The 288,358-nt window shown below is 41.7% G+C and overlaps 3 protein-coding genes across 6 annotated transcripts; all 3 read left to right on the top strand.

The window, feature by feature from the left end:
- Positions 1–26,244: 26,244 nt before the first annotated feature.
- Positions 26,245–51,351, top strand: LOC106575075 (follistatin-related protein 1). The gene is made up of 11 exons (XM_014151232.2): positions 26,245–26,550; positions 26,641–26,697; positions 39,155–39,256; positions 39,454–39,583; positions 41,613–41,648; positions 42,030–42,160; positions 42,902–43,020; positions 45,193–45,305; positions 48,157–48,267; positions 48,480–48,580; positions 49,400–51,351. Exons 1-11 carry the CDS (start codon positions 26,548–26,550, stop codon positions 49,439–49,441), a joined length of 945 nt encoding a protein of 314 aa, XP_014006707.2. The 5' UTR covers positions 26,245–26,547; the 3' UTR covers positions 49,442–51,351.
- Positions 51,352–51,962: 611 nt separating this feature from the next.
- LOC106575074 (leucine-rich repeat-containing protein 58) lies at positions 51,963–56,122 on the top strand. The gene is made up of 4 exons (XM_014151231.2): positions 51,963–52,616; positions 54,382–54,510; positions 54,658–54,935; positions 55,163–56,122. Exons 1-4 carry the CDS (start codon positions 52,162–52,164, stop codon positions 55,354–55,356), a joined length of 1,056 nt encoding a protein of 351 aa, XP_014006706.1. The 5' UTR covers positions 51,963–52,161; the 3' UTR covers positions 55,357–56,122.
- A 20,632-nt stretch (positions 56,123–76,754) lies between these two features.
- On the top strand, positions 76,755–210,487 carry LOC106575154 (glycogen synthase kinase-3 beta). Of its 4 annotated transcripts, none has more exons than XM_045698784.1 (11): positions 76,755–77,674; positions 99,415–99,608; positions 103,809–103,892; positions 113,330–113,440; positions 114,614–114,744; positions 115,179–115,285; positions 115,627–115,724; positions 116,981–117,088; positions 118,990–119,197; positions 206,694–206,792; positions 207,825–210,487. In XM_045698784.1, exons 1-11 carry the CDS (start codon positions 77,587–77,589, stop codon positions 207,887–207,889), a joined length of 1,293 nt encoding a protein of 430 aa, XP_045554740.1. In that variant the 5' UTR covers positions 76,755–77,586; the 3' UTR covers positions 207,890–210,487. The 4 variants fall into 4 exon arrangements, with proteins under 4 accessions (XP_045554740.1, XP_045554742.1, XP_045554741.1 ...); XM_045698786.1 differs by having other exon boundaries at positions 119,011–119,197; XM_045698785.1 differs by having other exon boundaries at positions 116,981–117,076.
- Positions 210,488–288,358: the final 77,871 nt, after the last annotated feature.

The following is a 288,358-nucleotide window of genomic DNA, read 5'->3' on the forward strand; positions in this document are numbered from 1 at the left end:
TATTTCCTTCTTGTCCTTCAGAAATAAACCGACTTCCTGCTTTTTCTCGACTGTCTATAACGTGTCTGGGTTTGTCGATCATGCTCATTGTCTCATATGCTGTCATCACCCTCCTTCACAAACTGAAGATACACAGGTTGGTGCTAGTGGTCCTGTTTGGATTTTAGCAGTACATTATCATATATGATCGTTAACAAAAGCAATCATACTGGATTTGATAAATGAATGCTTGGATTTTTTCAATTTCGGTGAGTATCTTATTCAATGGGTAAAAGTAATGTATAGCAACCCAGTGTTGTGTTCGAGACCACCTAAAGCGAGACTGATTCACAACTAAGACCGGAGCAAATCGAGTCTGAGTCAAGACCAAGCCCGGAGGGGGGCGAGACCGAGTCAAGACCGAGACCGGGAGGGGGACAAGGGGTCCGAGTCAAGACCGAGACCAGAAAAATGCGAGTCAAATTAAAGATCATGATTGCAATTTTGGCAAATCACAAACATAATGAGAGTTCAAAATGTCCAGTATTCTATGTTAATATTTCAGAACAACATTATTGCTAACCCAAACACAGTGGGGAACAATGGGCCTTCTACACCTTCAGAGAAGGGCTAAGGATTTCAAAAATAATGATTACAAAACTATTATTTTCAATGATGTTCTAATTTAATCTCTTCAGTTTTTATTGGAAAGGAAAGGGAACAGAAAAAAAGATCCAATAAGGACTTTTCTTTGCTGGTCTCTGGGGAGATAAATCTACCTAGCTCAGATAAAGTTATCTAGATAAAGTTATCTGCCATTCAACTGTATTAGGGACAAATTTTGGAGTGACAGTGGAATCAACCAATCACATTTTGACTTAATGGGTGGGAGCGTTTTTACAGAAACCTATGTTAACCTCTGCCTTGAAGATCAACAGGTCACTGCGCAATAGTGAGCAGTAGTTTTCCCACAGTCTAGCTAGCTAGCTTTTGTTGTCGGCTAATTTGCAGCGGCTGCAGCAGGTGTTATCAAAGAGGATGTTGTTGCTATTTTGTTAGCTTCTCCCTTTTCAAAAACAACTTTAAACAAGAAGTTAAGTTTCAAATGATAATCATCATCTGGACTCTTGCTCTCTCCTTGAAAATAACTTGTGTGTGAAACTTTGTTGCATTTAAAGTGGAACTGACAGCATTTTAGCAACATGAAATCTTATTCAAATCTTTTCATATACACCCCCAGGAAGAAATTACACTTAAAGAAAAAAGCGACCACTTAGATATGGTCATTTTCACATTTTCATAAATTCTTGGATTGTTTATAAATTATGTATACTAAGGCATTTGTAAAAATTCTATAGCAATATAAAGTGGGAAAGCGGCCGTGCTTTTGGACATTTAATAGACACTGCAGTAAATAAAACCAAATAAAAACACAGACCTATACAGACCGGTGCACTATAGCCAATCAGAGCTACAGTAGGCCTTTATATGAACAAGCAATTTGCCACACGATCTGCAATCATTCACTTTGAACTGGACTGTGTCTATTCAGGCAGTTGCAACATCGTGACTTTAGATCATTTGAGCACATTTGCCAAAAGCCACAAAATAAACCTGAATGGATTCCTGCAAATATGTAAACACCACGGGAGTCCTCTTACATTTGGGAACTTTACATTCCTATTAATCAAACAACCATTAAAATATATTCTCTCTCTCCCTCAGTTATAAACATCAACAAGATAAACAACTAATTCTAGCCAGAGCAAGATGAGCTGAAATCTAACAAAGGAACATTAGATAAACCATCTCAAACTTTTTCAGCTAGTTGGCTGTCAAAATTGCACTGACAAACTATGAGGAATTGTAGTCTCGTTGTTCTTCTGCAGCTTGCCTGCCAATGCATGCTTGTCCCAAGCAAGCACCCAAGCTAACTGTCTAAAGTTGGCTAGCTTGCTAGCTAGCTACTTCCAGACACAAATGAGAGAACAACTCACGCTGACCATTTTACCCGCCGTAGCAAAGCTGGTTGGGCTGTTTACATGGTATCTAGAGCATTCTTGACTAACTATTACTTCATTGTCTACGTTTACTGACACCGGTCATATTCAGCAGGTGTTGAGCATTCATAAATTAATCAGTTGTTCTGCGCTCTGGCACACTCAGACGAGAGTGCTCTGAAATCGGAATAGATAGCCTGAGTGAATTTTGCAAACGCAAAAGACATGCTAACTGAATAACAGTCGTTCAAGTTCTTGCTAGCTAAACAAATGACACCTGCATCTCTAGCTGTGTATAGCCACCAAAAAACGATAGGGGAAAAAGTCAGTCACTTACCCACTCCTCCAATAGCGCGACATGACATTCTCTTAGCAGCTATCTAGCTAGCTATCTAGCTAACGTTAGGCTCCTGGTTTTTACCTACCTTGCTACATAAATAGATACGCTAGCCTATTAGCCACATTATGACTGACTTGTGATCATTGCCCTTGCTAGTTTGATTGCATTGACATTCCCAGCCTTAGTTACATTCATCTGTTTTTGTCCAGAATATTGAGTCATTGAAACTGAAATAGTGCATCCCGAATCGAGGCAGCAAACAATGTACCAGGCCAGCTGTGATTTACAACCTGATAGCAATATTTTTTAACTACCAAGAAATGTATTGGTGAATTATCTTAATCATGCATTGAACTGCATCCATCTATTCTGCCAACAATGCCGTGATGTATGTACGTCATGGAATGTTCAGTCAAATATAACCTATTTTAAAAACCTCTCACAAAGTTGGTTTTGTTGTCACGAATTCCACCGAAGGTGACTCCCCTGCCTGCTCGGGTGGCGCTCGGCGGTCGTCGTCACCGGCCTACTAGCCGCCGCTGATCCCTTTTTCCTTTTCGTTTGGTATGTCTTATTGTTTGCACCTGTTCCCCATTTGGTTCTCTTGATTTATGGTTATTTAAGCCTGTTTAGCCCGCCCAGGTTTGTGCGGGATTATTTGCGTCAGTGTGTTTTGTTATTGGATGTGCTGGCGATCGTATAGTGTTGTTTTATGTGCGTGCTGTGCGCCTGTTGTTTTTGGGCACCTCGCATTTTCACGCCGGTTGTGTTGGCGTCGACCGTTTTGTTGTGTTACGGAATAAACACATTATTTCCTTACCTCTTGCTCTCTGCGCCTGACTCCTACCACCACTCCTAGCATTTACTGACATTTGCAGCATAAACTGGGAATTTGATATATTTGACTGATATTACAGTGCATTTGGAAAGTATTCATACCCCTTGACTTTTTTCACATTTTGTTACATACATTACAGCCTTATTTTAAAATTGATTATATTGTTTTTTTCCCCCTCATCAATCTACACACAATAACCCATAATAAAAAACTGAAATAATACATTTACATAAGTATTCAGATCCTTTACTTTGTACTTTGTTGAAGAACCTTTGACAGTGATTACAGCCTCAAGTCTTCTTGGGTATGACGCTACAAGTTTGGCACACCTCTATTTGGAGAGTTTCTCCCTTTCCGCAGATCCTCTCAAGCTCTGTCAGGTTGGATTGGGAGCGACGCTGCACAGCCATTTTCAGGTCTCTCCAGAGATGTTCGATCGGGTTCAAGTCCGGGTTTTGGCTGGGCCACTCAAGGACATTCAGAGACTTGTCCTAAAGCCACTCCCACATTGTCTTGGCTGTGTGCTTAGGGTCGTTGTCCCGTTGGAAGGTGAACCTTCAGCCCAGTCTGAGGTCCTGAGCAATTTGGAGCAGGTTTTCATCAAGGATCTCTCTGTACTTTGCTCCATTAATCTTTCCCTCAACCCTGACTAGTCTCCCAGTCCCTGCCGCTGAAAAACATGCCACCACCATGCTTCACCGTAGAGATGGTGCCAGGTTTCCTCCAGACGTGGCGCTTGGCATTCAGGCCAAAGAGTTCAATCTTGGTTTCGTCAGACCAGAGAATCTTGTTTCTCATGGTCTGCGTCCTTTAGATGACTTTTCGCAAACTCCAAGTGTTCTGTCATGTGCCTTTTACTGAGGAGTGGCTTCTGCCTGGCCACTCTACCATAAAGGCCTGATTGGTGGAGTGCTGCAGAGATGGTTGTCCTTCTGGAAGTTTCTCCCATCTCCACAGAGGAACTCTGAAGAGCTGTCAGAGTGACCATCGGGTTCTTGGTCACCTCTCTGACCAAGGCCCTCCCTTCCCCCAATTGCTCAGTTTTGGTGGTTCCAAACTTCTTCCATTTAAGAATGATGGAGACCACTGGGTTCTTAGGGACCTTCAATGCTGCAAACATGTTTTGGTAAACTTCCCCAGATCTGTGCCTCGACATTATCCTGTCTTGGAAGTCTTCGGCTTTGTTTTTTCTCTGAGATCCAATGTCAACTGTGGGACCTTATGTAGACAGGTGTGTGCCTTTCCAAATAATGTCCCATCAATTGAATTTACCACATGTGGACTCTAATCAAGTTGTAGAAACATCTCAAGGGTGATCAATGGAAACAGGATGCACCTGAGCTCAATTTCGAGTCTCGTAGCAAAGGGTCTGAATACTTATGTAAATAAGGTATTTCTATTTTTGACAAATTTGCTAACCTGTTTTCGCTTTGTCATTATTGTGTATTGTGTGTAGATTGATGAGGAAAAATGTTTATTTCATCCATTTTAGAATAAGGCTGTAACATAACAAAATGTGGAAAAAGTCAAGGGATCTGAATACTTGATTGTCTGTTTGTTTCATATCTGCAAAGTAGTTAAACTGCTGTCAGTTCCACTTTAAGTTAGTGTGCTAAACGTGAAATGTTTTCTTCAATGGGAAGTAATAATTTAGATTGGGAAATGCTTAATGGTGGTGTTTTTGAATTCTTATGATTGGGACCAACTTTCTTATTATGTCAGAGTTTATGGACTGCTTATCATTTAACATCATGCTGTGTGTGACTGCTGTCTTTCCATCGGCCCTATGCAGTGGTGTAGTGGTGCCTGGAGAAGTGGGTAAACTCAAATTTTGCCCAGAAGTTCCAAAATGTACAGTCCATCGAAGGAAAGGCCTCCTGTGTGAACAATTCTATTATTACTTATGTTTTAATATAGATTTTTCATATTTTCACTCTCAAAATCACACTTTTTAAAATCTTCCACATCAATCTGATTGCGTGTGCCTGTCAGGATTTTCCACCCAGGCCCGTCCATGTCTACACCCCTGATGCAAACAATCAACCCTTTGGACTAAACTTTTTCAATACCTGGTTTGCATACCCGTTGTTGACTTAGCATTTACTGGTAGGTATCATAAGTTCAAACGTCTTTCCTACCATACCTGGTACCGATGGCATTCTTCTGTGAGCTGCTCCATGTCAAAACCAGTTGAGAGCTGCACACTCTTGCTGTCTGCAGATGATTTTCCGCTAAAACTAGGCTGTGTGTGGCGCGCATGTGAATATATTTCACGTGCTTTGCGATTGTGTAGGCTACTTTGTGCATGATTTCTCTATTGGACTACATAATTCATAAATTGTATACCTCCACTACACTACTTTGATATGCATCAGTAGGAATTAACCTGTCTGGGCTAGGGGGCAGTATTTTCACGGCCGGATGAAAAACATACCCAATTTAAACAGGTTACTACTCTTGCCCAGAAACGATAATATGCATATTATTAGTAAATTTGGATAGAAAACACTCTGAAGTTTCTAAAACTGTTTGAATGATGTCTGTGAGTATAACAGAACTCATATGGCAGGCAAAAACCTGAGAAAAATCCAAGCAGGAAGTGAAAAGTCTGAGAATTGTAGTTCTTCTTTTGATTCTCTATCGCAGCTTCAGTGTCTGTGGGGTGACGTTGCACTTCCTAAGGCTTGCATTGGCTGTCTAAAGCCTTCAGAAAGTGGTTTGAGCATTTTCCTGTCACTGGGCAGAGTATAGGAGCTCAGTTTCTGAGTGGTCTGCCTGGCAACAAAGGGATTGGATATGCTCGGTCCCGCGAGCACGTCCCTCATTCTTTTTCTTCTTGAATGAATATGCTATTGTCCGGTTGGAATATTATCGCAATTTTACGTTAAAAATACCATAAAGATTGATTTTAAACAGCGTTTGACATGCGGTAATGGAACATTTAGACTTTTCGTCTCACGTTCCGCGCTCACGCGTTATGCCTTTGGATAAGTGATCTGTACGCATGAACAAAACGGAGGTATTTGTACATAAATATGGATTATTTCGAACAAAAACAACATTTGTTGTGGAAGTAGCAGGCCTGGGAGTGCATTCTGACGAAGATCAGCAAAGGTAAGAGCATATTTCTAATACTAATTCTGAGTTTAGGTTGCCCCGAACTTGGCGGGTGTCTCAATAGCTCACCGTGATGGCCGAGCTATGTACTCAGAATATTGAAAAATGTGCTTTCTCCGTAAAGCTATTTTAAAATCTGACACAGCGGTTGCATCCAGGGGTAGTCTATCTATAATTCTTAAAATAATTGTTATATATTTTGTCAACGTTTATGATGAGTATTTTTGTAAATTGATGTGCACATTCACCGGACATTTTGGTGGGAATACATTTTCTGAACATCACGCGCCAATGTAAAATGCTGTTTTTGGATATAAATATGAACTTTATCGAACAAAACATACATGTATTGTGTAACATAATGTCCTAGGAGTGTCATCTGATGAAGATCGTCAAAGATTAGTGCTTCATTTAGCTGTGTTTTGGGTTTTATTGACACATGTCCTTGCTTGGAAAATGGCTGTGTGATTATTTTTGTCTATGTACTCTCCCAACATAATCTAATGTTTTGCTTTCGCTGTAAAGCGTTTTTGAAATCGGACAATGTGGTTAGATTAACGAGAAGTTTATCTTTAAAATTATCTTTAAGCTTTTTCAAGCAGAAATTAGCTTCCTGCAACACAAATTCAAAAAAGTTCTCGGACACTGTAAAGTCCATGGAGAATAAGAACACCTCCTCCCAACTGCCCACTGCACTGAGGATAGCCTCTATGGGCTAGGTGGGACGCTTGCAGCCTGTGGCGCGATTTTCAAAACCTTAAAAATCCTATTACTTCAATTTCTCAAACATATGACTATTTTACAGCTATTTAAAGACAAGACTCTCGTTAATCTAACCACACTGTCCGATTTCAAAAAGGCTTTACAACGAAAGCAAAACATTAGATTATGTCAGCAGAGTACCAAGCCAGAAATAATCAGACACCCATTTTTCAAGCCAGCATATAATGTCACCAAAACCCAGAAGACAGCTAAATGCAGCACTCACCTTTGATGATCTTCATCAGATGACAACCCTAGGACCTTATGTTATACAATACATGCATGTTTTGTTCAATCAAGTTCATATTTATATCAAAAAACAGCTTTTTACATTAGCATGTGACGTTCAGAACTAGCAAACTTCCGGGGAATTCGCTAACATTTTACTAAATTACTCACGATAAACGTTCACAAAAAGCATAACAATTATTTTAAGAATTATAGATACAGACCTCCTCTATGCACTCGATATGTCCGATTTTAAAATAGCTTTTGGTGAAAGCACATTTTGCAATATTCTAAGTACATAGCCCAGGCATCACGGGCTCGCTATTTAGACACCCGGCAAGTTTAGCACTCACCATAATCATATTTACTATTATAAAAGTTTGATTACCTTTTGTTGTCTTCGTCAGAATGCACACCCAGGACTGCTACTTCAATAACAAATGTTGGTTTGGTCCAAAATAATCCATCGTTATATCCGAATAGCGGCGTTTTGTTCGTGCGTTCCAGACACTATCCGAAATGGTAAAGAAGTGTCGCGCGCATGGCGCAATTCGTGACAATAAAATTCGAAATATTCCATTACCGTACTTTGAAGCATGTCAACCGCTGTTTAAAATCAATTTTTTTTTCTCGTAGAAAAGCGATAATATTCCGACAGGGAATCTCCTTTTCGGCAAACAGAGCCGCACATAAGCCCACTGTCCCTTGATCGGCCACTTGAGAAAGGCGATAATGTGTTTCAGCCTGGGGCTGGAATGACGACATTCTGTTTTTTCCCGGGCTCTGAGCGCCTATGGAAGACGTGGGAAGTGTCACGTTAGAGCAGAGATCCTTAGTAAAAGATAGAGATGGAAAAGAAGTTCAAGAAATGGTCAGACAGGCCACTTCCTGTAAAGGAATCTCTCAGGTTTTGACCTGCCATTTGAGTTCTGTTATACTCACAGACACCATTCAAACAGTTTTAGAAACTTTAGGGTGTTTTCTATCCATATGTAATAAGTATATGCATATTCTAGTTACTGGGTAGGAGTGGTAACCAGATTAAATCGGGTATGTTTTTTATCCAGCCGTGTCAATACCTCCCCCTAGCCCTAACAGGATAGGAAACTCTGTCACCACCGATAAACCCACTATAATTGAGAATTTCAATAAGCATTTTTCTTTGGCTGGCCATGCTTTCCACCTGGCTACCCCTACTGCAGTCAACAGCACTGCACCCCCCACAGCTACTCGCCCAAGCCTTCCCCACTTCTCCTTCTCCCAAATCCATTCAGCTGATGTTCTGAAAGAGCTGCAAAATCTGGACCCCTACAAATCAGCCGGGCTAGACAATCTGGACCCTTTCTTTCTAAAATTATCTGCCAAAATTATTGCAACCCCTATTACTAGCCTGTTCAACCTCTCTTTCGTGTCGTCTGAGATTCCCATAGATTGGAAAGCAGCTGCTGTCATCCCCCTCTTCAAAGGAGGGGACACTCTTGACCCAAATTGCTATAGACCTATATCCATCCTACCCTGCCTTTCTAAGGTCTTCGAAAGCCAAGTCAACAAACAGATTACCGAACATTTTGAATCCCACCGTACCTTCTCCGCTATGCAATCTGGTATCAGAGCTGGTCATGGGTGCACCTCAGCCATGCTCAAGGTCCTAAATGATATCATAACCGCCTTCGATAAGAAACAATACTGTGCTGCCGTTTTCATTGACCTGGCCAAAGCTTTCGACTCTGTCAATCACCACATCCTCATCAGCACACTCAATAGCCTTGGTTTCTCTAATGATTGCATCGCCTGGTTCACCAACTACTTCTCAGATAGAGTTCAGTGTGTCAAATCGGAGGGCCTGTTGTCCGGACCTCTGGCAGTCTCTATGGGGTGCCACAGGGTTCAATTCTTGGGCCAACTCTTTTCTCTGTATACATCAATGATGTCGCTCTTGCTGCTGGTGAGTCTCTGATCCACCTCTCCGCAGACGACACCATTCTGTATACTTCTGGCCCTTCTTTGGACACTGTGTTAACAACCCTCCAGACGAGCTTCAATGCCATACAACTCTCCTTCCGTGGCCTCCAACTGCTCCTAAATACAAGTAAAACTAAATGCATGCTCTTCAACTGATCGCTGCCTGCACCTGCCCGCCTGTCCTGCATCACTACTCTGGACGGTTCTGACTTAGAATATGTAGACAACTACAAATGCCTAGGTGTCTGGTTAGACTGTAAACTCTCCTTCCAGACTCACATCAAACATCTCCAATCCAAAGTTAAATCAAGAATTGGCTTCCTATTTCGCAACAAAGCATCCTTCACTCATGCTGCCAAATATACCCTAGTAAAACTGACCATCCTACCGATCCTTGACTTCGGCGATGTCATTTACAAAATAGCCCCCAATACCCTACTCAACAAACTGGATGCAGTCTATCACAGTGCCATCCATTTTGTCACCAAAGCCCCATATACTACCCACCACTGCAACCTGTACGCTCTCGTTGGCTGGCCTTCGCTTCATAATCGTCGCCAAACCCACTGGCTCCAGGTCATCTACAAGACCCTGCTAGGTAAAGTCCCCCCTTATCTCCGCTCACTGGTCACCATAGCAGCACCCACCTGTAGCACGCGCTCCAGCAGGTATATCTCTCTGGTCACCCCCAAAGCCAATTCCTCCTTTGGCCGTCTCTCTTTCCAGTTCTCTGCTGCCAATGACTGGAACGAACTACAAAAATCTCTGAAACTGGAAACACTTATCTCCCTCGCTAGCTTTAAGCACCAGCTGTCAGAGCAGCTCACAGATCACTGCACCTGTACATAGCCCATCTATAATTTAGCCCAAACAACTACCTCTTCCCCTACTGTATTTATTTATTTTATTTTGCTCCTTTGCACCCCATTATCTCTATTTCTACTTTGCACTTTCTTCTACTACAAATCTACCATTCCAGTGTTTTACTTGCTATATTGTATTTACTTTGCCACCATGGACTTTTTTGCCTTTACCTCCCTTATCTCACCTCATTTGCTCACATCGTACATAGACTTATTTTTCTACTGTATTATTGTCTGTATATTTGTTTTACTCCATGTGTAACTCTGTGTTGTTGTATGTTGTCGAACTGCTTTGCTTTATCTTGGCCAGGTCGCAATTGTAAATGAGAACTTGTTCTCAACTTGCCTACCTGGTTAAATAAAGGTGAAATAAAATAAATTATAAATAAATAAAAAATTGTGTAAAATAGTTGTATGTTTGAGAAAGTTGAATTATGACATTTTGTTGTTTTTGAATTTTCCGCCCTGATATTACACTGGCTGTGTCCCGCAGGTGGGACTAGCCCATAGAAGTTAAGAAGTGAGTATACGCAATGTCCACTGAAAAAAATGGGGTTGATGGTTTATACTGTACCTGCGTATTGCCTACACTACACCACTAGCCATATGTTTTTTACAAAACGTCCACTCTCTTATAGGTTTGCCACTTTGCCAACATGTCTATAATACATATAAAGGCTGTTAAGATACTGTATTAATGTTTCAAGAAAGGAGTGTATATATTTGGCCTTGTGAAGTGCTTTCATGTGCTGATTTATTAGAAGATGATAATTCTGAGTTTTTTACTCCGCTGGTCTCATGAAGAAATTACAAGTCCTTACTGTCCGAGACCGAGTCAAGACTGAGTAAAAATGTATCTAACACCAAGACAAGACCGAGACACTCAGTATGTGGTCTCGAGACCGAGACCGGTCTTGAGTACTACAACATCTTAGCAACCCCTTGTGTAAAATAGTAAAAACGTGCTACTTCTCAGAGAGTTTTGAACTGTCTAGAGGGGTTAAACAAGGGTGTCCGCTGTCACCATTCTATTCGTTATGGCCATTGAAATGCTAGCAATTAAAATCAGATCAAATATTAACATTAGAGGATTAGAAATCCAATGAAATCTAAACAAAGGTGTCCATGTATGCTGATGACTCAAGTTTATATTAAGTCCGCAATCTAGATCCCTGCAAATTCTCATTGAAGATCTAGATAACTTTTCTGGCCTCTCTGGACAAACAATTATGATACGTATACCATATTAAGCATTGTATCTTTAAAAAACACAGCTTTAACATTACCCTGCAGTTTACCTATATAATGGGCTGATGGTGAAGTAGACATACTTGGTATTCATATCACAAAATATATTAATGAGCTCTCCACAATGAATTCCAATAGAAAACTAGTAAAAATAGACAAGATCCTTCAACCATGCAGAGGTAAATACCTGTCTATTTATGGAAAATCTACACTGATTAACTCCACAGTGTGATATATCACTTTACTCACTTACTTATGGCGCTGCTTAGTCCTGATGATTCATTTTTGTCAAATAATATGCGTAAAGAATACTTCACTTTATCTGGGATGCTAAACGAGATAAGATGAAGCATGCCTATCTATATAATGAATATGAACTGGGTTGGTTGAGATTGTTAAAAATAAAAGCACTAAACCTCTCTCTAAAAGCTTCACAAGTTTCACTTGAACCCAAAATGGTTCTCCAGTAGATTACTAAGAAAAGCTCATCCATTGTTTAAAAATGACCTTTTTGCCTTTGTGCAGATTGCCATGTCTCATAATCGATTAATTGAAAATTAAACCTTCTTCAAAGTATCTCTCTTTTTCAACCAAGCATTGCAGAGCTGGTTACAGTTTCAATTTCATCCCCCAGAAAAGATAAAACAAATATTACAACAAATATTATGGTTGAACTCAAATGTGCTGGTTGATAAAAGACCGGTATTTATGGAAATAGGACTAAGACCTTAAACTCAATATAGTTCTGTGTGGATCACTTAGTAGAGCATTGTGATTGCAACGTCCAGGTTTGTGAGTTTGATTCTCATGTGGGAACAGTATGAAAAATATATGCACTGTAAATTGTGGTTTGTGTCTGCTACATTACTTCAATGTAAAAAGTGATCTCTTCCTTTAAGACTGCATATCAATCTGAAACTATTTACCTGCAAGTGGTATTGAATATTGTGACATTACGGGTCACACTCAAAATTAAAGTGGAAAACCACACTACAGGCTGATCCAACTTTGATGTAATGTCCTTAAAACAAGTCAAAATGAGGCTCAGTAGTGTGTGTGGCCTCCACGTGCCTGTATGACCTCCCTACAACGCCTGGGCATGCTCCTGATGAGGTGGCGGATGGTCTCCTGAGGGATCTCCTCCCAGACCTGGACTAAAGCATCCGCCAACTCCTGGACAGTCTGTGGTGCAACGTGGCGTTGGTGGATGGAGCAAGACATGATGTCCCAGATGTGCTCAATTGGATTCAGGTCTGGGGAACGAGCGGGCCAGTCCATAGCATCAATGCCTTCCTCTTGCAGGAACTGCTGACACACTCCAGCCACATGAGGTCTAGCATTGTCTTGCATTAGGAGGAACCCAGGGCCAACCAGACCAGCATATGGTCTCACAAGGGGTCTGAGGATCTCATTTCGGTACCTAATGGCAGTCAGGCTACCTCTGGCGAGCACATGGAGGGCTGTGCAGCCCCCCAAAGAAATGCCACCCCACACCATGACTGACCCACCACCAAACCGGTCATGCTGGAGGATGTTGCAGGCAGCAGAACGTTCTCCACGGCGTCTCCAGACTCTGTCACGTCTGTCACATGTGCTCAGTGTGAACCTGCTTTCATCTGTGAAGAGCACAGGGCGCCAGTGGCGAATATGCCAATCTTGGTGTTCTCTGGCAAATGCCAAACGTCCTGCACGGTGTTGGGCTGTAAGCACAACCCCCACCTGTGGACGTCGGGCCCTCATACCACCCTCATGGAGTCTGTTTCTGACCGTTTGAGCAGACACATGCACATTTGTGGCCTGCTGGAGGTCATTTTGCAGGGCTCTGGCAGTGCTTCTCCTGCTCCTCCTTGCACAAAGGCGGAGGTAGCGGTCCTGCTGCTGGGTTGTTGGCCTCCTCCACGTCTCCTGATGTACTGGCCTGTCTCCTGGTAGCACCTCCATGCTCTGGACACTACGCTGACAGACACAGCAAACCTTCTTGCCACAGCTCGCATTGATGGGCCATCCTGGATGAGCTGCACTACCTGAGCCACTTGTGTGGGCTGTAGACTCCGTCTCATGCTACCACAAGAGTGAAAGCACTGCCAGCATTCAAAAAAGAGCAAAACATCAGCCAGGAAGCATAGGAACTGAGAAGTGGTCTGTGGTCCCCACCTGCAGAACCACTCCTTTATTGGGGGTGTCTTGCTAATTGCCTATAATTTCCACCTGTTGTCTATTCCATTTGCACAACAGCATGTGAAATGTATTGTCAATCAGTGTTGCTTCCTAAGTGGACAGTTTGATTTCACAGAAGTGTGATTGACTTGGAGTTACATTGTGTTGCTTAAGTGTTCCCTTTATTTTTTTGAGCAGTATATATACGGTGATATTCAGGTCAGGTCCTTCAGAGGACTTAAGCCTGGCATGTTCCTCCATCGGATCGTTTAGTTTTAAACTAATTTGCATCGCCTATAGCCTGAATTATGCCAACAAAAGGTAATTTCATTTATTTCAATAAGATAAACGAACAGTCTGATAATTTACACATCAAAGAAAACTGTCTCATCTCAACAAAATTGTCTTTGGTTAGGCTCAAATGCATAAACGTCTTGAAAGCTATATGAAATTAAATATTAAAGCCACACAATACAGACTTTAAATCCACAAGGATGACTTCAAATGCTGGCATCAAACTGAAAGTGTTGTAGGCCTATGCTACTGTAGCCGGTGCCAGAATTCTCCACCCCCTTCGCGTGAACGCACACTCACTCAATTCTTCATTGCTGTGACTTGCTTGCTAGTTGAGATTTCTGCTCTTCACTCCGTTGTCAGCTTAGCCTACATTTCACTGATCATAGTAGCAGAAAGCATTTTTTATTTGTGTCCTTCAAGTCAGCTGTCAATGATCACGTTAGGCTGTGTTTCATTTGTTTTTATGGCGTTTTGCTCACTGGGAGGTACTAGTAATGTCTGCAGTTTTCGGTTCGGCTTTTTGTTTCAACTTAGTCTATAAATACATCTATTTGCTATTTATTTCAAATGTATTAGTCTATAAATAAATCTCTTTGCCAAAATTTGTCATCTCTCCCATGTCTTATTCGATTAGTAGTTGTTCTGAAATGTTTATTGCTTGCCTACATTTTACTCCATCCTCTATGTTTAATATAACACACATACATAATTTCGGTTGCCTATCCTGACTTGAAGTTTGTTCTATAGAAAGTATTTCACTCTGAAGTGTGCCACAGAAAGTATTTGACTCTAGCCACAAAACTAAGAAAATTAAAAGGTCGGGAGGATTTCGGCTCAGCCCCAGTGATGTACAGGGTGTTTGCATCATTCTCTGTAGCACTTTGAGGTCAAGGGCGGTGCATTTGTCATACCAGGCATACCAGGCTTTCCAGATGCTCTCGATGGTGCAGCTGTAGAACTATTTGAGAATCCGAGGGCCCATGCCAAATCTTTCAGTCTCCTGAGGAGAAAGAGATGCTTCCTTGCGCTCTTCACGACTGTGTGGGTGTGTGTGGACCATGTTAAGTCTTTAGTGATGTGGACGCGAAGCGAATTTAAGCTCTCGACCTGCTCCACAACAGCCCTGTTGATGTGGATGGGGGCATGTTCTCCCCCTTTCTCTTAAAGTCCACAATCAGCTCCTTGGTTTTACTGACGTTGAGGGAGAGAATGTTGTCCTGGCACCACACTGCTAAGTCTCTGACCTCCTCCCTGTAGGCTGACTCATTGCCGTCAGTGATCAGGCCTACCACTGTTGTGTCTTCAGCCAACTTGATGATTTTATTGGAGTTGTGCGTAGCCACACAGTCGTGGGTGAACAGGGAGTACAGGAGGGGACTAAACACATGCCCCTGAGGGGCCCCTGTGTTGAGGGTCAGCATGGCAGAGGTGTTGTTGCCTACCCTCACCACCTGGGGCTGGCGCATCAGGGAGTCCAGGATCCAGCTGCAGAGGGAAGGGTACAGTTTCAGGGTGATGAGCTTGGAGGGGACTATGGTGTTGAATGCTGAGCTGTAGTCTATGAATAGCATGCTCACACAGTTATTTCCCCTCTGGTCCAGTTGGGAGAGGGCAGTGTGAAGAGCAATTAAGATTGTGTCATCTGTGGATCTGTTGGGGCGGTATGCGAATTGGAGTGGGTCTTGGGCAGTGGTTCCCAACCTTTTTATAGTCCCATACCCCTTCAAACATTCGACCTCCAGCTGCGTACCCCCTCTAGCACTAGTGTCAGCGCACTCTCAAATGTTGTTTTTTGCCATCATTGTAAGCCTGCCGCACACACACTATACAATACATTTATTTAACATAAAAATTTGTGTGAGTTTTGTCACAACCCGGCTTGTGGAAAGTGACAAAGAGCTCTTATAGGACCAGGGCACAAATAATAGTATAATAATAATCAATCATTTTGCTCTTTATTTAACCATCTTACATGTAAAACCTTGTTTGGTAATCAAAATTGTGAATAACTCACCACAGGTTAATGAGAAGGGTGTGCTTGAAAGGATGCACATAACTCTGCAATGTTGGGTTGTATTGGAGAGAGTCTTAGTCTTAAATAATTTTACACACACAGTCCGTGCCTGTATTTAGTTTTCATGCTAGTAGTGAGGGCCGAGAATCCACTCTCACACAGGTACGGGGTTGCAAAGGGCATCAGTGTCTTAACAGCACGATTTGCCAAGGCAGGATACTCTGAGCGCAGCCCAATCCAGAAATCTGGCAGTGGCTTCTGATTAAATTCAATATTCATACAACTGCTTGTTGCAATTTCGATGAGGCTCTCTTGTTCCGATATCGGTAAGTGGACTGGAGGCAGGGCATGAAGGGGATAATGAATCTAGTTGTTTGTGTCATCCGTTTCAGGAAAGTACCTGCGTAATTGTGCACCCAACTCACTCAGGTGCTTCGCTATATCACATTTAACATTGTCCGTAGGCTTGAGTTAATTTGCACACAAAAAAAATCATACAATGATGGAAAGACCTGTGTGTTGTCCTTATTAATGCAGACAGAGAAGAGCTCCAACTTCTTAATCATAGCATCAATTTTGTCCCGCACATTTAATATAAAGTAGTTGCGGAGAGTCCCTGAAATCCTAGATTCAGATCATTCAGGCGAGAAAAAACATCACCTAGATAGGCGAGTCGTGTGAGAAACTCGTCAGACAAGTGAAAATAATGGTCAGTAAAGTAAACTTTAAGCTCGTCTCTCAATTCAAAAACACGTGTTAATACTATGCTCCTTGTTAACCAGTGCACTTCTGTATGTTGTAAAAGTGTTACATGGTCGCTGCCCATATCATTGCATAGTGCAGAAAATACACGAGAGTTCAGGGGCCTCGTGTCCAAAACGTCTTTCAAGCTTTCAGGCATTCCCTTGGCGGCAAGAGCCTCTCAGTGGATGCTGCAGTGTACCCAAATGGCGTCGGGAGAAACTGCTTGCACACGCGTTTCCACTCCACTATGTCTCCCTGTCATGGCTTTTGCTCCATCAGTACAGATGCCAACACATCTTGACCACCAAAGTCCATTTGATGTCACAAAGCTGTCCAGTACTTTATAAATATCCTCTCCTGTTGTCCTGGTTTCCAGTGGTTTGCAGAAGAGGATGTCTTCCTTAATTGACCCCCCATAAACGTAACGGACATTTAGCAGGAGCTGTGCCAGGCCCGCCATGTCTGTTGACTCATCCAGCTGTAATGCTTAAAATTCAATGGCATGTACAGTGGGGGAAAAAAGTATTTAGTCAGCCACCAATTGTGCAAGTTCTCCCACTTAAAAAGATGAGAGAGGCCTGTAATTTTCATCATAGGTACACGTCAACTATGACAGACAAAATGAGAAAAAGAATCCAGAAAATCACATTGTAGGATTTTTAATGAATTTATTTGCAAATTATGGTGGAAAATAAGTATTTGGTCACCTACAAACAAGCAAGATTTCTGGCTCTCACAGACCTGTAACTTCTTCTTTGAGAACTTCTTCTTCCTCCACTCATTACCTGTATTAATGGCACCTGTTTGAACTTGTTATCAGTATAAAAGACACCTGTCCACAACCTCAAACAGTCACACTCCAAACTCCACTATGGCCAAGACCAAAGAGCTGTCAAAGGACACCAGAAACAAAATTGTAGACCTGCACCAGGCTGGGAAGACTGAATCTGCAATAGGTAAGCAGCTTGGTTTGAAGAAATCAACTGTGGGAGCAATTATTAGGAAATGGAAGACATACAAGACCAATGATAATCTCCCTTGATCTGGGGCTCCACGCAAGATCTCACCCCTTGGGGTCAAAATGATCACAAGAACGGTGAGCAAAAATCCCAGAAACACACGGGGGGACCTAGTGAATGACCTGCAGAGAGCTGGGACCAAAGTAACAAAGCCTACCATCAATAACACACTATGCCGCCAGGGACTCAAATCCTGCAGTACCAGACGTGTCCCCCTGCTTAAGCCAGTACATGTCCAGGCCCATCTGAAGTTTGCTAGAGAGCATTTGGATGATCCAGAAGAGGATTGGGAGAATGTCATATGGTCAGATGAAACCAAAATATAACTTTTTGGTAAAAACTCAACTCGTCGTGTTTGGAGGACAAAGAATGCTGAGTTGCATCCAAAGAACACCATACCTACTGTGAAGCATGGGGGTGGAAACATCATGCTTTGGGGCTGTTTTTCTGCAAAGGGACCAGGACGACTGATCCGTGTAAAAGAAAGAATGAATGGGGCCATATATCGTGAGATTTTGAGTGAAAACCTCTTTCCATCAGCAAGGGCATTGAAGATGAAACGTGGCTGGGTCTTTCAGCATGACAATGATCCCAAACACACCGCCCGGGCAACGAAGGAGTGGCTTCATAAAAAGCATTTCAAGGTCCTGGAGTGGCCAAGCCAGTCTCCAGATCTCAAACCCATAGAAAATCTTTGGAGGGAGTTGAAAGTCTGTGTTGCCCAGCGACAGCCCCAAAACATCACTGCTCTAGAGGAGATCTGCATGGCGGAATGGGCCAAAATACCAGCAACAGTGTGTGAAAACCTTGTGAAGACTTACAGAAAACGTTTGACCTGTGTCATTGCCAACAAAGGGTATATAACAAAGTATTGAGATAGACTTTTGTTATTGACCAAATACTTATTTTCCACCATAATTTGCAAATAAATTCATTAAAAATCCTACAATGTGATTTTCTGGATTTGTTTTCTCATTTTGTCTGTCATAGTTGAAGTGTACCTATGATGAAAATTACAGGCCTCTCTCATCTTTTTAAGTGGGAGAACTTGCACAATTGGTGGCTGACTAAATACTTTTTTCCCCCACTGTATGTGAAGCAGTAATTGTTTCAGAACATCTCCTGCCATGTCACTGGTGCGTCGTGAAACAGTGTTGTTTGATGAAGACATTGTCTGTATATTTTTTTGGGCCTTTTCTCACAGCATTGTCCCAGCCATATCCGGGGCAGGAAGAATTAAAGTCCTCCAAAATAGTATGGGGCTTGCGAAGTAATTTACAACATTAACAATGTCTACACTGTATTTCTGATCAATTTGATGTTATTTTAATGGATAAAAAAATTGCTTTTCTTTCTAAAACAAGGACATTTATAAGTGACCCCAAACTTTTGAACGGTTTCATAGTTCTCATGATATTTGCACCTTTTCGATGGTCCAACGTCCCTGTCTGTTGTTCGGTGCTTTCCCAGGTAAGGGGGCAGTAGCTCTTCGGCTGCATCAGATTCACAACTGTCAGTGTCCATGCTAGCTGGGCTAACAACAAATGTAGATTTACTGATGCTGGCATTGGATGTGCTCGTGGAAGCAGAACAACTTGTGTCGTCGACAGGTGCAGGTTATAGTACTGCTGGTAGTAGCAGTACTTCCAGTAGAGCTGGTATGTGTCTCTATGGACACGGGCCTTACTTTTTTTAAACCATTTATCAATTTTCGAGCAAAAGGAATGAGCAGAAGCTACGTTTGGCTACATACGGACCGTTAGTGGAATTCCCGCGAGAGAGTAACGGTTAATGTGATTGGATGCTAATTATTCATATATTTGACTAGGCTATCTGTATTTGACATTGTGTTGTTATTTCGCTGAACACTAGAAGGTTTAATATTTTTGGGGGCAGTGTAACGAGGCTACTCAGGCGAGAAACAAAACTCACCCAATTGCATAGCCCCGTTGGAAAAGGATAGATTGAAAATGTCTGTGAAGCCACTTGCCAGCTGGTCTTTGAGAATGCACGCTGGTATTCTGTCTGGCCTGGCGGCCTTGTGATTGTTAACCTGTTTCAACTTTTTTTTCATATCGGCCACGGAGAGCGAGGTCACACAGTCATTCAGAAAAACAGGGACAGTGTTATATTTCTCGAAGCGAGCAGGAAAGGCATTTAGCTTGTTTGGGAGTTCTGCATCGCTGGGCTGGGCAACTCATGGCTGGGTTTCCCTTTGTAATCCGTTATCGTCTGCCCTGCCACATACAACTAGCGTTGGAGCCGATGTAATAGGATTCAACCTTCCTCCTATATTGTCCTTTTGCATATTTGATGTCTTCTCGGGGGTCATAGTGGGCTTTAACTTAATGTTAATCCATTGTTTGGTTTTCTTTAAACAGCCTCTACAAACTTCAGCTAACTTCAGGCTTCGCTAATTAGAAATCAATGGAAGAGATAGAGGCTGCCGCACAATTTTCTAAGTAATTAAGGCCAAATCAACCGGAATTAACTTAATTATTTGATTTGGCTTTTTACGAACACAGTTGCATCTATCCCTTCCATTGATTTTAGCTAGATGCAGCTAAAGTTAGCTAAAGTTCGTAGTGGCTGTTTAAAAATGTATAATATTTATTGCTATGAGTGACATCAAGGTTTGTGAATCAAACAAAGCAATTTAAAACCTCCAGGGTTGGATGAAGTTTGACAGTTATCTCGCCAATGGTTTTAAGGAATGACAGCAGACAAACCTGGAATGACCGTCTTACAAGAGGAGCAGACCTGGTTATCATAAACAACCAAGAGGAACAGGTGAGAGAGAGAGCAAGAGGTGGAGGAAGATAATATACTCTCATATACAATAACAGATGTTTATCAATGGTGTATGGGGATCAGGGACATTAACCTGGATTGGTTTGACTTATTCAGTCTCTGAAGGGACCTAGAAATGGTTGGATGGCACACCGCTGACCACAGCGTAAGGATTGGGGCTGATCTTTACTGGGTCCGATTCTCTGTGTTGTTCATAAGTTCTTAGAGAGTAAGTAAGCCTTGTCAGAGCTGAAATGGCACGAAGGGCATGAGCCTATCTCCTGTTTCTGTAGAGTGAGACAGCGGATGTACAAGTACACCCCCTGGACAGGACTCTACCAAATACCTTACCACCAAACGCAGAGTGGCAAGCGGAGAGACATTGGGTACCATTTTTTATGTCTTTGGTATGTATATATTAGAGAGTGGCAAGGCTGATTCTCTGTGTTGTTTATGCTGCAGGTATTGGTGGAGTGGACAGCCTGACAGCTCTGGAAGAGACCATAGTGACTGTGTGGAACTCAGACCCAGGGAAGTGGAATATGAAATCATGTTCTTTTACACAAATCTGGATCTCTGAGAAATGCGATTCTGATAGCTACTCTCAGAGCCCGTGATTACAACTGTTGCAACTGCTGATCTTCATGTTCTCTGCCTGCACATTTTCAACCCAACCGACTAGTTCAGCTTACTACACTTGGTCTAATTTTCTTTAGCCTCTTATCCATCTACAGATCATATGTCTCAGCTAATTTACAATAACATCCACGGCAAAAAAGTACAATGTTGAGGTTTTTCATCTGAAATTAATTGATGGGGTTACATTGTTAAACAACTGTTGGAGATGAAAGACATTGCTGTAAATTTGCTCCAAATGCTCAAATGATACCACTGATTTTCTAACCAAATTAGAGCAACATGCGTGCGTTATCTGGATTTCAAAAGGGGCATAGTAACGCATGATATTGTAGTGCTCTTACCATATCCAGAGCCATATCCTGCATATTCTGCCTAACTTCAGAAACGTAAAACTTTTGGGGGATGAATATTGCATCAATCCTGTTAGTAGAGACCTTGAAGAGTAGGAATATGGAAATAAATAGTTACAATGTAAAAAGGCTAAAAGCAAGAATTTTGTTCAAATTGGTTGCTCTGGCTAGGTTTATGGTGTTTGGCTTGTTAATTAACTGCTTGTGTGCTGTGGTGCTCATGTATCTATCCACTGAGAAAATTGACCAACATAACAGACAGTTGGGAAAGCCAATGAGGAAATGATTTTGTCACTCCTCAACCACAGACACAAACACAGCACAGCAGATAGACAAACATGCACACCCACCCACACACAAGCACGCACCCACAGACACATGCACACACACAGTTCAAACTTGTGGTACTCTAAATTTGTAAAAATGTGCTCAACCAGCACCACATTCAAGTTCATTTTTTCTATCGTTTTGGTTCTATTTTCAAAGCATGTGGTACATTTTCACAACTCTCAGTACAAAACTCCAAACTGGTCACACTTGTAACGCCACCAGTCTTTCATTCAAAACCTGTCATTGTGCATTCATTTGCATTGTAAACATCTCTCACCACACAACCATGGATTCAAAATATCAAATCAAATGTATTTATATAGCCCTTACATCAGCTGATATCTCAAAGTGCTGTAAAGAAACCCAGCCTAAAACCCCAAACAGCAAGTAATGCAGGTGTAGAAGCACGGTGGCTAGGAAAAACTCCCTAGAAAGGACAAAACCTAGGAAGAAACCTAGAGAGGAACCAGGCTATAAGGGGTGGCCAGTCCTCTTCTGGCTGTGCCGGGTGGAGATTATAACAGAACATGGCCAAGATATTCAAATGTTCATAAATGACCAGCATGGTCAAATAATAATAATCACAGTAGTTGTCGAGGGTGAAACAAGTCTGCACCTCAAGAGTAAATGTCAGTTGGCTTTTCATAGCCGATCATTGAGAGTATCTCAACCGCTCCTGCTGTCTCAAGAGAGTTGAAAACAGCAGGTCTGGGACAGGTAGCACGTCCGGTGAACAGCTCAAGGTTCCATAGCCGCAGGCAGAACAGTTGAAACTGGAGCAGCAGCACGGCCAGTTGGACTGGGGACAGCAAGGAGTCATCATGCCAGGTAGTCCTGAGGCATGGTCCTAGGGCTCAGGTCCTCCGAGAGAGAGAAAGAAAGAAAGAGAGAGAGAAAGAGAGAATTAGAGAGAGCATACTTAAATTCACACAGGACACCGGATAAGACAGGAGAAATACTCCAGATATAACAGACTGACCCTAGCCCCCGACACATAAACTACCGCAGCATAAATACTGGAGGCTTGGCCTGTTTCAGTCAGGCCAATCACATCAAGATTATGATCAGTGATTAGTTCATTGACTATAACTTCCTTTGAAGTGAGGGATCTAACATTAAGTAGCCCTATTTTGAGATGTGAGGTATCACGATCTCTTTCAATAATGGCAGGAATGGAGGAGGTCTTTATTCTAGTGAGATTGCTACGGCAAACACCGCCATGTTTAGTTTTGCCCAACCTAGGTTGAGGCACAGACACGGTCTCAATGGGGATTGCTGAGCTGACTACACTGACTGTGCTGCTAGTGGCAGACTCCACTAAGCTGGCAGGCTGGCTAACAGCCTGCTGCCTGGCCTGCACCCTATTTCATTGTGGAGCTAGGGGAGTTAGAGCCCTGTCTATGTTCGTAGATAAGATGAGAGCACCCCTCCAACTAGGATGGAGTCCATCACTCCTCAACAGGCCAGGCTTGGTCCTGTTTGTGGGTGAGTCCCAGAAAGAGGGCCAATTATCTACAAATTCTATCTTTTTGGAGGGGCAGAAAACAGTTTTCAACCAGCGATTGAGTTGTGAGACTCTGCTGTAGAGCTCATCACTCCCCCTAACTGGGAGGGGGCCAGAGACAAAATATTATTGTGAAATGTCAGGATAACATTGGTGTAATCACCAAAACACAACATAATGATATCTTTTCAATTTAGTCCTTTTATTTCTCCCAGTTAATCCAATAGCAAATGATGCAAGATAGGTGTTTCAAATCACCCTTAGAAATGTAATATGCTACAATACTGCGCATTTTATCGTTTTCACATTAGGCAATAAACTTATAGTACCCCCCAAAATGTACAGAAAATCTATAACTTCCATAATATCTATCCAATGTGTAATCAAAGGTGTGATCAATGAAGACATCCTCTACAATCATTCATGCAAAAAAAAACATTTGTAACATAGGTGTACTGTCTGTAATCAAATGTAACAAATTAAATGAATGAAAATAAAACATAACGTTTAGCATTGCACCAAGCCTGTCTTGAGCATTTGGCCATAAATTCGAATCCACATCACAGTGAATGTCTTCATTGTTCATGCACCATGGGAAAACCTTTAGGCATGGCGAATCCAAGCTTGACATTGGTCTGCATTGACGTCGTCGCGTGCCTCATCCATGGCCAGAAGGAGGGTGGCATGCTCATGGGGATGGCGATTGTACACTTTACACCCACATGCTGGAAAAAAAAAGGAAAGGAGAGCATGGGGGCAGGTATAGGGTCACGGGGATGGGCCTGAACCATGCCTGAACCACCTCTGCATGGTGGAACCTGACATTGTCCCACACAATGACAGGCCTGCTCAATTTCATTGATAAACACAATTAGGTGTGCAGCGTTTTAGGACCCAAGTAATGGCCTACGTCCTACCACACCATCTTCAGAGATAGCTGGAGATGTTTCCTCCACGTTGTCCAGGTCACCCGTTGGCCCGATGAGGTTCCACCCACGGCGCCGAGTTTTGGCCAGTTTTTGAAGCCCGCTTCATCAACAAAGATATTATTGGGATGGTTCACAGCAGCGTCAAGCACCATCACCCTCTAAACATATATATTTTGGTTAGTTATTTTTAGTTTTAGTAGTTCCAATATGATATTGTGAAGTAGCGTGTGCATCAAATACAAACAGTAATACAGTATATAGTGCTGTACCTGAACATACTCGGCCTGAAGTTATTTCACTCGGTCGTTGTTTCTCTCAAAAGGCACCAGGTAAATGTGTTTCAAAGAGACCTGGTGCCTCTTCAAAAGGCGAGCGATTGTTGGTAGGCTGATGGATGCCACATTGGCAAAGGTGTCATCGTTCTCCTAAATGGCCTGCTTTATTTCGGACAGCCGTACAGCTGTATGTCATTCCTGGTCCTCACCATTTCCACCACTTCCACCACTGCCCATTCCTGCTGGTCGGTCAGCACACGGCTCAGCCACCACCATGAATTCTGAGGGTAGAACAGAGTATGCTGTCAATAGATCATACTGTAAAAATACTGTACCATGTTTTGTGAATTTACATGCATTATGATATGTAATTTACTGTTAATGTAACGGTAAAGCATAGTGCAAATCCTGCAGACTTACCGGTATTCTTGGTGAAATGTTCTCATGATCGAATTTACAGTTGATCATTTCAGATTTGGGTGAACTAATCTGGCAGCCTCTGCCACGGTAAGACCTCTTTTTACCACATGGTCAACGACAATAGCCCTGACTTCATTAGACATAACAGTTTCCTGCCGTCTACCTCCCTCACTCTGATGTCCACCTCTTTGACGGGGCCCATACCCACCTCTTTGGCGGGGCCCATACCCACCTCATTGACGGGGCCCATGCCCACATCTCTGACGGGCCCTTTGTCCTCTAGCTCTTTGATTTCTTCCTCTCCCTTGCTGTCTACCCTGCTCCACATTAAAAGTAATTGCAAGTGTTCACACACCCTCTTTTATATGGTGACCAATTGTGGTTACCACTATGTGAAATCAGTTAGCAATAACGAGTAGCCATTATGTATGGTTATCATATATCATACATGTCATTTAGATGTTTATACTTTACAAACACACATTTCATTTCTGTAGTTCTCAAAATCCATATATAGTAGACAAAACAGTTTAAAATCTATATGTTTACCAAACGGATAAGTGATTAACAACTAATGGCAGTTGGATTAAATGATGGTAAAATGTATTTAAACAAATGAGAAAAGAATCACATGAAAAGTATTGTGAGCATTGCATTGTGAAAGGCAATTGCTTTATATGAAAGGTATTTCTTGATTAAACACTTATTAGGTTTGGTGAAAAAAAATCTGTTTAATTTTGTGTGGTGTACTTAGTCAATTGAAAATGTGCTTAAACTTTTGAAAAACAGTCTCTTTGATGATCTGTTTTGAGTTTTGTACGAAGAGTTGTGAAATTGTACCACATACTAGTGAAAATAGTACCAAAGTGATAAAAAAAGGACTGTAATTGAATATTCATGTTTAGACACACTGTTATCATAATTTGTTCAAATGTGTTAATGTCCAAAATTAACATAAATTTGGGTGAACAAAATATTGGAAGTATTGGATGGGACATCCACAAAAATATTTTAATGTAATTTATTTTTACAGTAACACATCAATTTGAAATAGCACATTCTTTCTTTTCTTTTTTTGCATTGTGTCCTATGTGTGCATTCTTCAAAATCAATAAATCTATACAATTTGATTTATGATCCACATCATTTACTTGTCAGGTATACTACTGTACTGTAGTACTACCGTAGGTGTTATAACTTGTCGTCAGAGGGTGGTGCTGCATTCTTTATATCCCATGAAGGACAAACTGACATCTGCATGCGAAGCCACTGCACTGGATTTTGCAAGTTTGATCAACTATTAAGATATGAGAAGTTTTGATTCAACGTGGAAAAGCACATATTTTTGTGTACTTATTATGATATGATTAGCCTATGATATGATCTTTTTTTAAACACAACAATTTGGGGGGATTTAAAAAAAAATATTATCCTGCAGAATAAAATACACAGTAAGTCAACTAAGGAACCATGGACGGCACATGTATTTTTGGATAACATTAAACATTGAATCAACTCTCTCCCCGTCATCTGTCCATCCTTGAACACTTCACTTCTTGCTGCAGTTTCTCCGTCCCGATTCGAGTGCATCAAGTTCTATTGGCCAAGTCACAGAAGGGGGAGACAGACGGGGAAAATTCCTCGGTGGTGCTCAAATTTCGCCAGTCTAATTTTCCTCTCCTCCTTTGTCTCAGTCGGAACACTGCCGTCTCCCCTCTGCCTTTGGGTCATCACCCGCTAACATGGTACGTTTTCATAAATACTTTCTTCAGTTTTGCTATGTTTTGACTGTCAGGCTGTCACTGAAGCAACTATATTATTTGTGTTCTCCGCAGATGTTTCGAAGTGCCCTTTTATGTCTACTCGTCGCAGTCGTTTGCTGTCATGCCGAGGTAAATGCTTTTTATTATTTAGGTTTAAAAAATATATACGCTCTAGAGGACGATTCGTCTGTTGACAAACAAATGTTTTCCTTTTTTTTCAAAAGTTGACTTTGTAATTATTTGGCTATTGTACATAATCCAACAGTAACGTGCTTGTCTGATTGGTCAATTTAACTTGGGACAGTCTGATGCGTGTATATTTTTATATTAAATAACTAAACACAGTCATTTTAAAGAAGACAAAGAGTTCAGAAAAAGAAGAGGCGGCGCCTTGCACATCTGTCCAGCTTCAAAGATGTAATGTCAACATTCACTAAACCAGTGCCTTTGAGTGCATGTTGTGTGTACATTAGGTGCCAATGAAATAGCAGCCTATTCTAATTAGCTCCAAACCATCAGTAGCTCTATGAATCGTCTTTATCATACAGACTTGATGTGTCATATATTTTGGAGAACTTTAGAAGATAATTAACGTGCTGTCTGTCTGCCATTTACATCAAGCAAATCCTGATCCCTGCTGTTGAATGTACTTCACTTCAGCATTGTTTTTTGGGGGAGGGGGGTTGTTCACCCCTGTTTCCTACTTCTGATTGGTTGCCATGCAGGAACAGTTGTTCACAGTTGTTTGTAGACCCTGCCACTTTGGTCATTGACCACCAGTGTAGCATTGCTGACATGTTGGTGGCTCTGGCTAGGTTTATGGCAGTTGTTAATTAACTGGTCTTGTGCTGTGGTGGCCAGAGAGGTGATTGATGGTCTCAGAGAAAATAGACCAATATAACAGACAATTGGGAAAGACAATGAGGATTTTTTTTGTCGCACCAGAACCACACACACACACAAGCATTGCAGTTAGGCAAGCGTGCACACCCACACACACACATGCACAAACGTAGGCACGCACACACACACACACACACACACACACACACACACACACACATACATACATACATACACTACCGGTCAAAAGTTTTAGAACACACACACATACACTACTGGTCAAAAGTTTTAGAACACCTACTCATTGAAGGGTTTTTCTTTATTTTTACTATTTTCTACAGGGTATAATAATAGTGAAGACATCAAAACTATGAAATAACACATATGGAATCATTTAGTAACAAAAAAGTGTAAACAAATATATTTGAGATTTGAGATTCTTCAAATAGCCACCATTTGCCTTGATGACAGCTTTGCACATGCTTGGCATTCTCTCAACCAGCTTCACCTGGAATGCTTTTCCAACAGTCTTGAAGGAGTTCCCACATATGCTGAGCATTTGTTGGCTGCTTTTCCTTTACTCTGCGGACCGACTCATCACAAACTATCTGAATTTGGTTGAGGTTGGGGGATTGTGGAGGCCAGGGCATCTGATGCAGCACTCAATCACTGTCCTTCTTGGCAAAATAGCCCTTACACAGCCTGGAGGTGTTTTGGGTCATTGTCCTGTTGAAAAACAAATGATAGTCCCCCTGAGCCCAGACCAGATGGGATGGCGTATCGCTGCAGAATGCTGTGGTAGCCATGCTGGTTAAGTGTGCCTTGAATTCTAAATAAATCACAGACAGTGTCACCAGCAAAGCACCCCCACACTATAACACCTCCTCCTCCATGCTTTACGGTGGGAGATACATAGGCGAGATCATCCGTTCATCCACACCTTGTCTCACAAAGACACTGCGGTTGGGCCAAAAATCTCCAATTTGGATGCCAGACCAAAGGACAAATTTCCACCGGTCTAATGTCCATTGCTCGTGTTTCTTGGCCCAAGCAAGTCTCTTCTTATTATTGTTTTCCTTTAGTTGTGGTTTCTTTGCAGCAATTCAACCATGAAGGCCTGATTCACGCAGTCTCCTCTGAACAGTTGATGTTGGGATGTGTCTGTTACTTGAAATCTGTGAATCATTTATTTGTGCTGTAATTTCTGAGGCTGGTAACTAATGAACTCATCATCTGCAGAATAGGTACATCTGGGTCATCCTTTCCTGTGGCGTCCTCATGAGAGCCAGTTTCATCATAGCGCTTGATGGTTTTTGCGATTGCACTTGAAGAAACTTTTAAAGTTCTTTATATCTTCCGTATTGACTGACCTTCATGTCTTAAAGTAATGATGGACTGTCATTTGTCTTTGCTTATTTGAGCTGTTCTTGCCATAATATGGACTTGGTCTTTAACAAATAGGGCTATCTTCTGTATACCTTGTCACAGCACAGCTGATTGGCTCAAACACATTAAGAAGGAAAGAAATTCCACAAATTAACTTTTAAGAAGGCACACCTGTTCATTGAAATGCATTCCAGGTGACTACCTCATGAAGCTAGTTGAGAGAATGTCAAGAGTGTGCAAAGCCGTCATCAAGGCAAAGGGTGGCTGCTTTGAAGAATCTCAAATATATTTTGATTTGTTTAACACTTTTTTGGTTACTACATGGTTCCATATATGTTATTTCATAGTTTTGGTGTTTTCCCTATTATACCACTTCAGACCCATCCAAGAATGCCCTCAGTGGAAACACTTGTTTGCTCTCCGACACAGAGCAGCTTGTAAAGCTCATTAAGGGAAAGGTTGATTTTTTTCAGTGTTATATGTCAGTTTAAGGTTTCCCCCTCTCTTTCTTTCTCTTTAGTCTCTGCCTTTTTTCCCCGCTCTCTCCCTGTCTGGCGTGTTTCCCAGATTCATAGAGCGAGAGAAGGAGAGCGAGAGAAAGAAAGGGAGAGAGAGAGAGAAGGAAACAGAGAGAAAAATCTGCCGATTTGTAGCCCTATTAGGGGGGGCAATTAGTCTCAAAATGTGGTCTGGATGACTGAAGCTGTAGCCTGGACGGCTGATAAGGAACACAGCACAAATGAGTGCATAACCGCCAACTGATAAACACCTTGTGGGGTAGAAAGGCTATTTGCAGCAAGGTTGTCTTGTATTAACAGAATGGTCTAGAACTGTATAGAACTGTTCATGGCAGTTCATACGTTTATTAAGTGTGCTAGCTTGGCCCTACTCAACAGTGTGTGATTGTGACAGTGCTCTGCTTAAGAATGTCTTGTCCTAGAGTGTCTCCTCCTCCTCTAAACATCTGTCAGCCATTAGCTCACCCTCTCCTCCTGCACAGAGCAACACAGGAACACGCCTGTTCTGCCATGACACCACTCAGCACCAGCCAAGACTAGCCAAGGACAGAGGGGGATGAGTTATAGACAGAAAAATAAGAGTTTGATGAAGAAGTGAGGAACAAGAGTGGGAGAGTGAGATATAGGCGATGAGAGTTAGTTGAGAGACTGGCCGGGTAGAGAGCGTGGGAGGACGGTGGCGAGGAAAGGAGAAGAGGGGAGCTATACACAGTTAGGGGGAGAGGAGTTGAGTGGACAGAGCTTCCCAAGGATGTATGGGAGATGGTACAGTATAACGCTTTTGGGTGAATGAGAGAAGCACTGTAACGGCATTCCATTCACCCAGCATGAGAACGAACTTGAAACAATAAGGCTATAGGCTGATTAGGCTGTTAGAGCCCGCCTTTTTGCTCATGACATCACCTTGGCTTTTATTGGTTCAAACAGCCGTTAGGAACGAGACGCTCTATCTAAACCAATCACTTTTAATACAGTGAATGAATTAATAAATGAATTTGTCAGAGACCATCAAAGAATGAATGAGAGCCTGTGGAATGCCTATTTATAACCTCTCCAAGATCTCATTAATCAAAGCTTTTAATACATAATGAATGATGCAAATCTATCTACCAATATTCTAATTTAAACGCATGGAATTCTTTAAATGCTCATTTTAGAGCGACAGACAAATAAAGAGAATATGTTCTACAGTAGCAGCTAGGACACTGCAAATTCAGCCGCAACTTCCAAGAAGATCTGTGAAGAGAAATGGAAAAGGAGAATCAGAAAGGGCGTTCTCAAGTAGAATTTGTATCGAAACTTTTTAAACACGGGCCGAGTTGTCAGTGCTCAGGTTGAATGTGTGAGTGGAGGAAAATGCTGTGAGTTCTTGGGTTAGAAAGCTGGCCTTTTTGGATGCGAGCCGAGGCGTGAGAGAGCCTATGAGGAATTCACTGCCTCCCCTTAACGCCCTCCTAGCTCTGTAAAGCTTAATGTGAAACGCGTGTTGTTTTGTCAGAGCAAGACGCTCTGACGAAATGTTCAGGGAATCCATGCTTTTATTTATTTATACAAGCATACTGCTTGTTGGGAACACAAAATGAAAGTAGAATAAAACTCATTGCCAGCTTTAGAAACAACAGGGATTCATTACATAATGAAAGATATATGCGTCGACTCAATTCACTTTGTCAGGTACCATTTTAGGGGGGTATAGTGACTATTATTAGTACCTATTGACCTATCTGATGCCCGAGTCAGGGTCTAAAACTGAGAGGTTAACAAGTCACACTTGTCAGAGAATCACTTTGTGCTAGCGTCTTCTAATCCCGCCTCTCATAAGTATAAGTAGTGGACACAAAACCTGTGGTTAAGCAGCTACTTCTTCTTGGAGAAGTCTCATAAAGACTGATATGGAGTTTACAAAGTTTCACTCCCACCTGGGCCACCTCAGGCCAGATGTCCTCTTACAAGCCAGGGCCACACATGGTCACCTCCTCTGTGATCAGAGCCCTCTGACCCCCCCCATTGTGGAAGTCTAGTGGCCCCCCATCTCCCTCACCTTCCCGACAGCAGCTTACTTCCCAACATAGTGATGGTTTCACACACAGCTCAGACCCTTGTGCGTGCATGTGTATTAGGGCTGGGAATTCCCAGGGACCTCTCAATCCGATATTATCACGATATGTATTGCGATTCTCACGATTCTGTATGTATTGCAATTCGATGCTGTGATTTTATTGCGATTTGGTGTTTCAAAACATATTGCTCACCATCTGCTGCAGACAAGAGACAGCCATGATAAAATGAGTTTTGATCAGTCATGGAAATAAAAGTGCTGAAAACAAATGGGCTCTCTATTTAGAAAGAAAATGGAGAACAAGCTATGAAGGAACGTTTTGGCGCAGCTACAGAAAACTAGCGCAAAAATAATATTGCAATGTTGTTAAAACGATACGATATGATATATGTAATTGTATGTTTTTTTCCCCCATCACTAATGTGTATGTGCGCTCATGCATGGGTGAGAGCATTCCAGTGTGTGAGGGCGTTTGTTTGTTTGTGTGTGTGTTCGTACGTTTGGTGTGTGTGTGTGTGTGTGTGTGTGTGTGTGTGTGTGTGTGTGTGTGTGTGTGTGTGTGTGTGTGTGTGTGTGTGTGTGTGTGTGTGTGTGTGTGTGTGTGTATAGGCTAAGCAGCAGGAGCTGGGCTGTGCAAGTGTTAAATGGGTCAGCATAGCTGGAGCGAGCAGCCATGGCTCTGGAAGTCAGAGGGTTTGTCTGGGTGAGCAGTCCCCCGAATCAGGCCTTTGACCTGGGAAGGAATGCCTGGTATGTGGGGTGAGCTCTCTCATTTGGGCCTAACCTGGGAGATTGACAATAGTAGAGGGAAAGAATGCTGTTCACTTTAGACACACTTATTAAGGCACGACTTAACTGATTGTTATTGATTTGTGTGTGTAGTTTATACTAAAATCATGATGTTATGTAGGTGATCAGGCAAGTTTGAAGTTGTTCTGCAGTTACATGTAGTTCTGTACTGTGTGGAACGTAATTGCTGGAAAAAGTACCCAATTGTCATACTTGAGTAAAAGTAAAGATACCTTAATAAATTACTCAAGTAAAAGTGAATCAAGTAAAATACTACTTGATTAAAAGTCTAAAAGTATTGGGTTTTAAATGTACTTAAGTAACACAAGTCAATGTAATTGCTAAAATATACTTAAGTATCAAAATTAAAAGTCTAAATCATTTAAAGTTCCTTATATTATGCAAACCAGACGGCACAATTTCATTTTTTTTACATTATTTTGGCTACGACTTCCAGACCCTTGTAGACTTTATGCCAAGGGGCTTTGAAGCTGTTCTGGCTCGTGGTCATCCACCGCCCTATTAAGATACTAAGTTGGTGCCTCCTTTATTTTGGCAGTTACCTGTACATTCTCTCAGCAGGGAGACAAGAGGCCCTTCTTTGCTGTTTGTCCTTCTGTTTAGATAAGGCCCCCTTCCTCAATAGCCACAGACACAGCCTTACATGAGACAGGGCTACGGTACAAAAACAACATTTCCTCTACCTCCATCTCGATTATTTTGTTGTCTGCTTGCAAAGGACTAATGTGACTCATATGTTCAGTCCACTGTGGGCCTAGTGATTTGGGTCTTTGTGAGTTATGAAGTATAGACATTACACGCGCTTCTCTCCTGGAAGGCACTTTAGAATGAAAGAGTATAATCAGTATAATATAGAGTACAATCAGCCTCTACAGCCTTTTTACTGGCTTTCAAAGAGAAATAGGACATTGGAAATTACATTTTATGTAAAGCCTTTTGAAGCTTTGATGACAAAGGATCTTGAAGTTACACCTAGGGTGTGACTTTGGTTTGTCATTGAACGGTATCTTTCCATTACTCATCCAAAGTAGTCCACACACACACACACACACACACACACACACACACACACACACACACACACACACACACACACACACACACACACACACACACACACAGAAAGGAGAGAGTATTTTCTTCCAATATGACATCTTCATGACCTAAATACAGTAATAGTTTATTATAACTCAAACCTTAACATTGTTGTTTTTTAGTCGTGTGTGAACTCTCCTTGTTTTTGAAAATATTTATTTGCCAAGTAGGACGATGAAAGTGACACTTCCTTTGTTTGAATCGAAGGAAACCATGTTTGTTTGTTTTTGGGACTAGGTCTGTTTCTTGTCTACAACTGGGCGCTGGAAGGTTTCTCCAAAGTGATCACTCACTGTTGTGTAGAATTGTGTACTCATTGTGTTTGCTCACAATCCGTCCACACTCACTTCCTGTGTTTGAGTCCTATGTGTATCTAGTAACTAGTGTTGCTGGTATGAACCTCACAGAAACTCAGTGTTGGCCTTATAGTTCATTCTCTCTGTAAAATACCATTATCCAATATATATCCAATAAATGGACCTTTGGTTGTCTGGCAATGCATAGTCATTAGTCATAGTTTAGTGTAAGTCATGGTCATCCCCACTACAGTACATCCCAAGTGATAACTAATCATGGAGTTTTAGTCTTGGCACTGGTTTGAATATTTACCACCGTTGGAGAACACAGTTTCTCTCCTCACCCTGTGGAGGGACCAGACCCATGTTTGCTGTCTGTCTCCCTGTTAAAGTAATCACTGTTCCCTGTGTGTTCTTTCCTGCCGGGCCTCTTCTAGGCCTCTCCCTCCAAATGACTCAAAGTGGCTGTGAAATAAAGAGCAGAAACAGTTATTATCCCTGTGTAGCCATTTTAGCATCTTCCCCTGAGGCCCCTCCGAAGGTGCTGGTGGAGCCAGAAGGTTTTTATTGTGAAAGCCATGTAGGCAGTGTTGTGTAGAATTGTGTACCCGTTATGTTTCGCTCACAGTCCATTCACACTCACTTCCTCTGTTTGAGCCATATGGGCAAAAGATGGTGGATAAATGAAGATCAGGGCGTTTACCATTGGGCAAAAATTGTCAGTCTCCCATAGACACCAATGCAATAGCAGCTGGGTCTGGTCTAGTTAGTTCAGTGACTTTCATTGAACCAGAAAAAAACCAGGAAGAAAACAGCGATTGGGGTGTCTGCTTCCTTTTCCGTCTCTGCTGTGGGTCTCCAGTAGCTCTCTGGATACACCAGAGAGGAAGAGGTGATGCGAGAGCATTTACTCTGCCCAAAATCTGTCCACGAAAGTAATACCAAGAAGTGAGGGATTTTGGTATGTAGGTCAATGAGAGAGTGTCGAATTTGGGGTTAACCGGTGTTAAGTTATACTCAGATAAGTAGGTCATTTGGAAACGAGGTTCCTTGGATAACAGATTTCTTTTTTCAGTGTCTTGACTTTGCCCTATAAAACAAGTTAGGATTGAATGGAAGACTCACAGGTTGGACATGCTCCCAAATTCCTCATCTTGGCTCTGCAGGGGAATGTTTGCACCCTCGTTTCCCTGATGTGTCTTTCTTCTATCCATCTCCCTCTGGACACACAGAGAGAGAAGTCAGTCCAGACCAGACGCTCCAGCTGAGAATGCAAATCTCTGTGTGTGTGTGTGTTCAAGTGTGTGTTCAAGTGTGTACCGCTCCTCTGTTAGACAGCTCGAAGATGGAAGTCTTTTTTTATCATCAGCTCTTGGCCTGTGGACCGACCCTGCCATAAATCTTCACGGGGACTAATGAAAATAACACGCCTGAGGCAGGGGGTCTCGACCTGACCTGCATATCATACAGTGTGTGTGTGTGTGTGTGTGTGTGTCTGCGCACGAGAGAATGCACTTACTGTACGTGCCAGTGCGTGTGCATGTGTGTGTCAGGCCTAGGTTCAAATAGTATTCAAAATCATTTCAAATGTTGGGCTTGCCTGGCTCAATGGAACCGATAGAATCAAAAAACTGCAAACCCTCTTGATTGTTTAGCTTATGTATAAAAGAGTGCTTATGTCTCTATAAGGAGGGATATATAGAGAGAGATTACACAAGGCTGTTGGTCACTTGTCACTTTTTTGAGAGCATCAATCTTTTTGTCTGTGAAAATCTCAAAACACATGCTAGCCAAGCAGTGACATACCAGCAGATAGTTCTGATTGTTACTCATCATTTCCTAGAATACTTATGTAGGGCTGTGTGGACGGGCAGGAAGAGTAGCTGTGGCTGTGTGGACCCTAATGAGGATCCTAATAAAATACCCAAAAATATCAATGGTGAGAGGTCAGGGGTCACTAGGCTCAGGCAGCTAGTGCTCTCTGACCCCCCCGTCATGCCATCTGTGACACCAGGCTGCAGTCTGTACACGGTCACCCTCATATATGCATAGAAAATGTAATATCATATTGGTGCCATGCAGATTCCAACTTGAAGGTATGGTATTGTGGTATACTGGAAGAATAGAGGGTCTCCCATTCACCATCCTGACCCACTACTCTTTTGTGGTGGAAGTTAGACCTCTTGGCTTCATAGCAGGCTTGTTCCTTCTCTGTTTACTTCATCTCTGGGCTGTTCAAAGGACCACCAAATGTTGGATTCCCCTAGATTGATATCTGTTTCCCTGAATGGAAGGCCCTTTCTGGACAATTCTGTGTTGTGTCACTCACTGTCTTCCATTTGTTTGGAGGAATTTCCTGTTGTCTTCGTAATAGCAGAGCCTTCTGGAAAGGAGTTGACCCGTAAAGGAATAAATCCCTGTCAAATTAACATTCCTCTACCTGTGTGTGTGTGTGTTTTGGGGGGGTTTACTATCCTTGTGGGGACTAGAAGTCCTCAAAAGGATAGTAAAACAAGGAAAATACAGACAAGTGGGGACATTTCGCAGGCTATTTAGGTTTAAGGGTTAGGTTTATAATTAGTTAGGGTAAGGGTTAGGAGTTAGCGAAAATAGGATTTTGAACAGGAATCAATTGTTTGGTCCCCGCAAGGATAGTAAAACAAATGTGTGTGTGTATGTATGTATATATATATATATATATATATATATATATATTTTGTGTGTGTGTGGGGGGGGGGTGTTCTTCAGTCACCTGGACACTCCATGACACACTGGTCCAGTTTCAGCAAATGCCCTCACACATGCATATCGACACAAGTTCTCTCAGCCAGCACAGTCAGACAAAGGACACCAGCACTTTTATAGGGCAGATGGTAGACAGACAGACACTGGACCAGTGTGTCATGGAGTGTCCAGTATATATATATATAGTGTTATGCTAAAGTCACTGTGGCTAAGCGGCCCTCGCTGTGAATGAAAGGTCACAGGTCAAAGGGCTGTTCAGACTTCCATCTGCAACAGGGGGTCTGGATAGCAGTCTGGAGGATTTAGATAGCAGACAAGGGCAACACCTCTCTCTCTCTCTCTCTCTCTCTCTCTCTCTCTCTCTCTCTCTCTCTCTCTCTCTCTCTCTCTCTCTCTCTCTCTCTCTCTCTCTCTCTCTCTCTCTCTCTCTGTGTGCATGTGTTTGTGTTTGAGTGTAAAAAGTCTATATATATTGAAATGACATGTAGTGTTTCTTAAAATGTAACATACACTGCTCAAAAAAATAAAGGGAACAATTAAACAACACATCCTAGATCTGAATGAAAGAAATAATCTTATTAAATACTTTTTTCTTTACATAGTTGAATGTGCTGACAACAAAATCACACAAAAATAATCAATGGAAATCCAATTTATCAACCTATGGAGGTCTGGATTTGGAGTCACACTCAAAATTAAAGTGGAAAACCACACTACAGGCTGATCCAACTTTGATGTAATGTCCTTAAAACAAGTCAAAATGAGGCTCAGTAGTGTGTGTGGCCTCCACGTGCCTGTATGACCTCCTTACAACGCCTGGGCATGCTCCTGATGAGGTGGCGGATGGTCTCCTGAGGGATCTCCTCCCAGACCTGGACTAAAGCATCTACCAACTCCTGGACAGTCTGTGGTGCAACGTGGCGTTGGTGGATGGAGCGAGACATGATGCCCCAGATGTGCTCAATTGGATTCAGGTCTGGGGAACGGGCGGTCCATAGCATCAATGCCTTCCTCTTGCAGGAACTGCTGACACACTCCAGCCACATGAGGTCTAGCATTGTCTTGCATTAGGAGGAACCCAGGGCCAACCGCACCAGCATATGGTCTCACAAGGGGTCTGAGGATCTCATCTCGGTACCTAATGGCAGTCAGGCTACCTCTGGCGAGCACATGGAGGGCTGTGCGGCCCCCCAAAGAAATGCCACCCCACACCATGACTGACCCACCGCCAAACCGGTCGTGCTGGAGGATGTTGCAGGCAGCAGAACGTTCTCCACGGCGTCTCCAGACTCTGTCACGTCTGTCACGTGCTCAGTGTGAACCTGCTTTCATCTGTGAAGAGCACAGGGCGCCAGTGGCGAATTTGCCAATCTTGGTGTTCTCTGGCAAATGCCAAACGTCCTGCACGGTGTTGGGCTGTAAGCACAACCCCCACCTGTGGATGTCGGGCCCTCATACCACCATCATGGAGTCTGTTTCTGACCGTTTGAGCAGACACATGCAGATTTGTGGCTTGCTGCAGGTCATTTTGGAGGGCTCTGGCAGTGCTTCTCCTGCTCCTCCTTGCACAAAGGCGGAGGTAGCAGTCCTGCTGCTGGGTTGTTGCCCTCCTACGGCCTCCTCCACATCTCCTGATGTACTGGCCTGTCTCCTGGTAGCGCCTCCATGCTCTGGACACTACGCTGACAGACACAGCAAACCTTCTTGCCACAGCTTGCATTGATGTGCCATCCTGGATGAGCTGCACTACCTGAGCCACTTGTGTGGGTTGTAGACTCCGTCTCATGCTACCACTAGAGTGAAAGCACCGGCAGCATTCAAAAGTGAACAAAACATCAGCCAGGAAGCATAGGAACTGAGAAGTGGTCTGTGGTCCCCACCTGCAGAACCACTCCTTTATTGGGGGTGTCTTGCTAATTGCCTATAATTTCCATGCGTTGTCTATTCCAGTTGCACAACAGCATGTGAAATGTATTATCAATCAGTGTTGCTTCCTAAGTGGACAGTTTGATTTCACAGAAGTGTGATTGACTTGGAGTTACATTGTGTTGTTTAAGTGTTCCCTTTATTTTTTTGAGCAGTGTATATCAAGACATCTGAAATGTAATGGTATACACATTAGAAAACCTACCGCCAGGAAGTGAAGGGCATGTCGCCATCTAGTGACAGTCTTCATGAAAGCATGCATACTGTCTGTCTGTCTGTCTGTCTGTCTGTCTGTCTGTCTGTCTGTCTGTCTGTCTGTCTGTCTGTCTGTCTGTCTGTCTGTCTGTCTGTCTGTCTGTCTGTCTGTCTGTCTGTCTGTCTGTCTGTCTGTCTGTCTGTCTGTCTGTCTGTCTGTCTGTCTGTCTGTCTGTCTGTCTGTCTGTCTGTCTGTCAAGCCAGTGAGTAAAATGTGGTCACAAATACAGTGTTATCTGACTCAAGCCAAGTAGACCAGGTTCCAGTAAAATCACAAGTTTTATGAATCTAACATTACTCAAGAATTGTATAATAATGCATGTTTTTTAAATAAACCTAATATTACTGCAACCCGGTCAAATTTTATACCTGTAAATCTAGCAATTTTAGTCAACACTAGATGGCGCTGGCCACCTTCGAGAAGGACCTTTCCCTATTATTTATTACTGTTAATTCTTACGCATTTCCTTAGTTTCCTTGTATCTTTCTGAATAATGTAGACTAGAAGAATGCATGTAAGAAGTGGAATGTCATCTCAATTTCTTTGCAGGAGGAGATGTTCATTTGTATTTATATAGATGTCCATACATCATCACACAAGTAGAAGGCATCAGATGTATAATCTCCCATGTCTTCTGTGTCTCTGCCTGTAGGAGGGGAAGAGCAAGTCCAGGGTGTGTGCCAATGTATTCTGTGGGGCTGGCAGGGAGTGTGCTGTGACAGAGAAAGGGGAACCTTCCTGCCTGTGCATCGAGGTGAGTCAGCCTATACACACAAGCAGGCATTCATGCACTCGCACACAAACGCACACACATATGCACATGCACACACACACTGTATGCACGTGCATGCATGCATTCTCACACACACATTCCTGGCAAAGACCAAATGTCTCACTGCACAGATTGAAAATGGGTGTGCTCTCTCTCTCTCTCTCTCTCTCTGTCTTCAGCAATGTAAACCTCACAAGCGCTCTGTGTGTGGCAGTAATGGTAAGACGTACCGCAACCACTGTGAGCTCCACCGCGACGCCTGTCTGACCGGCCTCAATATCCAGGTGTACCACGATGGACACTGTGAAGGTAGGGGACCCTGAAAAGAATCCCCAGGTTGTCTAAGGCATAGAAATATATTACTAGAATGGACAAAGCCCCTCAGACTATACACATTTCAGTGAAACACATACGTACAGTCGTGGCCAAATGTTTTGAGAATGACACAAATAGTAATTTTCACAAAGTCTGCTGCCTCAGTTTGTATGATGGCAATTTGCATATACTCCAGAATGTTATGAAGAGTGATCAGAGGAATTGCAATTAATTGCAAAGTCCCTCTTTGCCATGCAAATGAACTGAATCCCCCAAAAACATTTCCACTGCATTTCAGCCCTGCCACAAAATGACCAGCTGATATCATGTCAGTGATTCTCTCGTTAACACAGGTGTGAGTGTTGACGAGGACAAGGCTGGAGTTCACTCTGTCATGCTGATTGAGTTTGAATAACAGACTGGAAGCTTCAAAAGGAAGGTGGTGATTGGAATCATTGTTCTTCCTCTGTCAAATATGGTTACCTGCAAGGAAACACGTGCCGTCATCATTGCTTTGCACAAAAAGGGCTTCACAGGCAAGGATATTGCTGCCAGTAAGATTGCACCTAAATCAACCATTTATCGGATCATCAAGAACTTCAAGGAGAGCGGCTCAATTGTTGTGAAGAAGGCTTCAGGGCGCCCAAGAAAGTCCAGCAAACACCAGGACCGTCTCCTAAAGTTGATTCAGCTGTGGGATCGGGGCACCAGCAATACAGAGCTTGCTCAGGAATGGCAGCAGGCAGGTGTGAGTGCATCTGCACGCACAGTGAGGCGAAGACTTTTGGAGGATGGCCTGGTGTCAAGAAGGGCAGCAAAGAAGCCACTTCTCTCCAGGAAAAACAACAGGGGCAGACTGATATTCTGCAAAAGGTACAGGGATTGGACTGCTGAGGACTGGGGTAAAGTCATTTTCTCTGATGAATCCCCTTTCCGATTGTTTGGGGCATCCGGAAAAAAGCTTGTCCGGAGAAGACAAGGTGAGTGCTACCATCAGTCCTGTGTCATGCCAACAGTAAAGCATCCTGAGACCATTCATGTGTGGGGTTGCTTCTCAGCCAAGGGAATGGGCTCACTCACAATTTTGCCTAAGAACACAGCCATGAATAAAGAATGGTACCAACGCATCCTCCGAGAGCAACTTCTCCCAACCATCCAGGAACAGTTTGGTGACGAACAATGCCTTTTCCAGCATGATGGAGCACCTTGCCATAAGGCAAAAGTGATAACTAAGTGGCTCGGGGAACAAAACATTGATATTTTGGGTCCATGGCCAGGAAACTCCCCAGACCATAATCCCATTGAGAACTTGTGGTCAATCCTCAAGAGGCGGGTGGACAAACAGAAACCCACAAATTCTGACAAACTCCAAGCATTGATTATGCAAGAATGGGCTGCCATGAGTCAGGAAGTGGCCCAGAAGTTACTTGACAGCATGCCAGGGCGGATTGCAGAGGTCTTGAAAAAGAAGGGTCAACACTGTAAATATTGACTCTTTGCATCAACTTCATGTAATTGTCAATAAAAGCCTTTGACACTTATGAAATGATTGTAATTATACTTCAGTATTCCATAGTAACATCTGACAAAAATATCTAAAGACACTGAGGCAGCAGACTTTGTGAAAATTAATATTTGTTTAATTCTCAAAACTTTTGGCCATAACTGTCTTCCCTGTGGCTCAGTTGGTAGAGCATGGTGTTTGCAACGCCAGCATGGTGTGTGCAATGCCAGGGTTGTGGGTTTGATTCCCACGGGGGGCCAGTACAAAAAAAAAAGAATGCATGAAATGAATGCACTCACAAGTGTAAGTCGCTCTGGATAAGAGTGTCTGCTAAATGACTAAAATGTAAATGACTGTACACTCAATATGACTGCTGGTCTTCCCATCACAGAGCATTACCTTGAATAGGAAAGTCTGTGCTGGGAATTTTATTTCTGTGTTCCAACGAACAATCTGCAATAAAGAGGAGATTAAGCAAAGTGTTTGCAGTTGTTTTGATTGTGTTATGATTTCTTTCAGAGAAAAAGACAGACAAAGCTGTTGCTGCTAGCCCAAGTAAGTATACTGCTCAAGGTCATGAGGCCCATTGTCTCAGAGAGGTTAATGAATAATTAATTAATAATAGCCATATGTTCATTTTATACTCTCCTTGCATGCACTGTAGAAGATACACTGTTGGATATTCCTTTACACTATCACACAACAGCTATACGCTCAAGGGAAACACACACACACACACACACACACACACACACACACACACACACACACACACACACACACACACACACACACACACACACACACACACACACAAACAAACAGCAGTACTCTCACATACTTAGTTCCAGTAAAAACACGCTGTAAATATGAGCGAGTCTGTATAATCATTCAGCTGTCTGCATACTAACCCTCTCTCCCTCTCTGCCTGTGTAGTTGTGTGCTACCTGGCCAACAGGAACGAGTTGCGCAACCGGGTCATCCAGTGGCTGCAGAATGAGGTGGTCCCTGACGGCTGGTTTGCCAAGGGCTCCAACTTCTCCGACACCCTGCTCAAGTACTTCAAGGTAGGTTGGACTTGTGCTCGTTTGTGGGGTTGGGTGGGTGGGTAGGTAGGTGTGGGTGTGTGTGGTTGTGGTTGTGTGCCCAGTGTGTGTGGTTGTGGGCCCAGTGTGTGTGTGTGTGTGTGTGTGTGTGTGTGTGTGTGTGTGTGTGTGTGTGGAGAGGTAATGATTCTTTCGTAGTTTAACTACTGCTGTAGAATAATGGAAAACTGCAAGGAAAAGTACCGAACTGCTCACATTATTTAAAGTGGAATGGAGTTGTATTTATTTCTAGTCCTGTACTTCTAGAAAGTCCTCCTCTGTCCTCATCTTAATAAAACGGCTAAGATTACAATCCGTTAGCATGTATGGACTACTTAATGACTCTGTAAGCAGCAGAATAATACATTTCACTTGCAGCAGCTCCACGGAGACAGAATCAGTTGAAAATTCACAGAGTTCTCCCCCTCTGTCAGTTAGTTATCTTGTTTGTTCTGTGGGCAAGCTACACAACATGGAAAAGGCCCCACAGCAAGAATAGACTGTTTAACGTTCTTCCCACTGCCCAGCACTTGAACACTTAACAGCAGTTATGCAACAGCTCTCCTGCTCTGGCCCCCCCCAAAAAGTCAAGATCCTCTCCGCCCGTGTGCCTGTGTGGTTAACACTTCTCACAGAAAGCCCATAGAGCTCTGATGGTCGTCTCCGCCATTTCTTTTCATACTCAATCAAATTATATAAATGTATGAATGAATATTCCTACAGGATTATGACAATGGAGACTCCCAGCTGGATTCCACTGAGTTCCTTAAGTTCCTCCAGCACAACGAAACAGCCATCAACATTACCTCATATGCTGACGAGGAGAACAACCGCCTGCTCAGGTGAGCCCCAACCACTGGCCCAGGGTCAGTAGCGCACAGCTGTCACTCATCACAGACCAGCTCAGGTGAGCCCCAACCACTGGCCCAGGGTCAGTAGCGCACAGCTGTCACTCATCATAGACCAGCTCAGGTGAGCCCCAACCACTGGCCCAGGGTCAGTAGCGCACAGCTGTCAATCATGACAGGTATAATGCATTCTTAAGGCACTGATAATGCATTGTAAGTCATGAGCAAGCATGACCCGATTATAATGTCTTATAATCATGTCATAATGATCCTGACTAAGTACCAGACGTTTTGAGTCCGTATACATTTCTATATCAGTAAGTGTTACTTACTGATATTTGCTGAGTGCAGTGCATTCACTTCAAGTAGTAGCAACATAATGATTGTTTATCTCTCAACATATTGGTATCTCGGTAATGTGGATATCTGTATTGAATAAGAATACTTACTTAAAAGACTAATGACTGTACCTGGCAATCATTTGTTTTCAATTGCCGCTTGAAGAGAAGAGAAGCTATCTCCACCAACGCATTATCATATTAAAAATGGGGCTCAGCACTTAATGAGCTCCCTAAGCAAATTAGCAGGGTTTTAATTTCCAGCGCCAAGTCAGGAACTTAACTTCAAAATAAGTTAAATAGCCATTTACCTGGGACTAACACTAATTGAATTCAATACATGGAGTCCATGGAGCAATTGAAAGCAATGGAAAGGCCATGATGAAGCTACTGCTTGCACTGCTAATAAGTATTTGATTGAGTTCTTTCAGTGAATCGGTTATTGCCATATTTATAAAAGACTAACGTATACAGAAGCAATGGCAACCTGTATAATACATCAATATATGCTAATCACATTCTGTGGGATTCAGTTGTTCAGTTCTTGCCCTTATCAAAGTTTTCTAACTCTGGTGTTGAACTGTTCAGTGGTTAGTGTCTAATCACCCTGCTGCACCTTTGCAGCCATGTGTGCTGTAGAGTACTACAGTTGTGACTGTATGGAATAATCAAATAATGTAATTGATAAGACTAGGATGAGGGATGTAGATTTGTTATATCACAGTTGTTTACATGGTGACCTCGAGACAGGGTGTACAGGGGCAGGGGGATGGGCCATTTGGGGGGGCTGAAAGTGCTGTTTTGGCAGTTCTGTAATGGTGAGGCGGCTTGTTTTGATGGGAAGTGGTGGTGGGTGTGGGTGGCAATGGGGCTGGGGCTCAGTGGCACCACACTGGCTGTCCCGTGGGACCATACCCCTCTCCCATGCATCATGGGTCTGGGAGCGGGCGCAGAGAGCGACACGGGGATTTGGGCAGTATCAACTCTCATTCATGTGTGGAATCTTCCTCCCAATGTGTGTCGGCTGGCTATCTGGGGTCATCTGTGAGATAGACCAGAGTTAAGGGGAAACTGGACTGGCATTAGCCTGATCCCAGATCTGTTTGTGCTGTCTTGCCAACTCCTTTGGTCATTGTCATTCCAATGTATTAGTTTCAAAAGACGCCAAAAACAAAATAGAGGCATGGTTTGGTTTAGGCGTGGTTTGGTGTAGTCCCGGTCTAAGAAACATTGAGGAACATTTACAGTGCATTCGGAAAGTAGTCAGACCCCTTCCCTTTTTCCACATTTTGTTATGTTACAACCTTATTCTAAAATTGATTAAATTCATTTTTTCCCTCATCAATCTACACATAATGACAAAGCAAAAACAGGTTTTAAAAAATGTTTGCAAATATATTAGAAATTAAAAAACATAAATACCTTTGAACGGGGTATGGTAGGAGGTGCCAGGCACACCGGTTTGTGTCAAGAACTGCAACGCTGCTGGGTTTTTCAACACTCAACAGTTTCCCGTGTGTATCAAGAATGGTCCACCACCCAAAGGACATCCAGCCAACTTGACACAACTGTGGGAAGCATTGGAGTCAACATGGGCCAGCAACCATGTGGAATGCATTTGACACCTTGTTGAGTCTATTCCCCGACGAATTGAGGCTGTTCTGAGGGCAAAAGGGGCTGGGGTGCAACTCAATAATGCTTTGTCAACTCAGTGTATATACATTAGCTCCAGTGAAATGGTAGTAACAGTAGTCTGTTTTACTGTATTTCCCTCCTGTGTCTTATTGGTCCTATTGTTCATGACCCCACCTCTCCTGTTCGCGTCTAGGAGCCTGTGTGTGGATGCCCTCATCAAGCTCTCAGATGAGAACACGGACTGGAAGTTGAGCTTCGATGAGTTCCTAAACTGCTTCAAGCCTGGCTTCAACCCACCAGAGAGAAGTAAGACTTACACCATATACAGTATCTTCCTGTTACAGTGGGGGGGGGGGGAGTATTTGATCCCCTGCTGATTTTGTACGTTTGCCCACTGACAAAGAAAGGATCAGTCTATAAATTTAATGGTAGGTTTATTTGAACAGTGAGAGACAGAATAACAACAAAAATATCCAGAAACACGCATGTCAGAAATGTTATAAATTGATTTGCATTTGAATGAGTGATATAAGTATTTGACCCCCTCTCAATCAGAAAGATTTCTGGCTCCCAGGTGTCTTTTATTTACATTTACATTTACATTTTATACAGGGAGCGAGCTGAGATTAGGAGCACACTCTTAAAGGGAGTGCTCCTAATCTCAGCTTGTTACCTGTAAAAAAGACACCTGTCCACAGAAGCAATCAATCAATCAAATTCCAAACTCTCCACCATGGCCAAGACCAAAGAGCTCTCCAAGGATGTCAGGGACAAGATTGTAGACTTACACAAGGCTGGAATGGGCTAAAAGACCATCGCCAAGCAGCTTGGTGAGAAGGTGACAACATTTGGTGCGATTATTCGCAAATGGAAGAAACACAAAAGAACTGTCAATATCACCTCGTGGAGTTGCAATGATCATGAGAACGGTGAGGAATCAGCCCAGAACTACACGGGAGGATCTTGTCCTCAAGGCAGCTGGGACCATAGTCACCAAGAAAACAATTGGTAACACACTACGCCGTGAAGGACTGAAATCCTGCAGCGCCCGCAAGGTCCCCCTGCTCAAGAATACATATATATGCCTGTCTGAAGTTTGCCAATGAACATCTGAATGACTCAGAGGACAACTGGTGAAAGTGTTGTGGTCAGATGAGACCAAAATGGAGCTCTTTGACATCAACTCAACTCGCCGTGTTTGGAGGAGGAGGAATGCTGCCTATGACCCCAAGAACACCATCCCCACCGTCAAACATGGAGGTGGAAACATTATGCTTTGGGGGTGTTTTTCTGCTAAGGGGACAGGACAACTTCACCGCATCAAAGGGACGATGGACGGGGCCATGTACCGTCAAATCTTGGGTGAGAACCTCCTTCACTCAGCCAGGGCATTGAAAATGGGTCGTGGATGGGTATTCCAGCATGACAATGACCCAAAACACACGGCCAAGGCAACAAAGGAGTGGCTCAAGAAGAAGCACATTAAGGTCCTGGAGTGGCCTAGCCAGTCTCCAGACCTTAATCCCATAGAAAATCTGTGGAGGGAGCTGAAGTTTTCGAGTTGCCAAACGTCAGCCTCGAAACCTTAGTGACGTGGAGAAGATCTGCAAAGAGGAGTGGGACAAAATCCCTCCTGAGATGTGTGCAAACCCGGTGGCCAACTACAAGAAACGTCTGACCTCTGTGATTGCCAACAAGGGTTTTGCCACCAAGTACTAAGTCATGTTTTGCAGAGGGGTAAAACACTTATTTCCCTCATTAAAATGCGAATCATTTTATAACATTTTTGACATGCGTTTTTCTGGATTTTTTTGTTGTTGTTATTCTGTCTCTCACTGTTCAAATAAACCTACTATTAAAATTATAGACTGATCATTTCTTTGTAAGTGGGCAAACGTACAAAATCAGCAGGGGATCAAATACTTTTTTCCCCCACTGTATGTGTTTTTTTATGTCCCATGTTCAATCCCTACGTTTTTTTAAATGTGATTTGATTATTAGACCATTTTAAAAACACATAAAAAAAAGGCACGTTCATAAATGAAATACTGTTACCAAAGAAAATATACATGGAGATGTCCAGAAACTGCTTCTCCAATAAAGATCCCCGATTACGCTTGTAGGCGATGTCATGGCAACGTTAGCTATCTAAGGTTATGCGCAGAAACACGTCATCGGGTCTATAGGTTGGGCCTATAGATTGAATGTCACGTCTGCTCCCGCTCTCAGGCTGCCCAGCGGTACGCACTCCTGCCACCATCATTACGCACACCTGCTTCCCTCGTCACGTGTCTCAGCGATCATTTGGACTCGCCTGGACTCAATCACCTGCTCTCATTACCTCCCCTATATCTGTCTGTTCACCAGCTCTGTTCCCTGCTTCAGCATATTGTCGTCATGTCGTTTTGTTCCCCCCGTTCTGACACTGTTCCTGTCCTGTTCCATGTCCGTTCATTAAATTGTTAGGTTCTAATTTTCAGAGTAAAAACTCTACGGACACTATGAAAGCTTAACCAAGTTTTTTCTTCCCAGAGGATCAATACAGCTGCATCAGGCGACCACGTATTCACACAAGCACTGATATTTAACTATGCTGAGTCTCCTACACATCTGAACAGCCAATGCATCTCTGTTGCTAGACAGAACTTTAGTGATATCTGTTCTTCCTCACTTCGTCTGACCTGACCTCTGCCCCAAAGTGCTCACTCCTCCCCAACTCACGGCTGTTATGGTGACTGGTACCAGACTGTGTTTCTTCTCCTCCCAGAGGATCCCTCCCATAGGATCCCTGATAGCTAACAATAACATGTCCTGACATAATGTAAACGTTATACATTACCCTCTTTTCCTCAGTGACATGAATAAGTATATTTCATATTCTCAGAACCCAACAAAATGTTAAAGTCCCTGTACCTGCTTCTCGTCACCAGCATCGGTTCTTACATTTAAAGAACATTTACAAATAAGGAAGAATTTTCACTTCTCCTACTGATTTCCCAAAACCCGGTCTGGTACGTTGAGACTGCTTCGCAAGGCGCTCCCGAAAATATTGGCCACTTTGATCTCTGGGTTTGAAAACTCTGTGCTGTTACTGATCAACATGCAATTTCCTGTGATGTCCATTGACTTCCTGTTATCCACTTCCTGCTTCCTGTAGAGTGTGCCCTGGAGGATGAGACCTATGAGGACGGGGCAGAGACTCAGGTGGAGTGTAACCGCTGTGTCTGTGCATGTGGGAACTGGGTCTGCACAGCTGTGACCTGCGAAGGTGAGACTAGCTGTCTTACTCCTGCCCTTATAGTAGGCCCTTACTTCTCTGGGTCATAGTGTGAGGGGATTGTGCGCTAAGATTAGTTATGTTCTTTCTCTCTCCCTCTCTCTATTTATGTCTGTCTCTTCCCTCGCTTTATCTCTCTCTTTCTCTCTCTCTTTTTCTCTCTCTTTTTCTCTCTCTCTCTATTTATCCCTCCCTCCCTGCAGGCACAGATAAGGTGCCTGCTGTGGAGAAGACTGAAGGTGCTGACCAGGAGATGACAGAGGAGGAGTGGACACGGCGAGTGACTGAGCTCAACAAACATCAGGTTAGTCTGGAACCATGAATAGCACATTACGTTTCACTGCTTCTTGTTAAAGGGGCAATCTGCAGTTGCTACATACATTTTTGGACTTATAAATAATGATATGTACCCTTTGATTCTTAAAGAGTATAATTTGTAAATGCCTCATGATCTTAGTTCAACTGTCACACTCCATCCGAACCCAAAATGTAAGCTTGTTTTAGTCCAATGTTTGTAATCAAAGTAAATGTAAACAACATTGTATAGCCTCAAAACATGGTTAAACTATAATTCTGATATAATGGATGGTCAGTCCTTACATCCATAGCTCTGTCTATGAATTTGAGAATGGTTACAGTACATTTCTCCAGCCCATCCCTCAGCTTTTAATCAAAACACTTAAGAAGTGTTATTGTTTCAATTGTGGATTGCCCCTTTAAGTAACAGTATAGGTCAATGAGGCTGTGTACTTATACAATACACACACCTGTACTTAGAACTTTATGAGTCAATTACTGTAATAATCAGAGCCTATATTTGGAATAGTTTACATGCCCATGCTTCTAGGTATGTCTCACTTTTTGGCTGCGTCTTTACTGTACATCAGACCTGGGTTTTGCTTTCTTTTTAATACTCGGCACATTTGATTGAGCCTGCCTGGGGTGTTAGATGTGCGGGGTTTGCACATATGGGACTATTCCATTGGTTCCATTGTGTCAGGCAAGCTCAATCAAGAGCAGCTAATGTATTTTAAATGATATGAACCCATGCTGTATACACTGTGTATCATAAGGTTACTTGTACTACAGTAGCCAATAATCTTTTTCCTTTAACTCCTGTTAGGAAACTGTGGAGAAGATGAAAGTGAGCACAAAGGACATTTAAGAGAGAGAGAGAAAAGAGAGAGAGAGAGAGAGAGAGAGAGAGAGAGCCCTCTTTCAGTCCCACCATCAACAATCACTATCTGGCTGAAGCTTTGGAGCTTGTACTGTTGCTAAAGAAATGCATCACTATTGTTTTTATATTTTAAAATGTTAATTATTATGATTTTTTGAAATTGTACCAATGTCTATTATAATATTATTGTGTAGAGGGGAGACTAGTTGAATTGTGTGTACTGTACCTACAAACACAGTAATGTTATCCTATTTGAGTAACACTCCGAAGCCTTGGTAAGAGTCCCCGTCACCTAGTGGTGGGTTAGTATATGTATTCATTTTAGTTCATTTGTTGTTTTTGTTTTCTGTCAGTCAAATTAGCTCATCTGTAGAAAAGAGAAGAGTGGACATATAAAAAAAAGCACAAGTTGTAAGAACTACTTTTAGAAGAAAATGACTTCACAGTTGCCACGTCACATATCCAACCACATCACAGAGGATTGAGATAAGCAATTCAGCGAGAAAGCATAATCAGATGCACTGACCTCACAGGGTGCTCTTCCAGACACCTGGGTATTTTATAGGGCCAGTAAATCACATGAAGGATGAACACATGGCTGAGTTGTAAATGTACCTGAATACCATTGTAAATCCATCAACAGTGTGATTGCACTTGCCTGGCAGTGTTACTACTCATATCATATCTGTAATATATACAGTAAAACCCATTGGCCCATAACATCTGATGGTGCCAGGGTTCAATCTGTTAGGAAAAGGGAAATTAAGAAAGTCCGCACTCAGTCTTAGACAAGAACATGTATTCCATCTCTAGTTTCTGATCTATGCACCAACAATATGACAAGAATCTATGATTAGATGTGTGCAGGGTTTCTTCTTTTTTCAAGGTAAAGTGAGGATGCTAGGGTTCAATCTGTAGGCTGCATGTCTACACTGATGAGGTAATGTTGTCCATCTGTTTACAAATGGCTTTTCTATCATGGGGTTGTAGAGTTATTACTCCATAAAATGAATGTCATGCCAAAGCACTAGCCTTAGTACTGATTTGGATTGTGAAGTGAAACTGAAGAATTCAGTATGGGTCCAGGCTACCAAAACACATAGATGGTGCTTGTTTGAATCACTGTAGTGACAGTACTGTATTGCTAGGAGAGTTTGTGATAACGCTTGTGTCTCCTTCTCAAACCCAGCAATAAAGTTGATCAATTCTAGAATGTTCGGGGGGACGTATTTCAAGGATGCTGCCGATGTGAACTAACTAGAAAAATATGTTGATGTCGTGGATGAAATGTAATTGTGGATTTGTAATGAACAGGATACTAGTACTTGATAACACAAGTACTTCAGTGCTATGTGTCCCTCTTACTAATTTGACATACACAATTGTGTGGTCCGTCTGAGACACACATCGTCTGTGCATGCTTTGCCAACAGTACTGCGATTCATTTGATCGTTGACGTTTCTTTTGGAAGCTGATGCATGTCGGTCTCTCAGGATATAGGCGCTTTGATTGGATGACTTTGTTCGGGCACAAGGACTGGGAAAAACTGCCAAAACAACCTCTACAAAACATTTCAGATGGCATGAAACCAAAGTTCAAACGCAAGATACCTGAAGTACAGTATGTGGCAGCAACGTTTAGAAAGTAAGTGCCTTACATTTTCACTAAGACCTAGGGGATGTCTGTCACTATGAAACCAGGCCAAATGTATGGTCTAATTGAAGTTAGTAGCCTGTGTTCCTTTTGTTTGTTATGTGTTATTGTGTCACTTTTAGAATAATACCTGTTACAGGAGACTTTTAATTACACATTTACTCCCTGTTGATTATTAAGACTACTGTATTGTCAAACAGGTATGCAAGCTTTATACATGTCAATAAATACATTTATTTAACAGACGTACTGGAATGGTTATGCACATTTGTATTGATACACTTTTGACTGAATGTGTGTGTACTGGGTGTGGTATATGGCCAATATACCACGCTAAGTGCTCTTCTTATACACGACGCAACGCAGAGGACCTTAGCCGTGGTATACTGGCCATATACCACAAACCCCCCAGGTGCCTTATTGCTATTATAAACTGGTTACAAAGTAATAAGAACAGTAAAAAAATACATGTTTTGTCATACCGGTGGTATATGGTCTCATACACCACGGCTTATAATGGTCATTATATCATTTCACATGTATTTTTATGATTTCACATGTCTCCAGACTTTGTGACATAAGGTCACAAAGGTCACTAAAACTAGTAGGGCATATTACAAAATATTAGATATGGTTCCTCGTAGGCTAATAGAAACGAGAGCTGGGGATACCAATTGCACAGTTAATTGACCATGTATTTCACTGTGAAAACAGAGAACTGTTTACAAAGCATCCACACACGCGCAAACTTGATTTCTGGACATGGAGACGTTCTGTGGCACCAGAGCAAGCAGGCATACACGGGTTAATTTAAACTGGGGGCGGAGAATCTAAAGCTTGACCAGCCTTGTAACACAGACTACATGTGAACTTGATGGCAATGTGACAGCTGTGCGTGTACGGTCTGTATTTAATGGAAACGCATTTGCAGATTAGCAGAATGCGTAGAGAGGCTTTATACGGTCGTGACCAGTGCTGAAAGAGCTTATACTTTGTAAAATAACATTTAATTCATTCATATGTTTGAACTAGCTGGATAGCAATTGGTATTGAATATGGAGCTGTTTGCAACAGTTGATCAGGGGGGTTGCATTTTGGACATGTCCCATCTGAATCTGGAGAGTTTAAATTTGGACACCCTCGGTGACGAACGGAGGAGAGTGACCCAACAACTCTACCTGTATAACAACCGACTGACAGTGTTTCCCGCTTCGGTATGTCTATTCTCCAAATTGGAAGTTCTGGATATAAGCAACAATGGATTAACGGTTCTCTGTGCGGACATTCAACGTTTGTCAAACCTCAAAACACTCATAGCCAAGAACAACAGTTTGAACGAATTTTCGTTCCCAAAGGAATTTGGGTCCATGCAGATAGACACATTGAACTTCAGTGGGAACATATTTGAAGAGGTGCCCGTTCAATTTCTAAAACTCCAGCGATTAAAATATCTGTCTCTTGGGGGTAACAGACTCAAAGCTATCCCCGCAGAGATAGAAAATGTTACCAGGTAAGACTACTGATACATTATAGCGGCAATAGAGTTATTATAATGTAGGCTGACGGTATTCGTTTCAATGCAACTAACTACCTACACGATAGTACCCCATGTAACGTTAATTACCATGCAATCATAGGTTTTTATAGCCACTTAATATAAAGGGGGACTTTTAACAAACAACTATCTATGCATGACGAAGTGAGGTTGTTGAAATTTAAATGAGCTTTAAACTTTTAAACTTCTGAGCTTATAAAACTCTTTGCTTCTAATAACGTAACGTTGGGACACTCAAATATGAATAAAGAAATTGCCACATCAAGGTTACGTTGCCCTTATCATATATATTTTAGTCATTTAGCATGCACTCTTAACCAGAACGATTCATAGGATGATTGGGAGTCCCATGGGGCGGCGCACAATTGGCCCAGCGTCGTCCGGGTTTGGCCGGGGTAGGACGTCATTGCAAATAAGCATTTCTCCTTAATTGGGTTGCCTAGTTAAATAAGGGCTCAATTTAAAAAAAAAATAGGAGACATTGGGGTTAAGTGCCTTGTTCAAGGACTCATCGACAGATTGTTCACATAGATCAGGGATTCGAACCAGCCACCTGCCACTTACTAGCCCATCACTCTTAATCGCTAGGCTACCTGCGCCTTACCTGATAATAGCATGCTCATAATAACCATTATGTAGTAGTAGGCTACAATAATAAACTCTGTTGCTGACTTAATGAAATTACTGGGACTCCAGAACTACAGCCGTAATGTCAAGGTGTGCATTCAGGAACTACATGGTGAGGGTTAAGATAAGGGTAAATAAGTTTGCATAAAATCAATGCTGATGCTGTATTCAGCTAGATAGGTTCCACATGAACATGTGGTTCCTGATTATGTCCTGCATGATGGTACAGGAGCCCATAGTCTCCATCTTGGTGCTGCATTGACACAAATCTTTGGAATCAGCTCATCAGTGTGGCTTAGCCTGTCTGGCTGGCTGTGTGCCATGTTACAAAACAAGGTCATTTGACATATTGCCTGGCCACAGTGGGGGACTGGCATCGTGAGAGGAAAATGGGGGTTTAGGATTTGGAACAGAGTGGAGAATAAGTTATAGAATAAAGATAAGATGGAAAGGTCCATTGGACACCCCCCAAAAGCCTACAGCAGTTTCAGACTGTATTGTAGCTAAGTTAGCGGCTGTGCTTTGCATCATAAGGCCTCCCCTCTTGACGTTTCTCTCATCTCTCACTCTCTCTATCTCTCTCTCTCAATCTCTTTCTAAAAGGGGAAGACGTTTTACAATCAGAGTTCTTTTACAATCATCTCTTCTCTTCATTCTGTATCTCTTCCGTTGACATAAATTGTCAAACACTGTTCAATTCTTAACTCTCCCTCTATCTCCTCTCTTTCTTCTGTTGTCAGCTTTATCAGAGAAAGTTGGCAGGTGTTCTGGAGGTGTTCAAGAGTTTAGTATGTGTGTAAACTTATCACAGCGGTTCTCCAAAAACAAACAGACCACTCAGTCCAATCTTTGAACCCTGGAATTTCAACATGCTTCTTCTGGATTTAGACAACTGTTTGGCCATTGTTGACCTTTGAACATTGTGCATTATATAATCCACATAATAATTCACATTTCCTGTTGCTGCAGGATTATTTTTATGCTGTAGAAAACTGGTTCAAATTAAGACACTACATCTGTATGTTAATTTAGCAATGTTCCTTGTCATTCCAAGCGTGACGAAAAACATTTTTTTCCCTCTGATCTGATGCAGTCTGGAGATGCTTTATTTGGGTGGGAACCTCATCACCTCTATCCCCCCAGAGCTGGCCAACCTTCGCGGTCTCAGATACTTGGTCCTTTGTGACAACCGGATACAAAATGTACCCCCCCAACTCACCAGGTGAGAGCCATCACATAAGAGAAACACTGACTTTACATAATTCGCTTATGTGACCGATACTCTGGTCTCCTGTGTCTCACGAGACTGTGTTAGCCTGCTGAGCTAAAGCCATGATTCACTGTCATGTCTGAATATGTCTGTTTGTAGACTCTACTCCCTGCGCTGCCTCAGTCTCCATAACAACCTACTCACCTATCTACCGCGGGAGATCCTCAGCCTGGTGCACCTGCAGGAGCTCAGTCTCCGCGGCAACCCCCTGGTGGTCCGCTTCATCAAGGACATGACTTACGACCCCCCCTCCCTGCTGGAGCTGGCCGGACGGACCATCAAGTCCTGCAACCTGCCCTACCTCCCCAATTACCTGCCTGGAAACCTGGTGCACTACCTGGACCTGGCCAGCAAGTGTCCCAACCCTAAATGTACCGGTAAGTGGAGGAGAGGGGACAGGTTTAGGTTACATACTTATGTACTAGTAATTGTGAGTGGATCAGAGGAGGCTCGTCCAGGGAGGAAGAGGAGGCTGGTCCTTCTCAATAATTTGAGGAAACATTAAAATAAAACCTATTCAAAAATCCTCTTTGTAAATAAAATCAAACCTTGAGATATTTTTATTGCTCTCATATTGTTGTGCTACTTGTCTTCTTCCTCTCAGGTGTGTACTTTGACTCGTGTGTGAGGCACATCAAGTTTGTGGACTTCTGCGGGAAGTATCGGCTACCCTTCATGCACTACCTGTGCTCCCCAGAATGCACCTCTCCCTGCAGCTCCAACCCGCAGAGCGACACTGAGTCGGAGGACGAGAAGTGCGTGTCGGCCGACAGGCTGCAGAGAGTGCTTCTGGGATAGAAGAAAGTGGAAAGGACCTCGAGTTCACTGACACACATACTGGATGATGGACAGTTTCCATGACTCCCAACTGACCTGACTAACCCAACTTCTCCTGTGCCATACACGATAAACACTGACACTGAGCTGTTCACTTACAATAGAGTGCCACTTTCAACATGAGATGTAGGATTCCTCAAGGACTGATTGTAACGTAAATGAACCACAGTTTATTATTGATATTTCGAGCCATAGTGTTTTAAACATCTAACTGAAGCTTATGGAGGACTGATTTTGTTGTAGAGCACTCATCAAATGTATTTTCATGTCGATCCTCAGTTTGTAGTTTCTGTGTTAACATGAAGGGATAAATGAAGGGATGAATGAATTGTATGTAAAATAGATTTTCTTTACAATGTAGATTCAGAAACGCAGAATGTGTTCGATGCTTTTTTTTAAATCACCTCTCTTCTTAACAGTTACCCTTTAATCGTCATACTTCTGTTGACACTTTGGCTGCTCGCGCAGGCAGTCCTAATATACAGTAGTCTCTGTCGTCTGTAGCATTTACACACCAGGCATTAATGCCTTCCCTTAACTCACAAAACAACATTTTGTATTGTTACAAACCAAGGGGAAAGTTGTGTATGTTAATGTGATGATCTCTTGCTCAAAGAGACTAATCCAGAGCTTGTACTGTGAATTAAATGTAAATTAAATGTTTTACATTGGTTTTGATTATTTTAAATAAATCATTTATTTGAATAAATCGAAATGAATATCTATATATTATATCTGTTTATTTTATACATACAGTATATAATTGACATGAGTACTCTTCTGTTAACTGGATACATAAGATAATGCTGTTTTTTTTTCATAATTTGTTATTGAACCTTTGTTTAACTAAGCAAGTCAAATTCTTATTTACAATGATGGCCTACCAAAAGGCCTCCTGTGGGGACGGGGGCTGGGATTAAAAAATAAATAAAATTAAATTATAGGACAAAACACACATCACGACAAGAGAGACAACACTACATAAAGAGAGGCCTATGACAACAACATAGCATGGCAGCAACACATGACAACACAGCATGGTAGCAACACAACATGGCAGGAGCACAACATGGTAGCAGCACAAAACAGGGTACAAACATTATTGGGCACAGACAACAGCACAAAGGGCAAGAAGGTAGAGACAACAATACATCACGCAAAGCAGCCACAACTGTCAGTAAAAGTGTCCATGAATGAGTTTGAATGAAGAGATTGAGATAAAACTGTCCAGTTTGAGTGTTTGTTGCAGCTCGTTCCAGTCGCTAACTGCAGCGAACTGAAAAGACGAGCGACCCAGGGATGTGTGTTCTTCGGGGACCTTTAACAAAATATGACTGGCAGAACGGGTGTTTTATGTGGAGGATGAGGGCTGCAGTAGATATCTCAGATAGGTGGGAGTGAGGCCTAAGAGGGTTTTATAAATAAGCATCAACCAGTGGGTCTTGCGATGGGTATACAGAGATGACCAGTTTACAGAAGAGTATAGAGTGCAGTGATGTGTCCTATAAAAGCGCATTGGTGGCAAATCTGATGACCGAATGGTAAAGAACATCTAGCCGCATCTAGCTGTTCATACCCGGGGCAATAATTGTGGCAATAATCATTCCAATGTGAAGAATTTAGCATGATGATAATAAAGTGTAATACTTCACGATATTGTTTTTGTTCCATTTTATTATATTTCTGTGTCCGGGCTGCATTAAAGTTGGCCCTCAGGCAGCAAAGCAGCCCCAAACCATAATGTCACCGCCTCCATGCTTTACGGTTGGTATGAGGTTCTTCTGTTCAAAGGCAGTGTTTCTTTTTGGCAAAGATGGCATCTGGCATTGCGACCAAACAACTCCACCTTTGACTCATCTGTCCAGAGCACATTGTTCCAGTAGTCTTGGTCTTTACCCAGGTGTTGGCTGTCAAATGTCAGTCTTGTCTTGATATTCTTTTTTGAGAGCAGAGGCTTCTTCCTTCCTGACCACCCATGTAGGCCAAGTTTGTGTTTGTGTCTCTTTCTGACAGTTGACTCATGCACTTCAATATTGATTGTGGCAAGAGTGGCATGTAGATCCCTTGATGTTACCCCAGGGTTCTTAGAGACTTCTATGAGCGTTCTTCAGGTCAGCTCTTGGGCTGAATTTGGTGGGACGACCTGTCCTAAGTAGATTGCCAGTGGTCTGGAATTTTCTCAATTTGTAGATGATCCGTCGGACAGTGAAATTATGTACTTCGATTTGCTTGGAAATGTATTTGTAACCCCTCCCAGACTCACAGGCATCAATAATGTTTCTTCTGAGGGCCTCGGATAAGTATTTTGATCTTTGCATGATGTGTTACCACACACCCATATGTTTAATACCAAACCAGACCAAGTTTCTAATCTTTATGGAAGGCAGGACCCTCCCAAGGTACTCTCTAATGATTTCTTAATCATTGTCACCTGTTTGGGTGCACCTGATCCTAATTTTAGCCATTTTAGGTGATGGTAAAGGCAGAAAAAAAGGTAATGTTTGATTCAACCGACATACGCAGCCAACGCGAAAACATTGCCTTTAAATGTGCATAGCAGACGAAGCATGATTGAAAAAAAATAATTCTGCATTAGGAAATTATATTTTTGTTTATTTTAATTGCATAACAATTTCAAAGTAAATGATTTTGTGTGTGATTTGTTAAATTGGGTTACCTTTATCAATGAATTTGGTTGCAATTTAGCTCAAATATCCATGTGTCCAAATATGTAGGAAATACAATAAAAAAATTACCACTTTCCAAAGAGTGTACTTACTTTTTCACATTTCTATTTATTACATTTATTTATTTCACCTTTATTTAAACAGGTAGGCCAGTTGAGAACAAGTTCTCATTTACAACTGTGACCTGGCCAAGATAAAGCAAAGCAGTGTGACAAAAACAACAACACAGAGTTACACATGGGATAAACAAACGTACAGTCAATAACACAATAGAAAAATCTATATACAGTGTGTGCAAATGTAGAGAGGCAATAAATAGGCCATAGTGGCAAAATAATTACAATTAGCATGAACACTGGAGTGATAGATGTGCAGATGATGATGTGCAAGTAGAGATACTGGGGTGCAAAAGAGCAACAAAAAAACAATATGGGGATGAGGTAGTTGGGTGGGCTATTTACAGATGGGCTGTGTACAGGTGCAGTGATTGGTAAGCTGCTCTGACAGCTGATGCTTATAGTTAGTGAGGGAGATATGTCTCCAGCTTCAGTGACTTTTGCAATTCGTTCCAGTCATTGGTAGCAGAGAACTGGAAGGAAAGGCGGCCAAAGTAGGTGTTGGCTTTGGGGATGACCAGAGAAATAAACCTGCTGGAGCGCGTGCTATGGGTGGGTGTTGCTATGGTGACCAGTGAGCTGAGATAAGTTGGGGCTTTACCTAGCAAAGACTTATAGATGACCTGGAGCCAGTGGGTTTGGCGATGGATATGTAGCGAGGGCCAGCCAACGAGAGCATAAAGGTTGCAGTGGTGGGTAGTATATGGGGCTTTAGTGATAAAACGAATGGTACTGTGATAGACTACATCCAATTTGCTGAGTAGAGTGTTGGAGGCCATTTTGTAAATGACATCGCCGAAGTCAAGGATCGGTAGGATAGTCAGTTTTACGAGGGTATGTTTGGCAGCATGAGTGAAGCGAGGCTTTGTTGCGAAATAGGAAGCCGATTCTAGATTTAATTTTGGATTGGAGATGCTTAATGTGAGTCTGGAAGGAGAGTTTACAGTCTAACCAGACACCTAGGTATTTGTAGTTGTCCACATATTCCAAGTCAGAACCGTCCAGAGTAGTGATGCTGGACGGGCGGGCAGGTGCAGGCAGCGATCGGTTGAAGAGCATGCATTTAGTTTTACTTGTATTTAGGATCAGTTGGAGGCCACGGAAGGAGAGTTGTATGGCATTGAAGCTCGTCTAGAGGGTTGTTAACACAGTGTCCAAAGAAGGGCCAGAAGTATACAGAATGGTGTCGTCTGCGTAGAGGTGGATCAGAGACTCACCAGCAGCAAGAGCGACATCATTGATGTATACAGAGAAAAGAGTTGGCCCAAGAATTGAACCCTGTGGCACCCCCATAGAGACTGCCAGAGGTCCGGACAACAGGCCCTCCGATTTGACACACTGAACTCTATCTGAGAAGTAGTTGGTTAACCAGGCGAGGCAGTCATTTGAGAAACCAAGGCTATTGAGTCTGCCGATAAGAATGCATTGATTGACAGAGTCGAAAGCCTTGGCCAGGTCGATGAAGACGGCTGCACAGTACTGTCTTTAATCGATGGTGGTTATGATATCGTTTAGGACCTTGAACATGGCTGAGGTGCAGCCATGACCAGCTCAGAAACCAGATTGCATAGCGGAGAAGGTACGGTGGGATTCGAAATGGTCGGTGATCTGTTTGTTAACTTTGTTTTTGAAGACTTTAAAAAGACAGTGCAGGATGGATATAGGTCTGTAACAGTTTGGGTCTAAAGTGTCTCTCCTTTTGAAGAGTGGGATGACCACGGCAGCTTTCCAATCTTTAGGGATCTCAGACGATACGAAAGAGAGGTTGAACAGGTTAGTAATAGGGGTTGCAACAATTGCAGCGGATCATTTTAGAAAATAGGGTCCAGATTGTCTAGCCCGGCTGATTTGAAGGGGTCCAGATTTTGCAGCTCTTTCAGAACATCGGCTGTCTGGATTTGGGTGAAGGAGAAGTGGGGGGGGGGGGACTTGGGCAAGTTGCTGCGGGGGTGCAGAGCAGTTGCCCGGGGAGGAGGTGCTCTTATTCTCCATGGACTTCACAGTGTCCCAAAACATTTTGGAATTAGTGCTACAGGATGCAGATTTCTGTTTGAAAAAGCTAGCCTTTGCTTCCTAACTGATTCTGTATATTGGTTCCTGACTTCCCTGAAAAGCTGCATATCGCGGGGGCTATTTGATGCTAACGCAATACGCCACAGGATGTTTTTGTGCTAGTGTAACCGATGTGAAATGGCTAGCTAGTTAGCGGGATGCGCGCTAATAGCATTTAAATTGGTGACGTCACTTGCTCTGAGACCTTGAAGTAGTTGTTCCCCTTGCTCTGCAAGGGCCGTGGCTTTTGTGGAGCGATGGGTAACGATGCTTCGTGGGTGGCTGATGTTGATGTGTGCAGTGGGTCTCTGGTTCGAGCCCAGGTTGGGGCGAGAGGGACGGAAGCTAAACTGTTACACTTGTCAAAGGCAGTCAAGTTAGGAGTGAACCAGGGGCTATATCCGCTCTTAGTTCTACATTTTTTGAACGGGGCATGCTTATTTAAGATGGTGAGGAAAGCACTTTTAAAGAACAACCAGGCAATCTCTACTGACGGGATGAGGTCAATATACTTCCAGGATACCCGGGCCAGGTCGATTAGAAAGGCCTGCTCGCTGAAGTATTTTAGGGAGCGTTTGACAGGGATGAGGGGTGGTCGTTTGACCGCGGACCCATTACGGAAGCAGGCAATGAGGCAGTGATCGCTGAGATCCTGGTTGAAGACAGCAGAGGTGTATTTGGAGGGCAAGTTGGTCAGGATGATATCTATGATTGTGCCCATGTTTACGGATTTAGGGTTGTACCTGGTAGGTTCCTTGATAATTTGTGTGAGATTGAGGGCATCTAGCTTAGATTGTAGGACGGCCGGGGTGTTAAGCATATCCCGGTTTAGGTCACCTAACAGAACGAACTCTGAAGATAGATCGGGGGCAATCGATTCACATATGGTGTCCAGGGCACAGCTGGTGGCTGAGGGGGGTCTATAACAAGCGGCAACCGTGAGAGACTTATTTCTGGAAAGGTTGATTTTTAAAAGTAGAAGCTCAAACAGTTTGGGCACAGACCTGGATAGTATGACAGAACTCTGCAGGCTATCTCTGCAGTAGATTGCATCTCCGCCCCCTTTGGCAGTGCTATCTTGACGGAAAATGTTGTAGTTGGGGATGGAAATTTCAGACTTTTTGGTGGCCTTCCTAAGCCAGGATCCAGACATGGCTATGACATCAGGGTTGGCGGAGTGTGCTAAAGCAGTGAATAAAACAAACTTAGGGAGGAGGCTTCTGATGTTAACATGCATGAAACCAAGGCTTTTACGGTTACAGAAGACAACAAATGAGAGCGCCTGGGGAATAGGTGTAGTACTGGGGCTACAGGGCCTGGGTTAATCTCTACATCACCAGAGGAACAGAGGAGGAATAGGATAAGGGTACGTCTAAAGGCTATAAGAACTGGTTGTCTAGTGCGTTGGGAACAGAGAATAAAAGGAGCAGATTTCTGGGCCTGGTGGAATAGATTCCGGGTATAGTTTACAGACAAGGGTATGGTAGGATGTGAGTACAGTGGAGGTAAACCTAGGCATTGAGTGACGATGAGAGAGGTTGCGTCTCTGGGGGCACCAGTTCATTCTTGTGGATCAGTGGGACGCTAGCGTCCCATCTCGACAACTTCTGGTGAAATTACAGAGCGTGAAATTCAAATGACAGAAATAGTAATATTTAACATTCATGAAAATACACGTCATACATCAGTTAAAAGCTTAACTTCTTGTTAATCCAGCCATTGTTAAGTCAGATTTCAAAAAGGCTTTACGGTGAAAGCACACCATGCGATTATCTGCGGACAGTGCCCAGCACACAAAAGCATTAAAAACATTTTCCAACCAGGCAGTTGCACCACGAAAGTCAGAAATAGCGATAAAATAAATCACTTATCTTTGAAGATCTTCTTTTGTTGGCACACCAAAAGGTCCCAGCTTGTTCGATAAAGTCCTTCTTTATATCCCCAAAAACTCAGTTTAGCTGGCGCGCTTCATTCAATAATCCACCGGTTTCCATCCTTCAAAATGCATACAAAATGAATCACAAATGTTACCAATAAACTTCTCCAAACAAGTCAAACAATGTTTATAATCAAACTTCAGGTACCCTAATACATAAATAAACGATCAAATTTAAGACGGAGAATCGTTATTGTCATTACTGGAGATAAACAAAAAAGTACGCGCATTCACCAGAACGCGTAACAAACACTACAGCCAAAATGGGAGCCACTTAGAAAGACTGTTGACATCTAGTGGAAGCCCTAAGAACTGCAATCTGGGAGGTATTCCCTTCATATTAAAAATGACAGCCATAGGAATCAATGGTGGGCTGAATTCTTTTTTTTCTGGATGGTTTGCCCTCCGGATTTCACCTGCCATATCAGTTCTGTTATACTCACAGACATTATATTAACAGTTTTAGAAACCTTAGTGTTTTCTATCCAAAGTTTACTTTGGGCACGCTTGTCATCCAGACGTCAAAATACTGCCCCCTAGCCCAAAGAGGCCAGGTGATGTCACCACATGTGTGGGGGGTCGGACAAAAGAGCTAAGGCATGTTGAGCGGGACTGGGGGCTCTACAGTGAAATAAAACAATAAAAACAAACCGAAACAGCAGTAGACAAGGCATATTGACATTAAAGAGAGGCCTAAAGCAATCACAGGTATTGGTCGGGATAGCTAAGACAACAACAGGTAAATGGCGATGAATGGGCACAGTTAGGTACATACAGGACCTGAGTTCAATGCTGGGACCAACAGATAAACAAAAGGAGGTACAGTGTTAATGAACAGTCCAGCAGGCATCAGCTGTGTAGCCGAGTGATCATATGGTTCGATGAGCAGCAATAGGTGAGTCAGGGAGCCGTTCGGTGGTCGATACTAGGCGAGCAGGAGACACGGCGTTCAAAAAGCTAGCGGGCCGGGGTTAGCAGATGGGTCTTCGCGATATCGCAACGGAAAAGCCTGTTGAAACCACATTACTGGTCGGCAGACAAGTCGTGAAGGATACATTTCTGTATTCCAGAACTGACAAATACAGTTGAAGTCGGACGTTTACATACACTTAGGTTGGAGTCATTAAAACTCGTTTTTCAAACACTCCACAAATTTCTTGTTAACAAACTATAGTTTTGGCAAGTCGGTTAGGACATCTACTTTGTGCATGACACGAGTAATATTTCCAACAATTGTTTACAGACAGATTATTTCACTTATAATTCACTGTATCACAATTCCAGTTGGTCAGAAGTTTACATACACTAAGTTGACTGTGCCTTTAAAAAGCTTGGAAAATTCCAGAAAATGACGTCATGGCTTTAGAAGCTTTTGATAGGCTAATTGACATCATTTCAGTCAATTGGAGGTGTACCTGTGGATGTATTTCAGGCCTACCATCAAACGCAGCGCCTCTTTGCTTGATAACATGGGAAAATCAAAAGAAATCAGCCAAGACCTCAGCAAAAAATTGTAGACCTCCACAAGTCTGGTTCATCCTTGTGAGAAATTTCCAAATGCCTGAAGGTACCATGTTCATCTGTACAAACAATAGTACCCAAGTATAAACACCATGGGATCACGCAGCCGTCATACCGCTCAGGAAGGAGACGCGTTCTGTCTCCAAGACATGAACGTACTTTGGTGCGAAAAGTGCAAATCAATCCCAGAACAAAAGCAAAGGACCTTGTGAAGATGCTGAAGGAAACAGGTACAAAAATATCTATATCCACAGTAAAATGAGTTCTATATCGACATAAACTGAAAGGCCGCTCAGCAAGGAAGAAGCCACTGCTCCAAAACCGTCGTCAAAAAGCCAGACTACGGTTTGCAACTGCACATGGGGACAAAGATCGTACTTTTTGGAGAAATGTCCTCTGGTCTGATGAAACAAAAATAGAACTGTTTGGCCATAATGACCATTGTTATGTTTGGAGGAAAAAGGGGGAGGCTTGTAAGCCGAAGAACACCATCCCAACCGTCAAGACATCATCTCAAGACATCAGTCAGGAAGTTAAAGCTTGGTCGCAAATGGGTCATCCAAACGGACAATGACCCCAAGCATACTTCAAAAGTTGTGGTAAAATGGCTTAAGGACAACAAAGTCAAGGTATTGGAGTGGCCATCAAGAAGCCCTGACCTCAATCCTATAGAACATTTGTGGGCAGAACTGAAAAAGCATGTGTGAGCAAGGAGGCCTACAAACCTGACTCAGTTACATCAGCTCTGTCAGGAGAAATGGGCCAAAATTCACCCAACTTATTGTGCGAAGCTTGTGGAAGGCTACCCGAAACGTTTGACACAAGTTAAACAATTTAAAGCAATGCTACCAAATACTAATTGAGTGTATGTAAATGTCTGACCCACTGGGAATGTGATGAAAGAAATAAAAGCTTAAATAAATCATTCTCTCTACTATTATTCTGACATTTCACATTCTTAAAATAAAGTGGTGATCCTAACTGACCTAAGACAAGGAATTTTTACTAGGATTAAATGTCAGGAATTGTGAAAAACGGAGTTTAAATGTCTTTGGCTAAGATGTATGTAAACTTCCGACTTCAACTACAGAAGTGATTTTGTCTTCCATATTGTTGATGAACATGTAAGATAGCAACAAAAAATGAAGCATTCCTAATCTTGTACCATGGCCATCCCTTTTATGTGTTTTTAAACGGCTCTTAATTAGATGGGAAAGTAATCCTGCAGATAAACAGATTGCTCTGAATGCGCTTGCAAAAATTCCGCATTTCTCTGTGCCTGGCTTGCACTCTTCAACCCTGCAGAACTGAAGTGGCAGTGCCAGTTGTATGATGACACGTCTATATTGAGATATACAGTAGGTGAGTGAAATATTTCCCCATGTATTCTAATTGAAAGGGGTGTGGATAGAAGACTCAGGTGGCAAAGGGAAGTCCAAAGACAATTGTATAGGATTTCTATTGTAATTTGGATATAATGCTGTGCATGGTCTGGATAATTATTGTGAGATAAAACTTTTTTTTTTAAATAACACCTTGCTTCTTTTGTAAAACTATCCATGAAAGGCACTCACCGTTTATTTTAATCAATTCCTGAAACTGTAGAATTCTGATATCAGGAAAGTGTTATCTCATTATGGAGTTTAATTGCTTCAATTATGCATTCCGTAGCAATACTGGCACATTTGTGTCTGGGCTGAAGTACAGTACATCTACCTGGGCACTTTTTTCAGTAGTGTTCAACTGGGAGGCAGCTGCGTGGGAAGATAGTTGAAGATGGTATGGCTCATAAAGATATCTGAGGTCATCTTTTCTCCATTATCTATGTTTCTATAGATAAGACAGCACTACGAACGTGCAGAACTGCAGTTATGGGAACGTGCTGACTACAGTGGGTGGGACATGTTATACGTGACATTTTAAACTTCATGTGTAAAATCAGTGGTGGAAAAAGTACTCCATTGTCATAATTGAGTAAAAGTAAAGATACTGTACCTTAATAAAAAATTACCCAAGTAAAAGTATAAGTCACCCAGTAAAATACTACTTGAGTAAAAGTCTAAAAGTATATGGTTTTAAATGTACTTAAGTACAGTGGTGGAAAAAAGTACTCAATTGCCATACTTCAAAATAAAAAAGTAAATGCTATACTGCATATGAATTTCCTTATATTAAGCAAACCAGACAGCATGATTTACTGTTTTTTCTTTATGGACAGACAGGCACACTCCAAAACTCAGACATAATGTACAAATGCAGTATGTGTTTAGTGAGTCCGCCAGATCAGAGGCAGTAGGGATTACAACTTGTGATATATTGATAGGTGCTTGAATTGGACCATATTGCTGTCCTGTCTAAGTAACATTTTAATTCCCAGAACTGTAGTAGCCTATCACGTTTACCCTTTTATGTTGTATTCAGAACCTCTGTGAATGGAAAGCTGAGTAAATAATGCCCTCTTGTGGTGTAAAGGTGTCATGACACCAGCACTGTCAATTTGCAGCTCAACCTTACTACATTTGTTGTTAGATCCAGACCCTTTTACTGTCAATGGTTTGATCTTCTTGTGGGCTGTAAGAAGAGGATGTTTTTCGTCTTGTTTAACAAAAACTACATCTCCACGCTCAGTGTCAAGAAGAGCCATGTTTCCAGCATATGTCCTCCAGTCTTTGTGGATCAATCAAGAGAAAAAAAGATCATAGCACCTGAAAAAGAATGTACCTGGTGTTGACTAGGATTCTTATTATTGTCCTTGTGCATGAGCCAATGGTAAATTAGCTGTGCAACTCTGTGAAAAGACCCTGTCATTAAGCTGCTTTGTTATGCGTTTCTCAAAATACATAATTAATATTCTCTGACAAGATACACACAGACAGAGGGAAAGAGGAATGAGAGGAGCTCACGGCCATTGCAGAAGAAAGGACTGTAGCAACCAAGGGCACAACTTTCACTGGGGACATGTCCCCCCCCCCTCCCCCCCACATTCTGAAAATGCATTTCTGTCCACCCCAGTTTTGTAATTGGATTTTGATACAAAATGAGGTAACGGTGCACATTAGGACCAGGCAGACGCCTCCGAGTGGTCGGGTAGGCTGTTTGAAGTGTTTATCCGACTGGATACAAATAATTAAAAAAAGATAATAAAATGCCCCCCCCTGGTAGCAACTATAGCTTTGACTGTATTGAACAGCCTCACAAAGAGTCTGCATGGCATGCTGGGAAAGTATTCCTCAGGTCCTGCCACTGCATGAATGCCAAGGCCTGTCTATGTAAAGCCTAGTTGTTTCATTACACAACACCTCCCACTGGGCACACACTGGTTGAATCAACGTTGCTGCCACGTCATTTCAATGAAATGATGTTGAATAGACGTTGAATGACGTCTGCGCCCAGTGGGCTACGCTTCAGAAGCTCTGTAAATGGACTAAAAACACTTCAACACTATAATGAGTAGACCGAGCAGGCCTGACTTTACTGCAGCAATGAGTATAATGACTTCTTTGGTTTAAAAGCAGTCCTCCCAAGTGCAGATATAGAGTAGGCCTAATCAGCACCACTTAAAAGCAGGTTCCCACCCATGATTTTCTTAGGCTATAAAACTCTTGGCGGAGTTTCCCTCTGTGGATTTTGCAGTACTCCCAGTTGGGACTCGTTGCTGTCCTGGCTTCATAATATGACTCAGCAGGAATCCCACGCAATTGCCTACACACACAGTGCTAAGCGCCTAGTTACTGTGCAGAGGAGCCTCCTCACTCAAACCATCTGCATCTGCAACACCTGGCCACACAATAGTCTCTCGGCAAGCCAACAACTAAAATAAAGCAAATCTAACACTTATTGAACACTTTATTGAAATAGTTAGTCTTAGAGCATCAATCAATCTTCTGTCTCAAAATACACTGTCCCATTGAACACTAACATACAGTTGAAGTCAGAAGTTTACATACACTTAGGTTGGAGTCATTAAAACTCGCTTTTCAACCAATCCACAAATATATTGTTAACAAACTATAATTTTGGCAAGTCGGCAAGGACATCTACTTTGTGCATGACACAGACAATTTTACCAACAATTGTTTACAGACAGATTATTTTACTTATAATTCCCTGTATCACAATTCCAGTGGGTCAGAAGTTTACATACACTAAGTTGACTGTGCCTTTAAACAGCTTGGAAAATTCCAGAAAATTATGTCATGGCTTTAGAAGCTTCTAATAGGCTAATTGACATCATTTGAGTCAATTGGAGGTTTACCTGTGGATGTATTTCAAGGCCTACCTTCAAATTCAGTGTCTCTTTGTTTGACATCATGGGGAAATCAAAAGAAACCACCATGGGACCACGCAGCCGTCATAAGAAATTTCAAAAAGATTTCAAAAGAAATCAGCCAAGACCTCAGAAAAAAAATTGTAGACCTCCACAGCCGTCATACCGCTCAGGAAGGAGATGTGTTCTGTCTTCTAGAGATGAACGTACTTTGGTGCGTAAAGTGCAAATCAATCCCAGAACAACAGCAAAGGACCTTGTGAATGTAACAGTGTAGGTTCCGTCCCTCTCTTCGCCCCAACCTGGGCTCGAACCAAGGACCCTTGCACACATCAACAACTGACACCCACGAAGCATCGTTACCCATCGCGCCACAAAAGCCACGGCCCTTGCAACGCAAGGGGAAACCCTACTTCAAGTCTCAGAGCGAGTGACGTCACTGATTGAAACGCTATTAGCGCGCACCACCGCTAACTAACTAGCCATTTCACATCGGTTACATGAAGATGCTGGAGGAAACAGGTACAAAAGTATCTATATCCACAGTAAAACGAGTCCTATTTGACATAACCTGAAAGGCCGCTCAGCAAGGAAGAAGCCACTGCTCCAAAACCGCCATAAAAAAGCCAGACTGTGGTTTGCAACTTCACATGGGTACAAAGATTGTACTTTTTGGAGAAATGTCCTCTGGTCTGATGAAACAAAAATAGAACTGTTTGGCCATAATGACCATTGTTATGTTTGGAGGAAAAAGGGGGAGGCTTGTAAGCCGAAGAACACCATCCCAACCGTGAAGCACGGGTGTGGCAGCATCATGCTGTGGGGGTGCTTTGCTGCAGGAGGGACTGGTGCACTTCACAAAATAGATGGCATCATGAGGCAGGAAAATGATGTGGATATATTGAAGCAACATCTCAAGACATCAGTCAGGAAGTTAAAGCTTGGTCGCAAATGGGTCTTCCAAATGGACAATGACCCCAAGCATACTTCCAAAGTTGTGGCAAAATGGCTTAAGGACAACAAAGTCAAGGTATTGGAGTGGCCATCACAAAGCCCTGACCTCAAACCTATAGAACATTTGTGGGCAGAACTGAAAAAGCGTGTGCGAGCAAGGAGGCCTAGAAACCTGACTCAGTTACACCAGCTCTGTCAGGAGGAATGGGCCAAAATTCACCCAACTTATTGTGGGAAGATTGTGGAAGGCTACCCAAAACGTTTGACCCAATTTAAACAATTTAAAGGCAATGGTTCCAAATACTAATTGAGTGTATGTAAACTTCTGACCCACTGAGAATGTGATGAAAGAAATAATAGCTGAAATAAATCATTCTCTCTACTATTATTCTGACATTTCACGTTCTTAAAATAAAGTGGTGATCCTAACTGACCTAAGACAGGACATTTTTACTAAGATTAAATGTCAGGAATTGTGGAAAACTGAGATATATTTGGCTAAGGTGTATGTAAACTTCCGACTTCAACTGTAACTTACCCCAAAACTAAATCAGTTTTGTATTCGATTTTCTGCCATACTCCTGACTGTTTCTTTGTTGCGTTAAGGTGTCAATTTCCATATATCTATCCATTTGTATCCAGGAGAAGATTGACAGTTTTCCAACACTTGAACTAGTGGTGGGAACAGTGGAGAAGGGGTGTGTAACCACAGTGGGTGTAAGGAATTAAAAAGAGTTCTAGCAAAATGTCAGCGTATGCTTACTTTGTGTAATGTATAAACCAGTAAACCGTCATATAACAATCAAATATAAATGTGACAATACAAAATATACATGTGATATTGCAGGAAAATACGTTTTTGATAAAAATTCCATTAGTCATGTCCTGAACATTAAAAAAAAACATATTCATTCCCTCAAGTGTTTTGCTTGATAGATACCTTGACTTTTATTTCAAAAAGCTTTCTAAAATGATGACATGTCATTGTGACCAGAGATTAGCAATTAGCCATTAGCTTTTCAACACATTTAGCAAAAGGTGGGTGAGAGAGGAGTGTGTCGTTCGGAACATTTTTTTTATTTTTTTTGGCGGGGGGGGTAATTTAAAGAGAGATGTGTTGACGATGATAGCTGGAGGCGCTGTGTTGCTATGAGGGCATCAGCTACATCCATTACTTCACCCTGACCGCTTCCCTTATGGATGCAGACTTTTTGTGCTGAATTATCATCGCCAAGAACCATTCAAAAGGCTTAGAGACAGACATAAATATAGCCTACTGCTGCTGTGGGTTATGAGTTTACTTGAATCTTGATCCACTTGATTTATTGGTCAGTGGGAATGTATGCAATTATTTTCATTGGATAACTAAATAAAATCACACATCTAAATCAAATCAAATTATTTTCTAGTTTAAATGATCCTGTTGTCCAAGTGTTTGGCAACAATGCCACCATAAATGGTCAAGGCTGTGTCCCATGCCATTCTAAACCATATCATAATGATAGGAACATTTCTCTCCCTTAAGATTTTCCATTCAACTTTAATGTGTCCTGCATCTGTCATCCTTGAAGAGGACGCAAAGAGGAAACCCATCAATCAGCCTGTAACTCATAAGGATACTAAGCGTACCTAAAGCAATTCAGGGTCTACTCACACCAGAATGGACAATGAATGGCTGAAGGAATAAATCAGGGTGAGGGAAATAAACTACACAGTTTACTTCTGGATTATCTTTCAGACTACAAGGTATTTAAATAATTATGTAGTACAGCAACATCATTCCACTGGTGATGCATCATCCTTCATGTATACATGTAGCCTACCTGGTCGCACCATTACAGTAGAGGTGTGTGGGTATAATCACTGAGGAAGATAAACCAAGCCAGTAAAAGAGCCATATTACAACCTATGTTGTGATAATTGCATTGTTTTCTCTATAACCCGTTCATTCCTATGCCACCGTGATATACAATAAAGACGTGACAACAAAAAGACAACTGTCACACAGTGGCAGAATATATTCAACTACACACGTACGTTTGTTTTATCCAAAAAAACGGGGAGCAACATCTGTCCTATGAAGACCACTAAGCAAATATTGCATGTAACAAACAGTTATATCACCTGCAGCATGGTCAAGCAAGTTCATGTTTGACACTTTACTAACCACCTACAGATTTAGAACCACAGAGTTACTACAACTCAGCACGAAGATAACAGGAGCACTGCCTTCGCTATTCCAGCACCATTTTAACTTAAACATCATCAAATCAATAAGGCTATACATGCTTTGTTTAATACACTGAAAACAAACTTGAAGATACCAAAAACAATTTAGTCCAATCCAGTGGCAATTTTAGCATGTGAATCTTGGTGGGGCAAAGCCACTACACAGCTCAACACAACACAACACTAACCAATTAATTCATTGCACTATAATGGTGACAAATGGTGCCCACAATATGAGAGCTTTCTTTTCAGCACCATGGAGGGACTCCTTACCACCGCTATACCTGGCTATCAGCAGAGCCTTGTTTGGCAGTGAAACGGTTAAATCAGCCTCATTTACTGCCTTGTAAAAAAACATAGCTGATAAGGCTGACTTGCTGAAACAAATGTGGTTTCTACTGACAATTAAGATGTACAAACTATGGCATAAAGGAAAGATAAGAGGCAATCCATAATTTCGATTAAGACATTAATGAGCAAGCTAGGATGGACGTAGTCAATATAACTATTTGTTCAGCACTTTTGAAATGTACAGCAACAGAATTCAGAACATGGGCCGTTTTTTACAATATTCTCACTGTACACCAAGTCAAAACCGTAGGATAAATAAAAGGGGCATATAAGCAGATAATGAAATCGCTTACAATATTCGATGATCACATTTCTCTAAAACAGGCAAAGTTATGAGGGAGGAAAGGGACCAAATTATTAGGGTGAGACATATGGGCTACTAACAGCTTACTACACAACATACACTTGGTATTACTTTCTTGGCTACAGTATGCATATCTCCCTGGCATATTACTTCATTTATGCAGTAGCATACAATACATTTTTGGACTCACCTTGTTGTGCTGTGCTCACTTGAACAGGAAGGTGGCGAGGCGGTCTTTCTTGTGGGCTCTAGAAAGAGGCCCAAAAACCTGACTTGGAATTCCGAGTTGGACGACCGTTCAAAATTATTTTCGGTATTTTCCCAGTCGGAGCTAGTTTTATCCGAGTCTGAAATGTTCCAGTTCCGAGTTTCCAGTTGTTAATAACGCGGCAGAAGTCATGCTGGATTGACATGCCAATGTATTGAAACTTTTCTGGCCCATGGCGTTACCCCCATTTTTGTTTTATCCATTTGGTAGTTACGATCTTGTCTCATCGCTGCAACCCCCCTATGGACTTGGTGAAGGTCGAGAGCCAAGCCGCACTGCTTCTTGACACACTGCTCGCTTAACCCAGAAGCCAGATGCACCACTGTGTCAGAGGAAACACTGTCAAACTGACAACCGATGTCAGCTTGTATGTGCCCGGCCCGCCACAAGGAGTTTCTAGAGCATGATGAGACAAGGACATCCCGGCCGGCCAAACCCTTCCCTAACCCGGACGATGCTGGGCCAATTGTATGCCGCCTCATGGGTTTCCCGGTCACAGCCGGCTCTGACACAGCCTGGGATCGAACCCGGGGCTGCAGTGGCACCTTAGCCCTAATTGTTGCATTTGCGATTTCCAACTTGTTGTGCAATGTTTATGTCCAATGGCCGATGAGCACCCTGATACGTTTTATATATAATTTCTCTTTATATGACAAGGATGGAAAACAATTTGCCAGTAGATTGCCAACTTGATGCATGATGAAGACTGCTAGCTTGCTAGCTAAGATTTTGAAAGTATAATGTTGACATGATCAGTCCAATCAAAGCTATGGTAGATATAACACGATTTTACGTAATTTTATCTGTGTCCAATGACCTTGAGTATTCTTGGATGGGCACTTCTAATGTAAGTCTATGGCAGCAACCAAGGGTCTTGCTGTGACGTAGTGTCCCCATGAGTGACAGAACACTGAGCCAATCACGGCGCATCTAGAGAACATTATCAATCCCTACGCTCCGTATTTTCTGCTGGCTATGTGTGTGCGTACAAGTAAAAACACTCTACTTATAGACTAGTTGAACGCCAATTCAATCCTCCTCTTTCATGTTGGCAAAACGGTCTATGGCTCTGTCATACAGTACACTTTTAGTTTTTTTTGTCATAGGCTACCTAGCTAAAATGCTTGCTAGCCTAACTTTCTCGAATGGGCAACAATGAACCTGCTGAATTAGCTAACTAGTTAACTAGGCTACATGTAGGCTACATATTGAACTTCAATCATCTCAGGCCAGTGGCACAACATATTAATTCATGGTTAGATCAGAATCGCCGTCATAATCATTGGCCTGTGCAGAGAATTACTTAAGTCTAACTCCGCATCGCCATCTATGGCTTAGAAAATGGCCGATTTATTGGTGTAAAGCTAAATCCAAACTGGCCTCCCTTGGGGGGCGTTTTGCTGCACCAGGACAAACCACAGTTGAGCTCAGCTCAACGCTGATTGGCAAATTATTTTATCAAGGCAGGCCAAATGCTTGCTGGCATCAATCAATCAGATGCTATGGCGGCAACATACTCTTTTGGTCCAGACAGCATTAGATACAGTGCCTTCGGAAAGTATTCAGACCCCATGACTTTTTCCACATTTTGTTACGTTCCAGCCTTATTCTAAATTTGCTTAAATAAATAAAGAATCCTCAGCAATCTACACACAATACCCCATAATGACAAAGTAAAAGCTAGTTTTTAGAAATGTTTGCAAATGTATTAAAACAAAAAACAGAAATAACTTATTTACATGAGTATTCAGACGCTTTGCTTTGAGACTCGAAATTGAGCTCAGGTACTGTCACGAGAATTTTCAATCCCGATGATGATAACTAAACAATTATTTAAGGTTTGACCAATCCCCGAGGTTTGTAAGACCCTGGGTTTAATAATAATTAGGGAAAGACTCAGCTTATGCAAAAGGTCCATGCAGTTTATTCAGAGAACGTTTTAAAGTAAAAAAATGCAAAGACATGTCTTTTTATAACTCTCCCCCCCACCTACTTCCACGCACACACAGACACAAAAATAGTAGGTGGGATGTATCTTTCCCCACAGTCCTCATTCCTTGTTTAAGGATGGCATTTCTATCCTCCCGAGATTAGAGGGACCTTGACAGGACTCCCTTTCCTGTCGTAAGTTTCTTAGAGTTCCAACCAGGTCAGGTCATGAATAGTTTAATTGTCCTCTGTATTTTCTTAGTACACACACACACATTTCTCTCCCTTACTGGTCTCGACCAAACCTTATTGGACTTAAGTTTATCATTTTAATTATTCATCATACATGTCACATAATCTAATAATTACTAATAGTTACGTTTGTCTAATTATTCATTATACATGTTACATAATCTAATAATTACGTTTCAGGGTGGAATTCTTTAGTCATTACCTTAAACATATAAATTCCCTTATCAGGTACATCCTGTTTCCATTGATCATCCTTGTGTCACACCTTGATCTGTTTCACCTGTCTTTGTGCTTGTCTCCACCCCCCACCAAGTGTCTCCCATCTCCCCTCATTATCCCCTGTGTATTTATACCTGTGTTCTCTGTTTGTCTGTTGCCAGTTTGTTTTGTTCATCAAGACTACCAGCGTTTTCCCCTTTGCTTCTGTCTGTTTCTAGTTCCTGTTTTCTGCCTGCCCTGACCCTGAGCCTGCCTGTCATCCTGTACCTTGCCCACCACACTGGATTATTGACATCTGCCTGCCCTGACGCTGAGACTGCCTGCCGTTCTGTACCTTTTGGACTCTGATCTGGATTGCTGACCTCTTCCTGCCCTTGAACTGTCGTTTTGCCTGCCCCCGTTCTAGTAATAAACTGTTGTTACTTCGACACTGTCTGCATCTGGGTCTTCCCTAAAAAATCATACCTTGAGATGTTTCTACAACTTGATTGGAGTCTACCTGTGGTTAATTCAATTGATTGGACATGATTTTGAAAGGCACACACCTGTCTATATAAGGTCCCACAGTTGATAGTGCATGTCATAGCAAAATAAAAGCCATGAGGTCAAAGGAATTGTCCTTAGAGCTCAGAGAAAGGATTGTGTCGAGGCACAGATCTGGGGAAGGGTACGAAAAATGTTCTGCAGCATTGAAGGTCCCCAAGAACACAGTGGACTCCATCATTCTTAAATGGAAGAAATTCGGAACTATTAAGACTCTTCCTAGAGCTGGCCGCCCAGCCAAACTGAGCAATCAGGGAGAAGGGCCTTGATCAGGGAGGTGACCAAGAACTCGATGGTCACTCTGACAGAGCTCTAGAGTTCCTCTGTTGAGATGGGAGAACCTTCCAGAAGGACAACCATCTTTGCAGCACTCCACCAATCAGGCCTTTATGGTAGAGTGGCTAGATGGAAGCCACTCCTCAGTAAAAGGCACATGACAGGCACCTAAAGACTCTCAGACCATGAGAAACAACATTCTCTGGTCCGATGAAACCAAGATTGAACTCTTTGCGCTGAATACTTGAGCGTCACGTCTGGAGGAAACCTGACACCATCCCTACGGTGAAGCATGATGATGGCAGCATCATGCTGTGAGGATGTTTTTCAGCGGCAGGGAATGGGAGACTAGTCAGGATTGAGGCAAAGATGAACGGAGCAAAGTACAGCGAGATCCTTGATGAAAACCTGCTCCAGAGTGCTCAGGACCTCAAACTGGGGCGAAGGTTCACCTTCCAACAGGACAACGACCCAAAGCACACAGCCAAGACAATGCAGGAGTGGCTTCGGGACAAGTCTCTGAATGTCCTTGAGTGGCCCAGCCAGAGCCTGGACTTGAACCAGATCAAACATCTCTCCATCCAACCTGACAGAGCTTGAGAGGATCTGCTGAGAAGCATGTAGCGTCATTCCCAACACTCAATGCTGTGATCGCTGCCAAAGGAGCTTCAACAAAGTACTGAGTAAAAGGTCTGAATACTTATGTAAATGTGATATTTCACTTTTTTATTTGTAAAAAACGATTTAATCAATTGTAGAACTGTAAGGTAACACAATGTGGAAAAAGTCAAGGGGTCTGAATACTTTCCGTAGGCTACACATACTGAAACAGAGTGGCGCTGTTTCTCGCTTGGATGCTTTCTCCTGTGAGAATCAAGACACTAGCGAATTGCCGGAAAATTGTTAAAAGAGAGAGAGAGACGAAAGAGAATGTTTCAAATGTTTTACTTGTCAAATATTTGGCAAAGCCTGGCTTTCCTTGGCACCCATGAACATACGTTACTGCACCATTATGTGGTTATGTCGAAGTACCTTTTATTTTTCTTGACAATAGCGGCAGTTGACTACAGACATCAACGCGCTCATTGGGCTTGAGGTCTCTACACACATTTCGTATGGATTCGCTTTGGATTGGTCGACGTGACCCCCCTCGCGTCTGCCTGAGCGTGCACAATTCGATATTCCCGTAGTTTAAGATTTGCGTAGAGGTTTGTCCCTAGTTACCATAGCCACAAAGTCATACACCCCGCCCATTTCTAAAATGTGTTTTCTTAAAATGTGTTTTTAATCCCAACCCCACTGCTAACCATGGCCTTAAATTAAATTAAGACCAAAAATGTATGTTTTATTTTCATGAACGCTTACAATATAGGCACTTTGACTTTGTAGCTGGGCTATCTAGTGGAAATTGTGAAAGAGGTTCACCCACTCAATAGTTTACGTAGTTTGCGTTGCTTTAGTCGTAGTCTGACAAAGAGAACTAGCAGACAGAGAAAGAAGGAATCAAAAGAGAATTTCACATTTAGTGGAGCTGTAGCATGACTATTTTCAACAAATAAATACATTTGGAATAGTCTTTCACGTCGTCGTCAGCCAGCAGGGACTATCGACAATTGCTTCTGTGTTTATGGGGGCGAAGTTGTCAAAGAAACGTCGGTGCGTTTCTTTCGGCCTGAAATCGGGAATTTTGTTCATTTGTGTCCGATTTGAATGTTGGTCGGTCTGAAACTGGGAGCCGCCATGGCTGGTGCTGTCGGATCCTTTAGTGTCAATACAAGAATATGAAGATTAGCTATTGGACCTGATATTGTTTTATTTTGAGAATCATTCAACGTAAGCAGACTTGTCGTTCATGCCATTGTAGGCAGCCTATTCCTCTTTACCGCGGTGTTTTTTTAAAATGTACTGGCAACTTTGAGAGGCCCAATTTATGAGACACCTGGCTCAGGCAGTTATTTTATAGAATGCCTTTATAACGTTAGCCTAGGTAAGTGAAAGGAACCTACGAAATAAAAGGGATGACAGATTATTGCTGAATGTGGCTGGACGACAGCTCGAGACCAGACACAGCTGACCGGTTCGACATTAGTTTGCTAACTAGCTGGCTGGCTAGCTCGTGCTAGAACGATATAAGAAGAAGCGGACCTCTTATCGTGGAATTAGCTACCACTTTTCTTTTACAATTTATAAAAACAACGCATTCTACAGAGGACAGTCAAAAGACTAATAGTACTGGGGAAAAGTACGATTCGACTGAAGACGAAGCAGGGATATCTTGGATTGGAATATGTCGGGTCGGCCCAGAACCACCTCATTCGCAGAGAGCTGCAAAGCAGTGCCGCAGCCCTCAGCATTTGGCAGTATGAAAGTCAGCAGTAAGTATGGCCATAGAGCTAACATTTTCTGTGTGCTTTTTTTGTCATAATACTCTGCTGCTGCTGTTATGATACAAGGGCAAATATTTCTCTCTTGGAGTGGATTAGGCCTAGCCTAATTCACATTCAATACTGAAATGCCATATGGGTCCATACCTAGAATAACCCCATATTTTCTGTCAGTAACGTTACTCTCCCATTCACTGTCCTGGGCATTAGCTTAGTTAACCGCTGTCACCTAGACCCAACTAGTGCGTTTAGAGCCACCGTCTGGTATTTTACATGATGTTGTTAGCATATGTCTGGGATTATTGAGAAACGTGATCATACAAAATGTAAATGGATGGTAAGATACCATTGGAGCTTTCCAAATGATCACTGATGATATTATTATCGACCATAAAATAGCCTAAATGCAAAAGTATCTTTGCTTGTAGTGTTCCATGTGTAAGCTAGTCAAAATGTCTCTGGCAGGAGGAGTGATCACTGCATTTGAGCCATCCCTCTAGTCTAGACTCTAGAGATTGACCCTTTGATTTTTGGGAGTACTGAAACAATGGATTGGTGAAAGAGCTGATAGGGCATGCCTAGAGGTACACTGTCATGTCCGCTCCTCTCGTTCCCCACCCTGCAGCTCTGAGGCAGGCAGTCAGACAGACCAGGGGTAGTGTTGATCGAGCACTCTCGGATATCGAGCAGGGGTAGGTTAGACATGGCTGGTCAGATGAAGCATTGGGGCTGCAGAATGAATCCAGACCAGTGGACTAAAGAGGTGACTGTCCACTGGATTGGAGAGCCTGCAGGTCGGTTTTGCTATTCTGTTGGGTCAGGTGTGACCCGCAGTATCTGACCATTGGTCTTTGACAAAGAGTTTGTGAAAAGTGGGATAAAAACCTAAAACGTTGCTTAACTTTTCCATAGGATTCCATTGTAGCTCCATGTCATTATACTCAAATCTAATGCCAATATAAAATTGCTTGGTTCATCAAAAGAATAACTGTCACATAGGAGCATCAGCCTTTCACTAAATTCATTCATATTAATCTAAATTCTCTCTGTACTGGATGCTTTGGCTTCATAGGTCTACTTCTAGTAAAGCTTGAACATCTGGTAAATGAGGCTAGTTCTGACTACTACTACTATTGGAGCTTCACACACAGCCAGCCAGGTCACACAGCTAGCTCATCAGCACTTTGTTCAGCTCAATAATTGACAAGTTGCTCAGCGGATGGAGTGCTGATGGCCCCTGCTCTGCCGTGCAGCATCAGCAAACCCCAGGCAATGGGGGTAGCACCGGGACTTTCTGATTGGTCCGCAGCATCTGGTGTCTGCCTACGTCTCTGAAGGTATCTATGGTTGGTCATATGACTCCACACAGTCAGTCCTCCTGACCTACTAGTGCTTTTTAAAATGTCTGTCTACTGAGAAGCCTGGTCAACCCTTGGAGAGCAAATAACATTATAAATAGACCAAAACCAAGTTCCCATCTTTGGAGAGTCATCCTGTTTATGTGTGCACATAAGATGACAGTGGGCTGTGCTCTTTTCTCACACATCAGTGAAGACTTACATGTAGGGTTGCACATTTTGGGGAATATTCAGAGGAGGAAACTTTCCATAGGAATTAACAAAAATATATGGGAATTAATGGAAATATATGCATATTAACTTCTCTGGGCTAGGTGGGACGTGACCGTCCCACCTGCGGGACACACTATTCAACAGCCAGTGAAATAGCATGGCGCGAAATGCAAAACAGCAAAAATCTCATAAATTCATTTTCTCAAACAATCAACTATTTTACACCATTTTAAAGAAACTTCTCGTTAATCTAACCACATTGTCTGATTTCAAAAAGGCTTTACAGCAAAAGCATAAAATTAGATTATGTTAGGACATAAACTTCACAAGAAAAACCACAGCCATTTTCCAAGCAAGGACATGCATCACAAAAACCAAAAATACAGCTAAAATATTCACTAACCTTTGATGATCTTCATCAGATGGCACTCATAGGACTTCATGTTACACAATACATGTATGTTTTGCTCAATGAAGTTCCTATTTATAACCAAAAACCCAATTTTTCATTGGGGCGTGATGTTCAGAAAATGTATTCCCACCAAAACATCCGGTGAATGTGCACATCAATTTACAAAAATACTCATCATAAACGCTGATAAAATTTACAACAGTTATTGAAAGAATTATAGATATACTTTTCCTTAATACAACCGCTGTGTCAGATTTTAAAATAGCTTTACGGAGAAAGCACATTTTTCAATATTCTGAGTACATACCTCGCCATCAAAGCAAGCTATACAGATACCCGCCAAGTTCTGGGGTCAACTAAACTCAGAATTAGTATTATAAATATTCTCTTACCTTTGCTGATCTTTGTCATAATGCACTCCCAGGACTCCTACTTCCACAAGAAATGTTATTTTTGTTGGAAATACTCCATATTTATGTCCAAATACCTCCGTTTTGTTTGTTCGTGAGTTCGGATCACTATCCAAAGGCATAACGCCCGAGCGTAAATCCAGACACGAAAAGTCAAATAGTTCCATTACCATTCTTAGAAACATGTCAAACGTTGTTTACAATCAATCCTTAGGGTCTTTTTAAACATAAAACGTCGATAATATTCCAACCGGACAATAGCGTATTCATTACAGAGGAAAAAGGAGGGGTGCGCTGGCGGGCTCGCGCATCACCAAGTCCTTTGTCCTCAGGCAGTCCACTCATTGACTGTGCTCCTATTTTCTGCCCAGTAACAGGAGAAGGATGAAACACGTTTCTAAAGGCTGTTGACAGCCAATGGAAGCCTTAGGAAGTGCAACGTGACCCCACAGACACTGTAGTTTCGATAGGGATTCAAAAGAACTACAATTCACAGATTTCCCACTTCCTGGTTGGATTTTTCTCAGGTTTTTGCCTGCCATATGAGTTCTGTTATACTCACAGACATCATTCAAACAGTTTTAGAAACTTCAGAGTGTTTTCTATCCAAATCTACTAATAATATGCAAATATTTGACTCTGGGCCCGAGTATTAGGCAGTTTACTCTGGGCACGCTTTTCATCCAAAAACATGAAAATACTGCCCCCTATACCTTAAAAAGTTAATACCAATTAAATGTAGATGTTTTTTGCATTGGATATATTTACCATATATGGAGACAGAAACATAAACCTTTTACCTTATCATGAGTAGACATAATTGCAAATGATTAAATCCTTCCAATATAAATAAGAAAACAATTTAGTTATGAATTGAACTTTAATTAAATGAGTTGACTCTTCACATGGGATGATTTCACTGAACAACAAAATAAAGGGAATATTGAATGATGTCCAATGATCCATCGCATCTCCCAAAAACATTTTCAAAATACATCTGTGAAATGATAGTTTAGAAACTAAAGCTTTGGTTGTCTTCCTCTCATGCTTCCATGTCTTCTCCCTGAGGTAGATTGCTGCTATAACTTGATGACCCTTCACATACCTAACCATTTCCTTGGCTCCCTTGTAGAGTGTAAACATTGTTTTCAGTGCCATGATGTCCTTGAGGAGCAGATTCAATGCATAAGCAGCACAGCCAATGGGTGTGATGTGGGTGAACCAGTTGCATACACAGCTCGAGCAAGACATTCATCAGCATTTCTCTGACTACGTTCCTCCATTGAGTCAAAAGAACTTCTGATTCCAGGAGGACCATGAGCTGTTGCTCTCGATAAGGTGTCTGATTCATCATTTTCACCTCGAATATAAGTCGAGGGACTTTTGTAAGAGGTTGCTTGTTGTGAGCGCTGAGGGAACTTTATGCACTTGGCCAGATGATTCTGCATCTTTGTTGCATTCTTCACATATGATTTGGCACAGTATTTGCAAATGTACACAGCTTTTCCTTCTACATTAGCTGCAGTGAAATGTCTCCACACATCAGATAGTGCCCGTGGCATTTTCCTGTAAAGATTATGAAAAAATGAGTAAAAAAACCCCCCAAATACAATTCCATGTACAGATAAATAGTTAAGCAGTTAGATTAAACAAGTCCTTTGTAAAATACATGTTTTAAAATGAAATATGTATGGAAACAGGTGAATTAACACACCCCAGTTAGCAAGCTCAAGCAAGCTAAAACCCACATGGTAGTAAAAACTAACTAGCAGAAATTAAGTTAGAAATGATTTAAACACATTTTGCTCTAGGCTAGTATTTACTAGTTAACAAAAAATAATTTATGTCATATAAAATATATTCACCCCACCCAGTATTGTAATCAAAACTTACCAGAAAGCATGTAGTCCTTGGCTCAGACAGTGTAGTAGTGCGGGCTCAATAGCATCTCATTAGTGTGCAAGATCTTGAGAATCAGCTGTACATGTGATTGAAGAGTGCACTGTACATGTGATGGAAGAATGCACTGTGCGTGCAGAGGGTTGCAATTCTATTGAATTGGGGATAGTTTAACCAAAATATGCCACAAGACCTTATGTGTATCCCACAAAAAAGGTTCACTGTTATAAGCTAACTTTTTTGATGAATTTTAAGCAAATTTCCCAAGATTCCCGGGCTTAACGTCCCATGGAAAATTTCCGTATCAGTTCTGACCCTTTTGCATCCCTACTTACAGTGCTTGACAAACTTTTTAGCTACTTGTCTTAGGACTTAAAAAAAAAAAAAATTTACTTGTCCAAAAGCTCAAGTCTCTTGTCCACTTTAGATTTTTTTACCATAGAGAATCAGACAAAAATGTTGGCAACACTCTGCCTATTGGCTGTTTTTTTTTTTTTTAGGCTCTCCTGGAGGATGGTTGGCCACCCGTGGTAGCCTATAAAATATTGCAACATTGCAATTACAACCAAATACTTAAGTCTTTATAAAATAATTCCCTCCAGGGCTCGAAATTAAGGGCGTCCAATGAGGCTGGTGCAGCAGGTCAGACCGTTTAGCTTAAAATGTTGATAAGTTTTTATTACTTCACATTATAAGCTCAACAATGCGCACATGGCTGTAGGCTATGCGTGAATGTTACAAAATGCAATAAGGGGGAAAGCACTGTTTCAAAAGCACAATGCACGCACAATCTGTTTAAAGTGACAGAGATGAAATATCATTTTTTGTGTGTGTGATTTATAGTTATTTAAAAATATATATTTAAAAAATGACTTATCCATTCAAATAACTTAAATCTATATTTTTCTTGTCCACTATTTTTTGTTGTTCTTGTCCTGGACAAGAGGACAATCGTTAATGTCGCGCTAGGCCTTGGTGTTTGTTTGCTTGCTTGCAGATGAACAAATTTAAAGAACCTGGACAAAGATGTTGGGAAATAGCTCACCATAGCCCCCGTTTGTATTCGGAGAAGGCTTCGCCCCATAGTGGTGTATTACATAGTCTATTGTGTACTAGCCATCGCAGAAAAGGAAACCTGGACCAAGGAGGAAATGGCAATGGGGATCTGGAGAAGAAAGCATCAGATGTAATGTCGAGCTGGGGAGAGGTGGAGAAGGAGGATGTGAAGGCTGAGTATGTGAGAATGGACAAATGACTGGGTGGTATGCGGGTGGGTGAGGTGGCGCATGGATCAGAAGACTGTTAATTAGACGTGTTCTCCATCATTTACAAGGGACACGTTCAGTAGGCAACAAACGGTTGAAAATGGAGTAAACTCTAATCTTGGCAGCAGGTAGCCTAGCACTTAAGAGTGTTGGGCCAGTATCCGAAAGGTCGCTGGTTGTAATCAGCCCTTGAGCAAGGCAGTTAACCCCCAACAACAACTGCTCCCCAGGCGACAATAACGAGGATGTCGATTTAAGGCAGCCCCCCTCACCTCTCTGATTCAGAGGGGTTGGAGTAAATGCGGAAGACACATTTTTGTTGAATGCTTTGTTCAACTGACTAGGTATCCCCTTTCCCTAAAGCGGGAGGAACTTCCTGCACCTGTCCAATTAGAAATGTAAATGTTAATTTGTTTGCTATGGGGTGTCCTACTGAACATTATACATGGTAATGACTGTCCGATGACATGCCTTGGGCTGCGTTTACTCAGGCAGAACATTTCTGATATTTTTTTCACTAATTAGTCAGCTCTGAAAAATAGCTCACTTGAAAAGACCTGATGTGATTGGTCAAAGGACCAATTTAGTGTGAAAATTTTAGATCAGAATTGGACTGCCTGTGTAAACGCAGCCTTGGTGTTAAAACAGCTGATAAAGAACCCTTATTGACTTAGGAGTCTACTAAACATACGTTTAAAGTCCTCATCTGCTTGGATCATATGGGAAGACCAAAGTCCACCACATTTTCAAAAATAGCCTTTTTATGGTTTGTTCAAGTCATCGTATATTATTTACACCCGTAGCTCCGACTCACTCCCCTCTGAATGGATTACATTTGCTGTTTGTTCTCAGCAGGCTTACTACAGCCCGACTGTCACGAACATGCCAAGGGCCTTGTGACCAGTTCAGTGGGTTTGTGCGTCTCCTCTGGTGTCCTGTTTCCTTCCTGTTGCTGAGCTACTGCTGCTCCGGCGTCAGAGCTTCTCCCCGTGGCCTTTGGGATTAACCCAGCTGTTAACATGTTGGGGATAGGGGGCAGTATTTGCACGGCCGGATAAAACATTTACCAGATTTAATCTGGTTACTACTCCTGCCCAGTAACTAGAATATGCATATAATTGTTTGATTTGGATAGAAAACACCCTAAAGTTTCTAAAACTGTTTGAATGTTGTCTGTGAGTATAACAGAACTCATATGGCAGGCCAAAACCTAAGAAGATTCCAAACAGGAAGTGCCCTCTCTGACCATTTCTTGGCCTTCTTTGTCATCTCTATCCAAAACAAAGGATCTCTGCTGTAACGTGACATATTCTAAGGCTCCCATAGGCTCTCAGAAGGCGCCAGAACATTGAATCATGACTGCAGTTACTGGCTGAAGAACAGTAGCGCATTTGGTAAGTGGTCGATCTGAGAACAATGAGACGGGTGCGCGCGTGCACGTGAAGAGTCGCATTTTCTTCTTTGAGTCTTTGAACGGAAAGGACGTCTCCCGGTCAGAATATTATCGCTATTTTACGAGAAAAATCGCATAAAAATTGATTTTAAACAGCGTTTGACATGCTTCGAAGTACGGTAATGGAATATTTAGAGTTTTTTTTGTCACGATACACGCCGGGCGCGTCACCCTTTGTTACCCTTCGGATAGTGTCTTGAACGCACAAACAGAACGCCGCTATTTGGATATAACTATGGATTATTTGTAACCAAACCAATATTTGTTATTGAAGTAGAAGTCCTGGGAGTGCATTCTGACGAAGAACAGCAAAGGTAATCCAATTTTTCTTATAGTAAATCTGAGTTTGGTGAGTACCAAACTTGGTGGGTGTCAAAATAGCCCGGCCATCACAGGCTAGCTATCTACTCAGAATATTGCAAAATGTGCTTTCACCGAAAAGCTATTTTAAAATCGGACACCGCGATTGCATAAAGGAGTTCTGTATCTATAATTCTTAAAATAATTGTTATGTTTTTTGTGAACGTTTATCGTGAGTAATTTAGTAAATTCACCGGAAGTGTTCGGTGGGAATGCTAGTCACATGCTAGTCACATGCTAATGTAAAAAGCTGGTTTTTAATATAAATATGAACTTGATTGAACAAAACATGCATGTATTGTATAACATAATGTCCTAGGAGTGTCATCTGATGACGATCATCAAAGGTTAGTGCTGTGGTTTTGGTTTTTGTGACATTATATGCTAGCTTGAAAAATGGGTGTCTGGTTATTTCTGGCTGGGTACTCTGCTGACATAATCTAATGTTTTGCTTTCGTTGTAAAGCCTTTTTGAAATCGGACAGTGTGGTTAGATAAAGGAGAGTCTTATCTTTCAAATGGTGTAAAATAGTCATATGTTTGAGAAATTGAAGTAATAGCATTTCTAAGGTATTTGAATATCGCGCCACGGGATTCCACTGGCTGTTGAGTAGGTGGGACGCAAACGTCCCACCTAGCCCAGAGAGGTTAAGGAACCGCAAATTAATCAGGGTCCTTATTGGCGGTTGTGCCACCGGCATACATATATTTGACTCGTGCACATGATAGTCTTGACATCAGCTAATGTAGCCATAAGCAAAGTATAGCTGAGTATACACATTACACAATGTCAAAGAAAAGGGTTTGGGAGGTTTTGGGGGAGCAGTTACTGCATTACATCCCACAGGTGTTAACCTCTCTGGCGCAGGTGGGACGAATTCGTCCCACCTACGTAACAGCCACCTGAATTCAGTGGCGCGATTTTTGAATCGTTTGAAATACTATTACTTCAATTTCTCAAACAAATGACTATTTTACAGATATTAAAAAGACAAGACTCTCCTTAATCTAACCACACTGTCCGATTTCAAAAAGGCTTTACAACGAAAGCAAAACATTAGATTATGTCAGGAGAGTGCCCAGCCAGAAATAATCAGACACCCATTTTTCAAGCTAGCATATAATGTCACAAAAACCCAAACCACAGCTAAATACAGCACTAACCTTTTATGATCTTCATCAGATGACACACCTAGGACATTATGTTATACAATACATGCATGTCTGTTCAATCAAGTTCATATTTATATCAAAAAACAGCTTTTTACATTAGCATGTGACGTTCAGAAAAAGCATACCCCCCGCAAACTTCCGGGGAATTTACTAACAGTTTGCTAAATTACTCACGATAAACGTTCACAAAAAGCATAACAATTATTTTAAGAATTATAGATACATTACTCCTCTATGCACTCGATATGTCCGATTTTAAAATAGCTTTTCGGATGAAGCACATTTTGTAATATTCTAAGTACATAGCCCAGCCATCACGGCTAGCTATTTAGACACCCGGCAAGATTAGCCTTCACCAAAATCATATTTCCTATAAGAAAAATGTTCTTACCTTTCCTGTTCTTCGTCAGAATGCACTCCCAGGACTTCTACTTCAATAACAAATGTAGGTTTGGTCCCAAATAATCCATCGTTATATCCAAATATCCTCTGTTTTGTTCGTGCGTTCTAGACACTATGCGAATGGTAAATAACGGTCGTGCGCATGGCGTGACAAAAAATGTCTAAATATTCCATTACCGTACTTCGAAGCATGTCAACCGCTGTTTAAAACCAATTTTTATGCCATTTATCTCGTAGAAAAGCGATAATATTCCGACCGGGAATCTGCAATGAGCCTAAACAGCCAAATGAAATTTCTCCATGGGGGCGAATCGTGCACGCGCCTCATTCAATGGTCCTCTGATCGGCCACTTGGAAAAGGGGATAATCTGTTTTTTCCAAAATTCTCAATACTGCCCCCTAGCCCAAACAGGTTAAGCCCTTGGTCTCATTGTGTGGGATATGTCTGTGTTTATTTCAAGGGATTGGCCTCACCTACAGGACAGTATTTTGGGCTGAGTGTGTGTATGTAGCAACAGTGAAGCATCCTCCGCTTATAACATTACACTTAGTGGCACGGGTGCTCTTTCCCTCCCTGTTGTGTTAAACTGCACCTTATCAGAGGGAATCACGTGCTGACTCACCGTGGCAGAGGCACTATGGCAACCTACAAACCAAGCAGTGTTAGGATACATCCTCACCTTGGTGTGGTTTATGTTGGAGAAGGAATGCCAATGTGCCAACACATTCTCATAAAAAAAAAGAAGCTGAAATTCATAATTTCTATGAATTTCTGTCAGTATTGCTCATCAACATTCTGAATGAGGGCAAGAAAAAAGGCTGGTTCCACCCATCTAAACTGAGAAAAGTTTAGGGAATTGGATGCAAATAGCAATACTCTCTTTAAAAACAAAAAAGGTGGCTCTGTATGAAGGTTGTTCACAGCCTAGCTCTGTGTGTGTGTGTGTGTGTGTGTGTGTGTGTCAGAGAAAGGGTGGGTGGAAATGTGCCTGTGCTGTCACAGGCTCTGCTCTGACTCATCACATAGCAAAGCGCTGAGCAGGTATCAGGCTCCTCCTCACTCTGCTCACCTGGCTCTCCAAGGAACAGCCCTTGATCCAGAGGCCCTAATCAAACATGCTGGAGGGCAACGTTGAATACTCACACACGTCACTAACTTGTTTCAGTTCTTTTCACACACACACACACACACACACACACACCAGCTTTTGGCAGTATTGGGCTAAGACACAAAAACACAAGCCTTTCCTTTACAGGATTGCTCAAGCAAATCAAACCCTCATTGCATTCATCCCCTCGCTACATTGAAGTGAAACATCATTCCCTGTGGATAAGCTATCGTGTGCGATGGCCTTCACCTTCTCCCCAGTGCACTGCCATGCTGCAGTGTGTGCAGAAGGTAGCCCCTTGTAATATAACGGCTAACCGTATAGTGCTCAGGCCCTGCAGGCCTGCGCTCCTATCATAATCGCATTCTTCTGTGTGAACGCATCGGTCTCAGTCTGTCTGCTGAACGTGGCTGCTGGGAACGTGGCCCCAGTTCTGAAGAACTGGTATTAGCAGCAACATGATGCAGCTGCAAACCTAAAACAGCTTGTGGCTCGCTTGCTTAGCTACTCCGAGGAGTTTCCAAAGCAGCTGGCCAAGAACAAAAAAAGTATTTAGCTTTTATCCCCTGCCATTATAAAGATTCTTAAAATGCAATCTATACTGCAGTCAATGACAGTACTCTGTGTATGCAGGGTTGGGTAGGTTACTTTCTAAATGTAATCTGTTAGTTGCTAGTTACATGTCCAAAATTGTAATCAGTCATGTCATTTTTGGATTACCCAAACTCTGTAACGTAATCTGATCACTGTTAATTTTGGATTACTTTCCTTTAGGCATTTGAAGAAAACAAAAATGATCTATCAAACACATTTGGTGTGTCATCCTAGTGGTCTCTGACTTGGGCCTTATTTCAATGCTTAATGCATCCTTTCTGAATTTAATCCAAGAAGTAATCATCTAGTTTTTCAAAAGTGTCTGTAATCTGATTACAATATTTTAGCTGGTAACGGAACTGGTTAGTTGTTTCATAGTCAGATTACATGTAATCTTTTACTCCCCAACCCTGTGTTAGGCAGAAGACCGTTTTGATTGCGAAGCTTGTTTTCGAGAACTGAGTGACAACATGGCAGCTGTGTCTTTGAAACCAGATCTCTATCATTTCCAACCTAAGAGCATCATGTGTTGTCTGTGTCCGCTTGTTTGCGCCGCCTGCAACTCTGTGTGAATGGTTCTCTACTTGCATCCCTCCCTGTGTTCATTTGAAAATGTGCGTCTGGGTAGTGTATTGACTCAGTGTTGATAATGGTAGCCAGTGTGATGGTATGATGATGGTGTGAGTCAGCGTATAGAAGGAAATGAAAGGCTTTGATGTAGCTGTTGACGTTGGCTGATCCTCTGGCCCCTGTAGGGAAGGGAAATGGCTCATCACCAGCCACGCTCTGGAATGTGCGAGGAAAATGTAGGCATCTGTGCTCAGGACTCGGTACTACCAGGAACACATTACATGAGTACAGCAATCCAAGAGGTTTCGCATTACCTTTCCATTACACAACTCTGAAAAATGTCAAATTAAAAGTTGTAAGATGCCAGGCTTTCATGTGTAGTTCATAGCAGAATGTTGGGCATTCCATGGAAAGTGTATCGGTGACATAACAATTTCAAACTTAATATTTTCGTAGTATTAAACCCAGTGATAATTAATGGGGGATACAATTATTCTGAAGTTAACATAATAATGGCAAGAAAATCCTGTGACACTGAGACAGTCCTGTAACTGTCTTGACTGGCAATCAGGCAGTATCTCTGTCTCTGGACTTGAGACAGTCTAAACTAAGCCTTTCCAATCTAAGCCTTTAGGGTGTCCCACAACAAGGGTTGTAAACCTGTTGACAGAGCAATAATAATAAACCCTTGGATCAGAAATGGTACAGAGCAATAATACTATACCCTTCGATCAGAAATGGTACAGAGCTCTATCTGGTCAATTGTTTCCATGTTTTCTGTGCGGTTGACCCTCCATAACCCACATCCTAGCCCTGACTTAAATCCTTCCTCATACTAGGGGTAATTTCCTAGAAGGAAATAGGAAGCCGTCAGTGTTAGGGGATGTCCCCCCTCCTGCTATGCTAAGGCCAGTTAGTCAGTCCCCCGTAAGAATGGAGGGAGGGTTGGGCTGTCAGTAGACCATTGAACTAATGCATCCGGTCATGTGATCTGTAGGCTAGCCTAAGCTGTGTTTGAATACTCATACTAACTGTACTATTTGTGACGTGAATTGAGTATATGGTATGTTTATTGGTCATAGTATAGATATAGTTAGTATGCCAAAAGTTCCCGGATGACGTACTAAATTGGCCGAAATACGAAGTATACATGCAGTGGACACTTTCTGTGCTTTTAGGGCCCATAACACAATTCTTCCGAAAGTGGGCGTGGCTTCACAACCTTTTCAGATTTGAAGAAAATGTTGGAAAATAGGCAGCCGAAGTCCGACGAAAGCGGATCCAAATTCATTGCTTTAACTAACTATGCTGAGCAATGTAATAAAGTAATTACTTTTAAAATAAGTTATGTTACACGTTATGTTGGCTGAGAATTTGTTAGCTACGCCTTCCTTACGAACCGCATAGCATTGCAGCAGTAGGTACTGGTATGTTAGCTAGCTACCTAATGTTATTTGGCTAGTAATACATCGAACTTGCCAGGCAGTATTATTAACTAACTAACCAACGTTTATTGACTTGATTATTCACATCATTGTTAGCTAAGGGGTATAGTCATTGTTCATTCTGGCTATTTACTCCAATTTCAGAGCACTCTCGCGCAGAATAACTGATTAATTTATGAATGCTCAACACCCGTTGAATATGGCCGGTGTCGGCAAAAAAAGCGTAATTAAATTGTTGCCAGCAGCACAGTTGGTCACCAACGCTCTAGATAACATGAAAACAGCCTAACCAGCTCTGCTAGGGAGAGTAAAATGGTCAGTGAGGTGTTCTCTCATTAGTGTCTGGAAGTAGCTAGCCAACGTTAGCCAGTTAGCTTGGGTGCTTGACTGCCATTGAACGCTGGGATCAACCCTACTCCTCAACTGAAACGATACAGTTCATTTACTGTATACTAACATGAACTAATAGTATGTAGTATACAGCATGTTATTATGGGTATTCGAACACGGCTCTAGTCTTACTCCTGGCTCTCAGCTGTTGCAGTGACATACTGCACAGTAGACAAGTGATGGTATGGTGGTGACGACTGACTGGCTAAAGTGGATGGACAGACTGTCAGGGGCAGGTCCATAGAATATAATTACTCGATGGGATAAAGACCCATCAGACCAGGTCAATTTTGACTCAACACTCAGGCCCACCCATCGTAGAACATGACTTGAATAGGAATGTCTGTTCAAGTAATTGTATTTCTATGGAAGGAATCCAATTGGCCAGTCTATCAGACCCAACTTTTTTCATGCAGTGCTAAGCTGAGAGAGAGCAGCCAATGGATAGATGGACTAGAGGATTATTGCACAGCTGCCAAGGGCGTGATGCAGCGGTCAGGGTAGGGATTATCATTAAGGGCCTTTTGCTCTAATGTGCTTTGCTCTGTCTCTCCTTTCAGACCCAGGGATGAGTACGGGGAGGTGTTCGAGGATTTACCACAGGGAGAGGTGTTGAGGCCTACTCCCTGGTGTCGGGTTTCTCTTGACATTTCGAGGATAAACAATGGTCACTCACGGTTGACACTGTCAAACGCATTAGGATAATGAAAAGGCTTGTCCAATCTGTAATCTCTGATTGTCACGATGGTCACGATTTCTAACGTCAGTGATCACCATTATAATCGACATTGTCCTCATTACAATTCCATCCCCTGCAGTAGTAACATGGTGTCAGGCTTCCGGTTGGGTGCTTGCTCTCTTTGTGTGTGTTCAGAGGAGGAGGGGATGCCTAATTTGGCAGAACTCTCTGCTCTGTCCCTCCCTTCTCCATCAGGCTTTGGCAGCTCTGCATTTTGCTCCTCTTTCCTGCTACTCAGCAGAGAAAGGGAGGAAGTGTGTGACCTGGAGTGGCCCGACCCCCGAGACCAAATTCCCATATATTCTACCGCATTACGAGCTCAGTGGGTTCCTATAGAGATGCAGCGTGTTCAGACAGGATTGGCACATTGATAATGTGTATTTAACATTTTGTTCGACTAGTATTTCCTCTATCCCTTGACTTCTGACCCAGACGGTAGTAACGCTGGAGAGAGTGCAGAGTTCAGTGCTGGATCCCCCGACGTAGCTGTGTTGGACCTGTTGTGAAATTCTGCTGCTGCACTGTCTCATCCCTCGTCAGGCCTCTGCAGTAGCCAAGGCAGTAGTATCAGAGGTCAGGTGACCCTGTCACTGTTAGAGGGGCATTAGGGCACTCTGTGCTGTGTGTGTGTGTGTGTGTGTACACCACAGCGATATGTAAGTGCTGGTTGTAAAACAGATTGCAGGGTGCTAAGAGGTCAGTGCTACACCAACACTCCTACAAGGTATAATCACTAGCATATAGGCCTAGAGCTAAATCTTTAAAGTATGGAGTGGCCATTTTTAAAGTGAATGGGGGGAAAAATCCCCCTCTATTTAACAAACCACCAAGCCAACTCGCCTATGTTCCTTACAAGATCTGGAATGATAAATGATCTCTAGTAAATTGTTGAGTGGCTGTCAGACCAGGGTCATGTTCATTAGGACTCGCAACTGAATGCTTTAAAACATTTTGCCAAGGAAAGCAATTAGGCTTTTTTTTCTTATTGAACACGTCTGTGTAGTCCCTCCTTGTTCCAGAGTGTTTCCTGTTTATTCCGTTTGGTGTCTAATGGATACCCAGGCCTAATATTTTCCAAACAAGTAATGGATTTTAAACTTGTCCGCGTGTCTTCCTTGCAAACAGTGGCGTAGAAAGGCTCAATAGTAATAATGGATCTTCTCCATTTCTCATGTTGCTAATTCCTATGCAGGGGGGACTCTGTGAAGTCACTCATGGACAGAGCTCCAGCTGTTCATGTGAGATCAGTTTTTTCCTTCATTATGTTTGAAGATCAAACTCCTTCAGCATATCATTAATTTTACGGAGTACTTCGCCACTGGTGTCTTTCATTCTCTTCATGCCAATTGGAATGTTGCCTGACTACTGATGGGGCATGCTGGTGGAGTTTGCTAGCAGTTTTAGGCTGTATAATGTCGTTTTGGCTTGTCAATTTCCAGAAACAGCATTGTGGTAGACTTCATCATGATGCAGTTCTTGGAGCGTTCAACCACATTTTAGTTCGTGGAAGAGTAGTTTGTACTTTTGTGATTGACAGGTTCGTGCACTGATATTGATAAAGCTTATAGTCAATCAATCAATCAATCAAATGTATTTATAAAGCCTTTTTTACATCAGCCGATGTCACAAAGTGCTATACAGAAACCCAACATAAAACCCTAAACAGCAAGCAAAGCAAATGTAGAAGCACGGTGGCTAGGAAAAACTCCCTAGAAAGGCAGGAACCTAGGACGAAACCTAGAGAGGAACCAGGCTCTGATGGGTGGCCAGTCCTCTTCTGGCTGTGCCGGGTTGAGATTGTAACAGTACGTGGCCAAGATGTTCAACCGTTCATAGTAGAGGTCGACCGATTATGATTTTTCAACGCCGATACCGATAATTGGAGGACCACAAAAAGGCCGATACCGATTAATTGGCCGATTTGGTGTATTGATTTTAAGAAAGGCATTGATGTTTATGGTTGGGTACAGTCGTGCAACGATTGTGCTTTTTTCACAAATGCGCTTTTGTTAACCTCTCTGGGCTAGGTGGGACGCTTCCCACCTACTCAACAGCCAGTTGAATCCCGTGGCGCGTTATTCAAATACCTTAGAAATGCTATTACTTCAATTTCTCAAACATATGACTATTTTACAGCATTTTAAAGACAAGACTCTCGTTAATCTAACCACACTGTCCGATTTCAAAAAGGCTTTACAACGAAAGCAAAACATTAGATTATGTCAGCAGAGTACCCAGCCAGAAATAATCAGACACCCATTTTTCAAGCTAGCATATAATGTCACATAAACCCAAACCACAGCTAAATGCAGCACTAACCTTTGATGATCTTCATCAGATGACAATCTTAGGACATTATGTTATACAATACATGCATGTTTGTTCAATCAAGTTCATATTTATATCAAAAACCAGCTTTTTACATTAGCATGTGACTAGCATTCCCACCGAACACTTCCGGTGAATTTACTAAATTACTCACGATAAACGTTCACAAAAACATAATTATTTTAAGAATTATAGATACAGAACTCCTTTATGCAATCGCGGTGTCCGATTTTAAAATAGCATTTCGGTGAAAGCACATTTTGCAATATTCTAAGTAGATAGCCCGGCATCACAGGGCTAGCTATTTAGACACCCAGCAAGTTTAGCACTCACCAAAGTCAGATTTACTATAAGAAAAATGTTATTACCTTTGCTGTTCTTCGTCAGAATGCACTCCCAGGACTTCTACTTAAATAACAAATGTTGGTTTGGTCCCAAATTATCCATTGTTATATCCAAATAGCGGCGTTTTGTTCGTGCGTTCAAGACACTATCCGAAAGGGTAAATAAGGGTGACGAGCACGACGCGTTTCGTGACAAAAAATTCTAAATATTCCATTACCGTACTTAAGCATGTCAACCGCTGTTTAAAATCAATTTTTGAAACAGCGATAATATTCCGACTGGGAAATCGTTTTTTAATACAAAGAGAGTGAAAGTAAAAGCATGCTATCCCCTCATGCACGAGCCTCAGTCTGATGGCCCTCTGATAGAGCACTTGCCAAACGCGCTAATGTGTTTCAGCCTGGGGATGGAATTACATCGTTCAGCTTTTTCCCGCCTTCTGAGAGCCCATGGGAGCCGTAGGAAGTGTCACGTCATGCCAGAGATCCCCTGTTTTTGTTAGAGATGATCAAGGAGGGCAAGAAATGGTCAGACAGGCCACTTCCTGTAAGGAATCCTCTCAGGTTTTTGCCTGCCATATGAGTTCTGTTATACTCACAGACACCATTCAAACAGTTTTAGAAACTTTAGGGTGTTTTCTATCCAAAGCCAATAATTATATGCATATTCTAGTTACTGGGCAGGAGTAGTAACCAGATTAAATCGGTTACGTTTTTTTATCCGGCCGTGCAAATACTGCCCCCTATCCCCAACAGGTTAAATCATCCCCCGTTTGGCGAAGTTGGCTCTTTGTTAGGAAGAAATAGTCTTCACACAGTTCGCAACGAGCCAGGCGGCCCAAACTGCTGCATATACCCTGACTCTGTTGCAGAGGTGACACATTTTCCCTAGTTAAAAGAAATTCATGTGAGCAGGTAATATTAACTAAATATGCAGGTTTAAAAATATATACTTGTGTATTGATTTTAAGAAAGATATTGATGTTTATGGTTAGGTACACGTTGGAGCAACGACAGTCCTTTTTCACGAATGCGCACTGCATCGATTATATGCAACGCAGGACAGGCTAGATAAACTAGTAATATCATCAACCATGTGTAGTTAACTAGTGAATATGATTGATTGTTTTTTATAAGATACGTTTAATGCTAGCTAGCAACTTACCTTGGTTTCTTACTGCATTCGCGTAACAGGCAGGCTCCTCGTGGAGTGCAATGTAAAGCAGGTGGTTAGAGCGTTGGACTAGTTAACCGTAAGGTTGCAAGATTGAATCCCCAAGCTGACAAGGTTAAAATCTGTCGTTCTGCCCCTGAACAAGGCAGTTAACCCACCGTTCCTAGGCCATCATTGAAAATAAGAATGTGTTCTTAACTGACTTGCCTAGTTAAAAAATATTATAAAAAAAATAAAATAATAATAAATAAAATCGGCAAATCGGTGGCCAAAAATACCGATTTACCGATTGTTATGAAAACTTGAAATTGGCCCTAATTAATCGGTCATTCCGATTAATCGGTCGACCTCTAGTTCATTGATGACCAGCAAGGTCTAGTAATAATCATAATCATCATCACAGTGGTTTTAGAGGGTGCAACAGGTCAGCGACTCGGGAGTAAATGTCAGTTGGCTTTTCATAGCCGAGCATTCAGAGGTCGAGACAGCAGGTGCGGTAGAAAGAGCTTGTCGAAAATAGCAGGTCCAGGACTTGGTAGCACGTCCGGTGAACAGTTCAGGGTTCCATAGCCACAGGCAGAATACTGGAGCAGCAGCACGACCAGGTGGACTGGGGACAGCAAGGAGTTATCAGGCCAGGTAGTCCTGAGGCATGGATCCAGGGCTCAGGTTCTCTGGGAGGGAGAGTGAGAGAATTAGAGGTAGCATACTTAAATTCACACAGGACACTGGATAAGACAGGAGAAATACTCCAGACATAACAGACTGACCCTAATCTCCCGACATACAAACTATTGCAGCGTAAGTACTGGAGGCTGAGACAGGAGGGGTCGGGAGACACTGTGGCCCCTTCTGACGGTACCCCTGGACAGTGCCAACCAGGCAGTATATAACCCCACCCACTTTGCCAAAGCACAGCTCCCACACCACTAGAGGGATATCTTCAAACCATCAACTTACTACCCTGAGACAAGGCAGAGTATAGCCCACGACGATCTCCCCCCCGGCACGAACCTGAGGGGGGCGCTAAACCCGGACGGGAAGATCACGTCAGTGGCTCAACCCACTCAAGTGACGCACCCCTCCTAAGGACGGGATGGAAGAGCACCAGTAGCCAGTGACTCAGCCCTTAGTAATAGGGTTAGAGGCAGAGAATCCTGGTGGAGAGAGGGGAACCGGCCAGGCAGAGACAGCAAGGGTGGTTCGTTGCTCCAGTTCCTTTTCATTCACCTTCACACCCCTGGGCCAGACTACACTCAATCATAGGACCTACTGAAGAGATGAGTCTTCAATAAAGACTCTCACTGGATAGGCAGACCATTTCATAAATATGGAGCTCTATAGGAGAAAGCCCTGCCTCCAGCTGTTTGCTTAGAAATTCTAAGAACAATAAGGAGACCTTCGTCTTGTGACTGTAGCGTACGTGTAGGTATGTATGGCTGGACCAAATCGGAGAGATGGGTAGGAGCAAGTCCATGTAATGCTTTGTAGGTTAGCAGTAAAACCTTGAAATCAGCCCTAGCCTTTTTTATTTATTTATTTATTTTATTTAACCTTTATTTAACTAGGCAAGTCGGTTAAGAACATTCTTATTTACAATGACGGCCTACCAAAAGGGAAAAGGCCTCCTGCGGGGACGGGGGCCTGGGATATAAAAATAAATAAATACAATATAAATATAGGACAAAACACACATCACAACAGGAGAGACACAACACTACATAAAGAGACAGGAAGCCAGTGTAGTGAGGCTAGCACTGGAGTAATGTGATATGATTTTTTTAGTCCTAGTCAAGATTCTAGCAGCCGTGTTTAACACTACCTGAAGTTTATTTAGTGCTTTAGCCGGAAAGTAGAGCATTGCAGTAGTCTAATCTAGAAGTGACAAAAGCATGGATTAACTTTTCTGCATAATTTTTGGACAAAGTTTCAGATTTTTGCAATGTTACGAAGATGGGGAAAAAAAGCTGTCCTTGAAATAGTCTTGATATGTTCGTCAATATAAAGTTCAGGGTCCAGAGTAACGCCGAGGTCCTTCAGTTTTATTTGAGACGACTGTACAACCATCAAGATTAATTGTCAGATCCAACAGAAGATCTCTTTGTTTCTTGGGACCTAGAACTAGCATCTCTGTTTTGTCCAAGTTTAAAAGTTTAAAAAACATCCGCCATCCCCTTCCTTATGGCTGAAACACAGGCTTCCAGGGAGGGCAATTTTGGGGCTTCACCATGTTTCATTGAAATGTACAGCTGTGTATTGTCCGCATAGCAGTGAAAGTTGTTTTCCTAATTACATTTACATTTACATTTAAGTCATTTAGCAGACGCTCTTATCCAGAGCGACTTACAAATTGGTGCATTCACCTTATGATATCCAGTGGAACAACCACTTTACAATAGTGAATCTAAATCTTTTAAGGGGGGGGGGAGGTTAGAAGGATTACTTTATCCTATCCTAGGTATTCCTTAAAGAGGTGGGGTTTCAGGTGTCTCCGGAAGGTGGTGATTGACTCCGCTGTCCTGGCGTCGTGAGGGAGCTTGTTCCACCATTGGGGTGCCAGAGCAGCGAACAGTTTTGACTGGGCTGAGTGGGAACTGTGCTTCCTCAGAGGTAGGGGGGCCAGCAGGCCAGAGGTGGATGAACGCAGTGCCCTTGTTTGGGTGTAGGGCCTGATCAGAGCCTGAAGGTATGGAGGCGCCGTTCCCTTCACAGCTCCGTAGGCAATCACCATGGTCTTGTAGCGGATGCGAGCTTCAACTGGAAGCCAGTGGAGAGAGCGGAGGAGCGGGGTGACGTGAGCGAACTTGGGAAGGTTGAACACCAGACGGGCTGCGGCATTCTGGATGAGTTGTAGGGGTTTAATGGCACAGGCAGGGAGCCCAGCCAACAGCGAGTTGCAGTAATCCAGACGGGAGATGACAAGTGCCTGGATTAGGACCTGCGCCGCTTCCTGTGTGAGGCAGGGTCGTACTCTGCGAATGTTGTAGAGCATGAACCTACAGGATCGGGTCACCGCCTAGATGTTAGTGGAGAACGACAGGGTGTTGTCCAGGATCACGCCAAGGTTCTTAGCACTCTGGGAGGAGGACACAAGGGAGTTGTCAACCGTGATGGCGAGATCATGGAACGGGCAGTCCTTCCCCGGGAGGAAGAGCAGCTCCGTCTTGCCGAGGTTCAGCTTGAGGTGGTGATCCGTCATCCACACTGATATGTCTGACAGACATGCAGAGATGCGATTCGCCGCCTGGTTATCAGAAGGGGGAAAGGAGAAGATTAATTGTGTGTCGTCTGCATAGCAATGATAGGAGAGACCATGTGAGGATATGACAGAGCCAAGTGACTTGGTGTATAGCGAGAATAGGAGAGGGCCTATAATGACATCACCAGGAGGTAAAATATATAGTGAAAACAATAGTTGTCCTAAAGCAGTGCAATCTAGGATTGTTTGGTGCTCTTTGGGTTTGTGTTGAGGTCCATGGCCAGGTGCCAGCCATAAATGGTAGGTTAGAAGACCCCGTCAGATCTGCAAACAACGAAGGGATCGGTAAATGGTGATTTGGGACGGGTTGTTAGTGTTCGTCTTGGTCTGTCAACTCACACCTCCATTTTCATGTTGTCAAAAGTTGCGATGGCGAAGTGCAGGTGTTGTATTGGAGCTGTTATGTGGGGAAACATTTGCTGCAGCGTTGCTTCAAAATAGGAACCGTACTAGAAAAGTGCTTAGCCGTTTGCAATGCACCCTCCCCTATCTGAGACTAAAACTACATCCTCATTTCACCACAACCTTTACGCCTATACCTTTTATCCTTCTACTGTACTTTCAGGCTGTCGTCATTAGTGTCTGTCAGAGCCTGTTAACATGGGTAGCCCTGCTCCTAGGAAATTACTCATTGCTAAAAAGTGGGTTAGTACAGCTTCCTATTTCTGGCTTACAGGCTTCAGTCTGAGCCTACATTTAGAGATGCAGTGATGAGAGAGGATGAGAAATGTTACAGGAGCTTCTTGGTGTAAAGATTGTGTGTGGCTGAATGAGTTATCCTACACTGTATCTCTTGTGTGACATTGATTATTCTTTCTTTCTCTCTCTCTCTCAGGAGACAAAGATGGCAGTAAGGTGACCACAGTGGTAGCGACCCCAGGCCAGGGCCCCGACCGGCCGCAGGAGGTCAGCTATACAGACACTAAGGTCATCGGCAATGGCTCGTTTGGCGTGGTCTACCAGGCTAAATTGTGTGACTCCGGGGAGCTAATAGCCATCAAGAAGGTTCTGCAGGACAAGAGGTTCAAGGTGAGGACCTGCAGAGACGACTACATCGGAGAGTTTATTTTTAGGACTTCTTGTTGCACTGTGCGTTTTTGAGTAACGACAGATCAGTATGACGTCACTGAAACTAGGTCCCTGACTGGAGTCTCACATTTTAATAAGCAATTCTTAATGAATAGTGTTTGATTTTCTTCCCCCAAAAAGTGTTTTCTACAATACAGTTGAAGTCGGAATTTTACATACTTCTTAGCCAAATACATTTAAACTCAGTTTTTCACAATTCCTGACATTTAATCCTAGTAAAAATTCCATGTTTTAGGTCAGTTAGGATCACCACTTTATTTTAAGAATGTGAAATGTCAGAATAATAGTAGAGAGTGATTTATTTCAGCTTTTATTTCTGTCATCACATTCCCAGTGGGACAGAAGTTTACATACACTCAATTAGTATTTGGTAGCATTGCCTTTAAATTGTTTAACTTGGGTCAAACGTTTCTGGAAGCCTTCCACAAGCTTCCCACAATAAGTTGCGTGAATTTTGGCCCATTCCTCCTGACAGAGCTGGTGTAACTGAGTCAGGTTTGTAGGCCTCTTTGCTCGCACACGCTTTTTCAGTTCTGCCCACACATTTTCCATGGAATTGAGGTCAGGGCTTTGTGATGGCCACTCCAATACCTTGACTTTGTTGTCCTTAAGCCATTTTGCGACAACTTTGGAAGTATGCTTGGGGTCATTGTCCATTTGGAAGACCCATTTGTCTTGAGATGTTGCTTCAATATATTCACATAATTTTCCTACCTCATGATGCCATTTATTTTGTGAAGTGTACCAGTCCCTCCTGCAGCAAAGCACCCCACAACATGATGCTGCAGCCCCCGTGCTTCACGTTTGGGATGGTGTTCTTCGGCTTGCAAGCGTCCAACTTTTTCCTCCAAACATAACAATGGTCATTATGGCAAAACAGTTCTATTTTTGATTCATCAGACCAGAGGACATTTCTCTAAAAAGTACGATCTTTGTCAGTTGCAAACCATAGTCTGGCTTTTTTATGTCGGTTTTGGAGCAGTGGCTTCTTCCTTGCTGAGCGGCCTTTTAGGTTATTTTGATATAGGACTCGTTTTACTGCGGATATAGATACTTTTGTACCTGTTTCCTCCAGCATCTTCACAAGGTCCTTTGCTGCTGTTCTGGGATTGATTTGCACTTTTCGCACCAATGTACGTTCATCTCTAGGAGACAGAACGCATCTCTTTCCTGAGCGGTATGATGGCTGCGTGGTCCCATGGTGTTTATTCTTGCGTACTATTGTTTGTACAGATGAACGTGGTACCTTCAGGCGTTTGGAAATTGCTCCCAAGGATGAACCAGACTTGTGGAGGTCTACAATTCTTTTTCTGAGGTCTTGGCTGGTTTCTTTTGATTTTCCCATGATGTCAAGCAAAGAAGCACTGAGTTTGAAGGTAGGCCTTGAAATAAATCCACAGGTACACCTCCAATTGACTCAAATTATGTCAATTAGCCTATCAGAAGCTTCTAAAGCCATGACATCATTTTCTGGAATTTTCCAAGCTGTTTAATCTAACCACACTGTCTGATTTCAAAAACATTAGATTATGTCAGCAGAGTACCCAGCCAGAACTAATCAGACACCCATTTTTAAGCTAGCATATGTCACAAAAACCAAAACCACAGCTAAATGCAGCACTAACCTTTGATGATCGTCATCAGATGACACTCCTAGGACATTATGTTATACAATACATGCATGTTTTGTTCAATCAAGTTCATATTTATATCAAAAACCAGCTTTTTACATTAGCATGTGACAAGCATTCCCACCGAACACTTCCGGTGAATTTACTAAATTACTCACAATAAACGTTCACAAAAAACATAACAATTATTTTAAGAATTATAGATACAGAACTCCTTTGTGCAATCGCGGTGTCTGATTTTAAAATAGCTTTTCGGCGAAAGCACATTTTGCAATATTCTGAGTAGATAGCCCGGCCATCACAGGCTAGCTATTTTGACACCCACCAAGTTTGGTACTCACCAAACTCAGATTTACTATAAGAAAAATTGGATTACCTTTGCTGTTCTTCGTCAGAATGCACTCCCAGGACTTCTACTTCAATAACTAATACTGGTTTGGTTCCAAATAATCCATAGTTATATCCAAATAGCGGCGTTTTGTTTGTGCGTTCAAGACACTATCCGAAGGGTAAAGAAGGGTGACGCGCCCGGTGCGTTTCGTGACAAAAAAATTCAAAAGATTCCATTACCGTACTTCGAAGCATGTCAAACGCTGTTTAAAATCAATTTTTATGCGATTTTTCTCGTAAAAAAAGCGATAATATTCCGACCGGGAGTCGTTATTTTCGTTCAAAGACTGAAAATGTAAACATGGAGTCGTCACGCGCACGCCAGTCTCATTGTTCTCAGATCGACCACTATCCAAATGCGCTACTGTTTTTCAGCCATGGCCTGCAAAGTCATCATTCAACGTTCTGGCGCCTTCTGAGAGCCTATGGGAGCGTTAGAAAATGTCACGTTACACCTGTTTTGGATGGAGATGACAAAGAAGGCCAAGAAATGGTCAGAGAGGGCGCTTCCTGTTTGGAATCTTCTCAGGTTTTGGCCTGCCAAATGAGTCCTGTTATACTCACAGACACCATTCAAACAGTTTTAGAAACTGTAGGGTGTTTTCTATCCAAATCAAACAATGATATGCATATTCTAGATACTGGGCAGGAGTAGTAACCAGATTAAATCGGGTACGTTTTTTATCCGGCCGTGCAAATACTGCCCCCTATCCCTAACAGGTTAAAGGCACAGTCAACTTCTGACCCACTGGAATTGTGATACAGTGAATTAATCTGTCTGTAAACAGTTGTTGGAAAAATTACTTGCATCATGCACAAAGTAGATGTCCTTACCGACTTGCCAAAACTATAGTTTGTTAACAAGAAATTTGTTGAGTGGTTGAATAACAAGTTTAATGACTCCAACTTAAGTGTATGTAAACTTCCGACTTCAACTGTATGTCTTACTTTTATCCATAGCTTATGTGAGCTCATATTAAATTGGCTCACATGTCTACTGTCATTCGACTGAAAAAACTTTTAGGAGGTCAGTCAGGTCACTTACCGCTGTGAGACTGCTCTCGTGATCGTCTAGCACTGCCTGCCGTACCACACTGATAAACGTTTGGTTCATCAACCTGGCAGTCGGCCTGAGCATGATGCCCTCGTCCCCAGTAATGTCATGTCTTGTGAGAACACGCCCCTTCCTGTTGGAGCTGAAATGGGGCGGAGTCTCGTCCCTTCCTATTCCAGCTTTAGCTCAAGCATTGAGTAGTTCTTCATCTCTTCTATTGTCGCACCCTAAAGGAAACTCAACCCATGGATTTCCTCAGGCATCATGAATGGACTGCATGCAAGCCTACAGTATGACTGACATAACTGTTAAACAAGTGTTGCAATGGCTGCTCTGTGCCAGTGTTTGAAATAGCTTATAGTGTGTGTCTGTGGGTAAGTTGCTCCCTGTTCAGATTTCACTGACTTGATTTGACCCCCATTGAGTTATGGCTGTCACTGTTTTACAATGATCTATGACGGTTGTAGCTGGCCTAAATTAACCATGTGTGGGCTTCTAATTTAAAACAGTGACAGGGTGCCAAACTCAGTCTAGAAATTCTCAGATTCTTACCTTGAATGTTTCACTAGCTGTGTGATGGACACCCATGGTTGTGTTTTAGCTGTTTCCCAAACCTCTCCTCGAGTACCCCTTGCCATTCCACTTGTTTGATCTAATCTAATGCTAGCACACCTGATTTATCCAACCAGCTGACCAGTTGAACCAGGTGTGCTAGTACTGGTTCAGCCTGCTAGGCTGCGGGGTACTCAACGAGCAGTTTGGGAAACACTGAGGGCTTTGGGGGAGAAGTCTGGATGCTCCATGTTACGTTGTCTCTCTCTGAACAGCCATTTTCTCTAACCCTGGATCTGTCAGCCCCTATCAGAGGAGCCTCAAAAGCCTTTTAAGACTCATTTAAGAGAGCGTGTCTGACTGGTCCAGAATTAGAGGAAAGTTTCTTCTGGGAGCGATACTGTCTGGGAGAGTGCAGCTAGCTCACAGTGTGAAGCTGGCTTCTTTAGGCTGTGTGACTTGTCTAATGCTCGCAGGTTGTCAGATTTTCTCAATGTCTCTGTCTCGTCTCAGAACCGGGAGCTGCAGATCATGAGGAAACTGGACCACTGCAACATAGTGCGTTTGCGCTACTTCTTCTATTCCAGTGGAGACAAGGTGGGTGGTTGCTGCTCATACGTCAGTCTGTCCGTCTGGCTCTGTGTGTTGTGAATAGTGAGTCTCCATCACCTGCAACAAGTATTTGTTTGACACTGGCTAGGCTAAATGTTGCTCCTGAACTTCTGTTTCTACCACTTATATTCTTCGACTTTCCATTGTGAAGATTTTCATATTAACTTAAGCTGTTTAGGTTTATACTGTTATATTGTTGGGATTAGGGCTAGCCCCATTTAGTCGTCTGGTCAATTGTTTGTTTGATTAGCTGTTGGTCAACCAAGATTTCTTTAGTCAAGCAGTAGCAAAAAATAGATATACATATATGAAGTACCAGTCAAAAGTTTGGACACCTACTCATTCAAGGGTTTTTCTTTATTTTTACTATTTTCTACATTGTAGAATAATAGGGAAGACATCAAAACTATGTTAACACACATATGGAATCATGTAGTAACCAAAAAAGTGTTAAACAAATCAAAATATATTTTAGATTCTTCAAAGTAGCCACCCTTTGCCTTGATGACAGCTTTACACACTCTTGGCATTCTCACAACCAGTTTCATGAGGTACTCACCTGGAATGCTTTTCCAACTGTCTTGAAAGAGTTTCCACATATGCTGAGCACTTGTTGGTTGCTTTTCCTTCACTCTGCGTCCAACTCATCCCAAAACCATCTCAATTGAGTTGAGGTTGGGTGATTGTGGAGCCCAGGTCATCTGATGCAAGCGCAAATTAGATGGGATGGCGTATTGCTGCAGAATGCTGTGGTAACCATGCTGGTTAACCTCTTGGGGCTAGGTGGGACGCTAGCGTGCCACCCGTGGTGCACTCCATCAACAGCAGGTGCATTTCAAGAGCGGCAAATTTGAATCCAAATAAATGTCAAAATTCAATTTTTTCAAAAATACAACTACTTTACACCATTTGAAAGATAAACATCTCCTTAATCTAACCACGTTTTACGATTTCAAAAAGGTTTTACGGCGAAAGCATACATTTAGAGTATGTTAGGACAGTACATTTACAAGAGTTGTGTGTAATGTTTTGTCAAGTCAAAGACAGGGTCACCAAAACCATAAAACCAGCTAAAATGATGCACTAACCTTTTACAATCTCCATCAGATGACACTCCTAGGACATTATGTTAGACAATGCATGCATTTTTAGATCTATCAAGTTCATATTTATATCCAAAAACAGCGTTTTACTATGGCATTGATGTTGAGGAAATCGTTTCCCTCCAATAACCGGCAGTCAAGTCAGCGTCACAAATTAAATAATTAAAATGAGAAAACATTGGTAAAATATTATATTGTCATTTAAAGAATTATAGATTTACATCTCTTGAACTCAATCAACTTGCCAGATTTAAAAATAACCTTACTGGGAAATCACACTTTGCAATAATCTGAGCACTGCGCCCAGAAGAATACGCGTTGCGATACAGACTAGACGTCATGTTGGGGAGATCTAAAATCGAAAATACTATGTAAATAATCCATTACCTTTGATTCTCTTCATCAGATGTCACTTCCAGGTATCACAGGTCCATAACGAATGTAGTTTTGTTCAAAAAAGCTTATCATTTATGTCCTTAAATCTCCGTCTCGTTAGCACATGATGTAAGCCAGCCGGACTTCTCGTCATGAACGAGGGGAAAAAATATATTTCCGTTCGTTCAAACATGTCAAACGTTGTATAGCATAAATCATTAGGGCCTTTTTTAACCAGAACATGAATAATATTCAAGGTGGACGAATGCATACTCTTTTATAACGTATTGGAACGAGGGTACCCAACATGAAGTAGCGCGCCAGGTGTCTAATGGGACATCACCGTTCCATGGCTCTTGTTCGGTCAGATCTCCCTCCAGAAGACTCAAAACACTTTGTAAAGGCTGGTGACATCTAGTGGAAGCAATAGGAAGTGCCAAAATATTCCTAAGCCCCTGTGTTTTTCAATGGGATAGGTTTAAAGTCAATACAACACATCAGGTATCCACTTCCTGTCAGAAAATGTCTCAGGGTTTTGCCTGCCAAATGAGTTCTGTTATACTCACAGACACCATTCAAACAGTTTTAGAAACTTTAGAGTGTTTTCTATCCATATATAATAAGTATATGCATATTCTAGTTACTGGGTAGGATTAGTAACCAGATTAAATCGGGTACATTTTTTTTATCCAGACGTGCAAATGCTGCCCCCTAGACCCAACAGGTTAAGTGTGCCTTGAATTCTAAATAAATCAGTGTCACCAGCAAAGCACCATCACACCCCCTCCATGTTTCACGGTGGGAACCACTCATGTGGAGATCATCCGTTCACCTACTCTGCGTCTCACAAAGACCCGGCGGTTGGAACCAAACATATCACATTTGGACTCATCAGACCAAAGGACAGATTTCCACTGGATTTCCACTGGTCTAATGTCGGCGGGCGGCATTTAGGATGTACTGCGGATCACTAAAATGTCCTAATGATGGTTTGGTATGGTTTAGAAACTTGGGAACCAGGCTTGAGTTATCAGTGTGGCCCTATCACCTGGACATATTGAAAAACTGTATCTTCACGCCTAGAATAAAAACCTCCAGGCTTCTGTCATAACTGTCAATTTATTTTAAAAAAGAATCATAATTACGGGGCAGTTTTGAAAAGAACTAATCCTGTCCGAATCGTCTTCTGGAATAACGGACATTCTGGAGTAATAATTACAACCAACTTTCTCTAGTAATACTAGTCCCATGCCAATAGGTCTCTGGTCAAGTGCATGCAATACGTACATGTGTCATGTAAAGAGAGCATGGGTTGAGGGAATAGGGAATGTTTTTCCTAAACAATTTAGGGATTTTGGTAACAACTTTACAGTCAGAAATTGCAGCTTCAGCAACACAGACAGACAGCACGATAAACACTTTGATGTTCGGTGGTTGCTGCAGCAGGGAGGAGAGACTTTTTTTCTTCTTCTTTTTTACACAGCGCAGCAAGTCTGAGCCCGGCACAATCAAATCAATTGCCGGTCGGACTCCCTCTAGTTATTTGTGTGTCTTCAATTATTTAATCAAACAGTGTGCTTAAAGCATCAGACAAGCTCAGTGAATATAGTTGATTTATTAAAACACATAGGATGTGTCAATATATGGGAAAATACACATTTAAAAATGTTGACCAATCGATTGGAACAAACGACACTTGGTCGACCAATGTTTTTTTTTTTGTCAGGGACAGCCCTAGCTGGGATATACGTGAACAAGGGGACATTAGGGTTGGGGGATTTAAACTAGAGGTCGGCCGATTAATCGGAATGGCCGATTAATTAGGGCCGATTTCAAGTTTTCAGAACAATCGGACATCGGTATTTTTGTACACCGATTTTGCCGATTTTTTATTTTTATTTTTATTTTTTTATATATTTTTTTACCTTTATTTAGCTAGGCAAGTCAGTTAAGAACACATTCTTATTTTCAATGACGGCCTAGGAACGGTGGGTTAACTGCCTTGTTCAGGGGCAGAACGACAGATTTTTACCTTGTCAGCTCAGGGATTCAATCTTGCAACCTTAACTAGTCCAACGCTCTAACCACCTGCTTTACATTGCACTCCATGAGGTTACGCGAATGCAGTAAGAAGCCACGGTAAGTTGCTAGCTAGCATTAAACTTATCTTATAAAAAACAATCAATCAATCGTAATCACTAGTTAACTACACATGGTTGATGATATTACTAGTTTATCTAGCCTGTCCTGCGTTGCATATAATCGTTGCTCCAACCATAAACATCAATGCCTTTCTTAAAATCAATACACAAGTATATATTTTTAAACCTGCATATTTAGTTAATATTGCCTGCTAACATGAATTTCTTTTAACTCGGGAAAATGTGTCACTTATATGCAGCAGTTTGGGCCGCCTGGCTCGTTGCGAACTGTGAAGACTATTTCTTCCTAACAAAGACACGGGGATGATTTAACAAAAGCGCATTTGCGAAAAAAGCACAATCGTTGCACGACTGTACCTAACCATAAACATCAATGCCTTTCTTAAAATCAATACACAGAAGTATATATTTTTAAACCTGCATATTTAGCTAAAAGAAATCCAGGTTAGCAGGGAATATTAACCAGGTGAAATTCTGTCATTTTGCGTTCATTGCACGCAGTCAGGGTATATGCAACACTTTGGGTAATTTGTCAGAATTTTACGTAATTATGACATAACACTGAAGGTTGTGCAATGTAACAGGAATAACGTTTTGTTTTCGAGATGATAGTTTCCGGATTCGACCATATTAATGACCTAAGGCTCGTGTTTCTGTGTGTTATTATGTTATAATTAAGTCTATGATTTGATAGAGCAGTCTGACTGAGCGGTGGTAGGCAGCAGCAGGCTCGTAAGCATTCATTCAAAATAGCACTTTTGTGCGTTTTGCCAGCAGCCCTTCGCAATGCATTGCGCTGTTTATGACTTCAAGCCTATCAACTCCCAAGATTAGGCTGGTGTAACCGATGTGAAATGGCTAGCTAGTTAGCCGGGTGCGCGCTAATAGCGTTTCAAACGTCACTCGCTCTGAGACTTGGAATAGTTGTTCCCCTTCCTCTACATGGGTAACGCTGCTTCGAGGGTGGCTGTTGTCGATGTGTCCCTGGTTCGAGCCCAGGTAGGAGCGAGGAGAGGGACGGAAGCTATACTGTTACACTGGCAATACTAAAGTGCCTATAAGAACATCCAATAGTCAAAGGTATATGAAATACAAATCGTATAGAGAGAAATAGTCCTATAATTCCTATAATAACTACAACCTAAAACATCTTACCTGGGAATATTGAAGACTCATGTTATAAGGAACCACCAGCTTTCATATGTTCTCATGTTCTGAGCGAGGAACTTAAATGTTAGCTTTTTTACATGGCACTTTTACTTCCTTCTCCAACACTTTGTTTTTGCATTATTTAAACCAAATTGAACATGTTTCATTATTTATTTGAGGCTAAATTGATTTGATTGATGTATTATATTAAGTTAAAATAAGTGTTCATTCAGTATTGTTGTAATTGTCATTATTATAAATAAATCGGCTGATTAATCGGCAGCGGCTTTTTTTGGTCCTCCAATTATCGGTATCGGTGTTGAAAAATCATTGTCGGTCGACCTCTAATTAAAACCTGTTAAAAAGAAAGGCATGTGGTGCATTATGATATTGGGGTCATTGTGGCTAGGCAGACTGACATTGTGGTGTGCAGTGTAGGTCTATTTGGATAGACAAAGTGACAGTCAGGCAGTCTGCCACTATGACCTGTAGTGTGTGGTTAATGTGATGTGATCCTGCAGCCTGGCACAGTGTGGTGGGCATGCTGACACTGGGTGTCTGGCCTCTGGATGTGGGCCAGAGGAAACCGGCGCCTGCTATGTGACCAGACTAAAGGCTGCTGCTCTACCTTAAAAAGAGCCGGCTCATATTCTTCCCTGCCTTGCCCAGTGATGGGATTACGTCTCTCAGGCTGACCACGGGTGCTTCTCAAGGGGCTTCATCTCCTCGCCGCCTCTTGTGATGGGAGAAAACATTTATACAGTTATCAGCGTATTATTTTGGGTGGGGACTAGGAGAGGAATCCACTTTACACAATTGAAATGTGGCCTGTGACTGTATGCCCTTTAGCCCCAGTTAGACAGAACACCAGGACCTAGTGTCTGGAGGGCTGTACACTGATCTGCATCCCTGCTTGCCCTTTCCTCTCTGACTGTGACTTCATAGACACATGAGACTGTCTGCTGTGGAAGGGGAGTCACTGTCGTTCCATAGAGAGGGTTGCCTCAACTGGATGGTGCTCATTAGGGCATGCAACAGATTATTATACTTTTTTTTAACTGGCTGGTTTGAGCACTGAATGCTGATTGGCTGAAAGCCGTGCTATATCATGTATTTTTACTGCTCTAATTACGTTGGTAACCAGTTCATAATAGCAATAAGGCACCTCGGTGGTTTGTGTTATAGTGTCAATATATCACGGCTAAGGACTCCGCATTGCGTCGTGCGTATGAACAGCCCTTATACCACACCCCCTCGGGGCTTTATTGCTTAACTGTACCATTCTGCAAAATACACACATTTGCATCTTGTATACTGTTTAATTCCCACCATCTAATGGTTAATTAGGGTCCTAAGTGATCTGGTTGAAACAGATTTGCCTTTCCTCTTGATTGGTGACGCACAGCTTTGCGTCATTTATAAGCATATGCAAGGCTTCTAGTGAGACTCTGGGAAAACAAAATCTCATTTAGACACATGCAGCCATGGCACAAATTGGCACATAAACGAGATACCCCATCTAAAAAATGTATGACATTTGTGCCATATTTTTCCAGCCCAATATCATAGCCTACCACATGATTTACAGATAACCTATGTTTTTCCGAGTTTATTTAGCGAATGCTGGCAAATGCAGAAAATAGACAGAAGGAGACCACACACTGTCACTTGGGGCAGAGCACTGAGCAGTCAAGCAGTCACTACCTGTTGCTGTCAAACCAATCAGCTATTTACATGGTCAGGAGGGAACAAGTGGAAGGATCCAATCACCTGCCTTTTGTGTGAGCCGATGAGCCAATCGGAGGTGTAATTTAGGGGCTGCTTTTGCTGTAGTGAGGCAGGCAGGAGAGTGAGTCATCCTTTGTGTGGGGCTTATTTTAGAGCATTGCTCTATCAGGAAGTGTCTGTTTTGTGTGTGCGCGTGACTGACTGTGTCTTGAGAAGACTTAAGGCTGAGCACAGGGATCAAATACCTCTAAGCCTGACTTTAATTTCCTGTGTGGTAGGAACAGATTTACAGTTTAAAACATATTCAGTTAAAGTCGGAAGTTTACATACACCTTAGCCAAATACATTTCAACTCAGTTTTTCCCAATTCCTGACGTTTAATCCTAGTACAAATTCCCTATCTTAGTTCAGTTAGGATCACCACTTTATTTTAAGAATGTGAAATGACAGAATAATAGTAGAGAATTATTTTTTTCAGCTTTTATTTCTTTCATCACATTCCCAGTGGGTCAGAAGTTTACATACACTTAATTAGTATTTGGTAGCATTTACATTTTTTAACTTGGGTCAAACGTTTCAGGGAGCCTTCCACAAGCTTCCCACAATAAGTTGGGTGAATTTTGGCCCATTCCTCCTGACAGAGCTGGTGTAACTGAGTCAGGTTTGTAGGCCTCTTTGCTCGCACACGCTTTTTCAGTTCGGCCCACAAATTTGCTATAGGATTGAGGTCAGGCCTTTGTGATGGCCTTTCCAACACCTTTACTTTGTTGTCCATAAGCCATTTGTCACCACTTTGGAAGTATGCTTGGGGTCATTGTCCATTTGGAAGACTCATTTGCGACCAAGCTTTAACTTCCTGACTGATGTCTTGAGATGTTACTTCAATATTTCCAAATAATTTTCCTCCCTCATGATGCCATCTATTTTGTGAAGTGCACCAGTCCCTCCTGCAGCAAAGCACCCCCACAACATGATGCTGCCACCCCCGTGCTTCACAGTTGGGATGGTGTTCTTCGGCTTGCAAGCGTCCCTCTTTTTCCTCCAAACAGAACGATGGTCATTATGGCCAAACAGTTCTATTTCTGTTTCATCAGACCAGAGGACTTTTTTCCAAAAAGTACGATCTTTGTCCCCATGTGCAGTTGCAAACCATACTCTGGCTTTTTTATGGCGGTTTTGGAGCAATGGCTTCTTTGCTTGGAGCAGTGGCTTCTTCCTTCTTCCTCGATATAGGACTCATTTTACTGTGGATATAGATACTTTTGTACCTGTTTCCTCCAGCATCATCACAAGGTCCTTTGCTGTTGTTCTGGGATTGATTTGCACTTTTCGCACCAAAGTACATTCATCTCTAGGAGACAGAATGCGTCTCCTTCCTGAGCCGTATGACGGCTGCGTGGTCCCATGGTGTTTATACTTACTTGTGTACTATTGTTTGTACAGATGAACGTAATACCTTCAGGCGTTTGGAAATTGCTCCCAAGGATGAACCAGACTTGTGGAGGTCTACAATTCTTTTTCTGAGGTCTTGGCAGATTTCTTTTGATTTTCCCATAATATCAAACAAAGATGCTCGGTAGGCCTTGAAATACATCCACAGGTACACCTCCAATTGACTCAAATTATGTCAATTAGCCTATCAGAAGCTTCTAAAGCCATGACATCATTTTATGGAATTTCCCAAGCTGTTCAAAGGCACAGTCAACTTAGTGTATGTAAACTTCTGACCCACTGGAATTGTGATACAGTTTTTGGAAAACCTAGCCCAAAGTAGATGTCCTAACCGACTTGCCAAAACTATAGTTTGTTAAACAAGACATTTGTGGAGAGGTTGAAAAACAAGTTTTAATGACTCCAACCTAAGTGTATTTAAACTTCCGACTTCAACTGTATACAAAACATTTTAGAACACCTACTCTTTCCATATCATAGACTGACTAGGGGAATCCAGGTGAAAGCTATGATCCCTTACTTGTTAAATCAACTTCAATCAGTGTAGGTGAAGGAGAGGAGACCGGTTGAAGAATGAGTTACGAGTGTAATTGTGCCGTTCAGAGGGTGAATTGGCAAGACAAACTGGGGATTTGAACGGGGTATGGTAGTAGTTGCCAGGCGCACCAGTTTGTGTCAAGAACTGCAACACTGCTGGGTTTTTCACGCTCAACAGTTTCCTATGTGTATAAAGAATGGTCCAACACCCAAAGGACATCAAGCCAACTTGACACAACTGTGGGAAGCATTGGAGTCAACATGGGCCAGCATCCCTTTGCAACGCTTTCGACACCTTGTAGAGTCCATGCCCCGATGAATTGAGGCTGTTCTGTGGGCAAAAGGGAGGGCTGGGGGAGGGCACACAACTCAATATTAGGACGCTGTTCTTAATGTTTTATACACTGTATAAATGTGATCATTCTTAATCTTTTAGTGGTTCATTGAAGACATCTGCAGGGACGGATTCATAGAGAAAGTGTGATATCCCATTGCCCTCACTAGAACAGTCATCTGTTCCTCTGTTGCCCTGCCAAAAAAAACAACTATCTGACTCTCTTGATGTTAAGTCTGGCTTATGTGTCTCTGCCAGATCATACAGTAACTGTTTTTCTTATTTTTCTCTCTCTCTCTCACTGTCTGTCTGGCCTGCTTAGTCACCCAGCGAGGCCTGGGTCGTTTTCATTAGGCACACAATGGAAAATCTGTTTTGCAACGGAATACGAAAATTAGATTTTCTTTTTGGTCCAGGTAGCCCCTCAACGTTTCAGATCGTTTTCTTCCGTTTGGTGCCTAATGAACAAGAACCATGTTACATTGTGATCACTCCAAAGGAGTTGATACATGCTTCTAACCTCCTCAGCCCACTGTCCCTAGTCTGACTTATACTCTAAATGTCTCTGTGTGTGTGTTACAGAAGGACGAGGTGTATCTCAACCTGGTTCTGGACTACGTTCCTGAGACTGTGTACAGAGTGGCTAGACACTACAGCCGAGCCAAGCAGACCCTCCCCATGGTCTATGTGAAGGTAAGACCCCCTCGAGTCTATCGCTTCATCAAGATACTACTCTCTGTATGTTCATTTAGATCAGTGTTTCTCAACTCGAGCACCCAACATCGCACATTTTTGTTGTAGCCCCGGACAAAAACACCAGATTCAACTCATCGAGGGCTTGATGATTAGTTGACAAGTTGAAGCCGATGATCTTGTCCAGGCCTTTAATAAAATGTGTATTGTTTGAGGACTGGAGTTGAGAAACACTGCTTTAGATGTAATATGTGGTAGACCTCGGTCAAATGCAAACGTCAAATACTTGAGCTGCTCTTTAGTTTGCCCGGTATAGGGCATCCCAACTGGCACAGCGGTCTAACACGCTGCATCACAGAGCGAGAGGCGTCACTACAGACCCGTGTTCGATCCCAGGCTTTGTCGCGACGGGAGACTCGAGGGGGCGCACAATTGGCCCAGTGGGTTAGCTGGCCGGGATGTCCTTGTCCCATTGTGCTCCAGCGACTCCTTGTGGCGGGCCGAGTGCATGCACGCTGACTTCGGTCGCCAGCTGTAGGGTGTTTCCTTTGACACATTGGTGCTTTTGGGTTAAGTGTGCAGTGTGTCAAGAAGCAATGCGGCTTGGCGGGGTCGTGTTTCGGAGGACGCATGGCTATCGACCTTCGCCTATCCCAAGTCCGTACGGGAGTTGCCCCGATGGGACAAGATTGTAACCACCAATTGGAGAGAAAAAGGGGTAAAAATAGAAGTGTTTGCCCGGTACTGTAGAACCAACAGAATAGTCCCACGCAGTGTGTGGTGGTGGGATGGTTGTGTGTCTGGCCAGGCAGACAGACTCCTTTGGGCATTTCCCTCCCGTCCTCCTCACCATGCTGTCCTGCGTCATCGTGCAGCGGCCAGTTGAGATGGCGTCAGCGGCCTTATTATAGCGCCCCCGCCGTCTCTGCCTTTCCAGCTTGCCACTTAAGGAAGTGGAAGTAGTGGCATAAACAAAGGGCTGGACTGGAGTCTGAGCCAGGGACCGCTAGCTGGGGCTTTCTGGGGGATTTGAACACTGGCAACGCTGTTATTTTTAGCCCATTGAATACGAGGGAGCAGGAATTGCCTGTACTCTATAGGCCTACCACTCATGTCATTGTGTAGCTAGCTTAGCGCATGTACTAAGTTGTGTGTCCACATCTCTCTCTGCAGATGTACATGTACCAGCTCTTCCGGAGCTTGGCCTACATCCATTCCTTTGGGATCTGCCATCGGGACATCAAGCCCCAGAACCTGCTGCTGGACCCAGAGACAGCCGTGCTCAAGCTCTGTGACTTTGGCAGGTGGGCTGGAACATTGAAATACAATGGAGCCATATTGATGGAGGAAGCAAGGATTTGACAGCTAGTAATGTTTTCAGACATAGACTCAACCTAGCCCAGCTCATAGAATATAATTTCTAGAATGGACGAAGTCCCTCAGGCTCACACAACAGCAATTTGCTGTGGTCTGGGCCCGAGTTCTAGTAATCATTTTTTTTTATGTGATGGACTAGGTTGGGGCTGTGTTTGAAGCTGTCTGAAAACGTTACTGGCTTCGTTACCTTGCTTCCTCCATCCTTTTTTCCTTTGAGAGGAATTGAGGAAACTACTAACTGGTATACATAAAAGAAAAAGCAGTTTCAAGTCTCAAATCCTCCTTTTGACTGTCCTTACCTACCAACTTTCCTTCCTTCCTTCCTTCCTTCCTTCCTGCCTTCCTTGGTTATCTTTGGCAGTGCGAAGCAGCTGGTTCGTGGTGAGCCCAATGTGTCCTACATCTGCTCACGGTACTACAGAGCCCCCGAGCTCATCTTTGGGGCCACTGACTACACCTCCAGCATAGGTACGCTTCCACTACTAACACCTTACACTGACTACACCTCCCACTACTAACACCTTACGCTGACTACACCTCCCACTACTAACACCTTACGCTGACTACACCTCCCACTACTAACACCTTACGCTGACTACACCTCCCACTACTAGCACCTTACGCTGACTACACCTCCCACTACTAGCACCTTACGCTGACTACACCTCCCACTACTAGCACCTTACGCTGACTACACCTCCCACTACTAGCACCTTACGCTGACTACACCTCCAGCATATATACACTCCCACTACTAGTGTCTGTGTGTGTGTGTGTGAGTCCTCACAGTATTTCTCCATCCTCTGCAGATGTATGGTCCGCTGGCTGCGTTCTAGCAGAACTGTTGCTAGGGCAACCCATTTTTCCTGGTGACAGTGGGGTGGATCAGCTGGTGGAGATCATCAAGGTAAAAACACCTGCCTTCAAATGTCAACAGAGAGACGATAAGCCGGACCGTCACCCAAAAGAATGCACAGAGATACCGTGACGTGATCTTGAGGCCCGTTGTTGTGCCATTCATCTGCCGCCATCACCTCATGTTTCATCATGATAAGGCATGGCCCCATGTCGCAAGGATCTGTACACAATTCCTGGATACTGAAAATGTCCCAGTTCTTCCATGGCCTGCATACTCACCAGACATGTCACCCATTGAGCATGTTTGGGATGCTCCGGATCAACGTGTATGACAGCTCGTTCCAGTTCTCACCAATATCCAGCAACTTCGCACAGCCATTGTAGAGGAGTGGGACAACATTCCACAGGCCACAATCAAAAGCCAACTATGCTAACATGTGTGCATGAGATGTGTGCATAAGTTAAATGGTGGTCACAGACACTGACTGGTTTATGATCCATGTCCCTACCTTTTCTTTTAATGTATCTGTAAGCAACAGATGCATATCTGTATTCCCAGTCATGTGAAATCCATAGATTAGGGCCTAATTTATTTATTTATTTAAATTGACTTATTTCCTTATATGAACTGTAACTTAGGTAAGTCTTTCAAATTTTTGCATGTTGCGTTTATATTTTTGTTCAGTGTACATATTGTACATAAAATATTGATGAAACAAATGATTTTTAGGACACACTGTTAAAATGAATGATCAAGCAAAACAAAACCTGTAGGCGAATATTTGAAGATATTATCTCTTTAATCACTTTTTTGTAAGTACTACATTTCCCAGAATTTATCCCTCAAGTTGACCCTAGAGCCTTCAAAAAGAAGCTAAACAAATGAAATGGTTGGTGGAATTATAATTTGCTATTCTAAGCACTAAGGTTAAGAGTATGAACATTGTTTCCAAAGAAAAGTGATATATTCTTTGCTATCTGGAAGTGTGACCTGTCAAATTGAATGAAACTCCCATGTTCTATGACTGAGTGGAATTTCTTTGAATTGCACTGAATTAAATTATATTTCCTGTCACTCAAATTCTACATCCTGTGGGGTGTGGCCAATCCAACTAGAATTTCAACTGATGAATTGAATGGGAGTCAATTCCCAAATTCTGAATTAAGAACAACCCTGGTGGTATTGTAACTAATGTAATGAGTGATTAACTTCTGTTTTGTATTAAGTACACACCTGATACTTCAAATGTACATAGTTGTACGTATCGATGGGAAAACGGTTCCTCTGTCTCCGTGTCTCCCCAGGTTCTCGGCACTCCCACTCGGGAGCAGATCAGAGAGATGAATCCCAACTACACTGAGTTTAAGTTCCCTCAGATCAAGGCACACCCATGGACTAAGGTGAGTCAACAGGTACAGGAACCGTTTTTTTTACTATTTTAAAATCTGTCGCCTACATCTGAGTGTCTCTCCCCCCCCCTCCCCCGTCTTCAAATCTCACTCATGCATCAGTGAACCCCACTGTTCTTGAGATGTTAAACACTTTCACACGGTCACCAGCCCCAGGGGCAAGCAGAGGAAGAGCAGTGTACGCACAAACCCTCACATAGAGTGCGTTCTAGAATCTGCAGGTTGAACAGCATGTGCAGGACTCACAATGTGCCGCACCACATTGGTGGCAAAAGGGACAGCTGGTCCAAATTCGCTGCCTATTACGCTCCCCATAGGCTCTAACCCTTCAGTGTTTCCACATCTGAAGGGTTGGAAAAGTATTCCACATTACAAATCTGCACACATCGAAGGGTTACATGCTGACCACACCGCTCGCGTCACTAAATAAATGTACACATGCATGTTATTCAATCATTGCACCCACACTGCTCGTGCGCGTCAGCGAGGGCTGCATGGCCAGGCGCTAAAATAGAAATTGTTTCTAAGTCCGGCCTCTCCCATCTCCTCATTGGTTTTTAGGAGCATATACCCACGTGGTTGATTGATGGAGTTAGGTCCACAGTCCGGTCAGTTGTAGTAATGCTGTAAAGTTGGTTGCCAACCGCCATATAAAGTCCAAAGAAGCCTGAAGGAAGGAGGAGAGATGACGAGAAACGTATTTGGTTTACCGTTTTATGTGTGGATTAATTGTCGGAGTAGAGGACCTTGTGCATTTCAGGTAAGATAACAACCCAATGTTTATATCCCAGGACAAATTCGACTAGCAACAGCAAACTAGCTAGCTAAATTGCCATGCATGTTTAATGCTTTTTGACCTGTCCCCAAATTAATATTGGTTGAGTTTCTTTTGATATTTCAACCTGCGTGTCCTGATCGCTTCTGATGTGGGTGAACAAAATCAACTTGCACACAATGGCGCATGGGTGCGGTTTGGTCAGCATGTTAGGGATACAGGTAGGGAGCTAATTGGGACCGGAATATTTGTCCCACGGTTTTACACCAGCTCTCCCCTCTGCAAGAGACAATTTATGCTTGATCTGAAAATGTGGCCGGAGATGCCGTTTGGGGGGTGTGGCCAAATTGAGCTCCGTACCGCATCTCTTTGCGCCTCTCAAATTTTGTAACAATGCGGAAGGCTCCGTATGGCTCCGCATTGACATGATTGGTTGACGGTGGGTGAGGGCGGGAGGTCCTGTATAAACACAAACTCACTTCCTTCAAAACAGCTTTGTGCTGCTCGGTGAAGCGCAAGAATTATGATTACCCTGACTTCTGCAGTGGCCATATCACCATAAATGCTGCACTGCCAATGCCGAGATTGGGATTGACCATGCTGCACCTTTTAAGATATGTTTACACTCCCTCTGGTGGTGTAATACTGCACTGTCCTCTGGCCTGTGAGTTTCTGAATAAAAGTGAATCTACTAGACATTTTAGGTCCCACTTTAAACAGTCACTTCAAAGGTATGAAGACTTAAAGAATGCTATTTAAGGCTTTGTAAAATTGTTTAAAGTGGAGCAAGATTTGAAAACCCTGTCATTCCACCTGTAGTGTGTGTGTGTGTGTGTGTGTAGATATACGGTGCCTAGTGAAAGTCTTCACCCTTGCACATTTTGCAGCCTTAGATTTAAATTTTAAAAAATAATTAAATTTGGATTTTGCACAGGCACTGTATAATGTTTAGCAGGTGTAGGGTGAAGTTGTCTCTGGATGCTGATCTTTGGTCAGTTTTGCATATTCCCCACTAATGCTTAAGGCTAGGATTGGGGGAAGCTGATCCTAGATCTGTACCTAGGGTAATCTTCACCCAGGAGCTTTAGCTGACGTGTCACCTCTAACCTGTGTCATTGACCGGTTTCAGCCTTGTGTGATTGGCTCTCAGGTGTTCCGGCCGCGCACGCCCCCTGAGGCCATCGCTCTGTGCTCGCGGCTGCTGGAGTACACGCCCACAGCGCGCTTCACGCCCCTGGAGGCCTGTGCCCACACCTTTTTCGACGAGCTCCGGGACCCCAACCTCAAGCTGCCCAACGGGCGCGAGAAGCCCCTGCTCTTCAACTTCTCCACACAGGGTATGGATGGAGCTCATACACAGCTCTGTATCTCCTACAGAATTACTAGAATGGACAAAGACCCTCAGACCACTGCAATTTGACTGGAACACTCATGGGACCACTCAATATGGATGCCAGTCTACTCATCACAGAACTTTGACTTGAATAGGAATTGTGTTTTTATACATGCCAAATTTGACTGCTGATTAGCATGGTGGTTGGTAATGGGGAATGTGACTATTAGCCCATTAGATGATTGTGATTGTGATTTAAATTTGATCAGAGCGAATTAATGCTGTGAGTATGATTGATTGTAATTGTCACTATTCCTTGCTACTTTGTAATGTAGGGCTCCCTCGTAAAAGAGACCTTACTCTCAATGGGACTTCCCATGGTTAAAATAAAGGCTAAATATGCTATGATGGTGAATGTGAAAGTTGGGCCTGTAGTTGTAGGCCAAATGGTAGAATGTGTGTCTATAGGTAACTGTAGTTGGGTCTGTGGTTGTAAATGGTAGAATGTGTGTCTATAGGTAGCTGTAGTTGGGTCTGTGGTTGTAAATGGTAGAATGTGTGTCTATAGGTAGCTGTAGTTGGGTCTGTGGTTGGAAATGGTAGAATGTGTGTCTATAGGTAGCTGTAGTTGGGTCTGTGGTTGTAAATGGTAGAATGTGTGTCTATAGGTAGCTGTAGTTGGGTCTGTGGTTGTAAATGGTAGAATGTGTGTCTATAGGTAACTGTAGTTGGGTCTGTGGTTGTAAATGGTAGAATGTGTGTCTATAGATAACTGTAGTTGGGTCTGTGGTTGTAAATGGTAGAATGTGTCTATAGGTAACTGTAGTTGGGTCTGTGGTTGTAAATGGTAAATGTGTTATCTATAGGTAACTGTAGTTGGGTCTGTGGTTGTAAATGGTAGAATGTGGGTAACTGTAGTTGGGTCTGTGGTTGTAAATGGTAGAATGTGTGTCTGTAGGTAACTGTAGTTGGGTCTGTGGTTGTAAATGGTATAATGTGTGTCTGTAGGTAACTGTAGTTGGGTCTGTGGTTGTAAATGGTGTATCTATAGGTAACTGTAGTTGGGTCTGTGGTTGTAAATGGTAAATGTGTATCTATAGGTAACTGTAGTTGGGTCTGTGGTTGTAAATGGTAAATGTGTATCTATAGGTAACTGTAGTTGGGTCTGTGGTTGTAAATGGTAAATGTGTATCTATTGGTAACTGTAGTTGGGTCTGTGGTTGTAAATGGTAGAATGTGTGTCTGTAGGTAACTGTAGTTGGGTCTGTGGTTGTAAATGGTAGAATGTGTGTCTATAGGTAACTGTAGTTGGGTCTGTGGTTGTAAATGGTAGAATGTGTGTCTATAGGTAACTGTAGTTGGGTCTGTGGTTGTAAATGTGTATCTATAGGTAACTGTAGTTGGGTCTGTGGTTGTAAATGGTAAATGTGTATCTATAGGTAACTGTAGTTGGGTCTGTGGTTGTAAATGGTAAATGTGTATCTATTGGTAACTGTAGTTGGGTCTGTGGTTGTAAATGGTAGAATGTGTGTCTGTAGGTAACTGTAGTTGGGTCTGTGGTTGTAAATGGTAGAATGTGTGTCTATAGGTAACTGTAGTTGGGTCTGTGGTTGTAAATGGTAGAATGTGTGTCTATAGGTAACTGTAGTTGGGTCTGTGGTTGTAAATGGTAGAATGTGTGTCTATAGGTAACTAGTTGGGTCTGTGGTTGTAAATGGTAGAATAGGTTTCTATAGGTAACTGTAGTTGGGTCTGTGGTTGTAAATGGTAGAATGTGTGTCTATAGGTAACTGTAGTTGGGTCTGTGGTTGTAAATGGTAGAATGTGTGTCTATAGGAGACTGTAGTTGGGTCTGTGGTTGTAAATGGTAGAATGTGTGTCTATAGGAGACTGTAGTTGGGTCTGTGGTTGTAAATGGTAAATGTGTATCTATAGGTAACTGTAGTTGGGTCTGTGGTTGTAAATGGTAGAATAGGTTTCTATAGGTAACTGTAGTTGGGTCTGTGGTTGTAAATGGTAGAATGTGTGTCTGTAGGTAACTAGTTGGGTCTGTGGTTGTAAATGGTAGAATGTGTGTCTATAGGTAACTGTATTTGGGTAGTTGGGTCTGTGGTTGTAAATGGAAGAATGTGTGTCTATAGGTAACTGTATTTGGGTAGTTGGGTGTGTGGTTGTTAATGGTAGAATGTGTGTCTATAGGTAACTGTTGTTGGGTCTGTGGTTGTAAATGGTAAATGTGTATCTATAGTTAACTGTAGTTGGGTCTGTGGTTGTAAATGGTAGAATGTGTGTCTATAGGTAACTGTAGTTGGGTCTGTGGTTGTAAATGGTAGAATGTGTGTCTAGGTAACTGTAGTTGGGTCTGTGGTTGTAAATGGTAGAATGTGTGTCTATAGGTAACTGTAGTTGGGTCTGTGGTTGTAAATGGTAAATGTGTATCTATAGGTAACTGTAGTTGGGTAGTTGGGTCTGTGGTTGTAAATGTGTGTCTATAGGTAACTGTAGTTGGGTCTGTGGTTGTAAATGGTAGAATGTGTGTCTATAGGTAACTGTAGTTGGGTCTGGGGTTCTAAATGGTAAATGTGTATCTATAGGTGACTGTAGTTGGGTCTGTGGTTGTAAATGGTAGAATGTGTGTCTATAGGTAACTGTAGTTGGGTCTGTGGTTGTAAATGGTAGAATGTGTGTCTATAGGTGACTGTAGTTGGGTCTGTGGTTGTAATTGGTAAATGTGTATCTGTAGGTAACTGTAGTTGGGTCTGTGGTTGTAAATGGTAGAATAGGTTTCTATAGGTAACTGTAGTTGGGTCTGTGGTTGTAAATGGTAGAATAGGTTTCTATAGGTAACTGTAGTTGGGTCTGTCGTTGTAAATGGTAGAATGTGTGTATGTAGGTAACTGTAGTTGGGTCTGTGGTTGTAAATGGTAGAATAGGTTTCTATAGGTAACTGTAGTTGGGTTTGTGGTTGTAAATGGTAGAATGTGTGTCTATAGGTAACTGTAGTTGGGTCTGTGGTTGTAAATGGTAAATGTGTATCTATAGGTAACTGTAGTCTGGTCTGTGGTTGTAAATGGTAGAATGTGTGTCTATAGGTAACTGTAGTTGGGTCTGTGGTTGTAAATGGTAAATGTGTATCTATAGGTAACTGTAGTTGGGTCTGTGGTTGTAAATGTGTGTCTATTGGTAATTGTAGTTGGGTCTGCGGTTGTAAATGGTAAATGTGTGTCTATAGGTAACTGTAGTTGGGTCTGTGGTTGTAAATGGTAGAATGTGTGTCTATAGGTAACTGTAGTTGGGTCTGTGGTTGTAAATGGTAGAATATGTGTCTATAGGTAACTGTAGTTGGGTCTGTGGTTGTAAATGGTAGAATAGGTTTCTATAGGTAACTGTAGTTGGGTCTGTGGTTGTAAATGGTAGAATGTGTGTCTATAGGTAACTGTAGTTGGGTCTGTGGTTGTAAATGGTAGAATAGGTTTCTATAGGTAACTGTAGTTGGGTCTGTGGTTGTAAATGGTAGAATGTGTGTCTATAGGTAACTGTAGTTGGGTCTGTGGTTGTAAATGTTAAATGTGTATCTATAGGTAACTGTAGTTGGGTCTGTGGTTGTTAATGGTAGAATGTGTGTCTATAGGTAACTGTAGTTGGGTCTGTGGTTCTAAATGGTAAATGTGTATCTATAGGTGACTGTAGTTGGGTCTGTGGTTGTAATTGGTAAATGTGTATCTGTAGGTAACTGTAGTTGGGTCTGTGGTTGTAAATGGTAGAATAGGTTTCTATAGGTAACTGTAGTTGGGTCTGTGGTTGTAAATGGTAGAATAGGTTTCTATAGGTAACTGTAGTTGGGTCTGTGGTTGTAAATGGTAGAATGTGTGTATGTAGGTAACTGTAGTTGGGTCTGTGGTTGTAAATGGTAGAATAGGTTTCTATAGGTAACTGTAGTTGGGTTTGTGGTTGTAAATGGTAGAATGTGTGTCTATAGGTAACTGTAGTTGGGTCTGTGGTTGTAAATGGTAGAATGTGTGTCTAGGTAACTGTAGTTGGGTCTGTGGTTGTAAATGGTAAATGTGTATCTATAGGTAACTGTAGTCTGGTCTGTGGTTGTAAATGGTAGAATGTGTGTCTATAGGTAACTGTAGTTGGGTCTGTGGTTGTAAATGGTAAATGTGTATCTATAGGTAACTGTAGTTGGGTAGTTGGGTCTGTGGTTGTAAATGTGTGTCTATTGGTAATTGTAGTTGGGTCTGCGGTTGTAAATGGTAAATGTGTGTCTATAGGTAACTGTAGTTGGGTCTGTGGTTGTAAATGGTAAAATGTGTGTCTATAGGTAACTGTAGTTGGGTCTGTGGTTGTAAATGGTAGAATGTGTGTCTATAGGTAACTGTAGTTGGGTCTGTGGTTGTAAATGGTAGAATATGTGTCTATAGGTAACTGTAGTTGGGTCTGTGGTTGTAAATGGTAGAATAGGTTTCTATTGGTAACTGTAGTTGGGTCTGTGGTTGTAAATGGTAGAATAGGTTTCTATAGGTAACTGTAGTTGGGTCTGTGGTTGTAAATGGTAGAATGTGTGTCTATAGGTAACTGTAGTTGGGTCTGTGGTTGTACATGGTAGAATTTGTGTCTATAGGTGACTGTAGTTGGGTCTGTGGTTGTAATTGGTAAATGTGTATCTATAGGTAACTGTAGTTGGGTCTGTGGTTGTAAATGGTAGAATAGGTTTCTATAGGTAACTGTAGTTGGGTCTGTGGTTGTAAATGGTAGAATGTGTGTCTATAGGTAACTGTAGTTGGGTCTGTGGTTGTAAATGGTAGAATAGGTTTCTATAGGTAACTGTAGTTGGGTCTGTGGTTGTAAATGGTAGAATGTGTGTCTATAGGTAACTGTAGTTGGGTCTGTGGTTGTAAATGGTAGAATGTGTGTCAATAGGTAACTAGTTGGGTCTGTGGTTGTAAATGGTAGAATGTGTGTCTAGGTAACTGTAGTTGGGTCTGTGGTTGTAAATGGTAGAATGTGTGTCTATAGGTAACTGTATTTGGGTAGTTGGGTCTGTGGTTGTAAATGGAAGAATGTGTGTCTATAGGTAACTGTAGTTGGGTAGTTGGGTCTGTGGTTGTAAATGGTAGAATGTGTGTCTATAGGTTACTGTAGTTGGGTTATTGGGTGTGTGGTTGTTAATGGTAGAATGTGTGTCTATAGGTAACTGTTGTTGGGTAGTTGGGTCTGTGGTTGTAAATGTGTATCTATAGGTAACTGTAGTTGGGTCTGTGGTTGTAAATGGTAGAATGTGTATCTATAGGTAACTGTAGTTGGGTCTGTGGTTGTAAATGGTAGAATGTGTGTCTATAGGTAACTGTAGTTGGGTCTGTGGTGTTAAATGGTAGAATAGGTTTCTATTGGTAACTGTAGTTGGGTCTGTCGTTGTAAATGGTAGAATAGGTTTCTATAGGTAACTGTAGTTGGGTCTGTGGTTGTAAATGGTAGAATGTGTGTCTATAGGTAACTGTAGTTGGTTCTGTGGTTGTAAATGGTAGAATGTGTGTCTATAGGTGACTGTAGTTGGGTCTGTGATTGTAATTGGTAAATGTGTATCTATAGGTAACTGTAGTTGGGTCTGTGGTTGTAAATGGTAGAATAGGTTTCTATAGGTAACTGTAGTTGGGTCTGTGGTTGTAAATGGTAGAATAGGTTTCTATAGGTAACTGTAGTTGGGTCTGTCGTTGTAAATGGTAGAATGTGTGTATGTAGGTAACTGTAGTTGGGTCTGTGGTTGTAAATGGTAGAATAGGTTTCTATAGGTAACTGTAGTTGGGTCTGTGGTTGTAAATGGTAGAATGTGTGTCTATAGGTAACTGTAGTTGGGTCTGTGGTTGTAAATGGTAGAATAGGTTTCTATAGGTAACTGTAGTTGGGTCTGTGGTTGTAAATGGTAGAATGTGTGTCTATAGGTAACTGTAGTTGGGTCTGTGGTTGTAAATGGTAAATGTGTGTCTATAGGTAACTGTAGTTGGGTAGTTGGGTCTGTGATTGTAAATGGTAGAATGTGTATCTATAGGTAACTAGTTGGGTCTGTGGTTGTTAATGGTAGAATGTGTGTATAGGTAACTGTAGTTGGGTAGTTGGGTCTGTGGTTGTAAATGGTAGAATGTGTATCTATAGGTAACTGTAGTTGGGTCTGTGGTTGTAAATGGTAGAATGTGTGTCTATAGGTAACTGTAGTTGGGTCTGTGGTTGTAAATGGTAAATTTGTATCTATAGGTAACTGTAGTTGGGTCTGTGGTTGTAAATGGTAGAATGTGTGTCTATAGGTAACTGTAGTTGGGTCTGTGGTTGTAAATGGTAGAATGTGTGTCTATAGGTAACTGTAGTTGGGTCTGTGGTTGTAAATGGTAAATGTGTATCTATAGGTGACTGTAGTTGGGTCTGTGGTTGTAATTGGTAAATGTTTATCTATAGGTAACTGTAGTTGGGTCTGTGGTTGTAAATGGTAGAATGTGTGTCTATAGGTAACTGTAGTTGGGTCTGTGGTTGTAAATGGTAGAATAGGTTTCTAAAGGTAACTGTAGTTGGGTCTGTGGTTGTAAATGGTAGAATAGGTTTCTATAGGTAACTGTAGTTGTGTCTGTGGTTGTAAATGGTAGAATGTGTGTATGTAGGTAACTGTAGTTGGGTCTGGTTGTAAATGGTAGAATAGGTTTCTATAGGTAACTGTAGTTGGGTCTGTGGTTGTAAATGGTAGAATGTGTGTCAATAGGTAACTGTAGTTGGGTCTGTGGTTGTAAATGGTAGAATAGGTTTCTATAGGTAACTGTAGTTGGGTCTGTGGTTGTAAATGGTAGAATGTGTGTCTATAGGTAACTGTAGTTGGGTCTGTGGTTGTAAATGGTAGAATGTGTGTCTAGGTAACTGTAGTTGGGTCTGTGGTTGTAAATGGTAAATGTGTATCTATAGGTAACTGTAGTCTGGTCTGTGGTTTTAAATGGTAGAATGAGTGTCTATAGGTAACTGTAGTTGGGTCTGTGGTTGTAAATGGTAGAATGTGTGTCTATAGGTAACTGTAGTTGGGTCTGTGGTTGTAAATGGTAGAATGTGTGTCTATAGATAACTGTAGTTGGGTCTGTGGTTGTAAATGGTAGAATGTGTCTATAGGTAACTGTAGTTGGGTCTGTGGTTGTAAATGGTAAATGTGTTATCTATAGGTAACTGTAGTTGGGTCTGTGGTTGTAAATGGTAGAATGTGTAACTGTAGTTGGGTCTGTGGTTGTAAATGGTAGAATGTGTGTCTGTAGGTAACTGTAGTTGGGTCTGTGGTTGTAAATGGTATAATGTGTGTCTGTAGGTAACTGTAGTTGGGTCTGTGGTTGTAAATGTGTATCTATAGGTAACTGTAGTTGGGTCTGTGGTTGTAAATGGTAAATGTGTATCTATAGGTAACTGTAGTTGGGTCTGTGGTTGTAAATGGTAAATGTGTATCTATAGGTAACTGTAGTTGGGTCTGTGGTTGTAAATGGTAAATGTGTATCTATTGGTAACTGTAGTTGGGTCTGTGGTTGTAAATGGTAGAATGTGTGTCTGTAGGTAACTGTAGTTGGGTCTGTGGTTGTAAATGGTAGAATGTGTGTCTATAGGTAACTGTAGTTGGGTCTGTGGTTGTAAATGGTAGAATGTGTGTCTATAGGTAACTGTAGTTGGGTCTGTGGTTGTAAATGTGTATCTATAGGTAACTGTAGTTGGGTCTGTGGTTGTAAATGGTAAATGTGTATCTATAGGTAACTGTAGTTGGGTCTGTGGTTGTAAATGGTAAATGTGTATCTATTGGTAACTGTAGTTGGGTCTGTGGTTGTAAATGGTAGAATGTGTGTCTGTAGGTAACTGTAGTTGGGTCTGTGGTTGTAAATGGTAGAATGTGTGTCTATAGGTAACTGTAGTTGGGTCTGTGGTTGTAAATGGTAGAATGTGTGTCTATAGGTAACTGTAGTTGGGTCTGTGGTTGTAAATGGTAGAATGTGTGTCTATAGGTAACTAGTTGGGTCTGTGGTTGTAAATGGTAGAATAGGTTTCTATAGGTAACTGTAGTTGGGTCTGTGGTTGTAAATGGTAGAATGTGTGTCTATAGGTAACTGTAGTTGGGTCTGTGGTTGTAAATGGTAGAATGTGTGTCTATAGGAGACTGTAGTTGGGTCTGTGGTTGTAAATGGTAGAATGTGTGTCTATAGGAGACTGTAGTTGGGTCTGTGGTTGTAAATGGTAAATGTGTATCTATAGGTAACTGTAGTTGGGTCTGTGGTTGTAAATGGTAGAATAGGTTTCTATAGGTAACTGTAGTTGGGTCTGTGGTTGTAAATGGTAGAATGTGTGTCTGTAGGTAACTAGTTGGGTCTGTGGTTGTAAATGGTAGAATGTGTGTCTATAGGTAACTGTATTTGGGTAGTTGGGTCTGTGGTTGTAAATGGAAGAATGTGTGTCTATAGGTAACTGTATTTGGGTAGTTGGGTGTGTGGTTGTTAATGGTAGAATGTGTGTCTATAGGTAACTGTTGTTGGGTCTGTGGTTGTAAATGGTAAATGTGTATCTATAGTTAACTGTAGTTGGGTCTGTGGTTGTAAATGGTAGAATGTGTGTCTATAGGTAACTGTAGTTGGGTCTGTGGTTGTAAATGGTAGAATGTGTGTCTAGGTAACTGTAGTTGGGTCTGTGGTTGGAAATGGTAGAATGTGTGTCTATAGGTAACTGTATTTGGGTAGTTGGGTCTGTGGTTGTTAATGGTAGAATGTGTGTATAGGTAACTGTAGTTGGGTCTGTGGTTGTAAATGGTAGAATGTGTATCTATAGGTAACTGTAGTTGGGTCTGTGGTTGTAAATGGTAGAATGTGTGTCTATAGGTAACTGTAGTTGGGTCTGTGGTTGTAAATGGTAAATTTGTATCTATAGGTAACTGTAGTTGGGTCTGTGGTTGTAAATGGTAGAATGTGTGTCTATAGGTAACTGTAGTTGGGTCTGTGGTTGTAAATGGTAAATGTGTATCTATAGGTAACTGTAGTTGGGTAGTTGGGTCTGTGGTTGTAAATGTGTGTCTATAGGTAACTGTAGTTGGGTCTGTGGTTGTAAATGGTAGAATGTGTGTCTATAGGTAACTGTAGTTGGGTCTGGGGTTCTAAATGGTAAATGTGTATCTATAGGTGACTGTAGTTGGGTCTGTGGTTGTAAATGGTAGAATGTGTGTCTATAGGTAACTGTAGTTGGGTCTGTGGTTGTAAATGGTAGAATGTGTGTCTATAGGTGACTGTAGTTGGGTCTGTGGTTGTAATTGGTAAATGTGTATCTGTAGGTAACTGTAGTTGGGTCTGTGGTTGTAAATGGTAGAATAGGTTTCTATAGGTAACTGTAGTTGGGTCTGTGGTTGTAAATGGTAGAATAGGTTTCTATAGGTAACTGTAGTTGGGTCTGTCGTTGTAAATGGTAGAATGTGTGTATGTAGGTAACTGTAGTTGGGTCTGTGGTTGTAAATGGTAGAATAGGTTTCTATAGGTAACTGTAGTTGGGTTTGTGGTTGTAAATGGTAGAATGTGTGTCTATAGGTAACTGTAGTTGGGTCTGTGGTTGTAAATGGTAGAATGTGTGTCTAGGTAACTGTAGTTGGGTCTGTGGTTGTAAATGGTAAATGTGTATCTATAGGTAACTGTAGTCTGGTCTGTGGTTGTAAATGGTAGAATGTGTGTCTATAGGTAACTGTAGTTGGGTCTGTGGTTGTAAATGGTAAATGTGTATCTATAGGTAACTGTAGTTGGGTCTGTGGTTGTAAATGTGTGTCTATTGGTAATTGTAGTTGGGTCTGCGGTTGTAAATGGTAAATGTGTGTCTATAGGTAACTGTAGTTGGGTCTGTGGTTGTAAATGGTAGAATGTGTGTCTATAGGTAACTGTAGTTGGGTCTGTGGTTGTAAATGGTAGAATATGTGTCTATAGGTAACTGTAGTTGGGTCTGTGGTTGTAAATGGTAGAATAGGTTTCTATAGGTAACTGTAGTTGGGTCTGTGGTTGTAAATGGTAGAATGTGTGTCTATAGGTAACTGTAGTTGGGTCTGTGGTTGTAAATGGTAGAATAGGTTTCTATAGGTAACTGTAGTTGGGTCTGTGGTTGTAAATGGTAGAATGTGTGTCTATAGGTAACTGTAGTTGGGTCTGTGGTTGTAAATGTTAAATGTGTATCTATAGGTAACTGTAGTTGGGTCTGTGGTTGTTAATGGTAGAATGTGTGTCTATAGGTAACTGTAGTTGGGTCTGTGGTTCTAAATGGTAAATGTGTATCTATAGGTGACTGTAGTTGGGTCTGTGGTTGTAATTGGTAAATGTGTATCTGTAGGTAACTGTAGTTGGGTCTGTGGTTGTAAATGGTAGAATAGGTTTCTATAGGTAACTGTAGTTGGGTCTGTGGTTGTAAATGGTAGAATAGGTTTCTATAGGTAACTGTAGTTGGGTCTGTCGTTGTAAATGGTAGAATGTGTGTATGTAGGTAACTGTAGTTGGGTCTGTGGTTGTAAATGGTAGAATAGGTTTCTATAGGTAACTGTAGTTGGGTTTGTGGTTGTAAATGGTAGAATGTGTGTCTATAGGTAACTGTAGTTGGGTCTGTGGTTGTAAATGGTAGAATGTGTGTCTAGGTAACTGTAGTTGGGTCTGTGGTTGTAAATGGTAAATGTGTATCTATAGGTAACTGTAGTCTGGTCTGTGGTTGTAAATGGTAGAATGTGTGTCTATAGGTAACTGTAGTTGGGTCTGTGGTTGTAAATGGTAAATGTGTATCTATAGGTAACTGTAGTTGGGTAGTTGGGTCTGTGGTTGTAAATGTGTGTCTATTGGTAATTGTAGTTGGGTCTGCGGTTGTAAATGGTAAATGTGTGTCTATAGGTAACTGTAGTTGGGTCTGTGGTTGTAAATGGTAAAATGTGTGTCTATAGGTAACTGTAGTTGGGTCTGTGGTTGTAAATGGTAGAATGTGTGTCTATAGGTAACTGTAGTTGGGTCTGTGGTTGTAAATGGTAGAATATGTGTCTATAGGTAACTGTAGTTGGGTCTGTGGTTGTAAATGGTAGAATAGGTTTCTATTGGTAACTGTAGTTGGGTCTGTGGTTGTAAATGGTAGAATAGGTTTCTATAGGTAACTGTAGTTGGGTCTGTGGTTGTAAATGGTAGAATGTGTGTCTATAGGTAACTGTAGTTGGGTCTGTGGTTGTACATGGTAGAATTTGTGTCTATAGGTGACTGTAGTTGGGTCTGTGGTTGTAATTGGTAAATGTGTATCTATAGGTAACTGTAGTTGGGTCTGTGGTTGTAAATGGTAGAATAGGTTTCTATAGGTAACTGTAGTTGGGTCTGTGGTTGTAAATGGTAGAATGTGTGTCTATAGGTAACTGTAGTTGGGTCTGTGGTTGTAAATGGTAGAATAGGTTTCTATAGGTAACTGTAGTTGGGTCTGTGGTTGTAAATGGTAGAATGTGTGTCTATAGGTAACTGTAGTTGGGTCTGTGGTTGTAAATGGTAGAATGTGTGTCAATAGGTAACTAGTTGGGTCTGTGGTTGTAAATGGTAGAATGTGTGTCTAGGTAACTGTAGTTGGGTCTGTGGTTGTAAATGGTAGAATGTGTGTCTATAGGTAACTGTATTTGGGTAGTTGGGTCTGTGGTTGTAAATGGAAGAATGTGTGTCTATAGGTAACTGTAGTTGGGTAGTTGGGTCTGTGGTTGTAAATGGTAGAATGTGTGTCTATAGGTTACTGTAGTTGGGTTATTGGGTGTGTGGTTGTTAATGGTAGAATGTGTGTCTATAGGTAACTGTTGTTGGGTAGTTGGGTCTGTGGTTGTAAATGTGTATCTATAGGTAACTGTAGTTGGGTCTGTGGTTGTAAATGGTAGAATGTGTATCTATAGGTAACTGTAGTTGGGTCTGTGGTTGTAAATGGTAGAATGTGTGTCTATAGGTAACTGTAGTTGGGTCTGTGGTGTTAAATGGTAGAATAGGTTTCTATTGGTAACTGTAGTTGGGTCTGTCGTTGTAAATGGTAGAATAGGTTTCTATAGGTAACTGTAGTTGGGTCTGTGGTTGTAAATGGTAGAATGTGTGTCTATAGGTAACTGTAGTTGGTTCTGTGGTTGTAAATGGTAGAATGTGTGTCTATAGGTGACTGTAGTTGGGTCTGTGATTGTAATTGGTAAATGTGTATCTATAGGTAACTGTAGTTGGGTCTGTGGTTGTAAATGGTAGAATAGGTTTCTATAGGTAACTGTAGTTGGGTCTGTGGTTGTAAATGGTAGAATAGGTTTCTATAGGTAACTGTAGTTGGGTCTGTCGTTGTAAATGGTAGAATGTGTGTATGTAGGTAACTGTAGTTGGGTCTGTGGTTGTAAATGGTAGAATAGGTTTCTATAGGTAACTGTAGTTGGGTCTGTGGTTGTAAATGGTAGAATGTGTGTCTATAGGTAACTGTAGTTGGGTCTGTGGTTGTAAATGGTAGAATAGGTTTCTATAGGTAACTGTAGTTGGGTCTGTGGTTGTAAATGGTAGAATGTGTGTCTATAGGTAACTGTAGTTGGGTCTGTGGTTGTAAATGGTAAATGTGTGTCTATAGGTAACTGTAGTTGGGTAGTTGGGTCTGTGATTGTAAATGGTAGAATGTGTATCTATAGGTAACTAGTTGGGTCTGTGGTTGTTAATGGTAGAATGTGTGTATAGGTAACTGTAGTTGGGTAGTTGGGTCTGTGGTTGTAAATGGTAGAATGTGTATCTATAGGTAACTGTAGTTGGGTCTGTGGTTGTAAATGGTAGAATGTGTGTCTATAGGTAACTGTAGTTGGGTCTGTGGTTGTAAATGGTAAATTTGTATCTATAGGTAACTGTAGTTGGGTCTGTGGTTGTAAATGGTAGAATGTGTGTCTATAGGTAACTGTAGTTGGGTCTGTGGTTGTAAATGGTAGAATGTGTGTCTATAGGTAACTGTAGTTGGGTCTGTGGTTGTAAATGGTAAATGTGTATCTATAGGTGACTGTAGTTGGGTCTGTGGTTGTAATTGGTAAATGTTTATCTATAGGTAACTGTAGTTGGGTCTGTGGTTGTAAATGGTAGAATGTGTGTCTATAGGTAACTGTAGTTGGGTCTGTGGTTGTAAATGGTAGAATAGGTTTCTAAAGGTAACTGTAGTTGGGTCTGTGGTTGTAAATGGTAGAATAGGTTTCTATAGGTAACTGTAGTTGGGTCTGTGGTTGTAAATGGTAGAATGTGTGTCAATAGGTAACTGTAGTTGGGTCTGTGGTTGTAAATGGTAGAATAGGTTTCTATAGGTAACTGTAGTTGGGTCTGTGGTTGTAAATGGTAGAATGTGTGTCTATAGGTAACTGTAGTTGGGTCTGTGGTTGTAAATGGTAGAATGTGTGTCTAGGTAACTGTAGTTGGGTCTGTGGTTGTAAATGGTAAATGTGTATCTATAGGTAACTGTAGTCTGGTCTGTGGTTTTAAATGGTAGAATGAGTGTCTATAGGTAACTGTAGTTGGGTCTGTGGTTGTAAATGGTAAATGTGTATCTATAGGTAACTGTAGTTGGGTAGTTGGGTCTGTGGTTGTAAATGTGTGTCTATAGGTAATTGTAGTTGGGTCTGCGGTTGTAAATGGTAAATGTGTGTCTATAGGTAACTGTAGTTGGGTCTGTGGTTGTAAATGGTAAAATGTGTGTCTATAGGTAACTGTAGTTGGGTCTGTGGTTGTAAATGGTAGAATGTGTGTCTATAGGTAACTGTAGTTGGGTCTGTGGTTGTAAATGGTAAATGTGTATCTATAGGTGACTGTAGTTGGGTCTGTGGTTGTAATTGGTAAATGTTTATCTATAGGTAACTGTAGTTGGGTCTGTGGTTGTAAATGGTTGAATGTGTGTCTATAGGTAACTGTAGTTGGGTCTGTGGTTGTAAATGGTAGAATAGGTTTCTATAGGTAACTGTAGTTGGGTCTGTGGTTGTAAATGGTAGAATGTGTGTATGTAGGTAACTGTAGTTGGGTCTGGTTGTAAATGGTAGAATAGGTTTCTATAGGTAACTGTAGTTGGGTCTGTGGTTGTAAATGGTAGAATGTGTGTCAATAGGTAACTGTAGTTGGGTCTGTGGTTGTAAATGGTAGAATAGGTTTCTATAGGTAACTGTAGTTGGGTCTGTGGTTGTAAATGGTAGAATGTGTGTCTATAGGTAACTGTAGTTGGGTCTGTGGTTGTAAATGGTAGAATGTGTGTCTAGGTAACTGTATTTGGGTCTGTGGTTGTAAATGGTAAATGTGTATCTATAGGTAACTGTAGTCTGGTCTGTGGTTTTAAATGGTAGAATGAGTGTCTATAGGTAACTGTAGTTGGGTCTGTGGTTGTAAATGGTAAATGTGTATCTATAGGTAACTGTAGTTGGGTAGTTGGGTCTGTGGTTGTAAATGTGTGTCTATAGGTAATTGTAGTTGGGTCTGCGGTTGTAAATGGTAGAATGTGTGTCTATAGGTAACTGTAGTTGGGTATGTGGTTGTAAATGGTAGAATGTGTGTCTATAGGTAACTGTAGTTGGGTCTGTGGTTGTAAATGGTAGAATGTGTGTCTATAGGTGACTGTAGTTGGGTCTGTGGTTGTAATTGGTAAATGTGTATCTATAGGTAACTGTAGTTGGGTCTGTGGTTGTAAATGGTAGAATAGGTTTCTATAGGTAACTGTAGTTGGGTCTGTGGTTGTAAATGGTAGAATAGGTTTCTATAGGTAACTGTAGTTGGGTCTGTCATTGTAAATGGTAGAATGTGTGTATGTAGGTAACTGTAGTTGGGTAGTTGGGTCTGTGGTTGTAAATGGTAAATTTGTATCTATAGGTAACTGTAGTTGGGTCTGTGGTTGTAAATGGTAGAATGTGTGTCTATAGGTAACTGTAGTTGGGTCTGTGGTTGTAAATGGTAAATGTGTATCTATAGGTAACTGTAGTTGGGTAGTTGGGTCTGTGGTTGTAAATGTGTGTCTATAGGTAACTGTAGTTGGGTCTGTGGTTGTAAATGGTAGAATGTGTGTCTATAGGTAACTGTAGTTGGGTCTGTGGTTGTAAATGGTAAATGTGTATCTATAGGTGACTGTAGTTGGGTCTGTGGTTGTAATTGGTAAATGTTTATCTATAGGTAACTGTAGTTGGGTATGTGGTTGTAAATGGTAGAATGTGTGTCTATAGGTAACTGTAGTTGGGTCTGTGGTTGTAAATGGTAGAATAGGTTTCTATAGGTAACTGTAGTTGGGTCTGTGGTTGTAAATGGTAGAATGTGTGTCTATAGGTAACTGTAGTTGGGTCTGTGGTTGTAAATGGTAGAATAGGTTTCTATAGGTAACTGTAGTTGGGTCTGTGGTTGTAAATGGTAGAATGTGTGTCTATAGGTAACTGTAGTTGGGTCTGTGGTTGTAAATGGTAGAATGTGTGTCTAGGTAACTGTAGTTGGGTCTGTGGTTGTAAATGGTAAATGTGTATCTATAGGTAACTGTAGTTGGGTCTGTGGTTGTAAATGGTAGAATGTGTGTCTATAGGTAACTGTAGTTGGGTAGTTGGGTCTGTGGTTGTAAATGTGTGTCTATAGGTAATTGTAGTTGGGTCTGCGGTTGTAAATGGTAAATGTGTGTCTATAGGTAACTGTAGTTGGGTCTGTGGTTGTAAATGGTAGAATGTGTGTCTAGGTAACTGTAGTTGGGTCTGTGGTTGTAAATGGTAAATGTGTGTCTAGGTAACTGTAGTTGGGTCTGTGGTTGTAAATGGTAAATGTGTATCTATAGGTAACTGTAGTTGGGTCTGTGGTTGTAAATGGTAGAATGTGTGTCTATAGGTAACTGTAGTTGGGTAGTTGGGTCTGTGGTTGTAAATGTGTGTCTATAGGTAATTGTAGTTGGGTCTGCGGTTGTAAATGGTAAATGTGTGTCTATAGGTAACTGTAGTTGGGTCTGTGGTTGTAAATGGTAAAATGTGTGTCTATAGGTAACTGTAGTTGGGTCTGTGGTTGTAAATGGTAGAATGTGTGTCTATAGGTAACTGTAGTTGGGTCTGTGGTTGTAAATGGTAGAATGTGTGTCTATAGGTAACTGTAGTTGGGTCTGTGGTTGTAAATGGTAAATGTGTATCTATAGGTAACTGTAGTTGGGTCTGTGGTTGTAAATGGTAGAATAGGTTTCTATAGGTAACTGTAGTTGGGTCTGTGGTTGTAAATGGTAGAATGTGTGTCTATAGGTAACTGTAGTTGGGTCTGTGGTTGTAAATGGTAAATGTGTATCTATAGGTAACTGTAGTTGGGTCTGTGGTTGTAAATGGTAGAATAGGTTTCTATAGGTAACTGTAGTTGGGTCTGTGGTTGTAAATGGTAGAATGTGTGTCTATAGGTAACTGTAGTTGGGTCTGTGGTTGTAAATGGTAAATGTGTATCTATAGGTAACTGTAGTTGGGTCTGTCATTGTAAATGGTAGAATGTGTGTATGTAGGTAACTGTAGTTGGGTAGTTGGGTCTGTGGTTGTAAATGGTAAATTTGTATCTATAGGTAACTGTAGTTGGGTCTGTGGTTGTAAATCGTAGAATGTGTGTCTATAGGTAACTGTAGTTGGGTCTGTGGTTGTAAATGGTAAATGTGTATCTATAGGTAACTGTAGTTGGGTAGTTGGGTCTGTGGTTGTAAATGTGTGTCTATAGGTAACTGTAGTTGGGTCTGTGGTTGTAAATGGTAGAATGTGTGTCTATAGGTAACTGTAGTTGGGTCTGTGGTTGTAAATGGTAAATGTGTATCTATAGGTGACTGTAGTTGGGTCTGTGGTTGTAATTGGTAAATGTTTATCTATAGGTAACTGTAGTTGGGTATGTGGTTGTAAATGGTAGAATGTGTGTCTATAGGTAACTGTAGTTGGGTCTGTGGTTGTAAATGGTAGAATAGGTTTCTATAGGTAACTGTAGTTGGGTCTGTGGTTGTAAATGGTAGAATGTGTGTCTATAGGTAACTGTAGTTGGGTCTGTGGTTGTAAATGGTAGAATAGGTTTCTATAGGTAACTGTAGTTGGGTCTGTGGTTGTAAATGGTAGAATGTGTGTCTATAGGTAACTGTAGTTGGGTCTGTGGTTGTAAATGGTAGAATGTGTGTCTAGGTAACTGTAGTTGGGTCTGTGGTTGTAAATGGTAAATGTGTGTCTAGGTAACTGTAGTTGGGTCTGTGGTTGTAATTGGTAAATGTGTATCTATAGGTAACTGTAGTTGGGTCTGTGGTTGTAAATGGTAGAATGTGTGTCTATAGGTAACTGTAGTTGGGTAGTTGGGTCTGTGGTTGTAAATGTGTGTCTATAGGTAATTGTAGTTGGGTCTGCGGTTGTAAATGGTAAATGTGTGTCTATAGGTAACTGTAGTTGGGTCTGTGGTTGTAAATGGTAGAATGTGTGTCTAGGTAACTGTAGTTGGGTCTGTGGTTGTAAATGGTAAATGTGTGTCTAGGTAACTGTAGTTGGGTCTGTGGTTGTAAATGGTAAATGTGTATCTATAGGTAACTGTAGTTGGGTCTGTGGTTGTAAATGGTAGAATGTGTGTCTATAGGTAACTGTAGTTGGGTAGTTGGGTCTGTGGTTGTAAATGTGTGTCTATAGGTAATTGTAGTTGGGTCTGCGGTTGTAAATGGTAAATGTGTGTCTAGGTAACTGTAGTTGGGTCTGTGGTTGTAAATGGTAAAATGTGTGTCTATAGGTAACTGTAGTTGGGTCTGTGGTTGTAAATGGTAGAATGTGTGTCTATAGGTAATTGTAGTTGGGTAGTTGGGTCTGTGGATGTAAATGGTAGAATGTGTGTCTATAGGTAACTGTTGTTGGGTCTGTGGTTGTAAATGGTAGAATGTGTGTCTATAGGTAACTGTAGTTGGGTCTGTGGTTGTAAATGGTAGAATGTGTGTCTATAGGTAACTGTAGTTGGGTCTGTGGTTGTAAATGGTAGAATGTGTGTCTATAGGTAACTGTAGTTGGGTCTGTGGTTGTAAATGGTAGAATGTGTGTCAATAGGTAACTGTAGTTGGGTCTGTGGTTGTAAATGGTAGAATAGGTTTCTATAGGTAACTGTAGTTGGGTCTGTGGTTGTAAATGGTAGAATATGTTTCTATAGGTAACTGTAGTTGGGTCTGTGGTTGTAAATGGTAGAATGTGTGTCTATAGGTAACTGTATTTGGGTAGTTGGGTCTGTGGTTGTAAATGGAAGAATGTGTGTCTATAGGTAACTGTATTTGGGTAGTTGGGTGTGTGGTTGTAAATGGTAGAATGTGTGTCTATAGGTAACTGTATTTGGGTAGTTGGGTGTGTGGTTGTTAATGGTAGAATGTGTGTCTATAGGTAACTGTTGTTGGGTAGTTGGGTCTGTGGTTGTAAATGTGTATCTATAGGTAACTAGTTGGGTCTGTGGTTGTAAATGTGTATCTATAGGTAACTGTAGTCTGGTCTGTGGTTTTAAATGGTAGAATGAGTGTCTATAGGTAACTGTAGTTGGGTCTGTGGTTGTAAATGGTAAATGTGTATCTATAGGTAACTGTAGTTGGGTAGTTGGGTCTGTGGTTGTAAATGTGTGTCTATAGGTAATTGTAGTTGGGTCTGCGGTTGTAAATGGTAAATGTGTGTCTATAGGTAACTGTAGTTGGGTCTGTGGTTGTAAATGGTAAAATGTGTGTCTATAGGTAACTGTAGTTGGGTCTGTGGTTGTAAATGGTAGAATGTGTGTCTATAGGTAACTGTAGTTGGGTCTGTGGTTGTAAATGGTAGAATGTGTGTCTATAGGTAACTGTAGTTGGGTCTGTGGTTGTAAATGGTAGAATAGGTTTCTATTGGTAACTGTAGTTGGATCTGTGGTTGTAAATGGTAGAATAGGTTTCTATAGGTAACTGTAGTTGGGTCTGTGGTTGTAAATGGTAGAATGTGTGTCTATAGGTAACTGTAGTTGGGTCTGTGGTTGTAAATGGTAGAATGTGTGTCTATAGCTGACTGTAGTTGGATCTGTGGTTGTAATTGGTAAATGTGTATCTATAGGTAACTGTAGTTGGGTCTGTGGTTGTAAATGGTAGAATAGGTTTCTATAGGTAACTGTAGTTGGGTCTGTGGTTGTAAATGGTAGAATAGGTTTCTATAGGTAACTGTAGTTGGGTCTGTCATTGTAAATGGTAGAATGTGTGTATGTAGGTAACTGTAGTTGGGTAGTTGGGTCTGTGGTTGTAAATGGTAAATTTGTATCTATAGGTAACTGTAGTTGGGTCTGTGGTTGTAAATGGTAGAATGTGTGTCTATAGGTAACTGTAGTTGGGTCTGTGGTTGTAAATGGTAAATGTGTATCTATAGGTAACTGTAGTTGGGTAGTTGGGTCTGTGGTTGTAAATGTGTGTCTATAGGTAACTGTAGTTGGGTCTGTGGTTGTAAATGGTAGAATGTGTGTCTATAGGTAACTGTAGTTGGGTCTGTGGTTGTAAATGGTAAATGTGTATCTATAGGTGACTGTAGTTGGGTCTGTGGTTGTAATTGGTAAATGTTTATCTATAGGTAACTGTAGTTGGGTATGTGGTTGTAAATGGTAGAATGTGTGTCTATAGGTAACTGTAGTTGGGTCTGTGGTTGTAAATGGTAGAATAGGTTTCTATAGGTAACTGTAGTTGGGTCTGTGGTTGTAAATGGTAGAATGTGTGTCTATAGGTAACTGTAGTTGGGTCTGTGGTTGTAAATGGTAGAATAGGTTTCTATAGGTAACTGTAGTTGGGTCTGTGGTTGTAAATGGTAGAATGTGTGTCTATAGGTAACTGTAGTTGGGTCTGTGGTTGTAAATGGTAGAATGTGTGTCTAGGTAACTGTAGTTGGGTCTGTGGTTGTAAATGGTAAATGTGTATCTATAGGTAACTGTAGTTGGGTCTGTGGTTGTAAATGGTAGAATGTGTGTCTATAGGTAACTGTAGTTGGGTAGTTGGGTCTGTGGTTGTAAATGTGTGTCTATAGGTAATTGTAGTTGGGTCTGCGGTTGTAAATGGTAAATGTGTGTCTATAGGTAACTGTAGTTGGGTCTGTGGTTGTAAATGGTAGAATGTGTGTCTAGGTAACTGTAGTTGGGTCTGTGGTTGTAAATGGTAAATGTGTGTCTAGGTAACTGTAGTTGGGTCTGTGGTTGTAAATGGTAAATGTGTATCTATAGGTAACTGTAGTTGGGTCTGTGGTTGTAAATGGTAGAATGTGTGTCTATAGGTAACTGTAGTTGGGTAGTTGGGTCTGTGGTTGTAAATGTGTGTCTATAGGTAATTGTAGTTGGGTCTGCGGTTGTAAATGGTAAATGTGTGTCTATAGGTAACTGTAGTTGGGTCTGTGGTTGTAAATGGTAAAATGTGTGTCTATAGGTAACTGTAGTTGGGTCTGTGGTTGTAAATGGTAGAATGTGTGTCTATAGGTAACTGTAGTTGGGTCTGTGGTTGTAAATGGTAGAATGTGTGTCTATAGGTAACTGTAGTTGGGTCTGTGGTTGTAAATGGTAGAATAGGTTTCTATTGGTAACTGTAGTTGGATCTGTGGTTGTAAATGGTAGAATAGGTTTCTATAGGTAACTGTAGTTGGGTCTGTGGTTGTAAATGGTAGAATGTGTGTCTATAGGTAACTGTAGTTGGGTCTGTGGTTGTAAATGGTAGAATGTGTGTCTATAGGTGACTGTAGTTGGATCTGTGGTTGTAATTGGTAAATGTGTATCTATAGGTAACTGTAGTTGGGTCTGTGGTTGTAAATGGTAGAATAGGTTTCTATAGGTAACTGTAGTTGGGTCTGTGGTTGTAAATGGTAGAATAGGTTTCTATAGGTAACTGTAGTTGGGTCTGTCATTGTAAATGGTAGAATGTGTGTATGTAGGTAACTGTAGTTGGGTAGTTGGGTCTGTGGTTGTAAATGGTAAATTTGTATCTATAGGTAACTGTAGTTGGGTCTGTGGTTGTAAATGGTAGAATGTGTGTCTATAGGTAACTGTAGTTGGGTCTGTGGTTGTAAATGGTAAATGTGTATCTATAGGTAACTGTAGTTGGGTCTGTGGTTGTAAATGTGTGTCTATAGGTAACTGTAGTTGGGTCTGTGGTTGTAAATGGTAGAATGTGTGTCTATAGGTAACTGTAGTTGGGTCTGTGGTTGTAAATGGTAGAATGTGTGTCTATAGGTAACTGTAGTTGGGTCTGTGGTTGTAAATGGTAGAATAGGTTTCTATAGGTAACTGTAGTTGGGTCTGTGGTTGTAAATGGTAGAATAGGTTTCTATAGGTAACTGTAGTTGGGTCTGTGGTTGTAAATGGTAGAATGTGTGTATGTAGGTAACTGTAGTTGGGTCTGTGGTTGTAAATGGTAGAATAGGTTTCTATAGGTAACTGTAGTTGGGTCTGTGGTTGTAAATGGTAGAATGTGTGTCTATAGGTAACTGTAGTTGGGTCTGTGGTTGTAAATGGTAGAATAGGTTTCTATAGGTAACTGTAGTTGGGTCTGTGGTTGTAAATGGTAGAATAGGTTTCTATAGGTAACTGTAGTTGGGTCTGTCATTGTAAATGGTAGAATGTGTGTATGTAGGTAACTGTAGTTGGGTAGTTGGGTCTGTGGTTGTAAATGGTAAATTTGTATCTATAGGTAACTGTAGTTGGGTCTGTGGTTGTAAATGGTAGAATGTGTGTCTATAGGTAACTGTAGTTGGGTCTGTGGTTGTAAATGGTAAATGTGTATCTATAGGTAACTGTAGTTGGGTAGTTGGGTCTGTGGTTGTAAATGTGTGTCTATAGGTAACTGTAGTTGGGTCTGTGGTTGTAAATGGTAGAATGTGTGTCTATAGGTAACTGTAGTTGGGTCTGTGGTTGTAAATGGTAGAATGTGTGTCTATAGGTAACTGTAGTTGGGTCTGTGGTTGTAAATGGTAGAATAGGTTTCTATAGGTAACTGTAGTTGGGTCTGTGGTTGTAAATGGTAGAATAGGTTTCTATAGTTAACTGTAGTTGGGTCTGTGGTTGTAAATGGTAGAATGTGTGTATGTAGGTAACTGTAGTTGGGTCTGTGGTTGTAAATGGTAGAATAGGTTTCTATAGGTAACTGTAGTTGGGTCTGTGGTTGTAAATGGTAGAATGTGTGTCTATAGGTAACTGTAGTTGGGTCTGTGGTTGTAAATGGTAGAATAGGTTTCTATAGGTAACTGTAGTTGGGTCTGTGGTTGTAAATGGTAGAATGTGTGTCTAGGTAACTGTAGTTGGGTCTGTGGTTGTAAATGGTAGAATAGGTTTCTATAGGTAACTGTAGTTGGGTCTGTGGTTGTAAATGGTAGAATGTGTGTCTATAGGTAACTGTAGTTGGGTCTGTGGTTGTAAATGGTAGAATAGGTTTCTATAGGTAACTGTAGTTGGGTCTGTGGTTGTAAATGGTAGAATGTGTGTCTATAGGTAACTGTAGTTGGGTCTGTGGTTGTAAATGGTAGAATGTGTGTCTAGGTAACTGTAGTTGGGTCTGTGGTTGTAAATGGTAAATGTGTGTCTAGGTAACTGTAGTTGGGTCTGTGGTTGTAAATGGTAAATGTGTATCTATAGGTAACTGTAGTTGGGTCTGTGGTTGTAAATGGTAGAATGTGTGTCTATAGGTAACTGTAGTTGGGTAGTTGGGTCTGTGGTTGTAAATGTGTGTCTATAGGTAATTGTAGTTGGGTCTGCGGTTGTAAATGGTAAATGTGTGTCTAGGTAACTGTAGTTGGGTCTGTGGTTGTAAATGGTAGAATGTGTGTCTATAGGTAACTGTAGTTGGGTCTGTGGTTGTAAATGGTAGAATGTGTGTCAATAGGTAACTGTAGTTGGGTCTGTGGTTGTAAATGGTAGAATAGGTTTCTATAGGTAACTGTAGTTGGGTCTGTGGTTGTAAATGGTAGAATATGTTTCTATAGGTAACTGTAGTTGGGTCTGTGGTTGTAAATGGTAGAATGTGTGTCTATAGGTAACTGTAGTTGGGTCTGTGGTTGGAAATGGTAGAATGTGTGTCTATAGGTAACTGTATTTGGGTAGTTGGGTCTGTGGTTGTAAATGGAAGAATGTGTGTCTATAGGTAACTGTAGTTGGGTAGTTGGGTCTGTGGTTGTAAATGGTAGAATGTGTGTCTATAGGTAACTGTATTTGGGTAGTTGGGTGTGTGGTTGTTAATGGTAGAATGTGTGTCTATAGGTAACTGTTGTTGGGTAGTTGGGTCTGTGGTTGTAAATGTGTATCTATAGGTAACTAGTTGGGTCTGTGGTTGTAAATGGTAGAATGTGTATCTATAGGTAACTGTAGTTGGGTCTGTGGTTGTTAATGGTAGAATGTGTGTATAGGTAACTGTAGTTGGGTAGTTGGGTCTGTGGTTGTAAATGGTAGAATGTGTGTCTATAGGTAACTGTAGTTGGGTAGTTGGGTCTGTGGTTGTAAATGTGTGTCTATAGGTAACTGTAGTTGGGTCTGTGGTTGTAAATGGTAGAATGTGTGTCTATTGGTAACTGTAGTTGGGTCTGTGGTTGTAAATGGTAAATGTGTATCTATAGGTAACTGTAGTTGGGTCTGTGGTTGTTAATGGTAGAATGTGTGTCTATAGGTAACTGTAGTTGGGTAGTTGGGTCTGTGGTTGTAAATGGTAAATGTGTATCTATAGTTGACTGTAGTTGGGTCTGTGGTTGTAATTGGTAAATGTTTATCTATAGGTAACTGTAGTTGGGTCTGTGGTTGTAAATGGTAGAATGTGTGTCTATAGGTAACTGTAGTTGGGTCTGTGGTTGTAAATGGTAGAATGTGTGTCTAGGTAACTGTAGTTGGGTCTGTGGTTGTAAATGGTAAATGTGTGTCTAGGTAACTGTAGTTGGGTCTGTGGTTGTAAATGGTAAATGTGTATCTATAGGTAACTGTAGTTGGGTCTGTGGTTGTAAATGGTAGAATGTGTGTCTATAGGTAACTGTAGTTGGGTAGTTGGGTCTGTGGTTGTAAATGTGTGTCTATAGGTAATTGTAGTTGGGTCTGCGGTTGTAAATGGTAAATGTGTGTCTAGGTAACTGTAGTTGGGTCTGTGGTTGTAAATGGTAGAATGTGTGTCTATAGGTAACTGTAGTTGGGTCTGTGGTTGTAAATGGTAGAATGTGTGTCAATAGGTAACTGTAGTTGGGTCTGTGGTTGTAAATGGTAGAATAGGTTTCTATAGGTAACTGTAGTTGGGTCTGTGGTTGTAAATGGTAGAATATGTTTCTATAGGTAACTGTAGTTGGGTCTGTGGTTGTAAATGGTAGAATGTGTGTCTATAGGTAACTGTAGTTGGGTCTGTGGTTGGAAATGGTAGAATGTGTGTCTATAGGTAACTGTATTTGGGTAGTTGGGTCTGTGGTTGTAAATGGAAGAATGTGTGTCTATAGGTAACTGTAGTTGGGTAGTTGGGTCTGTGGTTGTAAATGGTAGAATGTGTGTCTATAGGTAACTGTAGTTGGGTAGTTGGGTCTGTGGTTGTAAATGGTAAATGTGTATCTATAGTTGACTGTAGTTGGGTCTGTGGTTGTAATTGGTAAATGTTTATCTATAGGTAACTGTAGTTGGGTCTGTGGTTGTAAATGGTAGAATGTGTGTCTATAGGTAACTGTAGTTGGGTCTGTGGTTGTAAATGGTAGAATGTGTGTCTAGGTAACTGTAGTTGGGTCTGTGGTTGTAAATGGTAAATGTGTGTCTAGGTAACTGTAGTTGGGTCTGTGGTTGTAAATGGTAAATGTGTATCTATAGGTAACTGTAGTTGGGTCTGTGGTTGTAAATGGTAGAATGTGTGTCTATAGGTAACTGTAGTTGGGTAGTTGGGTCTGTGGTTGTAAATGTGTGTCTATAGGTAATTGTAGTTGGGTCTGCGGTTGTAAATGGTAAATGTGTGTCTAGGTAACTGTAGTTGGGTCTGTGGTTGTAAATGGTAGAATGTGTGTCTATAGGTAACTGTAGTTGGGTCTGTGGTTGTAAATGGTAGAATGTGTGTCAATAGGTAACTGTAGTTGGGTCTGTGGTTGTAAATGGTAGAATAGGTTTCTATAGGTAACTGTAGTTGGGTCTGTGGTTGTAAATGGTAGAATATGTTTCTATAGGTAACTGTAGTTGGGTCTGTGGTTGTAAATGGTAGAATGTGTGTCTATAGGTAACTGTAGTTGGGTCTGTGGTTGGAAATGGTAGAATGTGTGTCTATAGGTAACTGTATTTGGGTAGTTGGGTCTGTGGTTGTAAATGGAAGAATGTGTGTCTATAGGTAACTGTAGTTGGGTAGTTGGGTCTGTGGTTGTAAATGGTAGAATGTGTGTCTATAGGTAACTGTATTTGGGTAGTTGGGTGTGTGGTTGTTAATGGTAGAATGTGTGTCTATAGGTAACTGTTGTTGGGTAGTTGGGTCTGTGGTTGTAAATGTGTATCTATAGGTAACTAGTTGGGTCTGTGGTTGTAAATGGTAGAATGTGTATCTATAGGTAACTGTAGTTGGGTCTGTGGTTGTTAATGGTAGAATGTGTGTATAGGTAACTGTAGTTGGGTAGTTGGGTCTGTGGTTGTAAATGGTAGAATGTGTGTCTATAGGTAACTGTAGTTGGGTAGTTGGGTCTGTGGTTGTAAATGTGTGTCTATAGGTAACTGTAGTTGGGTCTGTGGTTGTAAATGGTAGAATGTGTGTCTATTGGTAACTGTAGTTGGGTCTGTGGTTGTAAATGGTAAATGTGTATCTATAGGTAACTGTAGTTGGGTCTGTGGTTGTTAATGGTAGAATGTGTGTCTATAGGTAACTGTAGTTGGGTAGTTGGGTCTGTGGTTGTAAATGGTAAATGTGTATCTATAGTTGACTGTAGTTGGGTCTGTGGTTGTAATTGGTAAATGTTTATCTATAGGTAACTGTAGTTGGGTCTGTGGTTGTAAATGGTAGAATGTGTGTCTGTAGGTAACTGTAGTTGGGTCTGTGGTTGTAAATGATAGAATAGGTTTCTATAGGTAACTGTAGTTGGGTCTGTGGTTGTAAATGGTAAATGTGTATCTATAGTTGACTGTAGTTGGGTCTGTGGTTGTAAATGGTAGAATAGGTTTCTATAGGTAACTGTAGTTGGGTCTGTGGTTGTAAATGGTAGAATGTGTGTCAATAGGTAACTGTAGTTGGGTCTGTGGTTGTAAATGGTAGAATAGGTTTCTATAGGTAACTGTAGTTGGGTCTGTGGTTGTAAATGGTAGAATATGTTTCTATAGGTAACTGTAGTTGGGTCTGTGGTTGTAAATGGTAGAATGTGTGTCTATAGGTAACTGTAGTTGGGTCTGTGGTTGGAAATGGTAGAATGTGTGTCTATAGGTAACTGTATTTGGGTAGTTGGGTCTGTGGTTGTAAATGGAAGAATGTGTGTCTATAGGTAACTGTAGTTGGGTAGTTGGGTCTGTGGTTGTAAATGGTAGAATGTGTGTCTATAGGTAACTGTATTTGGGTAGTTGGGTGTGTGGTTGTTAATGGTAGAATGTGTGTCTATAGGTAACTGTTGTTGGGTAGTTGGGTCTGTGGTTGTAAATGTGTATCTATAGGTAACTAGTTGGGTCTGTGGTTGTAAATGGTAGAATGTGTATCTATAGGTAACTGTAGTTGGGTCTGTGGTTGTTAATGGTAGAATGTGTGTATAGGTAACTGTAGTTGGGTAGTTGGGTCTGTGGTTGTAAATGGTAGAATGTGTGTCTATAGGTAACTGTAGTTGGGTAGTTGGGTCTGTGGTTGTAAATGTGTGTCTATAGGTAATTGTAGTTGGGTCTGCGGTTGTAAATGGTAAATGTGTGTCTATAGGTAACTGTAGTTGGGTCTGTGGTTGTAAATGGTAGAATGTGTGTCTAGGTAACTGTAGTTGGGTCTGTGGTTGTAAATGGTAAATGTGTGTCTAGGTAACTGTAGTTGGGTCTGTGGTTGTAAATGGTAAATGTGTATCTATAGGTAACTGTAGTTGGGTCTGTGGTTGTAAATGGTAGAATGTGTGTCTATAGGTAACTGTAGTTGGGTAGTTGGGTCTGTGGTTGTAAATGTGTGTCTATAGGTAATTGTAGTTGGGTCTGCGGTTGTAAATGGTAAATGTGTGTCTAGGTAACTGTAGTTGGGTCTGTGGTTGTAAATGGTAAAATGTGTGTCTATAGGTAACTGTAGTTGGGTCTGTGGTTGTAAATGGTAGAATGTGTGTCTATAGGTAATTGTAGTTGGGTAGTTGGGTCTGTGGATGTAAATGGTAGAATGTGTGTCTATAGGTAACTGTTGTTGGGTCTGTGGTTGTAAATGGTAGAATGTGTGTCTATAGGTAACTGTAGTTGGGTCTGTGGTTGTAAATGGTAGAATGTGTGTCTATAGGTAACTGTAGTTGGGTCTGTGGTTGTAAATGGTAGAATGTGTGTCTATAGGTAACTGTAGTTGGGTCTGTGGTTGTAAATGGTAGAATGTGTGTCAATAGGTAACTGTAGTTGGGTCTGTGGTTGTAAATGGTAGAATAGGTTTCTATAGGTAACTGTAGTTGGGTCTGTGGTTGTAAATGGTAGAATATGTTTCTATAGGTAACTGTAGTTGGGTCTGTGGTTGTAAATGGTAGAATGTGTGTCTATAGGTAACTGTATTTGGGTAGTTGGGTCTGTGGTTGTAAATGGAAGAATGTGTGTCTATAGGTAACTGTATTTGGGTAGTTGGGTGTGTGGTTGTAAATGGTAGAATGTGTGTCTATAGGTAACTGTATTTGGGTAGTTGGGTGTGTGGTTGTTAATGGTAGAATGTGTGTCTATAGGTAACTGTTGTTGGGTAGTTGGGTCTGTGGTTGTAAATGTGTATCTATAGGTAACTAGTTGGGTCTGTGGTTGTAAATGTGTATCTATAGGTAACTGTAGTCTGGTCTGTGGTTTTAAATGGTAGAATGAGTGTCTATAGGTAACTGTAGTTGGGTCTGTGGTTGTAAATGGTAAATGTGTATCTATAGGTAACTGTAGTTGGGTAGTTGGGTCTGTGGTTGTAAATGTGTGTCTATAGGTAATTGTAGTTGGGTCTGCGGTTGTAAATGGTAAATGTGTGTCTATAGGTAACTGTAGTTGGGTCTGTGGTTGTAAATGGTAAAATGTGTGTCTATAGGTAACTGTAGTTGGGTCTGTGGTTGTAAATGGTAGAATGTGTGTCTATAGGTAACTGTAGTTGGGTCTGTGGTTGTAAATGGTAGAATGTGTGTCTATAGGTAACTGTAGTTGGGTCTGTGGTTGTAAATGGTAGAATAGGTTTCTATTGGTAACTGTAGTTGGGTCTGTGGTTGTAAATGGTAGAATAGGTTTCTATAGGTAACTGTAGTTGGGTCTGTGGTTGTAAATGGTAGAATGTGTGTCTATAGGTAACTGTAGTTGGGTCTGTGGTTGTAAATGGTAGAATGTGTGTCTATAGCTGACTGTAGTTGGGTCTGTGGTTGTAATTGGTAAATGTGTATCTATAGGTAACTGTAGTTGGGTCTGTGGTTGTAAATGGTAGAATAGGTTTCTATAGGTAACTGTAGTTGGGTCTGTGGTTGTAAATGGTAGAATAGGTTTCTATAGGTAACTGTAGTTGGGTCTGTCGTTGTAAATGGTAGAATGTGTGTATGTAGGTAACTGTAGTTGGGTAGTTGGGTCTGTGGTTGTAAATGGTAAATTTGTATCTATAGGTAACTGTAGTTGGGTCTGTGGTTGTAAATGGTAGAATGTGTGTCTATAGGTAACTGTAGTTGGGTCTGTGGTTGTAAATGGTAAATGTGTATCTATAGGTAACTGTAGTTGGGTAGTTGGGTCTGTGGTTGTAAATGTGTGTCTATAGGTAACTGTAGTTGGGTCTGTGGTTGTAAATGGTAGAATGTGTGTCTATAGGTAACTGTAGTTGGGTCTGTGGTTGTAAATGGTAAATGTGTATCTATAGGTGACTGTAGTTGGGTCTGTGGTTGTAATTGGTAAATGTTTATCTATAGGTAACTGTAGTTGGGTATGTGGTTGTAAATGGTAGAATGTGTGTCTATAGGTAACTGTAGTTGGGTCTGTGGTTGTAAATGGTAGAATAGGTTTCTATAGGTAACTGTAGTTGGGTCTGTGGTTGTAAATGGTAGAATGTGTGTCTATAGGTAACTGTAGTTGGGTCTGTGGTTGTAAATGGTAGAATAGGTTTCTATAGGTAACTGTAGTTGGGTCTGTGGTTGTAAATGGTAGAATGTGTGTCTATAGGTAACTGTAGTTGGGTCTGTGGTTGTAAATGGTAGAATGTGTGTCTAGGTAACTGTAGTTGGGTCTGTGGTTGTAAATGGTAAATGTGTATCTATAGGTAACTGTAGTTGGGTCTGTGGTTGTAAATGGTAGAATGTGTGTCTATAGGTAACTGTAGTTGGGTAGTTGGGTCTGTGGTTGTAAATGTGTGTCTATAGGTAATTGTAGTTGGGTCTGCGGTTGTAAATGGTAAATGTGTGTCTATAGGTAACTGTAGTTGGGTCTGTGGTTGTAAATGGTAGAATGTGTGTCTAGGTAACTGTAGTTGGGTCTGTGGTTGTAAATGGTAGAATGTGTGTCTTAGGTAACTGTAGTTGGGTCTGTGGTTGTAAATGGTAAATGTGTATCTATAGGTAACTGTAGTTGGGTCTGTGGTTGTAAATGGTAGAATGTGTGTCTATAGGTAACTGTAGTTGGGTAGTTGGGTCTGTGGTTGTAAATGGTAAATGTGTGTCTATAGGTAACTGTAGTTGGGTCTGCGGTTGTAAATGGTAAATGTGTGTCTATAGGTAACTGTAGTTGGGTCTGTGGTTGTAAATGGTAGAATGTGTGTCTATAGGTAACTGTAGTTGGGTCTGTGGTTGTAAATGGTAGAATGTGTGTCTATAGGTAACTGTAGTTGGGTCTGTGGTTGTAAATGGTAGAATGTGTGTCTATAGGTAACTGTAGTTGGGTCTGTGGTTGTAAATGGTAGAATAGGTTTCTATTGGTAACTGTAGTTGGGTCTGTGGTTGTAAATGGTAGAATAGGTGTCTATAGGTAACTGTAGTTGGGTCTGTGGTTGTAAATGGTAGAATGTGTGTCTATAGGTAACTGTAGTTGGGTCTGTGGTTGTAAATGGTAGAATGTGTGTCTATAGGTGACTGTAGTTGGGTCTGTGGTTGTAAATGGTAGAATGGTTTCTATAGGTAACTGTAGTTGGGTCTGTGGTTGTAAATGGTAGAATGTGTGTCTATAGGTAACTGGTAGTTGGGTCTGTGGTTGTAAATGGTAGAATGTGTGTATATAGGTAACTGTGTGGGTAGTTGGGTCTGTGGTTGTAAATGGTAGAATGTGTATCTATAGGTAACTGTAGTTGGGTCTGTGGTTGTAAATGGTAGAATGTGTGTCTATAGGTAACTGTAGTTGGGTCTGTGGTTGTAAATGGTAGAATGTGTTTCTATAGGTAACTGTAGTTGGGTCTGTGGTTGTAAATGGTGTGTCTATAGGTAACTGTAGTTGGGTCTGTGGTTGTAAATGGTAGAATGTGTGTCTATAGGTAACTGTAGTTGGGTCTGTGGTTGTAAATGGTAGAATGTGTGTCTATAGGTAACTGTAGTTGGGTCTGTGGTTGTAAATGGTAGAATAGGTTTCTATAGGTAACTGTAGTTGGGTCTGTGGTTGTAAATGGTAGAATGTGTGTCTATAGGTAACTGTAGTTGGGTCTGTGGTTGTAAATGGTAGAATGTGTGTCTATAGGTAACTGTAGTTGGGTCTGTGGTTGTAAATGGTAGAATAGGTGTCTATAGGTAACTGTAGTTGGGTCTGTGGTTGTAAATGGTAGAATGTGTGTCTATAGGTAACTGTAGTTGGGTCTGTGGTTGTAAATGGTAGAATAGGTTTCTATAGGTAACTGTAGTTGGGTCTGTGGTTGTAAATGGTAGAATGTGTGTCTATAGGTAACTGTAGTTGGGTCTGTGGTTGTAAATGGTAGAATGTGTGTATATAGGTAACTGAGTAGTTGGGTCTGTGGTTGTAAATGGTAGAATGTGTGTCTATAGGTAACTGTAGTTGGGTCTGTGGTTGTAAATGGTAGAATGTGTGTCTATAGGTAACTGTAGTTGGGTCTGTGGTTGTAAATGGTAGAATGTGTGTCTATAGGTAACTTGGTAGTTGGGTCTGTGGTTGTAAATGGTGAGTGTGTCTATAGGTAACTGTAGTTGGGTCTGTGGTTGTAAATGGTAGAATGTGTGTCTATAGGTAACTGTAGTTGGGTCTGTGGTTGTAAATGGTAGAATGTGTGTCTATAGGTAACTGTAGTTGGGTCTGTGGTTGTAAATGGTAGAATGGGTGTCTATAGGTAACTGTAGTTGGGTCTGTGGTTGTAAATGGTAGAATGTGTGTCTATAGGTAACTGTAGTTGGGTCTGTGGTTGTAAATGGTAGAATGTGTGTCTATAGGTAACTGTAGTTGGGTCTGTGGTTGTAAATGGTAGAATGTGTGTCTATAGGTAACTGTAGTTGGGTCTGTGGTTGTAAATGGTAGAATGTGTGTCTATAGGTAACTGTAGTTGGGTCTGTGGTTGTAAATGGTAGAATGTGTGTCTATAGGTAACTGTAGTTGGGTCTGTGGTTGTAAATGGTAGAATGTGTGTCTATAGGTAACTGTAGTTGGGTCTGTGGTTGTAAATGGTAGAATGTGTGTCTATAGGTAACTGTAGTTGGGTCTGTGGTTGTAAATGGTAGAATGTGTGTCTATAGGTAACTGTAGTTGGGTCTGTGGTTGTAAATGGTAGAATGTGTGTCTATAGGTAACTGTAGTTGGGTCTGTGGTTGTAAATGGTAGAATGTGTGTCTATAGGTAACTGTAGTTGGGTCTGTGGTTGTAAATGGTAGAATGTGTGTCTATAGGTAACTGTGGTAGTTGGGTCTGTGGTTGTAAATGGAATGTGTGTCTATAGGTAATTGTAGTTGGGTCTGCGGTTGTAAATGGTAAATGTGTGTCTATAGGTAACTGTAGTTGGGTCTGTGGTTGTAAATGGTAGAATGTGTGTCTATAGGTAACTGGTAGTTGGGTCTGTGGTTGTAAATGGTAGAATGTGTGTCTATAGGTAACTGTAGTTGGGTCTGTGGTTGTAAATGGTAGAATATGTTTCTATAGGTAACTGTAGTTGGGTCTGTGGTTGTAAATGGTAGAATGTGTGTCTATAGGTAACTGTAGTTGGGTCTGTGGTTGTAAATGGTAGAATGTGTGTCTATAGGTAACTGTAGTTGGGTCTGTGGTTGTAAATGGTAGAATGTGTTTCTATAGGTAACTGGTAGTTGGGTCTGTGGTTGTAAATGGTAGAATGTGTGTCTATAGGTAACTGGGTAGTTGGGTCTGTGGTTGTAAATGGTAGAATGTGTGTCTATAGGTAACTTGGGTAGTTGGGTCTGTGGTTGTAAATGGTAGAATGTGTGTCTATAGGTAACTGTAGTTGGTAGTTGGGTCTGTGGTTGTAAATGGTAGAATGTGTATCTATAGGTAACTGTAGTTGGGTCTGTGGTTGTAAATGGTAGAATGTGTGTCTATAGGTAACTGGTAGTTGGGTCTGTGGTTGTAAATGGTAGAATGTGTGTCTATAGGTAACTGGTAGTTGGGTCTGTGGTTGTAAATGGTAGAATGTGTGTCTATAGGTAACTGTAGTTGGGTCTGTGGTTGTAAATGGTAGAATGTGTGTCTATAGGTAACTGTAGTTGGGTCTGTGGTTGTAAATGGTAGAATGTGTCTATAGGTAACTGTAGTTGGGTCTGTGGTTGTAAATGGTAGAATGTGTGTCTATAGGTAACTGTAGTTGGGTCTGTGGTTGTAAATGGTAGAATGTGTGTCTATAGGTAACTGTAGTTGGGTCTGTGGTTGTAAATGGTAGAATGTGTGTCTATAGGTAACTTGGTAGTTGGGTCTGTGGTTGTAAATGGTAGAATGTGTGTCTATAGGTAACTGTAGTTGGGTCTGTGGTTGTAAATGGTAGAATGTGTGTCTATAGGTAACTGAGTGGGTAGTTGGGTCTGTGGTTGTAAATGGTAAATGTGTATCTATAGTTGACTGTAGTTGGGTCTGTGGTTGTAAATGGTAGAATGTGTATCTATAGGTAACTGTAGTTGGGTCTGTGGTTGTAAATGGTAGAATGTGTGTCTATAGGTAACTGTAGTTGGGTCTGTGGTTGTAAATGGTAGAATGTGTGTCTATAGGTAACTGGTAGTTGGGTCTGTGGTTGTAAATGGTAAATGTGTGTCTATAGGTGACTGTAGTTGGGTCTGTGGTTGTAATTGGTAAATGTGTATCTATAGGTAACTGTAGTTGGGTCTGTGGTTGTAAATGGTAGAATGTGTGTCTATAGGTAACTGGTAGTTGGGTCTGTGGTTGTAAATGGTAGTGTCTATAGGTAACTGTAGTTGGGTCTGTGGTTGTAAATGGTAAATGTGTGTCTATAGGTAACTGTAGTTGGGTCTGTGGTTGTAAATGGTAGAATGTGTGTCTATAGGTAACTGTAGTTGGGTCTGTGGTTGTAAATGGTAGAATGTGTGTCAATAGGTAACTGTAGTTGGGTCTGTGGTTGTAAATGGTAGAATAGGTTTCTATAGGTAACTGTAGTTGGGTCTGTGGTTGTAAATGGTAGAATATGTTTCTATAGGTAACTGTAGTTGGGTCTGTGGTTGTAAATGGTAGAATGTGTGTCTATAGGTAACTGTAGTTGGGTCTGTGGTTGGAAATGGTAGAATGTGTGTCTATAGGTAACTGTATTTGGGTAGTTGGGTCTGTGGTTGTAAATGGAAGAATGTGTGTCTATAGGTAACTGTAGTTGGGTAGTTGGGTCTGTGGTTGTAAATGGTAGAATGTGTGTCTATAGGTAACTGTATTTGGGTAGTTGGGTGTGTGGTTGTTAATGGTAGAATGTGTGTCTATAGGTAACTGTTGGGTAGTTGGGTCTGTGGTTGGTAAATGTGTATCTATAGGTAACTAGTTGGGTCTGTGGTTGTAAATGGTAGAATGTGTATCTATAGGTAACTGTAGTTGGGTCTGTGGTTGTAAATGGTAGAATGTGTGTATAGGTAACTGTAGTTGGGTAGTTGGGTCTGTGGTTGTAAATGGTAGAATGTGTGTCTATAGGTAACTGGTAGTTGGGTCTGTGGTTGTAAATGGTAGAATGTGTGTCTATTGGTAACTGTAGTTGGGTCTGTGGTTGTAAATGGTAAATGTGTATCTATAGGTAACTGTAGTTGGGTCTGTGGTTGTTAATGGTAGAATGTGTGTCTATAGGTAACTGTATTGGGTAGTTGGGTCTGTGGTTGTAAATGGTAAATGTGTATCTATAGTTGACTGTAGTTGGGTCTGTGGTTGTAATTGGTAAATGTTTATCTATAGGTAACTGTAGTTGGGTCTGTGGTTGTAAATGGTAGAATGTGTGTCTGTAGGTAACTGTAGTTGGGTCTGTGGTTGTAAATGATAGAATAGGTTTCTATAGGTAACTGTAGTTGGGTCTGTGGTTGTAAATGGTAAATGTGTATCTATAGGTGACTGTAGTTGGGTCTGTGGTTGTAAATGGTAGAATAGGTTTCTATAGGTAACTGTAGTTGGGTCTGTGGTTGTAAATGGTAGAATGTGTGTCTATAGGTAACTGTAGTTGGGTCTGTGGTTGTAAATGGTAGAATAGGTTTCTATAGGTAACTGTAGTTGGGTCTGTGGTTGTAAATGGTAGAATGTGTGTCAATAGGTAACTGTAGTTGGGTCTGTGGTTGTAAATGGTAGAATAGGTTTCTATAGGTAACTGTAGTTGGGTCTGTGGTTGTAAATGGTAGAATGTGTGTCTATAGGTAACTTGTAGTTGGGTCTGTGGTTGTAAATGGTAGAATGTGTGTCTATAGGTAACTGGTAGTTGGGTCTGTGGTTGTAATTGGTAGAATGTGTGTCTATAGGTAACTGTAGTTGGGTCTGTGGTTGTAAATGGTAGAATGTGTGTCTAGGTAACTGGTAGTTGGGTCTGTGGTTGTAAATGGTAGAATGTGTCTATAGGTAACTGGGTAGTTGGGTCTGTGGTTGTAAATGGTAGAATGTGTGTCTATAGGGAACTGTAGTTGGGTAGTTGGGTCTGTGGTTGTAAATGGTAAAATGTGTGTCTATAGGTAACTGTAGTTGGGTCTGTGGTTGTAAATGGTAGAATGTGTGTCTATAGGTAACTGGTAGTTGGGTCTGTGGTTGTAAATGGTAGAATGTGTGTCTATAGGTAACTGTAGTTGGGTAGTTGGGTCTGTGGTTGTAAATGTGTGTCTATAGGTAACTGTAGTTGGGTCTGCGGTTGTAAATGGTAAATGTGTGTCTATAGGTAACTGTAGTTGGGTCTGTGGTTGTAAATGGTAAAATGTGTGTCTATAGGTAACTGTAGTTGGGTCTGTGGTTGTAAATGGTAGAATTGTGTCTATAGGTAACTGTAGTTGGGTAGTTGGGTATGTGGATGTAAATGGTAGAATGTGTGTCTATAGGTAACTGTTGTTGTGTCTGTGGTTGTAAATGGTGGAATGTGTGTCTGTAGGTAACTGTAGTTGGGTCTGTGGTTGTAAATGGTGGAATAGGTTTCTATAGGTAACTGTAGTTGGGTCTGTGGTTGTAAATGGTAGACTGTGTTTCTATAGGTAACTGTAGTTGGGTCTGTGGTTGTAAATGGTAGAATGTGTGTCAATAGGTAACTGTAGTTGGGTCTGTGGTTGTAAATGGTAGAATAGGTTTCTATAGGTAACTGTAGTTGGGTCTGTGGTTGTAAATGGTAGAATAGGTTTCTATAGGTAACTGTAGTTGGGTCTGTGGTTGTAAATGGTAGAATGTGTGTCTATAGGTAACTGTAGTTGGGTCTGTGGTTGTAAATGGTAGAATAGGTTTCTATAGGTAACTGTAGTTGGGTCTGTGGTTGTAAATGGTAGAATGTGTGTCTATAGGTAACTGTAGTTGGGTCTGTGGTTGTAAATGGTAGAATGTGTGTCTATAGGTAACTGTAGTTGGGTCTGTGGTTGTAAATGGTAGAATAGGTTTCTATAGGTAACTGTAGTTGGGTCTGTGGTTGTAAATGGTAGAATGTGTGTCTATAGGTAACTTAGTTGGGTCTGTGGTTGTAAATGGTAGAATGTGTGTCTATAGGTAACTGTAGTTGGGTCTGTGGTTGTAAATGGTAGAATGTGTGTCTATAGGTAACTGTAGTTGGGTCTGTGGTTGTAAATGGTAGAATGTGTGTCTATAGGTAACTGGTAGTTGGGTCTGTGGTTGTAAATGGTAGAATGTGTGTCTATAGGTAACTGTAGTTGGGTCTGTGGTTGTAAATGGTAGAATGTGTGTCTATAGGTAACTGTAGTTGGGTCTGTGGTTGTAAATGGTAGAATGTGTGTCTATAGGTAACTGTAGTTGGGTCTGTGGTTGTAAATGGTAGAATGTGTGTCTATAGGTAACTGTAGTTGGGTCTGTGGTTGTAAATGGTAGAATGTGTGTCTATAGGTAACTGTAGTTGGGTCTGTGGTTGTAAATGGTAGAATGTGTGTCTATAGGTAACTGTAGTTGGGTCTGTGGTTGTAAATGGTAGAATGGGTGTCTATAGGTAACTGTAGTTGGGTCTGTGGTTGTAAATGGTAGAATGTGTGTCTATAGGTAACTGTAGTTGGGTCTGTGGTTGTAAATGGTAGAATGTGTGTCTATAGGTAACTGTAGTTGGGTCTGTGGTTGTAAATGGTAGAATGTGTGTCTATAGGTAACTGTAGTTGGGTCTGTGGTTGTAAATGGTAGAATGTGTGTCTATAGGTAACTGTAGTTGGGTCTGTGGTTGTAAATGGTAGAATAGGTTTCTATAGGTAACTGTAGTTGGGTCTGTGGTTGTAAATGGTAGAATGTGTGTCTATAGGTAACTGTAGTTGGGTCTGTGGTTGTAAATGGTAGAATGTGTGTCTATAGGTAACTGTAGTTGGGTCTGTGGTTGTAAATGGTAGAATGTGTGTCTATAGGTAACTGTAGTTGGGTCTGTGGTTGTAAATGGTAGAATGTGTGTCTATAGGTAACTGTAGTTGGGTCTGTGGTTGTAAATGGTAGAATGTGTGTTTAGGTAACTGTAGTTGGGTCTGTGGTTGTAAATGGTAGAATATGTTTCTATAGGTAACTGTAGTTGGGTCTGTGGTTGTAAATGGTAGAATGTGTGTCTATAGGGAACTGTGGGTAGTTGGGTCTGTGGTTGTAAATGGTAGAATGTGTATCTATAGGTAACTGTAGTTGGGTCTGTGGTTGTAAATGGTAGAATGTGTGTCTATAGGTAACTGTAGTTGGGTCTGTGGTTGTAAATGGTAGAATGTGTGTCTATAGGTAACTGGTAGTTGGGTCTGTGGTTGTAAATGGTAGAATGTGTATCTATAGGTAACTGTAGTTGGGTCTGTGGTTGTAAATGGTAGAATGTGTGTCTATAGGTAACTGTAGTTGGGTCTGTGGTTGTAAATGGTAGAATGTGTGTCTATAGGTAACTGTAGTTGGGTCTGTGGTTGTAAATGGAATGTGTATCTATAGGTAACTGTAGTTGGGTCTGTGGTTGTAAATGGTAGAATGTGTGTCTATAGGTAACTGTAGTTGGGTCTGTGGTTGTAAATGGTAGAATGGTGTATCTATAGGTAACTGTAGTTGGGTCTGTGGTTGTAAATGGTAGAATGTGTGTCTGTAGGTAACTGTAGTTGGGTCTGTGGTTGTAAATGGTAGAATTTGTGTCTATAGGTAACTGTAGTTGGGTCTGTGGTTGTAAATGGTAGAATGTGTGTCTATAGGTAACTGTAGTTGGGTCTGTGGTTGTAAATGGTAGAATGTGTGTCTATAGGTAACTGTAGTTGGGTAGTTGGGTCTGTGGTTGTAAATGTGTGTCTATAGGTAACTGTAGTTGGGTCTGTGGTTGTAAATGGTAGAATGTGTGTCTATAGGTAACTGTAGTTGGGTCTGTGGTTGTAAATGGTAGAATGTGTGTCTAGGTAACTGTAGTTGGGTCTGTGGTTGTAAATGGTAAATGTGTGTCATAGGTAACTGTAGTTGGGTCTGTGGTTGTAAATGGTAGAATGTGTATCTATAGGTAACTGTAGTTGGGTCTGTGGTTGTAAATGGTAGAATGTGTGTCTATAGGTAACTGTAGTTGGGTAGTTGGGTCTGTGGTTGTAAATGTGTGTCTATAGGTAATTGTAGTTGGGTCTGCGGTTGTAAATGGTAAATGTGTGTCTATAGGTAACTGTAGTTGGGTCTGTGGTTGTAAATGGTAAAATGTGTGTCTATAGGTAACTGTAGTTGGGTCTGTGGTTGTAAATGGTAGAATGTGTGTCTATAGGTAACTGTAGTTGGGTCTGTGGTTGTAAATGGTAGAATGTGTGTCTATAGGTAACTGTAGTTGGGTCTGTGGTTGTAAATGGTAGAATAGGTTTCTATTGGTAACTGTAGTTGGATCTGTGGTTGTAAATGGTAGAATAGGTTTCTATAGGTAACTGTAGTTGGGTCTGTGGTTGTAAATGGTAGAATGTGTGTCTATAGGTAACTGTAGTTGGGTCTGTGGTTGTAAATGGTAGAATGTGTGTCTATAGGTGACTGTAGTTGGATCTGTGGTTGTAATTGGTAAATGTGTATCTATAGGTAACTGTAGTTGGGTCTGTGGTTGTAAATGGTAGAATAGGTTTCTATAGGTAACTGTAGTTGGGTCTGTGGTTGTAAATGGTAGAATAGGTTTCTATAGGTAACTGTAGTTGGGTCTGTCATTGTAAATGGTAGAATGTGTGTATGTAGGTAACTGTAGTTGGGTAGTTGGGTCTGTGGTTGTAAATGGTAAATTTGTATCTATAGGTAACTGTAGTTGGGTCTGTGGTTGTAAATGGTAGAATGTGTGTCTATAGGTAACTGTAGTTGGGTCTGTGGTTGTAAATGGTAAATGTGTATCTATAGGTAACTGTTGGTAGTTGGGTCTGTGGTTGTAAATGTGTGTCTATAGGTAACTGTAGTTGGGTCTGTGGTTGTAAATGGTAGAATGTGTGTCTATAGGTAACTGTAGTTGGGTCTGTGGTTGTAAATGGTAGAATGTTTGTCTATAGGTAACTGTAGTTGGGTCTGTGGTTGTAAATGGTAGAATAGGTTTCTATAGGTAACTGTAGTTGGGTCTGTGGTTGTAAATGGTAGAATAGGTTTCTATAGGTAACTGTAGTTGGGTCTGTGGTTGTAAATGGTAGAATGTGTGTATGTAGGTAACTGTAGTTGGGTCTGTGGTTGTAAATGGTAGAATAGGTTTCTATAGGTAACTGTAGTTGGGTCTGTGGTTGTAAATGGTAGAATGTGTGTCTATAGGTAACTGTAGTTGGGTCTGTGGTTGTAAATGGTAGAATAGGTTTCTATAGGTAACTGTAGTTGGGTCTGTGGTTGTAAATGGTAGAATAGGTTTCTATAGGTAACTGTAGTTGGGTCTGTCATTGTAAATGGTAGAATGTGTGTATGTAGGTAACTGTAGTTGGGTAGTTGGGTCTGTGGTTGTAAATGGTAAATTTGTATCTATAGGTAACTGTAGTTGGGTCTGTGGTTGTAAATGGTAGAATGTGTGTCTATAGGTAACTGTAGTTGGGTCTGTGGTTGTAAATGGTAAATGTGTATCTATAGGTAACTGTAGTTGGGTAGTTGGGTCTGTGGTTGTAAATGTGTGTCTATAGGTAACTGTAGTTGGGTCTGTGGTTGTAAATGGTAGAATGTGTGTCTATAGGTAACTGTAGTTGGGTCTGTGGTTGTAAATGGTAGAATGTGTGTCTATAGGTAACTGTAGTTGGGTCTGTGGTTGTAAATGGTAGAATAGGTTTCTATAGGTAACTGTAGTTGGGTCTGTGGTTGTAAATGGTAGAATAGGTTTCTATAGGTAACTGTAGTTGGGTCTGTGGTTGTAAATGGTAGAATGTGTGTATGTAGGTAACTGTAGTTGGGTCTGTGGTTGTAAATGGTAGAATAGGTGTCTATAGGTAACTGTAGTTGGGTCTGTGGTTGTAAATGGTAGAATGTGTGTCTATAGGTAACTGTAGTTGGGTCTGTGGTTGTAAATGGTAGAATAGGTTTCTATAGGTAACTGTAGTTGGGTCTGTGGTTGTAAATGGTAGAATGTGTGTCTAGGTAACTGTAGTTGGGTCTGTGGTTGTAAATGGTAGAATAGGTTTCTATAGGTAACTGTAGTTGGGTCTGTGGTTGTAAATGGTAGAATGTGTGTCTATAGGTAACTGTAGTTGGGTCTGTGGTTGTAAATGGTAGAATAGGTTTCTATAGGTAACTGTAGTTGGGTCTGTGGTTGTAAATGGTAGAATGTGTGTCTATAGGTAACTGTAGTTGGGTCTGTGGTTGTAAATGGTAGAATGTGTGTCTAGGTAACTGTAGTTGGGTCTGTGGTTGTAAATGGTAAATGTGTGTCTAGGTAACTGTAGTTGGGTCTGTGGTTGTAAATGGTAAATGTGTATCTATAGGTAACTGTAGTTGGGTCTGTGGTTGTAAATGGTAGAATGTGTGTCTATAGGTAACTGTAGTTGGGTAGTTGGGTCTGTGGTTGTAAATGTGTGTCTATAGGTAATTGTAGTTGGGTCTGCGGTTGTAAATGGTAAATGTGTGTCTAGGTAACTGTAGTTGGGTCTGTGGTTGTAAATGGTAGAATGTGTGTCTATAGGTAACTGTAGTTGGGTCTGTGGTTGTAAATGGTAGAATGTGTGTCAATAGGTAACTGTAGTTGGGTCTGTGGTTGTAAATGGTAGAATAGGTTTCTATAGGTAACTGTAGTTGGGTCTGTGGTTGTAAATGGTAGAATATGTTTCTATAGGTAACTGTAGTTGGGTCTGTGGTTGTAAATGGTAGAATGTGTGTCTATAGGTAACTGTAGTTGGGTCTGTGGTTGGAAATGGTAGAATGTGTGTCTATAGGTAACTGTATTTGGGTAGTTGGGTCTGTGGTTGTAAATGGAAGAATGTGTGTCTATAGGTAACTGTAGTTGGGTAGTTGGGTCTGTGGTTGTAAATGGTAGAATGTGTGTCTATAGGTAACTGTATTTGGGTAGTTGGGTGTGTGGTTGTTAATGGTAGAATGTGTGTCTATAGGTAACTGTTGTTGGGTAGTTGGGTCTGTGGTTGTAAATGTGTATCTATAGGTAACTAGTTGGGTCTGTGGTTGTAAATGGTAGAATGTGTATCTATAGGTAACTGTAGTTGGGTCTGTGGTTGTTAATGGTAGAATGTGTGTATAGGTAACTGTAGTTGGGTAGTTGGGTCTGTGGTTGTAAATGGTAGAATGTGTGTCTATAGGTAACTGTAGTTGGGTAGTTGGGTCTGTGGTTGTAAATGTGTGTCTATAGGTAACTGTAGTTGGGTCTGTGGTTGTAAATGGTAGAATGTGTGTCTATTGGTAACTGTAGTTGGGTCTGTGGTTGTAAATGGTAAATGTGTATCTATAGGTAACTGTAGTTGGGTCTGTGGTTGTTAATGGTAGAATGTGTGTCTATAGGTAACTGTAGTTGGGTAGTTGGGTCTGTGGTTGTAAATGGTAAATGTGTATCTATAGTTGACTGTAGTTGGGTCTGTGGTTGTAAATGGTAGAATGTGTGTCTATAGGTAACTGTAGTTGGGTCTGTGGTTGTAAATGGTAGAATGTGTGTCTAGGTAACTGTAGTTGGGTCTGTGGTTGTAAATGGTAAATGTGTGTCTAGGTAACTGTAGTTGGGTCTGTGGTTGTAAATGGTAAATGTGTATCTATAGGTAACTGTAGTTGGGTCTGTGGTTGTAAATGGTAGAATGTGTGTCTATAGGTAACTGTAGTTGGGTAGTTGGGTCTGTGGTTGTAAATGTGTGTCTATAGGTAATTGTAGTTGGGTCTGCGGTTGTAAATGGTAAATGTGTGTCTAGGTAACTGTAGTTGGGTCTGTGGTTGTAAATGGTAGAATGTGTGTCTATAGGTAACTGTAGTTGGGTCTGTGGTTGTAAATGGTAGAATGTGTGTCAATAGGTAACTGTAGTTGGGTCTGTGGTTGTAAATGGTAGAATAGGTTTCTATAGGTAACTGTAGTTGGGTCTGTGGTTGTAAATGGTAGAATATGTTTCTATAGGTAACTGTAGTTGGGTCTGTGGTTGTAAATGGTAGAATGTGTGTCTATAGGTAACTGTAGTTGGGTCTGTGGTTGGAAATGGTAGAATGTGTGTCTATAGGTAACTGTATTTGGGTAGTTGGGTCTGTGGTTGTAAATGGAAGAATGTGTGTCTATAGGTAACTGTAGTTGGGTAGTTGGGTCTGTGGTTGTAAATGGTAGAATGTGTGTCTATAGGTAACTGTATTTGGGTAGTTGGGTGTGTGGTTGTTAATGGTAGAATGTGTGTCTATAGGTAACTGTTGTTGGGTAGTTGGGTCTGTGGTTGTAAATGTGTATCTATAGGTAACTAGTTGGGTCTGTGGTTGTAAATGGTAGAATGTGTATCTATAGGTAACTGTAGTTGGGTCTGTGGTTGTTAATGGTAGAATGTGTGTATAGGTAACTGTAGTTGGGTAGTTGGGTCTGTGGTTGTAAATGGTAGAATGTGTGTCTATAGGTAACTGTAGTTGGGTAGTTGGGTCTGTGGTTGTAAATGTGTGTCTATAGGTAACTGTAGTTGGGTCTGTGGTTGTAAATGGTAGAATGTGTGTCTATTGGTAACTGTAGTTGGGTCTGTGGTTGTAAATGGTAAATGTGTATCTATAGGTAACTGTAGTTGGGTCTGTGGTTGTTAATGGTAGAATGTGTGTCTATAGGTAACTGTAGTTGGGTAGTTGGGTCTGTGGTTGTAAATGGTAAATGTGTATCTATAGTTGACTGTAGTTGGGTCTGTGGTTGTAATTGGTAAATGTTTATCTATAGGTAACTGTAGTTGGGTCTGTGGTTGTAAATGGTAGAATGTGTGTCTGTAGGTAACTGTAGTTGGGTCTGTGGTTGTAAATGATAGAATAGGTTTCTATAGGTAACTGTAGTTGGGTCTGTGGTTGTAAATGGTAAATGTGTATCTATAGTTGACTGTAGTTGGGTCTGTGGTTGTAAATGGTAGAATAGGTTTCTATAGGTAACTGTAGTTGGGTCTGTGGTTGTAAATGGTAGAATGTGTGTATGTAGGTAACTGTAGTTGGGTCTGTGGTTGTAAATGGTAGAATAGGTTTCTATAGGTAACTGTAGTTGGGTCTGTGGTTGTAAATGGTAGAATGTGTGTCAATAGGTAACTGTAGTTGGGTCTGTGGTTGTAAATGGTAGAATAGGTTTCTATAGGTAACTGTAGTTGGGTCTGTGGTTGTAAATGGTAGAATGTGTGTCTATAGGTAACTGTAGTTGGGTCTGTGGTTGTAAATGGTAGAATGTGTGTCAATAGGTAACTGTAGTTGGGTCTGTGGTTGTAAATGGTAGAATAGGTTTCTATAGGTAACTGTAGTTGGGTCTGTGGTTGTAATTGGTAGAATGTGTGTCTATAGGTAACTAGTTGGGTCTGTGGTTGTAAATGGTAGAATGTGTGTCTAGGTATCTGTAGTTGGGTCTGTGGTTGTAAATGGTAGAATAGGTTTCTATAGGTAACTGTAGTTGGGTCTGTGGTTGTAAATGGTAGAATGTGTGTCTATAGGGAACTGTAGTTGGGTAGTTGGGTCTGTGGTTGTAAATGGTAAATGTGTATCTATAGGTAACTGTATTTGGGTCTGTGGTTGTAAATGGTAGAATGTGTGTCTATAGGTAACTGTAGTTGGGTCTGTGGTTGTAAATGGTAAATGTGTATCTATAGGTAACGGTAGTTGGGTCTGTGGTTGTAAATGTGTGTCTATAGGTAACTGTAGTTGGGTCTGCGGTTGTAAATGGTAAATGTGTGTCTATAGGTAACTGTAGTTGGGTCTGTGGTTGTAAATGGTAAAATGTGTGTCTATAGGTAACTGTAGTTGGGTCTGTGGTTGTAAATGGTAGAATGTGTCTATAGGTAACTGTAGTTGGGTAGTTGGGTATGTGGATGTAAATGGTAGAATGTGTGTCTATAGGTAACTGTTGTTGTGTCTGTGGTTGTAAATGGTGGAATGTGTGTCTGTAGGTAACTGTAGTTGGGTCTGTGGTTGTAAATGGTGGAATAGGTTTCTATAGGTAACTGTAGTTGGGTCTGTGGTTGTAAATGGTAGACTGTGTTTCTATAGGTAACTGTAGTTGGGTCTGTGGTTGTAAATGGTAGAATGTGTGTCAATAGGTAACTGTAGTTGGGTCTGTGGTTGTAAATGGTAGAATAGGTTTCTATAGGTAACTGTAGTTGGGTCTGTGGTTGTAAATGGTAGAATAGGTTTCTATAGGTAACTGTAGTTGGGTCTGTGGTTGTAAATGGTATAATGTGTGTCTATAGGTAACTGTAGTTGGGTCTGTGGTTGTAAATGGTAGAATAGGTTTCTATAGGTAACTGTAGTTGGGTCTGTGGTTGTAAATGGTAGAATGTGTGTCTATAGGTAACTGTAGTTGGGTCTGTGGTTGTAAATGGTAGAATGTGTGTCAATAGGTAACTGTAGTTGGGTCTGGTTGTAAATGGTAGAATAGGTTTCTATAGGTAACTAGTTGGGTCTGTGGTTGTAAATGGTAGAATGTGTGTCTATAGGTAACTAGTTGGGTCTGTGGTTGTAAATGGTAGAATGTGTGTCTAGGTAACTGTAGTTGGGTCTGTGTTTGTAAATGGTAGAATAGGTTTCTATAGGTAACTGTAGTTGGGTCTGTGGTTGTAAATGTGTGTCTATAGGTAACTGTAGTTGGGTCTGCGGTTGTAAATGGTAAATGTGTGTCTATAGGTAACTGTAGTTGGGTCTGTGGTTGTAAATGGTAAAATGTGTGTCTATAGGTAACTGTAGTTGGGTCTGTGGTTGTAAATGGTAGAATGTGTGTCTATAGGTAATTGTAGTTGGGTCTGTGGATGTAAATGGTAGAATGTGTGTCTATAGGTAACTGTTGTTGGGTCTGTGGTTTTAAATGGTGGAATGTGTGTCTATAGGTAACTGTAGTTGGGTCTGTGGTTGTAAATGGTAGAATAGGTTTCTATAGGTAACTGTAGTTGGGTCTGTGGTTGTAAATGGTAGAATGTTTATCTATAGGTAACTGTAGTTGGGTCTGTGGTTGTAAATGGTAAATGTGTATCTATAGGTAACTGTAGTTGGGTCTGTGGTTGTAAATGGTAAATGTGTATCTATAGGTAACTGTAGTTGGGTCTGTGGTTGTAAATGGTAAATGTGTATCTATAGGTAACTGTAGTTGGGTCTGTGGTTGTAAATGGTAGAATTTGTGTCTATAGGTAACTGTAGTTGGGTCTGTGGTTGTAAATGGTAGAATGTGTGTCTATAGGTAACTGTAGTTGGGTCTGTGGTTGTAAATGGTAGAATGTGTGTCTATAGGTAACTAGTTGGGTCTGTGGTTGTAAATGGTAGAATAGGTTTCTATAGGTAAATGTAGTTGGGTCTGTGGATGTAAATGGTAGAATGTGTGTCTATAGGTAACTGTTGTTGGGTCTGTGGTTGTAAATGGTAGAATGTGTGTCTATAGGTAACTAGTTGGGTCTGTGGTTGTAAATGGTAGAATGTGTGTCTATAGGTAACTGTAGTTGGGTCTGTGGTTGTAAATGGTAGAATGTGTGTCTATTGGTAACTAGTTGGGTAGTTGGGTCTGTGGTTGTAAATGGTAGAATAGGTTTCTATAGGTAACTGTAGTTGGGTCTGTGGTTGTAAATGGTAGAATGTGTGTCTATAGGTAACTGTAGTTGGGTCTGTGGTTGTAAATGGTAGAATGTGTGTCTATAGGTGACTGTAGTTGGGTCTGTGGTTGTAAATGGTAGAATAGGTTTCTATAGGTAACTGTAGTTGGGTCTGTGGTTGTAAATGGTAGAATGTGTGTCTGTAGGTAACTGTAGTTGGGTCTGTGGTTGTAAATGGTAGAATGTGTGTCTATAGGTAACTGTAGTTGGGTCTGTGGTTGTAAATGGTAGAATAGGTTTCTATAGGTAACTGTAGTTGGGTCTGTGGTTGTAAATGGTATAATGTGTGTCTATAGGTAACTGTAGTTGGGTCTGTGGTTGTAAATGGTAGAATAGGTTTCTATAGGTAACTGTAGTTGGGTCTGTGGTTGTAAATGGTAGAATGTGTGTCTATAGGTAACTGTAGTTGGGTCTGTGGTTGTAAATGGTAGAATGTGTGTCTATAGGTAACTAGTTGGGTCTGTGGTTGTAAATGGTAGAATGTGTGTCTAGGTAACTGTAGTTGGGTCTGTGGTTGTAAATGGTAGAATAGGTTTCTATAGGTAACTGTAGTTGGGTCTGTGGTTGTAAATGGTAGAATGTGTGTCTATAGGGAACTGTAGTTGGGTAGTTGGGTCTGTGGTTGTAAATGGTAAATGTGTATCTATAGGTAACTGTAGTTGGGTCTGTGGTTGTAAATGGTAGAATGTGTGTCTATAGGTAACTGTAGTTGGGTCTGTGGTTGTAAATGGTAAATGTGTATCTATAGGTAACTGTAGTTGGGTAGTTGGGTCTGTGGTTGTAAATGTGTGTCTATAGGTAACTGTAGTTGGGTCTGCGGTTGTAAATGGTAAATGTGTGTCTATAGGTAACTGTAGTTGGGTCTGTGGTTGTAAATGGTAAAATGTGTGTCTATAGGTAACTGTAGTTGGGTCTGTGGTTGTAAATGGTAGAATGTGTGTCTATAGGTAACTGTAGTTGGGTAGTTGGGTCTGTGGATGTAAATGGTAGAATGTGTGTCTATAGGTAACTGTTGTTGGGTCTGTGGTTGTAAATGGTGGAATGTGTGTCTATAGGTAACTGTAGTTGGGTCTGTGGTTGTAAATGGTAGAATAGGTTTCTATAGGTAACTGTAGTTGGGTCTGTGGTTGTAAATGGTAGAATGTTTATCTATAGGTAACTGTAGTTGGGTCTGCGGTTGTAAATGGTAAATGTGTGTCTATAGGTAACTGTAGTTGGGTCTGTGGTTGTAAATGGTAGAATGTGTGTCTATAGGTAACTGTAGTTGGGTCTGTGGTTGTAAATGGTAGAATGTGTGTCTATTGGTAACTAGTTGGGTAGTTGGGTCTGTGGTTGTAAATGGTAGAATAGGTTTCTATAGGTAACTGTAGTTGTGTCTGTGGTTGTAAATGGTAGAATGTGTGTCTATAGGTAACTGTAGTTGGGTCTGTGGTTGTAAATGGTAGAATGTGTGTCTATAGGTGACTGTAGTTGGGTCTGTGGTTGTAAATGGTAAATGTGTATCTATAGGTAACTGTAGTTGGGTCTGTGGTTGTAAATGGTAGAATAGGTTTCTATAGGTAACTGTAGTTGGGTCTGTGGTTGTAAATGGTAGAATAGGTTTCTATAGGTAACTGTAGTTGGGTCTGTGGTTGTAAATGGTAGAATGTGTGTCTGTAGGTAACTGTAGTTGGGTCTGTGGTTGTAAATGGTAGAATAGGTTTCTATAGGTAACTGTAGTTGGGTCTGTGGTTGTAAATGGTAGAATGTGTGTCTGTAGGTAACTGTAGTTGGGTCTGTGGTTGTAAATGGTAGAATAGGTTTCTATAGGTAACTGTAGTTGGGTCTGTGGTTGTAAATGGTAGAATAGGTTTCTATAGGTAACTGTAGTTGGGTCTGTGGTTGTAAATGGTAGAATAGGTTTCTATAGGTAACTGTAGTTGGGTCTGTGGTTCTAAATGGTAGAATGTGTGTCTATAGGTAACTAGTTGGGTAGTTGGGTCTGTGGATGTAAATGGTAGAATGTGTGTCAATAGGTAACTGTAGTTGGGTCTTTGGTTGTAAATGGTAGAATGTGTGTCTATAGGTAACTGTAGTTGGGTCTGTGGTTGTAAATGGTAGAATAGGTTTCTATAGGTAACTGTAGTTGGGTCTGTGGTTGTAAATGGTAGAATGTGTGTCTATAGGTAACTGTGGTTGGGTCTGTGGTTGTAAATGGTAGAATAGGTTTCTATAGGTAACTGTAGTTGGGTCTGTGGTTGTAAATGGTAGAATGTGTGTCTATAGGTAACTAGTTGGGTCTGTGGTTGTAAATGGTAGAATGTGTGTCTAGGTAACTGTAGTTGGGTCTGTGGTTGTAAATGGTAGAATGTGTGTCTATAGGTAACTGTAGTTGGGTCTGTGGTTGTAAATGGTAGAATGTGTGTCTATTGGTAACTATGTAGTTGGGTCTGTGGTTGTAAATGGTAGAATAGGTTTCTATAGGTAACTGTAGTTGGGTCTGTGGTTGTAAATGGTAGAATGTGTGTCTATAGGTAACTGTAGTTGGGTCTGTGGTTGTAAATGGTAGAATGTGTGTCTATAGGTGACTGTAGTTGTGTCTGTGGTTGTAAATGGTAAATGTGTATCTATAGGTAACTGTAGTTGGGTCTGTGGTTGTAAATGGTAGAATAGTTTTCTATAGGTAACTGTAGTTGGGTCTGTGGTTGTAAATGGTAGAATAGGTTTCTATAGGTAACTGTAGTTGGGTCTGTGGTTGTAAATGGTAGAATGTGTGTCTGTAGGTAACTGTAGTTGGGTCTGTGGTTGTAAATGGTGGAATAGGTTTCTATAGGTAACTGTAGTTGGGTCTGTGGTTGTAAATGGTAGACTGTGTTTCTATAGGTAACTGTAGTTTGGTCTGTGGTTGTAAATGGTAGAATGTGTGTCAATAGGTAACTGTAGTTGGGTCTGTGGTTGTAAATGGTAGAATAGGTTTCTATAGGTAACTGTAGTTGGGTCTGTGGTTGTAAATGGTAGAATAGGTTTCTATAGGTAACTGTAGTTGGGTCTGTGGTTGTAAATGGTAGAATGTGTGTCTATAGGTAACTGTAGTTGGGTCTGTGGTTGTAAATGGTAGAATGTGTGTCAATAGGTAACTGTAGTTGGGTCGTGGTTGTAAATGGTAGAATAGGTTTCTATAGGTAACTGTAGTTGGGTCTGTGGTTGTAAATGGTAGAATGTGTGTCTATAGGTAACGTAGTTGGGTCTGTGGTTGTAAATGGTAGAATGTGTGTCTAGGTAACTGTAGTTGGGTCTGTGGTTGTAAATGGTAGAATAGGTTTCTATAGGTAACTGTAGTTGGGTCTGTGGTTGTAAATGGTAGAATGTGTGTCTATAGGGAACTGTAGTTGGGTAGTTGGGTCAGTGGTTGTAAATGGTAAATGTGTATCTATAGGTAACTGTAGTTGGGTCTGTGGTTGTAAATGGTAAATGTGTATCTATAGGTAACTGGTAGTTGGGTCTGTGGTTGTAAATGTGTGTCTATAGGTAACTGTAGTTGGGTCTGCGGTTGTAAATGGTATAATGCGTGTCTATAGGTAACTAGTTGGGTCTGTGGTTGTAAATGGTAGAATAGGTTTCTATAGGTAACTGTAGTTGGGTCTGTGGTTGTAAATGGTAGAATGTGTGTCTATAGGTAACTGTAGTTGGGTCTGTGGTTGTAAATGGTAGAATGTGTGTCTATAGGTGACTGTAGTTGTGTCTGTGGTTGTAAATGGTAAATGTGTATCTATAGGTAACTGTAGTTGGGTCTGTGGTTGTAAATGGTAGAATAGTTTTCTATAGGTAACTGTAGTTGGGTCTGTGGTTGTAAATGGTAGAATAGGTTTCTATAGGTAACTGTAGTTGGGTCTGTGGTTGTAAATGGTAGAATGTGTGTCTGTAGGTAACTGTAGTTGGGTCTGTGGTTGTAAATGGTGGAATAGGTTTCTATAGGTAACTGTAGTTGGGTCTGTGGTTGTAAATGGTAGACTGTGTTTCTATAGGTAACTGTAGTTGGGTCTGTGGTTGTAAATGGTAGAATGTGTGTCAATAGGTAACTGTAGTTGGGTCTGTGGTTGTAAATGGTAGAATAGGTTTCTATAGGTAACTGTAGTTGGGTCTGTGGTTGTAAATGGTAGAATAGGTTTCTATAGGTAACTGTAGTTGGGTCTGTGGTTGTAAATGGTATAATGTGTGTCTATAGGTAACTGTAGTTGGGTCTGTGGTTGTAAATGGTAGAATAGGTTTCTATAGGTAACTGTAGTTGGGTCTGTGGTTGTAAATGGTAGAATGTGTGTCTATAGGTAACTGTAGTTGGGTCTGTGGTTGTAAATGGTAGAATGTGTGTCAATAGGTAACTGTAGTTGGGTCTGGTTGTAAATGGTAGAATAGGTTTCTATAGGTAACTGTAGTTGGGTCTGTGGTTGTAAATGGTAGAATAGGTTTCTATAGGTAACTGTAGTTGGGTCTGTGGTTGTAAATGGTAGAATGTTTGTCTATAGGTAACTAGTTGGGTCTGTGGTTGTAAATGGTAGAATGTGTGTCTAGGTAACTGTAGTTGGGTCTGTTGTTGTAAATGGTAGAATAGGTTTCTATAGGTAACTGTAGTTGGGTCTGTGGTTGTAAATGGTAGAATGTGTATCTATAGGTAACTGTAGTTGGGTAGTTGGGTCTGTGGTTGTAAATGTGTGTCTATAGGTAACTGTAGTTGGGTCTGCGGTTGTAAATGGTAAATGTGTGTCTATAGGTAACTGTAGTTGGGTCTGTAGTTGTAAATGGTAAAATGTGTGTCTATAGGTAACTGTAGTTGGGTCTGTGGTTGTAAATGGTAGAATGTGTGTCTATAGGTAACTGTAGTTGGGTAGTTGGGTCTGTGGATGTAAATGGTAGAATGTGTGTCTATAGGTAACTGTTGTTGGGTCTGTGGTTGTAAATGGTGGAATGTGTGTCTATAGGTAACTGTAGTTGGGTCTGTGGTTGTAAATGGTAGAATGTTTATCTATAGGTAACTGTAGTTGGGTCTGTGGTTGTAAATGGTAAATGTGTATCTATAGGTAACTGTAGTTGGGTCTGTGGTTGTAAATGGTAAATGTGTATCTATAGGTAACTGTAGTTGGGTCTGTGGTTGTAAATGGTAAATGTGTATCTATAGGTAACTGTAGTTGGGTCTGTGGTTGTAAATGGTAGAATGTGTGTCTGTAGGTAACTGTAGTTGGGTCTGTGGTTGTAAATGGTAGAATGTGTGTCTATAGGTAACTGTAGTTGGGTCTGTGGTTGTAAATGGTAGAATGTGTGTCTATAGGTAACTGTAGTTGGGTCTGTGGTTGTAAATGGTAGAATGTGTGTCTATAGGTAACTAGTTGGGTCTGTGGTTGTAAATGGTAGAATAGGTTTCTATAGGTAAATGTAGTTGGGTCTGTGGATGTAAATGGTAGAATGTGTGTCTATAGGTAACTGTTGTTGGGTCTGTGGTTGTAAATGGTAGAATGTGTGTCTATAGGTAACTAGTTGGGTCTGTGGTTGTAAATGGTAGAATGTGTGTCTATAGGTAACTGTAGTTGGGTCTGTGGTTGTAAATGGTAGAATGTGTGTCTATTGGTAACTAGTTGGGTAGTTGGGTCTGTGGTTGTAAATGGTAGAATAGGTTTCTATAGGTAACTGTAGTTGGGTCTGTGGTTGTAAATGGTAGAATGTGTGTCTATAGGTAACTGTAGTTGGGTCTGTGGTTGTAAATGGTAGAATGTGTGTCTATAGGTGACTGTAGTTGGGTCTGTGGTTGTAAATGGTAGAATAGGTTTCTATAGGTAACTGTAGTTGGGTCTGTGGTTGTAAATGGTAGAATGTGTGTCTGTAGGTAACTGTAGTTGGGTCTGTGGTTGTAAATGGTAGAATAGGTTTCTATAGGTAACTGTAGTTGGGTCTGTGGTTGTAAATGGTAGAATGTTTGTCTATAGGTAACTGTAGTTGGGTCTGTGGTTGTAAATGGTAGAATGTGTGTCAATAGGTAACTGTAGTTGGGTCTGTGGTTGTAAATGGTAGAATAGGTTTCTATAGGTAACTGTAGTTGGGTCTGTGGTTGTAAATGGTAGAATGTGTGTCTATAGGTAACTGTAGTTGGGTCTGTGGTTGTAAATGGTAGAATAGGTTTCTATAGGTAACTGTAGTTGGGTCTGTGGTTGTAAATGGTAGAATGTGTGTCTATAGGTAACTGTAGTTGGGTCTGTGGTTGTAAATGGTAGAATGTGTGTCTATAGGTAACTGTAGTTGGGTCTGTGGTTGTAAATGGTAGAATGTGTGTCAATAGGTAACTGTAGTTGGGTCTGTGGTTGTAAATGGTAGAATGTGTGTCTATAGGTAACTGTAGTTGGGTCTGTGGTTGTAAATGGTAGAATAGGTTTCTATAGGTAACTGTAGTTGGGTCTGTGGTTGTAAATGGTATAATGTGTGTCTATAGGTAACTGTAGTTGGGTCTGTGGTTGTAAATGGTAGAATGTGTGTCTATAGGTAACTGTAGTTGGGTCTGTGGTTGTAAATGGTAGAATGTGTGTCAATAGGTAACTGTAGTTGGGTCTGTGGTTGTAAATGGTAGAATAGGTTTCTATAGGTAACTGTAGTTGGGTCTGTGGTTGTAAATGGTAGAATGTGTGTCTATAGGTAACTGTAGTTGGGTCTGTGGTTGTAAATGGTAGAATGTGTGTCTAGGTAACTGTAGTTGGGTCTGTGGTTGTAAATGGTAGAATAGGTTTCTATAGGTAACTGTAGTTGGGTCTGTGGTTGTAAATGGTAGAATGTGTGTCTATAGGGAACTGTAGTTGGGTAGTTGGGTCTGTGGTTGTAAATGGTAAATGTGTATCTATAGGTAACTGTAGTTGGGTCTGTGGTTGTAAATGGTAGAATGTGTGTCTATAGGTAACTGGTAGTTGGGTCTGTGGTTGTAAATGGTAAATGTGTCTATAGGTAACTTGGTAGTTGGGTCTGTGGTTGTAAATGGTAAATGTGTGTCTATAGGTAACTGTAGTTGGGTCTGCGGTTGTAAATGGTAGAATGTGTGTCTATAGGTAACTGTAGTTGGGTCTGTGGTTGTAAATGGTAGAATGTGTGTCTATAGGTAACTGTAGTTGGGTCTGTGGTTGTAAATGGTAGAATGTGTGTCTATAGGTAACTGTAGTTGGGTCTGTGGTTGTAAATGGTAGAATGTGTGTCTATAGGTAACTGTAGTTGGGTCTGTGGTTGTAAATGGTAGAATGTGTTTCTATAGGTAACTGTAGTTGGGTCTGTGGTTGTAAATGGTAGAATGTGTTTCTATAGGTAACTGTAGTTGGGTCTGTGGTTGTAAATGGTAGAATGTGTGTCTATAGGTAACTGTAGTTGGGTCTGTGGTTGTAAATGGTAGAATGTGTGTCTATAGGTAACTGTAGTTGGGTCTGTGGTTGTAAATGGTAGAATGTGTGTCTATAGGTTACTGTAGTTGGGTCTGTGGTTGTAAATGGTAGAATGTGTGTCTATAGGTAACTGTAGTTGGGTCTGTGGTTGTAAATGGTAGAATGTGTGTCTGTAGGTAACTGTAGTTGGGTCTGTGGTTGTAAATGGTAGAATAGGTTTCTATAGGTAACTGTAGTTGGGTCTGTGGTTGTAAATGGTAGAATGTGTGTCTATAGGTAACTGTAGTTGGGTCTGTGGTTGTAAATGGTAGAATGTGTGTCAATAGGTAACTGTAGTTGGGTCTGTGGTTGTAAATGGTAGAATGTGTGTCTACAGGTAACTGTAGTTGGGTCTGTGGTTGTAAATGGTAGAATGTGTGTCTATAGGTAACTTAGTTGGGTCTGTGGTTGTAAATGGTAGAATGTGTCTATAGGTAACTGTAGTTGGGTCTGTGGTTGTAAATGGTAGAATAGGTTTCTATAGGTAACTGTAGTTGGGTCTGTGGTTGTAAATGGTAGAATGTGTGTCTATAGGGAACTGGTAGTTGGGTCTGTGGTTGTAAATGGTAGAATGTGTGTCTATAGGTAACTGTAGTTGGGTCTGTGGTTGTAAATGGTAGAATGTGTGTCTATAGGTAACTGTAGTTGGGTCTGTGGTTGTAAATGGTAAATGTGTATCTATAGGTAACTGTAGTTGGGTAGTTGGGTCTGTGGTTGTAAATGTGTGTCTATAGGTAACTGTAGTTGGGTCTGCGGTTGTAAATGGTAAATGTGTGTCTATAGGTAACTGTAGTTGGGTCTGTGGTTGTAAATGGTAAAATGTGTGTCTATAGGTAACTGTAGTTGGGTCTGTGGTTGTAAATGGTAGAATGTGTGTCTATAGGTAACTGTAGTTGGGTAGTTGGGTCTGTGGATGTAAATGGTAGAATGTGTGTCTATAGGTAACTGTTGTTGGGTCTGTGGTTGTAAATGGTGGAATGTGTGTCTATAGGTAACTGTAGTTGGGTCTGTGGTTGTAAATGGTAGAATAGGTTTCTATAGGTAACTGTAGTTGGGTCTGTGGTTGTAAATGGTAGAATGTTTATCTATAGGTAACTGTAGTTGGGTCTGTGGTTGTAAATGGTAAATGTGTATCTATAGGTAACTGTAGTTGGGTCTGTGGTTGTAAATGGTAAATGTGTATCTATAGGTAACTGTAGTTGGGTCTGTGGTTGTAAATGGTAGAATGTGTGTCTATAGGTAACTGTAGTTGGGTCTGTGGTTGTAAATGGTAGAATGTGTGTCTGTAGGTAACTGTAGTTGGGTCTGTGGTTGTAAATGGTAGAATGTGTGTCTATAGGTAACTGTAGTTGGGTCTGTGGTTGTAAATGGTAGAATGTGTGTCTATAGGTAACTGTAGTTGGGTCTGTGGTTGTAAATGGTAGAATAGGTTTCTATAGGTAACTGTAGTTGGGTCTGTGGTTGTAAATGGTAGAATGTGTGTCTGTAGGTAACTGTAGTTGGGTCTGTGGTTGTAAATGGTAGAATAGGTTTCTATAGGTAACTGTAGTTGGGTCTGTGGTTGTAAATGGTAGAATGTTTGTCTATAGGTAACTGTAGTTGGGTCTGTGGTTGTAAATGGTAGAATGTGTGTCAATAGGTAACTGTAGTTGGGTCTGTGGTTGTAAATGGTAGAATAGGTTTCTATAGGTAACTGTAGTTGGGTTTGTGGTTGTAAATGGTAGAATGTGTGTCTATAGGTAACTAGTTGGGTCTGTGGTTGTAAATGGTAGAATGTGTGTCTAGGTAACTGTAGTTGGGTCTGTGGTTGTAAATGGTAGAATAGGTTTCTATAGGTAACTGTAGTTGGGTCTGTGGTTGTAAATGGTAGAATGTGTGTCTATAGGGAACTGTAGTTGGGTAGTTGGGTCTGTGGTTGTAAATGGTAAATGTGTATCTATAGGTAACTGTAGTTGGGTCTGTGGTTGTAAATGGTAGAATGTGTGTCTATAGGTAACTGTAGTTGGGTCTGTGGTTGTAAATGGTAAATGTGTATCTATAGGTAACTGTATTGGGTAGTTGGGTCTGTGGTTGTAAATGTGTGTCTATAGGTAACTGTAGTTGGGTCTGCGGTTGTAAATGGTAAATGTGTGTCTATAGGTAACTGTAGTTGGGTCTGTGGTTGTAAATGGTAGAATGTGTGTCTATAGGTAACTGTAGTTGGGTCTGTGGTTGTAAATGGTAGAATGTGTGTCTATAGGTAACTGTAGTTGGTAGTTGGGTCTGTGGATGTAAATGGTAGAATGTGTGTCTATAGGTAACTGTTGTTGGGTCTGTGGTTGTAAATGGTGGAATGTGTGTCTATAGGTAACTGTAGTTGGGTCTGTGGTTGTAAATGGTAGAATAGGTTTCTATAGGTAACTGTAGTTGGGTCTGTGGTTGTAAATGGTAGAATGTGTGTCTATAGGTAACTGTAGTTGGGTCTGTGGTTGTAAATGGTAAATGTGTGTCTATAGGTAACTGTAGTTGGGTCTGTGGTTGTAAATGGTAAATGTGTATCTATAGGTAACTGTAGTTGGGTCTGTGGTTGTAAATGGTAAATGTGTATCTATAGGTAACTGTAGTTGGGTCTGTGGTTGTAAATGGTAGAATGTGTGTCTGTAGGTAACTGTAGTTGGGTCTGTGGTTGTAAATGGTAGAATGTGTGTCTATAGGTAACTAGTTGGGTCTGTGGTTGTAAATGGTAGAATGTGTGTCTATAGGTAACTGTAGTTGGGTCTGTGGTTGTAAATGGTAGAATGTGTGTCTATAGGTTACTGTAGTTGGGTCTGTGGTTGTAAATGGTAGAATGTGTGTCTATAGGTAACGTAGTTGGGTCTGTGGTTGTAAATGGTAGAATGTGTGTCTATAGGTAACTGTAGTTGGGTCTGTGGTTGTAAATGGTAGAATGTGTGTCTATTGGTAACTAGTTGGGTAGTTGGGTCTGTGGTTGTAAATGGTAGAATGTGTGTCTATAGGTAACTGTAGTTGGGTCTGTGGTTGTAAATGGTAGAATAGGTTTCTATAGGTAACTGTAGTTGGGTCTGTGGTTGTAAATGGTAGAATGTGTGTCTATAGGTAACTGTAGTTGGGTCTGTGGTTGTAAATGGTAGAATGTGTGTCTGTAGGTAACTGTAGTTGGGTCTGTGGTTGTAAATGGTAGAATAGGTTTCTATAGGTAACTGTAGTTGGGTCTGTGGTTGTAAATGGTAGAATGTGTGTCTATAGGTAACTGTAGTTGGGTCTGTGGTTGTAAATGGTAGAATGTGTGTCAATAGGTAACTGTAGTTGGGTCTGTGGTTGTAAATGGTAGAATGGGTGTCTATAGGTAACTGTAGTTGGGTCTGTGGTTGTAAATGGTAGAATGTGTGTCTATAGGTAACTAGTTGGGTCTGTGGTTGTAAATGGTAGAATGTGTGTCTAGGTAACTGTAGTTGGGTCTGTGGTTGTAAATGGTAGAATGGGTTTCTATAGGTAACTGTAGTTGGGTCTGTGGTTGTAAATGGTAGAATGTGTGTCTATAGGGAACTGTAGTTGGGTAGTTGGGTCTGTGGTTGTAAATGGTAAATGTGTATCTATAGGTAACTGTAGTTGGGTCTGTGGTTGTAAATGGTAGAATGTGTGTCTATAGGTAACTGTAGTTGGGTCTGTGGTTGTAAATGGTAAATGTGTGTCTATAGGTAACTGTAGTTGGGTAGTTGGGTCTGTGGTTGTAAATGTAAATGTGTGTCTATAGGTAACTGTAGTTGGGTCTGTGGTTGTAAATGGTAAATGTGTGTCTATAGGTAACTGTAGTTGGGTCTGTGGTTGTAAATGGTAGAATGTGTGTCTATAGGTAACTGTAGTTGGGTCTGTGGTTGTAAATGGTAGAATGTGTGTCTATAGGTAACTGGTAGTTGGGTCTGTGGATGTAAATGGTAGAATGTGTGTCTATAGGTAACTGTAGTTGGGTCTGTGGTTGTAAATGGTAGAATGTGTATCTATAGGTAACTGGTAGTTGGGTCTGTGGTTGTAAATGGTAGAATGTGTGTCTATAGGTAACTGTAGTTGGGTCTGTGGTTGTAAATGGTAGAATGTGTGTCTATAGGTAACTGTAGTTGGGTCTGTGGTTGTAAATGGTAGAATGTGTATCTATAGGTAACTGTAGTTGGGTCTGTGGTTGTAAATGGTAGAATGTGTGTCTATAGGTAACTGTTGTTGGGTCTGTGGTTGTAAATGGTAGAATGTGTGTCTATAGGTAACTAGTTGGGTCTGTGGTTGTAAATGGTAGAATGTGTGTCTATAGGTAACTGTAGTTGGGTCTGTGGTTGTAAATGGTAGAATGTGTGTCTATTGGTAACTAGTTGGGTAGTTGGGTCTGTGGTTGTAAATGGTAGAATAGGTTTCTATAGGTAACTGTAGTTGGGTCTGTGGTTGTAAATGGTAGAATGTGTGTCTATAGGTAACTGTAGTTGGGTCTGTGGTTGTAAATGGTAGAATGTGTGTCTATAGGTGACTAGTTGGGTCTGTGGTCGTAAATGGTAAATGTGTATCTATAGGTAACTGTAGTTGGGTCTGTGGTTGTAAATGGTAGAATAGGTTTCTATAGGTAACTGTAGTTGGGTCTGTGGTTGTAAATGGTAGAATAGGTTTCTATAGGTAACTGTAGTTGGGTCTGTGGTTGTAAATGGTAGAATGTGTGTCTATTGGTAACTAGTTGGGTAGTTGGGTCTGTGGTTGTAAATGGTAGAATAGGTTTCTATAGGTAACTGTAGTTGGGTCTGTGGTTGTAAATGGTAGAATGTGTGTCTATAGGTAACTGTAGTTGGGTCTGTGGTTGTAAATGGTAGAATGTGTGTCTATAGGTGACTAGTTGGGTCTGTGGTTGTAAATGGTAAATGTGTATCTATAGGTAACTGTAGTTGGGTCTGTGGTTGTAAATGGTAGAATAGGTTTCTATAGGTAACTGTAGTTGGGTCTGTGGTTGTAAATGGTAGAATAGGTTTCTATAGGTAACTGTAGTTGGGTCTGTGGTTGTAAATGGTAGAATAGGTTTCTATAGGTAACTGTAATTTCCCCTCAAAAGCGTCCCGGTAAACAATGCTACATTTCCCTAAATTACTATCCTATAACGATTTTTTAAATGTATATTGTCAATCTAACATTTATAGATGAATATCTCTTGAGAACACCTGTCATACCAGATTTTAAATTAACTTTACTGGGTAATCACACTTTGCGATAAAAGGAGATGCGATACTCAGAAAATGAGCTAATATACAGAGCTCGGCGCCATCTTGGAAACAATCGCATGTCACATCTCATCTTGTATAATATTGTCAATAATCGCCTACCTTTAGTTGTCTTCATCAGAAAGCATCCCAGGTCCACAACAGATGTATTTTCGGTCAAAAAGTCCATACTTCACGTTCCATTAGCCTGATGTTGGTAGCGCGTCCTATGGCTCTCTCCAAGTGCAGGGCTGAAGTTCCGGATAAAATGCTATTCTCCCGCATGTAGGTTCGTTCAAACATGTCAAACGTTGTAAAACATTCATCTTCAGGGCCTGTAACACCAAGAGAGCCAATAAGATTCGAGGGGGATGATGTCATGGCCTTTAAAACCGTTTCCAAAGGTGGGGGCAGACATGGCCGCCGGCGTCATAATGATGATGGCCCATCCCCTGTGACCAATTTCATACTCGTCTCATTCACTGAGTTTTGACTCTATAAGGCTCAAACCACTGTGAAAAGACTGGCGACATCTAGTGGAAGCAATAGGAAGTGCTCACTGAACCATGGTTAACGGTGTTATTTATAGGGAAAGATGAGAAGTCGAGTCCACAATTCAGAATTCCACTTCCTGTTTCAATCGGTCTCGGGGTTTTGACTGCCATTTGAGTTCTGTTATACTCACAGACACCATTCAAACAGTTTTAGAAACTTTAGAGTGTTTTCTATCCATATATAATAAGTATATGCATGCCCTAGCTTCTGAGTTTGATTAGTAGGCCGTTGAAAATGGGAACGATTTTTTTTCAAAATGCGCTGTGGCGCCCCCTATCCAGAATGTGTGTCTATAGGTAACTGTTGTTGGGTAGTTGGGTCTGTGGTTGTAAATGGTAGAATGTGTATCTATAGGTAACTGTAGTTGGGTCTGTGGTTGTAAATGGTAAAATGTGTGTCTATAGGTAACTGTAGTTGGGTCTGTGGTTGTAAATGGTAGAATGTGTGTCTATAGGTAACTGCAGTTGGGTAGTTGGGTCTGTGGATGTAAATGGTAGAATGTGTGTCTATAGGTAACTGTTGTTGGGTCTGTGGTTGTAAATGGTGGAATGTGTGTCTATAGGTAACTGTAGTTGGGTCTGTGGTTGTTAATGGTAGAATGTGTGTCTATAGGTAACTGTAGTTGGGTCTGTGGTTGTAAATGGTATAATGTGTATCTATAGGTAACTGTAGTTGGGTCTGTGGTTGTAAATGGTAGAATGTGTGTCTATAGGTAACTGTAGTTGGGTCTGTGGTTGTAAATGGTATAATGTGTATCTATAGGTAACTGTAGTTGGGTCTGTGGATGTAAATGGTAGAATGTGTGTCAATAGGTAACTGTAGTTGGGTCTGTGGTTGTAAATGGTAGAATGTGTGTCTGTAGGTAACTGTAGTTGGGTCTGTGGTTGTAAATGGCAGAATAGGTTTCTATAGGTAACTGTAGTTGGGTCTGTGGTTGTAAATGGTAGAATGTGTGTCTATAGGTAACTGTAGTTGGGTCTGTGGTTGTAAATGGTAGAATAGGTTTCTATAGGTAACTGTAGTTGGGTCTGTGGTTGTAAATGGTAGAATGTGTATCTATAGGTAACTGTAGTTGGGTCTGTGGTTGTAAATGGTAAAATGTGTGTCTATAGGTAACTGTAGTTGGGTCTGTGGTTGTAAATGGTAGAATGTGTGTCTATAGGTAACTGCAGTTGGGTAGTTGGGTCTGTGGATGTAAATGGTATAATGTGTATCTATAGGTAACTGTAGTTGGGTCTGTGGTTGTAAATGGTAGAATGTGTGTCTATAGGTAACTGTAGTTGGGTCTGTGGTTGTAAATGGTAGAATGTGTGTCTATAGGTAACTGTTGTTGGGTCTGTGGTTGTAAATGGTGGAATGTGTGTCTATAGGTAACTGTAGTTGGGTCTGTGGTTGTAAATGGTGGAATGTGTGTCTATAGGTAACTGTAGTTGGGTCTGTGGTTGTTAATGGTAGAATGTGTGTCTATAGGTAACTGTAGTTGGGTAGTTGGGTCTGTGGTTGTAAATGGTATAATGTGTATCTATAGGTAACTGTAGTTGGGTCTGTGGTTGTAAATGGTAGAATGTGTGTCTATAGGTAACTGTAGTTGGGTCTGTGGTTGTAAATGGTAGAATGTGTGTGTCTAGGTAACTAGTTGGGTAGTTGGGTCTGTGGATGTAAATGGTAGAATGTGTGTCAATAGGTAACTGTAGTTGGGTCTGTGGTTGTAAATGGTAGAATGTGTGTCTGTAGGTAACTGTAGTTGGGTCTGTGGTTGTAAATGGCAGAATAGGTTTCTATAGGTAACTGTAGTTGGGTCTGTGGTTGTAAATGGTAGAATGTGTGTCTATAGGTAACTGTAGTTGGGTCTGTGGTTGTAAATGGTAGAATAGGTTTCTATAGGTAACTGTAGTTGGGTCTGTGGTTGTAAATGGTAGAATAGGTTTCTATAGGTAACTGTAGTTGGGTCTGTGGTTGTAAATGGTAGAATGTGTGTCTATAGGTAACTAGTTGGGTAGTTGGGTCTGTGGATGTAAATGGTAGAATGTGTGTCAATAGGTAACTGTAGTTGGGTCTTTGGTTGTAAATGGTAGAATGTTTTTCTATAGGTAACTGTAGTTGGGTCTGTGGTTGTAAATGGTAGAATAGGTTTCTATAAGTAACTGTAGTTGGGTCTGTGGTTGTAAATGGTAGAATGTGTGTCTAGGTAACTGTAGTTGGGTCTGTGGTTGTAAATGGTAGAATAGGTTTCTATAGGTAACTGTAGTTGGGTCTGTGGTTGTAAATGGTAGAATGTGTGTCTATAGGTAACTGTAGTTGGGTAGTTGGGTCTGTGGTTGTAAATGGTAAATGTGTATCTATAGGTAACTGTAGTTTGGTCTGTGGTTGTAAATGTGTATCTATAGGTAACTGTAGTTGGGTAGTTGGGTCTGTGGTTGTAAATGTGTGTCTATAGGTAACTGTAGTTGGGTCTGTGGTTGTAAATGGTAGAATGTGTATCTATAGGTAACTGTAGTTGGGTCTGTGGTTGTAAATGGTAGAATGTGTGTCTATAGGTAACTGTAGTTGGGTCTGTGGTTGTAAATGGTAGAATGTGTGTCTATAGGTAACTGTTGTTGGGTCTGTGGTTGTAAATGGTGGAATGTGTGTCTATAGGTAACTGTAGTTGGGTCTGTGGTTGTAAATGGTAGAATAGGTTTCTATAGGTAACTGTAGTTGGGTCTGTGGTTGTAAATGGTAGAATGTGTGTCTATAGGTAACTGTAGTTGGGTCTGTGGTTGTAAATGGTAGAATGTGTGTCTATAGGTAACTAGTTGGGTCTGTGGTTGTAAATGGTAGAATAGGTTTCTATAGGTAACTGTAGTTGGGTCTGTGGATGTAAATGGTAGAATGTGTGTCTATAGGTAACTGTTGTTGGGTCTGTGGTTGTAAATGGTAGAATGTGTGTCTATAGGTAACTAGTTGGGTCTGTGGTTGTAAATGGTAGAATGTGTGTCTATAGGTAACTGTAGTTGGGTCTGTGGTTGTAAATGGTAGAATGTGTGTCTATTGGTAACTAGTTGGGTAGTTGGGTCTGTGGTTGTAAATGGTAGAATAGGTTTCTATAGGTAACTGTAGTTGGGTCTGTGGTTGTAAATGGTAGAATGTGTGTCTATAGGTAACTGTAGTTGGGTCTGTGGTTGTAAATGGTAGAATGTGTGTCTATAGGTGACTGTAGTTGTGTCTGTGGTTGTAAATGGTAAATGTGTATCTATAGGTAACTGTAGTTGGGTCTGTGGTTGTAAATGGTAGAATAGGTTTCTATAGGTAACTGTAGTTGGGTCTGTGGTTGTAAATGGTAGAATAGGTTTCTATAGGTAACTGTAGTTGGGTCTGTGGTTGTAAATGGTAGAATGTGTGTCTCTAGGTAACTGTAGTTGGGTCTGTGGTTGTAAATGGTGGAATAGGTTTCTATAGGTAACTGTAGTTGGGTCTGTGGTTGTAAATGGTAGACTGTGTTTCTATAGGTAACTGTAGTTGGGTCTGTGGTTGTAAATGGTAGAATGTGTGTCAATAGGTAACTGTAGTTGGGTCTGTGGTTGTAAATGGTAGAATAGGTTTCTATAGGTAACTGTAGTTGGGTCTGTGGTTGTAAATTTTAGAATAGGTTTCTATAGGTAACTGTAGTTGGGTCTGTGGTTGTAAATGGTATAATGTGTGTCTATAGGTAACTGTAGTTGGGTCTGTGGTTGTAAATGGTAGAATAGGTTTCTATAGGTAACTGTAGTTGGGTCTGTGGTTGTAAATGGTAGAATGTGTGTCTATAGGTAACTGTAGTTGGGTCTGTGGTTGTAAATGGTAGAATGTGTGTCAATAGGTAACTGTAGTTGGGTCTGGTTGTAAATGGTAGAATAGGTTTCTATAGGTAACTGTAGTTGGGTCTGTGGTTGTAAATGGTAGAATGTGTGTCTATAGGTAACTAGTTGGGTCTGTGGTTGTAAATGGTAGAATGTGTGTCTAGGTAACTGTAGTTGGGTCTGTGGTTGTAAATGGTAGAATAGGTTTCTATAGGTAACTGTAGTTGGGTCTGTGGTTGTAAATGGTAGAATGTGTGTCTATAGGGAACTGTAGTTGGGTAGTTGGGTCTGTGGTTGTAAATGGTAAATGTGTATCTATAGGTAACTGTAGTTGGGTCTGTGGTTGTAAATGGTAAATGTGTATCTATAGGTAACTGTAGTTGGGTAGTTGGGTCTGTGGTTGTAAATGTGTGTCTATAGGTAACTGTAGTTGGGTCTGCGGTTGTAAATGGTAGAATGTGTGTCTATAGGTAACTGTAGTTGGGTAGTTGGGTCTGTGGATGTAAATGGTAGAATGTGTGTCTATAGGTAACTGTTGTTGGGTCTGTGGTTGTAAATGGTGGAATGTGTGTCTATAGGTAACTGTAGTTGGGTCTGTGGTTGTAAATGGTAAATGTGTATCTATAGGTAACTGTAGTTGGGTCTGTGGTTGTAAATGGTAAATGTGTATCTATAGGTAACTGTAGTTGGGTCTGTGGTTGTAAATGGTAGAATGTGTGTCTGTAGGTAACTGTAGTTGGGTCTGTGGTTGTAAATGGTAGAATGTGTGTCTATAGGTAACTGTAGTTGGGTCTGTGGTTGTAAATGGTAGAATGTGTGTCAATAGGTAACTGTAGTTGGGTCTGTGGTTGTAAATGGTAGAATAGGTTTCTATAGGTAACTGTAGTTGGGTCTGTGGTTGTAAATGGTAGAATAGGTTTCTATAGGTAAATGTAGTTGGGTCTGTGGTTGTAAATGGCAGAATAGGTTTCTATAGGTAACTGTAGTTGGGTCTGTGGTTGTAAATGGTAGAATAGGTTTCTATAGGTAACTGTAGTTGGGTCTGTGGTTGTAAATGGTAGAATAGGTTTCTATAGGTAACTGTAGTTGGGTCTGTGGTTGTAAATGGTAGAATGTGTGTCAATAGGTAACTGTAGTTGGGTCTTTGGTTGTAAATGGTAGAATGTGTGTCTATAGGTAACTGTAGTTGGGTCTGTGGTTGTAAATGGTAGAATAGGTTTCTTTAGGTAACTGTAGTTGGGTCTGTGGTTGTAAATGGTAGAATGTGTGTCTATAGGTAACTGTGGTTGGGTCTGTGGTTGTAAATGGTAGAATAGGTTTCTATAGGTAACTGTAGTTGGGTCTGTGGTTGTAAATGGTAGAATGTGTGTCTATAGGTAACTGTAGTTGGGTAGTTGGGTCTGTGGTTGTAAATGGTAAATGTGTATCTATAGGTAACTGTAGTTTGGTCTGTGGTTGTAAATGGTAAATGTGTATCTATAGGTAACTGTAGTTGGGTAGTTGGGTCTGTGGTTGTAAATGTGTGTCTATAGGTAACTGTAGTTGGGTCTGTGGTTGTAAATGGTAGAATGTGTATCTATAGGTAACTGTAGTTGGGTCTGTGGTTGTAAATGGTAGAATGTGTGTCTATAGGTAACTGTAGTTGGGTCTGTGGTTGTAAATGGTAGAATGTGTGTCTATAGGTAACTGTAGTTGGGTCTGTGGTTGTAAATGGTAGAATGTGTGTCTATAGGTAACTAGTTGGGTAGTTGGGTCTGTGGATGTATATGGTAGAATGTGTGTCAATAGGTAACTGTAGTTGGGTCTGTGGTTGTAAATGGTGGAATGTGTGTCAATAGGTAACTGTAGTTGGGTCTGTGGTTGTAAATGGTAGAATGTGTGTCTATAGGTAACTGTAGTTGGGTCTGTGGATGTAAATGGTAGAATGTGTGTCTATAGGGAGCTGTAGTTGGGTAGTTGGGTCTGTGGTTGTAAATGGTAAATGTGTATCTATAGGTAACTGTAGTTGGGTCTGTGGTTGTAAATGGTAGAATGTTTGTCTATAGGTAACTGTAGTTGGGTCTGTGGTTGTAAATGGTAAATGTGTGTCTATAGGTAACTGTAGTTGGGTAGTTGGGTCTGTGGTTGTAAATGTGTGTCTATAGGTAACTGTAGTTGGGTCTGTGGTTGTAAATGCTAGAATGTCTGTCTATAGGTAACTGTAGTTGGGTCTGTGGTTGTAAATGGTAGAATAGGTTTCTATAGGTAACTGTAGTTGGGTCTGTGGTTGTAAATGGTAGAATGTGTGTCTATAGGTAACTGTAGTTGGGTCTGTGGTTGTAAATGGTAGAATGTGTGTCTATAGGTAACTAGTTGGGTCTGTGGTTGTAAATGGTAGAATGTGTGTCTAGGTAACTGTAGTTGGGTCTGTGGTTGTAAATGGTAGAATGTGTGTCTATAGGTAACTGTATTTGGGTAGTTGGGTCTGTGGTTGTAAATGGAAGAATGTGTGTCTATAGGTAACTGTACTTGGGTAGTTGGGTCTGTGGTTGTAAATGGTAGAATGTGTGTCTATAGGTAACTAGTTGGGTCTGTGGTTGTAAATGGTAGAATGTGTATCTATAGGTAACTGTAGTTGGGTCTGTGGTTGTAAATGGTAGAATAGGTTTCTATAGGTAACTGTAGTTGGGTCTGTGGTTGTAAATGGTAGAATGTGTGTCTATAGGTAACTAGTTGGGTCTGTGGTTGTAAATGGTAGAATGTGTGTCTAGGTAACTGTAGTTGGGTCTGTGGTTGTAAATGGTAGAATAGGTTTCTATAGGTAACTGTAGTTGGGTCTGTGGTTGTAAATGGTAGAATGTGTGTCAATAGGTAACTGTAGTTGGGTCTGTGGTTGTAAATGGTAGAATAGGTTTCTATAGGTAACTGTAGTTGGGTCTGTGGTTGTAAATGGTAGAATAGGTTTCTATAGGTAAATGTAGTTGGGTCTGTGGTTGTAAATGGCAGAATAGGTTTCTATAGGTAACTGTAGTTGGGTCTGTGGTTGTAAATGGTAGAATAGGTTTCTATAGGTAACTGTAGTTGGGTCTGTGGTTGTAAATGGTAGAATAGGTTTCTATAGGTAACTGTAGTTGGGTCTGTGGTTGTAAATGGTAGAATGTGTGTCTATAGGTAACTTGTTGGGTAGTTGGGTCTGTGGATGTAAATGGTAGAATGTGTGTCAATAGGTAACTGTAGTTGGGTCTTTGGTTGTAAATGGTAGAATGTGTGTCTATAGGTAACTGTAGTTGGGTCTGTGGTTGTAAATGGTAGAATAGGTTTCTTTAGGTAACTGTAGTTGGGTCTGTGGTTGTAAATGGTAGAATGTGTGTCTATAGGTAACTGTGGTTGGGTCTGTGGTTGTAAATGGTAGAATAGGTTTCTATAGGTAACTGTAGTTGGGTCTGTGGTTGTAAATGGTAGAATGTGTGTCTATAGGTAACTAGTTGGGTCTGTGGTTGTAAATGGTAGAATGTGTGTCTAGGTAACTGTAGTTGGGTCTGTGGTTGTAAATGGTAGAATAGGTTTCTATAGGTAACTGTAGTTGGGTCTGTGGTTGTAAATGGTAGAATGTGTGTCTATAGGTAACTGTAGTTGGGTAGTTGGGTCTGTGGTTGTAAATGGTAAATGTGTATCTATAGGTAACTGTAGTTTGGTCTGTGGTTGTAAATGGTAAATGTGTATCTATAGGTAACGGTAGTTGGGTCTGTGGTTGTAAATGTGTGTCTATAGGTAACTGTAGTTGGGTCTGTGGTTGTAAATGTGTGTCTATAGGTAACTGTAGTTGGGTCTGTGGTTGTAAATGGTAGAATGTGTGTCTATAGGTAACTGTAGTTGGGTCTGTGGTTGTAAATGGTAGAATGTGTGTCTATAGGTAACTGTAGTTGGGTCTGTGGTTGTAAATGGTAGAATGTGTGTCTATAGGTAACTGTAGTTGGGTCTGTGGTTGTAAATGGTAGAATGTGTGTCTATAGGTAACTAGTTGGGTAGTTGGGTCTGTGGATGTAAATGGTAGAATGTGTGTCTATAGGTAACTGTAGTTGGGTCTGTGGATGTAAATGGTAGAATGTGTGTCAATAGGTAACTGTAGTTGGGTCTGTGGTTGTAAATGGTGGAATGTGTGTCTATAGGTAACTGTAGCTGGGTCTGTGGTTGTTAATGGTAGAATGTGTGTCTATAGGTAACTGTAGTTGGGTCTGTGGATGTAAATGGTAGAATGTGTGTCTATAGGTAACTGTAGTTGGGTCTGTGGTTGTAAATGGTAGAATGTGTATCTATAGGTAACTGTAGTTGGGTAGTTGGGTCTGTGGTTGTAAATGGTAGAATGTGTATCTATAGGTAACTGTAGTTGGGTCTGTGGTTGTAAATGGTAGAATGTGTGTCTATAGGTAACTGTAGTTGTGTAGTTGGGTCTGTGGTTCTAAATGGTAAATGTGTATCTATAGGTAACTGTAGTTGGGTCTGTGGTTGTAAATGGTAGAATGTGTGTCTATAGGTAACTGTAGTTGGGTAGTTGGGTCTGTGGTTGTAAATGGTAAATGTGTATCTATAGGTAACTGTAGTTGGGTCTGTGGTTGTAAATGGTAAATGTGTGTCTATAGGTAACTGTAGTTGGGTAGTTGGGTCTGTGGTTGTAAATGTGTGTCTATAGGTAACTGTAGTTGGGTCTGTGGTTGTAAATGGTAGAATGTCTGTCTATAGGTAACTGTAGTTGGGTCTGTGGTTGTAAATGGTAGAATAGGTTTCTATAGGTAACTGTAGTTGGGTCTGTGGTTGTAAATGGTAGAATGTGTGTCTATAGGTAACTGTAGTTGGGTCTGTGGTTGTAAATGGTAGAATGTGTGTCTATAGGTAACTAGTTGGGTCTGTGGTTGTAAATGGTAGAATGTGTGTCTAGGTAACTGTAGTTGGGTCTGTGGTTGTAAATGGTAGAATGTGTGTCTATAGGTAACTGTATTTGGGTAGTTGGGTCTGTGGTTGTAAATGGAAGAATGTGTGTCTATAGGTAACTGTACTTGGGTAGTTGGGTCTGTGGTTGTAAATGGTAGAATGTGTGTCTATAGGTAACTAGTTGGGTCTGTGGTTGTAAATGGTAGAATGTGTGTCTAGGTAACTGTAGTTGGGTCTGTGGTTGTAAATGGTAGAATAGGTTTCTATAGGTAACTGTAGTTGGGTCTGTGGTTGTAAATGGTAGAATGTGTGTCTATAGGTAACTAGTTGGGTCTGTGGTTGTAAATGGTAGAATGTGTGTCTAGGTAACTGTAGTTGGGTCTGTGGTTGTAAATGGTAGAATAGGTTTCTATAGGTAACTGTAGTTGGGTCTGTGGTTGTAAATGGTAGAATGTTTGTCTATAGGTAACTGTACTTGGGTCTGTGGTTGTAAATGGTAGAATAGGTTTCTATAGGTAACTGTAGTTGGGTCTGTGGTTGTAAATGGTAGAATAGGTTTCTATAGGTAAATGTAGTTGGGTCTGTGGTTGTAAATGGCAGAATAGGTTTCTATAGGTAACTGTAGTTGGGTCTGTGGTTGTAAATGGTAGAATAGGTTTCTATAGGTAACTGTAGTTGGGTCTGTGGTTGTAAATGGTAGAATAGGTTTCTATAGGTAACTGTAGTTGGGTCTTTGGTTGTAAATGGTAGAATGTGTGTCTATAGGTAACTTGTTGGGTAGTTGGGTCTGTGGATGTAAATGGTAGAATGTGTGTCAATAGGTAACTGTAGTTGGGTCTTTGGTTGTAAATGGTAGAATGTGTGTCTATAGGTAACTGTAGTTGGGTCTGTGGTTGTAAATGGTAGAATGTGTGTCTATAGGTAACTGTAGTTGGGTCTGTGGTTGTAAATGGTAGAATGTGTGTCTATAGGTAACTGTGGTTGGGTCTGTGGTTGTAAATGGTAGAATAGGTTTCTATAGGTAACTGTAGTTGGGTCTGTGGTTGTAAATGGTAGAATGTGTGTCTATAGGTAACTAGTTGGGTCTGTGGTTGTAAATGGTAGAATGTGTGTCTAGGTAACTGTAGTTGGGTCTGTGGTTGTAAATGGTAGAATAGGTTTCTATAGGTAACTGTAGTTGGGTCTGTGGTTGTAAATGGTAGAATGTGTGTCTATAGGTAACTGGGTAGTTGGGTCTGTGGTTGTAAATGGATGTGTCTATAGGTAACTGTAGTTGGGTCTGTGGTTGTAAATGGTAGAATGTGTATCTATAGGTAACTGGTAGTTGGGTCTGTGGTTGTAAATGGTAGAATGTGTGTCTATAGGTAACTGTAGTTGGGTCTGTGGTTGTAAATGGTAGAATGTGTGTCTATAGGTAACTGTAGTTGGGTCTGTGGTTGTAAATGGTAGAATGTGTGTCTATAGGTAACTGTAGTTGGGTCTGTGGTTGTAAATGGTAGAATGTGTGTCTATAGGTAACTAGTTGGGTAGTTGGGTCTGTGGATGTAAATGGTAGAATGTGTGTCTATAGGTAACTGTAGTTGGGTCTGTGGATGTAAATGGTAGAATGTGTGTCAATAGGTAACTGTAGTTGGGTCTGTGGTTGTAAATGGTGGAATGTGTGTCTATAGGTAACTGTAGCTGGGTCTGTGGTTGTTAATGGTAGAATGTGTGTCTATAGGTAACTGTAGTTGGGTCTGTGGTTGTAAATGGTAAATGTGTATCTATAGGTAACTGTAGTTGGGTCTGTGGTTGTAAATGGTAGAATGTGTATCTATAGGTAACTGTAGTTGGGTAGTTGGTTCTGTGGTTGTAAATGGTAGAATGTGTATCTATAGGTAACTGTAGTTGGGTCTGTGGTTGTAAATGGTAGAATGTGTGTCTATAGGTAACTGTAGTTGTGTAGTTGGGTCTGTGGTTGTAAATGGTAAATGTGTATCTATAGGTAACTGTAGTTGGGTCTGTGGTTGTAAATGGTAGAATGTGTGTCTATAGGTAACTGTAGTTGGGTAGTTGGGTCTGTGGTTGTAAATGTGTGTCTATAGGTAACTGTAGTTGGGTCTGTGGTTGTAAATGCTAGAATGTCTGTCTATAGGTAACTGTAGTTGGGTCTGTGGTTGTAAATGGTAGAATAGGTTTCTATAGGTAACTGTAGTTGGGTCTGTGGTTGTAAATGGTAGAATGTGTGTCTATAGGTAACTAGTTGGGTCTGTGGTTGTAAATGGTAGAATGTGTGTCTAGGTAACTGTAGTTGGGTCTGTGGTTGTAAATGGTAGAATGTGTGTCTATAGGTAACTGTATTTGGGTAGTTGGGTCTGTGGTTGTAAATGGAAGAATGTGTGTCTATAGGTAACTGTACTTGGGTAGTTGGGTCTGTGGTTGTAAATGGTAGAATGTGTGTCTATAGGTAACTAGTTGGGTCTGTGGTTGTAAATGGTAGAATGTGTGTCTAGGTAACTGTAGTTGGGTCTGTGGTTGTAAATGGTAGAATAGGTTTCTATAGGTAACTGTAGTTGGGTCTGTGGTTGTAAATGGTAGAATGTGTATCTATAGGTAACTGTAGTTTGGTCTGTGGTTGTAAATGGTAAATGTGTATCTATAGGTAACTGTAGTTTGGTCTGTGGTTGTAAATGGTAAATGTGTATCTATAGGTAACTGTAGTTGGGTAGTTGGGTCTGTGGTTGTAAATGTGTGTCTATAGGTAACTGTAGTTGGGTAGTTGGGTCTGTGGTTGTAAATGGTAAATGTGTATCTATAGGTAACTGTAGTTTGGTCTGTGGTTGTAAATGGTAAATGTGTATCTATAGGTAACTGTAGTTGGGTAGTTGGGTCTGTGGTTGTAAATGTGTGTCTATAGGTAACTGTAGTTGGGTAGTTGGGTCTGTGGTTGTAAATGGTAGAATGTGTATCTATAGGTAACTGTAGTTGGGTCTGTGGTTGTAAATGGTAGAATGTGTGTCTATAGGTAACTGTAGTTGGGTCTGTGGTTGTAAATGGTAGAATGTGTGTCTATAGGTAACTGTAGTTGGGTCTGTGGTTGTAAATGGTAGAATGTGTGTCTATAGGTAACTGTAGTTAGGTCTGTGGTTGTAAATGGTAGAATGTGTGTCTACAGGTAACTGTAGTTGGGTCTGTGGTTATAAATGGTAGAATGTGTATCTATAGATAACTGTAGTTGGGTAGTTGGGTCTGTGGTTGTAAATGGTAGAATGTGTATCTATAGGTAACTGTAGTTGGGTCTGTGGTTGTAAATGGTAGAATGTGTGTCTATAGGTAACTGTAGTTGTGTAGTTGGGTCTGTGGTTGTAAATGGTAAATGTGTATCTATAGGTAACTGTAGTTGGGTCTGTGGTTGTAAATGGTAGAATGTGTGTCTATAGGTAACTGTAGTTCGGTAGCTGGGTCTTTGGTTGTAAATGGTAAATGTGTATCTATAGGTAACTGTAGTTGGGTCTGTGGTTGTAAATGGTAGAATGTTTGTCTATAGGTAACTGTAGTTGGGTCTGTGGTTGTAAATGGTAGAATGTGTGTCTATAGGTAACTGTAGTTCGGTAGCTGGGTCTTTGGTTGTAAATGGTAAATGTGTATCTATAGGTAACTGTAGTTGGGTCTGTGGTTGTAAATGGTAGAATGTTTGTCTATAGGTAACTGTAGTTTGGTCTGTGGTTGTAAATGGTAAATGTGTATCTATAGGTAACTGTAGTTGGGTAGTTGGGTCTGTGGTTGTAAATGTGTGTCTATAGGTAACTGTAGTTGGGTAGTTGGGTCTGTGGTTGTAAATGGTAAATGTGTATCTATAGGTAACTGTAGTTTGGTCTGTGGTTGTAAATGGTAGAATGTGTATCTATAGGTAACTGTAGTTGGGTAGTTGGGTCTGTGGTTGTAAATGTGTGTCTATAGGTAACTGTAGTTGGGTAGTTGGGTCTGTGGTTGTAAATGGTAGAATGTGTATCTATAGGTAACTGTAGTTGGGTCTGTGGTTGTAAATGGTAGAATGTGTGTCTATAGGTAACTGTAGTTGGGTCTGTGGTTGTAAATGGTAGAATGTGTGTCTATAGGTAACTGTAGTTGGGTCTGTGGTTGTAAATGGTAGAATGTGTGTCTATAGGTAACTGTAGTTAGGTCTGTGGTTGTAAATGGTAGAATGTGTGTCTACAGGTAACTGTAGTTGGGTCTGTGGTTATAAATGGTAGAATGTGTATCTATAGGTAACTGTATTTGGGTAGTTGGGTCTGTGGTTGTAAATGGAAGAATGTGTGTCTATAGGTAACTGTACTTGGGTAGTTGGGTCTGTGGTTGTAAATGGTAGAATGTGTGTCTATAGGTAACTAGTTGGGTCTGTGGTTGTAAATGGTAGAATGTGTATCTATAGGTAACTGTAGTTGGGTCTGTGGTTGTAAATGGTAGAATAGGTTTCTATAGGTAACTGTAGTTGGGTCTGTGGTTGTAAATGGTAGAATGTGTGTCTATAGGTAACTAGTTGGGTCTGTGGTTGTAAATGGTAGAATGTGTGTCATAGGTAACTGTAGTTGGGTCTGTGGTTGTAAATGGTAGAATGTGTGTCTATAGGTAACTGTAGTTGGGTCTGTGGTTGTAAATGGTAGAATGTGTATCTATAGGTAACTGTAGTTTGGTCTGTGGTTGTAAATGGTAAATGTGTATCTATAGGTAACTGTAGTTTGGTCTGTGGTTGTAAATGGTAAATGTGTATCTATAGGTAACTGTAGTTGGGTAGTTGGGTCTGTGGTTGTAAATGTGTGTCTATAGGTAACTGTAGTTGGGTAGTTGGGTCTGTGGTTGTAAATGGTAGAATGTGTATCTATAGGTAACTGTAGTTGGGTCTGTGGTTGTAAATGGTAGAATGTGTATCTATAGGTAACTGTAGTTGGGTAGTTGGGTCTGTGGTTGTAAATGTGTGTCTATAGGTAACTGTAGTTGGGTAGTTGGGTCTGTGGTTGTAAATGGTAGAATGTGTGTCTATAGGTAACTGTAGTTGGGTCTGTGGTTGTAAATGGTAGAATGTGTGTCTATAGGTAACTGTAGTTGGGTCTGTGGTTGTAAATGGTAGAATGTGTGTCTATAGGTAACTGTAGTTGGGTCTGTGGTTGTAAATGGTAGAATGTGTGTCTATAGGTAACTGTAGTTAGGTCTGTGGTTGTAAATGGTAGAATGTGTGTCTACAGGTAACTGTAGTTGGGTCTGTGGTTATAAATGGTAGAATGTGTATCTATAGGTAACTGTAGTTGGGTAGTTGGGTCTGTGGTTGTAAATGGTAGAATGTGTATCTATAGGTAACTGTAGTTGGGTCTGTGGTTGTAAATGGTAGAATGTGTGTCTATAGGTAACTGTAGTTGTGTAGTTGGGTCTGTGGTTGTAAATGGTAAATGTGTATCTATAGGTAACTGTAGTTGGGTCTGTGGTTGTAAATGGTAGAATGTGTGTCTATAGGTAACTGTAGTTCGGTAGCTGGGTCTTTGGTTGTAAATGGTAAATGTGTATCTATAGGTAACTGTAGTTGGGTCTGTGGTTGTAAATGGTAGAATGTTTGTCTATAGGTAACTGTAGTTTGGTCTGTGGTTGTAAATGGTAAATGTGTATCTATAGGTAACTGTAGTTGGGTAGTTGGGTCTGTGGTTGTAAATGTGTGTCTATAGGTAACTGTAGTTGGGTAGTTGGGTCTGTGGTTGTAAATGGTAAATGTGTATCTATAGGTAACTGTAGTTTGGTCTGTGGTTGTAAATGGTAAATGTGTATCTATAGGTAACTGTAGTTGGGTAGTTGGGTCTGTGGTTGTAAATGTGTGTCTATAGGTAACTGTAGTTGGGTAGTTGGGTCTGTGGTTGTAAATGGTAGAATGTGTATCTATAGGTAACTGTAGTTGGGTCTGTGGTTGTAAATGGTAGAATGTGTGTCTATAGGTAACTGTAGTTGGGTCTGTGGTTGTAAATGGTAGAATGTGTGTCTATAGGTAACTGTAGTTGGGTCTGTGGTTGTAAATGGTAGAATGTGTGTCTATAGGTAACTGTAGTTAGGTCTGTGGTTGTAAATGGTAGAATGTGTGTCTACAGGTAACTGTAGTTGGGTCTGTGGTTATAAATGGTAGAATGTGTATCTATAGATAACTGTAGTTGGGTAGTTGGGTCTGTGGTTGTAAATGGTAGAATGTGTATCTATAGGTAACTGTAGTTGGGTCTGTGGTTGTAAATGGTAGAATGTGTGTCTATAGGTAACTGTAGTTGTGTAGTTGGGTCTGTGGTTGTAAATGGTAAATGTGTATCTATAGGTAACTGTAGTTGGGTCTGTGGTTGTAAATGGTAGAATGTGTGTCTATAGGTAACTGTAGTTCGGTAGCTGGGTCTTTGGTTGTAAATGGTAAATGTGTATCTATAGGTAACTGTAGTTGGGTCTGTGGTTGTAAATGGTAGAATGTTTGTCTATAGGTAACTGTAGTTGGGTCTGTGGTTGTAAATGGTAGAATGTTTGTCTATAGGTAACTGTAGTTGGGTCTGTGGTTGTAAATGGTAAATGTGTGTCTATAGGTAACTGTAGTTGGGTCTGTGGATGTAAATGGTAGAATGTGTGTCTATAGGTAACTGTAGTTGGGTAGTTGGGTCTGTGGTTGTAAATGGTAGAATAGGTTTCTATAGGTAACTGTAGTTGGGTCTGTGGTTGTAAATGGTAGAATGTGTGTCTATAGGTAACTAGTTGGGTCTGTGGTTGTAAATGGTAGAATGTGTGTCTATAGGTAACTGTAGTTGGGTCTGTGGATGTAAATGGTAGAATGTGTGTCTATAGGTAACTGTAGTTGGGTAGTTGGGTCTGTGGTTGTAAATATGTGTCTATAGGTAACTGTAGTTGGGTCTGTGGTTGTAAATGGTAGAATGTGTGTCTAGGTAACTGTAGTTGGGTCTGTGGTTGTAAATGGTAGAATGTGTGTCTATAGGTAACTGTATTTGGGTAGTTGGGTCTGTGGTTGTAAATGGAAGAATGTGTGTCTATAGGTAACTGTACTTGGGTAGTTGGGTCTGTGGTTGTAAATGGTAGAATGTGTGTCTATAGGTAACTAGTTGGGTCTGTGGTTGTAAATGGTAGAATGTGTGTCTAGGTAACTGTAGTTGGGTCTGTGGTTGTAAATGGTAGAATAGGTTTCTATAGGTAACTGTAGTTGGGTCTGTGGTTGTAAATGGTAGTGTATCTATAGGTAACTGTAGTTTGGTCTGTGGTTGTAAATGGTAAATGTGTATCTATAGGTAACTGTAGTTTGGTCTGTGGTTGTAAATGGTAAATGTGTATCTATAGGTAACTGTAGTTTGGTCTGTGGTTGTAAATGGTAAATGTGTATCTATAGGTAACTGTAGTTGGGTAGTTGGGTCTGTGGTTGTAAATGTGTGTCTATAGGTAACTGTAGTTGGGTAGTTGGGTCTGTGGTTGTAAATGGTAAATGTGTATCTATAGGTAACTGTAGTTTGGTCTGTGGTTGTAAATGGTAAATGTGTATCTATAGGTAACTGTAGTTGGGTAGTTGGGTCTGTGGTTGTAAATGTGTGTCTATAGGTAACTGTAGTTGGTTCTGTGGTTGTAAATGGTAGAATGTGTGTCTATAGGTAACTGTAGTTGGGTCTGTGGTTGTAAATGGTATAATGTGTATCTATAGGTAACTGTAGTTGGGTCTGTGGTTGTAAATGGTAGAATGTGTGTCTATAGGTAACTGTAGTTGGGTCTGTGGTTGTAAATGGTAGAATGTGTGTCTATAGGTAACTAGTTGGGTAGTTGGGTCTGTGGATGTAAATGGTAGAATGTGTGTCAATAGGTAACTGTAGTTGGTTCTGTGGTTGTAAATGGTAGAATGTGTGTCTGTAGGTAACTGTAGTTGGGTCTGTGGTTGTAAATGGCAGAATAGGTTTCTATAGGTAACTGTAGTTGGGTCTGTGGTTGTAAATGGTAGAATGTGTGTCTATAGGTAACTGTAGTTGGGTCTGTGGTTGTAAATGGTAGAATAGGTTTCTATAGGTAACTGTAGTTGGGTCTGTGGTTGTAAATGGTAGAATAGGTTTCTATAGGTAACTGTAGTTGGGTCTGTGGTTGTAAATGGTAGAATAGGTTTCTATTGGTAACTGTAGTTGGGTCTGTGGTTGTAAATGGTAGAATGTGTGTCTATAGGTAACTAGTTGGGTAGTTGGGTCTGTGGTTGTAAATGGTAGAATGTGTGTCTATAGGTAACTAGTTGGGTCTGTGGTTGTAAATGGTAGAATGTGTGTCTAGGTAACTGTAGTTGGGTCTGTGGTTGTAAATGGTAGAATAGGTTTCTATAGGTAACTGTAGTTGGGTCTGTGGTTGTAAATGGTAGAATGTGTGTCTATAGGTAACTGTAGTTGGGTAGTTGGGTCTGTGGTTGTAAATGGTAAATGTGTATCTATAGGTAACTGTAGTTGGGTAGGTGGTTGTAAATGTGTGTCTATAGGTAACTGTAGTTGGGTCTGTGGTTGTAAATGGTAGAATGTGTATCTATAGGTAACTGTAGTTGGGTCTGTGGTTGTAAATGGTAGAATGTGTGTCTATAGGTAACTGTAGTTGGGTCTGTGGTTGTAAATGGTAGAATGTGTTTATAGGTAACTGTAGTTGGGTCTGTGGTTGTAAATGGTAGAATGTGTGTCTATAGGTAACTGTAGTTGGGTCTGTGGTTGTAAATGGTAGAATGTGTGTCTATAGGTAACTAGTTGGGTCTGTGGATGTAAATGGTAGAATGTGTGTCTATAGGTAACTGTAGTTGGGTCTGTGGATGTAAATGGTAGAATGTGTGTCTATAGGTAACTGTAGTTGGGTCTGTGGTTGTAAATGGTGGAATGTGTGTCTATAGGTAACTGTAGCTGGGTCTGTGGTTGTTAATGGTAGAATGTGTGTCTATAGGTAACTGTAGTTGGGTCTGTGGATGTAAATGGTAGATTGTGTGTCTATAGGTAACTGTAGTTGGGTAGTTGGGTCTGTGGTTGTAAATGTGTGTCTATAGGTAACTGTAGTTGGGTCTGTGGTTGTAAATGGTAGAATGTCTGTCTATAGGTAACTGTAGTTGGGTCTGTGGTTGTAAATGGTAGAATAGGTTTCTATAGGTAACTGTAGTTGGGTCTGTGGTTGTAAATGGTAGAATGTGTGTCTGTAGGTAACTGTAGTTGGGTCTGTGGTTGTAAATGGTAGAATGTGTGTCTAGGTAACTGTAGTTGGGTCTGTGGTTGTAAATGGTAGAATGTGTGTCTATAGGTAACTGTATTTGGGTAGTTGGGTCTGTGGTTGTAAATGGTAGAATGTGTGTCTATAGGTAACTGTACTTGGGTAGTTGGGTCTGTGGTTGTAAATGGTAGAATGTGTGTCTATAGGTAACTGTAGTTGGGTCTGTGGTTGTAAATGGTAGAATGTGTGTCTTAGGTAACTGTAGTTGGGTCTGTGGTTGTAAATGGTAGAATGGGTTTCTATAGGTAACTGTAGTTGGGTCTGTGGTTGTAAATGGTAGTGTATCTATAGGTAACTGTAGTTTCGTCTGTGGTTGTAAATGGTAAATGTGTATCTATAGGTAACTGTAGTTTGGTCTGTGGTTGTAAATGGTAAATGTGTATCTATAGGTAACTGTAGTTGGGTAGTTGGGTCTGTGGTTGTAAATGTGTGTCTATAGGTAACTGTAGTTGGGTAGTTGGGTCTGTGGTTGTAAATGGTAAATGTGTATCTATAGGTAACTGTAGTTTGGTCTGTGGTTGTAAATGGTAAATGTGTATCTATAGGTAACTGTAGTTGGGTAGTTGGGTCTGTGGTTGTAAGAATGTGTGTCTATAGGTAACTGTAGTTGGTAGTTGGGTCTGTGGTTGTAAATGGTAGAATGTGTGTCTATAGGTAACTGTAGTTGGGTCTGTGGTTGTAAATGGTAGAATGTGTGTCTATAGGTAACTGTAGTTGGGTCTGTGGTTGTAAATGGTAGAATGTGTGTCTATAGGTAACTAGTTGGGTAGTTGGGTCTGTGGATGTAAATGGTAGAATGTGTGTCTATAGGTAACTGTAGTTGGGTCTGTGGATGTAAATGGTAGAATGTGTGTCTATAGGTAACTGTAGTTGGGTCTGTGGTTGTAAATGGTGGAATGTGTGTCTATAGGTAACTGTAGTTGGGTCTGTGGATGTAAATGGTAGAATGTGTGTCTATAGGTAACTGTAGTTGGGTAGTTGGGTCTGTGGTTGTAAATGGTAGAATGTGTATCTATAGGTAACTGTAGTTGGGTAGTTGGGTCTGTGGTTGTAAATGGTAGAATGTGTGTCTATAGGTAACTGTAGTTGGGTCTGTGGTTGTAAATGGTAGAATGTGTGTCTATAGGTAACGTAGTTGGGTCTGTGGTTGTAAATGGTAGAATGTGTGTCATAGGTAACTGTAGTTGGGTCTGTGGTTGTAAATGGTAGAATGGGTTTCTATAGGTAACTGTAGTTGGGTCTGTGGTTGTAAATGGTAGTGTATCTATAGGTAACTGTAGTTGGGTCTGTGGTTGTAAATGGTAAATGTGTATCTATAGGTAACTGTAGTTTGGTCTGTGGTTGTAAATGGTAGAATGTGTATCTATAGGTAACTGTAGTTGGGTAGTTGGGTCTGTGGTTGTAAATGTGTGTCTATAGGTAACTGTAGTTGGGTAGTTGGGTCTGTGGTTGTAAATGGTAAATGTGTATCTATAGGTAACTGTAGTTTGGTCTGTGGTTGTAAATGGTAAATGTGTGTCTATAGGTAACTGTAGTTGGGTAGTTGGGTCTGTGGTTGTAAATGGAATGTGTCTATAGGTAACTGTAGTTGGTAGTTGGGTCTGTGGTTGTAAATGGTAGAATGTGTGTCTATAGGTAACTGTAGTTGGGTCTGTGGTTGTAAATGGTAGAATGTGTGTCTATAGGTAACTGTAGTTGGGTCTGTGGTTGTAAATGGTAGAATGTGTGTCTATAGGTAACTAGTTGGGTAGTTGGGTCTGTGGATGTAAATGGTAGAATGTGTGTCTATAGGTAACTGTAGTTGGGTCTGTGGATGTAAATGGTAGAATGTGTGTCTATAGGTAACTGTAGTTGGGTCTGTGGTTGTAAATGGTGGAATGTGTGTCTATAGGTAACTGTAGCTGGGTCTGTGGTTGTAAATGGTAGAATGTGTGTCTATAGGTAACTGTAGTTGGGTCTGTGGTTGTAAATGGTAGAATGTGTGTCTAGGTAACTGTAGTTGGGTCTGTGGTTGTAAATGGTAGAATAGGTTTCTATAGGTAACTGTAGTTGGGTCTGTGGTTGTAAATGGTAGAATGTGTGTCTATAGGTAACTGTAGTTGGGTCTGTGGTTGTAAATGGTAGAATGTGTGTCTATAGGTAACTGTAGTTGGGTCTGTGGTTGTAAATGGTAGAATGTGTATCTATAGGTAACTGTAGTTGGGTAGTTGGGTCTGTGGTTGTAAATGGTAGAATGTGTGTCTATAGGTAACTGTAGTTGGGTCTGTGGTTGTAAATGGTAGAATGTGTGTCTAGGTAACTGTAGTTGGGTCTGTGGTTGTAAATGGTAGAATAGGTGTCTATAGGTAACTGTAGTTGGGTCTGTGGTTGTAAATGGTAGAATGTGTGTCTATAGGTAACTGTAGTTGGGTCTGTGGTTGTAAATGGTAGAATGTGTGTCTATAGGTAACTGTAGTTGGGTCTGTGGTTGTAAATGGTAGAATGTGTATCTATAGGTAACTGTAGTTGGGTAGTTGGGTCTGTGGTTGTAAATGGTAGAATGTGTATCTTTCGGTTACTGTAGTTGGGTCTGTGGTTGTAAATGGTAGAATGTGTGTCTATAGGTAACTGTAGTTGGGTCTGTGGTTGTAAATGGTAGAATGTGTGTCTATAGGTAACTAGTTGGGTCTGTGGTTGTAAATGGTAGAATGTGTGTCTATAGGTAACTGTAGTTGGGTCTGTGGTTGTAAATGGTAGAATGTGTGTCTATAGGTAACTGTAGTTGGGTCTGTGGTTGTAAATGGTAGAATAGGTTTCTATAGGTAACTGTAGTTGGGTCTGTGGTTGTAAATGGTAGAATAGGTTTCTATAGGTAACTGTAGTTGGGTCTGTGGTTGTAAATGGTAGAATGGGTGTCTATAGGTAACTGTAGTTGGGTCTGTGGTTGTAAATGGTAGAATGTGTGTCTATAGGTAACTGTAGTTGGGTCTGTGGTTGTAAATGGTAGAATAGTTTTCTATAGGTAACTGTAGTTGGGTCTGTGGTTGTAAATGGTAGAATAGTGTTTCTATAGGTAACTGTAGTTGGGTAGTTGGGTCTGTGGTTGTAAATGGTAGAATGTGTGTCTATAGGTAACTGTAGTTGGGTCTGTGGTTGTAAATGGTAGAATGTGTGTCTATAGGTAACTGTAGTTGGGTCTGTGGTTTTAAATGTGTGTCTATAGGTAACTGTAGTTGGGTCTGTGGTTTTAATGGTAGAATGTGTGTCTATAGGTAACTGTAGTTGGGTCTGTGGTTGTAAATGGTAGAATGTCTGTCTATAGGTAACTGTAGTTGGGTCTGTGGATGTAAATGGTAGAATGTGTGTCTATAGGTAACTTGTTGTAGTTGGGTCTGTGGTTGTAAATTAGAATGTGTGTCTATAGGTAACTGTAGTTGGGTCTGTGGTTGTAAATGGTAGAATGTGTGTCTAGGTAACTGTAGTTGGGTCTGTGGTTGTAAATGGTAGAATGTGTGTCTATAGGTAACTGTATTTGGGTAGTTGGGTCTGTGGTTGTAAATGGAAGAATGTGTGTCTATAGGTAACTGTACTTGGGTAGTTGGGTCTGTGGTTGTAAATGGTAGAATGTGTGTCTATAGGTAACTAGTTGGGTCTGTGGTTGTAAATGGTAGAATGTGTGTCTAGGTAACTGTAGTTGGGTCTGTGGTTGTAAATGGTAGAATAGGTTTCTATAGGTAACTGTAGTTGGGTCTGTGGTTGTAAATGGTAGTGTATCTATAGGTAACTGTAGTTTCGTCTGTGGTTGTAAATGGTAAATGTGTATCTATAGGTAACTGTAGTTTGGTCTGTGGTTGTAAATGGTAAATGTGTATCTATAGGTAACTGTAGTTGGGTAGTTGGGTCTGTGGTTGTAAATGTGTGTCTATAGGTAACTGTAGTTGGGTAGTTGGGTCTGTGGTTGTAAATGGTAAATGTGTATCTATAGGTAACTGTAGTTTGGTCTGTGGTTGTAAATGGTAAATGTGTATCTATAGGTAACTGTAGTTGGGTAGTTGGGTCTGTGGTTGTAAATGTGTGTCTATAGGTAACTGTAGTTGGTAGTTGGGTCTGTGGTTGTAAATGGTAGAATGTGTGTCTATAGGTAACTGTAGTTGGGTCTGTGGTTGTAAATGGTAGAATGTGTGTCTATAGGTAACTGTAGTTGGGTCTGTGGTTGTAAATGGTAGAATGTGTGTCTATAGGTAACTAGTTGGGTAGTTGGGTCTGTGGATGTAAATGGTAGAATGTGTGTCTATAGGTAACTGTAGTTGGGTCTGTGGATGTAAATGGTAGAATGTGTGTCTATAGGTAACTGTAGTTGGGTCTGTGGTTGTAAATGGTGGAATGTGTGTCTATAGGTAACTGTAGCTGGGTCTGTGGTTGTTAATGGTAGAATGTGTGTCTATAGGTAACTGTAGTTGGGTCTGTGGATGTAAATGGTAGAATGTGTGTCTATAGGTAACTGTAGTTGGGTAGTTGGGTCTGTGGTTGTAAATGGTAGAATGTGTATCTATAGGTAACTGTAGTTGGGTAGTTGGGTCTGTGGTTGTAAATGGTAGAATGTGTGTCTATAGGTAACTGTAGTTGGGTCTGTGGTTGTAAATGGTAGAATGTGTGTCTATAGGTAACTAGTTGGGTCTGTGGTTGTAAATGGTAGAATGTGTGTCTAGGTAACTGTAGTTGGGTCTGTGGTTGTAAATGGTAGAATAGGTTTCTATAGGTAACTGTAGTTGGGTCTGTGGTTGTAAATGGTAGTGTATCTATAGGTAACTGTAGTTTGGTCTGTGGTTGTAAATGGTAAATGTGTATCTATAGGTAACTGTAGTTTGGTCTGTGGTTGTAAATGGTAAATGTGTATCTATAGGTAACTGTAGTTGGGTAGTTGGGTCTGTGGTTGTAAATGTGTGTCTATAGGTAACTGTAGTTGGGTAGTTGGGTCTGTGGTTGTAAATGGTAAATGTGTATCTATAGGTAACTGTAGTTTGGTCTGTGGTTGTAAATGGTAAATGTGTATCTATAGGTAACTGTAGTTGGGTAGTTGGGTCTGTGGTTGTAAATGTGTGTCTATAGGTAACTGTAGTTGGTAGTTGGGTCTGTGGTTGTAAATGGTAGAATGTGTGTCTATAGGTAACTGTAGTTGGGTCTGTGGTTGTAAATGGTAGAATGTGTGTCTATAGGTAACTGTAGTTGGGTCTGTGGTTGTAAATGGTAGAATGTGTGTCTATAGGTAACTAGTTGGGTAGTTGGGTCTGTGGATGTAAATGGTAGAATGTGTGTCTATAGGTAACTGTAGTTGGGTCTGTGGATGTAAATGGTGGAATGTGTGTCTATAGGTAACTGTAGCTGGGTCTGTGGTTGTAAATGGTGGAATGTGTGTCTATAGGTAACTGTAGCTGGGTCTGTGGATGTAAATGGTAGAATGTGTGTCTATAGGTAACTGTAGTTGGGTCTGTGGATGTAAATGGTAGAATGTGTGTCTATAGGTAACTGTAGTTGGGTAGTTGGGTCTGTGGTTGTAAATGGTAGAATGTGTGTCTATAGGTAACTGAGTTGGGTAGTTGGGTCTGTGGTTGTAAATGGTAGAATGTGTGTCATAGGTAACTGTAGTTGGGTCTGTGGTTGTAAATGGTAGAATGTGTGTCTATAGGTAACTGTAGTTGGGTCTGTGGTTGTAAATGGTAGAATGGGTATCTATAGGTAACTGGTTGGTAGTTGGGTCTGTGGTTGTAAATGGTAGAATGTGTGTCTATAGGTAACTGTAGTTGGGTCTGTGGTTGTAAATGGTAGAATGTGTGTCTATAGGTAACTGTAGTTGGGTCTGTGGTTGTAAATGGTAGAATAGGTATCTATAGGTAACTGTGTTGGTAGTTGGGTCTGTGGTTGTAAATGGTAGAATGTGTGTCTATAGGTTACTGTAGTTGGGTCTGTGGTTGTAAATGGTAGAATGTGTGTCTATAGGTAACTGTAGTTGGGTCTGTGGTTGTAAATGGTAGAATGTGTGTCTATAGGTAACTGAGGGTAGTTGGGTCTGTGGTTGTAAATGGTAGAATGTGTATCTTTCGGTTACTGTAGTTGGGTCTGTGGTTGTAAATGGTAGAATGTGTGTCTATAGGTAACTGTAGTTGGGTCTGTGGTTGTAAATGGTAGAATGTGTGTCTATAGGTAACTAGTTGGGTCTGTGGTTGTAAATGGTAGAATGTGTGTCTATAGGTAACTGTAGTTGGGTCTGTGGTTGTAAATGGTAGAATGTGTGTCTATAGGTAACTGTTGTTGGGTCTGTGGTTGTAAATGGTAGAATGTGTATCTATAGGTAACTAGTTGGGTCTGTGGTTGTAAATGGTAGAATGTGTATCTATAGGTAACTGTAGTTGGGTCTGTGGTTGTAAATGGTAGAATAGGTTTCTATAGGTAACTGTAGTTGGGTCTGTGGTTGTAAATGGTAGAATAGGTTTCTATAGGTAACTGTAGTTGGGTCTGTGGTTTTAAATGGTAGAATAGGTTTCTATAGGTAACTGTAGTTGGGTCTGTGGTTGTAAATGGTAGAATGTGTGTCAATAGGTAACTGTAGTTGGGTCTGTGGTTGTAAATGGTAGAATAGTTTTCTATAGGTAACTGTAGTTGGGTCTGTGGTTGTAAATGGTAGAATAGGTTTCTATAGGTAACTGTAGTTGGGTAGTTGGGTCTGTGGTTGTAAATGGTAGAATGTGTGTCTATAGGTAACTGTAGTTGGGTCTGTGGTTGTAAATGGTAGAATGTGTGTCTATAGGTAACTGTAGTTGGGTCTGTGGTTTTAAATGTGTGTCTATAGGTAACTGTAGTTGGGTCTGTGGTTTTAAATGTGTGTCTATAGGTAACTGTAGTTGGGTCTGTGGTTGTAAATGGTAGAATGTCTGTCTATAGGTAACTGTAGTTGGGTCTGTGGTTGTAAATGGTAGAATAGGTTTCTATAGGTAACTGTAGTTGGGTCTGTGGTTGTAAATGGTAGAATGTGTGTCTGTAGGTAACTGTAGTTGGGTCTGTGGTTGTAAATGGTAGAATGTGTGTCTAGGTAACTGTAGTTGGGTCTGTGGTTGTAAATGGTAGAATGTGTGTCTATAGGTAACTGTATTTGGGTAGTTGGGTCTGTGGTTGTAAATGGAAGAATGTGTGTCTATAGGTAACTGTACTTGGGTAGTTGGGTCTGTGGTTGTAAATGGTAGAATGTGTGTCTATAGGTAACTAGTTGGGTCTGTGGTTGTAAATGGTAGAATGTGTGTCTAGGTAACTGTAGTTGGGTCTGTGGTTGTAAATGGTAGAATAGGTTTCTATAGGTAACTGTAGTTGGGTCTGTGGTTGTAAATGGTAGAATGTGTATCTATAGGTAACTGTAGTTTGGTCTGTGGTTGTAAATGGTAAATGTGTATCTATAGGTAACTGTAGTTTGGTCTGTGGTTGTAAATGGTAAATGTGTATCTATAGGTAACTGTAGTTGGGTAGTTGGGTCTGTGGTTGTAAATGTGTGTCTATAGGTAACTGTAGTTGGGTAGTTGGGTCTGTGGTTGTAAATGGTAAATGTGTATCTATAGGTAACTGTAGTTGGGTAGTTGGGTCTTTGGTTGTAAATGTGTGTCTATAGGTAACGGTAGTTGGGTCTGTGGTTGTAAATGGTAGAATGTGTATCTATAGGTAACTGTAGTTGGGTCTGTGGTTGTAAATGGTAGAATGTGTGTCTATAGGTAACTGTAGTTGGGTCTGTGGTTGTAAATGGTAGAATGTGTGTCTATAGGTAACTGTAGTTGGCTCTGTGGTTGTAAATGGTAGAATGTGTGTCTATAGGTAACTGTAGTTGGGTCTGTGGTTGTAAATGGTAGAATGTGTGTCTATAGGTAACTAGTTGGGTAGTTGGGTCTGTGGATGTAAATGGTAGAATGTGTGTCTATAGGTAACTGTAGTTGGGTCTGTGGATGTAAATGGTAGAATGTGTGTCTATAGGTAACTGTAGTTGGGTCTGTGGTTGTAAATGGTGGAATGTGTGTCTATAGGTAACTGTAGCTGGGTCTGTGGTTGTTAATGGTAGAATGTGTGTCTATAGGTAACTAGTTGGGTCTGTGGTTGTAAATGGTAGAATAGGTTTCTATAGGTAACTGTAGTTGGGTCTGTGGATGTAAATGGTAGAATGTGTATCTATAGGTAACTGTAGTTGGGTAGTTGGGTCTGTGGTTGTAAATGGTAGAATGTGTATCTATAGGTAACTGTAGTTGGGTAGTTGGGTCTGTGGTTGTAAATGGTAGAATGTGTGTCTATAGGTAACTGTAGTTGGGTCTGTGGTTGTAAATGGTAGAATAGGTTTCTATAGGTAACTGTAGTTGGGTCTGTGGTTGTAAATGGTAGAATGTGTGTCTATAGGTAACTAGTTGGGTCTGTGGTTGTAAATGGTAGAATGTGTGTCTAGGTAACTGTAGTTGGGTCTGTGGTTGTAAATGGTAGAATAGGTTTCTATAGGTAACTGTAGTTGGGTCTGTGGTTGTAAATGGTAGAATGTGTGTCTATAGGTAACTGTAGTTGGGTAGTTGGGTCTGTGGTTGTAAATGGTAAATTTGTATCTATAGGTAACTGTAGTTTGGTCTGTGGTTGTAAATGGTAGAATGTGTGTCTATAGGTAACTGTAGTTGGGTCTGTGGTTGTAAATGGTAGAATGTGTATCTATAGGTAACTGTAGTTGGGTAGTTGGGTCTGTGGTTGTAAATGGTAGAATGTGTATCTTTCGGTTACTGTAGTTGGGTCTGTGGTTGTAAATGGTAGAATGTGTGTCTATAGGTAACTGTAGTTGGGTCTGTGGTTGTAAATGGTAAATGTGTATCTATAGGTAACTATAGTTGGGTCTGTGGTTGTAAATGGTAAATGTGTGTCTATAGGTAACTGTAGTTGGGTAGTTGGGTCTGTGGTTGTAAATGTGTGTCTATAGGTAACTGTAGTTGGGTCTGTGGTTGTAAATGGTAGAATGTGTGTCTATAGGTAACTGTAGTTGGGTCTGTGGTTGTAAATGGTAGAATGTGTGTCTATAGGTAACTAGTTGGGTCTGTGGTTGTAAATGGTAGAATGTGTGTCTATAGGTAACTGTAGTTGGGTCTGTGGTTGTAAATGGTAGAATGTGTGTCTATAGGTAACTGTAGTTGGGTCTGTGGTTGTAAATGGTAGAATGTGTGTCTATAGGTAACTGTTGTTGGGTAGTTGGGTCTGTGGTTGTAAATGGTAGAATGTGTATCTATAGGTAACTAGTTGGGTCTGTGGTTGTAAATGGTAGAATGTGTATCTATAGGTAACTGTAGTTGGGTCTGTGGTTGTAAATGGTAGAATGTGTATCTATAGGTAACTGTAGTTGGGTCTGTGGTTGTAAATGGTAGAATGTGTGTCTATAGGTAACTGTAGTTGGGTATGTGGTTGTAAATGGTAGAATGTGTGTCTGTAGGTAACTGTAGTTGGGTCTGTGGTTGTAAATGGTAGAATAGGTTTCTATAGGTAACTGTAGTTGGGTCTGTGGTTGTAAATGGTAGAATGTGTGTCTATAGGTAACTGTAGTTGGGTCTGTGGTTGTAAATGGTAGAATGTGTGTCTATAGGTAACTGTAGTTGGGTCTGTGGTTGTAAATGGTAGAATGTGTGTCTATAGGTAACTGTAGTTGGGTCTGTGGTTGTAAATGGTAGAATGTGTGTCTATAGGTAACTGTAGTTGGGTCTGTGGTTGTAAATGGTAGAATGTGTGTCTATAGGTAACTGTAGTTGGGTCTGTGGTTGTAAATGGTAGAATGTGTGTCTATAGGTAACTGTAGTTGGGTCTGTGGTTGTAAATGGTAGAATGTGTGTCTATAGGTAAATGTAGTTGGGTCTGTGGTTGTAAATGGTTGAATAGGTTTCTATAGGTAACTGTAGTTGGGTCTGTGGTTGTAAATGGTAGAATGTGGTTGTATCCTGACTCTCCACCCTTCTCACAAAGTGTGCACTTTCACACTTGTCGTGGATGTGACATTGTTGGAAAAGCCCTCTATTCACTATTTACACCAATCCAGCTCTTTTAAATCCATGATGGGAGTATGCATATTTGGTCCATAGCCATAGAATTTGACTTAGTGAATATGAGGATGGTGATTGATTACGATGTGATCATAGTGAACGCATGCTGTGACTCCAGTAGGATGGTGATTGATTACGATGTGATCATAGTGAACGCATGCTGTGACTCCAGTAGGATGGTGATTGATTACGATGTGATCATAGTGAACGCATGCTGTGACTCAGGTAGGATGGTGATTGATTACGATGTGATCATAGTGAACGCATGCTGTGACTCAGGTAGGATGGTGATTGATTACGATGTGATCATAGTGAACGCATGCTATGACTCCGGTAGGATGATGGTGAATGTGATAGTCGGCTCTGTAGTTGTAAATATTAGATGTGCTGTCTATCTGTAGGTGATTTTGTCTGACGTGGTGTTTCTTTCTCTGCTTCCCCAGAGTTGTCCAGTAACCCCTCCTTAGCCTCCATCCTCATCCCCGCCCACGCCCGGAATCAGCCCGGGGCCTTCACTCCTACCAACGCCTCCGCACCCTCAGGTCATTACACCCCCCACCCCCCTGTCTGTCTCTCTCTCTCACCCGGTCTCTGTCTCTCTCTCTCACCCGGTCTCTGTCTCTCTCTCTCACCCGGTCTCTGTCTCTCTCTCTCACCCGGTCTCTGTCTCTCTCTCTCACCCGGTCTCTGTCTCTCTCTCTCACCCGGTCTCTGTCTCTCTCTGTCTCTCACCCGGTCTCTGTCTCTCTCTGTCTCTCACCCGGTCTCTGTCTCTCTCTGTCTCTCACCCGGTCTCTGTCTCTCTCTGTCTCTCACCCGGTCTCTGTCTCTCTCTGTCTCTCACCCGGTCTCTGTCTCTCTCTGTCTCTCACCCGGTCTCTGTCTCTCTCTGTCTCTCACCCGGTCTCTGTCTCTCTCTGTCTCTCACCCGGTCTCTGTCTCTCTCTGTCTCTCTCTGTCTCTCTCGGTCTCTCACCCGGTCTCGTCTCTCTCTGTCTCTCTCTGTCTCTCTCTGTCTCTCTCTGTCTCTCTCTGTCTCTCTCTGTCTCACACCCGGTCTCTCTCTGTCTCTCTCTGTCTCACACCCGGTCTCTCTCTCTCACTCTCTGTCTCACCCGGTCTCTCTCTCTCTCTCTCACCCGGGTCTCTCTCTCTCTCAGCTGGTCTCTCTGTCTCTCCCACTATTGCCATTCCTAAATCGACCTCTAGACACGTTTGTAGATCTGGCAGGGTTGGATAGGTGTAAACTAGGGTTCTTGTGGCAGGGGCTATGGGTCATTGAAGGATTGGGAACTTCTCTCTCTCTTCTGTCCTCACCCTCACCTCTCACTACTCCTGGCTAGAGTCTCTTCTCAGTACTAACCAGGGCCCGTGTTCACAATGCGTCCCAGAGTATAGCGTCTAGAGTGCTGATTTAGGACCAGAATTCCCCTTTTAGAAAATAATGAATAACATTGTGGAAAGAGTGGACCTGATCGCAGATCAGCGCTGTTACTCCGAGACACTTTGTGAATAAGGGCCCAGAGCTCTCCTCATTAAAGGCAAGTTGTATAACGTACTGCTTCCATTTCCAGATGCCAACAGCGGAGACCGTGGCCATACCACCAACGCTGCCTCCGCCTCCAACGCCTCCACCTGAAACCTCTTCCTAACCCCGCTGCCCACGCCCGAGCTCCTGGACAACAACAGTGGCATGGCGGCACACCAACCAATTAATAAAGCAAAGCAAGAAAACTGACGCCCGACAAAGATGAACACAAGGAAAACCGAATCGGAACTTCGTTATTCCCCTACCACCTCCACCCTCTCCTCTCCCATCGTTTTAATGTTTGTTTATTTATTTGTACAAAAAGGACAACCGTGATACGTTCTCAGAGCTGCTCTTCATCTTTCTGTACTTTGAAGAGGAGGGGACCGGGTGTGTTTAGTGTAGAGATAATGTATAGCTATATAAGTATACAAAAGTACTCTGACGTGTTTGTTTCCATAGACAATCTTCTTTGTTTCATATGCTAGATATAGTCATCCCACTCTCTCTGTGTAAGAGAGGCCTCTACATGCGTCCTGCAACAGCCTTACGTTCAGACTGTGGCCCCTTGGGGCCCCTGTCGACCCCTTCCCACCCATTCATATATATATATACATCTGAGGACCTTGATGACGTCGCGACTTTTAATGGTTGACCTCGATATCTGTGTCTGTGTTCAATGTACACATACACAATTGATATATTGTAGAATTGTGTCAGCTACTCTCTCTCCCACTTCAGAAATCACACTCCTGCTATGCAGCACCATTTTGAGATTCTGCTCGTAGGGCAACAGTTGTCTCGCAACGCCGCACGTTTTTTGGGTACGTCCCCCTTTTAGCTCTGAGAAACGGTGCATAAATGAGTTTTACCGCATTTTTCCCCTAAGGGTAATGCCATACCGACAAAACTTTGCCAGAACAGACCTAAGAGCAAGAAAGAGATTCTGTCTTACATGTGATTTCAGTGAAGACCAGGACCTCTGTATTACTTTCCTGCTGCTTGTCAGATAGACATTATGACTAGTAAAGCCTGGTGTTGTTCTGTTTCTTGTTAGTGGGTGGGTTTCGGGGACTGGCTATGAAGGATGCTTGGATGCGGGCGTATGATTGCATTTCCTCACAATCTTTTGTTACCATTCTGTGTCTGAATGTTCCCTATAATTTAGTGCACTGCTTTTGACCACAGTCCACATAGCTCTGGGCAAAAGTAGTAGGGAATAGTGTCATTTCAGACGCAGACCCATGTCATTTTAAACCACTGTTGGAAGTCCTTCCTCATTCTGACTTAACCCTTTCCTGCTCTTCTTTTGCAACTGAAAGTCCTGCCATCCCATCCCTCAACACTTTGAAGACCTATACAAAAAGTACACACAAATGTGTTTGTATTTATGTTTGTAGATGCTCTTCACCAAACTGGCTTACGTGTGCGTGTCTTCCTGTGGTATGTATGTAAATAGGCAGACCCAAGAACTGTTAACGAGCAAAAACAACAAAAATGAATGATATAAAGAAGAATACAAAATAAAAAAACATTCAGGTTAAAAGTTATTGTATAGTCAAACTGTAGATCAGCTTTGTTTTTTTCCTCCAGCCATATAGTTCAATCTCAACTGTACAGTAGGTGCCAGCTGTATCATTGTAAGAATAACCAGTAATGTATAGTATATCTATAGGTTGGAGTGCCTTTGCTTCCACTCATTCTCTCTGCTCTTCCCCAGGTCCCCTCCCTCCATGGTCCTACCTGGAGGTTCTGGTGTGAAATTGCCCTTACGCACAGATCTAGTTTCAGCTTGGCCTGCCGAAATCCTAACCATAGTGGGGAAAACGCTAAACTGACTCGAGACCAGCGTACAGGGCAACTTCACCCTATTCCTTCCTGGAGTGCTGTTGACTTCCCCTTTCCACCTCTCTGATCTTACATGTACCACAATTCACTGCAATAGCCAGGTGTCACACAGACCACACTCATCACGTCACGTTTCTTTTTGTACGATTGGCTGTGTGTCTTTGACTTTGGGACCCCTTTTGGTGGTGGTGGGTTGGGGGAGTTGTCTTATTGTCTTTTTAAAGTGTCTGAGAAAATCATTCTCTTTCCAGGAAGGTTTGGGGTGGGTTTTAAAATGTGTTTATATGGTTTTATGAGAGATGCGCATACAACCCCACACGGTTCTGGGGGAAGTCTTGTCGTATTCAGTATTACTTTCTCAGCTATGGCAATAAACAATTTGTCTGTAGGATTTGTGTCCACATTCTCAACAGCACTCTGGGAGAGATGTTATGTAGCACCGATCCTTCATGTTTTTTATAACATTTTTTTAAAGCATATATTTGTATGCTTGCTTGTAATATTTCCATCCGTAAATGTGTTGCTATCCAATCATCTGGCCTGTAAAACAAACAATGTGACCACTTCTTGTGACTTTAAGGATAACATATGTACAAAACAATGTTTAAAAAAATTATATGTATAAAAGAAGGTCTGGGTTATATTCAATTTACAACAGAAAAAACTATAACATTACTACTACTTGAATGCCTCTGTGACTGAAATTTTGATTTCATTTTGAATATAAACCTTTTGTTCTGTGAAGGTATGCTTAATGTCCCCTCTCCCTGTAAATATTTCTGTCTGTGACTTGGTTCAGAGAAATAGTTACCTGGTACTGTAATTTGCATTAAATAAACAGTAGATTAGCCTGGAAATGAACACACTGTTGTGTCATGTTTTTGTGTGTCTGGTTTTGTTCTCATATGCTAATTGGGTTGTGTTTAGAACAGAGAAAACATTGAAACTGAGTTACTTGTATGAGAAAGCACGTATTTGTTATTCCGTTGAAAAACATTTGTGCTACAGTACGTTCCCTACTGAGCACAACCGTTACCTCCAAGGTTGGATGCGTTCCAGTAGAAAGTAGCCTATCCCATGGTCCTGGTGACGGGTTTCTTTTGAGCCCACGATTAAGATGCAAATCTACCCCAGGTTGTGGCTTATGGTATTATAATATAGATAGTTGGACTCAGGTCTACATTTCCCATTTTAAGATGGGGATTAACATGAAATACATTTCAAGTTAACAAAATACATTTCATTTTCAGATTTGACAAATACATTACCTTGTTCCCTTAAATTCCTCTACCTTTCTGCAGTATTTACATATCCGCCTGAACAATTTACATAAATGTTTTTGAATCATTAATTTTTTTAAAGAACTACAGGTGTCGTTCAGTCTTCTCTGCTCAGTTACAACGAAGGATTCCCATTGAACTGAACCCAGATCCCCACAAACCAATCAGGTCAGTTTCCTTTTATTCCCAAAACCAGGAACTCTGTGTAGAATAGCAGTGTAGATGTGAGATATTACCTGGTAAGTGTCTTTTTTTCAATCAATGTCTGAGAAAGTGAATCTTTCATTGTTCTCATCCAAATCAACATTTGTAGACAACATTAGAATTACTCACTAGGTCTGTGAAAAAAACGTTATGAAGAAATGTCGTCAAAGTTTTTGCTTCAAATGTTTTCTTTATGTGTAGTTATTGACTTTAATTACTTACTTACCCTCTGGTGTTTTATCCCTGTAGGATAAAGACTTCGACAGCATTATGAGTAAATATAGAAAGTATAAAGATCTACTGAGAGATATTCCTCTCTTTCCAGGTAATGTGTTTTATTTGTATTCTATTTCTGTTATATGATATTTTATTCCTGTCAGTTATATAGAGATGTAATAAATAATCATTACTGAATAAACAATTTAAAGGTTTTTTAAAAATCCAGTGTTTTCTAAACTGCAGCCCAGAAAACAGAATGGCCATGGGGTAGTTTGGGGAAAAAAAGTCTTCTTAATAAATGTTATGAATGTTTGAGCAGAATGATCATCATTTGGCTACTGGGCACCTGTCCCTTTCAAGACACTAGCTCAAAATAGTTTAGTGGACCGGCCCATTTGCCCCTGGTGGGCCAGTGTGCCAGACAGATATGCCCAGGCTGATTTATGGTAGCATTCAGCCCCTGCTACAGCCTCCTGATGATTCATTGGAAAGGATATGCTGTAGCTTCCAGGAGCAGTCGATGTTACATTCCAGTCTAATTTTTAACACATTTCAGAATAATTTATAACAACCACTTCCAACTCATGTTCTATTTGATCAGCGTAGATGTTTGAATTTTAAAAATAGTTCAACCATGAGTGCCCGTTAATGTGAATGTGTCATGTGTGTCCTTCAACTGTCATTCATTTTGGCACATTGTAATTCAGACGTTTTCACTAATGGAATAATGCGCAATCTGGCGCACCCAAAGAAAAAGCTTGATGGGCCTCTACACTAAGCGGAACTTGGAGAAGTACAACAATGTGATGATCAAGAACATTGTCAAACTGTGCCAGATCCAGGCCCATCATGCTGTCCTGGAGGTAACAGCTTATGCAATACACTCATACCTATTTCAGACAGAAGATGTGGTTACCTGTAAAAAATACAAGGCAATGTTTATATGACCTTTCAAACAGCATCTTATTTACCACTTTTTTTTGCAGATATACCCCTTTTATACATCAAATCAATTGTATTTATAAACCTCTTTTTACATCAGCAGATGTCACAAAGTGCTTATACAGAAACCCAGCCTAAAACCCCAAACAGCAAGCAATGCAGATATAGAAGCAGGAAAAGTAGGAAAAGTGGTTGTATAGGGTGCAACAAGTCAGTACATAAGGAGTAAATGTCCGTTGGCTTTTCATAGCCGAGTATTCAGAGGTTGAGACAGCAGGTGCGGTCTCGACCTCTGAATGCACGGCTATGAAAAGCCAACTAACATTTACCCCCAAGGCGCAAACCTGCTGCACCCTATACAACCACTGTGATTATTATTTGACCCTGCTGGTCATCTATGAACATTTGAACATCTTGAAGAACAATCTGGCCTTAAATGGCCATGTACTCTTATAATCTCCAACCCAACCGCCACAGCCAGAAGAGGACTGGCCACTCCTCAGAGCCTGGTTCCTCTCTAGGTTTTGTGGTGGAAATTGGGTTGCAGGGAGGTAGAGGAGAAGCATCCCTTTACAGAAGCACATCATTAGTAGAAAATCTCTTACTATTAATTGTCACCTATCAATATTCATACAGATGTAGTGAACAAAGCAGGTAAATACATCATTTTCCCTTACAGTTTATCCCTAGGAAGGAGAGGGTGAGCAGAATTAGGCCGATACCCGCTAATTATCACAAATCCAGAAAAGAGCTGTTAAATTCTACAACTACCTAAAAGGAAGCGATTCCCAAACCTTCCATAACAAAGCTATCATCTACAGAAAGATGAACCTGGAGAAGAGTCCCCTGAGCAAGCTGGTGCTGGAGCTCTGTTCACAAACACAAATAGACCCCACAGAGCCCCAAGACAGCAACACAATTAGACCCAACCAAATCATGAGAAAACAAAAATTACTCGACACATTGGAAAGAATGAACAAAAAAACTGAGCAAACCAGAATGCCATCTGGACCTAAACAGAGAGTACACAGTGGCAGAATACCTGACTACTCTGACTGACCCAAACTTAAGGAAAGCTTTGACTATGTACAGACTCAGTGAGCATAGCCTTGCCATTGAGAGAGGCCGCCGTAGGCAGACCTGGCTCTCAAGAGAAGACAGGTTATGTGCACACTGCCCAGAAAATGAGGTGCAAACTGAGCTGCACTTCCTCACCTAATGCCAAATGTATGACCTGATATGATATGGGTCAATATCAAGAGATGAGTCTTCAGTAAAGATTTAAAGGTTGCGACTGAGTCTGCATCTCTCACATGGATAGGCAGACCATTCCATAAAAATGGAGCTCTATAGGAGAAAGCCCTGCCTCCAGCTGTTTGCTTAGAAATTCTAGGAACAGTAAGGAGGCCCGAGTCTTGTAACCATAGTGTACGTGTAGGTATGTACGGCAGGACCGGCAGTAAAACCTTGAAGTCAGCCCTAGCCTTAAAAGGAAGCCAGAGGCTAGCACTGGAGTAATATGATACATTTTCTTGGTTCTAGATAATGGCGCCGGAGGGATTGGCTGCCGTTTTATGGGCTCTTAACCAACTGTGCTATTTTGTTTGTTTCTTCGCATTGTTTGTAACTTATTTTGTACATAATGTTGCTACTGTAATGAACACGATGGGAGACCGAGAGCTGGTTTCTAGCGCAGGGCGCAGCAGGTGTTTATTGTAAAGGACCACAGGAGGAGGCAGGTAGCTGGGTCCAGGCAGAAGGTCATGCACAGGGGGTCCAAAAAGGCAACAGTACAGGCAGGGAAAAGGCTAGTAACATCGTCTGGGAGATCAGGCAATGGGTTGATAACAGGAAATCCCATAGGCTAAAGTACAGGCAGGGAATTGGCAAAAGGCGTCATTAGTGAGGCAGGCAAAACTATCATACATGGGAGGAGTAAATTACGGGGAAAAACAGAGCACCGAATAGAAGTGTGTCACAAAACAAACAATACCTCACAATGATAGGGTGCAAAGAACTGAACTAAATAGTGTGTTATAATGACATGCAGGTGTGTGAACAGGTGATCAGAATTCAGGTGATTGGGATCTGGAGAGTGAGCTGCATTCAGGGGATCTATGTGTTTGAGAGTGTTTGCTGGAAAGTGGGCTGGAAAGTGAGATGCGTACAGGAAATCTACGTGTTTGAGAGTGTGAGTTGGAAGCAGACGTTACAGCTGCTACCGTCTCTTATGACCGAAAAGAGCTTCTGGACATCAGATCAGCGATTACTCACCTTGAATTGGACGAATCATTTGTCTTTAATGAGTCGGACGAGAGGGATTTAAACCAGACACCCGAACAGGCCCTCATCCCCGTAATTTACAGGGGAAAGAGACGGAGGTTTTGCGGAAGGAGATCGGGATGCATTGTGAGGGTCCGGCGACAAGTGGCTAATCTGCATTTGCCATCGGTACTATTGGATTGGCCAACGTACAATCGCTGGATAATAAAGTGGACAAACTAAAAGCACATATATCCTACCAACAGGACATTAAAAGCTGTAATATATTTTGTTTCACCGAGATGTGCCTGAACGACGACATGAATAACATACAGCTGGCTGGTTGTACACTGTATCGGCAGGATAGAACAGCAGCCAATGGTAAGACAAGGGGTGACGGTCTATGTATATTTGTAAACATCTGGTGCATGATATCTAAGGAAGTCTCAAGGTTTTGCTCGCCTGAGGTAGAGTATCTTATGATAAGCTGTAGACCACTCTATCTACCTAGAGAGTTTTCATCTATATTCTTCGTAGTTGTCTATTTACCACCACAAACCAATGCTGGCACTAAGACCGCACTCAATGAGCTGTATACGGTCACAAGCAAACAGGAAAAGGCTCATCCAGAGTCGGCGTTCCTAGTGGCCGGAGACTTTAATGCAGGGAAACTTAAATCCGTTTGACCGAATCTTTACCATCATGTTAAATGTGCAACCAGAGGGAAAAAAAACTCTAGACCACCTTTACTCCACACACAGAGACGCGTACAAAGCTCTCCCTCACTCTCCATTTGGCAAATCTGACCATAATTCTATCCTCCTGATTCCTGCTAACAAGCAAAATTTAAAGTAGGAAACACGAATGACTCGGTCAATAAAAAAGTGGTCAGATGATGCAGATGCTAAGCTACAGGACTGTTTTGCTAGCATAGACTGGAATATGTTCCGGGATTCTTCCGATGGCATTGAGGAGTACACCACATCAGTCACAGGCTTCATCAGTAAGTACAGTTGAAGTCGGAACTTTACATACACCTTAGCCAAATACATGTAAACTCCGTTTTTCACAATTCCTGACATTTCATCCTAGTAAAAATTCCCTGTCTTAGGTCAGTTAGGATCACCACTTTATTTTAAAAATGTGAAATGTCAGAATAATAGTAGAGAGAATGATTTATTTCAGCTTTTATTTCTTTCATCACATTCCCAGTGGGCCAGAAGTTTACATACACTCAATTCGTATTTGGTAGCATTGCCTTTAAATTGTTTAACTTGGGTCAAACATTTCTGGAAGCCTTCCACAATAAGTTGGGTGAATTTTGGCCCATTCCTCCTGACAGAGCTGGTGTAACTGAGTCAGGTTTGAAGGCCTCCTTGCTCGCACACGCTTTTCAGTTCTGCCCACAAATGTTCCATAGGAGTGAGGTCAGGGCTTTGTGATGGCCACTCCAATACCTTGACTTTGTTGTCCTTAAGCCATTTTGCCACAACTTTGGAAGTATGCTTGGGGTCATTGTCCATTTGGAAGACCCATTTGCGACCAAGCATTAACTTCCTGACTGATGTCTTGAGATGTTGCTTCAATATATCCAAATAATTTTCCTGCCTCATGATGCCATCTATTTTGTGAAGTGCACCAGTCCCTCCTGCAGCAAAGCACCCCCACAAGATGATGCTGCCACCCACGTGCTTCACGGTTGGGAGGGTGTTCTTCGGCTTGCAAGCCTCCCTCTTTTTCCTCAACATAACGATGGTCATTATGGCCTAACAGTTGTATTTTTGTTTCATCAGACCAGAGGACATTTCTCCAAAAGGTACGATCTTTGTCCCCATGTGCAGTTGCAAACTGTAGTCTGGCTTTTTTATGGCGGTTTTATAGCAGTGGCTTCTTCCTTGCTGAGAGACCTTTCAGGTTATTTCGATATAGGTCTCGTTGTACTGTGGATATAAACTCAGCAAAAAAGAAAGGTGCCTTTATCAGGACCCTGTCTTTCAAAGATAATTCGTAAAAATCCAAATAACATTAAAGATCTTCATTGTAAAGGGTTTAAACACTGTTTCCCATGCTTGTTCAATGAACCATAAAAAAATAATGAACATGCACCTGTGGAACAGTCGTTAAGACACTAACAGCTTACAGACGGTAGGCAATTAAGGTCACAGTTATGAAAACTTAGGGCACTCAGGAGGCCTTATTTCTGACTCTGAAAAACACCAAAAGAAAGATGCCCAGGGTCCCTGCTCATCTGCGTGAACGTGCCTTAGGAGGCATGAGGACTGCAGATGTGGCCAGGGCAATAAATTGCAATGTCCGTACTGTGAGACGCCTAAGACAGCGCTACAGGGAGACAGGACGGGCAGCTGATCATCCTCGCAGTGGCAGCCCACGTGTAGCAACACCTGCACAGGACCGGTACATCCGAACATCACACCTGCCGGGACTGGTACAGGATGGCAACAACAACTGCCTGAGTTACACCAGGAACGCACAATCCATCCATCAGCACTCAGACTGCCCGCAATAGGCTGGGAGAGGCTGGACTGAGGGCTTGTAGGCCTGTTGCAAGGCAGGTCCTCACCAGACATCACCGGCAACAACTGATGAGTCGCGGTTTTGTCTCACCAGGGGTGATGGTCGGATTCGCGTTTATCATTGAAGGAATGAGCGTTACACCGAGGCCTGTACTCTGGAGCGGGATCGATTTGGAGGTGGAGGGTCCTTCATGGTCTGGGGCGGTGTGTCACAGCATCATCGGACTGAGCATGTTGTCATTGCAGGCAATCTCAACACTGTGCGTTACATGGAAGACATCCTCCTCCCTCATGTGGTACCCTTCCTGCAGGCTCATCCTGACATGACCCTCCAGCATGACAATGCCACCAACCATACTGCTCGTTCTGTGCGTGATTTCCTGCAAGACAGGAATGTCAGTGTTCTGCCATGGCCAGTGAAGAGCTCGGATCTCAATCCCATTGAGCATGCCTGAGACCTGTTGGATCAGAACGTGAGGCCTAGGGCCATTTCCCCCAGAAATGTCCGGGAACTTGCAGGTGCCTTGGTGGAAGAGTGGGCTAGCATCTCTGTAATGGAAATTATATGATTAAAGGTTTGACTAAATGATTTCACTCAGAAACCATATAACCTGTTGAAATGTATTAGAAATGATAAAGGCTATGGCTGTGGGTGAGTAGACTGTTTAAAACTAAGACACTATTACCACTTCAAAATGAGCAGGGCAGAGTTGATAAAACGACCTTGGGAAAGGAACAGGAGAAGATACCTCCCTAAGTTAGGGAGAGAAACAACGGCCTGGGAACTGCTTAGTTGGCAGGAGATTAGAAGACAGGTGGCAAGGTTTGATAAGGAACATATGTGTACTGTGGAAAAATACAGCCGCTTAGAGCAGGGTGGAGTTCTCTACTGATGTAAGTTTGTGTGTGTGTGTGTGTGTGTGTTTTAGTATAAAAGGCTTTGTACATTGTAAGGATTTCAGAGCTCTCGTAAATCAACATTCTGACCAATTGTAAACTGGCTCGCCGTCTGCTTCATTCAACCAGAATCTTACACCATCTGGGGGCAGACTGAGTAGTTTAATTGAAGTTCGGTTTAAGAACATTGATAACTTAATTCCCGTAACAATCTCACAGCAAGAACTAGAAAATCTGGTGCAGTCCATGAGGAGGAGATGCACTGCAGTACTTAATGCATTATTCAATTTCTGTTAGTCACATGTCTGTGGAACTTGTTCAGTTCATGTCTCAGTTGTTGAATATTATGTTCATACAAATATTTACACGTTAAGTTTGCTGAAAATAAACGCGGTTGACAGTGAGAGAACGTTTCTTTTTTTGCTGAGTTTAGATTCTTTTGTACCTGTTTCCTCCAGCATCTTCACAAGGTCCTTTGCTGTTGTTCTGGGATTGATTTTCACTTTTCGCACCAGAGTATGTTCATCTCTAGGAGACAGAACGTGTCTCCTTCCTGAACGGTATGACGGCTGCGTGGTCCCATGGTGTTTATACTTGCGTACTGTTGTTTGTACAGATGAACGCAGTACCTTCAGGCGTTTGGAAATTTCTCCCAAGGATGTACCAGACTTGTGGAGGTCTACCATTTTTTTATGAGGTCTTGGCTGATTTTCTTTTGATTTTCCCATGATGTCAATGCAAAGTTCTGAGTTTGAAGGTAGGCCTTGAAATACATCCACAGGTACACCTCCAATTGACTCAAATTATGTCAATTAGCCTATCAGAACCTTCTAAAGCCATGACATCATTTTCTGGAATTTTCCAAGCTGTTTAAAGACACAGTCAACTTAGTGTATGTAAACTTCTGACAGACTGGCATTGTGATAAAGTGAATTATAAATGAAATAATCTGTCTGTAAACATTTGAATTGTTGGAAAAATTACATGTTTCATGCACAAAGTAGATGTCCTAACCGACATGCCAAAACTATAGTTTGTTAAAAGAAATTTGTGGAATGGTTGAAAAACGAGTTTAATGACTCCAACCTAAGTGTATGTTAACTTCCGACTTCAACTGTACATCGATGACGTCATCGCCACAGTGACTGTACTGTATGTACATACCCCAACCAGAAGCCATGGATTACAGGCAAGATCCGCACTGAGCTAAAGAGTAGAGCTGCCGCTTTCAAGGAGTGGGGCTTTCAAACTATTACAGACTACAAAGGGAAGCACAGCCGACAGCTGCCCAGTGACACAAGCCTACCAGATGAGCAAAATTACTTCTATGCTCGCTTCGAGGCAAGTAACACTGAAACATGCATGAGAGCATCAGCTGTTCCGTGTGACTTTGTGATCACGCTTTCCGCAGCCGATGAAAGACCTCTCCCTGTCTGAGTCTGTAATACCAACATGTTTCAAGTAGACCACCATAGTCCCTGTGCCCAAGAACACTAAGGTAACCTGCCTAAATGACTACCTACCCGTAGCACTCACTACTATTATATCTCTTCATATGACATGGATTAAAAAGGGTTTGCCAGTAGACTTGATTCACGATGATGACTGCTTGCTAAGATTGTGAAATGAAGATGTTGACATTATCAGTCCAACTAAAGCTACTGTGCATATAACGTGAATTGACGTATTTTCTGTGGCCAATGACCTTGAGCCTTCTTGGAAGGGCACTTGTAATATAACACTATGGTAGGACCCAAAGGACTGAAATTTTGGATGTCTACTCTTACTAAAGGACTGAAGCCAGGCGATTGCACAAAGTCCCCATGAGTGACAGAATACTGAGCAATGCTCCTAATTTCTGCTGGCCTGCCCCACCACCCCAGAAAGTGCTGAGCTAGGCTGAAACACCTGCATTTTTATTTTACTTGGCAAGTCAATTAAGAACAAATTCATATTTAAAATGACAGCCTTGGAATAGTGGGTTAACTGCCTTGTTCAGGGAGACAGATTTTTACCTTGTCAGCTCAGGGATTCGATCTAGCAACCTTTCGATACACTCCCAACGCTCTAACCACTAGGCTACCTGCCACCCCAATTTTGGAGCTGCTTTACTCAAGAAAACTAAAAAGAGTCCATGGTTGTATGTGGCTTTATTAACTCAATTATATATATATATATATTTTTTTTTTTACATTGTTTGCAAACTGATATGTGACATGTATTAATGACAAAATAACATGCAAGCCCCCACCCCCCCAAAAAATGACTTGCCCTGAATGACGGGTCGCCACTGGTGCTTGGTGACCTCTGACTGTTTTATCCTAACATTGTTGGTGCCAAAGTGGATAACAATATCCCTATACTCTCTACACCCGCCAGCTTTAGCCTTAACCAGCACCTTCTTCAGATTAACCTTTACGTCGGTTAGCCCTGCCCCCTGGTAAACAGTGTAGGATCACTGGATGATTCTTTTTAAGTCTAATACTGTGGTTAATGGAGTTGCCAGTGACTAGGGTTTTCCATTTGTCAGAGCTAATGGTGGAAGGCTCAGACCCCGTAACAGGTGGAGGAGAGACCTGAGAAGGCTCGGCCTCTGACTCCGACTCCCGCTTAATGGGGAGGACCGGTTCAAAGTTTCTGTCAGTTGAATGAGCGACACCGGTTGAGCGTGCCGACAGCATTTCTTTCCAGAAGCCTTGAGAAATTTGTCTCGGCTGCGGAGACTGTGCGGGCGGGCGGGGGGGGGATTTATACTACTTTCTGTACATACTGGTGGCACAGACGCTGCTTCATCCTTTCCTACACTTAAATTGCCCTTGCCTAACGATTGCATCTGAAGCTGGGCTTGCAACTCAGCTATCCTCACCATAAGGCGATAGTTCTCCTGTACAGCGACTGCAATTAGATGGCATAGCGTTAATGTTAGCTTTTTCAGCTGGTGGAAGTTCTGTAGAACCATGTCAAAGGTGAAAAAGTTGAATGAAAAAAAGTTGAGCTAGAAAAAAACTAAGACGTTGGTAAATGTATTAAATGCAGAGTTTTGAATAAACGGTTAATAAAAACGAAAGATTTGGCAGGTAGCCAAGTAGCACCCTGAGGAGGCACAGTGATGCCGAAACGTTTGTAAATTTATGGAGTTTATATATGGAGTGTGCGACTTAATTTATTTTTAGTTTATAGTTTATTCACCGTTAGTCAGCACTTTCACACGAACAAATTGTTCTGGGTGTGCGCCAGCTCATGTTTTTTAAGCCAAGTAGCAACAAACATCACACAACGCGGAAGTGTGCCATTAGCTGGGGAAGCTCATACCTATCAGTTGGTAACTGGCCAATTGGGAGGGGTGGGGCGAGGGGGTCTGTTGTTAAACCATGGGGTCGTTTGCAATTCAAATTAGGGACGTGTTAAACTTTGGAAGTGTTAATGAATTTACCTGCAAAAAAGCTGAGAACTATTCACACAGACCCGATTCGTGTATTTTGGTTACAGGGTCTGTGAAAATGTAGGTTTCATGGCACGGTCTCGGGGTGGGATATAATATACCTTGTTTTTTTACAACATTCCCCTAGAAAGAAGGTGGGATAGTAAAGAGGTGGGATTTCGTTCTGTATATGAAGAGGTATTACTTTATAGAACACACACACACACACACACACACACACACACACACACACACACACACACACACACAATTGATCTAGTGCCATCAAATCTACTCTGTCCTCTAGGTTGGCTTTGGTCCAGGCCTGGGGCTCCAGGAGGCTTTCAAGTACCTGACGGAGCCCAGGGGCAGGCTGTTCGGCCTGGACGTCTCAGAGTACATGCAAAGGGTGGCCCAGAAGCGTCTGGGCCCTCAGCTGGCCTCGGGGAGGGTCCACCTGCTCCAGGGCAGTGTGGAGTGTATTCCCCTCCCGGACCACTGCATTGACGGGGTCTTCCACTCCAACTGCCATCTCTACTGGCCGGACATGGCCACTGCCACCGCCGAACTGCTCCGTGTCATGAGGCCAGGTTAGTGGAAGCACGGCACGCACATGCGTATGCCACAGGCACACACAAGATGCAATTACTTATTGCAAACAGTAGAGGGCAATTTGAGTGCGGTCAGAGCCATACTATACAAGTCGTATTACAACATGCACTAAACCTTTACTGCATCTCTACGGCACTGCATATCTATAGAGTTATCACAGTAGCCTATACAGAAGACAGTATTGCAGTGCACAGAACCTGTTGTTGTTGTATCTCTCTGTATGATGGTTAATACAAACATAGAAGTAGAAGGATCATTCTAATGAATACAACCCCCTCCTTTTCTTCCTTCCCGGTAGGAGCGAGGATGTTGGCAACGTGTGACCTGGGCTTCCTGCGTCATGGGGTGGAGCAGGGCTTCTTCAAAGGCGTGACGGTGGAGCCTGAGCCTTACATGCAGGCCCTGAAGGCTGTGGGCTTCCTGGGGGTCAGCATGGATGACCTGATGGACGAGGGCAAGAGCTTCCAGGTCATCTATGCCACCTCTCCACCTCCCTCCACCACTGAGACTCAGAACAGTTAGAAACACGCTCTGTATGTACACTCAGGATGTGTTTGATGGACATAACAGCATATTGTATCATGAAAACGAATGCTACTTCCGAAGAAAGTACGTCTGTTCATACTTAAGGTTTTATATTGAGCACTTGTATGTTACTGTGATGATTGGTTGTCGGAAATAATTTCTTATACAGTTAAGAGCTAAAGTATTTAACTGTCATTCACTTTGCATGGGAGGGTTATACACAGTACAAGCCTTAACTAGTAAGGTGATTTGGTGACTACAGAGCGCCTAGTATGAAATAGCAGGTTTACAGTATGGATTTTCTTATCTGTGACAAATGCACGCATGTTCAGCAATCCATTTGATTATAATTTTTACTTATTTGCATGACAGATTTCTGTCAATAAAAAGCAATCAATCAATCATTCAAACAGGGTCTAACAGTCTCTTCTCCAAATAGACTACATTTGAAGGAAACAAAAAGATCAATACATTAGTTTATGTGGGTGAGCTGTTTGATCTATTTGAAGCCAAAACAAGACCTTGGTTTTCAAATACAATGGTTCAGCGCTATTGACCGATTGAAATGTGAAGGTAATTTCCAAATGAGCCGACATATGCAGCGTTTACCGTGAATGCAGTCTCCACTAACGCAGTCTCCGCTAACGTGGGAACACTGCCTTTACATTTTTATTGCGCTGTAGCGCAGCTCTTCAGCACTACAGATTGAATTGAGCCCTTGGTGTTGGCGATGATCTCATTATAGGGTACTCACTCTGTCCCAGGTTAGCCTTAAGATGGGTTGGAGGCATCTGATGTGGAACGATTCCAGGATGTTGTTGTGCTACCTATATTGGGTCCAGGTCTCTGGGCCATAAAGCAGGCTGGAGAGACAAACAGCATTGCATACTACCACCTTGGTGTGGGTATTATCGATTTTCCAAGACCCTGGCCTCTGGTCTGAAGGAAGCGAAGGCTCTATTGACCCGAGTATGAACTTCTGATATCAAATAGAGCAGGAATGTATCCTCTCTCTGGGGTCTAGATGTGTGGAAGGATGCCTTTCAAAGCTCAGTAGGGTTTTTGCCATTTCCCTCTCCCTCAACACATCCATAGCAGCACATGCTTCATTCTATAAATTAGGTTACAACTTTAAAGGTCCAATGCAGCCATTTTTATCTGAATATCAAATCACTTCTGGGTAACAATTACTGTGATTGTTTTCAATGAAAAAGGTCAAAAGAAACAAAAATAAAAGGGCCTCGCGAGTGGTGAAGCGGTCTAAGGCACTGCATTGCAGTGCTAGAGGTGTCACTACAGAACCAGGTTCGATCCCGGGCTGTGTTGTAGCCGGCCATGACCGGGAGACCCATGAGGGAGTGCACAATTGGCCCAGCGATGTCCTTGTCCCATTGCGCTGTGGCGGGCCGGGCGCCTGCACACTGACCTTGGTCGCCAGTTGTATGGTGTTTCCTCCAACACATTGGTGTGGCTGGCTTCCGGGTTAAGTGGGCATTGTGTCAAGAAGCAGTGCGGCTTGGCTGGGTCGTGTTTCTGAGGACACATGGCTAACGACCTTCGCCTCTCCCGAGTCCGTACAGGAGTTGCAGCGATGGGACAAGACTGTAACTACCAATTGGGGAGAAAAAAAGGGGTAATAAGTATCCAAACATTTTTACTAAAATAGCTTCTTAGCAAAGGGCAATTTCTCAAGTGGGGAAGGGAACATTTTTAATTAGATGGTATTGGCAGAGAAGTTTGGAACACTATTTGTTATTGGTCTGTTAATTAATTTACCGCATGGTGATGTCACCATGGAAGGCCAAAAACAGGCTCTTTTCAAACAGCTCTTACACTAAAAGGGTATTATAATCATTTTCACAATTTCACAGTATTATTCCAAGCTCATAGTGTGGAATATATGTAGAACACAGGAAATCACGTATTTGACTGCACTGTGCCTTTAAAGTCCACATAACATTTTATTTTGCTAAATGTCTTGACTTCTCCAATTGGTCCTCGAGGTTCTTAATCTGCCAGAAAAACAAGTAACAAACGTAAATAAAACATTTCTGCTTAATTTGACCCAGACGTGATTGAACCAGGGTTTAATGTGCCAGTATTCATTAAGGGTTGAATCCTAACTAACCGATTTTCACTTAGTACTGCATTGATGTCAATGGGATATGTCAATTTGACTTAAACTGAATTTAGGATTTACCCATAGGTGTTCTCTTGAAGGTCTAGCAAAAAGCTTGAATATGTTTGAGCGAGACTGCCAGCCTTGCTTATATATTTTTTTTTGTCCATTTCCTCCATCCTTTGTTTCCAGACCTTGACCACATCTAGTTCTTTGGAGAAGTCGGCCTAATTCTCTCGCTGCGCTTGGCTGTGAGACAACTTGCACTTGTGCAAAAATTACACGTTTAAAAACCTTTGCGAAATCAGTTATGCAAGTAATTTAATGATATCACAATAGTATTTTCAGTCAATGAAACTTAGAAGCATGTCCTGTGCACCAATCTCACTTAAGCTCAAAACTTCCAAGAATAACTTCTGAATACCTCTTACTAACAACCTAACACCTATGAGGGTGAAATCCAGAAGTTACTTTAAATGACTTGCCTTGAACTATAAATCTGAAGCAAACACAAACAATGTTATCACAGATATTTGTAGTGAATAACTTAATGTGTAACTCTAAAGATCCTTCCTTATACTTACAGTATCAAGTTAACATTTGGTGTATAATGTATGAACTGTTTGTGAGCTTCACACCTGCAAAGCATCTAACGGTCAACGTGACAATGTCACAGCCTCAGGTGACTCACCAAAGGTGTCTCTAGTTAAAAGAGTGGTGGGCTCGGTTGAGGCATCAACAAACCTTTTCTCGATTGGCTGATGCTATGAAAAAAAAATGTATTAAGTCAGCTGTTAAATCGGTATCCCTAAACCGGGACGGTTGTTGCTCAATATGCGATAATGTGACTAGAATGATGTTGTAAACAACAGCCAACTCTGGGACATAGACATGTCTTATATGGGCAGAAAGCTTACATTCTTGTTCATTTAACCGCAGTGACCAATTTACAGTAGCTATTACAACAACAAAAATAACATGCCATTGTTTGAGGATAGTGCACAACAACAAAACACTTATCATAGCAACTGGTTTGATACATTCCTCTCTGAAGGTAAATAATGTACTTACATTCAGTAATCTTGCTCTGATTTGTCATCCTAGGGGTCCCAGAGATAAAATGTAATGTAGTTTTGTTTGAAAAAATCTATTTTTAAAATGTAGGAAATGGGTTCCAGAGTTTAACCACACTGTTGTCTCTGGCTCCACACCCCCCAGCCTGGCCATCTGGATGTGTCTAGGTTAGTGTATTTTCTGTAGGGAAGCTAATGATCCATCATGTATGACAATCCTAGGAGTGTGTAAACTTACAAAAACGACACAGTAATAAATAATGTATGTTCTCTATAGGTATGTACTTGAAAATGTATAAATTGACCAATTCGGCACATTTGGGCAAACTCCTGGCAGACTTGATACAAAATGTTGTGTAATGATGTAATTCTTCACAGGATCAGACTGAAACTTTCCACACACACTGCTGGCATCTTGTGGACAACATCTAAATTACATCTAAAATTATATTGAGTGTACGGTCTTTTACTTGCGTTTCAAAGATGATGAAAAAAATATTTTTTGGTTTGTATTATTTTTTACCAGATCAATTGTGTTATATTCTCCTACATTAATGTCATATTTCCACAAACTTCAAAGTGTCCCTTTCAAATGGTATCAAGAATATGCATATCCTTGCTTCAGGTCCTGAGCTACAGGCACTTAGATCTGGGTATGTCATTTTAGGCCAAAATTGAAAATATGTCTATTTGGCTTTCTGGAAAAGTATGATATTGGAGAATTAATATTAGGGGCTCATGATGTAATGACTGCCAACCTTGGCCAGTTCTTTATTTTAATGAATCACCTAGTCAGTCAAAAGAGAAATTCATACCAAGCTGATTATGACAGCATTACAGCTTTGGAGCATTACAGGTCTGAGTAACCTCACCGATGTCTACACGTTAAAGCTCTACTTCATAGCTAGCAGAACACTTGACATGTTCATGTATACACATTGTATAACCTGCTCACATCCGGCTCTGTGGCTTTTCTCTCAGAGCTGAGGAGTCTGGCCTCCTTCAGAAGAGCCCAGAGCTTTTTCAAATCAAAATCAAATCAAATGTTATTTATCACTTGCGCCGAATACAACAGGATACAACCTTACCATGAAATGCTTACTGACAAGCCCTTAACCAACAATGCAGTTCAAGAAAGAGTTAAGAAAAGATTGACTAAATAAACAAAAGTAAAAAATGTAATAAAAAGTAACAATAAAATAACAATAACGAGGCTATATACACGGGGTACCAGTACAGAGTCAATGTGCGGAGGTACAGGTTAGTCGAAGTAATTTGTACATGTAGGTAGGGGTAAACAGCGAGTAGCAGCAGTGTAAAAACACTGCGCTCCAGTACTGCTTGCCATGCGGTAGCAGAGAGAACAGTCTATGACTTGGGAAACTGGAGTCTTTGACTATTTTTTGGCCCTTCCTCTGTCACCAGGTCATGGATGGCAGGAAGCTTGGGCCCAGTGATCAAATCAAATCGCATTTGTCACATGCGCCGAATACAACAGGTGTAGACCTTACAGTGAAATGCTTACTTACAAGCCCTTAAAAAACAATACTGTTTAAAAAAATAGATATATAGAAAAGTAACAGATAATTAAAGAGCAGCAGTAAAATAACAATAGCAAGGCTTTATACAGGGGGTACCAGTACAGAGTCAATGTGCGGGGGAACCGGTTAGTCGTGGTAATTGAGGTAATATGTACATGCACATACAGTTATTAAAGAGGGGTGGGGGTGCAATGCAAATAGTCTGTGTAGTCATTTGATTAGATGTTCAGGAGTCTTATGGCTTGGGGGTAGAAGCTGTTTAGAAGCCTCTTGGACCTAGAAGCCTCTTGGATCTAGCCTCTTGGACCTAGACCCTATGACTAGGGTGGCTGGAGTCTTTGACAATTTTAGGGTCCTCCTCTGACACCGCTTGGTATAGAGGTCCTGGATGGCAGGAAGCTTGGGCCGTACACTGGGCCGTACACACTACTGGGCCGTACACACTACCCTCTATAGTGCCTTGCTGTCGGAGGCAGAGCAGTTTCCATACCAGGCGGTGATGCAACCGGTAGGGATGCTCTCGATGGTGCAGCTGTAGAACTTTTTGAGGATCTGGGGACCCATGCCAAATCTTTTCAGTCTCCTGAGGGGAACAAAAGTTTTGTCGTGCCCTCTTCACGACTGTCTTGGTATGTTTGGACCATGATAATTCGTTGGTGATGTGGACACCAAGGAACTTGAAACTCTCGACCTGCTCCACTACAGCCCCATCGATGTTAAGGGGGGCCGGTTTGGCCCTCCTTTTCCTGTAGTCCACAATCAGCTCCTTTGTCTTGCTCACATTGAGGGAGAGGTTGTTGTCCTTGCACCACACTGCCAGGTCTCTGACCTCCCCCCTATAGGATGTCTCATCATTGTCAGTGATCAGGCCAACCACTGTTGTGTAGTCAGCAAACATAATGATGGTGTTGAAGTCGTGCTTGGCCACGCAGTCGTGTACAGGAGGGGACTACACGCACCCTGGGGGGGCCCCAGTGTTGAGGATCAGCATAGCAGATGTGTTGTTACCTACTCTTACCACCTGGGGCGGCCCTTCAGGAAGTCCAGGATCCAGTTGCAGAGTGAGGTGTTTACCTTAGGGTCCTTAGGGTCCTTAGCTTAGTGATGAGCTTTGTGGGCACGATGGACTTAACCCTTTCCTGCTCTTCTTTTGCAACTGAAAGTCCTGCCATCCCATCCCTCAACACTTTGAAGACCTATACAAAAAGTACACACAAATGTGTTTGTATTTATGTTTGTAGATGCTCTTCACCAAACTGGCTTACGTGTGCGTGTCTTCCTGTGGTATGTATGTAAATAGGCAGACCCAAGAACTGTTAATGAGAAAAAACAACAAAAATGAATGATATAAAGAAGAATACAAAATAAAAAAACATTCAGGTTAAAAGTTATTGTATAGTCAAACTGTAGATCAGCTTTGTTTTTTTCCTCCAGCCATATAGTTCAATCTAAACTGTACAGTAGGTGCCAGCTGTATCATTGTAAGAATAACCAGTAATGTATAGTATATCTATAGGTTGGAGTGCCTTTGCTTCCACTCATTCTCTCTGCTCTTCCCCAGGTCCCCTCCCTCCATGGTCCTACCTGGAGGTTCTGGTGTGAAATTGCCCTTACGCACAGATCTAGTTTCAGCTTGGCCTCCCGAAATCCTAACCATAGTGGGGAAAACGCTAAACTGACTCGAGACCAGCGTACAGGGCAACTTCACCCTATTCCTTCCTGGAGTGCTGTTGACTTCCCCTTTCCACCTCTCTGATCTTACATGTACCACAATTCACTGCAATAGCCAGGTGTCACACAGACCACACTCATCACGTCACGTTTCTTTTTGTACGATTGGCTGTGTGTCTTTGACTTTGGGACCCCTTTTGGTGGTGGTGGGTTGGGGGAGTTGTCTTATTGTCTTTTTAAAGTGTCTGAGAAAATCATTCTTTTTCCAGGAAGGTTTGGGGTGGGTTTTAAAATGTGTTTATATGGTTTTATGAGAGATGCGCATACAACCCCACACGGTTCTGGGGGAAGTCTTGTCGTATTCAGTATTACTTTCTCAGCTATGGCAATAAACAATTTGTCTGTAGGATTTGTGTCCACATTCTCAACAGCACTCTGGGAGAGATGTTATGTAGCACCGATCCTTCATGTTTTTTATTACATTTTTTTAAAGCATATATTTGTATGCTTGCTTGTAATATTTCCATCCGTAAATGTGTTGCTATCCAATCATCTGGCCTGTAAAACAAACAATGTGACCACTTCTTGTGACTTTAAGGATAACATATGTACAAAACAATGTTTAAAAAAATTATATGTATAAAAGAAGGTCTGGGTTATATTCAATTTACAACAGAAAAAACTATAACATTACTACTACTTGAATGCCTCTGTGACTGAAATTTTGATTTCATTTTGAATATAAACCTTTTGTTCTGTGAAGGTATGCTTAATGTCCCCTCTCCCTGTAAATATTTCTGTCTGTGACTTGGTTCAGAGAAATAGTTACCTGGTACTGTAATTTGCATTAAATAAACAGTAGATTAGCCTGGAAATGAACACACTGTTGTGTCATGTTTTTGTGTGTCTGGTTTTGTTCTCATATGCTAATTGGGTTGTGTTTAGAACAGAGAAAACATTGAAACTGAGTTACTTGTATGAGAAAGCACGTATTTGTTATTCCGTTGAAAAACATTTGTGCTACAGTACGTTCCCTACTGAGCACAACCGTTACCTCCAAGGTTGGATGCGTTCCAGTAGAAAGTAGCCTATCCCATGGTCCTGGTGACGGGTTTCTTTTGAGCCCACGATTAAGATGCAAATCTACCCCAGGTTGTGGCTTATGGTATTATAATATAGATAGTTGGACTCAGGTCTACATTTCCCATTTTAAGATGGGGATTAACATGAAATACATTTCAAGTTAACAAAATACATTTCATTTTCAGATTTGACAAATACATTACCTTGTTCCCTTAAATTCCTCTACCTTTCTGCAGTATTTACTTATCCGCCTGAACAATTTACATAAATGTTTTTGAATCATTAATTTTTTTAAAGAACTACAGGTGTCGTTCAGTCTTCTCTGCTCAGTTACAACGAAGGATTCCCATTGAACTGAACCCAGATCCCCACAAACCAATCAGGTCAGTTTCCTTTTATTCCCAAAACCAGGAACTCTGTGTAGAATAGCAGTGTAGATGTGAGATATTACCTGGTAAGTGTCTTTTTTTTCAATCAATGTCTGAGAAAGTGAATCTTTAATTGTTCTCATCCAAATCAAACATTTGTAGACAACATTAGAATTACTCACTAGGTCTGTGAAAAAAACGTTATGAAGAAATGTCGTCAAAGTTTTTGCTTCAAATGTTTTCTTTATGTGTAGTTATTGACTTTAATTACTTACTTACCCTCTGGTGTTTTATCCCTGTAGGATAAAGACTTCGACAGCATTATGAGTAAATATAGAAAGTATAAAGATCTACTGAGAGATATTCCTCTCTTTCCAGGTAATGTGTTTTATTTGTATTCTATTTCTGTTATATGATATTTTATTCCTGTCAGTTATATAGAGATGTAATAAATAATCATTACTGAATAAACAATTTAAAGTTTTTTTAAAAATCCAGTGTTTTCTAAACTGCAGCCCAGAAAACAGAATGGCCATGGGGTAGTTTGGGGAAAAAAAGTATTCTTAATAAATGTTATGAATGTTTGAGCAGAATGATCATCATTTGGCTACTGGGCACCTGTCCCTTTCAAGACACTAGCTCAAAATAGTTTAGTGGACCGGCCCATTTGCCCCTGGTGGGCCAGTGTGCCAGACAGATATGCCCAGGCTGATTTATGGTAGCATTCAGCCCCTGCTACAGCCTCCTGATGATTCATTGGAAAGGATATGCTGTAGCTTCCAGGAGCAGTCGATGTTACATTCCAGTCTAATTTTTAACACATTTCAGAATAATTTATAACAACCACTTCCAACTCATGTTCTATTTGATCAGCGTAGATGTTTGAATTTTAAAAATAGTTCAACCATGAGTGCCCGTTAATGTGAATGTGTCATGTGTGTCCTTCAACTGTCATTCATTTTGGCACATTGTAATTCAGACGTTTTCACTAATGGAATAATGCGCAATCTGGCGCACCCAAAGAAAAAGCTTGATGGGCCTCTACACTAAGCGGAACTTGGAGAAGTACAACAATGTGATGATCAAGAACATTGTCAAACTGTGCCAGATCCAGGCCCATCATGCTGTCCTGGAGGTAACAGCTTATGCAATACACTCATACCTATTTCAGACAGAAGATGTGGTTACCTGTAAAAAATACAAGGCAATGTTTATATGACCTTTCAAACAGCATCTTATTTACCACTTTTTTTTGCAGATATACCCCTTTTATACATCAAATCAATTGTATTTATAAAGCTCTTTTTACATCAGAAGATGTCACAAAGTGCTTATACAGAAACCCAGCCTAAAACCCCAAACAGCAAGCAATGCAGATATAGAAGCAGGAAAAGTGGTTGTATAGGGTGCAACAAGTCAGTACATAAGGAGTAAATGTCCGTTGGCTTTTCATAGCCGAGTATTCAGAGGTTGAGACAGCAGGTGCGGTCTCGACCTCTGAATGCACGGCTATGAAAAGCCAACTAACATTTACCCCCAAGGCGCAAACCTGCTGCACCCTATACAACCACTGTGATTATTATTTGACCCTGCTGGTCATCTATGAACATTTGAACATCTTGAAGAACAATCTGGCCTTAAATGGCCATGTACTCTTATAATCTCCAACCCAACCGCCACAGCCAGAAGAGGACTGGCCACTCCTCAGAGCCTGGTTCCTCTCTAGGTTTTGTGGTGGAAATTGGGTTGCAGGGAGGTAGAGGAGAAGCATCCCTTTACAGAAGCACATCATTAGTAGAAAATCTCTTACTATTAATTGTCACCTATCAATATTCATACAGATGTAGTGAACAAAGCAGGTAAATACATCATTTTCCCTTACAGTTTATCCCTAGGAAGGAGAGGGTGAGCAGAATTAGGCCGATACCCGCTAATTATCACAAATCCAGAAAAGAGCTGTTAAATTCTACAACTACCTAAAAGGAAGCGATTCCCAAACCTTCCATAACAAAGCTATCATCTACAGAAAGATGAACCTGGAGAAGAGTCCCCTGAGCAAGCTGGTGCTGGAGCTCTGTTCACAAACACAAATAGACCTCACAGAGCCCCAAGACAGCAACACAATTAGACCCAACCAAATCATGAGAAAACAAAAATTACTCGACACATTGGAAAGAATGAACAAAAAAACTGAGCAAACCAGAATGCCATCTGGACCTAAACAGAGAGTACACAGTGGCAGAATACCTGACTACTCTGACTGACCCAAACTTAAGGAAAGCTTTGACTATGTACAGACTCAGTGAGCATAGCCTTGCCATTGAGAGAGGCCGCCGTAGGCAGACCTGGCTCTCAAGAGAAGACAGGTTATGTGCACACTGCCCAGAAAATGAGGTGCAAACTGAGCTGCACTTCCTCACCTAATGCCAAATGTATGACCTGATATGAAATGGGTCAATATCAAGAGATGAGTCTTCAGTAAAGATTTAAAGGTTGCGACTGAGTCTGCATCTCTCACATGGATAGGCAGACCATTCCATAAAAATGGAGCTCTATAGGAGAAAGCCCTGCCTCCAGCTGTTTGCTTAGAAATTCTAGGAACAGTAAGGAGGCCCGAGTCTTGTAACCATAGTGTACGTGTAGGTATGTACGGCAGGACCGGCAGTAAAACCTTGAAGTCAGCCCTAGCCTTAAAAGGAAGCCAGAGGCTAGCACTGGAGTAATATGATACATTTTCTTGGTTCTAGATAATGGCGCCGGAGGGATTGGCTGCCGTTTTATGGGCTCTTAACCAACTGTGCTATTTTGTTTGTTTCTTCGCATTGTTTGTAACTTATTTTGTACATAATGTTGCTACTGTAATGAACACGATGGGAGACCGAGAGCTGGTTTCTAGCGCAGGGCGCAGCAGGTGTTTATTGTAAAGGACCACAGGAGGAGGCAGGTAGCTGGGTCCAGGCAGAAGGTCATGCACAGGGGGTCCAAAAAGGCAACAGTACAGGCAGGGAAAAGGCTAGTAACATCGTCTGGGAGATCAGGCAATGGGTTGATAACAGGAAATCCCATAGGCTAAAGTACAGGCAGGGAATTGGCAAAAGGCGTCATTAGTGAGGCAGGCAAAACTATCATACATGGGAGGAGTAAATTACGGGGAAAAACAGAGCACCGAATAGAAGTGTGTCACAAAACAAACAATACCTCACAATGATAGGGTGCAAAGAACTGAACTAAATAGTGTGTTATAATGACATGTAGGTGTGTGATCAGAATTCAGGTGATTGGGATCTGGAGAGTGAGCTGCATTCAGGGGATCTATGTGTTTGAGAGTGTTTGCTGGAAAGTGGGCTGGAAAGTGAGATGCGTACAGGAAATCTACGTGTTTGAGAGTGTGAGTTGGAAGCAGACGTTACAGCTGCTACCGTCTCTTATGACCGAAAAGAGCTTCTGGACATCAGATCAGCGATTACTCACCTTGAATTGGACGAATCATTTGTCTTTAATGAGTCGGACGAGAGGGATTTAAACCAGACACCCGAACAGGCCCTCATCCCCGTAATTTACAGGGGAAAGAGACGGAGGTTTTGCGGAAGGAGATCGGGATGCATTGTGAGGGTCCGGCGACAAGTGGCTAATCTGCATTTGCCATCGGTACTATTGGATTGGCCAACGTACAATCGCTGGATAATAAAGTGGACAAACTAAAAGCACATATATCCTACCAACAGGACATTAAAAGCTGTAATATATTTTGTTTCACCGAGATGTGCCTGAACGACGACATGAATAACATACAGCTGGCTGGTTGTACACTGTATCGGCAGGATAGAACAGCAGCCAATGGTAAGACAAGGGGTGACGGTCTATGTATATTTGTAAACATCTGGTGCATGATATCTAAGGAAGTCTCAAGGTTTTGCTCGCCTGAGGTAGAGTATCTTATGATAAGCTGTAGACCACTCTATCTACCTAGAGAGTTTTCATCTATATTCTTCGTAGTTGTCTATTTACCACCACAAACCAATGCTGGCACTAAGACCGCACTCAATGAGCTGTATACGGTCACAAGCAAACAGGAAAAGGCTCATCCAGAGTCGGCGTTCCTAGTGGCCGGAGACTTTAATGCAGGGAAACTTAAATCCGTTTGACCGAATCTTTACCATCATGTTAAATGTGCAACCAGAGGGAAAAAAAACTCTAGACCACCTTTACTCCACACACAGAGACGCGTACAAAGCTCTCCCTCACTCTCCATTTGGCAAATCTGACCATAATTCTATCCTCCTGATTCCTGCTAACAAGCAAAATTTAAAGTAGGAAACACGAATGACTCGGTCAATAAAAAAGTGGTCAGATGATGCAGATGCTAAGCTACAGGACTGTTTTGCTAGCATAGACTGGAATATGTTCTGGGATTCTTCCGATGGCATTGAGGAGTACACCACATCAGTCACAGGCTTCATCAGTAAGTACAGTTGAAGTCGGAACTTTACATACACCTTAGCCAAATACATGTAAACTCCGTTTTTCACAATTCCTGACATTTCATCCTAGTAAAAATTCCCTGTCTTAGGTCAGTTAGGATCACCACTTTATTTTAAAAATGTGAAATGTCAGAATAATAGTACAGAGAATGATTTATTTCAGCTTTTATTTCTTTCATCACATTCCCAGTGGGCCAGAAGTTTACATACACTCAATTCGTATTTGGTAGCATTGCCTTTAAATTGTTTAACTTGGGTCAAACATTTCTGGAAGCCTTCCACAATAAGTTGGGTGAATTTTGGCCCATTCCTCCTGACAGAGCTGGTGTAACTGAGTCAGGTTTGAAGGCCTCCTTGCTCGCACACGCTTTTCAGTTCTGCCCACACATGTTCCATAGGAGTGAGGTCAGGGCTTTGTGATGGCCACTCCAATACCTTGACTTTGTTGTCCTTAAGCCATTTTGCCACAACTTTGGAAGTATGCTTGGGGTCATTGTCCATTTGGAAGACCCATTTGCGACCAAGCATTAACTTCCTGACTGATGTCTTGAGATGTTGCTTCAATATATCCAAATAATTTTCCTGCCTCATGATGCCATCTATTTTGTGAAGTGCACCAGTCCCTCCTGCAGCAAAGCACCCCCACAAGATGATGCTGCCACCCACGTGCTTCACGGTTGGGAGGGTGTTCTTCGGCTTGCAAGCCTCCCTCTTTTTCCTCAACATAACGATGGTCATTATGGCCTAACAGTTGTATTTTTGTTTCATCAGACCAGAGGACATTTCTCCAAAAGGTACGATCTTTGTCCCCATGTGCAGTTGCAAACTGTAGTCTGGCTTTTTTTATGGCGGTTTTATAGCAGTGGCTTCTTCCTTGCTGAGAGACCTTTCAGGTTATTTCGATATAGGACTCGTTGTACTGTGGATATAAACTCAGCAAAAAAAGAAAGGTGCCTTTATCAGGACCCTGTCTTTCAAAGATAATTCGTAAAAATCCAAATAACATTAAAGATCTTCATTGTAAAGGGTTTAAACACTGTTTCCCATGCTTGTTCAATGAACCATAAAAAAAATAATGAACATGCACCTGTGGAACAGTCGTTAAGACACTAACAGCTTACAGACGGTAGGCAATTAAGGTCACAGTTATGAAAACTTAGGGCACTCAGGAGGCCTTATTTCTGACTCTGAAAAACACCAAAAGAAAGATGCCCAGGGTCCCTGCTCATCTGCGTGAACGTGCCTTAGGAGGCATGAGGACTGCAGATGTGGCCAGGGCAATAAATTGCAATGTCCGTACTGTGAGACGCCTAAGACAGCGCTACAGGGAGACAGGACGGGCAGCTGATCATCCTCGCAGTGGCAGCCCACGTGTAGCAACACCTGCACAGGACCGGTACATCCGAACATCACACCTGCCGGGACTGGTACAGGATGGCAACAACAACTGCCTGAGTTACACCAGGAACGCACAATCCATCCATCAGCACTCAGACTGCCCGCAATAGGCTGGGAGAGGCTGGACTGAGGGCTTGTAGGCCTGTTGCAAGGCAGGTCCTCACCAGACATCACCGGCAACAACTGATGAGTCGCGGTTTTGTCTCACCAGGGGTGATGGTCGGATTCGCGTTTATCATTGAAGGAATGAGCGTTACACCGAGGCCTGTACTCTGGAGCGGGATCGATTTGGAGGTGGAGGGTCCTTCATGGTCTGGGGCGGTGTGTCACAGCATCATCGGACTGAGCATGTTGTCATTGCAGGCAATCTCAACACTGTGCGTTACATGGAAGACATCCTCCTCCCTCATGTGGTACCCTTCCTGCAGGCTCATCCTGACATGACCCTCCAGCATGACAATGCCACCAACCATACTGCTCGTTCTGTGCGTGATTTCCTGCAAGACAGGAATGTCAGTGTTCTGCCATGGCCAGTGAAGAGCTCGGATCTCAATCCCATTGAGCATGCCTGAGACCTGTTGGATCAGAACGTGAGGCCTAGGGCCATTTCCCCCAGAAATGTCCGGGAACTTGCAGGTGCCTTGGTGGAAGAGTGGGCTAGCATCTCTGTAATGGAAATTATATGATTAAAGGTTTGACTAAATGATTTCACTCAGAAACCATATAACCTGTTGAAATGTATTAGAAATGATAAAGGCTATGGCTGTGGGTGAGTAGACTGTTTTAAACTAAGACACTATTACCACTTCTAAATGAGCAGGGCAGAGTTGATAAAACGACCTTGGGAAAGGAACAGGAGAAGATACCTCCCTAAGTTAGGGAGAGAAACAACGGCCTGGGAACTGCTTAGTTGGCAGGAGATTAGAAGACAGGTGGCAAGGTTTGATAAGGAATATATGTGTACTGTGGAAAAATACAGCCGCTTAGAGCAGGGTGGAGTTCTCTACTGATGTAAGTTTGTGTGTGTGTGTGTGTGTGTGTGTGTGTGTGTGTGTGTGTGTGTGTGTGTGTGTGTGTGTGTTTTAGTATAAAAGGCTTTGTACATTGTAAGGATTTCAGAGCTCTCGTAAATCAACATTCTGACCAATTGTAAACTGGCTCACCGTCTGCTTCATTCAACCAGAATCTTACACCATCTGGGGGGCAGACTGAGTAGTTTAATTGAAGTTCGGTTTAAGAACATTGATAACTTAATTCCCGTAACAATCTCACAGCAAGAACTAGAAAATCTGGTGCAGTCCATGAGGAGGAGATGCACTGCAGTACTTAATGCATTATTCCATTTCTGTTAGTCACATGTCTGTGGAACTTGTTCAGTTCATGTCTCAGTTGTTGAATATTATGTTCATACAAATATTTACACGTTAAGTTTGCTGAAAATAAACGCGGTTGACAGTGAGAGAACGTTTCTTTTTTTGCTGAGTTTAGATTCTTTTGTACCTGTTTCCTCCAGCATCTTCACAAGGTCCTTTGCTGTTGTTCTGGGATTGATTTTCACTTTTCGCACCAGAGTATGTTCATCTCTAGGAGACAGAACGTGTCTCCTTCCTGAACGGTATGACGGCTGCGTGGTCCCATGGTGTTTATACTTGCGTACTGTTGTTTGTACAGATGAACGCAGTACCTTCAGGCGTTTGGAAATTTCTCCCAAGGATGTACCAGACTTGTGGAGGTCTACCATTTTTTTATGAGGTCTTGGCTGATTTTCTTTTGATTTTCCCATGATGTCAATGCAAAGTTTGAGTTTGAAGGTAGGCCTTGAAATACATCCACAGGTACACCTCCAATTGACTCAAATTATGTCAATTAGCCTATCAGAACCTTCTAAAGCCATGACATCATTTTCTGGAATTTTCCAAGCTGTTTAAAGACACAGTCAACTTAGTGTATGTAAACTTCTGACAGACTGGCATTGTGATAAAGTGAATTATAAATGAAATAATCTGTCTGTAAACATTTGAATTGTTGGAAAAATTACATGTTTCATGCACAAAGTAGATGTCCTAACCGACATGCCAAAACTATAGTTTGTTAATTGTGGAATGGTTGAAAAACGAGTTTAATGACTCCAACCTAAGTGTATGTTAACTTCCGACTTCAACTGTACATCGATGACGTCATCGCCACAGTGACTGTACTGTATGTACATACCCCAACCAGAAGCCATGGATTACAGGCAAGATCCGCACTGAGCTAAAGAGTAGAGCTGCCGCTTTCAAGGAGCGGGGCTTTCAAACTATTACAGACTACAAAGGGAAGCACAGCCGACAGCTGCCCAGTGACACAAGCCTACCAGATGAGCTAAATTACTTCTATGCTCGCTTCGAGGCAAGTAACACTGAAACATGCATGAGAGCATCAGCTGTTCCGGTTGACTTTGTGATCATGCTTTCCGCAGCCGATGAAAGACCTCTCCCTGTCTGAGTCTGTAATACCAACATGTTTCAAGTAGACCACCATAGTCCCTGTGCCCAAGAACACTAAGGTAACCTGCCTAAATGACTACCTACCCGTAGCACTCACTACTATTATATCTCTTCATATGACATGGATTAAAAAGGGTTTGCCAGTAGACTTGATTCACGATGATGACTGCCTGCTAAGATTGTGAAATGAAGATGTTGATATTATCAGTCCAACTAAAGCTACTGTGCATATAACGTGAATTGACGTATTTTCTGTGGCCAATGACCTTGAGCCTTCTTGGAAGGGCACTTGTAATATAACACTATGGTAGGACCCAAAGGACTGAAATTTTGGATGTCTACTCTTACTAAAGGACTGAAGCCAGGCGATTGCACAAAGTCCCCATGAGTGACAGAATACTGAGCAATGCTCCTAATTTCTGCTGGCCTGCCCCACCACCCCAGAAAGTGCTGAGCTAGGCTGAAACACCTGCATTTTTATTTTACTTGGCAAGTCAATTAAGAACAAATTCATATTTAAAATGACAGCCTTCGAATAGTGGGTTAACTGCCTTGTTCAGGGAGACAGATTTTTACCTTGTCAGCTCAGGGATTCGATCTAGCAACCTTTCGATACACTCCCAACGCTCTAACCACTAGGCTACCTGCCACCCCAATTTTGGAGCTGCTTTACTCAAGAAAACTAAAAAGAGTCCATGGTTGTATGTGGCTTTATTAACTCAATTATATATATATATATTTTTTTTTTTTCATTGTTTGCAAACTGATATGTGACATGTATTAATGACAAAATAACATGCAAGCCCCCACCCCCCCAAAAAATGACTTGCCCTGAATGACGGGTTGCCACTGGTGCTTGGTGACCTCTGACTGTTTTATCCTAACATTGTTGGTGCCAAAGTGGATAACAATATCCCTATACTCTCTACACCCGCCAGCTTTAGCCTTAACCAGCACCTTCTTCAGATTAACCTTTACGTCGGTTAGCCCTGCCCCCTGGTAAACAGTGTAGGATCACTGGATGATTCTTTTTAAGTCTAATACTGTGGTTAATGGAGTTGCCAGTGACTAGGGTTTTCCATTTGTCAGAGCTAATGGTGGAAGGCTCAGACCCGTAACAGGTGGAGGAGAGACCTGAGAAGGCTCGGCCTCTGACTCCGACTCCCCGCTTAATGGGGAGGACCGGTTCAAAGTTTCTGTCAGTTGAATGAGCGACACCGGTTGAGCGTGCCGACAGCATTTCTTTCCAGAAGCCTTGAGAAATTTGTCTCGGCTGCGGAGACTGTGCGGGCGGGCGGGGGGGGGGGGGATTTATACTACTTTCTGTACATACTGGTGGCACAGACGCTGCTTCATCCTTTCCTACACTTAAATTGCCCTTGCCTAACGATTGCATCTGAAGCTGGGCTTGCAACTCAGCTATCCTCACCATAAGGCGATAGTTCTCCTGTACAGCGACTGCAATTAGATGGCATAGCGTTAATGTTAGCTTTTTCAGCTGGTGGAAGTTCTCTAGAACCATGTCAAAGGTGAAAAAGTTGAATGAAAAAAAGTTGAGCTAGAAAAAAACTAAGACGTTGGTAAATGTATTAAATGCAGAGTTTTGAATAAACGGTTAATAAAAACGAACGTTTTGGCAGGTAGCCAAGTAGCACCCTGAGGAGGCACAGTGATGCCGAAACGTTTGTAAATTTATGGAGTTTATATATGGAGTGTGCGACTTAATTTATTTTGATAGTTTATAGTTTATTCACCGTTAGTCAGCACTTTCACGCGAACAAATTGTTCTGGGTGTGCGCCAGCTCATGTTTTTTAAGCCAAGTAGCAACAAACATCACACAACGCGGAAGTGTGCCATTAGCTGGGGAAGCTCATACCTATCAGTTGGTAACTGGCCAATTGGGAGGGGTGGGGCGAGGGGGTCTGTTGTTAAACCATGGGGTCGTTTGCAATTCAAATTAGGGACGTGTTAAACTTTGGAAGTGTTAATGAATTTACCTGCAAAAAAGCTGAGAACTATTCACACAGACCCGATTCGTGTATTTTGGTTACAGGGTCTGTGAAAATGTAGGTTTCATGGCACGGTCTCGGGGTGGGATATAATATACCTTGTTTTTTTACAACATTCCCCTAGAAAGAAGGTGGGATAGTAAAGAGGTGGGATTTCGTTCTGTATATGAAGAGGTATTACTTTATAGACACACACACACACACACACACACACACACACACACACACACACACACACACACACACACAATTGATCTAGTGCCATCAAATCCACTCTGTCCTCTAGGTTGGCTTTGGTCCAGGCCTGGGGCTCCAGGAGGCTTTCAAGTACCTAACGGAGCCCAGGGGCAGGCTGTTCGGCCTGGACGTCTCAGAGTACATGCAAAGGGTGGCCCAGAAGCGTCTGGGCCCTCAGCTGGCCTCGGGGAGGGTCCACCTGCTCCAGGGCAGTGTGGAGTGTATTCCCCTCCCGGACCACTGCATTGACGGGGTCTTCCACTCCAACTGCCATCTCTACTGGCCGGACATGGCCACTGCCACCGCCGAACTGCTCCGTGTCATGAGGCCAGGTTAGTGGAAGCACGGCACGCACATGCGTATGCCACATGCACACACAAGATGCAATTACTTATTGCAAACAGTAGAGGGCAATTTGAGTGCAGTCAGAGCCATACTATACAAGTCGTATTACAACATGCACTAAACCTTTACTGCATCTCTACGGCACTGCATATCTATAGAGTTATCACAGTAGCCTATACAGAAGACAGTATTGCAGTGCACAGAACCTGTTGTTGTTGTATCTCTCTGTATGATGGTTAATACAAACATAGAAGTAGAAGGATCATTCTAATGAATACAACCCCCTCCTTTTCTTCCTTCCCGGTAGGAGCGAGGATGTTGGCAACGTGTGACCTGGGCTTCCTGCGTCATGGGGTGGAGCAGGGCTTCTTCAAAGGCGTGACGGTGGAGCCTGAGCCTTACATGCAGGCCCTGAAGGCTGTGGGCTTCCTGGGGGTCAGCATGGATGACCTGATGGACGAGGGCAAGAGCTTCCAGGTCATCTATGCCACCTCTCCACCTCCCTCCACCACTGAGACTCAGAACAGTTAGAAACACGCTCTGTATGTACACTCAGGATGTGTTTGATGGACATAACAGCATATTGTATCATGAAAACGAATGCTACTTCCGAAGAAAGTACGTCTGTTCATACTTAAGATTTTATATTGAGCACTTGTATGTTACTGTGATGATTGGTTGTCAGAAATAATTTCTTAAACAGTTAAGAGCTAAAGTATTTAACTGTCATTCACTTTGCATGGGAGGGTTATACACAGTACAAGCCTTAACTAGTAAGGTGATTTGGTGACTACAGAGCGCCTAGTATGAAATAACAGGTTTACAGTATGGATTTTCTTATCTGTGACAAATGCCCGCATGTTCAGCAATCCATTTGATTATAATTTTTACTTATTTGCATGACAGATTTCTGTCAATAAAAAGCAATCAATCATTCAAACAGGGTCTCACAGTCTCTTCTCCAAATAGACTACATTTGAAGGAAACAAAAAGATCAATACATTAGTTTATGTGGGTGAGCTGTTTGATCTATTTGAAGCCAAAACAAGACCTTGGTTTTCAAATACAATGGTTCAGCGCTATTGACCGATTGAAATGTGAAGGTAATTTCCAAATGAGCCGACATATGCAGCGTTTACCGTGAATGCAGTCTCCACTAACGCAGTCTCCGCTAACGTGGGAACACTGCCTTTACATTATTATTGCGCTGTAGCGCAGCTCTTCAGCACTACAGATTGAATTGAGCCCTTGGTGTTGGCGATGATCTCATTATAGGGTACTCACTCTGTCCCAGGTTAGCCTTAAGATGGGTTGGAGGCATCTGATGTGGAACGATTCCAGGATGTTGTTGTGCTACCTATATTGGGTCCAGGTCTCTGGGCCATAAAGCAGGCTGGAGAGACAAACAGCATTGCATACTACCACCTTGGTGTGGGTATTATCGATTTTCCAAGACCCTGGCCTCTGGTCTGAAGGAAGCGAAGGCTCTATTGACCCGAGTATGAACTTCTGATATCAAATAGAGCAGGAATGTATCCTCTCTCTGGGGTCTAGATGTGTGGAAGGATGCCTTTCAAAGCTCAGTAGGGTTTTTGCCATTTCCCTCTCCCTCAACACATCCATAGCAGCACATGCTTCATTCTATAAATTAGGTTACAACTTTAAAGGTCCAATGCAGCCATTTTTATCTGAATATCAAATCACTTCTGGGTAACAATTACTGTGATTGTTTTCAATGAAAAAGGTCAAAAGAAACAAAAATAAAAGGGCCTCGCGAGTGGTGAAGCGGTCTGAGGCACTGCATTGCAGTGCTAGAGGTGTCACTACAGAACCAGGTTCGATCCCGGGCTGTGTTGTAGCCGGCCATGACCGGGAGACCCATGAGGGAGTGCACAATTGGCCCAGCGATGTCCTTGTCCCATTGCGCTGTGGCGGGCCGGGCGCCTGCACACTGACCTTGGTCGCCAGTTGTATGGTGTTTCCTCCAACACATTGGTGTGGCTGGCTTCCGGGTTAAGTGGGCATTGTGTCAAGAAGCAGTGCGGCTTGGCTGGGTCGTGTTTCTGAGGACACATGGCTAACGACCGTCGCCTCTCCCGAGTCCGTATTGGAGTTACAGCGATGGGACAAGACTGTAACTACCAATTGGGGAGAAAAAAAGGGGTAATAAGTATCCAAACATTTTTACTAAAATAGCTTCTTAGCAAAGGGCAATTTCTCAAGTGGGGAAGGGAACATGATTAATTAGATGGTATTTGGCAGAGAAGTTTGGAACACTATTTGTTATTGGTCTGTTAATTAATTTACCGCATGGTGATGTCACCATGGATGTCACCAGTATTATTCCAAGCTCATAGTGTGGAATATATGTAGAACACAGGAAATCACGTATTTGACTGCACTGTGCCTTTAAAGTCCACATAACATTTTTTTTTGCTAAATGTCCTGACTGACCACACGCTTCTCCAATTGGTCCTCGAGGTTCTTAATCTGCCAGAAAAACAAGTAACAAACGTAAATAAAACATTTCTGCTTAATTTGACCCAGACGTGATTGAACCAGGGTTTAATGTGCCAGTATTCATTAAGGGTTGAATCCTAACTAACCGATTTTCACTTAGTACTGCATTGATGTCAATGGGATATGTCAATTTGACTTAAACTGAATTTAGGATTTACCCATAGGTGTTCTCTTGAAGGTCTAGCAAAAAGCTTGAATATGTTTGAGCGAGACTGCCAGCCTTGCTTATATATATTTTTTTGTCCATTTCCTCCATCCTTTGTTTCCAGACCTTGACCACATCTAGTTCTTTGGAGAAGTCGGCCTAATTCTCTCGCTGCGCTTGGCTGTGAGACAACTTGCACTTGTGCAAAAATTACACGTTTAAAAACCTTTGCGAAATCAGTTATGCAAGTAATTTAATGATATCACAATAGTATTTTCAGTCAATGAAACTTAGAAGCATGTCCTGTGCACCAATCTCACTTAAGCTCAAAACTTCCAAGAATAACTTCTGAATACCTCTTACTAACAACCTAACACCTATGAGGGTGAAATCCAGAAGTTACTTTAAATGACTTGCCTTGAACTATAAATCTGAAGCAAACACAAACAATGTTATCACAGATATTTGGAGTGAATAACTTAATGTGTAACTGTAAAGATCCTTCCTTATACTTACAGTATCAAGTTAACATTTGGTGTATAATGTATGAACTGTTTGTGAGCTTCACACCTGCAAAGCATCTAACGGTCAACGTGACAATGTCACAGCCTCAGGTGACTCTCCCAAAGGTGTCTCTAGTTAAAAGAGTGGTGGGCTCGGTTGAGGCATCAACAAACCTTTTCTCGATTGGCTGATGCTATGAAAAAAAAATGTATTAAGTCAGCTGTTAAATCGGTGTCCCTAAACCGGGACGGTTGTTGCTCAATATGCGATAATGTGACTACAATGATGTTGTAAACAACAGCCAACTCTGGGACATAGACATGTCTTATATGGGCAGAAAGCTTACATTCTTGTTCATTTAACCGCAGTGACCAATTTACAGTAGCTATTACAACAACAAAAATAACATGCCATTGTTTGAGGATAGTGCACAACAACAAAACACTTATCACAGCAACTGGTTTGATACATTCCTCTCTGAAGGTAAATAATGTACTTACATTCAGTAATCTTGCTCTGATTTGTCATCCTAGGGGTCCCAGAGATAAAATGTAATGTAGTTTTGTTTGAAAAAGATCTATTTTTAAAATGTAGGAAATGGGTTCCAGAGTTTAACCACACTGTTGTCTCTGGCTCCACACCCCCAGCCTGGCCATCTGGATGTGTCTAGGTTAGTGTATTTTCTGTAGGGAAGCTAATGATCCATCATGTATGACAATCCTAGGAGTGTGTAAACTTACAAAAACGACACAGTAATAAATAATGTATGTTCTCTATAGGTATGTACTTGAAAATGTATAAATTGACCAATTCGGCACATTTGGGCAAACTCCTGGCAGACTTGATACAAAATGTTGTGTAATGATGTAATTCTTCACAGGATCAGACTGAAACTTTCCACACACACTGCTGGCATCTTGTGGACAACATCTAAATTACATCTAAAATTATATTGAGTGTACGGTCTTTTACTTGCGTTTCAAAGATGATGAAAAAAATATTTTTTGGTTTGTATTATTTTTTACCAGATCAATTGTGTTATATTCTCCTACATTAATGTCATATTTCCACAAACTTCAAAGTGTCCCTTTCAAATGGTATCAAGAATATGCATATCCTTGCTTCAGGTCCTGAGCTACAGGCACTTAGATCTGGGTATGTCATTTTAGGCCAAAATTGAAAATATGTCTATTTGGCTTTCTGGAAAAGTATGATATTGGAGAATTAATATTAGGGGCTCATGATGTAATGACTGCCAACCTTGGCCAGTTCTTTATTTTAATGAATCACCTAGTCAGTCAAAAGAGAAATTCATACCAAGCTGATTATGACAGCAGTACAGCTTTGGAGCATTACAGGTCTGAGTAACCTCACCGATGTCTACACGTTAAAGCTCTACTTCATAGCTAGCAGAACACTTGACATGTTCATGTATACACATTGTATAACCTGCTCACATCTGGCTCTGTGGCTTTTCTCTCAGAGCTGAGGAGTCTGGCCTCCTTCAGAAGAGCCCAGAGCTTTTTCAAATCAAAATCAAATCAAATGTTATTTATCACTTGCGCCGAATACAACAGGATACAACCTTACCATGAAATGCTTACTGACAAGCCCTTAACCAACAATGCAGTTCAAGAAAGAGTTAAGAAAAGATTGACTAAATAAACAAAAGTAAAAAATGTAATAAAAAGTAACAATAAAATAACAATAACCTCTTGAGGATACCCTAGGATAGGGGGCGCCACAGCGCATTTTGAAAAAAAATCGTTCCCATTTTCAACGGCCTACTAATCAAACTCAGAAGATAGGGCATGCATATACTTATTATATATGGATAGAAAACACTCTAAAGTTTCTAAAACTGTTTGAATGGTGTCTGTGAGTATAACAGAACTCATTTGGCAGGCAAAACCCTGAGACATTTTCTGACAGGAAGTGGATACCTGATGTGTTGTATTGAGTTGAAACCTATCCCATTGAAAAACACAGGGGTTTAGGAATATTTTGGCACTTCCTATTGCTTCCACTAGATGTCGCCAGTCCTTTCACAGTGGTTTGAGCCTTATAGAGTCAAAACTCAGTGAATGACAGGAGTTTGAAATTGGTCACAGGGGATGGGCCATCACCATTATGACGCCGGCGGCCATGTCTGCCCCCACCTTTGGAAACGGTTTTAAAGGCAATGAAATCATCCCCCTCGAATCTTATTGGCTCTCTTGGTGTTAGAGGCCCTGAACATTTATTTTATACAACGTTTGACATGTTTGAACGAACCTACATGCGCGAGGATTACTTTCAGTATGAAGTGCAGAGCTGCGTTTGGAGAGAGCCATAGGACGCGCTACCAACATCAGGCTAATGGAACGTGAAGTATGGCCTTTTTGACCGAAAATACATCTGTTGTGGACCTGGGATGCTTTCTGATGAAGACAACTAAAGGTAGGCGATTATTGACAATATTATTGAAGATGAGATGGTTCATACTGTTGCGTCCAAGATGGCGCCGAGCACTGTATATTAGCTGATTTTCTGAGTATCGCATCTCCTTTTATCGCAAAGTGTGATTACCCAGTAAAGTTAATTTAAAATCTGGTATGACGGGTGTTCTCAAGAGATATTCATCTATAAATGTTAGATTGACAATATACATTTAAAAAATCGTTATAGTATAGCAATTTATTGAAACGTAGCATTGTTTACCGGGACGCTTTTGAGGGGAAATTAGGTAGTCAACGTCAGACAGAGATGTAAAATGCTGTTTTTATATATAAATATGACCTTTATTGAACAAAAGAATGCATGCATTGTATAACATGATGTCCTAGGGGTGCCATCTGATGAAGTTTGTAAAAGGTTAGTGCTACATTTAGCTGTTTATTGATAATATGTGATGGAAGTGGTTGGTCGGAAAATGGCTATGAAGCTGCTTTTACGATGGACTCATCTAATATAATCTAATGATTTGCTTTTCCTGTAAAACCTTTTTGAAATCGGACGACGTGGGTCGATTCAGGAGAGGTGTATCTATAAAAAAAAAAAAATATTTTTTATTTTTGTAAAAAATTATGATAATTTTTTAATGCTAATTGGCGATATGATTTTTCGCTGGATTTTGATCCCGCAAACGGGATCAGATGCTCAAGAGGATAACGAGGCTATATACACGGGGTACCAGTACAGAGTCAATGTGCGGAGGTACAGGTTAGTCGAAGTAATTTGTACATGTAGGTAGGGGTAAACAGCGAGTAGCAGCAGTGTAAAAACACTGCGCTCCAGTACTGCTTGCCATGCGGTAGCAGAGAGAACAGTCTATGACTTGGGAAACTGGAGTCTTTGACTATTTTTTGGCCCTTCCTCTGTCACCAGGTCATGGATGGCAGGAAGCTTGGGCCCAGTGATCAAATCAAATCGCATTTGTCACATGCGCCGAATACAACAGGTGTAGACCTTACAGTGAAATGCTTACTTACAAGCCCTTAAAAAACAATACTGTTTAAAAAAATAGATATATAGAAAAGTAACAGATAATTAAAGAGCAGCAGTAAAATAACAATAGCAAGGCTTTATACAGGGGGTACCGGTACAGAGTCAATGTGCGGGGGAACCGGTTAGTCGTGGTAATTGAGGTAATATGTACATGCACATACAGTTATTAAAGAGGGGTGGGGGTGCAATGCAAATAGTCTGTGTAGTCATTTGATTAGATGTTCAGGAGTCTTATGGCTTGGGGGTAGAAGCTGTTTAGAAGCCTCTTGGACCTAGAAGCCTCTTGGATCTAGCCTCTTGGACCTAGACCCTATGACTAGGGTGGCTGGAGTCTTTGACAATTTTAGGGTCCTCCTCTGACACCGCTTGGTATAGAGGTCCTGGATGGCAGGAAGCTTGGGCCGTACACTGGGCCGTACACACTACTGGGCCGTACACACTACCCTCTATAGTGCCTTGCTGTCGGAGGCAGAGCAGTTTCCATACCAGGCGGTGATGCAACCGGTAGGGATGCTCTCGATGGTGCAGCTGTAGAACTTTTTGAGGATCTGGGGACCCATGCCAAATCTTTTCAGTCTCCTGAGGGGAACAAAAGTTTTGTCGTGCCCTCTTCACGACTGTCTTGGTATGTTTGGACCATGATAATTCGTTGGTGATGTGGACACCAAGGAACTTGAAACTCTCGACCTGCTCCACTCCATCGATGTTAATGGGGGCCGGTTTGGCCCTCCTTTTCCTGTAGTCCACGATCAGCTCCTTTGTCTTGCTCACATTGAGGGAGAGGTTGTTGTCCTGGCACCACACTGCCAGGTCTCTGACCTCCCCCCTATAGGATGTCTCATCATTGTCAGTGATCAGGCCAACCACTGTTGTGTAGTCAGCAAACATAATGATGGTGTTGAAGTCGTGCTTGGCCACGCAGTCGTGTACAGGAGGGGACTAAGCACGCACCCTGGGGGGGCCCCAGTGTTGAGGATCAGCATAGCAGATGTGTTGTTACCTACTCTTACCACCTGGGGCGGCCCTTCAGGAAGTCCAGGATCCAGTTGCAGAGTGAGGTGTTTACCTTAGGGTCCTTAGGGTCCTTAGCTTAGTGATGAGCTTTGTGGGCACGATGGACTTAACCCTTTCCTGCTCTTCTTTTGCAACTGAAAGTCCTGCCATCCCATCCCTCAACACTTTGAAGACCTATACAAAAAGTACACACAAATGTGTTTGTATTTATGTTTGTAGATGCTCTTCACCAAACTGGCTTACGTGTGCGTGTCTTCCTGTGGTATGTATGTAAATAGGCAGACCCAAGAACTGTTAATGAGAAAAAACAACAAAAATGAATGATATAAAGAAGAATACAAAATAAAAAAACATTCAGGTTAAAAGTTATTGTATAGTCAAACTGTAGATCAGCTTTGTTTTTTTCCTCCAGCCATATAGTTCAATCTAAACTGTACAGTAGGTGCCAGCTGTATCATTGTAAGAATAACCAGTAATGTATAGTATATCTATAGGTTGGAGTGCCTTTGCTTCCACTCATTCTCTCTGCTCTTCCCCAGGTCCCCTCCCTCCATGGTCCTACCTGGAGGTTCTGGTGTGAAATTGCCCTTACGCACAGATCTAGTTTCAGCTTGGCCTCCCGAAATCCTAACCATAGTGGGGAAAACGCTAAACTGACTCGAGACCAGCGTACAGGGCAACTTCACCCTATTCCTTCCTGGAGTGCTGTTGACTTCCCCTTTCCACCTCTCTGATCTTACATGTACCACAATTCACTGCAATAGCCAGGTGTCACACAGACCACACTCATCACGTCACGTTTCTTTTTGTACGATTGGCTGTGTGTCTTTGACTTTGGGACCCCTTTTTGGTGGTGGTGGGTTGGGGGAGTTGTCTTATTGTCTTTTTAAAGTGTCTGAGAAAATCATTCTCTTTCCAGGAAGGTTTGGGGTGGGTTTTAAAATGTGTTTATATGGTTTTATGAGAGATGCGCATACAACCCCACACGGTTCTGGGGGAAGTCTTGTCGTATTCAGTATTACTTTCTCAGCTATGGCAATAAACAATTTGTCTGTAGGATTTGTGTCCACATTCTCAACAGCACTCTGGGAGAGATGTTATGTAGCACCGATCCTTCATGTTTTTTTATTACATTTTTTTAAAGCATATATTTGTATGCTTGCTTGTAATATTTCCATCCGTAAATGTGTTGCTATCCAATCATCTGGCCTGTAAAACAAACAATGTGACCACTTCTTGTGACTTTAAGGATAACATATGTACAAAACAATGTTTAAAAAAATTATATGTATAAAAGAAGGTCTGGGTTATATTCAATTTACAACAGAAAAAACTATAACATTACTACTACTTGAATGCCTCTGTGACTGAAATTTTGATTTCATTTTGAATATAAACCTTTTGTTCTGTGAAGGTATGCTTAATGTCCCCTCTCCCTGTAAATATTTCTGTCTGTGACTTGGTTCAGAGAAATAGTTACCTGGTAGTGTAATTTGCATTAAATAAACAGTAGATTAGCCTGGAAATGAACACACTGTTGTGTCATGTTTTTGTGTGTCTGGTTTTGTTCTCATATGCTAATTGGGTTGTGTTTAGAACAGAGAAAACATTGAAACTGAGTTACTTGTATGAGAAAGCACGTATTTGTTATTCCGTTGAAAAACATTTGTGCTACAGTACGTTCCCTACTGAGCACAACCGTTACCTCCAAGGTTGGATGCGTTCCAGTAGAAAGTAGCCTATCCCATGGTCCTGGTGACGGGTTTCTTTTGAGCCCACGATTAAGATGCAAATCTACCCCAGGTTGTGGCTTATGGTATTATAATATAGATAGTTGGACTCAGGTCTACATTTCCCATTTTAAGATGGGGATTAACATGAAATACATTTCAAATTAACAAAATACATTTCATTTTCAGATTTGACAAATACATTACCTTGTTCCCTTAAATTCCTCTACCTTTCTGCAGTATTTACATATCCGCCTGAACAATTTACATAAATGTTTTTGAATCATTAATTTTTTTAAAGAACTACAGGTGTCGTTCAGTCTTCTCTGCTCAGTTACAACGAAGGATTCCCATTGAACTGAACCCAGATCCCCACAAACCAATCAGGTCAGTTTCCTTTTATTCCCAAAACCAGGAACTCTGTGTAGAATAGCAGTGTAGATGTGAGATATTACCTGGTAAGTGTCTTTTTTTCAATCAATGTCTGAGAAAGTGAATCTTTCATTGTTCTCATCCAAATCAAACATTTGTAGACAACATTAGAATTACTCACTAGGTCTGTGAAAAAAACATTATGAAGAAATGTCGTCAAAGTTTTTGCTTCAAATGTTTTCTTTATGTGTAGTTATTGACTTTAATTACTTACTTACCCTCTGGTGTTTTATCCCTGTAGGATAAAGACTTCGACAGCATTATGAGTAAATATAGAAAGTATAAAGATCTACTGAGAGATATTCCTCTCTTTCCAGGTAATGTGTTTTATTTATATTCTATTTCTGTTATATGATATTTTATTCCTGTCAGTTATATAGAGATGTAATAAATAATCATTACTGAATAAACAATTTAAAGGTTTTTTTTAAAAATCCAGTGTTTTCTAAACTGCAGCCCAGAAAACAGATTGGCCATGGGGTAGTTTGGGGAAAAAAAGTCTTCTTAATAAATGTTATGAATGTTTGAGCAGAATGATCATCATTTGGCTACTGGGCACCTGTCCCTTTCAAGACACTAGCTCAAAATAGTTTAGTGGACCGGCCCATTTGCCCCTGGTGGGCCAGTGTGCCAGACAGATATGCCCAGGCTGATTTATGGTAGCATTCAGCCCCTGCTACAGCCTCCTGATGATTCATTGGAAAGGATATGCTGTAGCTTCCAGGAGCAGTCGATGTTACATTCCAGTCTAATTTTTAACACATTTCAGAATAATTTATAACAACCACTTCCAACTCATGTTCTATTTGATCAGCGTAGATGTTTGAATTTTAAAAATAGTTCAACCATGAGTGCCCGTTAATGTGAATGTGTCATGTGTGTCCTTCAACTGTCATTCATTTTGGCACATTGTAATTCAGACGTTTTCACTAATGGAATAATGCGCAATCTGGCGCACCCAAAGAAAAGCTTGATGGGCCTCTACACTAAGCGGAACTTGGAGAAGTACAACAATGTGATGATCAAGAACATTGTCAAACTGTGCCAGATCCAGGCCCATCATGCTGTCCTGGAGGTAACAGCTTATGCAATACACTCATACCTATTTCAGACAGAAGATGTGGTTACCTGTAAAAAATACAAGGCAATGTTTATATGACCTTTCAAACAGCATCTTATTTACCACTTTTTTTTGCAGATATACCCCTTTTATACATCAAATCAATTGTATTTATAAACCTCTTTTTACATCAGCAGATGTCACAAAGTGCTTATACAGAAACCCAGCCTAAAACCCCAAACAGCAAGCAATGCAGATATAGAAGCAGGAAAAGTAGGAAAAGTGGTTGTATAGGGTGCAACAAGTCAGTACATAAGGAGTAAATGTCCGTTGGCTTTTCATAGCCGAGTATTCAGAGGTTGAGACAGCAGGTGCGGTCTCGACCTCTGAATGCACGGCTATGAAAAGCCAACTAACATTTACCCCCAAGGCGCAAACCTGCCCTATACAACCACTGTGATTATTATTTGACCCTGCTGGTCATCTATGAACATTTGAACATCTTGAAGAACAATCTGGCCTTAAATGGCCATGTACTCTTATAATCTCCAACCCAACCGCCACAGCCAGAAGAGGACTGGCCACTCCTCAGAGCCTGGTTCCTCTCTAGGTTTTGTGGTGGAAATTGGGTTGCAGGGAGGTCGAGGAGAAGCATCCCTTTACAGAAGCACATCATTAGTAGAAAATCTCTTACTATTAATTGTCACCTATCAATATTCATACAGATGTAGTGAACAAAGCAGGTAAATACATCATTTTCCCTTACAGTTTATCCCTAGGAAGGAGAGGGCGAGCAGAATTAGGCCGATACCCGCTAATTATCACAAATCCAGAAAAGAGCTGTTAAATTCTACAACTACCTAAAAGGAAGCGATTCCCAAACCTTCCATAACAAAGCTATCATCTACAGAAAGATGAACCTGGAGAAGAGTCCCCTGAGCAAGCTGGTGCTGGGGCTCTGTTCACAAACACAAATAGACCCCACAGAGCCCCAAGACAGCAACACAATTAGACCCAACCAAATCATGAGAAAACAAAAATTACTCGACACATTGGAAAGAATGAACAAAAAAACTGAGCAAACCAGAATGCCATCTGGACCTAAACAGAGAGTACACAGTGGCAGAATACCTGACTACTCTGACTGACCCAAACTTAAGGAAAGCTTTGACTATGTACAGACTCAGTGAGCATAGCCTTGCCATTGAGAGAGGCCGCCGTAGGCAGACCTGGCTCTCAAGAGAAGACAGGTTATGTGCACACTGCCCAGAAAATGAGGTGCAAACTGAGCTGCACTTCCTCACCTAATGCCAAATGTATGACCTGATATGATATGGGTCAATATCAAGAGATGAGTCTTCAGTAAAGATTTAAAGGTTGCGACTGAGTCCACATCTCTCTATTGGATAAGCAGACCATTCCATAAAAATGGAGCTCTATAGGAGAAAGCCCTGCCTCCAGCTGTTTGCTTAGAAATTCTAGGAACAGTAAGGAGGCCCGAGTCTTGTAACCATAGTGTACGTGTAGGTATGTACGGCAGGACCGGCAGTAAAACCATGAAGTCAGCCCTAGCCTTAAAAGGAAGCCAGAGGCTAGCACTGGAGTAATATGATACATTTTCTTGGTTCTAGTTAATGGCGCCGGAGGGATTGGCTGCCGTTTTATGGGCTCTTAACCAACTGTGCTATTTTGTTTGTTTCTTCGCATTGTTTGTAACTTATTTTGTACATAATGTTGCTACTGTAATGAACACGATGGGAGACCGAGAGCTGGTTTCTAGCGCAGGGCGCAGCAGGTGTTTATTGTAAAGGACCACAGGAGGAGGCAGGTAGCTGGGTCCAGGCAGAAGGTCATGCACAGGGGGTCCAAAAAGGCAACAGTACAGGCAGGGAAAAGGCTAGTAACATCGTCTGGGAGATCAGGCAATGGGTTGATAACAGGAAATCCCATAGGCTAAAGTACAGGCAGGGAATTGGCAAAAGGCGTCATTAGTGAGGCAGGCAAAACTATCATACATGGGAGGAGTAAATTACGGGGGAAAAACAGAGCACCGAATAGAAGTGTGTCACAAAACAAACAATACCTCACAATGATAGGGTGCAAAGAACTGAACTAAATAGTGTGTTATAATGACATGCAGGTGTGTGAACAGGTGATCAGAATTCAGGTGATTGGGATCTGGAGAGTGAGCTGCATTCAGGGGATCTATGTGTTTGAGAGTGTTTGCTGGAAAGTGGGCTGGAAAGTGAGATGCGTACAGGAAATCTACGTGTTTGAGAGTGTGAGTTGGAAGCAGACGTTACAGCTGCTACCGTCTCTTATGACCGAAAAGAGCTTCTGGACATCAGATCAGCGATTACTCACCTTGAATTGGACGAATCATTTGTCTTTAATGAGTCGGACGAGAGGGATTTAAACCAGACACCCGAACAGGCCCTCATCCCCGTAATTTACAGGGGAAAGAGACGGAGGTTTTGCGGAAGGAGATCGGGATGCATTGTGAGGGTCCGGCGACAAGTGGCTAATCTGCATTTGCCATCGGTACTATTGGATTGGCCAACGTACAATCGCTGGATAATAAAGTGGACAAACTAAAAGCACATATATCCTACCAACAGGACATTAAAAGCTGTAATATATTTTGTTTCACCGAGATGTGCCTGAACGACGACATGAATAACATACAGCTGGCTGGTTGTACACTGTATCGGCAGGATAGAACAGCAGCCAATGGTAAGACAAGGGGTGACGGTCTATGTATATTTGTAAACATCTGGTGCACGATATCTAAGGAAGTCTCAAGGTTTTGCTCGCCTGAGGTAGAGTATCTTATGATAAGCTGTAGACCACTCTATCTACCTAGAGAGTTTTCATCTATATTCTTCGTAGTTGTCTATTTACCACCACAAACCAATGCTGGCACTAAGACCGCACTCAATGAGCTGTATACGGTCACAAGCAAACAGGAAAAGGCTCATCCAGAGTCGGCGTTCCTAGTGGCCGGAGACTTTAATGCAGGGAAACTTAAATCCGTTTGACCGAATCTTTACCATCATGTTAAATGTGCAACCAGAGGGAAAAAAACTCTAGACCACCTTTACTCCACACACAGAGACGCGTACAAAGCTCTCCCTCACTCTCCATTTGGCAAATCTGACCATAATTCTATCCTCCTGATTCCTGCTAACAAGCAAAATTTAAAGTAGGAAACACGAATGACTCGGTCAATAAAAAAAGTGGTCAGATGATGCAGATGCTAAGCTACAGGACTGTTTTGCTAGCATAGACTGGAATATGTTCTGGGATTCTTCCGATGGCATTGAGGAGTACACCACATCAGTCACAGGCTTCATCAGTAAGTACAGTTGAAGTCGGAACTTTACATACACCTTAGCCAAATCATGTAAACTCCGTTTTTCACAATTCCTGACATTTCATCCTAGTAAAAATTCCCTGTCTTAGGTCAGTTAGGATCACCACTTTATTTTAAAAATGTGAAATGTCAGAATAATAGTAGAGAGAATGATTTATTTCAGCTTTTATTTCTTTCATCACATTCCCCGTGGGCCAGAAGTTTACATACACTCAATTCGTATTTGGTAGCATTGCCTTTAAATTGTTTAACTTGGGTCAAACATTTCTGGAAGCCTTCCACAATAAGTTGGGTGAATTTTGGCCCATTCCTCCTGACAGAGCTGGTGTAACTGAGTCAGGTTTGAAGGCCTCCTTGCTCGCACACGCTTTTCAGTTCTGCCCACAAATGTTCCATAGGAGTGAGGTCAGGGCTTTGTGATGGCCACTCCAATACCTTGACTTTGTTGTCCTTAAGCCATTTTGCCACAACTTTGGAAGTATGCTTGGGGTCATTGTCCATTTGGAAGACCCATTTGCGACCAAGCATTAACTTCCTGACTGATGTCTTGAGATGTTGCTTCAATATATCCAAATAATTTTCCTGCCTCATGATGCCATCTATTTTGTGAAGTGCACCAGTCCCTCCTGCAGCAAAGCACCCCCACAAGATGATGCTGCCACCCACGTGCTTCACGGTTGGGAGGGTGTTCTTCGGCTTGCAAGCCTCCCTCTTTTTCCTCAACATAACGATGGTCATTATGGCCAAACAGTTGTATTTTTGTTTCATCAGACCAGAGGACATTTCTCCAAAAGGTACGATCTTTGTCCCCATGTGCAGTTGCAAACTGTAGTCTGGCTTTTTTATGGCGGTTTTATAGCAGTGGCTTCTTCCTTGCTGAGAGACCTTTCAGGTTATTTCGATATAGGACTCGTTGTACTGTGGATATAAACTCAGCAAAAAAAGAAAGGTGCCTTTATCAGGACCCTGAATTTCAAAGATAATTCGTAAAAATCCAAATAACATTAAAGATCTTCATTGTAAAGGGTTTAAACACTGTTTCCCATGCTTGTTCAATGAACCATAAAAAAATAATGAACATGCACCTGTGGAACAGTCGTTAAGACACTAACAGCTTACAGACGGTAGGCAATTAAGGTCACAGTTATGAAAACTTAGGGCACTCAGGAGGCCTTATTTCTGACTCTGAAAAACACCAAAAGAAAGATGCCCAGGGTCCCTGCTCATCTGCGTGAACGTGCCTTAGGAGGCATGAGGACTGCAGATGTGGCCAGGGCAATAAATTGCAATGTCCGTACTGTGAGACGCCTAAGACAGCGCTACAGGGAGACAGGACGGGCAGCTGATCATCCTCGCAGTGGCAGCCCACGTGTAGCAACACCTGCACAGGACCGGTACATCCGAACATCACACCTGCCGGGACTGGTACAGGATGGCAACAACAACTGCCTGAGTTACACCAGGAACGCACAATCCCTCCATCAGCACTCAGACTGCCCGCAATAGGCTGGGAGAGGCTGGACTGAGGGCTTGTAGGCCTGTTGCAAGGCAGGTCCTCACCAGACATCACCGGCAACAACTGATGAGTCGCGGTTTTGTCTCACCAGGGGTGATGGTCAGATTCGCGTTTATCATTGAAGGAATGAGCGTTACACCGAGGCCTGTACTCTGGAGCGGGATCGATTTGGAGGTGGAGGGTCCTTCATGGTCTGGGGCGGTGTGTCACAGCATCATCGGACTGAGCATGTTGTCATTGCAGGCAATCTCAACACTGTGCGTTACATGGAAGACATCCTCCTCCCTCATGTGGTACCCTTCCTGCAGGCTCATCCTGACATGACCCTCCAGCATGACAATGCCACCAACCATACTGCTCGTTCTGTGCGTGATTTCCTGCAAGACAGGAATGTCAGTGTTCTGCCATGGCCAGTGAAGAGCTCGGATCTCAATCCCATTGAGCATGCCTGAGACCTGTTGGATCAGAACGTGAGGCCTAGGGCCATTTCCCCCAGAAATGTCCGGGAACTTGCAGGTGCCTTGGTGGAAGAGTGGGCTAGCATCTCTGTAATGGAAATTATATGATTAAAGGTTTGACTAAATTATTTCACTCAGAAACCATATAACCTGTTGAAATGTATTAGAAATGATAAAGGCTATGGCTGTGGGTGAGTAGACTGTTTAAAACTAAGACACTATTACCACTTCAAAATGAGCAGGGCAGAGTTGATAAAACGACCTTGGGAAAGGAACAGGAGAAGATACCTCCCTAAGTTAGGGAGAGAAACAACGGCCTGGGAACTGCTTTGTTGGCAGGAGATTAGAAGACAGGTGGCAAGGTTTGATAAGGAATATATGTGTACTGTGGAAAAATACAGCCGCTTAGAGCAGGGTGGAGTTCTCTACTGATGTAAGTTTGTGTGTGTGTGTGTGTGTGTTTTAGTATAAAAGGCTTTCTACATTGTAAGGATTTCAGAGCTCTCGTAAATCAACATTCTGACCAATTGTAAACTGGCTCGCCGTCTGCTTCATTCAACCAGAATCTTACACCATCTGGGGGGCAGACTGAGTAGTTTAATTGAAGTTCGGTTTAAGAACATTGATAACTTAATTCCCGTAACAATCTCACAGCAAGAACTAGAAAATCTGGTGCAGTCCATGAGGAGGAGATGCACTGCAGTACTTAATGCATTATTCCATTTCTGTTAGTCACATGTCTGTGGAACTTGTTCAGTTCATGTCTCAGTTGTTGAATATTATGTTCATACAAATATTTACACGTTAAGTTTGCTGAAAATAAACGCGGTTGACAGTGAGAGAACGTTTCTTTTTTTGCTGAGTTTAGATACTTTTGTACCTGTTTCCTCCAGCATCTTCACAAGGTCCTTTGCTGTTGTTCTGGGATTGATTTTCACTTTTCGCACCAGAGTATGTTCATCTCTAGGAGACAGAACGTGTCTCCTTCCTGAACGGTATGACGGCTGCGTGGTCCCATGGTGTTTATACTTGCGTACTGTTGTTTGTACAGATGAACGCAGTACCTTCAGGCGTTTGGAAATTTCTCCCAAGGATGTACCAGACTTGTGGCGGTCTACCATTTTTTTATGAGGTCTTGGCTGATTTTCTTTTGATTTTCCCATGATGTCAATGCAAAGTTTGAGTTTGAAGGTAGGCCTTGAAATACATCCACAGGTACACCTCCAATTGACTCAAATTATGTCAATTAGCCTATCAGAACCTTCTAAAGCCATGACATCATTTTCTGGAATTTTCCAAGCTGTTTAAAGACACAGTCAACTTAGTGTATGTAAACTTCTGACAGACTGGCATTGTGATAAAGTGAATTATAAATGAAATAATCTGTCTGTAAACATTTGAATTGTTGGAAAAATTACATGTTTCATGCACAAAGTAGATGTCCTAACCGACATGCCAAAACTATAGTTTGTTAAAAGAAATTTGTGGAATGGTTGAAAAACGAGTTTAATGACTCCAACCTAAGTGTATGTTAACTTCCGACTTCAACTGTACATCGATGACGTCATCGCCACAGTGACTGTACTGTATGTACATACCCCAACCAGAAGCCATGGATTACAGGCAAGATCCGCACTGAGCTAAAGAGTAGAGCTGCCGCTTTCAAGGAGCGGGGCTTTCAAACTATTACAGACTACAAAGGGAAGCACAGCCGACAGCTGCCCAGTGACACAAGCCTACCAGATGAGCTAAATTACTTCTATGCTCGCTTCGAGGCAAGTAACACTGAAACATGCATGAGAGCATCAGCTGTTCCGGTTGACTTTGTGATCACGCTTTCCGCAGCCGATGAAAGACCTCTCCCTGTCTGAGTCTGTAATACCAACATGTTTCAAGTAGACCACCATAGTCCCTGTGCCCAAGAACACTAAGGTAACCTGCCTAAATGACTACCTACCCGTAGCACTCACTACTATTATATCTCTTCATATGTCATGGATTAAAAAGGGTTTGCCAGTAGACTTGATTCACGATGATGACTGCCTGCTAAGATTGTGAAATGAAGATGTTGATATTATCAGTCCAACTAAAGCTACTGTGCATATAACGTGAATTGACGTATTTTCTGTGGCCAATGACCTTGAGCCTTCTTGGAAGGGCACTTGTAATATAACACTATGGTAGGACCCAAAGGACTGAAATTTTGGATGTCTACTCTTACTAAAGGACTGAAGCCAGGCGATTGCACAAAGTCCCCATGAGTGACAGAATACTGAGCAATGCTCCTATTTTCTGCTGGCCTGCCCCACCACCCCAGAAAGTGCTGAGCTAGGCTGAAACACCTGCATTTTTATTTTACTTGGCAAGTCAATTAAGAACAAATTCATATTTAAAATGACAGCCTTGGAATAGTGGGTTAACTGCCTTGTTCAGGGAGACAGATTTTTACCTTGTCAGCTCAGGGATTCGATCTAGCAACCTTTCGATACACTCCCAACGCTCTAACCACTAGGCTACCTGCCACCCCAATTTTGGAGCTGCTTTACTCAAGAAAACTAAAAAGAGTCCATGGTTGTATGTGGCTTTATTAACTCAATTATATCTATATATATATATATAGATATATATATTTTTTTTTACATTGTTTGCAAACTGATATGTGACATGTATTAATGACAAAATAACATGCAAGCCCCCACCCCCCCAAAAAATGACTTGCCCTGAATGACGGGTCGCCACTGGTGCTTGGTGACCTCTGACTGTTTTATCCTAACATTGTTGGTGCCAACGTGGATAACAATATCCCTATACTCTCTACACCCGCCAGCTTTAGCCTTAACCAGCACCTTCTTCAGATTAACCTTTACGTCGGTTAGCCCTGCCCCCTGGTAAACAGTGTAGGATCACTGGATGATTCTTTTTAAGTCTAATACTGTGGTTAATGGAGTTGCCAGTGACTAGGGTTTTCCATTTGTCAGAGCTAATGGTGGAAGGCTCAGACCCCGTAACAGGTGGAGGAGAGACCTGAGAAGGCTCGGCCTCTGACTCCGACTCCCCGCTTAATGGGGAGGACCGGTTCAAAGTTTCTGTCAGTTGAATGAGCGACACCGGTTGAGCGTGCCGACAGCATTTCTTTCCAGAAGCCTTGAGAAATTTGTCCCGGCCGCGGAGACTGTGCGGGCGGGCGGGGGGGGGATTTATACTACTTTCTGTACATACTGGTGGCACAGACGCTGCTTCATCCTTTCCTACACTTAAATTGCCCTTGCCTAACGATTGCATCTGAAGCTGGGCTTGCAACTCAGCTATCCTCACCATAAGGCGATAGTTCTCCTGTACAGCGACTGCAATTAGATGGCATAAGCGTTAATGTTAGCTTTTTCAGCTGGTGGAAGTTCTGTAGAACCATGTCAAAGGTGAAAAAGTTGAATGAAAAAAAGTTGAGCTAGAAAAAAACTAAGACGTTGGTAAATGTATTAAATGCAGAGTTTTGAATAAACGGTTAATAAAAACGAAAGATTTGGCAGGTAGCCAAGTAGCACCCTGAGGAGGCACAGTGATGCCGAAACGTTGGTAAATTTATGGAGTTTATATATGGAGTGTGCGACTTAATTTATTTTGATAGTTTATTCACCGTTAGTCAGCACCTCCACACGAACAAATTGTTCTGGGTGTGCGCCAGCTCATGTTTTTTAAGCCAAGTAGCAACAAACATCACACAACGCGGAAGTGTGCCATTAGCTGGGGAAGCTCATACCTATCAGTTGGTAACTGGCCAATTGGGAGGGGTGGGGCGAGGGGGTCTGTTGTTAAACCATGGGGTCGTTTGCAATTCAAATTAGGGACGTGTTAAACTTTGGAAGTGTTAATGAATTTACCTGCAAAAAAGCTGAGAACTATTCACACAGACCCGATTCGTGTATTTTGGTTACAGGGTCTGTGAAAATGTAGGTTTCATGGCACGGTCTCGGGGTGGGATATAATATACCTTGTTTTTTTACAACATTCCCCTAGAAAGAAGGTGGGATAGTAAAGAGGTGGGATTTCGTTCTGTATATGAAGAGGTATTACTTTATAGAACACACACACACACACACACACACACACACACACACACACACACACACACACACACAATTGATCTAGTGCCATCAAATCTACTCTGTCCTCTAGGTTGGCTTTGGTCCAGGCCTGGGGCTCCAGGAGGCTTTCAAGTACCTGACGGAGCCCAGGGGCAGGCTGTTCGGCCTGGACGTCTCAGAGTACATGCAAAGGGTGGCCCAGAAGCGTCTGGGCCCTCAGCTGGCCTCGGGGAGGGTCCACCTGCTCCAGGGCAGTGTGGAGTGTATTCCCCTCCCGGACCACTGCATTGACGGGGTCTTCCACTCCAACTGCCATCTCTACTGGCCGGACATGGCCACTGCCACCGCCGAACTGCTCCGTGTCATGAGGCCAGGTTAGTGGAAGCACGGCACGCACATGCGTATGCCACAGGCACACACAAGATGCAATTACTTATTGCAAACAGTACAGGGCAATTTGAGTGCGGTCAGAGCCATACTATACAAGTCGTATTACAACATGCACTAAACCTTTACTGCATCTCTACGGCACTGCATATCTATAGAGTTATCACAGTAGCCTATACAGAAGACAGTATTGCAGTGCACAGAACCTGTTGTTGTTGTATCTCTCTGTATGATGGTTAATACAAACATAGAAGTAGAAGGATCATTCTAATGAATACAACCCCCTCCTTTTCTTCCTTCCCGGTAGGAGCGAGGATGTTGGCAACGTGTGACCTGGGCTTCCTGCGTCATGGGGTGGAGCAGGGCTTCTTCAAAGGCGTGACGGTGGAGCCTGAGCCTTACATGCAGGCCCTGAAGGCTGTGGGCTTCCTGGGGGTCAGCATGGATGACCTGATGGACGAGGGCAAGAGCTTCCAGGTCATCTATGCCACCTCTCCACCTCCCTCCACCACTGAGACTCAGAACAGTTAGAAACACGCTCTGTATGTACACTCAGGATGTGTTTGATGGACATAACAGCATATTGTATCATGAAAACGAATGCTACTTCCGAAGAAAGTACGTCTGTTCATACTTAAGATTTTATATTGAGCACTTGTATGTTACTGTGATGATTGGTTGTCAGAAATAATTTCTTAAACAGTTAAGAGCTAAAGTATTTAACTGTCATTCACTTTGCATGGGAGGGTTATACACAGTACAAGCCTTAACTAGTAAGGTGATTTGGTGACTACAGAGCGCCTAGTATGAAATAGCAGGTTTACAGTATGGATTTTCTTATCTGTGACAAATGCACGCATGTTCAGCAATCCATTTGATTATAATTTTTACTTATTTGCATGACAGATTTCTGTCAATAAAAAGCAATCATTCAAACAGGGTCTCACAGTCTCTTCTCCAAATAGACTACATTTGAAGGAAACAAAAAGATCAATACATTAGTTTATGTGGGTGAGCTGTTTGATCTATTTGAAGCCAAAACAAGACCTTGGTTTTCAAATACAATGGTTCAGCGCTATTGACCGATTGAAATGTGAAGGTAATTTCCAAATGAGCCGACATATGCAGCGTTTACCGTGAATGCAGTCTCCACTAACGCAGTCTCCGCTAACGTGGGAACACTGCCTTTACATTATTATTGCGCTGTAGCGCAGCTCTTCAGCACTACAGATTGAATTGAGCCCTTGGTGTTGGCGATGATCTCATTATAGGGTACTCACTCTGTCCCAGGTTAGCCTTAAGATGGGTTGGAGGCATCTGATGTGGAACGATTCCAGGATGTTGTTGTGCTACCTATATTGGGTCCAGGTCTCTGGGCCATAAAGCAGGCTGGAGAGACAAACAGCATTGCATACTACCACCTTGGTGTGGGTATTATCGATTTTCCAAGACCCTGGCCTCTGGTCTGAAGGAAGCGAAGGCTCTATTGACCCGAGTATGAACTTCTGATATCAAATAGAGCAGGAATGTATCCTCTCTCTGGGGTCTAGATGTGTGGAAGGATGCCTTTCAAAGCTCAGTAGGGTTTTTGCCATTTCCCTCTCCCTCAACACATCCATAGCAGCACATGCTTCATTCTATAAATTAGGTTACAACTTTAAAGGTCCAATGCAGCCATTTTTATCTGAATATCAAATCACTTCTGGGTAACAATTACTGTGATTGTTTTCAATGAAAAAGGTCAAAAGAAACAAAAATAAAAGGGCCTCGCGAGTGGTGAAGCGGTCTAAGGCACTGCATTGCAGTGCTAGAGGTGTCACTACAGAACCAGGTTCGATCCCGGGCTGTGTTGTAGCCGGCCATGACCGGGAGACCCATGAGGGAGTGCACAATTGGCCCAGCGATGTCCTTGTCCCATTGCGCTGTGGCGGGCCGGGCGCCTGCACACTGACCTTGGTCGCCAGTTGTATGGTGTTTCCTCCAACACATTGGTGTGGCTGGCTTCCGGGTTAAGTGGGCATTGTGTCAAGAAGCAGTGCGGCTTGGCTGGGTCGTGTTTCTGAGGACACATGGCTAACGACCTTCGCCTCTCCCGAGTCCGTACGGGAGTTGCAGCGATGGGACAAGACTGTAACTACCAATTGGGGAGAAAAAAAGGGGTAATAAGAATCCAAACATTTTTACTAAAATAGCTTCTTAGCAAAGGGCAATTTCTCAAGTGGGGAAGGGAACATTTTTAATTAGATGGTATTGGCAGAGAAGTTTGGAACACTATTTGTTATTGGTCTGTTAATTAATTTACCGCATGGTGATGTCACCATGGAAGGCCAAAAACAGGCTCTTTTCAAACAGCTCTTACACTAAAAGGGTATTATAATCATTTTCATAATTTCACAGTATTATTCCAAGCTCATAGTGTGGAATATATGTAGAACACAGGAAATCACGTATTTGACTGCACTGTGCCTTTAAAGTCCACATAACATTTTCTTTTGCTAAATGTCTTGACTGACCACACGCTTCTCCAATTGGTCCTCGAGGTTCTTAATCTGCCAGAAAAACAAGTAACAAACGTAAATAAAACATTTCTGCTTAATTTGACCCAGACGTGATTGAACCAGGGTTTAATGTGCCAGTATTCATTAAGGGTTGAATCCTAACTAACCGATTTTCACTTAGTACTGCATTGATGTCAATGGGATATGTCAATTTGACTTAAACTGAATTTAGGATTTACCCATAGGTGTTCTCTTGAAGGTCTAGCAAAAAGCTTGAATATGTTTGAGCGAGACTGCCAGCCTTGCTTATATATATTTTTTTGTCCATTTCCTCCATCCTTTGTTTCCAGACCTTGACCACATCTAGTTCTTTGGAGAAGTCGGCCTAATTCTCTCGCTGCGCTTGGCTGTGAGACAACTTGCACTTGTGCAAAAATTACACGTTTAAAAACCTTTGCGAAATCAGTTATGCAAGTAATTTAATGATATCACAATAGTATTTTCAGTCAATGAAACTTAGAAGCATGTCCTGTGCACCAATCTCACTTAAGCTCAAAACTTCCAAGAATAACTTCTGAATACCTCTTACTAACAACCTAACACCTATGAGGGTGAAATCCAGAAGTTACTTTAAATGACTTGCCTTGAACTATAAATCTGAAGCAAACACAAACAATGTTATCACAGATATTTGTAGTGAATAACTTAATGTGTAACTGTAAAGATCCTTCCTTATACTTACAGTATCAAGTTAACATTTGGTGTATAATGTATGAACTGTTTGTGAGCTTCACACCTGCAAAGCATCTAACGGTCAACGTGACAATGTCACAGCCTCAGGTGACTCACCAAAGGTGTCTCTAGTTAAAAGAGTGGTGGGCTCGGTTGAGGCATCAACAAACCTTTTCTCGATTGGCTGATGCTATGAAAAAAAAATGTATTAAGTCAGCTGTTAAATCGGTATCCCTAAACCGGGACGGTTGTTGCTCAATATGCGATAATGTGACTAGAATGATGTTGTAAACAACAGCCAACTCTGGGACATAGACATGTCTTATATGGGCAGAAAGCTTACATTCTTGTTCATTTAACCGCAGTGACCAATTTACAGTCTATTACAACAACAAAAATAACATGCCATTGTTTGAGGATAGTGCACAACAACAAAACACTTATCATAGCAACTGGTTTGATACATTCCTCTCTGAAGGTAAATAATGTACTTACATTCAGTAATCTTGCTCTGATTTGTCATCCTAGGGGTCCCAGAGATAAAATGTAATGTAGTTTTGTTTGAAAAAATCTATTTTTAAAATGTAGGAAATGGGTTCCAGAGTTTAACCACACTGTTGTCTCTGGCTCCACACCCCCAGCCTGGCCATCTGGATGTGTCTAGGTTAGTGTATTTTCTGTAGGGAAGCTAATGATCCATCATGTATGACAATCCTAGGAGTGTGTAAACTTACAAAAACGACACAGTAATAAATAATGTATGTTCTCTATAGGTATGTACTTGAAAATGTATAAATTGACCAATTCGGCACATTTGGGCAAACTCCTGGCAGACTTGATACAAAATGTTGTGTAATGATGTAATTCTTCACAGGATCAGACTGAAACTTTCCACACACACTGCTGGCATCTTGTGGACAACATCTAAATTACATCTAAAATTATATTGAGTGTACGGTCTTTTACTTGCGTTTCAAAGATGATGAAAAAAATATTTTTTGGTTTGTATTATGTTTTACCAGATCAATTGTGTTATATTCTCCTACATTAATGTCATATTTCCACAAACTTCAAAGTGTCCCTTTCAAATGGTATCAAGAATATGCATATCCTTGCTTCAGGTCCTGAGCTACAGGCACTTAGATCTGGGTATGTCATTTTAGGCCAAAATTGAAAATATGTCTATTTGGCTTTCTGGAAAAGTATGATATTGGAGAATTAATATTAGGGGCTCATGATGTAATGACTGCCAACCTTGGCCAGTTCTTTATTTTAATGAATCACCTAGTCAGTCAAAAGAGAAATTCATACCAAGCTGATTATGACAGCATTACAGCTTTGGAGCATTACAGGTCTGAGTAACCTCACCGATGTCTACACGTTAAAGCTCTACTTCATAGCTAGCAGAACACTTGACATGTTCATGTATACACATTGTATAACCTGCTCACATCCGGCTCTGTGGCTTTTCTCTCAGAGCTGAGGAGTCTGGCCTCCTTCAGAAGAGCCCAGAGCTTTTTCAAATCAAAATCAAATCAAATGTTATTTATCACTTGCGCCGAATACAACAGGATACAACCTTACCATGAAATGCTTACTGACAAGCCCTTAACCAACAATGCAGTTCAAGAAAGAGTTAAGAAAAGATTGACTAAATAAACAAAAGTAAAAAATGTAATAAAAAGTAACAATAAAATAACAATAACGAGGCTATATACACGGGGTACCAGTACAGAGTCAATGTGCGGAGGTACAGGTTAGTCGAAGTAATTTGTACATGTAGGTAGGGGTAAACAGCGAGTAGCAGCAGTGTAAAAACACTGCGCTCCAGTACTGCTTGCCATGCGGTAGCAGAGAGAACAGTCTATGACTTGGGAAACTGGAGTCTTTGACTATTTTTTGGCCCTTCCTCTGTCACCAGGTCATGGATGGCAGGAAGCTTGGGCCCAGTGATCAAATCAAATCGCATTTGTCACATGCGCCGAATACAACAGGTGTAGACCTTACAGTGAAATGCTTACTTACAAGCCCTTAAAAAACAATACTGTTTAAAAAAATAGATATATAGAAAAGTAACAGATAATTAAAGAGCAGCAGTAAAATAACAATAGCAAGGCTTTATACAGGGGGTACCGGTACAGAGTCAATGTGCGGGGGAACCGGTTAGTCGTGGTAATTGAGGTAATATGTACATGCACATACAGTTATTAAAGAGGGGTGGGGGTGCAATGCAAATAGTCTGTGTAGTCATTTGATTAGATGTTCAGGAGTCTTATGGCTTGGGGGTAGAAGCTGTTTAGAAGCCTCTTGGACCTAGAAGCCTCTTGGATCTAGCCTCTTGGACCTAGACCCTATGACTAGGGTGGCTGGAGTCTTTGACAATTTTAGGGTCCTCCTCTGACACCGCTTGGTATAGAGGTCCTGGATGGCAGGAAGCTTGGGCCGTACACTGGGCCGTACACACTACTGGGCCGTACACACTACCCTCTATAGTGCCTTGCTGTCGGAGGCAGAGCAGTTTCCATACCAGGCGGTGATGCAACCGGTAGGGATGCTCTCGATGGTGCAGCTGTAGAACTTTTTGAGGATCTGGGGACCCATGCCAAATCTTTTCAGTCTCCTGAGGGGAACAAAAGTTTTGTCGTGCCCTCTTCACGACTGTCTTGGTATGTTTGGACCATGATAATTCGTTGGTGATGTGGACACCAAGGAACTTCAAACTCTCGACCTGCTCCACTCCATCGATGTTAATGGGGGCCGGTTTGGCCCTCCTTTTCCTGTAGTCCACGATCAGCTCCTTTGTCTTGCTCACATTGAGGGAGAGGTTGTTGTCCTGGCACCACACTGCCAGGTCTCTGACCTCCCCCCTATAGGATGTCTCATCATTGTCAGTGATCAGGCCAACCACTGTTGTGTAGTCAGCAAACATAATGATGGTGTTGAAGTCGTGCTTGGCCACGCAGTCGTGTACAGGAGGGGACTAAGCACGCACCCTGGGGGGGCCCCAGTGTTGAGGATCAGCATAGCAGATGTGTTGTTACCTACTCTTACCACCTGGGGCGGCCCTTCAGGAAGTCCAGGATCCAGTTGCAGAGTGAGGTGTTTACCTTAGGGTCCATAGGGTCCTTAGCTTAGTGATGAGCTTTGTGGGCACGATGGACTTAACCCTTTCCTGCTCTTCTTTTGCAACTGAAAGTCCTGCCATCCCATCCCTCAACACTTTGAAGACCTATACAAAAAGTACACACAAATGTGTTTGTATTTATGTTTGTAGATGCTCTTCACCAAACTGGCTTACGTGTGCGTGTCTTCCTGTGGTATGTATGTAAATAGGCAGACCCAAGAACTGTTAATGAGAAAAAACAACAAAAATGAATGATATAAAGAAGAATACAAAATAAAAAAACATTCAGGTTAAAAGTTATTGTATAGTCAAACTGTAGATCAGCTTTGTTTTTTCCTCCAGCCATATAGTTCAATCTAAACTGTACAGTAGGTGCCAGCTGTATCATTGTAAGAATAACCAGTAATGTATAGTATATCTATAGGTTGGAGTGCCTTTGCTTCCACTCATTCTCTCTGCTCTTCCCCAGGTCCCCTCCCTCCATGGTCCTACCTGGAGGTTCTGGTGTGAAATTGCCCTTACGCACAGATCTAGTTTCAGCTTGGCCTCCCGAAATCCTAACCATAGTGGGGAAAACGCTAAACTGACTCGAGACCAGCGTACAGGGCAACTTCACCCTATTCCTTCCTGGAGTGCTGTTGACTTCCCCTTTCCACCTCTCTGATCTTACATGTACCACAATTCACTGCAATAGCCAGGTGTCACACAGACCACACTCATCACGTCACGTTTCTTTTTGTACGATTGGCTGTGTGTCTTTGACTTTGGGACCCCTTTTGGTGGTGGTGGGTTGGGGGAGTTGTCTTATTGTCTTTTTAAAGTGTCTGAGAAAATCGTTCTCTTTCCAGGAAGGTTTGGGGTGGGTTTTAAAATGTGTTTATATGGTTTTATGAGAGATGCGCATACAACCCCACACGGTTCTGGGGGAAGTCTTGTCGTATTCAGTATTACTTTCTCAGCTATGGCAATAAACAATTTGTCTGTAGGATTTGTGTCCACATTCTCAACAGCACTCTGGGAGAGATGTTATGTAGCACCGATCCTTCATGTTTTTTATTACATTTTTTTAAAGCATATATTTGTATGCTTGCTTGTAATATTTCCATCCGTAAATGTGTTGCTATCCAATCATCTGGCCTGTAAAACAAACAATGTGACCACTTCTTGTGACTTTAAGGATAACATATGTACAAAACAATGTTTAAAAAAATTATATGTATAAAAGAAGGTCTGGGTTATATTCAATTTACAACAGAAAAAACTATAACATTACTACTACTTGAATGCCTCTGTGACTGAAATTTTGATTTCATTTTGAATATAAACCTTTTGTTCTGTGAAGGTATGCTTAATGTCCCCTCTCCCTGTAAATATTTCTGTCTGTGACTTGGTTCAGAGAAATAGTTACCTGGTACTGTAATTTGCATTAAATAAACAGTAGATTAGCCTGGAAATGAACACACTGTTGTGTCATGTTTTTGTGTGTCTGGTTTTGTTCTCATATGCTAATTGGGTTGTGTTTAGAACAGAGAAAACATTGAAACTGAGTTACTTGTATGAGAAAGCACGTATTTGTTATTCCGTTGAAAAACATTTGTGCTACAGTACGTTCCCTACTGAGCACAACCGTTACCTCCAAGGTTGGATGCGTTCCAGTAGAAAGTAGCCTATCCCATGGTCCTGGTGACGGGTTTCTTTTGAGCCCACGATTAAGATGCAAATCTACCCCAGGTTGTGGCTTATGGTATTATAATATAGATAGTTGGACTCAGGTCTACATTTCCCATTTTAAGATGTGGATTAACATGAAATACATTTCAAGTTAACAAAATACATTTCATTTTCAGATTTGACAAATACATTACCTTGTTCCCTTAAATTCCTCTACCTTTCTGCAGTATTTACATATCCGCCTGAACAATTTACATAAATGTTTTTGAATCATAAATTTTTTTAAAGAACTACAGGTGTCGTTCAGTCTTCTCTGCTCAGTTACAACGAAGGATTCCCATTGAACTGAACCCAGATCCCCACAAACCAATCAGGTCAGTTTCCTTTTATTCCCAAAACCAGGAACTCTGTGTAGAATAGCAGTGTAGATGTGAGATATTACCTGGTAAGTGTCTTTTTTTCAATCAATGTCTGAGAAAGTGAATCTTTCATTGTTCTCATCCAAATCAAACATTTGTAGACAACATTAGAATTACTCACTAGGTCTGTGAAAAAAACATTATGAAGAAATGTCGTCAAAGTTTTTGCTTCAAATGTTTTCTTTATGTGTAGTTATTGACTTTAATTACTTACTTACCCTCTGGTGTTTTATCCCTGTAGGATAAAGACTTCGACAGCATTATGAGTAAATATAGAAAGTATAAAGATCTACTGAGAGATATTCCTCTCTTTCCAGGTAATGTGTTTTATTTATATTCTATTTCTGTTATATGATATTTTATTCCTGTCAGTTATATAGAGATGTAATAAATAATCATTACTGAATAAACAATTTAAAGGTTTTTTTAAAAATCCAGTGTTTTCTAAACTGCAGCCCAGAAAACAGATTGGCCATGGGGTAGTTTGGGGAAAAAAAGTCTTCTTAATAAATGTTATGAATGTTTGAGCAGAATGATCATCATTTGGCTACTGGGCACCTGTCCCTTTCAAGACACTAGCTCAAAATAGTTTAGTGGACCGGCCCATTTGCCCCTGGTGGGCCAGTGTGCCAGACAGATATGCCCAGGCTGATTTATGGTAGCATTCAGCCCCTGCTACAGCCTCCTGATGATTCATTGGAAAGGATATGCTGTAGCTTCCAGGAGCAGTCGATGTTACATTCCAGTCTAATTTTTAACACATTTCAGAATAATTTATAACAACCACTTCCAACTCATGTTCTATTTGATCAGCGTAGATGTTTGAATTTTAAAAATAGTTCAACCATGAGTGCCCGTTAATGTGAATGTGTCATGTGTGTCCTTCAACTGTCATTCATTTTGGCACATTGTAATTCAGATGTTTTCACTAATGGAATAATGCGCAATCTGGCGCACCCAAAGAAAAGCTTGATGGGCCTCTACACTAAGCGGAACTTGGAGAAGTACAACAATGTGATGATCAAGAACATTGTCAAACTGTGCCAGATCCAGGCCCATCATGCTGTCCTGGAGGTAACAGCTTATGCAATACACTCATACCTATTTCAGACAGAAGATGTGGTTACCTGTAAAAAATACAAGGCAATGTTTATATGACCTTTCAAACAGCATCTTATTTACCACTTTTTTTTGCAGATATACCCCTTTTATACATCAAATCAATTGTATTTATGAACCTCTTTTTACATCAGCAGATGTCACAAAGTGCTTATACAGCAACCCAGCCTAAAACCCCAAACAGCAAGCAATGCAGATATAGAAGCAGGAAAAGTAGGAAAAGTGGTTGTATAGGGTGCAACAAGTCAGTACATAAGGAGTAAATGTCCGTTGGCTTTTCATAGCCGAGTATTCAGAGGTTGAGACAGCAGGTGCGGTCTCGACCTCTGAATGCACGGCTATGAAAAGCCAACTAACATTTACCCCCAAGGCGCAAACCTGCTATACAACCACTGTGATTATTATTTGACCCTGCTGGTCATCTATGAACATTTGAACATCTTGAAGAACAATCTGGCCTTAAATGGCCATGTACTCTTATAATCTCCAACCCAACCGCCACAGCCAGAAGAGGACTGGCCACTCCTCAGAGCCTGGTTCCTCTCTAGGTTTTGTGGTGGAAATTGGGTTGCAGGGAGGTCGAGGAGAAGCATCCCTTTACAGAAGCACATCATTAGTAGAAAATCTCTTACTATTAATTGTCACCTATCAATATTCATACAGATGTAGTGAACAAAGCAGGTAAATACATCATTTTCCCTTACAGTTTATCCCTAGGAAGGAGAGGGCGAGCAGAATTAGGCCGATACCCGCTAATTATCACAAATCCAGAAAAGAGCTGTTAAATTCTACAACTACCTAAAAGGAAGCGATTCCCAAACCTTCCATAACAAAGCTATCATCTACAGAAAGATGAACCTGGAGAAGAGTCCCCTGAGCAAGCTGGTGCTGGGGCTCTGTTCACAAACACAAATAGACCCCACAGAGCCCCAAGACAGCAACACAATTAGACCCAACCAAATCATGAGAAAACAAGAATTACTCGACACATTGGAAAGAATGAACAAAAAAACTGAGCAAACCAGAATGCCATCTGGACCTAAACAGAGAGTACACAGTGGCAGAATACCAGACTACTCTGACTGACCCAAACTTAAGGAAAGCTTTGACTATGTACAGACTCAGTGAGCATAGCCTTGCCATTGAGAGAGGCCGCCGTAGGCAGACCTGGCTCTCAAGAGAAGACAGGTTATGTGCACACTGCCCAGAAAATGAGGTGCAAACTGAGCTGCACTTCCTCACCTAATGCCAAATGTATGACCTGATATGATATGGGTCAATATCAAGAGATGAGTCTTCAGTAAAGATTTAAAGGTTGCGACTGAGTCTGCATCTCTCACATGGATAAGCAGACCATTCCATAAAAATGGAGCTCTATAGGAGAAAGCCCTGCCTCCAGCTGTTTGCTTAGAAATTCTAGGAACAGTAAGGAGGCCCGAGTCTTGTAACCATAGTGTACGTGTAGGTATGTACGGCAGGACCGGCAGTAAAACCATGAAGTCAGCCCTAGCCTTAAAAGGAAGCCAGAGGCTAGCACTGGAGTAATATGATACATTTTCTTGGTTCTAGATAATGGCGCCGGAGGGATTGGCTGCCGTTTTATGGGCTCTTAACCAACTGTGCTATTTTGTTTGTTTCTTCGCATTGTTTGTAACTTATTTTGTACATAATGTTGCTACTGTAATGAACACGATGGGAGACCGAGAGCTGGTTTCTAGCGCAGGGCGCAGCAGGTGTTTATTGTAAAGGACCACAGGAGGAGGCAGGTAGCTGGGTCCAGGCAGAAGGTCATGCACAGGGGGTCCAAAAAGGCAACAGTACAGGCAGGGAAAAGGCTAGTAACATCGTCTGGGAGATCAGGCAATGGGTTGATAACAGGAAATCCCATAGGCTAAAGTACAGGCAGGGAATTGGCAAAAGGCGTCATTAGTGAGGCAGGCAAAACTATCATACATGGGAGGAGTAAATTACGGGGAAAAACAGAGCACCGAATAGAAGTGTGTCACAAAACAAACAATACCTCACAATGATAGGGTGCAAAGAACTGAACTAAATAGTGTGTTATAATGACATGCAGGTGTGTGAACAGGTGATCAGAATTCAGGTGATTGGGATCTGGAGAGTGAGCTGCATTCAGGGGATCTATGTGTTTGAGAGTGTTTGCTGGAAAGTGGGCTGGAAAGTGAGATGCGTACAGGAAATCTACGTGTTTGAGAGTGTGAGTTGGAAGCAGACGTTACAGCTGCTACCGTCTCTTATGACCGAAAAGAGCTTCTGGACATCAGATCAGCGATTACTCACCTTGAATTGGACGAATCATTTGTCTTTAATGAGTCGGACGAGAGGGATTTAAACCAGACACCCGAACAGGCCCTCATCCCCGTAATTTACAGGGGAAAGAGACGGAGGTTTTGCGGAAGGAGATCGGGATGCATTGTGAGGGTCCGGCGACAAGTGGCTAATCTGCATTTGCCATCGGTACTATTGGATTGGCCAACGTACAATCGCTGGATAATAAAGTGGACAAACTAAAAGCACATATATCCTACCAACAGGACATTAAAAGCTGTAATATATTTTGTTTCACCGAGATGTGCCTGAACGACGACATGAATAACATACAGCTGGCTGGTTGTACACTGTATCGGCAGGATAGAACAGCAGCCAATGGTAAGACAAGGCGTGACGGTCTATGTATATTTGTAAACATCTGGTGCATGATATCTAAGGAAGTCTCAAGGTTTTGCTCGCCTGAGGTAGAGTTTCTTATGATAAGCTGTAGACCACTCTATCTACCTAGAGAGTTTTCATCTATATTCTTCGTAGTTGTCTATTTACCACCACAAACCAATGCTGGCACTAAGACCGCACTCAATGAGCTGTATACGGTCACAAGCAAACAGGAAAAGGCTCATCCAGAGTCGACGTTCCTAGTGGCCGGAGACTTTAATGCAGGGAAACTTAAATCCGTTTGACCGAATTTTTACCATCATGTTAAATGTGCAACCAGAGGGAAAAAAAACTCTAGACCACCTTTACTCCACACACAGAGACACGTACAAAGCTCTCCCTCACTCTCCATTTGGCAAATCTGACCATAATTCTATCCTCCTGATTCCTGCTAACAAGCAAAATTTAAAGTAGGAAACACGAATGACTCGGTCAATAAAAAAGTGGTCAGATGATGCAGATGCTAAGCTACAGGACTGTTTTGCTAGCATAGACTGGAATATGTTCCGGGATTCTTCCGATGGCATTGAGGAGTACACCACATCAGTCACAGGCTTCATCAGTAAGTACAGTTGAAGTCGGAACTTTACATACACCTTAGCCAAATACATGTAAACTCCGTTTTTCACAATTCCTGACATTTCATCCTAGTAAAAATTCCCTGTCTTAGGTCAGTTAGGATCACCACTTTATTTTAAAAATGTGAAATGTCAGAATAATAGTAGAGAGAATGATTTATTTCAGCTTTTATTTCTTTCATCACATTCCCAGTGGGCCAGAAGTTTACATACACTCAATTCGTATTTGGTAGCATTGCCTTTAAATTGTTTAACTTGGGTCAAACATTTCTGGAAGCCTTCCACAATAAGTTGGGTGAATTTTGGCCCATTCCTCCTGACAGAGCTGGTGTAACTGAGTCAGGTTTGAAGGCCTCCTTGCTCGCACACGCTTTTCAGTTCTGCCCACAAATGTTCCATAGGAGTGAGGTCAGGGCTTTGTGATGGCCACTCCAATACCTTGACTTTGTTGTCCTTAAGCCATTTTGCCACAACTTTGGAAGTATGCTTGGGGTCATTGTCCATTTGGAAGACCCATTTGCGACCAAGCATTAACTTCCTGACTGATGTCTTGAGATGTTGCTTCAATATATCCAAATAATTTTCCTGCCTCATGATGCCATCTATTTTGTGAAGTGCACCAGTCCCTCCTGCAGCAAAGCACCCCCACAACATGATGCTGCCACCCACGTGCTTCACGGTTGGGAGGGTGTTCTTCGGCTTGCAAGCCTCCCTCTTTTTCCTCAACATAACGATGGTCATTATGGCCAAACAGTTGTATTTTTGTTTCATCAGACCAGAGGACATTTCTCCAAAAGGTACGATCTTTGTCCCCATGTGCAGTTGCAAACTGTAGTCTGGCTTTTTATGGCGGTTTTATAGCAGTGGCTTCTTCCTTGCTGAGAGACCTTTCAGGTTATTTCGATATAGGACTCGTTGTACTGTGGATATAAACTCAGCAAAAAAAGAAAGGTGCCTTTATCAGGACCCTGTCTTTCAAAGATAATTCGTAAAAATCCAAATAACATTAAAGATCTTCATTGTAAAGGGTTTAAACACTGTTTCCCATGCTTGTTCAATGAACCATAAAAAAATAATGAACATGCACCTGTGGAACAGTCGTTAAGACACTAACAGCTTACAGACGGTAGGCAATTAAGGTCACAGTTATGAAAACTTAGGGCACTCAGGAGGCCTTATTTCTGACTCTGAAAAACACCAAAAGAAAGATGCCCAGGGTCCCTGCTCATCTGCGTGAACGTGCCTTAGGAGGCATGAGGACTGCAGATGTGGCCAGGGCAATAAATTGCAATGTCCGTACTGTGAGACGCCTAAGACAGCGCTACAGGGAGACAGGACGGGCAGCTGATCATCCTCGCAGTGACAGCCCACGTGTAGCAACACCTGCACAGGACCGGTACATCCGAACATCACACCTGCCGGGACTGGTACAGGATGGCAACAACAACTGCCTGAGTTACACCAGGAACGCACAATCCCTCCATCAGCACTCAGACTGCCCGCAATAGGCTGGGAGAGGCTGGACTGAGGGCTTGTAGGCCTGTTGCAAGGCAGGTCCTCACCAGACATCACCGGCAACAACTGATGAGTCGCGGTTTTGTCTCACCAGGGGTGATGGTCGGATTCGCGTTTATCATTGAAGGTATGAGCGTTACACCGAGGCCTGTACTCTGGAGCGGGATCGATTTGGAGGTGGAGGGTCCTTCATGGTCTGGGGCGGTGTGTCACAGCATCATCGGACTGAGCATGTTGTCATTGCAGGCAATCTCAACACTGTGCGTTACATGGAAGACATCCTCCTCCCTCATGTGGTACCCTTCCTGCAGGCTCATCCTGACATGACCCTCCAGCATGACAATGCCACCAACCATACTGCTCGTTCTGTGCGTGATTTCCTGCAAGACAGGAATGTCAGTGTTCTGCCATGGCCAGTGAAGAGCTCGGATCTCAATCCCATTGAGCATGCCTGAGACCTGTTGGATCAGAACGTGAGGCCTAGGGCCATTTCCCCCAGAAATGTCCGGGAACTTGCAGGTGCCTTGGTGGAAGAGTGGGCTAGCATCTCTGTAATGGAAATTATATGATTAAAGGTTTGACTAAATGATTTCACTCAGAAACCATATAACCTGTTGAAATGTATTAGAAATGATAAAGGCTATGGCTGTGGGTGAGTAGACTGTTTAAAACTAAGACACTATTACCACTTCAAAATGAGCAGGGCAGAGTTGATAAAACGACCTTGGGAAAGGAACAGGAGAAGATACCTCCCTAAGTTAGGGAGAGAAACAACGGCCTGGGAACTGCTTAGTTGGCAGGAGATTAGAAGACAGGTGGCAAGGTTTGATAAGGAATATATGTGTACTGTGGAAAAATACAGCCGCTTAGAGCAGGGTGGAGTTCTCTACTGATGTAAGTTTGTGTGTGTGTGTGTGTGTGTGTGTTTTAGTATAGAAGGCTTTGTACATTGTAAGGATTTCAGAGCTCTCGTAAATCAACATTCTGACCAATTGTAAACTGGCTCGCCGTCTGCTTCATTCAACCAGAATCTTACACCATCTGGGGGGCAGACTGAGTAGTTTAATTGAAGTTCGGTTTAAGAACATTGATAACTTAATTCCCGTAACAATCTCACAGCAAGAACTAGAAAATCTGGTGCAGTCCATGAGGAGGAGATGCACTGCAGTACTTAATGCATTATTCCATTTCTGTTAGTCACATGTCTGTGGAACTTGTTCAGTTCATGTCTCAGTTGTTGAATATTATGTTCATACAAATATTTACACGTTAAGTTTGCTGAAAATAAACGCGGTTGACAGTGAGAGAACGTTTCTTTTTTTGCTGAGTTTAGATACTTTTGTACCTGTTTCCTCCAGCATCTTCACAAGGTCCTTTGCTGTTGTTCTGGGATTGATTTTCACTTTTCGCACCAGAGTATGTTCATCTCTAGGAGACAGAACGTGTCTCCTTCCTGAACGGTATGACGGCTGCGTGGTCCCATGGTGTTTATACTTGCGTACTGTTGTTTGTACAGATGAACGCAGTACCTTCAGGCGTTTGGAAATTTCTCCCAAGGATGTACCAGACTTGTGGAGGTCTACCATTTTTTTCTGAGGTCTTGGCTGATTTTCTTTTGATTTTCCCATGATGTCAATGCAAAGTTTGAGTTTGAAGGTAGGCCTTGAAATACATCCACAGGTACACCTCCAATTGACTCAAATTATGTCAATTAGCCTATCAGAACCTTCTAAAGCCATGACATCATTTTCTGGAATTTTCCAAGCTGTTTAAAGACACAGTCAACTTAGTGTATGTAAACTTCTGACAGACTGGCATTGTGATAAAGTGAATTATAAATGAAATAATCTGTCTGTAAACATTTGAATTGTTGGAAAAATTACATGTTTCATGCACAAAGTAGATGTCCTAACCGACATGCCAAAACTATAGTTTGTTAAAATAAATTTGTGGAATGGTTGAAAAACGAGTTTAATGACTCCAACCTAAGTGTATGTTAACTTCCGACTTCAACTGTACATCGATGATGTCATCGCCACAGTGACTGTACTGTATGTACATACCCCAACCAGAAGCCATGGATTACAGGCAAGATCCGCACTGAGCTAAAGAGTAGAGCTGCCGCTTTCAAGGAGCGGGGCTTTCAAACTATTACAGACTACAAAGGGAAGCACAGCCGACAGCTGCCCAGTGACACAAGCCTACCAGATGAGCTAAATTACTTCTATGCTCGCTTCGAGGCAAGTAACACTGAAACATGCATGAGAGCATCAGCTGTTCCGGTTGACTTTGTGATCATGCTTTCCGCAGCCGATGAAAGACCTCTCCCTGTCTGAGTCTGTAATACCAACATGTTTCAAGTAGACCACCATAGTCCCTGTGCCCAAGAACACTAAGGTAACCTGCCTAAATGACTACCTACCCGTAGCACTCACTACTATTATATCTCTTCATATGACATGGATTAAAAAGGGTTTGCCAGTAGACTTGATTCACGATGATGACTGCCTGCTAAGATTGTGAAATGAAGATGTTGATATTATCAGTCCAACTAAAGCTACTGTGCATATAACGTGAATTGACGTATTTTCTGTGGCCAATGACCTTGAGCCTTCTTGGAAGGGCACTTGTAATATAACACTATGGTAGGACCCAAAGGACTGAAATGTTGGATGTCTACTCTTACTAAAGGACTGAAGCCAGGCGATTGCACAAAGTCCCCATGAGTGACAGAATACTGAGCAATGCTCCTATTTTCTGCTGGCCTGCCCCACCACCCCAGAAAGTGCTGAGCTAGGCTGAAACACCTGCATTTTTATTTTACTTGGCAAGTCAATTAAGAACAAATTCATATTTAAAATGACAGCCTTGGAATAGTGGGTTAACTGCCTTGTTCAGGGAGACAGATTTTTACCTTGTCAGCTCAGGGATTCGATCTAGCAACCTTTCGATACACTCCCAACGCTCTAACCACTAGGCTACCTGCCACCCCAATTTTGGAGCTGCTTTACTCAAGAAAACTAAAAAGAGTCCATGGTTGTATGTGGCTTTATTAACTCAATTATATATATATATTTTTTTTTTTACATTGTTTGCAAACTGATATGTGACATGTATTAATGACAAAATAACATGCAAGCCCCCACCCCCCCAAAAAATTACTTGCCCTGAATGACGGGTCGCCACTGGTGCTTGGTGACCTCTGACTGTTTTATCCTAACATTGTTGGTGCCAACGTGGATAACAATATCCCTATACTCTCTACACCCGCCAGCTTTAGCCTTAATCAGCACCTTCTTCAGATTAACCTTTACGTCGGTTAGCCCTGCCCCCTGGTAAACAGTGTAGGATCACTGGATGATTCTTTTTAAGTCTAATACTGTGGTTAATGGAGTTGCCAGTGACTAGGGTTTTCCATTTGTCAGAGCTAATGGTGGAAGGCTCAGACCCCGTAACAGGTGGAGGAGAGACCTGAGAAGGCTCGGCCTCTGACTCCGACTCCCCGCTTAATGGGGAGGACCGGTTCAAAGTTTCTGTCAGTTGAATGAGCAACACCAGTTGAGCGTGCCGACAGCATTTCTTTCCAGAAGCCTTGAGAAATTTGTCCCGGCTGCGGAGACTGTGCGGGCGGGCGGGGGGGGGGATTTATACTACTTTCTGTACATACTGGTGGCACAGACGCTGCTTCATCCTTTCCTACACTTAAATTGCCCTTGCCTAACGATTGCATCTGAAGCTGGGCTTGCAACTCAGCTATCCTCACCATAAGGCGATAGTTCTCCTGTACAGCGACTGCAATTAGATGGCATAGCGTTAATGTTAGCTTTTTCAGCTGGTGGAAGTTCTGTAGAACCATGTCAAAGGTGAAAAAGTTGAATGAAAAAAAGTTGAGCTAGAAAAAAACTAAGACGTTGGTAAATGTATTAAATGCAGAGTTTTGAATAAACGGTTAATAAAAACGAAAGTTTTGGCAGGTAGCCAAGTAGCACCCTGAGGAGGCACAGTGATGCCGAAACGTTGGTAAATTTATGGAGTTTATATATGGAGTGTGCGACTTAATTTATTTTGATAGTTTATAGTTTATTCACCGTTAGTCAGCACCTCCACACGAACAAATTGTTCTGGGTGTGCGCCAGCTCATGTTTTTTAAGCCAAGTAGCAACAAACATCACACAACGCGGAAGTGTGCCATTAGCTGGGGAAGCTCATACCTATCAGTTGGTAACTGGCCAATTGGGAGGGGTGGGGCGAGGGGGTCTGTTGTTAAACCATGGGGTCGTTTGCAATTCAAATTAGGGACGTGTTAAACTTTGGAAGTGTTAATGAATTTACCTGCAAAAAAGCTGAGAACTATTCACACAGACCCGATTCGTGTATTTTGGTTACAGGGTCTGTAAAATGTAGGTTTAATGGCACGGTCTCGGGGTGGTATAATATACCTTGTTTTTTTACAACATTCCCCTAGAAAGAAGGTGGGATAGTAAAGAGGTGGGATTTCGTTCTGTGTATGAAGAGGTATTACTTTATACACACACACACACACACACACACACACACACACACACACACACACAATTGATCTAGTGCTATCAAATCTACTCTGTCCTCTAGGTTGGCTTTGGTCCAGGCCTGGGGCTCCAGGAGGCTTTCAAGTACCTGACGGAGCCCAGGGGCAGGCTGTTCGGCCTGGACGTCTCAGAGTACATGCACAGGGTGGCCCAGAAGCGTCTGGGCCCTCAGCTGGCCTCGGGGAGGGTCCACCTGCTCCAGGGCAGTGTGGAGTGTATTCCCCTCCCGAACCACTGCATTGACGGGGTCTTCCACTCCAACTGCCATCTCTACTGGCCGGACATGGCCACTGCCACCGCCGAACTGCTCCGTGTCATGAGGCCAGGTTAGTGGAAGCACGGCACGCACATGCGTATGCCACAGGCACACACAAGATGCAATTACTTATTGCAAACAGTAGAGGGCAATTTGAGTGCAGTCAGAGCCATACTATACAAGTCGTATTACAACATGCACTAAACCTTTACTGCATCTCTACGGCACTGCATATCTATAGAGTTATCACAGTAGCCTATACAGAAGACAGTATTGCAGTGCACAGAACCTGTTGTTGTTGTATCTCTCTGTATGATGGTTAATACAACCATAGAAGTAGAAGGATCATTCTAATGAATAAAACCCCCTCCTTTTCTTCCTTCCCGGTAGGAGCGAGGATGTTGGCAACGTGTGACCTGGGCTTCCTGCGTCATGGGGTGGAGCAGGGCTTCTTCAAAGGCGTGACGGTGGAGCCTGAGCCTTACATGCAGGCCCTGAAGGCTGTGGGCTTCCTGGGGGTCAGCATGGATGACCTGATGGACGAGGGCAAGAGCTTCCAGGTCATCTATGCCACCTCTCCACCTCCCTCCACCACTGAGACTCAGAACAGTTAGAAACACGCTCTGTATGTACACTCAGGATGTGTTTGATGGACATAACAGCATATTGTATCATGAAAACGAATGCTACTTCCGAAGAAAGTACGTCTGTTCATACTTAAGGTTTTATATTGAGCACTTGTATGTTACTGTGATGATTGGTTGTCGGAAATAATTTCTTATACAGTTAAGAGCTAAAGTATTTAACTGTCATTCACTTTGCATGGGAGGGTTATACACAGTACAAGCCTTAACTAGTAAGGTGATTTGGTGACTACAGAGCGCCTAGTATGAAATAGCAGGTTTACAGTATGGATTTTCTTATCTGTGACAAATGCACGCATGTTCAGCAATCCATTTGATTATAATTTTTACTTATTTGCATGACAGATTTCTGTCAATAAAAAGCAATCAATCAATCATTCAAACAGGGTCTCAGTCTCTTCTCCAAATAGACTACATTTGAAGGAAACAAAAAGATCAATACATTAGTTTATGTGGGTGAGCTGTTTGATCTATTTGAAGCCAAAACAAGACCTTGGTTTTCAAATACAATGGTTCAGCGCTATTGACCGATTGAAATGTGAAGGTAATTTCCAAATGAGCCGACATATGCAGCGTTTACCGTGAATGCAGTCTCCACTAACGCAGTCTCCGCTAACGTGGGAACACTGCCTTTACATTTTTATTGCGCTGTAGCGCAGCTCTTCAGCACTACAGATTGAATTGAGCCCTTGGTGTTGGCGATGATCTCATTATAGGGTACTCACTCTGTCCCAGGTTAGCCTTAAGATGGGTTGGAGGCATCTGATGTGGAACGATTCCAGGATGTTGTTGTGCTACCTATATTGGGTCCAGGTCTCTGGGCCATAAAGCAGGCTGGAGAGACAAACAGCATTGCATACTACCACCTTGGTGTGGGTATTATCGATTTTCCAAGACCCTGGCCTCTGGTCTGAAGGAAGCGAAGGCTCTATTGACCCGAGTATGAACTTCTGATATCAAATAGAGCAGGAATGTATCCTCTCTCTGGGGTCTAGATGTGTGGAAGGATGCCTTTCAAAGCTCAGTAGGGTTTTTGCCATTTCCCTCTCCCTCAACACATCCATAGCAGCACATGCTTCATTCTATAAATTAGGTTACAACTTTAAAGGTCCAATGCAGCCATTTTTATCTGAATATCAAATCACTTCTGGGTAACAATTACTGTGATTGTTTTCAATGAAAAAGGTCAAAAGAAACAAAAATAAAAGGGCCTCGCGAGTGGTGAAGCGGTCTGAGGCACTGCATTGCAGTGCTAGAGGTGTCACTACAGAACCAGGTTCGATCCCGGGCTGTGTTGTAGCCGGCCATGACCGGGAGACCCATGAGGGAGTGCACAATTGGCCCAGCGATGTCCTTGTCCCATTGCGCTGTGGCGGGCCGGGCGCCTGCACACTGACCTTGGTCGCCAGTTGTATGGTGTTTCCTCCAACACATTGGTGTGGCTGGCTTCCGGGTTAAGTGGGCATTGTGTCAAGAAGCAGTGCGGCTTGGCTGGGTCGTGTTTCTGAGGACACATGGCTAACGACCTTCGCCTCTCCCGAGTCCGTACGGGAGTTGCAGCGATGGGACAAGACTGTAACTACCAATTGGGGAGAAAAAAAGGGGTAATAAGAATCCAAACATTTTTACTAAAATAGCTTCTTAGCAAAGGGCAATTTCTCAAGTGGGGAAGGGAACATTTTTAATTAGATGGTATTGGCAGAGAAGTTTGGAACACTATTTGTTATTGGTCTGTTAATTAATTTACCGCATGGTGATGTCACCATGGATGTCACCAGTATTATTCCAAGCTCATAGTGTGGAATATATGTAGAACACAGGAAATCACGTATTTGACTGCACTGTGCCTTTAAAGTCCACATAACATTTTTTTTTGCTAAATGTCCTGACTGACCACACGCTTCTCCAATTGGTCCTCGAGGTTCTTAATCTGCCAGAAAAACAAGTAACAAACGTAAATAAAACATTTCTGCTTAATTTGACCCAGACGTGATTGAACCAGGGTTTAATGTGCCAGTATTCATTAAGGGTTGAATCCTAACTAACCGATTTTCACTTAGTACTGCATTGATGTCAATGGGATATGTCAATTTGACTTAAACTGAATTTAGGATTTACCCATAGGTGTTCTCTTAAAGGTCTAGCAAAAAGCTTGAATATGTTTGAGCGAGACTGCCAGCCTTGCTTATATATTTTTTTTGGTCCATTTCCTCCATCCTTTGTTTCCAGACCTTGACCACATCTAGTTCTTTGGAGAAGTCGGCCTAATTCTCTCGCTGCGCTTGGCTGTGAGACAACTTGCACTTGTGCAAAAATTACACGTTTAAAAACCTTTGCGAAATCAGTTATGCAAGTAATTTAATGATATCACAATAGTATTTTCAGTCAATGAAACTTAGAAGCATGTCCTGTGCACCAATCTCACTTAAGCTCAAAACTTCCAAGAATAACTTCTGAATACCTCTTACTAACAACCTAACACCTATGAGGGTGAAATCCAGAAGTTACTTTAAATGACTTGCCTTGAACTATAAATCTGAAGCAAACACAAACAATGTTATCACAGATATTTGTAGTGAATAACTTAATGTGTAACTGTAAAGATCCTTCCTTATACTTACAGTATCAAGTTAACATTTGGTGTATAATGTATGAACTGTTTGTGAGCTTCACACCTGCAAAGCATCTAACGGTCAACGTGACAATGTCACAGCCTCAGGTGACTCACCAAAGGTGTCTCTAGTTAAAAGAGTGGTGGGCTCGGTTGAGGCATCAACAAACCTTTTCTCGATTGGCTGATGCTATGAAAAAAAATGTATTAAGTCAGCTGTTAAATCGGTATCCCTAAACCGGGACGGTTGTTGCTCAATATGCGATAATGTGACTAGAATGATGTTGTAAACAACAGCCAACTCTGGGACATAGACATGTCTTATATGGGCAGAAAGCTTACATTCTTGTTCATTTAACCGCAGTGACCAATTTACAGTAGCTATTACAACAACAAAAATAACATGCCATTGTTTGAGGATAGTGCACAACAACAAAACACTTATCATAGCAACTGGTTTGATACATTCCTCTCTGAAGGTAAATAATGTACTTACATTCAGTAATCTTGCTCTGATTTGTCATCCTAGGGGTCCCAGAGATAAAATGTAATGTAGTTTTGTTTGAAAAAATCTATTTTTAAAATGTAGGAAATGGGTTCCAGAGTTTAACCACACTGTTGTCTCTGGCTCCACACCCCCCAGCCTGGCCATCTGGATGTGTCTAGGTTAGTGTATTTTCTGTAGGGAAGCTAATGATCCATCATGTATGACAATCCTAGGAGTGTGTAAACTTACAAAAACGACACAGTAATAAATAATGTATGTTCTCTATAGGTATGTACTTGAAAATGTATAAATTGACCAATTCGGCACATTTGGGCAAACTCCTGGCAGACTTGATACAAAATGTTGTGTAATGATGTAATTCTTCACAGGATCAGACTGAAACTTTCCACACACACTGCTGGCATCTTGTGGACAACATCTAAATTACATCTAAAATTATATTGAGTGTACGGTCTTTTACTTGCGTTTCAAAGATGATGAAAAAAATATTTTTTGGTTTGTATTATGTTTTACCAGATCAATTGTGTTATATTCTCCTACATTAATGTCATATTTCCACAAACTTCAAAGTGTCCCTTTCAAATGGTATCAAGAATATGCATATCCTTGCTTCAGGTCCTGAGCTACAGGCACTTAGATCTGGGTATGTCATTTTAGGCCAAAATTGAAAATATGTCTATTTGGCTTTCTGGAAAAGTATGATATTGGAGAATTAATATTAGGGGCTCATGATGTAATGACTGCCAACCTTGGCCAGTTCTTTATTTTAATGAATCACCTAGTCAGTCAAAAGAGAAATTCATACCAAGCTGATTATGACAGCATTACAGCTTTGGAGCATTACAGGTCTGAGTAACCTCACCGATGTCTACACGTTAAAGCTCTACTTCATAGCTAGCAGAACACTTGACATGTTCATGTATACACATTGTATAACCTGCTCACATCCGGCTCTGTGGCTTTTCTCTCAGAGCTGAGGAGTCTGGCCTCCTTCAGAAGAGCCCAGAGCTTTTTCAAATCAAAATCAAATCAAATGTTATTTATCACTTGCGCCGAATACAACAGGATACAACCTTACCATGAAATGCTTACTGACAAGCCCTTAACCAACAATGCAGTTCAAGAAAGAGTTAAGAAAAGATTGACTAAATAAACAAAAGTAAAAAATGTAATAAAAAGTAACAATAAAATAACAATAACGAGGCTATATACACGGGGTACCAGTACAGAGTCAATGTGCGGAGGTACAGGTTAGTCGAAGTAATTTGTACATGTAGGTAGGGGTAAACAGCGAGTAGCAGCAGTGTAAAAACACTGCGCTCCAGTACTGCTTGCCATGCGGTAGCAGAGAGAACAGTCTATGACTTGGGAAACTGGAGTCTTTGACTATTTTTTGGCCCTTCCTCTGTCACCAGGTCATGGATGGCAGGAAGCTTGGGCCCAGTGATCAAATCAAATCGCATTTGTCACATGCGCCGAATACAACAGGTGTAGACCTTACAGTGAAATGCTTACTTACAAGCCCTTAAAAAACAATACTGTTTAAAAAAATAGATATATAGAAAAGTAACAGATAATTAAAGAGCAGCAGTAAAATAACAATAGCAAGGCTTTATACAGGGGGTACCAGTACAGAGTCAATGTGCGGGGGAACCGGTTAGTCGTGGTAATTGAGGTAATATGTACATGCACATACAGTTATTAAAGAGGGGTGGGGGTGCAATGCAAATAGTCTGTGTAGTCATTTGATTAGATGTTCAGGAGTCTTATGGCTTGGGGGTAGAAGCTGTTTAGAAGCCTCTTGGACCTAGAAGCCTCTTGGATCTAGCCTCTTGGACCTAGACCCTATGACTAGGGTGGCTGGAGTCTTTGACAATTTTAGGGTCCTCCTCTGACACCGCTTGGTATAGAGGTCCTGGATGGCAGGAAGCTTGGGCCGTACACTGGGCCGTACACACTACTGGGCCGTACACACTACCCTCTATAGTGCCTTGCTGTCGGAGGCAGAGCAGTTTCCATACCAGGCGGTGATGCAACCGGTAGGGATGCTCTCGATGGTGCAGCTGTAGAACTTTTTGAGGATCTGGGGACCCATGCCAAATCTTTTCAGTCTCCTGAGGGGAACAAAAGTTTTGTCGTGCCCTCTTCACGACTGTCTTGGTATGTTTGGACCATGATAATTCGTTGGTGATGTGGACACCAAGGAACTTGAAACTCTCGACCTGCTCCACTACAGCCCCATCGATGTTAAGGGGGGCCGGTTTGGCCCTCCTTTTCCTGTAGTCCACAATCAGCTCCTTTGTCTTGCTCACATTGAGGGAGAGGTTGTTGTCCTTGCACCACACTGCCAGGTCTCTGACCTCCCCCCTATAGGATGTCTCATCATTGTCAGTGATCAGGCCAACCACTGTTGTGTAGTCAGCAAACATAATGATGGTGTTGAAGTCGTGCTTGGCCACGCAGTCGTGTACAGGAGGGGACTAAGCACGCACCCTGGGGGGGCCCCAGTGTTGAGGATCAGCATAGCAGATGTGTTGTTACCTACTCTTACCACCTGGGGCGGCCCTTCAGGAAGTCCAGGATCCAGTTGCAGAGTGAGGTGTTTACCTTAGGGTCCTTAGGGTCCTTAGCTTAGTGATGAGCTTTGTGGGCACGATGGACTTAACCCTTTCCTGCTCTTCTTTTGCAACTGAAAGTCCTGCCATCCCATCCCTCAACACTTTGAAGACCTATACAAAAAGTACACACAAATGTGTTTGTATTTATGTTTGTAGATGCTCTTCACCAAACTGGCTTACGTGTGCGTGTCTTCCTGTGGTATGTATGTAAATAGGCAGACCCAAGAACTGTTAATGAGAAAAAACAACAAAAATGAATGATATAAAGAAGAATACAAAATAAAAAAACATTCAGGTTAAAAGTTATTGTATAGTCAAACTGTAGATCAGCTTTGTTTTTTTCCTCCAGCCATATAGTTCAATCTAAACTGTACAGTAGGTGCCAGCTGTATCATTGTAAGAATAACCAGTAATGTATAGTATATCTATAGGTTGGAGTGCCTTTGCTTCCACTCATTCTCTCTGCTCTTCCCCAGGTCCCCTCCCTCCATGGTCCTACCTGGAGGTTCTGGTGTGAAATTGCCCTTACGCACAGATCTAGTTTCAGCTTGGCCTCCCGAAATCCTAACCATAGTGGGGAAAACGCTAAACTGACTCGAGACCAGCGTACAGGGCAACTTCACCCTATTCCTTCCTGGAGTGCTGTTGACTTCCCCTTTCCACCTCTCTGATCTTACATGTACCACAATTCACTGCAATAGCCAGGTGTCACACAGACCACACTCA

Source organism: Salmo salar, chromosome ssa17 (genome assembly GCF_905237065.1).
Source record: "Salmo salar chromosome ssa17, Ssal_v3.1, whole genome shotgun sequence".
Taxonomy (NCBI): Eukaryota; Metazoa; Chordata; class Actinopteri; order Salmoniformes; family Salmonidae; genus Salmo; species Salmo salar.

Excerpts from the sequence above, each read along its gene's own strand:
- LOC106575075 (XM_014151232.2), top strand. Across the intron at positions 41,649-42,029 it reads AGCTGTTGCTGCTAGCCCAA|TTGTGTGCTACCTGGCCAAC; the intron begins GTAAGTATACTG and ends CTGCCTGTGTAG. Across the intron at positions 43,021-45,192 it reads GAGAACAACCGCCTGCTCAG|GAGCCTGTGTGTGGATGCCC; the intron begins GTGAGCCCCAAC and ends GTTCGCGTCTAG.
- LOC106575074 (XM_014151231.2), top strand. The coding sequence starts at position 52,162 with ATGGAGCTGTTTGCAACAGTTGATCAGGGGGGTTGCATTTTGGACATG. Across the intron at positions 52,617-54,381 it reads GAGATAGAAAATGTTACCAG|TCTGGAGATGCTTTATTTGG; the intron begins GTAAGACTACTG and ends GATCTGATGCAG. Across the intron at positions 54,936-55,162 it reads TCCCAACCCTAAATGTACCG|GTGTGTACTTTGACTCGTGT; the intron begins GTAAGTGGAGGA and ends TCTTCCTCTCAG.
- LOC106575154 (XM_045698784.1), top strand. The coding sequence starts at position 77,587 with ATGTCGGGTCGGCCCAGAACCACCTCATTCGCAGAGAGCTGCAAAGCA. Across the intron at positions 117,089-118,989 it reads GGACTAAGGTGAGTCAACAG|CCTTGTGTGATTGGCTCTCA; the intron begins GTACAGGAACCG and ends GACCGGTTTCAG. Across the intron at positions 206,793-207,824 it reads CAACGCCTCCGCACCCTCAG|ATGCCAACAGCGGAGACCGT; the intron begins GTCATTACACCC and ends TTCCATTTCCAG.